At 37.2% G+C, this 243793-nt stretch overlaps 10 protein-coding genes and 2 long non-coding RNA genes across 25 annotated transcripts; 8 read left to right on the top strand and 4 right to left on the bottom strand.

Moving 5' to 3' along the window:
• Window positions 1-1107: 1107 nt before the first annotated feature.
• LOC132151690 (green-sensitive opsin-2-like) lies at window positions 1108-4208 on the top strand. The gene is made up of 5 exons (XM_059559984.1): window positions 1108-2355; window positions 2463-2631; window positions 2971-3136; window positions 3239-3478; window positions 3603-4208. The coding sequence occupies exons 1-5, from the start codon at window positions 2124-2126 to the stop codon at window positions 3714-3716; spliced, it is 921 nt and encodes a 306-aa protein (XP_059415967.1). The 5' UTR covers window positions 1108-2123; the 3' UTR covers window positions 3717-4208.
• A 2957-nt stretch (window positions 4209-7165) lies between these two features.
• On the top strand, window positions 7166-9243 carry LOC132151689 (green-sensitive opsin-2). Its single transcript, XM_059559983.1, has 5 exons — window positions 7166-7610; window positions 7754-7922; window positions 8204-8369; window positions 8472-8711; window positions 8821-9243. Exons 1-5 carry the CDS (start codon window positions 7250-7252, stop codon window positions 8932-8934), a joined length of 1050 nt encoding a protein of 349 aa, XP_059415966.1. The 5' UTR covers window positions 7166-7249; the 3' UTR covers window positions 8935-9243.
• A 7399-nt stretch (window positions 9244-16642) lies between these two features.
• LOC132151255 (synaptoporin-like) lies at window positions 16643-22022 on the bottom strand. Its single transcript, XM_059559367.1, has 6 exons — window positions 21922-22022; window positions 19965-20069; window positions 18645-18763; window positions 17726-17924; window positions 17385-17576; window positions 16643-16984 (listed from the first exon to the last, which is right to left on the bottom strand). Exons 2-6 carry the CDS (start codon window positions 19986-19988, stop codon window positions 16667-16669), a joined length of 852 nt encoding a protein of 283 aa, XP_059415350.1. The 5' UTR covers window positions 19989-20069; window positions 21922-22022; the 3' UTR covers window positions 16643-16666.
• Window positions 22023-22652: 630 nt separating this feature from the next.
• On the bottom strand, window positions 22653-31984 carry LOC132151699 (uncharacterized). The gene is made up of 3 exons (XR_009436437.1): window positions 31852-31984; window positions 29209-29281; window positions 22653-22864 (listed from the first exon to the last, which is right to left on the bottom strand). It is a non-coding gene; the product is annotated as an uncharacterized LOC132151699 (long non-coding RNA).
• Window positions 31985-32012: 28 nt separating this feature from the next.
• On the top strand, window positions 32013-115253 carry LOC132151693 (calcium-dependent secretion activator 1-like). Of its 10 annotated transcripts, XM_059559998.1 has the most exons (31): window positions 32014-32594; window positions 63403-63516; window positions 66750-67082; window positions 76486-76566; window positions 76964-77197; window positions 78285-78406; window positions 82638-82749; window positions 83910-84049; window positions 84680-84746; window positions 84937-85045; window positions 85259-85471; window positions 93170-93306; window positions 93395-93582; window positions 95353-95454; window positions 96141-96204; window positions 96411-96534; window positions 98584-98652; window positions 99488-99520; window positions 101357-101463; window positions 101966-101995; window positions 104415-104571; window positions 104731-104872; window positions 105839-106000; window positions 107964-108119; window positions 108259-108406; window positions 108889-108963; window positions 109041-109124; window positions 109324-109356; window positions 109457-109564; window positions 113182-113286; window positions 113963-115253. In XM_059559998.1, exons 1-31 carry the CDS (start codon window positions 32256-32258, stop codon window positions 114137-114139), a joined length of 4065 nt encoding a protein of 1354 aa, XP_059415981.1. In that variant the 5' UTR covers window positions 32014-32255; the 3' UTR covers window positions 114140-115253. The 10 variants fall into 10 exon arrangements, with proteins under 10 accessions (XP_059415977.1, XP_059415978.1, XP_059415979.1 ...); XM_059559988.1 differs by lacking the exon at window positions 99488-99520; XM_059559990.1 differs by lacking the exon at window positions 98584-98652 and having other exon boundaries at window positions 32015-32594.
• A 153-nt stretch (window positions 115254-115406) lies between these two features.
• cplane2 (ciliogenesis and planar polarity effector 2) lies at window positions 115407-120053 on the top strand. 2 transcript variants are annotated; one of them, XM_059560007.1, is made up of 5 exons: window positions 115407-115603; window positions 115754-115906; window positions 118400-118524; window positions 118964-119100; window positions 119638-119847. In XM_059560007.1, the coding sequence occupies exons 1-5, from the start codon at window positions 115498-115500 to the stop codon at window positions 119705-119707; spliced, it is 591 nt and encodes a 196-aa protein (XP_059415990.1). In that variant the 5' UTR covers window positions 115407-115497; the 3' UTR covers window positions 119708-119847. The 2 variants fall into 2 exon arrangements, with proteins under 2 accessions (XP_059415990.1, XP_059415988.1); XM_059560005.1 differs by having other exon boundaries at window positions 115408-115603; window positions 119615-120053.
• A 133-nt stretch (window positions 120054-120186) lies between these two features.
• On the bottom strand, window positions 120187-121430 carry LOC132151698 (uncharacterized). The gene is made up of 3 exons (XR_009436436.1): window positions 120928-121430; window positions 120747-120863; window positions 120187-120577 (listed from the first exon to the last, which is right to left on the bottom strand). It is a non-coding gene; the product is annotated as an uncharacterized LOC132151698 (long non-coding RNA).
• Window positions 121431-121574: 144 nt separating this feature from the next.
• LOC132151696 (WD repeat-containing protein 82-like) lies at window positions 121575-127664 on the top strand. 2 transcript variants are annotated; one of them, XM_059560004.1, is made up of 10 exons: window positions 121575-121704; window positions 121807-122003; window positions 122636-122733; window positions 124752-124818; window positions 124910-125009; window positions 125090-125206; window positions 125294-125449; window positions 125538-125607; window positions 125688-125830; window positions 126869-127664. In XM_059560004.1, the coding sequence occupies exons 2-10, from the start codon at window positions 121843-121845 to the stop codon at window positions 126896-126898; spliced, it is 942 nt and encodes a 313-aa protein (XP_059415987.1). In that variant the 5' UTR covers window positions 121575-121704; window positions 121807-121842; the 3' UTR covers window positions 126899-127664. The 2 variants fall into 2 exon arrangements, with proteins under 2 accessions (XP_059415987.1, XP_059415986.1); XM_059560003.1 differs by having other exon boundaries at window positions 121654-122003.
• A 1137-nt stretch (window positions 127665-128801) lies between these two features.
• LOC132151695 (twinfilin-2) lies at window positions 128802-139361 on the top strand. Of its 2 annotated transcripts, XM_059560001.1 has the most exons (9): window positions 128804-129166; window positions 133692-133870; window positions 134356-134451; window positions 135207-135311; window positions 135420-135434; window positions 136913-137038; window positions 137229-137379; window positions 137666-137787; window positions 138743-139361. In XM_059560001.1, the coding sequence occupies exons 1-9, from the start codon at window positions 129070-129072 to the stop codon at window positions 138908-138910; spliced, it is 1059 nt and encodes a 352-aa protein (XP_059415984.1). In that variant the 5' UTR covers window positions 128804-129069; the 3' UTR covers window positions 138911-139361. The 2 variants fall into 2 exon arrangements, with proteins under 2 accessions (XP_059415985.1, XP_059415984.1); XM_059560002.1 differs by lacking the exon at window positions 135420-135434 and having other exon boundaries at window positions 128802-129166.
• A 2474-nt stretch (window positions 139362-141835) lies between these two features.
• LOC132151688 (cytokine-inducible SH2-containing protein-like) lies at window positions 141836-144861 on the top strand. The gene is made up of 3 exons (XM_059559982.1): window positions 141836-142427; window positions 143077-143231; window positions 143742-144861. The coding sequence occupies exons 1-3, from the start codon at window positions 142408-142410 to the stop codon at window positions 144230-144232; spliced, it is 666 nt and encodes a 221-aa protein (XP_059415965.1). The 5' UTR covers window positions 141836-142407; the 3' UTR covers window positions 144233-144861.
• A 1220-nt stretch (window positions 144862-146081) lies between these two features.
• Window positions 146082-154612, bottom strand: LOC132151687 (MTRF1L release factor glutamine methyltransferase-like). Its single transcript, XM_059559981.1, has 11 exons — window positions 154242-154612; window positions 153915-154091; window positions 153379-153470; window positions 152442-152535; window positions 152160-152291; window positions 152000-152064; window positions 151821-151870; window positions 148740-148845; window positions 148551-148646; window positions 147690-147800; window positions 146082-146890 (listed from the first exon to the last, which is right to left on the bottom strand). The coding sequence occupies exons 1-11, from the start codon at window positions 154317-154319 to the stop codon at window positions 146827-146829; spliced, it is 1065 nt and encodes a 354-aa protein (XP_059415964.1). The 5' UTR covers window positions 154320-154612; the 3' UTR covers window positions 146082-146826.
• A 4644-nt stretch (window positions 154613-159256) lies between these two features.
• On the top strand, window positions 159257-241532 carry LOC132151686 (SLIT-ROBO Rho GTPase-activating protein 3-like). Of its 2 annotated transcripts, none has more exons than XM_059559979.1 (22): window positions 159257-159829; window positions 186764-186941; window positions 195881-196043; window positions 200793-200855; window positions 209954-210139; window positions 214437-214565; window positions 217187-217408; window positions 218236-218337; window positions 220389-220586; window positions 221141-221225; window positions 223632-223659; window positions 225533-225635; window positions 227103-227163; window positions 227908-227985; window positions 228713-228847; window positions 229601-229706; window positions 230407-230634; window positions 232063-232136; window positions 235806-235986; window positions 237628-237777; window positions 238007-238316; window positions 239995-241532. In XM_059559979.1, the coding sequence occupies exons 1-22, from the start codon at window positions 159763-159765 to the stop codon at window positions 240421-240423; spliced, it is 3276 nt and encodes a 1091-aa protein (XP_059415962.1). In that variant the 5' UTR covers window positions 159257-159762; the 3' UTR covers window positions 240424-241532. The 2 variants fall into 2 exon arrangements, with proteins under 2 accessions (XP_059415962.1, XP_059415963.1); XM_059559980.1 differs by lacking the exon at window positions 225533-225635 and adding an exon at window positions 226155-226185 and having other exon boundaries at window positions 159258-159829.
• The last annotated feature ends 2261 nt before the right edge of the window (window positions 241533-243793 follow it).

Raw genomic sequence — 243793 nt, 5'->3', positions numbered from 1 at the left:
AGATAATTGGTGTACACCTGCCCAACCTTCAGGACTTGTACAACTCCAGAGTGAAGAATGGGCAGGTAACATCATCACAGACCTCTCTCAACCCGGACACAACCTGTTTGAACTTCTCCCCTTGGGCAGACGTTACAGATCTCTGTGCACTACAACATCTGGGCATAAAAACAGTTTCCCCCCATGCCATCTCCAGCTTAAACAGCTAACACAGAAATTGCCATATTTCTTTAAACATCTGAATAAATAAATAAAACCTAAAGTCATAGTCTTTTTTTCTGATTGAGGATGAATTGCTTTTACTGTTGCTTGTACTATTTACCAGAACCATGATAATCCAGTGCTTTGGGTTTCTATATCTACTGGTCATTTCTGATTTACCTATAAATAGGCTCACATTGCTGGTTACAACTTAACACAATAAACTTTGGCAGTCACTCAACTACATTTTGGTCGAATCAGCACAATTGTGGTCATTTGTGGATTCAGTTTCTTTCTGCTCTTCATGCATTGGAGACCTTAAACGTGCCCACCAGTAAAACATGTCTTTGGTTTCTCCAGCATGAATGCATTCCAGTTGGTTATGAAGTCTGGTATCCACCAAATCCATTGGATTCAATGTTGTGATTCCTTTTCAGCAGGTTTCTCTTTGGTTTCTTGGTGTGCTTGCCATTGAGAGGCACAATGGGGAGCTTCAAATTCTCTTCAACAATGCATCAGCAGCCATTGCTTTCATGCAGTTCATAACCTGTATCTGTTCAGTGCCCCCATTTTCGAGCTGGTCCAGGTAAGTCACTCATGCCTATTAGACACTTTGAATCAATGGAAGAGCTCAAATAGTCATTTAAAAGGCTTTATCCTCATGGCAAAACAGAGGTGTGCTCAGTATTTTTTGTGCAGGATTCACCAACTTTGTTTTCTCGACTCCTTTAATGCTTTTCCGTCCACTGTCTTCAACAAGCATAAGTTCACATGGATCAGTCTCTATAAACTCGATGATTATGGCCATATACCTCTTCTCTTCCTGTTTCTGATCAGAGAAACATTGGAAATTTGTATTTTAAAGAAGACGTTTTTTTTTTTAGACCTGACCTGATCCTTTTCTGTTAATGCACATAGGTATACATCACAACTGGGGTGCTTTACTCTTTAAATAAATAGAGCATGGGTAGATTCGTTTGCGCAATGCTCAACATATCTCATGTCTCTCCACCAATGCTTCCAAACAAGGTAGCTCACCACTTAATCTAAACATAAGCCTCTTTTCTTGAAATCATTACATGCAAAGGTCATGACTAGAACTGCTTAAACTCACCCAAGGCTTCAGTGAGAAACATAATAAGACACATAATGACCATTTCAAGTCAGACATCATGCCTGATTCTATTAATATAATTATATTTATCTGCTTTGTCAGCTTTTCTGTATAAATTTGACAATGTTATTAATATTGAAAAGTAGAATAATAAATGCATACAAATGTTGTTTTTAGTGGGTCTCATTGACGGCTAACAATTAAGATGAGATCACAAGACTAAACCTTTAATCATGACATTTAATTCTAGCATGCAATTATTTTTTATTTACATACAGATTTTATATAAAGTAATAAGAATGAAAAGCTTTTCCTAAAATATGAGACTACAAAATTGCAATGCTTATTATACACCAGACAACAATTTCAGTTTTTAAATGAAATACAGTGCTGTGCATTCTCACTCTGAACTGACAAGTGATAGTTTCTTAATATAAAAATGTCAAATGTCAAAAGAGTGTCAAGATCCAAACCTTCACATGTGATTAACTCAACACTGATTATGTCTACTCTTATCATTCAAATCCCACATTGCAACACCCTCTCCACCTTATGCTCCTGGATTTATCCCTTAAAAGGAACCTCAGACAGATATATAACAACTCCTTAACAAATAAATAGCAGTTCCACCACAGTAGATTTGCATCCTCTGCCTGGTCTGGATCACTAGTGGGCAAAGATAAATGGCACTGAGGGAAACAACTTCTACGTCCCCTTGTCCAACAGGACAGGTCTAGTGAGGAGTCCTTACGAGTATCCTCAGTATTATCTAGCTGAACCATGGCAGTTTAAATTGCTTGCTGTCTACATGTTCTTTCTCATCTGTTTGGGTCTACCCATCAATGGCCTTACATTGATTTGTACAGCTCAACACAAAAAGCTCAGACAACCTCTCAACTTCATTTTGGTTAACCTGGCTGTGGCTGGTTCCATCATGGTTTGTTTTGGATTCACGGTCACTTTCTACACAGCAATTAATGGCTACTTTGCTCTGGGACCAACTGGCTGTGCGGTTGAGGGCTTCATGGCCACACTTGGCGGTGAGGAAAATCATTTCATTGTATGTTTTCTGACTGCTTTAATCACATATAATAAGATGTACTGTAATTTGGGTGCAGCTGATCTCACTATTTCACTTGCTTCACAGGGCAAATTGCCCTTTGGTCACTTGTGGTGCTGGCTATCGAAAGATACATTGTGGTCTGCAAACCAATGGGCAGTTTCAAATTCTCAACTAACCACGCTTTGACAGGAATTGGATTTACATGGGTAATGGCCTTGTCATGTGCAGCTCCACCTTTAGTTGGCTGGTCCAGGTCGGTCTGATAAGATCTCATTAGTTTGCCTATGATTGTAGTATAAATGAGTAAAGATTGTAGTAAGTATAACAAGCAACTCAATTAAATATGAGGCATTTTCTTTTTTTAATTATTTGTTCAATATTTAAAAATGTTAGCTTACTTTCAGTTTATGGCAGTAAAAATAAACTTTTCACAGGTGAATACAGAACTTTTATTCCTTTTATTGCTTTCTCATTCTTAGTAATTTTGCTAGATATTAAATGAAAACATTTTAAAGTACACAATTTTCTAAACAAAGTTATTTTGATTGCAGTTATTTTAAAATTTCTGACATCAGGTGCATTTCTTTAACAGATATATTCCTGAGGGAATGCAGTGCTCATGTGGACCAGACTACTACACCCTGAATCCTGAATACAACAATGAATCATATGTCATCTACATGTTCGTCTGCCATTTTATATTTCCGGTCACTGTAATCTTCTTCACCTACGGACGGCTCGTTTGCACAGTCAAGGCGGTATGGAATGTCAATTTAAACATTCCTGTAAATTCTCAGTTATTAGAATACTATGTTAAAATGACATCCTTATAATCATCCATGGTCATTTTACTCTCTTAGGCTGCAGCTCAACAGCAGGACTCAGCATCTACCCAAAAGGCTGAGAGGGAAGTGACAAAAATGGTCATCCTGATGGTTTTGGGTTTCTTGGTGGCTTGGACCCCTTATGCCACTGTTGCTGCCTGGATCTTCTTCAATAGGGGAGCAGCTTTCAGTGCCCAGTTCATGGCTGTTCCTGCCTTTTTTTCAAAGAGTTCATCCATATTTAACCCTATAATTTATGTGCTGCTAAACAAACAGGTAATCATATATCAGAATTGCCGAAATGTAAAGTCATATCCATATCCCATTTCCTCTACACTCTCAATTACAAAAAAGTGGCTAGTCCACAAAAATGTACTAAGTGAAACATTGTTCTTCACAGTTCCGGAGCTGCATGCTGACAACACTTTTCTGTGGAAAGAACCCTCTTGGTGATGAGGAGTCGTCAACATTGTCCACCAGCAAGACAGAGGTGTCCTCTGTAACTCCATCATAGACTGAACTTCTTTCACGATTATTTTCTTTCAGCCAATGACCAATTTCGACATCTTAAAAAAAAGAACAGAAAAAAACAGAGGTGAGTTAGTTGATGCTTTTCATTTGGCTGTGTTCACTATTATTACCATTAAATGAGCTCACAAATATAAAGTATAATTAAAATGCCTTTTGGCTGTAATGGGTTATCAATTAACTTTTTTATGAACTTGGATGCTAACATCTTTGGCCTAAAATGTGTATATATTTTGTATATAATGACCAAATAGATATAAATAAATATTGGCATTAAAAATGTCTTTGTTTTCATTATGAAGTTAGTCAAATGATTGAAATTAGTTTACCATTGGCAGATTGAGCACACTATATTTTTAAATCAAGGTATTAGAATGCAAACAAATACATCAGTAACACATCTACAGTATCTCAGTAAGGCTGGACATTGCAACAAGGAAAATTATTGTCTGCAATATTGTGGACAATGAGATTTACATATTCCATTTAAGGCTAATGCCCCAACAACTTTAATCTTAATTTAATTTTAACTTTAATTTTGATAAAGTTTACACATTTTGGAGTGTAGAATATATACAAATTTCCTCAAGTGTATTGTGATTTTAATGACAGACTAAGTATGTAACAATAATAGCATCTTATATTTTGTCATCATAAAGTTAGAACAGGTTTTGGTTGCTGCAATATCTAATGTGTGACTTATTTTAATAAGGCCTGACCAGGCTGAACATCAGCATTTGTCTTATAATTCTGACTCCTTCTAAATGTCTTTAATGTGACCTTTAGGATGCTCAGACAAAGCACTACTGGCTAGAGAGAACAGAACAGATGCAACTCCAGGAATGCTCTCTCCAAGACAGAGAAAAGCAAACACAGGATGACAAAAGGTCAACAGAACCTTGGCAAATGGTCCAATAAAGTAACTGTCAGTCAAATGACCTTGTGGAATCCAAGAAGAGTATAATTAAGTAAATAAGTTTACCCATGCAGTGTTCTTGAGGATGTAATTTTGACAATCTCTCACAGTTCTGAACAATTTGTTGTTTGACGTAGGAACAGGTCTTAGGCTAAAACTTTAAAGGCTTTAGTTTGGATGTTAGTCTTTTAGCTTGGATGACAAACTACAGCTCAACAGTTTAAACACATAAGCTAATTTACCTAATGGCTTGCTAGGCTATTTATTGGAACAGCACCCTGACATTATAACACAAAAAAGCAGGAAAAGCAATGAGAAACACTGAAACGCGATACAAAGTTTTCAAAAATCAGGCTCAGTCAAAAAACAAAACAAAACAAAAAAACGTGATTTTGTATTTCAGCGGTCTGCGTGTTTATTAGCCTATAATTGACGTTAAACATGAAGAAACACCGATTTCGGACCGTAGGACCGCTTAACATTAATTCACAAATCATGAAGAGTGACATGTGATATCATTTGTATGTCTACAACAGCACAATTCTGGGCCAAACTAGATCTGAATACCATCTTCACTGCATTCACCTGACGCCTGCCTGTCGATGTTTGCAGCGCAGTTACTTTGGACGGTGTGGCTGGATCTTTGACGGTGGATTTCCTGTGTTCTGTTTGCTGTTTGGGGTCCTGCTCGTCTTGGCTTTGTGGAATGGGAGACAAGGGTTGACAAGGATGCCGTCACTTTACAACGGATTACAACGGTTTATCTCACGGCTTATTTTGCTTGGACTTTGTGTCAGACACGTTTCTCCTTATTCTCACGCCAAACTATGTGTTTAACTCAGATTGTTCTGAATTTGTGTGGTGGATGATATTCATGTGGTTTTATTGTTTTAATCTTGTGTTCAGTGTTTTGAGCTCTAGAAAATACATAAATTGTAGGCTATAGCGCAGGCTACATGTTGTATGTCTCAGCTCATATTCAGCCCAAAATAAAAATAAAGAAAAATAGCCTATATAGGCCTATACGTTTAGCTATTTTTATAGCTAATTTGCATTTTGACATTTTCACTTTTAGATCATTTCAGTGCATCCGTTGATCAGGTTTACAAAACAGGTCTGAAAGATTTGTTTCCTGAACATGACTCTGATCAGTAAACCTCTTAAGTAGGTTATGTACCAATGTGCCACAGCCAGTGCAGATCCAGAATAGTTTTTAGGGGGGTACTAAAAGGGGGCTTTATAATTCTGAAGAGGTGCTAATGAAATTAGACATCGAACCAAGTAACTTATACAGACTCCAATTAACACCACATAGCCTAAATTTAGACAGAGCATATCCTCAAAATGAGTTCATTCATTCCTAACTTAACTCGGACCATACATCTACTATGTGTTATTTCACAATATTTTTGGTAAACAGGCCTACATAATTCCTATGGCCTACTTCCAGTTGTGTTATTTTATAATTTTGAAAACTTTACTATTATTTAAAAATGTGCAAAACACTCAGAATAAAGAATAAGATCAATAATAAATACATTACTCCCTGATAAAACAGCTGTGCTGAAATAAAACCAATATTGCATTAAGCAAATTAGATTGTTTTCAAAAGTGAATCAAAGGCTAATTCATAATTTTTATTTATTTTATTTTTTAATGTAATTTTGCCAACAATGGGCCAGCACTTCTTTTCATGAATGATATAGGGACAATATTGCAGTAGGATATTACCTAAAAGAAAATATCTTCTAATACCATATTTGGCATATAATTTCAACAATTTAAATGACTTTTACAACGACTTACGTTTATTGGATAAAGAGTTTTATGAATGATTTTATAGAGATTGCATCAAATTCTGTCATAATTGTACTTACCCTTATGTCTTTCAAAACCAGTATAGTCCACGGTGCTAATTTCCATAATCCATGAAGTATAGACATATTATAGGGAGTGCCCAAAAGACTCATGGTCATCACTCCGTCACGCAGTACAATTGTGTTTCCGAGTTCAGAATTCAAGGCTGACAATAAATTCGTTATTAACCATCATGAAGTATTTCCTTTTTTAAGAAATTTAAAGTGCATAAACAATTTTATATGCTTTTTTTTTTTGCAAATCACAATGTAAGTGAAAATTTAAAATATTATAGAATTCTATGCATGTTGAGGTTCTCTCCACCTAAGTTACCTAGAGATAGATGTAAAAGTTAAAATTTGAAATAAAATGCACGAGTGGTGATTTTTTTGTGTGATTTTAATATGATCATTAATGGACTAGAACATACAATGATTACGTTTCAATAAGTAAATACAGCTTTGTTTATACTCACTCTGTACTGACAACCAATATTGTGGCCTAATTTTATAATCCTAAAAAGTCGAAGATCCCAAGCTTTACTGGGTGATTAGTCCAAAAGTGATTATGTCTGCTCTTATTCAAATCCCACACTCTCCCTATCTTACGGGTCTGGATTTATCCCTTATAAGGAACCTCAGAGGGATATATAAACACTCCTGATGCATCTTTGCAAATAAAGAGCGGGTGAAGAGTACCACAACAGCAGATTACACCTTTTATATCTGGATCGCTAGTGGGCAAAGATGAATGGCACTGAGGGAAACAACTTCTACGTCCCCTTGTCCAACAGGACAGGTCTAGTGAGGAGTCCTTACGAGTATCCTCAGTATTATCTAGCTGAACCATGGCAGTTTAAATTGCTTGCTGTCTACATGTTCTTTCTCATCTGTTTGGGTCTACCCATCAATGGCCTTACATTGATTTGTACAGCTCAACACAAAAAGCTCAGACAACCTCTCAACTTCATTTTGGTTAACCTAGCTGTGGCTGGTTCCATCATGGTTTGTTTTGGATTCACGGTAACTTTCTACACAGCAATTAATGGCTACTTTGCTTTGGGACCAACTGGCTGTGCGGTTGAGGGCTTCATGGCCACACTTGGAGGTGAGGAAAATTGTGATGTTGTTTTTTTGTTGTTGTTTTATTTTGACTGCTCTGAGGAATTCTTGCAGTGTACAGTGGACTGCAATTTTGGAAAACTTACCTTGTAGGGTGTTAATGTATTTTTTTATTGATTTGCTACATAGGTGAAGTTGCCCTTTGGTCACTTGTGGTGCTGGCTATCGAAAGATACATTGTGGTCTGCAAACCAATGGGTAGTTTCAAATTCTCTTCCACCCATGCTTCTGCAGGAATTGCATTTACATGGGTAATGGCCATGGCATGTGCAGCTCCACCTTTGGTTGGCTGGTCCAGGTTGGTCAAATAAGACATTATGCTGTCCAGACATTTCAGTGGACCCTGTTTTTTTTTTTTTTTTTTTTAATAATGTAAAAGCAACGTGTTAGATTTATTAATATACAATTTAAAGCAGCACAATAAGGCTTTTTCTAGTGTAACAATCACACTGAACTTTTATGCCAATTTTAATTATTTGTATTAAAAGTAGTAGTAAATTTTACCTGCCTAAGTCCAACACAGAGCAAATTTTATGATTACTCTGAAATTTTCTGACATCAGGTGCATTTCTTTAACAGATATATTCCTGAGGGAATGCAGTGCTCATGTGGACCAGACTACTACACCCTGAATCCTGAATACAACAATGAATCATATGTCATCTACATGTTCGTCTGCCATTTTATATTGCCAGTCACTGTAATCTTCTTCACCTACGGACGGCTCGTTTGCACAGTCAAGGCGGTATGAAATGTCAATTTAAACATTCCTGTAAATTCCCAGTTATTAGAATACTATGTTAAAATGACATCCTTATAATCATCCATGGTCATTTTACTCTCTTAGGCTGCAGCTCAACAGCAGGACTCAGCATCTACCCAAAAGGCTGAGAGGGAAGTGACAAAAATGGTCATCCTGATGGTTTTGGGTTTCTTGGTGGCTTGGACCCCTTATGCCACTGTTGCTGCCTGGATCTTCTTTAATAAGGGAGCAGCTTTCAGTGCCCAGTTCATGGCTGTTCCTGCCTTTTTCTCAAAGACATCAGCCTTATATAACCCTGTCATCTATGTGCTGCTAAACAAACAGGTTAAACATTTATCCGATTTGTCCTACATATCCCAGACATCCCTTTCTATTTCTACTTTATCTTCTCTCTCTATTGTCTCTATTAAAAATGAAGCATTGTTCTTTACAGTTCCGGAGCTGCATGCTGACCACTCTTTTCTGTGGAAAGAACCCTCTTGGCGATGAGGAGTCATCAACTGTATCCACCAGCAAGACGGAGGTGTCCTCTGTATCTCCAGCATAGACTTTTGGACCTCTCACAGATTATGTTCTTTTAGTCACTGACCAATGTGGGCATCTGAAAAAAGCTGGGGGTGGAGAGATGTGGGGGGAGACAGTTGAAATCGTTTTTTGTTGTGTTCACTATCACCATTAACTTGGTGAACGCAGAAGACACATATATTTGATGTGTACAAATGTTATCACTGAACACTGAAATTGTGGTTTTATTTTTGTGTGCCGGGGGGCAAGCATTTGTATCTTTTGCCTAAAATGTACATATATTTTGTAAATAATGAAAAAGAAATACATAGAAATAAATACTGGCATTAAATACTGATTTTGTTTCCATTTTTTAATGAAATTACAGAGTATTCTAATTGCTCCCACATACTGTATATAAGATACTGAAAATTATATTTTAAATGACTACAAGTAATAATATAGTGCACATTTTTAATCGAGATATAGACTATCCATGTAGTACTAGAATACTATTTGGTCTTTAATGTTCTATAGACAAAGTTTGCAAATGTAGAAAACCCTTTTGGATGCACAAAAAATTGAACAAATTTACAGTCCATAAATCACATTTGTTTTATATGGCTGACCCAGTTTGAAACCCCTAAGAAAACCTTAGAGAATATGTAAACTCCGCTATTCTTAAGTTAGAATTGTTCTAGATTGTAGACTGAAGCAGGGTGATCTATTTTAATGAGATAAACAGGGTGAACATCATTCAGCACCAATTTCTCCTACCATTCTGATCCTGCCAAAAGATCCTGATGCGACCTTCATCTTAACACACAATGCTATTGAGCAGACATTAACTGCTACCAATTCCAGAAACGTGTTTCCTCAAAAATAAACAAGAATCAGCAACACCTTAGGTCCATGTCAAAAATTACCCTTTTGGAATCCACAAAAGTAAATGAATAATATATTTTTTTTCAAGTCTATAGAACAATCCTTATAAACAGTAGCTAGTAGCTTTTTGTTTGTTCAGTTTAGTATACTATTGAGAATGTTTTGTTGTAATTTTGATTCCACATGATTGGAGAAAATGGAAAATCCATGGTCCCAATCAGGTAGTTTTTAAAAGATTTTTCAGGCATTCAAACTAGAAAAAATAAATAGCAAGCCTTCAAGTGGATTAATGATACTAGAATTTTTTATATTAAACAAACTTACTTTTCCTGTAATGGACATTTATAATTCTTTTTTTTTTTTTTGATGTTACATTTTCTTTGTGATCTACATCGAGAATTTAGAATAATAATTGTCTTATATTTTCAGTGATGTCTGTTCTCCTATACTTTTTCTCCAGAAAAAGATATCAGTATTCATGGCAGTAAGCCACTAATCCTAAATCTGAGAAATTATGTGACACTTATGAGAGCATAACAGCACATGTTGCTTCAAGCAGCTTGACAAGGCTGCAAACTACAATGTCATTAATGTTACATTAGCAGAAAATAAATGCTACCCTAACAACAGGACTGTTTTAAAACGAGGAAGGCAAAATGATTACAATAGCTTTAATCTCTTCAGTTAACTGCTGCCTTTGTTAAAATGACATTTGGCCTCCAACATTAAGACAAAATTCCCTCTCAAAGTATAGTGCTCTCGCTATTATTTTCACTTGGTCATTGCTACCTATTGATCCATGTGCTGCTAAACAAACAGTATGCAATGGATCAAATACTTATTTCTAACATTTGGCTCACTAAGTGTCATTTGTAAAAATGTATGAAGTAATATCTCAAAACTCTTTGCTTTATTGCAGCATTCTAATCTTATACATATAGGACTGAATGCACCAAGAATCCTCTTGGAGATAATGTATGTAATATTGACCCCTTATGCTTTACAGTAACATTTTCCACTCACTGCTGTATGTTTGTGTGGATAATGTTAATTTTTTTTTCTTTTTTTGCTTTCACTGCCTGTTTCTATCCCTCCAGAATCTGTCCCCATTGCACCTTGGTGTCCTCACTGCACATTGCAGTCATATCATCTAAGTGTCACTCATCGAGCCCTGACATAACTGACACTAAAAGGATTACGAGATCAGGCTCTGGTTGTAGAAACGGCATTGACTTCTCAGTGGGCACGACTCAACAAGATAAAGATAAGACAAAGATTTGCTTAAAAGCCAATTTGCAAGGTGCTTACCCAGCTGTGGTACACTAACCTGGCTGCTCTGGCTAAAGGAATTATGGGTTTAAACTACAGTAATTGGTTTTCTTCCATAGTTCCATCAATTGCTGGGGCCTCAGATCTGCATATTTTCTCTATTCCAAATATCATAACTCCATTGCAATTTTCAAATCACACCCATGCGCACACACACACACACACACAGAGAGAGAGAGAGAGAGAAAGAGAGATTCAAATATTCGATATTATGACACCAGGCTTGTCAAAAGTATATTCTGTCTGTATAGTCTGTATATTCACAAACAGGAATCTTTGCAGCTAATATAAAACAATTCTCTAGTGATCTGGTATGGTGGAAACAAAGTAATTACCTGAAATTAATGAAAAAAACTGTAATTATGGTATTGTTGTTGGTTTTATATGCACTAATGGTTGGATGCAGCTGGAAAACTTGTCCCATGTTGGGACTGAAAAAAATCCCACCAATACCATGCTTTTAAATAAACATTTGCCATGTGTTAATATAGAGGGGAGCTAGAACATTTGAGGCTGAAAATTGCCAAGAAACAACTTTGTTATCACCAATTGTTAATTCATTTTTGCACCCACCATGGCAGAGTCATTTACTAATAAAGCAGCCATAAAGCAGCCAAGTGCAGTTTTAAACTGTATGTATAGATCAGTGATTTATAAGGAAATAACAAAAACGTCAGCATGTCCAAATGTAATTTAATATTATGTCTACTAAGATGCCTTTTTAAAATCAGTTTGATCCTTGACTGCCACAATTTTGTTCATGCATTTTGGCAGTTGGTTGAAAAGTATAAAATAGCATATCTGATATAGAGGGTTGAAAGATACATACTTTCAAAAATGCCACTGCAGAAGAATTATTTAATGTATGGCTATGTCTAAAGTTTGAATTTGTTCTTATTAGACATAATGTAATTGGGCTTTAAAATGCAGTCTATCACCTGGTTGTAGCCTTCAGACATTCACATGACTAGCATTTCTTTGGCGACACCCCTAGGTGGGAGTTGGAAATGACAGTGGATACCATATAATTGACTATACTGTACAACATATAATTGACCGTGTCTAATATAGCGATGTTCTTTTTCATTTTTTTCAAACAGGCAAAAAGCATCCTGACCACTTTCCATGAACAAAACCTTTAAAAGTCTAAAACACTAACCTGACCCAGAGAGGACTAAAGAAATTCACAGAGGTCATGGAGAAGGCATGTATGTGAGTAGGCCTATTGTACATAATTACTCAGATGAACAGTTTTAAGCCCAACATTCAAAGTTTGACACTGCTTAGAGAAGAATTAAGATTTAAGTATTGTCAGCAGCAACTAAACAGTAAAACACAAAGATGCAAAAGGTATGGGATGCATATGAACCTTGTAAGAGGATTTGTGTGAAGGACAAGAAACATGGTGGTGGTAGAGCAGCAGGAACTGAAAAAGTGAAAAAAGCTTTTATCATTTCTTATCCCTGTCACGGCAGGGTTCCAATGAGGCACGGAGATAGAACCAATTGCGAGTAAGTCTTTTATTAAGGGGTAATCCAAACAGCATAAACAGTCCAGGCAGGGGTCAATAGGAAACATCCATCCAAAACATAAACTAAACAAGAAGACAAGGCAAGGGCACGAACTGACGGACATGAATAAACAACGACTCCGTGACACATACTAAGACAGACCGGGTTATATACACAAAAGGATAATGGGGAAACAGGAGACAGGTGGGGAACAATCAATTAACTAAACAAGGAGGAAGGTGACCAAATAAGGAGACAGGAAGTGATAATATGATAAACACCGTGGGAACTGAGGACACCTAGTGGAACCCCAGGGAACACAACCCAGACACTGTGACAATCCCCTTCTGTGAAAGATGCCCATTTATGCCAGCATCCTGCTATGCAATGCACAGTATTTGCCCCATTGTGTAGGTGATTGTGTGTGCATGTATTTGATAGTTTCTTGTTTTACCTGCATTTATAATTATTTTTGGTAAAAACAAACAAACAAACAAACAAACAAAAATACTGTATTTGTTTTTGATTTGACTGCTAAGGGAAAATGTCACAAATGAATATGAAATATGAATATAAAATCAAATAAAGATTAGTTAATATTGAGGTTGTAAAAATCCTGACAGTCACAATTTACAAATAGATAAATTATATCACTTCCCAGATATATCACTTTTTTCTTAGAAAATTACAGAAATTAATATTTTTAAACCTATTTCAAAGTACAATTCTGTAATGTTTAGATATTGCTTCAAAAAAATTAAATGCATACAGTGCTGTAAATTCTACTCTGTGTACTATGGCATTTACTGGAATAATTACTTAATAGATGGTAATAGATGGTGGTAACTGCAATTAAACTCATGTTCTGTACTTAGCTGTACTGTATGTTTTATCTTTAAGCCTATGACCACGACCCTGTCTAAGAGCCAGAAGTGACAGATGGATGAACAGAATGACAAAAACTGGACTGCAGTAGAGGAACAGCGAGGATCAGTCCAGCCTCCTCTTCATGCACACTTGTACATCCTAATATCAAACACCGGTTGCAAACACCATGACATCTTTTTATCGGCTGAGTCTATATGATTATGTTAGACTGAGTAAAACATAACTGCCACTGCGACATCAGCATGCAAGATGTGAAGTTAATTCTGCCATTATGTAATTACCTGACTATGTAAGTACTCTTAAAAGGAATAGTCCCCCCCCCCCCAAAAAAAAAACCTCACCCATAGGCCATCCAAGATGTAGCTGACTTTGTCTCTCCATCGAAACGATTTGAAAAATAAAATAAAAAATTGCATTACATCACTTTCTCACCAATGTATCCTCTGGAGTGGATGGGTGCCATAAGTTAGTATTTACAGTTTAAGAAATAGTTACATATTGTAAAATAAATAAATAAATACTGGCGGCAATATTTACAATGTACATCTTGTTTGACAAATCAAACGTATATGCATTACTGCCTTTCCTTTGTCATTTCTTTCTTTCTGTTTTCTACCAAGCTCTTTAAATGATGCTCATTGTACTCTTTTAGTCCTAGGCCTGTAATTGAACAGCTGTAGAGATGCCAGTGCCAGTGGCTAAAATCTCATGATCACCTAAAAGCTGCAATTTGGATCCTAGGCAGCTGCAAGCGGTTAGCTTCACTGCATTGCTGGATATACAGTACTCTGCAGATATAGAGATGTTAACCACATGGTTCTGATAGTGCTCTGACAGGCCAAAAGATCCTAATTGCTCCCTTACACCCCTTCATTAAAAGGCTTAATGGGGAAAACAAGTAGCTTCAGCCGTGGAGGTTGTGTCTTTTTGTAAAAAGACACTGCAAAAAAAGAAAGTGCACAAGCACTAACAGAATAAAAGAGAATACACTATAAGTCCCCAAATGGGACTGCTTCTGTGTTTCTAGTTGTAATTTTCAACTAAGATTGTTCACTTAACATTCACTGTTTTTCCAGGAAATCTGAATTGGTAATGGTGGCATTCCTCATGATGAAATACATAAAAAAGCCATTTAGAGGAATAAGAATATTTATTACTTAATTTTATGACGCAGTCAGTATTACTAACATTTGTACAGTTTTGAATGCTACAATAAACTGGAACAACAGACTGACTTTATTGCATTGGATTTTATCTAATCTTTTTGCATGCATTTCACTGAACACTGTGCATGGTTAGACAAAATGATTTATTAAAAAATTCTCTGACTGGACATTATTCTTGGTCCACAGGGTTTCCATGTAGGACCATTCCAGGCAGGGCCTCAAGCCATTTGCTTTTCCTAGGCATCTACTAGTAATTAATCATTATTCATAGCAGAATATACATAAAAAACACAGAAAACATAACAAAAAGAACACAATTTCTTGTCTGACACTATCATGATATCATGTTCTTCTTTAAAATACCTTGGGAAAGCTAAAAAATAAATGCCATTTTAAAATATAGGCTATATCAAAGTAGTATTCCCATCCAATGTGTTTACCATGGTACTGCCACTGTACTTATGTATTATGTATGTGTCTACATATTTGTATGTATATTGTGACGAGTGGGGCGGGGCCGAGGGACATGGGAGCGAGGCCGGGGGAGTGATTGGAGATGAACTACACCTGTTCGTCCCACCGGTCTCGAGGCCCATGGAGGAGATGGAAGGATATAAAACTGGAGCGACGACAGTGAAGGACGAGAGAGGACCAGGCCTGGGCTTTTAGTTGTGTTTTGGTTTTTATTTTATGCGCACCAGTCGTCCGTGAGGGGCTGGTGCGCTGTTTTGTGTTTATTTTGTTATTAAAATGTTTTTGATTGTCCGCCGGTTCCCGCCTCCTTCTTCCGGATGAATATGAAGGTTGATATCGTTACAGTGGTGCCGAAACCCGGGAGAAGGAGGGACGCGCTGCTGAAGATCCCTCGCCGCTGTGGTGAATCCGCGGTGCCATCGAGCTGGCGAGGAGTGTGCCGCCATGGACGCTCGAGGCGGTGGGCTGGAGCGAGTTGCCGGGGACGGGCGAGCTCGCTACCGGCCGCCCACGATGTGGAGAGACGGCTGCCGTCCGTGAGGGAGCGGAGGAGTCGGCGCCGTTCGCCAGGTGGCCGGAGCCTGCTGCCATCCGCCGGAACGGGGAGGAGCAGGGAACGGGGGACTCCTGCCGGCTGCCCAAAACCGGAGGAGCCGTCGCCGTCCACCGGGCGGCGGAGGAGTGTCGTGCCGTCCGCCGAGGGCCGTCCAGTGCCACCGCCAGGCACCGCGGAGGAGATCACCCAGCTGGTGGAGGGCCGAGCAGCGGTGCGTCTGGGAACCGGAATTTTTTTTTTTTTTTTTCCTCTCTCCCCTCTCTCGTCTCTGTCGCTCCTCCTTCCATCTCCTTTTCTCTCGCCTCGCCTGTCCTACCCCCAGGTTCCCGCAGGTCCCCGGGAGCGGCCCCCCCGGAGGGAGGGGGGGGGGGAGTAGAGCGCAGTCTCGGGAGTACCCCCCGGCCTGCGAGGGGCGATGGGGGTATGTGACGAGTGGGGCGGGGCCGAGGGACATGGGAGCGAGGCCGGGGGAGTGATTGGAGATGAACTACACCTGTTCGTCCCACCGGTCTCGAGGCCCATGGAGGAGATGGAAGGATATAAAACTGGAGCGACGACAGTGAAGGACGAGAGAGGACCAGGCCTGGGCTTTTAGTTGTGTTTTGGTTTTTATTTTATGCGCACCAGTCGTCCGTGAGGGGCTGGTGCGCTGTTTTGTGTTTAATTTGTTATTAAAATGTTTTTGATTGTCCGCCGGTTCCCGCCTCCTTCTTCCGGATGAATATGAAGGTTGATATCGTTACATATATATTTATAAATATGCAGAAAAGGTTATATACTACATCAAGTTAGAGCTTTCAATTTAATGGCACTTAATTATACAGTAAACAAATAAATAACAGTATGCAGACTACATCACGTGATAGAAATATCAAACTCACAATGACAAATAATCTGTTTTATGACTGAGAAAACAACATAGTTTCTCTTCTCTTTTCTTTCTCTGCTCCACACTCACACTCTCTCTCACATCTCATTAACAAAAATGAGAGGGCCTCTGGATGTGGGACTCCCCACCTGTTGGTACAGCATCGGCTGTCCTAGATTGGTTCGGGGTAGGCTGAATCCTCCGGTTGATAAGTCAAAACTCCCCTGGTTGTAGAGCCTCTGGCCAAAACCACCTCCGGATTGATCAAAACTGGTTTGACTGTACTGCCTGAAGCTGCCGCGTTTCTCAGAGGGAGTTCTGGAGAGATGACGCTTAGTGGACTTATGCAAGCCTGTCTCTTTGTAGGCAAACCAAATATTACCAGCCCAAAGGAAGAAGTTAAAAAAACCAAAGGCCTGTAAGTAGACAAGGAGGAATTATGCAATGTAACAATTTAAAAATAACTAGTCTTTAGTGTCGCAAGTCTTCAAAAATCATTCTAATATGCCGATTTGGTGAAAATAAAAACATTTCTTATTATTATCAATGATGAAAACTGCTAATTATTTAGTTTAATATTCCTATAATTTTTATTTTTGGGCAAACTGTGATTTTTTCATGAAACTTTGATACCGAGTTCATAAGAACAGCTTTGCAAACTAAGGCATCCTTTTTGCATTATTTTGCAAAAATGCATCTTTGCAAAATAAAAGTATTACTGACCCCATACTTTTAAATGGTAACATGTCAATTGCTAATGAATTGCAATGATTTTTTCTTTCCCATATCAATACTGTGGAAAAGTAATCTACTCACCACAGACATGTTGAGATTTGTCCAGATGGGCTCCTGCAATACTTCACATAAGTTCTCCTGGGCTCTGCAAGCAGACATTAACAGCAGGATTTGATGCACATCAGTGACCGTCTTCACCCCAGACAGAGTTTTAGCCCAGGCAATAGAGCTCACTAGCCACAGGCTAGAGAACGCTAAAGTCACCAAGAAATCCTATAGGGATTGAAAATAAGAAGAGTATAAACAGAAAGAGGGTCTTGATGATTTAACTGAGTTATATTGAGCTTTTCAGCACAGTTTGTGCTCTCAGAATTGTGTTTTTACAGCGTACATTTCTTACAGAAATTCTGAAATACACTCACAACTACTGGACCTCTGTTCTTCTCTCTGTATTTGTTCTGGTAGAAGAAGTAAACAATTGTGGCCAAAAGGGAATAGAGAAAAGCCAGGACCGACACGGTGACGAAGAACTGTGCAGATGAAGCATAATCCCCTTCCAGAAAGAGAGTCTCTTTCCTGGTTCCTTCACATAGAAGAGCACTGAAGTGTACCTCTTGCAGTCTGGGAAGAGACAACATGATCAAAACATGTCCTCTTTTCATTACAAGCACAGTTTCTTTTTGTAATCTTCAAAAGCAGAGACTGTGGCTGATGAGATATGTTAAATGTCTTCCAAAAACAGTCACTCACTTCAACAGCAGTTACTGATGACATTATACGTATTTGGTAGTTAGCTACGATTTATTTATTCTACAAGTAAAAGTAGCCAATAACTGGGTGTTACTGGTTAATGTAATAGAATTTGGTAAAAGCTCTGGTGTTGTTACTGTTAACTAAAACTAAAATCAGTAAAAATTACAAATATTATAGTCGTTGCCTGGGAAATAATATAGGTTGCATTACTAAAAACTAAAACTAGTAATAAAAAATAAAAAAACTAAACAAATAACTAAAAAGGACAAAAAGACAACAAAATTCTAAAATAACACAGACCAAGTCTAATTTAAACCACTTTTATTAGAACAATTTATTAATTTATGTAAAAAATAAATAAATAGAATATAAAGAGTAAAGAAACTACTGAGCTCACCATAAAATAATACTTTCTTTCTATAGGTTAAATTAGTTTTATAATTTTGTAATCATTTCTTTGACTAAATAAAACCAAATCAATCCAAAAATATTAAGTCAAGTCTTTTTAAGTAAACTTATAATATATATTTACAGTTCAACATGCAGAATAATACTTAAATTCTGTTTTTGGTCATTAAGAACACTTACCTGAATGGGTAGTTGAAACTGATGCTGATGTTATTTTGAGTTTTATCGAAACATTCTACTTTAACCATAATCTGGCCAGAATATCCCCCACATGTTGCAAATGCTAAAACAGCAAAAAGCTGTGGGAGAAAAAAGCGAAATATTAATGAAAAGCACTGATAATATAAGCCTATGTGTGAAGGGGACAAAGATCAGCTCTCTTGACTCTCTATCTGCAGCTTTACTTCACACAAAGTCAAGACAAATTAACCTCATGGAACATTAAAAGATTCTGTTTTAATTATCCTCTTGTTTTCTGATTTCAGGTCAATTTAAATGACCTCTCATCAACTGCTGCACAATTAATCATGCAAAATTAGACAGAGATGCTTTTTTAAGTGCACTAACTCTTGCCGTTACTGTAGACCTGAATGCCAGGCACTGACACGTTTGTCTGACACGATTTGTATATTTGTCACCGGTTAAGTATTGCGTTTGGCATAATGAATGAAAGGGCTGGAGGTTTACTGGACAAGTGCCAGGGCTTTATACTCTGTGGACACAGGGGTTTGACAAGAAATGTGTCCAAGTCTCCTGCTAATCTCTCCCCAAATCCAAGCAAAGAAGAAAATAGGTTTCTTTGATGATTCTCTGATGAGACCCAGTGAATTATTCAAAGGTTAAATAGCCAGCACACCCAGAAACACACACACAAACATATATACACACACACACGAATTAACTAAATTTTACATAAATATGCATGCATATATAGTATATGTTATTACAAATATGCAATCATGCTGCATTTAGCTCAACTCAGATTCATCATTAAAGTCTGTGAAAGAGCTGGATGGCATCGATCTTTTGCACATTTCAACAAGAGCAGATGAATTATTCAAGCAGGAGAGACTACAAACAGGGAGCCGATGCTGTTACCCCAAAAAGCAGCTAATTATTAAGCCTGATTCACCGATAGTCATATTTGCATGTATTTAAACACTATTTTGAGAATGCAACCATGAGAAATTGCACAAAATACTGTCCGAAATGTACTTTCATTATACACTTTAACTTGTGACTGTCAAATTATGAGCAAAACCGATTACATACCGACACACTTTCAAATCATATTATATTTCTGTTCCGTTAGTACTGAACAGAAATTTTTTTTTGAAATAAAATAAAAAAATTAAAAATTCATATTTTATATGATCTAAGTTAGCTAAGCATTGTTTTAAATAAGTGGTATAATTGTGCTGACAATTCTTAGTGAAATGCAATTCCTAATACTTTAAAATGAATCATTACTTAAATGTTTTAGAAAAAGAGGGGTCTTACCGGAGCAAATATGACCATACACATTGATGAAGCAGATTAAGCATCAGCCTGTGTGTCTGTCTATAAAGAAGCGTAGAGCTCCTCTGCCAGCCAAATCCAGAGATACTGAGTGAGTGAACACCATAGAGATGCTTCTACAAGAGAAACTGGCAATGTGTGTGTCTGCTCTGTGTGTCACACATGTACACACACACACACACACACACACACACAGATGCACATAATAAGGTGCACACATGATATTACAAAGAGACCCCTGCAGATCATATAATGCAGACCTATTGCACATATGTAACTATGCACATATTCTGTACACACACTCAGACTCACAGTCACTGAAAAATATACAATTAAGATTGTAATAATCTAGATCAGGAGAATATTGTATTATTATAACATTCCAATATGCTATTTAATTACTTTGGCAAGATTGATGATCAAAATTAACTTAAATATTAATTTAATAAAAAAAATATACATATCATTTTTTGTTTGTTTGTATGTTTTAGTATGAAATGTTTGTATTCACTCCATCTCAGCCTACTATGAGGACACAATAAGTATTATAATGTACACAAGACATATAGGTGTCATTAATGAAATGGGGAATGTTTTTTTCATGCTTCTCTCCTGTAGCCACCTTGTCTTCCTTCAGCTATTATAAATGCAAGTTATGAATAAAGAACGGTGCACTGAAAGTACCAAACAAAGCAGGCATTGGTGGCTTCAGAAGATCTGAGCCAAATAGTTCCTTTGATCAGTAAAAAGTTCATTTTCAGAGCCAAGAGATAATTAGAGAGTCATGAAACCCTAGAACACATTTGCAGTATAAAGAAAGAAAGAAAGAAAGCTGGTCAAGTGCTTACACATTCATACTAATCGAGTTAAGTGTTATGTTGTTATACAATGCTGTCATCTGCTGTTTGAAGATGTTTCCTGCATGCAACTCATACAAACGTTCAGAATCCATAGTTGTTATATAAATGTATAAATATTTATTTATGTATTTTGTTTATTATTTAGTGTCAAACACTCTTATATTCATGGGCTTACTTAATTGCCTTCTCCATTATCACTCCTGTGACTTCACTGTGCTTTCTTTTTCATACTGTATATGCTTCTTGAATTGAAAATGTTCTGTTACTTTATTTCTCCACTAGGAATGCTGTTGTGTTTGAAATGCATAAAAAGAAAAAAATTCAAAGCAGCGGTTCTATGGTCGCTGTGATTTTGCCAAATAAGACATGTTCCTGGATCAACATCTGATGATCCTGGATCAACATTATTTGCCAAAAATATAGACTTAACCCAATCCCTACCCCTAAACCTAACCCTACCCATAATTTATTGTCAAAATCAATGGGAAATGCTAACTGTTTAACAAGAGTGTAGGAGCACCTAACTCTGCTTGTAAGCCTAAAACAGATATTTTATGAAAAGTTATATCTTAATTCTGATTGGTTGAATGGAATGTTGATCCAGGAACATGTTGTACTTGGTTTGTTCATTTTACCAAGGGTGCACGCAGGTGAGGGTTGGAACTAAACTCTGCATGTCATCAGCACCCCAGGAACAACATTGCCTGGTTTAAAGCAACTTTTTGGAAGCTTTTTACCTTTGAAATATCAGTTTCAAAATGATTCTGATGCTACACTAAAGTTCTAATAATACAGTAGTTCTTAGTCCTTTCAGGACAATTTGCTGTTTTTAATAGTGGATGATACACAATGTAACAAAAAACAGCCCTTCATCTAAAAAGCAGCACTGAATGCCAAGAATTTCACTCATTATGTAGGCACTAGTGGTGAAAAAGAACTTCACTTTAATGATTTAGATTGAATAAGAGTGGTGAAGTAATGTTTTTTAATCTTTCCTGTTTCTGTGGTCAGCTTTATCTGTTAAAGGCAGGGTATTTCAGTGGTGACATTTGAAATTACCAAAACAAACACGCCCCTACCACAAAAGGTTCTCGCCTCTATTTTGATAGTGCCGCCTCACACATAAGCAAACCAGGCAACGATTAGTTCTATAAAACAAAGTAAAACCAATGTTACACCATGTCTAAACCGGACATGAGCATTCTAATATAAAACTCGTTATAATCAGTGATGCTGTTACATACATTACAGTGGGATTTTTACAAAAATATATGTCCCAGAATGAAGCCAAAGATGCAGGCAACCTTTGGAAAGAAAACCCCCTGGGGAGACACAAAACTAAATAAGGGTCTAGTTACAGTAACAGAGATTCTGCAGAAACAGCTTACAAGTAAGCCATTCTACAACACAGAAGGAGACTTTACATTTAATATTTCTATGAAATGATAATGTGGTAGGTCTCAACGTAATTAATTATGCTTGTACTGAATATCAGAGAAAAAAAAAATAAGAATAAACTGATAATACAAAATGAGTTTCAGAGCGCCTAATTAGAGGTGTCATAATATGCAGCTAACAATATGATTTTATTATGCTGCAGAAAAGAGAAAGTTGCAGGTAATTTTGCAGGATTGCTTTATCACATGCTTGCAGTGCTGCACTGTTCAGTGAATCAAAGCGCTTGGTGTCTTTAGGCATGTCAGTATTAATCTTTTATGTAATGATACACCACTAATGAGTAAAGACTGATAAATTGCATTGTTTATAATTTACATAATAAACATAACAGCATCCTACTCATCCCTGTATGTTTATCTAAATGACCTGTCTTCAAATAGGCTACTTGTGTATATCCTGGCTTATGTCTCTCAGAATAAGGAAAGAGTTGGTGTTTGCAGGTGAATGGCAGGTCTGAAACTCTGACAGCAGTGAGTTTTTCACTCCGCCTGAAGTGCTGCTGCTCTTCACTGCATATTTAATGACTCTTTTTCTGTTTTTTCTTCTCTCCTGTTCCTGTCTAGCCTAGGAACAAGATGGAGAATAAAGAAAAGACTGGTTACATACACGTTAAATACTGTAGCTAGAAAACAGAATGCATGTTTAAGCTCTAAGTTCTCTTTAAGTAAACTGATCTAAGCAGTGTTTTTAAACCTTTTGTCTTAGGTACAGCCCTTTTCAACACCATAGCATTATTATCAATATGAAATTTCTATTTTTACAATGACTCATTTATCTAAAAATATTGGGTGAAAAACAGACTCACAAAGTAATTTCCTTTAAATGGACGAAGCAAAAAAAAAAAAAAAAAAAAATGTTGTGCACACAATCACATTACGCCATTTGTCCAATGATCAACACTTGTAACCGTAGCGACAGTTCGTCAACATCAGCATTTGAATGCATTTGTATTGAGTTTGAAGAAATCAAATGTTCAAGTTGAAAACAGAGGTGGAATCTAATATCTTCTGATGATGCACAGTTTATATATATATATATATATATATATATATATATATATATATATATATATATATATATATATATACCTGTATATAAAAAATGCCACGCAGCTTGTCGTCAGACTGTGTTCCTTGTCTGTTTTATCCCCCCCACGTGCTCCATGTTTATCTTTCCATGCCCTTATTTCGGTTTCCAGTTCCTATCTTCAGTTCAATCAGTTACAGGTGTTCCCCATTTAGTTCATTTGGTTCCAGGTGTGTCCAATCAGTATCTGTGTATTTCAAGTGTTCTTAGAAATTGCCTGTGTCTCCTTGCTCCTCGATCCCCTTGTAACTTGACACTTGTCCACTGCTGTTCTTTTCACAAAGAAAGGGTTCTATATAAAAAAAATAAATAAATAAATATATATATATATATATATATATATATATATTTAAATCTGTTAATTATTCTTATAAGTAGGCTATCTCTGGTTGAGAATTACGTTATTTTAGTGATCTAATCGTGATTCTTGTTGTTCTACTTTTTTTTTCTGTAATGGAGATCGAGAGAGGTGAGTGCTGAAATGGGACTCGCCACAGAATAAGAGAATTTAACAGTGCAGACGTAGCTTTTGGTGTCACTTATCTGCCTGGTGTTGTACCAGATCAAGGACCAGTGCATTAAAGTGCTCTATATTTAAACATAATCGTCCCCTTAAACCCGGCTCTATTCTAGAAAGGTGTACAGAGAGGTAAAAGGCAGATGCCTGGGAAGATGCATGTAAAGAGGGTCTTATCATTTTATTGTAGTCTTTGATGAACCATATTCTGAAAGACGACTGAAGAATAAATGAGTGGTTACTGTGAGTTGTTCCAATTACAGTAGATCTAATTCTGATAAATAAGCCTGAGGACTTGGTATAGGGCTGATTGTTATAGATCTAAACGTCTGCACAGATGTGCTGTACATGTGGTCATGGAAACGGAATATTTGGTGCATTCATCATACTTGTCCATACAGTATAAGTGTCCTGTCCATGAACATAGAAAGAAAAGAGTGACTGTGGGGGAAAAAGACAGAGAGACTCAAAGGGTTTTAACATTATAAGAATATAAATGTTCACTCAACTAAAATTTTTATACTTACCTTTTGCTTTGACTCTTCTTTCAACTTAAAAACTTCAGTTGACATAATTAAATAGTTGACCCAACTACATTTTGTAACACAGTTAGTAGTTCAGGAAGAAGGAACCAGGAACCAGTGAACATTTAAATAAAACTTAAATAATAAAATAAATACAAAACAGCGTGACAGCCCCTAGTGGGCGACTGTCGTACACAAAACAGAGCCAAAGCCAAAATCCAGGCCTTGTCTCCTCTCTCGTCCAACACTGTTGACCCTCCTCCTTTTATCCTTCCGGAGCTCCTCCGTGGGACTCAAGACTGGTGAGTGGTGCAGGTGTCGCGTATTCTCATTGGCTCTACTGGCCTCGCTCCGTTCCCACGGCTCTCGGCCCCGTCTTTCTTATCACACTTTTGTTTTGGAGTCAGATTAAAAGGACTGTATTAGGTGAGGTCTGATATCTAGCCTTCCTCAAGGGGCATCAGTCAAAATCTGAGGTCTGATCAGCTTCGTCCAAAGTGTTTAATTTCTCTTAGCACAGGCGTTTCAACCAAGATTCACACAACACAGCTGTACACGGACATTACCAGAAATCGATTAGTTATTTGAGTGTGTGTGTGTGTGTGTGTGTGTGGATAGAAAGGGAATTAGAGGTAGATTAATTTACGTTTTTGAATAATATTATTCCAAAGACATTCACATAAATTACTTACATAATTACTGATTAATTTGCAGATTAAATATTATAAAGGAACCAAACTATATAAACAACAATTACATTTTATAACAACACTACCACTACCACTGGTTAGAAATGGCAAACTCTTTAAGTGCATACTGACAGGTCAAAGGAAGCATAGGCGCATAGATCCTTTCTAACAACTTATTTTAAAGGGGTCATATGATGCGAATTCAAGTTTTCCTTTCTCTTTGAAGAGTTACAAGCTGTTCATAAATAGATAAGATCCCATTGCAAAGACTAAAGTCTCAAACCCAAAGAGATATTCTTAATAAAAGTTAAAACTTGTCCACGTCCTCCTAAAAAGCCTAGTTTAAACACACCCCCACATGTCTAAATCACAATGTGGGAAGATCTGAATAACGTCGCCCAAATATTTACACAAAGAAAGAAAATGTAACTTTGATTCTTGCTGTTGCCGCCGACGCCATGTTGTGGAGACGCTATTTTGTTGTGAAAGCAAAAATACTTTGTTTGGTTTTCCAAAAGAGGACACAACTAGAAATCCGTGTTAAGTTTTATTAACAACACTGTTCCAGAACAGTTCAACACAAATATTTAGATGTGTGCAATGCATTTATGGAGGACTGTTTCCTGATCCTGGGAGAGAAGACTACAGTGCCAGCTGTTCTGACTCACAGTCTGTAAGTAGGTTTACATATGTAAAGGATTAGCCGCTGATGATTCCAACATGAGTTTTGAGCAGTGTAGAGTAGTGCTTGTTGTTTGTCGTTTCTCTGATCACAAATGCAGACATGGTATTATGTTTACACTGGATGCAGTAAATGCCTTGTTTGTAATGGGTTTTATTGTTTTTGTCTTGTCCCTCGGGTTTTCTGACGGGGACAAACATCACAGTATGACAAGGGGCGTAACATTTCTGCCACACGCTTGAGGCAATCATCCAATTACAAAGCACTGGATATATGGCCAATCAGAGCACACCTAGCTTTTTAGACCAATGAGCTTTGTAAAAAACGATGCGTTTCAGAAGGCAGGGCATAAAGGAGTAATGTACTCTATTTGGAAAATAATGTTTTTTTTTTTACCTTAAACCACATAAACACATTTCATTACACCAAATACACAAAACACTGTTCTTTAAAGCATCATCATATGACCCCTTTAAGTAACCTTAAGTTGAAATAGGTTAACACACATTTTCAATAATCTGGACTTTTAATCTGCAAAATTTAGTTCAATTAGGTTAACTTACATTTTCAAGTTATCTTTGCTAAAATGTAGGTTAATTTACTGTATGTAGCATATTTTCTTAACTTACCAAGTTGCAATAGCACATTTTTATATAAAAGACTTTATTGTCCCTTGCTTATTAGAAAATATTGAGGGCAAAATCATCAGACATGTTGAAATCATAGATTCCAGAAATCTGTCGAAATGACATTTCAGTTAGAGAGCTTTTTAACCATGTCTGTAATGTGTCGACAGCCTTGCCATTGACCCACTGACATTCACACATCCAGGCATTTTCTCATGACTCTGCCTTAACAGACACACATACATTGTTTAATAATGTCACACGGTCAAGAAAGACTGATCTTTTTTAGATGTTCTTTACTCAGTGACATTATGAGCTAAAGAAACCATGAAATGGCTTGACGAGTGTAGTTTTCTTTTCTGTACTAAGGCATTTCCTATTCAAACTGTAAGATATATATATATATATATATAATATATATATATATATATAAAATAGTTCAATGTTCATGATCTGCTATATGTAATAAAGAGTGATATATGGGGAAGGAACATTTTTATTTTACAGAGCATTTTAGTGGACAAATATTTGTAAACTCCAAATCTAAAATGGTCCCTTCAGTATTTTTCAGTTTTCATGATTTTCATCAGAATATGTAAATGATATTGTAACGATATCAACCTTCATATTCATCCGGAAGAAGGAGGCGGGAACCGGCGGACAATCAAAAACATTTTAATAACCAAATAAACACAAAACAGCGCACCAGCCCCTCACGGACGACTGGTGCGCATAAAATAAAAACCAAAACACAACTAAAAGCCCAGGCCTGGTCCTCTCTCGTCCTTCACTGTCGTCGCTCCAGTTTTATATCCTTCCATCTCCTCCATGGGCCTCGAGACCGGTGGGACGAACAGGTGTAGTTCATCTCCAATCACTCCCCCGGCCTCGCTCCCATGTCCCTCGGCCCCGCCCCACTCGTCACATACCCCCATCGCCCCTCGCAGGCCGGGGGGTACTCCCGAGACTGCGCTCTACTCCCCCCCCCCTCCCTCCCTCCGGGGGGGCCGCTCCCGGGGACCTGCGGGAACCTGGGGGTAGGACAGGCGAGGCGAGAGAAAAGGAGATGGAAGGAGGAGCGACAGAGACGAGAGAGGGGAGAGAGGAAAAAAAAAAAAAAAAAATTCCGGTTCCCAGACGCACCGCTGCTCGGCCCTCCACCAGCTGGGTGATCTCCTCCGCGGTGCCTGGCGGTGGCACTGGACGGCCCTCGGCGGACGGCACGACACTCCTCCGCCGCCCGGTGGACGGCGACGGCTCCTCCGGTTTTGGGCAGCCGGCAGGAGTCCCCCGTTCCCTGCTCCTCCCCGTTCCGGCGGAGGCAGCAGGCTCCGGCCACCTGGCGAACGGCGCCGACTCCTCCGCTCCCTCACGGACGGCAGCCGTCTCTCCACATCGTGGGCGGCCGGTAGCGAGCTCGCCCGTCCCCGGCAACTCGCTCCAGTCCACCGCCCCGAGCGTCCATGGCGGCACACTCCTCGCCAGCTCGATGGCACCGCGGATTCACCACAGCGGCGAGGGATCTTCAGCAGCGCGTCCCTCCTTCTCCCGGGTTTCGGCACCACTGTAACGATATCAACCTTCATATTCATCCGGAAGAAGGAGGCGGGAACCGGCGGACAATCAAAAACATTTTAATAACCAAATAAACACAAAACAGCGCACCAGCCCCTCACGGACGACTGGTGCGCATAAAATAAAAACCAAAACACAACTAAAAGCCCAGGCCTGGTCCTCTCTCGTCCTTCACTGTCGTCGCTCCAGTTTTATATCCTTCCATCTCCTCCATGGGCCTCGAGACCGGTGGGACGAACAGGTGTAGTTCATCTCCAATCACTCCCCCGGCCTCGCTCCCATGTCCCTCGGCCCCGCCCCACTCGTCACAGATATTTGCTCAGTTGATTGATTACCAGAGCACCTCTTCCCACACTCCATTCTTCTCTGTGTTGTTTCATTTCAGATCAGTCTAATTGCTTTACAAGGAAATAATGTTTGTAAGGAAATGTTTGTATAGAATGAACGTGTCTACCATGTCTGAATCTTGTACACATTGAGTAGTTATTAGGAACAACTTTTCTTTTTATTTTATTATTTGTATTGCTATTTTTATTAATATGTAATTTTACAAGAAGGCTTATTTTCACACTTTATTAATTCCCTCCCTCTATCTCTCTCTGTATATATATATATATATATATATATATATATATATATATATATATGTGTGTGTGTGTGTGTGTGTGTGTGTGTGTGTGTAATCTAAAGGGTAATGTGTCTACTTGGTTTGATTTGGTTTGACACTTCTGAGTGTTCAGCATTAGTTTATGTACAGAGAGTAAGAGAGAGAAAAGATGACTGGTAAAAATCCTGAAATACAGCAATTATGGAACTGTCATGGCTAAGGTGTTAAAGTCAAAGTAGACTGAGGGGGAAAGGAACTGAGCGAGGATGTGAAATGGTAGGGTCAAGGCCAGCTCAAATCATTCTATTAATAAACCATTTTGTCTTTTTCTGCAGGAGATGATATGGAGAGAATAAAATGAACTACTTTTGTGAATTAATCACTGACATATTGTCAGATTTTGTTATAATATGAAAACATGTAACATCCACAAAAACACCAAAAGCACCCTCACTGACTTTATATTATTTATAGACTTACTGTACATAGACAGGGTGTGGTCTTCAAAATGTTTAATGCATTAGACAATATATTCGGAGAAGCATGAGCTAACTTTAGGAATAATATAAATGCTGTGAAAACAAATGAATACAAAACATTACCAGAAATGGATTCTTCCTAATAGCCAAAAACACTGCAAACCAATGATAGCTTTACGACACAAGTTCCTCCAACCTACAGAGAGATGGCAAAACATACATTGAAGGTGAAGTAAAGCACAGCAGAGAGAAACTCAATTATTGATGGTTAAAATGCAGAGAGAGTTCTGCTGCAGATGGAACGCTGAACATCTGTGCTACAGTACATGAAAGTAGACCTCCAAAGAGAATCATTTATGGCCTGTAGAATCTGATGATCCAGTTTCTTGACTGAACCAGACATAATGCAATCATTTGATTTGAGATCAGTAAAAAAAAAAAACATAAACAAGTGGGTTGTTGTGTGTACTGCATATTTGCTTATGTTGCAGCAGGCCAAATTTTTCATTTTCATATTGGTTAGGTTCATCGACACATTCGAAGAGTGTAATTATTCTGAAATAAACCAAACACTTATCTATATTTACCAAATGTGTGAACATGCAGATGTGTTTTTGGAGAGCACCGCTTTCACTGAACATCTGATGTGATAGTCTGAACCGTTGGGACTTTATATTAATAGTCTTAACTGCAAATTCACCGGCAAGCCACACAGAACAAAGTGTGTGACACAGGTATTTCTGTTATGGCAATTTTTGTGAAGGATTTTTTTTTTCTATCCTTTTTCTTAGAATGAGGAGTCCAGAAGTCTTTGTATAATGTCAAATACTGCCTATCTGTTGCTTTAATTTGATTTCATAGTGAGTGAATAATCAAAATGTAGTCAGCATGATTGGAGTAAATTTCCTCATCCATCAGGAAAACTCCACTGAGCTGTTCAATATATGACTACACATAGCCAGGGACTAAGTCTTGCCACTGGGCTGCATTTGATGATGACAATTATTATACATTAAGAATATAATAAATTTTTTATAAATTCTAAATCATATTTTCACTAAATAATCAGAATGATGTTTTAGTGTATCTGTTAGCAATCCATTGACAGCAAAACATATAGATGAATACGCATTGAGAGAGGATTCCATCATAATCAATATTGTATAGTTTCAGAAACAGCATTTTTATTATTGTAACTTGTTCATGCTTGAAATCTTTTTTATTGTGTCATTATTATAGAGTGCTGCAGTTGTGACGTCAAAACCCGGAAGACACTGATTATTACATTATAATTATGAAAATTATTATTTCTTTTATTAAATTTAACAGTCTAATAATCCAGTCCAGAAGTCTCTGTAGAATTAGAATGCAATGTTCATGTTAAATACTGTCTATCTTCACTATGGCTTTACTTTTGATTTCATAGTGGTTGAATACTCCTGATAAATTATTAAAATGCAGTCAACATAATTGGAGTACATTTCCCCTATCCATCAGGAAAATTCACATAAGCCTTTGGATATATGGCTATATGACTGTACATAGTCAAATATTAATTCTTGCCACAGGACTGTGTATGATGATAAAATTTGTCACAGTCATGAGACAGCAAGAATGTAAGCCAATAATGTTAAATATTCAGTCCTGTCAAAAGCGAACTAAAATATGTTTGTTTTTGTAGGCAACAGATCCTAAATCTTTTACCTTGAATGTTATTTAACATGTCATCATTGAGAAAGAGAAGGCCTCACAAAAGGGTGGGGCTTATCATAAATCAGACTATCCTTTTATCAGCTGACACCGTAATTTATCTGATTGTCTTTCTTTGTGTATGCTCTTTATTCATTTTTTCCTTTGTGGCTACACAATTAGAAACACCGTATGTTGTGATTTTGCTGATCTGTGACTTGCTGCTCCTTCAGAAGTGACCCCAAAATTACCTTAAGACATGTTAGTTTAAGTAGGAAAAAAAATACAAACAAAACCCCCTACCACCAATGTACCCTTGAGTCAAACACTTAACCCCAGGTTGCTCCAGAGGGACTGTTGCCATAGCAAGGGAAGTCGCATTGGATAGAAAAGTGTCTGCTAAATGGCAAAGCTTGTAAGAACTGTTTGTCTCTCTAAGGTGTAAAAATTTAAAAGATTTCTTCATATTTAGCAAACAGTGCACAGACTACTGGAGAATGTCATGTCTACTTAAAAAAAAAAAAAAAAAAAGGTGTATTCAGGTTGACATTCAGTCACATCAATTCATCATATATTTTGACTAAAACAAAGCAAATTAATAATAATAAAATAATAAAATAGTCATCACAAGAAGTACACATTAAGTTACTTTTTAATAGCGCTAAAACTAAAATAATGCATAACCTATTTCTGCACTGCAAAAAATATTGTTCAGTGCAAATACAATAGATGATTAGAGTATGTTACTAGAAAATAATATTTCAGTCTTCAAAATTTCAATAAATTCAGTGTTACTGCTGGATTCTTAGTATTTGTGAAATTTACTAGCAAATTCTGAGTAAAAATTGTTTCTACACCATTTTATTGTCATTATAAAATCGTAAGAAAATGACATAACAGCGTATATTTTTGTATATATTATATGTTTTATGGTGTTCTAAAGATAGACTACTAATTACAAATTGTTATAACTTCACAAAATATAGTTAAAACACCTAATATGAAATATGCAATAGGGTGATGTAATATGCCAGAGGTCAAATGAAATAACACATTCTCGGTGTCTACTACCTTCACCATTTTTATGACCGAAATGACCCGCTCTCTCATCCAGCACCGCGGACAGCGCCTGCGTCTCACGCGAGACTCAGCAGGATGTGGCCATCATTCGCTCATTTCATTGCGCGCGCCCCTCCCATCCCCTTTCCTCCCGAGTCCCTCTCTCAATGACTGGCGAACGGAGGCAAAGCACGGAACACGTTTGCAGCAGCAGCAGCATCTTTGCTCTGGCCGTGTGAAGAGATTGCAGTGTCTGCTTCCGCACCCGAAGTTTTTCAGGATATTAAAAATTCACCAACAGTCGATTAGCCCTCTGAATGCCGAACGCTACGTCAACAAACTGACACGCTTCCACGCCGTAAACATCCCATCCTGCGTTTAATTCGCTTGTACGGTTAGGCGAGCGCTGTCCGAGAGCAAAAATGTTGGATCCATCCTCCAGTGAAGAGGAATCGGACGGGATAGTGGAAGAGGAAAGCCGAGAGGTTATGGCTCCTCAATCCGGATCCTCTCGCATCTCCCCCAGCAGGACCAGCGAGAGCTCTGATAGGCTCCAACCCGCCAGCCGAGTTTCCAGCGCGCGACCATCCAGCCCGAGCCCATCGGCCGCCAGCGAGCAGGAAAAGGAGGACGTGGAGAAACTGCAGAGGGAAGAAGAGGAACGAAAGAAGAAGCTGCAACTCTATGTCTTTGTAATGCGATGCATCGCCTATCCTTTCAACGCCAAGCAGCCTACCGACATGGCAAGGCGACAGCTGAAGGTAAGAGCACGAGGTGTCCGGGTCTCACCTTGAGAAAAACGTTATGCATCATTATGCCCCTTTTATTTCACGCCATTATCAGCAAACATTGTACTGAAACCCCATGCAAATGCCATGTGATATTACTCTTAATGTGAGGGAACCTTTATAGAAATCACCATATCCTGCATGGGACACCTAAAAAATCACAGCCTTCATTTTCAGGCTGTTCAACCTCGAGAGGTGGTGTCGCGAGACCCCAAACCCGAAGGGATTCGTGCACGTTCGGTCAAAATCGGCCGCACGAGACGAGCTCTAATTATAGATATTCTTCAAGAGGCTGATGGACCAAAATAAAGCGGTGTCATTGCCGTAGTACGGTCATGTGACTCATTCACATTGGAAGTCAGCGGTTGCGTGCAGTCTTGCGGCCATAGGATATTCAGTTCCATTTGCGCCATCACTCGCGCCACTCATTCATCTTCCAAGGTGACTTTTGGTGACAGATGCGAACGCGGGATCCACTGTTCAGAAGGTCGAAAAAGAACAACGAACGTATTTGTCATGTGGACTGATTGTGTAAAGACTTCCTCGTATTTTATGATAGTAAAATAATACGATTAAGTAAAAACGACTTCATCGTAGTTTTACACGCGTTCTTTTATTATGCCGTTTTTTTACTCAAAAGCCCGCTGATAAACAAGTCTAAATGAAACGCAACAAATCTAACATGTGTTTAGAAATTATCAGTTTTATTTGCAATTGACCTAAGATTGGAAGAAACAAAATAAACCAGTGGTAGCCACCCTATCATAAAAATGTTTCTTTGTTAAGGGGTATCTTTTAGAGGTCCCATTCAGTTTCCCTCAGTTATTGATCCAAGCTTATCCCTGACTATAACAACATGCTCTGAAACCACAGTTAACAGCTTGAGTTACTGCTATTGTAAGTAACAAAAGGAAAAACATCTGTTCTTTTGTCCATTCTTATTCAGACATTCAATATATGCTATTGCACACTTTTAAATAAATTAGAAAAAGCTAAATATTTTTTACATTTTTACCTGACTAGTGTTATATTCACAGTATGTGAAATAAGAAAAAAAAGTCTAGTATGTAATTTGTAAATGTAATTTGGGCATATAGCATGTGTTATGTATGTGTAAAATAAAAATAAATAAAAAAACATCTGACATTGTCAACATAGCAGGATATAGCCCAAGATTTGGTTATGCAATATGGCTTTGTCAGATTAGCACACAATAGACCTCATTGAAAAACCGCATGCATTTGTCCCACAGTATTGTTATTCAATGCTATAGGCAGCCTCACATGAGGTCTAAGAGGCAATTATAGATATAAAAGCTTTGATAAATAACATTGCATTGGAATACCTGCTGTTTGTCATTGAAAAAAAATCAAAGCTCTGTTCTTCACAGTGCGTGCCAGTTCAGTTAAGTGAGTCTGAGATGGTGGTATTTGGGTCATTACAAAAAATCGCAAAGTTGAGTCACTGTTGGGGTCCTTTAGGTTCAATAGAGTCATTGCAGTCAATCACTTTAGTGACTCAGAATAATCCATGTGAATCATAGACATGAAGGACATCTATCAAGAACAGGGTCGAAGGAAGGTTTAAAATAATTTTTTTGTTGACTAAATTTAAGATGGAACTAACACCATTGGGAGGTATAGTGTATGGTAAAGACTGTCATCAGAGGCTTTATTAAAAAGCTTCTCCATAGATTCATGCATCATGTCGTGCTTTAGTTGATTTTTAGATACACTTTTCCTAATAAAATTCATACAGTAAGTTAGGCAAAATGGAATTCGATGATTGCTATATGACAGCATGACATTTACCTGTTTAGTCACTAAATATAAATCTGAAGATAAAACATTGTATATACTGTAGGTATAAAGATAATGCATGTAAAATGAAAAACGACCCACATATTTACACATTAATGCTCATTTTATACATCATAACATACTGAATCTGCAAACAGTGAGTTCAAACCATCAAAGATTCTTAAATGGAGATGGAGATGGAGAGTGTCAAAAAAGGAGATGAAAAAGATAATTTAATGAAAAAAATGAAAAATTTAGATGCTCACATATGAATTTGGGGATTAAGTTATCATCACTAAAAATCATTAAATTATTTTTTATATCTTTGAGCTGCCCTACTTTATTTGCAGACAGCTTGACTAGTAGTTTAATGGGTACTTATTCAGCTAATGTGATATCAGAGGAGCTCAGGGGATTGAAGGTAATGGCTGTAGCATATGTCTCGTTAAGAAATCAGTTTTTCTATCATGAGGAAAATCAAATCTCCTTCGTGGATTATTTCTTATGTGTATGGAGTAGCTTCATTTTTCTGACTGTGCTATATGACTGTAAAAGCAGGGACATAGTATATGTTCTTTATTAGGTTCATATCCAAATGTTAAATATAATGTTACCTAAAACATAATGCTAGGTCATGCTGGTGATTCCTTGCAACAAGGAAAATTGTCATTCTGTTCTCTAAAGTCATTCTAAATGGAGTTTAACTAAAGCCATATAAAATGACATTATACTCTGCTGTAATAATATAAAGCATCAGGGCCGTGCAGAGACCTTTGTAGGGGCAGGTGCTCAAAGTATAAAAGGGGCACATGGAACAATAAGGCTTTAAATAGCACAGTTCAAAATAGCAATACAGCAATATATTGTGATGCATTCCTTGCTGATTCACGTATCGATATGGATGATTATGTATTGATACGGCAGCAAATGCTGTGATGCAGTTTTGAAAAAGAAACCGATTAGAAGAGACAATTTTAAGTTTAAAAGTGAAAAAAAAATAATTCTTTCCACCTAATAACTCTGGGATTAGAAACTGAAATGTCTTAAATTGTCCCAACCTGATGGCTTTTTCTTCTCTGTTCTACATAATAATTAAGAACAGCTGTTATAGTAAAAATTATAGAAAACGCTCGTGCCTCTACTTATTTTCCTCTTTCTCACCAGCCTCTGTCTCCTGGCTTGCCGTTACCTGCTCTCTTTCTGTCACTTGTGCCTCTACATTTCCCTCTTTTTCTCCCTCTATCTCCATCTCCTCATCTGATCTTATACTTTCCACTCTCTTTCCATGTAGGAACAAGGCACAATTCACTATTTCAGCATTAATCTATTATTTTACCCATCACTACTACTCTTGCACCTAATCAATATGTCCACCTTAAATATTGATACAAAACATTAAACAACTGATACACTGGAATATAGTGATTAATATTATTATTACTGTTGTAGTTCTTGTTGTCTAAAATTGAACGCCATTGCAATGTTAACAAATGACAGGCTACATGTGTTATTCATCTCCTTGACACTGCACTTTGATGGCAGGTCAGGTATATTATTCATTTTATATTGACATTGATATTTGTAAATTTATTTCCAGAGAGATATTGAGTTTACAGGCTAAAGTGGTCATGCTGTCGTAAAAATATTTTTGTGTCACATTTAAAATATAATTATATTTTAATTCATTTCTGAATTGTTGTTATTTTCATAATGATAATTCAGAGAATGAGAAAATCTGAATAAGCCAAATAACATAAAAAGACCAGACCCCTCGATCAGGGGCGTCATGCATTCATGATTTTTGAGGGGGCACATGGGGGGGGGGGATATAAGTCATGCTACGAAAGCACTGTATAACTGATATAGGCTCATGTTTTATTTATTTTTCCTTTTTATTCAAAACAATTCCAAACATGCTTAATATATCAGGAAATATCTTGATTCTCAAATGTGTAAGTAAACGCATTTTGCACCTTTATAGATTGTTATTTGATCAGTATATGGAAAAGTAGTGTAATCTATTAACTACACATAATACCCCGACTTTATACTTAAGTGCCATATCATGCCATAAAATATTTTCAATATGACTGAATTTGCATTTAATGTAAATTTTAATAACAATATTGTAAGTTACTCATTTTAACACTTTCATTTTACATAGAGTAAAGAAAATTTACATTATCAAAGAACATTTTCATTCAGTCTAGCCAGAGTTCAGGAACTCTCAACTCTAAATGTTATTTATCAAACTCCCATTAAAATCACTGAAGCACTTTTGTTGTTTCTGATGAGAGAATTCGGTAAATAATTCAGTCAGCGAGCAAGTTAACAAAACACAGCGTTTCAGTGATGACTCTTCTGCTCGGCTCCGATTGGCCATTGCATTCATAAGCGCAACAGAATCGTTTCTGATTGGTCATGAATCGTTAAATGAACGTGTCTGTCTCTGGCTCAGTGCCAGCCAGCGAACACAGATTTGAATTTAGCATTGAATATTTGAAGCTGCATTTAAAATCCACTTGGCTCAGAAATCTTTGAATGGGCATGACACCTCTGCCCTCGATGCCTGTGAAACGTTTCTCCCTCAAACAGCATGCTAGCGTTACTTCTACACTACAGGCTACACACCGCAATATAAACAACATATCTGCATGTTCTCACATCACGTCGTTGTTGTAAAATAATAATAAGTAAATAAATATCAAAATCACTTCGCTGAGAATGAAACACCACTTACCAGCTTCCGCGGTGTTGAAAATATCCTCTGGCAATTAAAAAATGCGCGTGCGGCGTGACGAATCTTCCCGGTCGGATGAGGTCGTCGTCGTCAGGTGAAAGGTCATCATGTGGGTCATCTTATTGATGGCTAAATTATTATTCAGAAATTTTACTAATATTTAGATTGGGCATGGGCAGGCATTCACAAAAGGGTATGTTATGACAAAAAAAAAAAATTAGAGGAAATTTTGCTTTGACAAAAGGGCACTTTGGGCACCAAGGGGCAAAGGGGCAGGTGCTCAAGCACCCCCCCCCCCCCCCCTGCACGTGCCTGTAAAGCATTCTGTCTCACCAGAGTTTCACATTTATTTCCTTCACTTATAAATCACAGCCATACATTGGGTATATTATTATTACATTTGCTGCCAATTTTACACCCTTTTCTACTCCTGGGTATCACTGATGGTACCTGCTGGCTATCATAACAAAACGTATTCAATTTTTGTTTATTCACAAAATACCTTATTAAGCGTCCAAGAATGCAGTGTTTACAGTAGAAAGCAATCAAAACTAGAATTAGATTTAAAATCTTTGGTCTCCTTAAAGGCTACCTTCCTATGTTTGGAGTTTTTCCATCCAAGTTTATTGAATCTAAAGGACTTAATTATTGTGGCTCACATCTTCAGCAAACTGCTCACTACTCAGCCTTCCAATGCATAGCCAGTTCAATGTAAAATTCAATAATGTTGAATAAAGACTCATTGCTTCTATATGAGTCACATTTCATTTTCTTTCCTAGTTTCAGTCAAGGTAGTCACTTGTACTGTGTGTACTGCCTAAGACTAATTTGTATGCTGTCAGCCACATCTCCTGTACTCACCCTGTATCTGCTCTCATGAGCCTCTGGTCTGGGCCTGCAGCCTTTGCTTGAACCCCAGACGATACAGGCACATGATAAAGATCTCTCACCAGTTTTGTTCACGGGCCTTGGGGGAGGATAGAATTTCAATTATCTGTATCCTTCCCGTGTTTGATTTTCATCACTGATAGATGGTAGATGTCCCCCTTTTTCAGCAGATAAGGTGGTTTTGTAACAAGGGCACATCAGAGGCCCTTACACACTCCAGCTAAAAACTGAAGTGTTAAGATTAGCATTAGATCAGTACATACTTCCCTGTGTGTACATCGTGCTGAGAGATCACTCCTCCTACCGGTGCTGATGACAGCTTTCAAAGGCTAATTGTCTTTTACTTAGCTGGCTAAGCAAATCTTTGTAAATTCAGCAGAATTTATCTACAGATGAGGTCTCCTTTCCTACCGTTTTCTTTTTATGTTTATTTTGATTTTTTTTATATTTTTGATCTTTCATTCAGTGGTATTCTGTCGTAGTTTTGCTCAAAACTGTTTCCATTGGTTGAGCAAAAATAGACTAAATAACTGCCTATATATATATATACATATATATATATAATGCCTACATGTCATAATGGATAGTCATCGCATCTATTTGCTCGCACACGAGCAGCTCTGTTTCATCTCGTTCTGTCTTTGCGCTTGCCAAATTCCACGTGTCAATAGCAAATCCGTCATGGCACGAGCGCAACTGGCTCTTAAAGGGAATGGAAGATGAGACTCTGATTGGTTTATTGCACATTACGCCCAAAAAACCCATTTAGACAATGCGCCCGGGCGTGCCAACCGTTTTTCCGTCGTTAAAATAGCAAAAGTGGATTTGGACACGCCCTGAGTGCACCTGCGCCATGCGCTTTACACTTTGCATTTAGATTGTTATAATAGGGCCTTTAATGTTTCAGAATTTGCTGAAATGTGTTTATTGAACTGGTATGTTAATGCAATTAAATACATAAATGTGTACATTTAAGATCTTGGCAGAGCTGTTTTGTTAGATATTACCATTCCTAATTGGAGTCAGGATCAAGCTTATACTGAGATAAAGAAATACACATCACTTATTGAAGTTGCACATCTGCATTATTTTCTGCTGTTGTGTGCATTTGTGTGTGATATCACACATTTACAGGCTTAGCTTGACTATTGTTTGGGTTTCACAGTCACACCTTGTAAAGGCTGTTGACCTTGTGAAAAATGGTACAAAGGGACTGTAGTGTTATACTATCACTCAAAGCTAGGCCTTTTATGTACAAGCCTTTAGTGATGCCTGTTTGAAATCTGAAACCTATGATGTTTACATACAGTAAATGTGTGGATTGTATCACACACAAAGGGTTATGAATGAATTGGATGGAAATATACTGAAATGCTGGTCTCAAATGAAATGCATCACCTAGATACTTTTATTAATGTAATGTCTGGTGTTCACACATTAAAATGAGGGTCTGTTTATAGCATCTACTGAGAAGAATTAATGCCTGTCCCACATAAAAGGCTTTAGAAACCAATTAAATTTCTGCATTGTTGTAGGGCTTGCAAAAGAAGATACAGATTTTTGTTTTTTAATTTATTACAAGAGGCAAGAACAGGAAAGATGTGTGAATAAAGAATTAATTCAATCAAACCCTGTTTTTTTTTCAGAGTATTTAGCACAATCAAACTCAAAGAGATGGACCCAACAGGACTCCTCTATGGTCTAAGAGCCCCACTGGGTTGGCCTGCTGGCCACATGATTTTATTCTTTTTCAGACAAGAAGGAAAAACAGAGCAGCTTTGTATGATGGATGAAGTTACCATGCCTGTATCGAGTTGCCAGTCTCACAAATTCAGTTTCATTCTCCACTGATTTCCAATTGAGGTCTTTTACGGAGTGACACTGCCAGCATGTATTGTATTGTGTGTGTGTGTGTGTTTGTGCATGTGTGAAACCTCTGTCGCAATCCCACACACATGTTGAAAGGCTGGTCAGATTGCTAAGCAAAAGGAGAGCTTCTCGTCAGTGTGAAACATGAAACTAGGAGATGATGAGACAAGAAAAAAAATATTTTTTGAGGATAGACAGCTATAAAAAATGTCTGATGGAAATATGACAAGACCAGATATTAATAAAACAAATTGCTTGATACATGTCCATTTGAAGTTCATGGTGACTTTCATTGCAATGACATCTTTGAATAATGCAAAACTTGAAGAGACCAACTTTCATAAATCAACTATAATTTAGGTTTGTAGAGCAGTGAAAACTTAAAAATATGAAGCAAGAAAAACATAAAAATCCCCCAAGAAATATAATTCTTAATAAGTCTCTTTTGGTCTTGTCTGTGATGGTCTTTGATGTGAAAAACAAGATGTAAAACAGAATTTGCATTAATAAGCCCAAATACATGTCACTAGAAATTAAAATTCAAGTGATGCTTGGTTTATAAAGAAAAAAAAAAAAAAAAAATCCCAGGCAAATGTTGCACATATGAAACACAATCTGTAACAACAATAATACATTGTGGGTTGTGATTTTATGAGTGATTTCATTTAAAACAGGTCAGTGGGTGAGATAGATTAATGGATCCACATTATATTTGCTATTTGTGTGTGTGTGTGTGTGTGTGTGTGTGTGTGTGTGTGTGTGTGTGTGTGTGTGTGTGTGTGTGTGTGTGTGTGTGTGTGTGTGTGTGTGTGTGTGCGCGCATGGGCATGTTTTTGTGACATATCAGGACACAACTTTGTATGTGTATGTGTGCATGTGTGTGTGTGTGTGTGTCAGATTACTGATAAATGTATTTTAGAGAACAGTTATGTAAGCAAATTCTGCATTTTTTCACAATGCATGAAACCAGATATATGCTTTTAAACATATCCAATAGTTTGCATTGCAGTTTGAACAGACAATCTCCCATTTTTCCAAAATAGCGCCCTCAAAGTGTCAGTGTTGTCAAAAACAAATAGCATTAGTTCACGACAAACTAACAACTGACAATGAAGGTAAATATGGCATTTAATGAGAATATTTTAGCTGTCAAACTGTCAGACTGGCATAAACGCCCAAAATGATGGACAGTTAGAAAGCACATCAAAATCTTCTGACTGGCTCAGCTTGACCTATTTGACCAGTAGTTCTTTTCTTTTCCTTTTTTAATTTACAGAGACATACAGTAGATGTGGGAATTGTCCACTAAAAATCTATTACTGTAAAATCAAAATCATGTGCACCATACATGAAATTACAAAATGTTACAAAAATAGTCTGCTGGTTGTTTATGGAGATTCCAATACTATATTCCAAAAAATATCTTTGTTGTCATTAAAATAATAAAAAAAAAATCATTTAAAACAATAAGGAAATAATAGAAATGAATGTTTAATTTGAATGCTTCATAATAGGGAAGGTACTATATAAGGGTAGAGGAGAGACACAAGGGTCTGTTGGGAAGGGAACAGGTTGGGGAAACAGCAATGACAATGACAATAATAGAAAGAGAGTGGAGGTCAGACAGGAGATTAGGAGGACCTGAGAGACAGCAGCGGTTATGGCAGCTGGATGGAGCAGGAGTTAGTTAGGAGAGATAAGAGGATGTTTGATTGAAAGGCCAGAGCTGGATCTCCTCAGAAGAGATTTGGAGATTCTGAAATTACCTTATTAATATATCAGGGAGAGAGGGATGAAATTTATCGGTTCATTAAGCACACTGAGAGAAAATGGACAGGTGAGGAGAGAAAGAGAGTGTGAGAGACTGGCAGATTCATTTTGTCAGAAGTAATAAACATCCAGCTGGAAGGTCCTTAAACCTCCTTTATATTGCAAATTTAATTGCATTGTAAATTTAGCTTAACTCTCTTAAAATGATAAATGTAGATTTATGAATTATATTGATATACCAATGCATAGATGAAAAAAAGCTAATTATATCTAAAAATGCAATGCATGTAATATAAATATAACATAAATATTAAATTTGTGATTAATATAATTTGTGATAAATATAATTTAATACAAGATCTTTACAGAAGCTGTAAAATGATTATAAATAATGTAAATGTGGACAACAGAAAATGTTGAAACAGAAAGCTATCATAAAGTGCATTTATATAACAGATGGGTCAGGAAAGGAGGCAATGTCTTTTGCTCTCACATGTGCATTTGTCTTTGTTTTGGTGTAATTAAGATGATATCTAAATATGAATGTGCGTTCACACTTAGATTTCAGGAACTATGGATAACTTACTTCTGCCCTAATAAAGCTCCTAATGAGACTTCTAATATTTATGGAAATAAAGTGTCCTGCCCATGATCAATTAGATGTTGCTATTCAGCACTAATTGGCCTCTCATATTTGTGCACTTTGAAGATAGACAGCTCAATTAGGGGTGAGAGATATAATAACAAGATTCTCTAGTTTTTACAATGCAGAAGCAAACCAAAACTAACTTTGATTTGGCGTACAAAGGAATATGTTGAATTTGTATAATTTTAATGTGCAACCAAGGATAACTAAATTATTCATTTTTAAAGCTATTTGTAGATTTGGACACAAGTCAATTAATCAAGTGGGAACAGTTATTGGCTGTCTGATGCTGGGAATCCCAAAACTGCCAGTTAATTAGCCTGGCCAAGAGGTCTATCACTAGCTTTGAGAAAGAACAGTAGTTTAGATAAGTCTGCAGGTTTTTTTTGCCTAGAGGCATGGAGAGTAGGACGAAAGGAAGTAGTATTAGCCAGAGTGGAGGAGGAGGATAGTGTCACAGTCTAGTGTGATGAACAGCAGTAACTACTAGCTGTTGTGGTCCCTGCCTGGACCCTTATTCTAAAGCATGTGACAGAATTTTCTCGTGCCATCACCGCCACACACACCCACTCTCCAACTTGTAAACCAGAACACACACTCTCTCCTTTCCTCCCTCCCATACAGCTTTCTCCATATCCTATAATCCATTAAGCATCACTAGCACTGTTTCCTTTCAGTCCCTGTCTCTCCCTTTTCCTCTATTTCCTGGCAGGTCGATATGACCTTCTGTTTTTCTCAAGGTCTCTATTTCAGCATTGAACACATGAAGAAAGCATCCATTACATTTAAGCATGAAAGCTTCCTCAAAACCCCATTTTATCCTATTATTTTTAAGGGAGTAGCAGAAGCAGTCTTGGCCCATTTCGTGCCTTAGATGGGATAAGACATGGCCAAAGGAGACAAATACACTTTTTAACAATAATCACAAAACATTCAAAAAGGGGACACATTTTGAAAGGCATACAGAAGTCCAACTTCAAAACTCATGTGAAAAAAGGAGAAAATTAAACAAATGACAGACATAGATCTTGGCTCAGGTCCACACTCTCCATACCATACTCTCCAACAGGATCTTCACTCACTAAACATTAGTCACAGACTAACTTGCCACCCTAATGTGTAAGCGTTTATAGACATTTAGTACCATTCTCAATAGTTGTAAAACACCAAAAGAACAAAAAATTAAAAAGTAACAGCATTAGCTCAAACACAAGTAACACAGCAAAACATATTAGCTTTATTTAAGCTATAATTATTGAAATTCAAGAGCATAGACATCAGTAAATACAAAATGTAACCCCCATGTAATGCTTAACAGTAAAATTTTCCGACCATGTGGTGAAAAAATAAATAAATACAAAAATAAAAATTAAACCACATTTTACTTTTGCTGCAACAAAAAACGGCCCTATAGTTCGTTTGTACAAGCACCTTATTACAACCTATATTTATGTTCTCTTACGAGAGCTCTCTCGTACTGCGTCTTAGCTAAGACGCTACGGGAAAAGTCTCTTTTCACGAAATACTGAAGCAAAAAATTATCCTTAATTTTGTATTTTTGTAAAGCGCATTTGCAGCAGTACACAGCCATAGGCGAGACGACTCGTTCGCTCATTGGCTTGTTCTGCGGCAACTGCACAGCCTTTTGAGCGCGGGCTGATGCAACATCAGACCAATAAGGGCGCTTCGCACCCTTCTTGCCACTTCCCGCCGAAACGGGTGTGGCCCAACCTATAAAAGGAGCTCGAAAAGGCTGACTCACCTGATTTTTCATCTCTTCAGCGAAGCTCACGCATCGCTGGATCACGGAGGAAGCAAGCGCCGTCTGAGAAAGCACATCAGCAGGACGAGCCATTCTGAAGCTGCTGGCATCGCCGCCTTCCACTGCCGTTCCTGCTGCGCTATCCGTCGCCTATATCCTTTCAATTCTGTTATATCCAAGCTGTTCTTTATGTGTGTGTGTGTGTTCGCCCTGCGACACACACTCGTAAAAGAGCTCGCGTCTTTTTTAAGATGCCTTCCTGCGGCTCGTCAGAGCCCCACTCAGCGAGGGAGACCGGTACGTCATCTGTGTCTCCTGCCTGGGTGAAGATCATGCAGTGCTCGTGCTCGCTGACGGCGGATGCCCCCACTGCGAGCTGTTGCCATGGTGACTCTGAGGACTCGCCTGGCCTTTTTCTCTGAGCCTGCATTCTCCGCTGCGCTGAGGCGCCGTAAAAGCATCGCTTCCAGCGGATTCCAGAACCGTCTTCAGCTCAACCGAGCTCGCCGGTTCGCCCTGCTTCACCGGCCCCCCCTGCATCGCTTCCCGGTGGGCAGTGCCCGCTGTTTGCCGGCGCGTCGTCCGAGGAAGTTGATCTCAGGGCCGCGTCGGAGGAAGAGGGCACGCGCTCTCTGCTAGCTTCGGGCAGTGAGGGCTGGGCGAGCTCCGAGGATCTCGCGCCTTCTGCTCAGAAGCCCAGCAGACGAGCTGACATCGAGAAGGAGCCGGGGCGAATGCTCGTGTTGGCCGCGATGAGTCTCGGCCACGAGTGGTTTGCACCAGCGCCCCCCCTCTCGTTTCCGGCTGGATGGTATTTCCCTTTCGGATGAGCGTACTTCTCAAAGCCCACCTCATTTCTTCCTGAGCTTCACGAAGAGGTGGCGAAGGCTTGGAACGCTCCATATTCAGCGCGAACTCGTTCGTCTGTCTCACTAGCATTCTCCACACTGATGATGCTAAAAACAGGAACTACCACTCACTTCCGCCGGTGGAACAGGCGATAGCGACGCACCTTTGTCCGCCCTCTGCTGGACGGCGGCAAAAGCGGTGTTGCCATCTAAAGCCTGCTGTGTGACGCTGCGTCGGCACTACTAACGATGGCTGCTTCATCGAAGCGCAGGTGTACGAGTTCCGCTGTGGCCGAGCTCTCACCCAAGCGCGCCGCTGTTTCAGTTCCAGGAATTGTGACTGTCTCAGCGTTTTCTGCAATGCGCAAGCCTGCACAGTTGCCCGCTTGCCTGCACACAAAAGCCGTTATCACAACAGCTTCAGCAACGCAGCTCGAGACCCCCGTTCTCGCTCTACCGGCCATCGCCCCGCGCCGCGGGGACCGCGGCAGAGGATTACGGTGAGGCCGGGAGCCCCGAAGCCATCCTAGGAAAGCCATCTACGCATGCTGCATGACGCTGCGTCGGCACTACACACGATGGCTGCTTCATCGAAGCGCCGGTGTACGAGTTCCGCTGTGGCCGGGCTCTCACCTAAGCGCGCCGCTGTTTCAGTTCCAGAGATTGTGACTGTTTCAGCGTTTTTTGCAATGCGCAAGCCTGTACGGTTGCCCGCTTGCCTGCACACGAAAACCGTTATCACGGCTACCCAGATATTTCCCGAAAAAGGTGTAATTTCTGGTGTCCCGGCCACGGCCGATGGTGCTATAAATGTAGTGACGATGCCCACTCCTCAGTGCCCATCTCCACATGTAAGCACAGCCCTGCACACAAGGCCTGCGCCCATAAAAGTGACTCAAGTCGATCGCGCACACTGCATAGTAAGTGTGCCCACCCCTCAGTGCCCACAATTACTATGTCACACGCGTCATGTGGTTTCTGTAAAAAAAAAAAAAAAAAACCTGTGCACGCTCGTCCGGCCACGGCTGATGGTGCTATAAATGCAGTGACGATGCCCACTCCTCAGTGCCCATCTCCACATGTAAGCACAGCCCTGCACACAAGGCCTGCGCCCATAAAAGTGACTCAAGTCGATCGCGCACACTGCATAGTAAGTGTGCCCACCCCTCAGTGCCCACAATTACTATGTCACACGCGTCATGTGGTTTCTGTAAAAAAAAAAAAAAAAAACCTGTGCACGCTCGTCCGGCCACGGCTGATGGTGCTATAAATGCAGTGACGATGCCCACTCCTCAGTGCCCATCTCCACATGTAAGCACAGCCCTGCACACAGGGCTCGCGCACATAAGATCGACACAGATCGGTCGAGCGCGCCGCATAGTAAACGTGCCCACTCCCCAGTGCCCACATACACTATGTCACATACGGCGCATGGCTTCTGTAAAAACGAGGCCCGTGCACGTACGCTCTGCACAGGCAGACAGCGAGTTGAAAGTGGCATATGCAGCCCACAGTCACTCGCAGACATATCGAGTCCCACGGGACCTGCTCAGCCTTCCCCCAGTCGGTTAAGCGCCGGGACGGGGTCGAGGAGGAGCGATCTGCCCGCTGTGATCAGCGCGCTCCCCGCTTCAAATGCGCAGCACACCCGAGCGCCGCCGTTGCCCGGTCAACAGAGCGCGCTTCGCATCCAGCCCTTAGCCATTCATGCAGATGCATGGTCAGCGCTTCCAGGGGTTTCGGATTGGGTGCTAGGCATTATAAAGAGAGGCTACTCGCTACAGTTTTTTTCGACGCCCTCCGCGCTTTTCAGCGCGCGTCGAAACTACGGTCAAAACAGAAGTAGCACACATACTTCGGGCCGAAATATCAAAACTGTTGAGCAAAGGGGCTGTAGAGCCTGTGTCTCAAGCTCAAAGCGAGGGGGGGGGGGTGTACAGCAGATACTTTCTGATGCCCAAGAGAGACGGGGGTCTCAGGCCCATACTGGATCTAAGACAGCTGAACAAGGCATTGATGAAACGCAGTTTCAAAATGCTTACGACCAGGAAACTCCTCGCGCAGATTCGCAGAGGGGACTGGTTCATGTCAATAGATCTGAGGGACGCGTATTTTCAAATACAGATAGCGTCAAACCACAGGCAATATTTGAGATTCGCCTTCGAGGGCCAGGCATACCAGTTTAAAGTCCTCCGTGGCTCCTCGTACGTTTACGAGGTGCATGGATGCAGCGCTCGCTCCTCTCAGACTCAGAGAGTCTGGCTGGTTCTGGCCCAATCACGAGCGGAGCTCGTGGACCACAGGGCCGTTTTACTCGATCCCCTCGAGAAGCTCGGCCTCAGTGTCAAATGGGCGAAGAGTTCGCTGAACCCCAGTCAGACGATCCTGTCTCTGGGTATAGTTCTGAACTCGTGTTCCATGACGGCGCGGCTGTCACCACAGCGCGCGATGGGCATTCAGCGCGCAGCGAGTTCAAGAACGAAAGAGCGCTGTCACAGAGATGGCCGTGCTGCCCGCTTTATGCGTTCCCTCCCGTCTCCCTCCTTCCGCAGGTGATAGAACGGGTGAGAGAAACGAGATGTTCAATACTGCTTGTAGCACCTCTTTGGAAGAACCAACCATGGTTCCCAGATTTGATGCAGTTAGCAGATGTCGCCCCGTGGCCGGTACCGTTGAGGAGGGACCTCCTCTCGCAGGCCAGGGGCTCGATTTGGCACCCTCAACCGGAGTTGTGGTCCCTCCATGTGTGGGCGCTCAACGGTTACCCACTGATCTCGCAGTGGGAGTGCTAAATACCATCACTCAGGCTAGAGCTCCGTCGACACGACGTCTGTATGCCTCGAAGTGGTCGGTGTTCTCCAGCTGGTGCACAGCTCGAGGTTATTCACCCCTTAGTTGTGAGGTGACGGAGGTCCTCTCCTTCCTACAGGAGCTGTTGGATAAGGGCAGAGCCCTGTCAGGGTTTTAAGAGCTATGTGTCTCGCTCTGCTGCCTTTCGGCAGATGGAGCAGCTGTTTGTCTCGTTCGGTGGACGTTCCAAGGGAATGGCTGTTTCGAGACAGACTCTATCCAGATGGATATCTGACGCCATAGCGTTAGCTTACGCTTCCAGGGGCCTTCAGTGCCCGTTGGGCGTCAGAGCACACTCCACAAGAGGCGTTGCCTCGTCGTGGGCGTGGTCTACTGGGATCTCCTTGCAGGATATATGTATGGCGGCAGGTTGGGCCTCGCCGTCTACATTTATCAGGTTCTATAACCTGGAGGTCCCCGCCTTGCAAGCAAGGGTGTGGTCGGTATAGTCAAATCAGGGCCCTGAGGGGAATTCTGAGTTCACGAGCGCTATGCGCTGCCGACTGTTATATGGGCAGTATTGCGTAAGACCCGCATTGCCACATTGGTCAGGCCTTGCCTCGGCTGTGTGATGTCATATTGCCGCATCTACGGATGCTGCTAGATATAGGACGGAGGGCTTTTCCCTTTTCTGTCCTGGACTCTCTGTGAGTCCCTCAGGTGACTGTGCACTGTAAATCCTGGGCGTTGCTTCAGGTTTATTGGTGTGTGATCCCTGCGCGCACGGCGTTTTACATTGGGTTCCCGTAGCGTCTTAGCTAAGACGCAGTACGAGAGAGCTCTCGTAAGAGAACGTACTCGGTTACTAAACGTAACCTCGGTTCTCTCTAGAAGAGCGAACGAGTACTGCGTTCTCTGTCGTGCGCACGATTCACTCTGGTTCGCTTCGGCGATGAAATAAATCAGGTGAGTCAGCCTTTTCGAGCTCCTTTTATAGGTTGGGCCACACCCATTTCGGCGGGAAGTGGCAAGAAGGGCGCGAAGCGCCCTTATTGGTCTGATGTTGCATCAGCCCGCGCTCGATAGGCTGTGCTGTTGCCGCAGAACAAGCCAATGAGCGAACGAGCCGTCTCGCCTATGGCTGTGTACTGCTGCAAATGCGCTTTACAAAAATACAAAATTAAGGATAATTTTTTGCTTCAGTATTTCGTGAAAAGAGACTTTTCCCGTAGCGTCTTAGCTAAGACGCAGTACTCGTTCGCTCTTCTAGAGAGAACCGAGGTTACGTTTTGTAACCGAGTACGTTTTAATGTTTAGTGCCCTCTAGGGGGCGTAAAAATAATGACAGTGTCGAACCTATGATCACATATTGTCATATAACACAATGCTCTACCAAATGAGCAATATGAAACCTAAATTATGATGCAGATAAAAGAGTAAAAAGCATTAATATGAAAGTGTCCAGTGTTGCCGATAGCGGCGTAATTGTAGTATATGCTCTGATGGGTCGTATTTCAGGGATTTGGACAAATGACCTGTTGTTTTACTAAATTGTGACTTCAGAAATTATGGTTTGAATAAATAAAATCTGAATGATTTTCAATTTTTCCTTTTTTTTCTTGCAATTTGCGCCGTATGCTGTACCACTGGCACAAGGTTGTGGCCATGGACTGTCACAAACGCTTAACGTTGCTTAAAAGTGGGGGAAGTGATTTTTCAAAAATAATTTAGAAAACCGATTTGGGCCGAGTATCAAAACAAACTTGTAGCCTATGAGCAGTATGGGGCATTTCTACATTATGATGTGGAGGAAAGAGCATTCAGTGCACAGGATGGACATTAGCCGAGCTGAGCGACAGAAAGATAGAGATGTTGGATAAAAACAAAAGAGGAAAAGGCTTAAGGCAATAAGGCAAGAAGTAGAGCCCATCGGATCAGCTTTCCAGCGCTGGAGAGAACTCAAGGAGCTGAAGGCCTGCAATCGGTTGCTTTGTTTCCTCTCAATAGTTGAGTAACACAGTGTCAGCTAAAGTCTGTCTAGTACACTGAATGCGACAAAGCGACCGTTGAAAATCATTCTATAGTATTTTGTTGGGCTGCCCCACTTGTGTCCGGTGTAGACACGGTGTAACATTGGTTTTGCTTCATTTCACAGAACTAATCGTTGCCTGGGTTGCATACGTATGTGTGGGGCAGAGCTATCAAAATAGGGGCGTGACCATTTTGGGGTAGGGACATGTTTGTTTTGGTGATTTGAAATGTCAACACTGGCTACCAGAAATCACTTACCCCACCTTTAATACTAAAACAATGACACTGGAGAACACACCTTATTAATAAAGCATAGGCTACTATTTACAGACAAGTAGAATAGCTCAGAATATGAAAGCAATTAATGTGCCAAATACTTACAATTACTGATTTTTTTTTTTTAAATGTTTGAAATTGTATTTTAAGTTGAATTCAAAATCCACTTGGCTGAGGCATGTGCATGTCGCTTTTTTTTGTCAGAGAAGCATTAATTCTTCACAGGAGGAAGCCATTTTACATAGCCTGTGTGTCACATGTCACAGGTTCTTATTTTTAGCTGGATAAGTGGAATTTCAGGCAAGTGTTTTCACCCACCCACACACACACACACACACACACACTCATTAGCTTCCTCTGAGAACGAAACACACACGCCCATCAACTCTAATATTGAGCATGCTGTTGTAGCTTTTTGTCACACACACTGTCTCATACTTAGATACCTTTCTGCTCACATAGAAGCACCAAAAACCTTCTAAAGGCACTCTCTCTGTCCGTCCATTACATGAGACTTTTTTCTTTTTCCATCATTTCCCCCTCTTTACTCCCTTGCTCAATCTGAAGATGTATTGTTCTTGCCTCGCTCGCTTCTGCCAAAGAAAAGGCTAGCTGTGGGCTCTGTTTTGAAAGTGTGATTAAAATGCTACGGTTTCACAATCTGTTGAAGCACTGTACTCTGTTCTGCCGATAGATACTTCACCCGCACCTAAATCCAACATCACATAGTTTTATTGTGCTGTCAATAAACCGATTGTTGGAGTGTTGGTGAGACAATGTTCGTACACAAAGAGACACATGCATACATACTATCTGAGGTCCAGGGATTCAATTAAACATATTGAAAAAGGCATCTTGGAGTGTTGTGAAGTTTTATGTAAGCAAGTGCAAAATAATCTGTTTGCATTTCCCTGAACACTACTGCTCTGAAGCGAGCTTCTGTTGCTTCAGGCTTTGTTTCTGCTGAAGTTCTGTATATGCTTGGGTTTGTTAGAAAGGAATATTTTATTACAGTGTTAGTATTGACTGTCAGCACGGCTGTTACTGAGAGTCATTTTTGCTTTTGTACAATAGTTCTGTAAACAAAACAACAGTTTTTTTCTTCTTATTGTTTTATATATTGTTCACAAGACTTAAATTCCAAGGATAATATATAATTTAAAAAATAAAGAACAAGTGGGCGAATACAAAGGAGAAAATATCAGTAGGCCTAATTTGGGAATTTATTGGGATAAAAAAAACTAACAAAAAAAAGATCATAATATTGAAATACTGTAAATCTGAAACAAATACAATTTAAAGTCTTTCTTAGCTAACTGGTTTTTAATGCACAGCCAGGGGGCTGTACAAAAAGGTAAATTAAAAAGAAAGGCTATATTAAAAACATGTTTACATGCATTAACCCATTTACAAATTTGATATGATCCTTACTTGTCTTCAAAATTTAAATCAATGTTTCCTTTTTCATGTTTACATTTATGTATACTAAATTCAGCTTATGGCAGTAGCAAATTAATTAAATTATATTCATTATAAAAAATGTAAATCAGCCAGGGAATAAAGAACAGTCTTGCACTTTACATGGTTAAGTCAGTAGATGGTGACAAGTGACTGTCTTTGAGTGATTAATTGATTCATTCCTTCAACCAATTATTTCAAAATGCTAATAGTTGCATATTCAACAGAAGTGATTTTATGAACGACTTATTGAATGACTCACTTAACCGTTTTTTTTTTTTGTTTTTTTTTTCAAAATGCTGATTCTTTCAGGGTCAAAAAAAAGAGACTCTCCTTGTGAATAAGTCATTGAAACATTCTATTAGCTTAATTGTTTAAAACATCGATTCAGCCAATTGCTCTAAACCGCGCCTGTGTTGTGACTACAGTATGTTTGAAAATAGGCTTGTTGACGCAAAAACAGACAAAGTAACTGGAAATATTTAGTCTAAAATGTAATGTAAAAGTAATTTTGTTTAATGAGCTGCATGAACACATTGTCATATATTGGATGTTTGGGGTTTTTCTTTTCTTCATCCTCTAATTTAATTGTTTATCATAATCATCTTAAGTATGGATGATGACACAAGGTTCAGTTATGCTGAAGGATTTGAATTTGAATGAAATTCAAAATGGAGATTTTAGGATGCCCTTCAACAGCGTGTATGAAATGCTAAATTCAGGTTTTCGTGGTTTTTGTAATGTGTATTGATGTAATGTGCTTGCAGGGACTGCACAATAGAGGGCTGGTCTCTCTGCCTTGTGGCTCAGAGACACCAAAACTAACCAGCTGCTATCTTCAACACTGGCTTTGCGGGTTCACAGCCCTGCTCTGAGCATCATGCTAAACATAGAAACTGCCATGGAGGGACCCAGGGAGGGGAGAGGAGGAAAAGAGTTGCAGGCTGCAGGACAATGTAGAACACTCTGTTCCCCATTGACAGATGAGTTCCAGGGAGTCCAGTGAAGCTGGGAATGATTCATTATGGCAGTTTTGTGATGCTAGTGTTCCTAATCTAAATCTGCTTTCACGATTGAAACCTGTATTCAGAGGGTTCATGTTATTTGACACTATTTGCTCAGTTTGCTGCTAGTATTGTTTTCTTTCAAGGATTTTGTTTGTGTGTGGATGGTATTCTACATGCTTGTTTATTTATTATCCTGATTATTAATTGCATCTACTGTACAGAAAGCATTAAAAATGTTCTGCTAGAAAGTGTGTGGCCCCTTTGGTATTTGATGTGTTGATATTCTCATTGGCACAGCATAATGGGTTTGTGTGGAATCACAATATTACAGTATTTATCTCATTCATTCAGTTTTTACTCATAATAGATATGGAATTGTATAATATAAAGTATGTCTTATATCATCAATTTAAAATATTATTTTCATTTAAATTATTTAAATTGTTAATTATTTCATGATAGTATGTATTTAGCAATAGGCCAATACCTGTTTCCCAAAGCAACACATATTACTATTTCCTAGGAAGAACTATAATATAATATAATATAATATAATATAATATAATATAATATAATATAATATAATATAATATAATATAATATAATATAATATAATATAATATAATATAATATAATATAATATAATATAATATAATATAATATAATATAATATAATATAATATAATATAATATAATATAATATAATATAATATAATATAATGATGCATTATTTTTTCAATAGCTTACAGGAAAGTGTTGGAACCTTTCCAGATGCTGAAAGTACTGCAGAATATCATTCAAAAGCTTTGGGTCAGTAAGATTTTTTCAGAATATATGTATTATTATTGTATATATGTATTATATATTATTGTATTCAGCAGTGATGCCTTAAATTGATCAAAAATGGCAGTAAAGACTTCTACATTACAAAAATGTTTAGTTTTTTTTTTTTCAAATAAATGTTCTAATTAACTGTAACTTTTTTAATTCAATAAATGTAGCATTGGTGAACATAAGAGAATTCTTTCAAAAGTGTCTTTCAAAAATCTTACAGACTTATTTTTAACTTAGGCTTTAATCAAAATGGGTTATCAAAATGCATTGATGTAATTTGTTAGGACTTGTCTAAGATAAACTTTGAAAGCAAGTGAAAGATCCATTTAAGTTTTACATAATGTACTTACAAATGATTACGATGAGAGTGCTATATTGAATTTGGCTTTGTGTGTTTCATTTCAATTCAGCCTCTTGTTCCGTTTCATTTAGTTGTCTGGGTCTAAATTTGGCAAACACCTCCATTTTCTCTCCCCCATTCAGTTATGTAACATTTTTTCATCTACCTCTTTCTTTGGTGCCAGCCAGACTAGTATGTAGGAAATTCAAAAAACAAATTTACATTGAGATAACTTAAAATTAAACAAGGTTTAATTTCTTTTAAGAAAATAATAAAGATGCAAACGTGATAAATCCCCCTCTATGGAGTAACATTGAAATCACTCATCTATATTTAATCTCTCTCTCTCTCTCTCTCTCTCTCTCTCTCTCTCTCTCTCTCTCTCTCTCTCTCTCTCTCTCTCTCTCTCTCTCTCTCTCTCTCTCTCTCTCTCTCTCTCTCTCTCTCTCTCTCTCTCTCTTCTTATGCATCATCTCTGGCCCACAGCAAAAGCTGCTGCACTCATGCAATTATCATAATTACTAATGACTCTGCAGTCTGCTGCTGAGTGTACACGCGCACACACACTGAAAGAGTGCCTCATTTTATTCTGCTGTTTCTTCATTCACACAATAGAAAATGTACACTTTTGTTTTTCACAGAAATGAAATGTAAATGACTCTTTAAATAAGATAAGTCTGCTGAAATGCTAGTTTTATAACGAAGAATGGGTTCATCAGTTCATTGAAGTAAATAGCACTGCGATAGCATTTCCAAAGAAGGAGTGTCTTGAGTCTGATTAGCTGAAGTAAGAGACAAGTCAACAATGTTCGAGCCCTGATGAACCATTTTATTTCTGTCTTGTTAGGTGATTCTACCAAATTGCTCATTGGAGAAATCACTTCACAAGCACAGTTTACTGTACTTGTTTATAGGGCAGAATTTATCCATTTAAAATGAACTTGCACTAACATTAACCAATGGAACCTTATTGTAACCTTATTGCAGATTAATTTAAGAAATGGCATCCATATTGTATCGTTGTATCTTTTAAATGGTGAGGTTAAAGTTGTGAGCCAGTAAATATAAAGGTTATTATGGTCAGGTTCATCATTATCATTTCAATGTTTTCGTCTTCTAGCTTGCTTTCTTTAATTTTTTTTCATTCATCATTAAAGGTGCTACGAAATCAAAATGTAAGTTTTGAGGGTTTTAGTCTGTGTTTGTTAGTTTTTAGGGCAATAGATATACTTATGTGCTTCAGAACATTGACAAAATAAACTTTTGACTTTTTTTGCCTTTAAAATTTATAATCTTTCTCTTCATAGACAATGTGCCCTCCCTTTTATTTCATCTTCCTCTTCCAGTATGAAATAAGTCAACACAGGAAAGTAAATGGGGCCTTTAAACACCTGCATTCCATTGTCTTCATTATATATCCATGGATATTAGATATTACTCACACACGCACACACGCTCTACAGTTAGAGTGTTAACAGACATGACCTCCTGTGTGCCTGTACCCGACCTTAATAAAAACTCTTCTGGAAATAACAAAGAGAAAAGCATACTCTGAAATATTGAGGGCTGCAAGCTGTTGGGAGTTACAGTATTCTCTGTACAGACAGTTCAGAAGGCCGATAAAGTCAACTGCTCTATGTGTGTGTGAAGGAGAGAGGACTGTAGTAGAGAGATGAACACACAGATGGTGCTGTGATGTCTCACAGGCACATGGTACTTTGTACTTTGCCACCTTCCTCCTACACATTTGCACACAAAAAAACACTGTTTCCTTTAGATTTTGTCACACTGGTGGTTTCAAGACAAACGGCGACATAACATCGTGTTAAACCTTTTTTTTTTTTTTTGGTATGCTTAGCAAGCCACCATATGCATGACAGAGCAATAGAGCACATTTAAATGTTTTTGAATGTTTCAGTGAGATGATAAAAACAGTGGTGTAATCTTGAAAAAAGTAAGATAGTCATGCACAGCAGTGGTCCTTTATCTCATGAGCAGAAGTGTGATATACAGATAATATACAGGTAATGTACAGTCCGCTGGTCAGTTTTGCAAAATTTATTCTCACAAGAGGATTAGAAGAAGAGTGGGGTTTAAGTTTTGTGATTATGACTGGCTCACTGTAAACTCTTCTGCTTATTGCACTGGTACTTACCAAATTAATAAATAAAAACCTCTGAAATATTGATTTGAGTTCTTTATAATGTGAGAAGAAAGAGTGGAGGGACATGCAAGACATTAAACCTGGCTATGGACATCATGAGAATGTGGCCCTATAGATGGTTTAAAGATTATTAAACAAAATGTTTGACCACAGAATGTCATGATCGACCAATACGAAATAAAAGTATTCCAGTGAGCCATGTGGTACTACTGTATATTATGTTATGCAGTGCTACATTATAATTATTATTTTTTAAATCCCCCAAAACAAGCAAAAAAAAACAATGGTTTTACTAGTGAACCTGCTCTGAGGAATGGGATAAATGATGATAAATGCAAATAATAAAATTCTACTGAAATTATCTTAACTTTCTGAACGATTGACTCTTGAATTTAGAAAAAAATAAACACACACACACACACACACATATATATATATATATATATTTCCTAGATGTCAAATGTAGTGTGTACAAATTCAAAGAAAATACGATACAGGCTACATTAAATACTGATTCATCGAGGATGGCTTGTGTCGACCACGATGTTGTTTTCTGTTTTGAGTTATTAATTAGTTTGAGTTAATTGCACTGAAATCACATTGTTATGTTTATGCACTTAATGGCTGTGAATTTCACATATTCAGCAGCCTAATATTTGGCCCAGTGTTTGCTCCATATGTTACACTGCTGTTTATGTGTTTACAGATTTGGCAATTTTCCTATTCAACCTGCCATGTCACAAGTTTGCATATTGATGGGCAGTTCATGGATAAAATTTTAAAGGATTTTTAATACAAATATGAAAACTCTATTCATTATTTACTGACCTTCGTTCCGAAGCTGTTTGCTTTTATGTTTTAAGTTGAACATGAAAATAAAACCAAAATTAAAAATCTTAACACAGCTCTTTTAAATACATTATAGTATATCATAGTGAATTCTCAAATTACCCCAAAAACAAAAAAATAAAATGTTAAAATATACAAAATTATATATTATAAAAATAAAAAAAAATTTTTTGCTGCTGTTGTTGTTGAGCGGTTGTTTTTTTGTGTGTTTTTCTTTTTTTGTGTGTGTGTGTGTGTGTGTGTGTGTGTGTCACGCTGGTAAATGAAAGATCCAAAAGCAGAGATAACAGGAATAACAGTCTTTAATGAAAAAATATATAACAAAGGCAGTCCGTCTTTTCAGCACACAGAACTGGTAAATAGAAACTTGAACAAACGGAAAGACTCCTGTCTCGATGAGTAACAGAACAGGACTCCCTTGTAGCAGACTCGAAGCTCAGGAGTAGATAACTCAGGCAGGGTGAGAGAACCACATAGGTCTACAATCAGCAGCAACAGCAGCAGAATACAGCAAAAACTTAGGGGCTAGACTGTTCCAGGCAGACAAGACAAGAATAGGTGAGTACCTCTCAATACAGACCGGATGTAACTGCAGACAAAACGCATGACATGTAACAATAATCCAACCAAGAATCTACCCGAGCAAACACCAGATAAAGGGTGAACACTTAGGGCAAAGTAGAAACAGGTGTCATAGCAAATCAGCGCGAGCGCTGATTGCAATGACAAACAGGTGCATGAAGAGAGAGAGGTCAGCGGGACAGACAAAGAGTAATATAATAAGCTAATAAGGTGTGTGTGTGTGTGTGTGTGTGTGTGTAAATGAGTGAGAGCGTGCGAGAGCGAAAACGGAAGAAAAACCTGACTCATGACAGTACCCCTCCCTCAACGAGCGCCACTAGGCGCTCGAGGAAGGAGCCTGACGGGACCGGTAGAAGTCGTCAATCAGCGAGCGGTCCAGGACATCCCGGGCTGGAATCCACCGCCTCTCCTCAGGACCATACCCCTCCCAGTCCACCAAAAACTGGTGACCACGCCCCCGGGGACGAACGTCGAGTAGCCTTCGAACTCTGTAAATGGAGGCCCCCTCGTCAATAGGAGGAGGGGGAACGGAGGGACGTGCGGGCGCACGAATAACGGGTTTAATGCAAGACACGTGAAAAACCGGATGAACACGGCGCATCTGACCAGACAGTCTTAGCTTTACAGCGACTGGACTGATGACCTTAACAATAGAAAAGGGTCCAATAAAACGAGGCATGAGCTTGCGAGACGTCTCCTGAATAGGCAAATTGCGGGTGGATAACCACACCCTCTGACCGCAAAAATATCTGGGAGATCTCACCCTGCGGCGATTAGCGGCACGACGAGTACGTTCCCTAGTCTGACATAAGGCAGATCTCACCCTCCTCCAGGTACGCTTACATCTCTGAATAAAAGCCTCGACGGACGGAACCGAGGCCTGAGACTCCTGGGCGGAGAAAACAGGCGGTTGGAAGCCAAGGCAACCCTCAAACGGGGATAACCCAGTGGCGGACGATGGGAGAGAATTATGAGCATATTCGGCCCATGGTAACTGCTCGCACCAAGACGCGGGATTCTGAGAGGTAAGACTACGCAGCATGCGACCAAGAATCTGATTGGTCCTCTCGGCTTGCCCATTGGTCTGTGGATGGAATCCTGACGACAGACTGGGGGAAGCCCCTATCTGGCGACAGAACTCCCTCCAGAACAGAGAAGTAAATTGCGGACCTCTGTCAGACACAATGTCCGAAGGAAGACCATGGATCTTGAAAACGTGATCCACCATAATCTGTGCGGTCTCCTGAGCCGACGGTAATTTAGGGAGCGGAATAAAATGCGCAGCCTTAGAAAAACGGTCCACGACGGTGAGAATGACCGTATTGCCAGACGAAGGGGGAAGCCCGGTAACAAAATCCAACGCAATATGCGACCAGGGACGCGAAGGAACGGGAAGAGGTCTGAGAAGACCCGCCGGAGGATTATTACTAGACTTAGTCTGAGCGCAGATAGAACAAGAAGCAACAAAACGACGAATATCGCGCTCACGAGTGGGCCACCAAAATCTCTGGCGGATGGCCGCTAAAGTACCTCTAACTCCGGGATGCGCGACTAATTTAGAAGAATGACCCCAGCGAAGAACCGTCGAACGAGCAGCCTCGGGTACAAACAAAGTTCCCTCAGGAGCGCGGGGCGGTCTTGCAGTGTGAGAAAGAGCACGCCTGACCGCTTGTTCCACTCCCCAGACGGCTGCCCCGACCACACAGTGCTGAGGTAAAATCCTCTCATCGGTCGAGGCACCCTCTGATGAGTCAAACTGCCGAGAAAGGGCGTCAGGCTTGAGGTTCTTAGAACCGGGTCTAAATGAAATGGAAAAATCAAAGCGATCAAAAAATAATGCCCAGCGGGCCTGACGAGCGTTAAGACGTTTAGCAGAGCGAATGTACTCCAGGTTGCGGTGATCCGTCCAAACAATGAATGGTACACTGGCTCCCTCAAGCCAGTGTCGCCACTCACCTAGCGCCAGACGGATAGCCAAGAGTTCTCGATTACCCACGTCATAGTTGCGCTCCGCGGGCGAAAGACGGTGGGAGTAAAATGCGCAAGGATGAACCTTGTCATCCTGGGAGGAGCGTTGCGACAAGACAGCTCCTATCCCAATTTCGGAGGCATCGACCTCAACAATAAACTGACGTTCTGGATCAGGAGTGATCAGGATGGGCGCAGACGTAAAAAGCATCTTAAGACGGTCAAACGCATCCTGAGCAGTCTCAGACCAAGCAAATTTGGACTTGGACGAAGTGAGAGCGGTAAGAGGGGCGGCAACCTGGCTAAAGTTACGAATAAAGCGCCGGTAAAAATTCGCAAACCCCAGAAATCGCTGGAGTGCGACTCGAGAATCGGGAACAGCCCAATCAAGAACTGCTCGAACCTTGTCAGGGTCCATACTAATCCCCTCCGCTGAAACGACCGAACCGAGAAAAGTAACCGATTGGGCATGAAAAACGCATTTCTCAGCCTTGACGAATAGGCGATTCTCTAATAAGCGCTGCAGGACACGGCGAACGTGTTGAACATGTACCTGGAGAGAGGGTGAAAAAATTAAGATGTCATCCAAGTAAACGAACACGAAAACGTTAAGCATGTCTCTTAAGACATCGTTTACTAATGCTTGAAATACAGCGGGAGCGTTGACCAAACCGAAAGGTAGAACCCGGTACTCAAAGTGACCGACAGGAGTGTTGAACGCGGTCTTCCACTCGTCTCCCTCCTTGATACGCACTAAATGGTAGGCGTTGCGCAAGTCTAATTTTGTAAAAACCCTTGCGCCCTGTAGGATCTCAAAAGCCGACGACATAAGAGGCAAAGGATAACGGTTCTTGACTGTTATGTCGTTCAGCCCTCGATAATCGATACAAGGACGCAAAGAACCATCCTTCTTCTTTACAAAGAAAAACCCAGCGCCGGCGGGAGACGAAGAAGGAGTAATGATCCCCGCATCGAGAGATTCTGTAAGATATCCTTCCAGAGCCTCTCGTTCGGGCGCCGAAAGAGAGTACAGTCTACCGCGAGGGGGCGTGGTGCCAGGAAGGAGCTCGATAGAGCAGTCATACGGACGGTGAGGCGGTAAGGATACCGCCCGGGAACGACTGAAAACCGCCCGCAGATCATGGTACTCCTCCGGGACACCAGACAAATCATCAGGCTCCTCCTGGAAAAGAGGAACAGAAGACACGGGAGAAACAGCGGAAACCAGACAATTTACATGACAAGCTAAACTCCATGAATGAATAGACCCCTTAACCCAATCAATGTGAGGATTATGTTGGATAAGCCAGGGATGACCTAAAACAATGGGGGTAAAGGGAGACTGAAAAACATAAAATGAGACTGTCTCATGATGATTGCCGGAAACAGTGAGACTAACCGGACTGGTGACACGACGAACAGAAGAAAGCTCTCTGCCATCCAGGGCAAAGACAGTGGCGACATCAGTCAAATCAACTAAGGGAATCTTGTTCTCACGAGCCCACATCTCATCGATAAAATTGCCCTCCGCACCCGAGTCGACGAGGGCAAGACCGGTAACAGAAAAACCAGCCCAACGGAGAACAGCGGATATAGTGGTTCGAGACCTTGGTGATGAGGAGATGACAGAAGCGCTCACCAGTACTCCTCCGTCTACTGGCGAGCTTTGGCTTTTAAACTGCAGGATGAAGCGAAATGGCCCGCCGTACCACAGTAAAGGCAGAGACGGTTAATAATTCGCCGCTGTCTTTCCTCCGGGGAGATGCGTACGGCCCCCAGCTGCATGGGTACAGCATCAGGTTGGTTCTGAACAGAAGCAGTAGCAGAAGGAAAGTTATCACAGGATGTGAAAAGTGGAGAACGAACTCGACGCCTCTGCTCGAAACACTTGTCAAGGCGGATGGCCAGGTCGATAAGTTGATCGAGCTGAGTTGGCGACCCCCGCGCGTAGATCTCCTCCTTAAGGTCTACATTCAACCCTTCAAGAAAGCGAGCAGTTAGTGCAGGATCATTCCACTCACTTGTAGTAGCCAGAGTCCGGAACTCTATCGCGAAATCTGCAACAGATCTTCTGCCTTGACGTAGCACAGCAAGTAGACGTGATGCCTCGCTGCCGAAGACGGATCTATCAAAGACCTTGATCATCTCATCCTTGAAAAGAGTGTACTTGCTGCAGCATGCAGATTGCGCTTCCCAAACTGACGTACCCCACTCGCGTGCTCGTCCCGTGAGGAGAGAGAGAACATAAGCGATGCGGGCCCGATCCTCTGCATACGTCTGGGGCTGAAGGGAAAAGACAACTTCACATTGGATGAGAAAAGCTCTGCACTCCGTAGGCTCACCCGCATAACAGGAGGGATTGTTGACTCGTGGCTCAGAGGGCAGCTGACGATTGTGAGACATGGCAGATTCCTGATGCAGGTGAAGTAAACGGGCAGATAGATCAGCCACCTGAGCTGAAAGACTCTTAACAGCCTGATGAGCGGCGGCCAACTCCTGCTCATGTTTGCCAAGCATAGCTCCCTGGATCTCGATCGCCGACCGGACAGGCCTCTCATCTGCTGGATCCATGTTGGTTGGATTATTCTGTCACGCTGGTAAATGAAAGATCCAAAAGCAGAGATAACAGGAATAACAGTCTTTAATGAAAAAATATATAACAAAGGCAGTCCGTCTTTTCAGCACACAGAACTGGTAAATAGAAACTTGAACAAACGGAAAGACTCCTGTCTCGATGAGTAACAGAACAGGACTCCCTTGTAGCAGACTCGAAGCTCAGGAGTAGATAACTCAGGCAGGGTGAGAGAACCACATAGGTCTACAATCAGCAGCAACAGCAGCAGAATACAGCAAAAACTTAGGGGCTAGACTGTTCCAGGCAGACAAGACAAGAATAGGTGAGTACCTCTCAATACAGACCGGATGTAACTGCAGACAAAACGCATGACATGTAACAATAATCCAACCAAGAATCTACCCGAGCAAACACCAGATAAAGGGTGAACACTTAGGGCAAAGTAGAAACAGGTGTCATAGCAAATCAGCGCGAGCGCTGATTGCAATGACAAACAGGTGCATGAAGAGAGAGAGGTCAGCGGGACAGACAAAGAGTAATATAATAAGCTAATAAGGTGTGTGTGTGTGTGTGTGTGTGTGTGTAAATGAGTGAGAGCGTGCGAGAGCGAAAACGGAAGAAAAACCTGACTCATGACAGTGTGTGTGTTTTTTGGCTTGTTTCTATGATAAACAACTTATCCACTGTAAAACCTAAGCCCTGATGCAAAACCAGTTGATAACCACTGCCATAAAACACAGTTGCACAGTCAGTGCTTCGCTCTTTTGCTTTATGTGAGGAGGAGGAGGATACTGTTTGGCCTGCTCTTTTTCTCCTTCATAACAGTTCTCTTGTTCTGTTGCTTACTCGTTCGTCACTCTGTCATCTTGTGCCCTTATGACATTCAGAGAGAGAGAGTGATGAATCACATTAGGAGACAGTGAGAAGGAGGTAGAAGCGTTTTAGGCTTTTGGTGAAATAAGATGTATTATGCATGAAAAATCAACATATCTAAAAAATTTGAAGGATTTAGGTACACAATTTCTGCAAGGGAAGTTAAAATTGAGCATGCAAGTGAGAGAATGAGTGTGAGAGAGATGTAGCTAGAGATATCTGACTGTGGGAATAGAGAGAATGTTTGTTATTGAGTTAGGAAGTGGGTGTCTGTTTATTTCTTCCTTTTTATTTTTTTTTAGCTTAAAGCAGAAAGGGTATTTTTAAGTATAGACTTGAGAAGAGACTATGTACTTGTGGGAGTGTTTCAAGAAAAACAAGGATGTATTAAATGTCTCTTGCTAAAAGGAAATCAACTTTGCTTTGTCATTTGTTTCTGAAAAATCTCTAACCCTTTTGCGGTAACATCATTTACTTTAGTCTTGCACCGTAATAGAATTGGATCCATCTGATGTGCAAAATCTGATAACAGATTCAACAGAGACCATTTTAGATGGAGTCACTGATTAAAAAGCTAAGATCTTTTTAAAATGTTGTATTATCTATGTGAACTACAAATGAATGCACTGGTCTTATGAAAACATTTTTGCATTTTTTGCCATGGCAAATGATCTGAATTGACATTGTTTTCTTTTCCCACTTCTTCTTGTAGATCACCAAGCAGCAGCTGCAAACCACTAAGGACCGCTTTGAGTCTTTTCTCAAAGGAGACACACAGATTGTGGCAGATGAAGCCTTTATCAATGCAGTTCAAAGCTATTTTGAGGTGAAGTATTATTGCAACAGTAGAATGAAAGGCGGAAATTGCCCCTTGTATTGCTCAAGTAATCACTTCATGGCATTATTGGTTGCGCAACCTTTTTTCAATGATTACTCTTAAACTTTTTTAAGCATCACATTGGCCTCCAACCTGGCACCTCAGACTTATCAGCCTGTTTTGGTTTGATATTTGACTTATTAGTCAAAAAAGAATATTGTTAAACTGTAAAATGTACATTTTATGTTCATCGTTATGTTACTGATATTATATCTATATAATGGTTTCTACACTACCATTAAATTGGTCAGTATTTTTTTTAAAGAAATTGATACTTTCATTTAACAAGGATATATTAAATTGAAAATACATACAAATATAATAAAATATATATATATATATATATTAAAATAGAAAGCAGGATTTTAATTTCTAATAATATTTCACAATAATACTGTTTTTACTGGATATTTGATCGAATAAATGCAGCAATGGTGAGCATAAGGAATCAAAAACATTAAGAAAATGTTATTCACCTGAGATAGTTGAATGGTAGTCTATAAAAATATATTTAAATTTGGCCATCTGCGCAAACATGAACACACACCATTAGAGCATTTCTAATTGCCTGGTTTTCAAATTGGCTAAAAAAGTGCAAGCCACTCCCCCCTTTTTTTTTTGCTTTTTGCTGTTTGCAGAGCATATTATTACAAAAGACAAGTGTGATTTCCCAAAAACACATATGAAAGCACATTTCAATGATATCTGACATGTAGTTGTTGATGCTTGCTTCCCAAAAATAGTTTACAGTACCTTTTAAACTAACAGTAAAATTATTAGATTAGGGACATTTAAGTAGAATGAACAGCCAGAAATAAACTAGGTGTTTTATTATTTTCATTCTTTATGTGAATTCTTCAAATTGTGGTCTATAGAGTAGTGCACTGAATTAATTAAAGTAAGTTTGGTGTCTCTGTCTGTGTGAGGTCGTGGCATGTTCACCTCTCCTTCAGGTGATTAGCTCGGCTAATGATGGCAAAAAACAATGACGCCTTGGTTATTGTACAGTGTGTGTTGAAATACATACATAGCCAGTTGTAGTTACCATACTACAGGTTAGACAAAACATTTAGAAGATGACATGACTTTGCAAGTGAATTATCATTGAGATTAGAGTGCCTTAATAGCCCGTCGGGGACAGCTATCCTTAGCTAATTAACAAGTGTTTACACATGCTCTGTGAAGAGATTGCTATTCTAATGGATTCAAATATTGTGGTAAGGTCACCACATTATTTCCTGTTGCTGTGGTTTGGGCCTCTGTGCATGCTAATTACTTGTGCAATATGGCTGAAAGTGGTTATTAGAATACTTCAGGCTGCCTCGCATATGAAATCATTAATACATATGCGTTGTGTTTAATTACAGAAGTTGTAAATAATGAATTCTTGTAGCCAGTAGCAATTACAAGATTCTCATGTGTGTTGTATACCTTATGTGCTAAATGAGAAATTAATAATTAATGCAAGAATTAAAGCTAAGCATATACAGTAAATGAAAGTGTATGTCTACAATAGTGCCTACAACTTGCAGATATAACGGCAGTTAGTTATAGAATGGGGAAACTGTGAACTGCTACACTCCATAAAATACATAGAAAAACAGAAATGGTACTGCTAATGTTCTGCCAGGACATTTCCTTTAATGCTAAAACATAGTATGTGTAATACAGGTAAGCCACCTGTGAAAATCAATATGGAAAATTCATATTAAGACATACATTGTTCCCTATTTGTACAGTTTTTTAGACTGTAGAAATACTTCTCGGAAACATGCTCAATCAGACTATTTTCACCCTCAGGTTTCCATAATGATCCAGCTAGAAAAGCCATTGCAGGGTATGTTTGGAAAGAGAAGCTCACAGTATCTGCAGTCTGGATTCGGACCAGACAGCAATTTAAAGCTTTATTTTAAAACAGTGAATGACAGAAAGTCTTTTAAAAGGAATGAAGAAAAGCAGCTGCCAAGCACTCCAGTTGTTGAGGAAAAACATAAACCATGTTTTACACACACCTCTATAAAACCGGATTTGAAACATTGCGAACAGCAAAAGAGGAGGTAGTTGGAACTCAGTAGTCATTTCGGTTGGACTAAAGAATAAAATCACAAATTTTCTCTCCCGTTATTCCTGTTTGAATTAGGAAATATCTTCTGAATAATTCAGAGCGAGCCCATCAGACTGCAATATTTTTGCTCACACTGATCCCATCATTTCAAAGCTGTGAAATTTTTACAGTTACCATTGCTTTCCATTGCTTTCCATGGCTTTAATGGCATTGGTTATATTACTGCAGTATATCACTGTAGATGATGTTGTATCTATCACAGCATAGAATATTAAAGGAGCACTGAGGCATAATTTCCTCTAGCAGATTGGAGTGACTGAAAACATGATGTTAAGAATTCACCCAAGTGAAACTTTTTAAGATCAGAACTGTTTTCCTGGTTTTATCACCATCTCAGCTTTAAAGGTCCAACGAAAGGCAGGGCAAACTGACGGCTGAAGATCTGGAATTCATGGCAGCTTTTATTGGCCAAGGCCCGCCCATGAGGCGTTTGACCGACATGTCAAACAACCAATCACAGTTTGTTTCATTCAGCGACAGGTTTCAGGCGATGGAAAGATCATCACAGTAGAGTGTGTAAAACTCTCGGACATATTTTAAAGATTCTATGCTGCAAACTTTATATTTTTCAATCCACCATTTAGTTAACTAAATGACACGCACGTCTCCCAGGAATCCTGTATAATTCAACCAATCCGATGACGACTTCGAAACTCCTGAAGTGTTTCCACTTCTGTCTGCCATATGCATCAGATGTTAAGCCAGCGGTCCATGACGTCTGCGGCTGAGACTAATTGCCACTAGGCTTTAGTTATCTAGTTACGTTAGAAGCTATGAAGCTATGAAGCATACTTGCTAGTCATAGTCACCAATATATATATATTTATACATTTAGAATAAACTTTAAATGTGTATATTTGAAGTATTATGTTTAAAGAATAATATTCAATACATATATATATTTTTTTTTTCAGTAAAATTACATTTGTATATTTAAAGGCCAATCAAGTCAGTGTTTATGTCGCATATAGCATATGAACAAAAAGTCACAAAACTCCAATTTTGAATATGTATTGAATAATTTTTTTTTTGGCTTCCCCTTGTCTGTGAATTGTAGGTTTTTCTAAAGAGCGACCGTGTTGCTAAGATGGTGCAAACAGGCGGTTTATCCGCTATGGACTGTCGCGAGGTGTTCAAGCGCCATATCGAGAAACGTGTCCGGAGCCTGCCAGAGATCGATGGTCTGAGCAAGGAGACTGTGCTGAGTTCCTGGATGGCAAAGTTTGACACCATCTACCGTGGAGACGAGGACCCACGCAAGGCACAGCAGCGCATGACAGCCAGCGCCGCTTCCGAGCTCATCCTGAGCAAAGACCAGCTCTACGAGATGTTCCAGCTGATCCTGGGGATCAAGAAGTTTGAGCACCAGCTGTTGTACCAGGCTTGCCAGGTAGGTGGGAAACTTCTACAGGGGAGGAAATATTTGACATGACGGTGGGATACTACTGTAGGAAAATTATGATATTATGTTTATGTACCATTCAAAAGCTTGATGTAAATAATATAAATGTAACAAATAGATAACTGTCACAAATGTAAAAACATGCTTTTCTTTCAATTTATTCCCCCTAAAAACCCAGAAAAATATTCTCAGCTCTTTTCAACATTAATAATAATGATAATAATAATAACAATAAATGTTTTTTTTGTAGAAAATAAGATTGTTAAAAGGATTCTGAAGGATTGTGTGACTGGAGTAAGGATGCCAAACAATTTGTTTGAAAGTCAGCTTTGATTGTTTCTAATAAACTGTTTAACTGCTCCCCCAAGTGGATATTAAATTATGTTGTGGGATAATTAAATATATTCTAAATAAACTACAAACATAAAATTATATAGATTTATTTTGTTCTTGCATTCTTTCTTGTAACTCCTCACTCACAGTGGCACAGATGACTGAATGGCTCATTATGCAGCTCATTATGCAGGCCTTTGTCTTCTCAGGTGTAAATCACAATGATATTCATGGTAGTTGACGCCTACTCGCATATGACTTTTACAAACAAAAAGTGTCTTAGAAAATTTAAATCAATATATTGTTCTCTGTGAGTGAGTAAACAAGATGATTTTCACATCATTTAGAAAGAAAAATTCTAGGCTACAAGCTCCAGTTCTCAAAAATCCCGGGAACCATTGTTCTCTATGTGTTTTATGGCCTTATTCAAGTGTTTTAACATTTTTAGTTTTTCACTAACCACGCATAATATTTTTTTTCTCAAAAACACAATCATGTACATACATGCATTTCTTATATTATTATAGCCCAGTTTGTGCTGATTACAGTGAGATTAGACTTTACCCATTTAGATATTTATAAGAAACTGAAAAAAGCACAAATGTCAGGGCATGACAAAACTTCTCCAGGCCCCAAAAATACCCTTAGACTCCAGAGGGTTAAAGATCCTCAGTTTGTAAATATTGCCAAATTGGCATTCGTTGTAAGCACTTAAGAGATCTTTAACACACTGAAAAATTCCTTCTGGGAAACAGTAAGAAACCGTTAATTTATCAACTGGTAAGCGTGTATTTTAGATGGATAGACAAACATTAAGTGAGGGGAGCGGAACAGGTAGAAGGGAAGTTCAGCATAAAATCTCCTCAGTCCTGGCAGCGTTCATGGCAGTGTAGTCAAATCATCACAGTGCTGGCAGGGGCAAAATTGCTGCATCTGCTGACAAATAAGCCCACAACCAGCATTTTCCACCTTTTCTGTGTGACAAATATACCTGTGAGCACTGTTTCCGTGACAAACAAACAATGTTTTGCCTCTGATTTTATGCCAGTTTCATAGGCACTTTTTTATATCTTCAAAAGCAGTTGGTTCATGCACTTACAGAAATTATTGAAAGTTCTGTCATCATTTACTCAGACTCGTGTTCTTCTCCATATAATGAAAGTCAATAATGACAAGGGGCTGTATCAAAAGTGATAGTAAGGACTTTGTTACAAAAAATCTATTTCAAATAAATACTGTACTTTCTATCCACTTTCTAACTTTCTATCAATTAAAAAAATCCTAAAAAGAATTATTATTTCACAAAAATATTAAGCTTTTTTAAGTTTTCAACATTGATAATATCAAGACATATTTTTTTGAGCAACAAATCAGCATGTTCTGAAAGGTCATCTGATACTAAAGAAAAATTTGCTATTACAGGAATAATTTACATTTAAAAATATATTAAAATAGTATACAGTTACTTAAAACTGTAATAATATTTCATAATATTACTGTTTTCAATGTAGCTTAGGCAACCATAAGAGACTTCTTTCAAATACAATAAAAACTGACCTCAAACTGTTGAAAGGTAGTGTATAGGACCTTTTTTAATTATTTACATTTATTCTTTGGCTTAGTGGATACAAAAATAAAGGGTCATATATTTTAGCTTATAAGAGATTATTTTAGAGAATCCTCCAAGGCATATGCTTTCTGGAGTAGATTGAGATCTCATGACACAGCTAAAAGAGCTATTTTAAACCCACTTTGAATAGATCACAGCCGCACATTTAGGATGACTCAGAGGCTAGGATGTCATATCATCCTGCTGGCAAGATCAATGCTTTTTATGATCAAAAAGCCCTTGTAATTGCTTTGGGAGATCATCAATTAGCTGGTCAATCAGCACTGATTTATACTAGCTTTGAAAAACTAATTTGGTGAAAGGTTCCTTATGTTTTTTTGATGATTTCAGAACTGTTACAACTTGCACTCTGAGCTAATCTCAAAGCAGGCAATAGGTCGGATTTCCGAAGTAGTATCAAAAATGTGTTTACCACAAGTTTCGTTACACAGTAAACAAAAATCGATTGGGCCACTCCAAATCAAACCAAGCATATTTTGCTTTTGTAGAGTACCAAAGCCTTTCTCTAGCTCTTTCCCTTTATCCTCAGGAAGGACTCTGTTGTGTGGGTCACAAGGCCATGTGTAGGAGGCGTTTTCTCTTGGCTGCCAAAAGATGCTTCATACACCACCTGCAGTGTATTTAATGAAAGCACAATCACACATAATTTGCAAAAATTGTCTGCTGCTCTGTGCATTCAGCTGGAGCAACTGCGCTGTTGACTGCCCTGCACATACACATACCCATCATCACAAATAAAAACAAACAAAACATTGCGGCCAACCTTTCCTCTGGCTTTGTTTTGTAAAAGAGCTTAATCCATACATACACTGACCCCCAAAAAGTTTTGTAGTCTTAAAAATGGCTAAATATAATTACATTGACAGTTTAATTTTGAATCTGTTGTTTTCAAATTTAAAACATTACAATTTTGTAAAAATGTGACTTGTTTTGATATCTAATGCGGTGGCAGTCATACAAATATGGCTTAAATATCCAAACATTTTTTTGGGGGCAAATATTGCAGACCATTAGAATGTAGAGCTACTGAACCATCTGAAAGTGTGTTATTATCAGCCATTTGTGCATTAATAAACAGAAGCTTTTTACAGGAAACGTGTCAAATAAGGATGGAATAGTGTAGGATTGCTTTCTGATTATTTTGCCACGCAATGGTTAATGAACCATGGCAGGCAGTTATGGCGTGAGTGTTTCTGAAAATAATGTTTGCAAACAAAGCAAAGAAGACTGCATATTTAGTGTTTGCCAGTGAATGCAAAGTCAACCCGACTTACTCTAAAGTAGCATTTCTAATAGTCATATGGATAACACAAACCACATTTCGGGAGTAACATTTTAGGATTCTGACATATTATTGATTAAGTCGCTTCTAAGTCAATTTGATAGAAAACAGTGAATGTGCTGTGTGCTGTAGTTAGTGCTAGCTCATAAACTGGTCCATTCACACTCATCTCCCTCCAGTCACAAATAGATTCTCTCTGTGATGCACACCTCTGGTGCTCTCAAGTGCCTCCTCATTGAATTACTGAATAGATTCATTCAGCCTTTACCATTTCTTCTTTCTCAATGTTGTCTGTTATTTGTTGTTTAGGAGACATGTATAGCTTTGAATGTTGGCTTCTCTGACAGCTTAAAAATATATGTAAAGAATTGTCTGTGGGTATTTACCATCTAGATAGATAGAGGACTGCATGATATTGGATAAAATTGGCATTGGAATATTTTTTGGCAACATATTTTGCATTGGAATGTTCTCTAGAATAGCTGTTGAAAAGAATGAAATCATTCTAGAATTATTGGGGTTTTTTGTTAGAGAGTTCATCTTTCCTTCAAGGCATCTATAAGTCTGAACTGTCATTTTAGGCTCGGACAATTTGGACATATAGTTATTGTGTGCATATGAAAACTGGCAATGATATTTTGCTTTGTCAGACAACCTCTATCTCTCTTTTTCTCCCTCTCCTTTTCCCTCTTTAAAAGCTCATTTAATTCGTCAGCTCCATTGCTTTGCATTTAAAGCTCCTGTTAATCCCCTCAAAAGCAATTGGAAAAGTTGATACACCCATAACAGTCCAGCTGACCCAATGACAAAAGCAGTTCCTTTCCTATGTTGGTAACAGTAACTGCAGAAACAGAGAACGAGAGAAGGTTTGTTCATTGCTGCCGGTGACAGGAGCTGATTATGTGCTCCACTAATCAACTGCTCAGAATGAACCAGCAGGGTTACGGCAAACACACACACACACACACACATTGCAAATGATCATTCACATTTTTATGCTATCATGGACTGAAACAATGCATTTGTTCTATATAATAATTTTCATAATTGGTTGTTTTTTTTCCTAACAGCCCTTCAAAAGAATGTGGCTGCTTCTGTCCTTTTTAAAAGAACAGTTCTACTGTTTTGTCCTTTCATTATTTTATAGTACATGATGAAATGAGGCATATTTGACTCTTAACTATTAAAATGGAAACCATCGGTCATTTAAGAACATATCCTTGTCTACCTGTCTCTTTATTTTACTGTCTTTCACTTACTACTTCTCTTACTTAAGGACATTTTATACAGAGCATGGTAGGCATTCATTTTTTTTTCTTGTTTTCCATACACATGAGACGTGATGTTGAATATAGAATGATGCCCACTACTGATCAGTGCTAGCAAACAAACATGGTGCATTTATGAATGAGGCAAATACTCTAAATATTATATTCCAGGTCGCATGTACTATAAGAAATGGCTAATAAAACAGCACATTTCAACTAAGTTGCACTCATTACAATGAAATGATCTACACTGGAACACTTAATTGCTTCCAGCTGTCGTTGTTTTTGATAGTCTCTCCAGTCATTTTTTGTATACAAATTTTTTTTTTGATTTTAAAAAAGTATAAAATATTTAAATTAATTCAGATAAATTTGTTACACAAATTATCATTAAAAAGTCAGCTTGTGATCATCGTATTGTGTTTATGCAGTTGTAGCAATACCAAAATGCATATAATTATATAATTATAAAATAAATAAGGCATCCATTATTTTTAGTCTAACATTTATGTTTATACAGTAGCTGATTGGTTTGTGTTAGTGACAATGTGTCCATAAAATGTGTTATTTTTTCTCTCTCCATAAAATAGGCTAAGCACAAATAAAAATCATCCTAAATAAATTAGATTGGTGAGCAGACTGGATATTAACTATTTTTTAGGATTTATATAGCTCAGGAAAATCAGCAAAAGCGTTGTTGTTGTTTTTTGACAACAAAAATGTCATATTTTTAATAAAAGCTATAGAACGATTTTTTTATCTTTCCACATGCACAACAAATAAGGATTTTTGAGCACAAGCACAGCAAGCAGTGCTGCTTCAGTGCCGCCTCCGTTCTGCCGCCTCTGTCCCATTGAAAATGAACTAGAAGCCCTTTGTAACAGTGTACTGTGTAAAATGGCCTTACAAATCCTTTCTTTTTCTACTTATTTGCCGTGTGTCTTAATACCCTGCTTTTGCTGACCATTGCAATATGTTTTTTAATCTAACCCCACCCACGCACACACACAGGGACACGCGTACAACACCTCTGTCACTTCCTAGCTGCCAGATTGGCCTTTAGATCAATAATAAAGTAGCAAAGATATTCAGGTTTTCGAATATATCAGTGGACAGCTGAAGGTCATGCTGTAGGGTTTAGTCACATGACTCGATCTGGTGTTGTCACAGATGTCACTCTCCCGCACGCAGCAGATGAATCTTGAAGGGAACAGAGAGAATCAAGACAGGTGTAGAGTTGGTTGAGAGAAATGCTGTGAAGGAGTTTGGTGACAGCAGAAACGGTGAGAAAGCGATAGACGAGGAATAAACAAGCAAGTTTGAGAACACAGTCTGCCATAAGCAAATCTAAATGTGTGAATGCATTATTGATGTGGTGAATCTGACTTTCACTCTCTCCATCTCGGCGAGGACAGAGGAATCGGGGTTACAGCTGTCAGGAGCTCCCTCTGCTGAGATGCCGTCTAAGTCCAGCAGATCACAACACTTAAGCAAACATTACCGTTACACTGGGTGCTGTATGTAAAACCAACAGGGATTTCAGTGTCCTTTGAATTAAAGTGTCCAAATTAAACAAACAGCAGTTGAAGACTAAAGATCCTTTGAATTATATTTCGGTGTCCTGAGTTAGAGATGATACCAGGCCAGGAATTTTCTGTTTACTGCTTGCAACAGAGAATAACAAGAGCTAAGAGGGCTTTCTAATTAATTACAAGGCCTTCAGAAAGTGTTTACCTCCTTGAATTTTATTTCTGCTAAACCTCCCATAAAGAATCCCTTCCATAAACAATCCATACATTTTCATGTAATCCTTGAGTAAAAGGTAAAGTTGTTTGACTTACTGTCCATAATGAAGGACTTAAGCACAAGACTCAAGTTAATTTCTAAATACCCCTTTGAATTATTAATAATAATTATTTATATTTTATTATTATTTTATTGTTGTATTAATTAAACCTATATTTGAATTTGTATTATTTTGAGACAACTGAATTATATGGTAGAATTGTTTTTCCCCCCGATTTACTACTATATTAACTATTTCCCCCCGTGTATATATATATATATATATACCGGTATATATATATACATATATATATATATATATATATATATATATATATATATGTATGTATGTATATACACACACATACACCCTTTTATTAGTGTAAAATCAATATAATGCATGACTTCCCATGGCTTGCTGCTTTAATATGCTTTGATGAGAAATGTCACACACTGTATGAATTAATGTTAATCACATACCCATTACATGACCTTTACACCAGAGTTACAGCTGGTAAATTAAGAGCTGAGGTAAATAAACTAATGGTGAACCTCCTGTACAGACACCCAACCTCCGTACTTTGTTTACCATCTATTATTAAGACTATGCTTTTCATGAAAGAGCCTTTTACCTCCAAACAGAACAGAAGCATGCCGAATAAACGTTGAAATTGTGCTATACCACTTTGTTTGTACTTCGAACTATCAATCAATTCCTGACCTGCATTACAGTCATATTTGTGGATGTCTCCTGTAAATTATTTAGAATGGCTTACTAACTTGAGAACCATAGAAAGATGATAATTTTGCATAAATCGAGAGCAGAGGTTGTCTGTTTCCAAAAGATGATGGCACACCCTTCCACAGCTACTCTCCCCCGAGCCAGCCTGGAGAACAATGCGATCATGAAACAGGTCATAAGGTCACTCTAGTCCTCCCAATGTCCCATCAAAGTTAAGTCTGGCATTTTTAGCTTCAGAAAAACAGACTTTTGACGACCAAAGGGGTTATGATCAATAATGTAAACAAAAGCTTTTAGTTTGAACACAATGCAGCAGAGAATTCTGCTCTGTCAAACTCCAAAGACATACTTCTTCTATTCCAGGGGCCGCACTTCCACAAATGCACACACAGAAGGTTCCTGTATTTGCTGAGCCATGCTTATTCAGAACACAGCCTCTGGAGAGCAGGGCAGAAGATAGACAGGGCTCTGGGGACCAGGACTCAACTCTGCCCCATGTGACATGGTTTCCCACTCCAGACCGACTGTCACCATGGCAAGGGGTTGCCTTGGTGCTGTCGCCTGTGGATTCTGTGTGGACAGGAGCAGGAGAGTGACATAGACAGGAAGTGATGGTTTTGGATGGGGAGGCTTCAGATGTCATAACCTCACAAACAGACAGCGACACACTTGCACACCCACATGCATGCAACAGAGTTATCGGGGGTGGAGAGATTATTTCCTATTCCAGCACATCAGATTTTTCCTCTCCATTGGAGTTTTCCATCTTCCCCAGGGCCCTTGTGGGCATGATATAATTTATGCTTTACAACAGGATTTATAGCCATATATTTATGTATGAGGGGCTATATATTTGAGCAGTGCAAAAATTGGTTACAGATGGAATATATTAGATTTTTTTATTGATTCTGTGTGTGGGTTGCAGTGGACAAACAAATATATAAAGATGAACATGTTGAAATACATCAGTTGGTAAAAATGAAAAAGTATGAATTAAATGTATTTTCTTTGTAACATATATTAAATTAACTTAGTACTTTTAGTACTAAGGCAACATTTAACATTTTCATCTAATGTAAAATTTATATTTTATTTTATTTACTCTTTAATGCACTTAAATGAAAAGGTAGATGGTCACTCACATCTTGAAAGGAGAAATGAAACTGTTCCTCATTACTTTTTTATTTCACAGATGAACCAAGGATCAGTATTATTTTAGTATTATAAACAGTTAAAATAAAATAAATACTTATAGTAATTATAAAAAGTATTTATTAATATTTTTGTTAATTTATATCTAATTTTATATACATTTTTGCAAGTTATTTGTAAAAAAAAAATGTATATGTTTTTGTCAATTTTGTTTGTTTATTTTATTTAGGTTTAATTCATTTTTATCTGAGTTTTAGTTTTAGTCATTTTGATACATTAAATTTAACTTATTTTAGTCAGTTGCCAAGACAATATTTCTCATTATCGTTTTAAGATAAAGTTTAAATCAAATGCCGGCAGCCATATCACCCTGGAGCCCAAGACCAGTTTCCCACTGAAGCTAAGCAGGGCTGAGCCTGGTCAGTACCTGGATGGAAGACCTCCTGAGAAAACTAGGTTGCTGCTGGAAGAGGTGCTAGTGAGGCCAGCAGGGGGTGCTCACCCTGTGGTCTGTGTGGGTCCTAGCGCCCCAGTGTAGTGATGGGGACACTATACTGTCAACAAACACCTTCCTTCGGATGAGACGTTAAACCGAGGTCCTGACTCTCTGTGGTCATTAAAAATCCCAGGATGTCTTTCGAAAAGAGTAGAGGTGTGACCTCGGCATCCTGGCTAAATTTGCCCATTGGCCTCTGACCATCATGGTCTCCTAACAATCCCCATATCTGCTGATTGGCTTCATCACTCTGTCTCCTCTCCACCAGTAAGCTGGTGTGTGGTGGGCGTTCTGGCGCACTATGGCTGCCGTCGCATCATCCAGGTGGATGCTGCACACTGGTGGTGGATGAGGAGATACCCCCTGACTATGTAAAGCGCTTTGAGTGCCTAGAAAAGCGCTATATAAATGTAATGAATTATTATTATATTCATTTTTTTCACTTTATTCCAGTTAATGAAAGTTATTTTTATTAGTTTTAATCACTTAGAGTCATAAGGAACAGCTGTATTTCTGCTTTCAGGATGTGTGTGGCCATTTGCCTTTTCGAAGTCTGACCCTTGATGACCCCAATTATGTCACATATGGGGTGCAGGGAAGTTGTAACTGGTCAGACCTGATTAGCTGCCTTCTGGAGATGTATAGGTTAGTATTAGTGTGTGGGCTGATGGTAACTGACATTGCTTTGTGTGTGTGTGTGCAGTTGGATAATCTGGACGAGCAAGCAGCTCAGATCAGGAGGGAACTGGATGGGCGTCTGCAGATGGCTGATCAGATTGCCCGGGTAAGTCTCATCATTTGGTCACTTACACGTGGACAGAGATGTTCTGGACGTGTTGTAAACAGAATTGGCATTCATTCCATTGCATCTCAGCCAATTCAGTTTATGCACCCACAGTCACTTTATAATTCCAACCAAATTACTAGAATTTTGCCAAGTAGGATTTGTTCCATAGTAAATATCTTTTGGGTCATCAGGTTGACATGTTTAATTAAGTTCAGTTTTTTTTTTATACAGGCTTACAAAATACTAGTTAAAAAAAAATTATATATATATATATATATATATATATATATATATATATATATATATATATATATATATATATATATATATATATATATATATGCTAGTTATTAAAAATATTGCAATTTCTTCTTTCTTTCTCAAAAAAATTCAGGCTGGCAAATTCCCCAAGTTTGTGTCGAAGGAGATGGAGGCTATGTATATCGAGGAACTGAGGAGCTCAGTCAACCAGCTGATGGCTAACCTGGAGAGCATGCCGGTTTCAAAGGGAGGAGAGTTCAAACTGCAGAAGCTAAAGAGGGGACACAACACCTCCATCATTGATATGGGACAGGAAGATGAAAACCAGCTGTCCAAGTCTGATGTTGTGCTGTCTTTCACACTTGAGGTAAGAACTTTTCTAGCCTTCAGGCAGTATAGTTTAGTTTTGTGCTCAAGGCCATGGTTCACATAGTATGCCGTCTCATCGGGCCCAGGGGAGAGAGAGAGATTTTAAGTTGTGGCTCTGCTCAAGGCTTCTGTAAGCTATTGCTTTAAGCATTTCTGGTGCTAGTTCCATAAAGATTACAGACTTTGCCAAGTATTTTTAGGTTTTAGCAGTAGTTGTATCCTTTAAACTGTTGAAATGTGCTGATTTGTACAAAACTTAAAACAAAAAAAAATAGTCTGTAACATGTTACATAGTTGAAAAAAGTCCAACCTTTTGAAAATCTCAAATAGCACTTGTTAATATCTTTAGGGAGTCTATGTGTTTGCCTTTCATCATTTCGAATTAATGGACACTCCTGAGTTTTGACAGAGAATTTAAATGAGGAGTAATGATAAATTTGGCAACATTAGCAGCTGCAGTGTTACTTTAACACATACGTCTATGAGATTTTAAACTTTACTGAGTTTCAAGCCTTTGCTATCACATAAATTATCGATAGACTGCAGACAGAAAGGGCTGCGGCATATGAAAAATAAAAATAAATTATACTGCATTTTGATAAATGATTCCTTAGAATATTGAATGCCTCTGTGAAATCCCCCTTCTCAGGTCTGGTTGAGGTTTTGCTATAATTATACTATCTTGAGCTAGCTCGTTTTCAGGGCAGTTGATTATAACGTGGCACAGCTTTAGTAGTCACAGAGGCTGACGGTGTATTGTTTTATAGATTTGATAGCCTGGGTTCTGTCTTTGGAGTCTATTTTGTTTTGGGGAGCTACAAGCTGACAGATTTTATAGGTGCTCTGGGTGTGTGGAAATGATTTTCGGTCCACACAAGACAGTGCTTATTCAATGAGTGTCAAGAACAAGAAAGTTGAATACTGAAAAAAGTTGATAATGTGCTCAAAATGTTGAGTTGACTGGCTGCTAATGAAATAAGAGCTTTTAAAACAGCATCCAAAGGAATGTTTAATTGCTTATGTGAGCATTACAAAACATACTACACCTGCATACAGAATAAAAATCAAATGTTCCTCCTGTGTAGGTGGTGATTATGGAAGTCCAAGGGTTGAAGTCGCTGGCTCCCAATCGCATTGTGTACTGTACAATGGAGGTGGAAGGTGGACAGAAGCTACAGACGGACCAGGCTGAGGCCTCCAAACCCACGTAGGCAACTTTCTTTATTTTTCTTTTACTTTTTATTGAAAATTCCTTTTAATGGCTCATTTGGAACCAGTGTTAAGATTCAAACATTTTTGATTATCAAAATTTACATCTACACTACCATTCAAAGGTTTTGGGTTGGTGAGATGTTTTAAATGATTTTATGCTCACCAAGGCTGCATTCATGTGAGCAGAAATCAAGTAAAAATGTATAATTATATTGTTAAAAGAATTAAAGTTAAAAGTATTACAAGTTAAATAAAAAGACATAATTTATTCCTGTAATGGCAAGAAGAACAGCATTTATTTGAAACTGAAATATTTTGAAACATTAATGTCTTTACTGTCATTATTAATTTATTACACCCCACTGAACAAAAAAAATAATTTCTTTAAAAAAAAAATAGTGATTCCACTTTTGAACGGTAGTGTAGATCTTTATAGTTTTACGTTAATGTGTTAAAATATTTTAAAATATGTGTACATTTATACAGACATCTTGAGAGCAACGTGGAAGGCATCTGATGTAATGTAAAAATTTGTGTGTAAATTTGCATTTAAATAAAAAAGTTTACAAATACTTATTTTACCAAATGTTTATTCAGAATTTATATAATCCATTTATAAAATCTTTCTGTTGCTAAGAATAAGTTACATTTTAGTTATAAGCTCTGTAGATTTCCTATGGATTGGTACATTTTCCCAAAATTAGATTATATAAAATTATGTTACGACGATACAAAATGCAATCTTTCACATTCTCAGAATTCTCTTGCCAGAGGCAATTACACAAGGGATGAGCACACGACGCGGTGCTATTTTTGGGCCCTGCGTTCCATCATTGGATCAGATGCCAATTTTATAACGAGCTAAAGAGCGAGAGGGAGCATGGTAGAGCAAAGAGAGAGCAAGAAAGAATCAGAGAATACGAGATACAGTCTCCATGTCTCCTCAGAAAAGTAATCAGCTGTGGAGAAACTGATTAGGAGTGCGTAACCCAGTAGAGGGGGGAAAGGGAAAGAGAGAAAGAGACAGAGAGCCTCCAGCACCCCCCAAGAATAATGACATCACATGAGAATTAGCATTTATATTCTATCATCACACACACCAACCTTCACATGTGTGTGTACCTGTAAGAACTTGCACACACATACATACACGCCATATAGCATGCCTTTGACGAGAGTAAAATCTGTTTCATATACAAGGTCACCTTCTTGCAACACAAAATGAAGAAAACATACAATGAAGCATAGTCTTCAAATACATGTTCCCCCATTTTATCCCTTTCTCCTTTATGTGCTTTCCTCCCAGGGCTGGGCAATATAGTAAAAAAAGCAAACAAAATAAATAAATACATCCATCCATCCATCAATTAAATCTCAGGTTTTTTTTTTGGACAGTATTCAATATAAATCTTGAACAAGTTTTCCACATTGCTTTACACTATGTGATCACATGAGCTATTTATTTTGTGCCAGTGCATATAAATAAACAGTAATATACATATTCCACTATTATTTCACACATTTTTAAATGATACATTTTTAGCACTTATATAACATGACAAATACCATTTTAAGTTCTGATGCAAATTAATAATTGAATTAGAGTTATGAGTTGATTTACTGAAACGGATTCACTGAAGTGAATCAAACTTAGCAAAAACTTACCTTTTGCTACTGAAGTTCAAATGAAAGATGCTATTAAAACATTCAGGCCAAGACACCTCTATTTTTATAATGCTTTATGTAGTAGAGATTGTTTCAAAGCAACATTACAATATTAAGCTGGAAAAATAATGGAATCATTTATGCAAATTCTATTTAATAACAGTGTTGATGTTGCGAAATTCATCAGAATCAACACATCAAACGTTCAAAATATTGTTTCATTTTGCATCACCAGCTAAATTGTACATTTATCATGAATATTTAGCATGCAGCTCTAGTTATTTCCAATATTAAAGCTACTCCTCTTTATTCTCTATCCATGATTTTATTCCAATCTTTTTTTCTTTTTGTGACTTAAATTTTGCTTCCTGCTCCCTCTCTTTTCATCTTTCAAATGTAAAGCACTTAGCTCTTATAAAAGCCTTATGGTTATGAGTCATAGAACTCAGTCTATATTCATGTATTCATGCTGTCACTGGCAGCTGGAATCAGAGAGAATTGGCTCATTTTGGCAAAGCATAACAGCGCTAATGGATACACAGGAATGTGTCACATCAAACAGACATGCTGAAGGAGAGAGATTAAGAGGAGGAGATTGTTAAAGAGACAGCAGAATCGACAAGAAAAAAAATTGACATTGATGTACTTAGAAAATGTTATCCAGTCAGCTGTTCAAGAATAAACATATCTTGTGCTGTCCCAAAGGCACCTTCACACATACGCACACAGTTCAGCCATGCATGGCATTGTGCAGTGTCAGCAACCTCGCTGATACTTGCCGTTAGCACTGTTAGAATGCTAACCCATCCATATCCATGAAAACCATACATACACTCAGCCTGAAACTAAAAATCTTTCATTCATTAACATAAGACTTCAGTAATATTTGCGATTTATCAGTGCAAAAACCTGATTCTTATTCACTAACCATGTGTCAACCAGGTGCTAAATTTAATAAAATAGTGCTCCAGTAAATTAAGTCTTTGTAATTATGTTCAGTGCTAAAATTTCTTTTCTTTATACAGTAAATTATCATATAAGTTATAGATTGCGCCTCATTCACAACATTCACAATTGTGCTGTTACTGTCTGCAGAAAGTAAAATTGCATCAGCATAGATTTTTCAGATGCATTTGTGTCATTATCTGGAGTAATTTCCATAGTTCTTTTAGTAAATCTATTGCAAACGACAACACAGAGAGTGTGTGAAAATCATCAGCGGGTGCAAGTCATTCTTCGTGAATTCATCCCTTTGTGTTCTAAAATATTTGATATCCCTCGTAGGCCCTTAGAAAAGTATACTGGCAAACATTTGGTCATAAAATTTTCCTCAAGCTAATAATTTCACATGCAAATTACCACATATAAATCACAGGTTTGTTGCAAATAAAACAGTTTTTGCTAATGGTGTGTATCCGTCCTCAACGCCCAGCTGTTATGTTTATCGCCCCCTGGTGTTCATTAAACAGATTGACGGTTTTGCTCACCCATCGCTCAATCTGCATTTGTCACTTCTCCATGTGATACATCACACTTCCCACCAGACACATTGTAGGTTTACACCCCTCTTGTGCTAGCTTTCCTTTTTTGCCCTCTTTCCCTTTCCATCTTTTTTTTGCCGTCCCCCTTTTTCTTTCTATCTCATTTGACTTCTGCCTTTGAAACGTGCAGCCTGTTTCCACGGCAGCAGATCATGTCACGTGTTTCAGTTTTACTAGGCCAAATCTACGCCTCACTCTGTGTGTGTGTGTGTGTTTGTGTGTGTGTGTGTGTGTGCAGCAGAGAGTGTATCTGTGTTTTCCTAGGTGTACTTTTCTATACTGTTGCATCATATTGTTCTGAGAATTTTGTACATTTATTATTTATAATATCAATACTGATCATTTAAATCACGTCTGTGAGTTATAGTCTTCTCTCATTCTTGCTGAGCCGCACTACATTGTGATCTCTTATACATAAGTTGAAGCCTGCAAAGCTGCACAGTTATTATATTTCTCTCTTTATGGAGGCTTTACACTATCTGCATATGGATTAGTGGCCATAAAGAGGAGGAAATCTTCTATAGGTTATTTATGTATTTATTTTCCAAATGTCAGACTTGTCTGTTGTGTCAGAGAATTTTGTACCAGTAATCAACAGTACAAAACATCAGAAGATACATTTTACGCACTGGTCTGTCTCTCATGCACTTGACATTCAGTATTAGATTTTTTTTATGACCTTATCAAATGATTTGTTAGTGAACGATTTCATCGCCCTGCCGTATAGCCGAATAGGACTGCGGAGATTGTTTTCCTGAACAATGAAAACAAGGGCTGAGAGATGTCCCTGTGCGCAGTGGTTAAGCAGTGATAAAGTAATAAAGAGTGGCCGAGTGTCAAGGAGATGTATGATACTTGGAGAAAGCCATATGTTAGCATTCCCATGCATATTAAAGGGAATATTCAGCTGGTGTAAGAGCACCTTGAAGTAACTCCTTGGTGGTTGTACTGTTTGTGTGTGAGAAGGATGAAATGAGTGTAGAAAGTAAATAGAAGCCTTGTGTTTATGCGTGTTCTCAGTTGGGGAACCCAAGGAGACTTCACCACCACACACCCTCTTCCAGCAGTCAAAGTGAAGCTCTTCACAGAGAGCACAGGGGTCTTGGCCCTGGAGGACAAGGAGCTGGGCCGGGTAACTCTCGATCCTTCTTATTTTTCTTGTGGGTTTGGACATGTGACGTTCTGTTTCAGGATTATTTGAGGTTGTTATGGTGTTGTAGAAGTGATGTCTTATTTTTCTAATTCTCCTTTTGCCTCATTCTCCTGCTGATTGATGCCTGGGGCTAAAAAATAATCTCCAGTCTTGAAAATCCCTGTAAAGAAACAAGAAGCACTGCTTTTAAGTCAAATCCCTGATCTGTTTCAGTGAATATTTAAATACCGTATTTTTCGGACTATAAGTCGCACCTGAGTATAAGCCGCATCAGTCCAAAAATACGTCATGACGAGGAAAAAAACATATATAAGTCGCACTGGACTATAAGTCGCATTTATTGAGAACCAAGAACAAAGAGAAAACATTACCGTCTACAGCCACGAGAGGGCGCTCTATGCTGCTCATTGTAGACTACAGGAGCACTGAGTAGCATAGAGCGCCCTCTGGCGGCTGTAGATTGTAATGTTTTCTCTTTGTTCTTTTCTCTCGGTTCATGTCTAATTAATTTTGATAAATAAGTCTGACCATAAGTTGCAGGACTAGCCAAACTATGAAAAAAAGTGCGACTTATAGTCTGGAAAATTTTCAACACTGATAATTATGTTTCAGAAAGAAAAAAATTATGCCAACTTATCAGAGAGAGAAAAGAGATAATAAAAAAGCACAGGAGAAAATACAAGAAAAACGGGCACTTCTCTGGTAAGGTGCCATGAGAAGAGCTGTACATTCTAACTCTCAGTACACAGCTGTATGAGCCAGAATTAACTGAATGTTGAGAATTTCTCCGAAAACGCTGGTAATATGTCATTATCAGCTCACACACAGACTCAGATATTTTCCCACACTCACACAACCTGTTTATCTGTCTACTGAATGCTTATTGTGTGAAAAAGTCTGAGTTTAGGACAGACACAGGCTATAGGATTACATGATATAGTTCACCAATAATAAAAGTTCTGTCATTCTGTCCTGAAAGAAGCTTATACGGGTTTGGAACAATAACATTTGAGTTAGTAAATAATCACAGAAGTTTAATTTGGGACGTGCTGTTCCTTTTAATGGTGATTATAAGTCTAGTGTTATGAATTGTTATCAGATGGACTAATAATTATGAATCTCTCATGTTGAATGATTAGGTGGTTCTTCACCCAACTCCAAACAGCCCAAAGCAGGCAGAGCTTCACAAGATGACTGTGACCAAGGCCTGCCCAGATCAGGATCTGAAGATCAAACTTGCTGTACGCATGGACAAACCTCAGAACATGAAGGCTTGTGGGTAAGGGATTTTGTGGGTACAGGAATACACCTCTGAGATTGCATTCCAAAACAGTATCATCCAGACATAACATCAACATTTCCTGATATAATGAAACACTATGCACATTACTGTGCTCGACCATTTGGAGTCAGTAAGATTTTCTTTAAAATATCTGTTATGCTTACCAAGGCTGAATTAATTTGATAAAATACAGTAAAAACAATAACATATTGTCAAACATTGTAAAAACATTTTGAAGTGTTACTACAACTGTAAAATTGTTTACTATTTTAATGAATTTAAGATTTAGTCTTTATTTTTATTCCAGTCTTTAGTATAACATGATCCTTCAGAAATCAATCAAAATGCTGATTTGGTACTCAAGAAACATTTCTTATTAGTATCAGTATAGAAAACAGTATTGCTGTCATGATATAATTTTTTCATGATTATTTTATTAATAGAAAGTTCAAAAGAACATCATTTATTTAAAATAAAAAAAATATTTAGGTTTGTAACATTATAAATGTATTTACTGTCACTTTAGAAAAATGTTATGCAACCTTGTTAAATGAAAGTATTTAAGAAAAACTTAAACGGTAGTGTATGAGAGTAAAATACTGAGGAAACCTGTGATTATTCATTTAGGTATTTATGGGCTGTTGGCAAAAATGTTTGGAAACGCTGGAAGAAGCGCTTCTTTGTCTTGGTCCAGGTACATTTTTATATATTTCAATTGAGTGAGTGAAGAATATGTTGAATGTAACAAAGTTGGTTTTGGCTTTTGATCATCAGTGCCTTAATGAACCATATACAATTTTAAGTAGTGAATATGACACAGATATAACCTGGGGAATCTAACGGGTTGCATACGGCACATTAATTTGTTTCTCTTTCTCCTATAGGTAAGTCAGTATACCTTTGCTGTGTGCAGCTATCGAGAGAAGAAGTCAGAACCACAGGAGCTGCTGCAGCTAGATGGCTATACTGTGGACTACACTGACCCACAGCCAGGTTATACTCCCACAGTCACAGATTACTCTTATGTATCAGACTGTCATGAAACTATCCTCACTTTCTGGTTGTCAGACATTAGTGGAACATGTCCATAGTTAATGTAATAAACTGCATCTTTGTTTTTTTGTTTGTAATGCGGCAAAAACGCATCTTATCCACCACGCTGAATTTAGAAAGTTGACAAATGTTCTTTTTTTTCTGTTTGTACAGGTCTGGATGGAGGCCGGTCTTTCTTCAATGCAGTAAAGGAGGGTGACACTGTGATCTTTGCCAGTGATGATGAGCAGGACCGCATCCTATGGGTACAGGCCATGTATCGAGCTACTGGCCAATCACACAAACCCGTCCCGCCCACCCAAGTCCAGAAACTGAATTCTAAGGGCGGAGCAGCAGCACAGATGGATGCCCCCATCTCTCAGTTCTGTAAGTAAACATACCAGCAAAGCATTCATTACATTGTCAGCTGGGACAAAAACCGACCGAAGCTGAGATGGCGAGTAAATGAACTACATAGCAAAGGTTGTTAATATCCATCTTTTTTAAAACAGTGATGGCTTTATTCTTTAGGCTATATCCCCCATACCCCACAACCTCTCACATACAGTGACAGTGTTCCCATAACAACTTGTCATTTCGGTCACAAAGTAGATAAAACAGACTAATAATGAATAAATGAATTCAGGTTGTTGTCAGGTTGAATTAGTAACTCATAATGTCATAGTAATGCTACCTTGCACTCTCAGCATACTGCACAAGTATCATGAAAAGGTAAGATTGAGTGTGTAGAGTGGAAAAATGTGTTTATTTTAATGTCCATGTCTTTGTTACTGCCCTTATGCACTCCTGATTAGCTTTAACATCCATAAGTAAGATTTTTCAGCTAATTTAATAACTTAAAGTGGTCAACCAATACCAGCTTCTATCTATATAGGTATAGTTAACCCAAAAATGACGTCTTTTAGTCACCCTCATGTTGTTTCAAAACCATATGACTTACTTTTTTCAATAGAACACATACATTACACATACAAGTCTATTTCTTACACAAAGCATTTATATATCTTCAGAAGACTTCAGAAAATCCTGTCCATTGTTCATTTGCATACAATACAGTTTTCATATTGTGTCATTTTGTGTTCTACAGACAAAAGTAAGTTCTGGGGGTTTGGAATGACATGAGAATCATTAAATAATGACAGAATTTTCATTTTTGGGTCCCTTTAAAACTTGAATATCAATTTTTATTGAATAAAGATTCTGCTACACATGTTCTCACCAACAATTTAAACACCTGGTAAAGTAAAAAAAAATCAAATCACTTTGAAGCTTCTAAATAATAATAGATCCTGCTATTCAGAACCTTGTCTTTTGGTGTGCATCTACTTCAGCATCTGTCCATAGCTATGTCTTATATCACAAAATGTCTCTTAAGGGAACTGATACACTGTTCAAATAAATTCAATTAAGTATAGAGCACGTTTTAATCACATATACAAACTCTAAAGGTAGAGGTTCTGTGTTGTTTTCCATTGATTTACTTGTCTGTTTGTGAATGTTTCTTGTGGTCAGATGATTCCCTCACAAGTTCAGATGCCATTCAATTTTCTCGCTATAAGACAGACCCCTCTCCCTTCTGAAACATTATTACACTGTGTACAGTAAATGTTTCAACCTCCACTGTAACGCACCCCAGGTGGTCTTGAATGGCACAGAGTAGTGGAATATAAAACATACACACCCACGAGCAAACATCTCATTGCTGCAGATGGTTTTTGCAGATTCTGGAATGCTATGAAGGTTCTGATAACAGCTTTTTATATATTAAATGGACATGATATACTCTGATTACAGAATGCATGTATCATATCAAATAACATACAACGAATAAGTTAATATTATTGAATCCCTGAGTATTTTTGTTTTGGTAACACTTAACAATAGGGTTCACTTTGGAAACAGTAATTATCTTGGTCATTATTTAGGATAATGTTGTAACAGAGTTGTTTATCGTAATTCATGTTCATTCATAATACATTACTAATATTAATTCGTACAACTGTTAAAATAGAAATAAACATTAACCTATAGATAACTAAACTGGAAAGCATTGCTATTTCATGTTAGCTATTTTAAATGTATAGAACTTCATTGTCAAGTGTTACCCATGTTTTTATACTTTTGAAAGCAGTTACATTTGAGGAAGCCTGGCAGCCTGAATTATTTTCATGGCTTCAAATTGTTACTTTAAATGGTAAATGGTTACTGGATTGATTCTCTATGAGCAGATTATATTATTTATTTACTATAAACAGTACCTTCATAGAATCAGATTAGTAGCTGATACTGGCATCAAATACACATTCGACCAGCATTCAAATATATGTCTGAAGGTAAGTGTATTTGCCAGTACAGTGTTAGTAACTGTTCTTGTGATTTAGATTGTATCAGTGTTTGGCAATTCAGTGCACCGATGAGAATCCTGTCAAAATCAGCTGCAGCAGAGCACAACGTAATTTCTTTCTTTCTTTCTTTCTTTCTTTCTTTCTTTCTTTCTTTCTTTCTTTCTTTCTTTCTTTCTTTCTTTCTTTCTTTCTTTTTCACCCACTAGTTCAAACTGAACTATCATGTTGATACAGGTCGTTGTGTTTTTATTTCGTTCATGCTTTGCTTTTACCCTTCTTTAGTCCTGCAGCTGTAGTGGAGTCAGGGTTTTCGTGTCTGCTTTTTCCTTCAGCCTTGTTGCTAGTCTTTATGTTATTCTGGTTTGTCCCTTCTTACCCTGCTGTCTTCTAGCTGGACTCAAGGGTAAGTGCTAACCTGTTAGCTAGCACCAGTCAGATAATCCTAAAACCATTATCTGACCAATGCAACGTGCTCTCTTGATTTTTTTTCTCCTCCTTTCAAATCTCACTCCTCATGCCTTAGCCCTAAGTAGATAATTACATTTTTCCGTTGAACTTTTTTGATGATGGTTAAAACTACAAACGTTCATTATTCCAGTTTAGGTTGCATGTTAATTAGTGCGTATGTACTTATTATTTAGCTAAGGTAGTATGGTTTATGATTTATTTGCATAATTGCCTTCTCTACATAAACATCACTGGAATCACAAGACCCCTCAGAGTAAAGTAGAGGAGGGTTTGGATTGTCCTGTTGGTTGTCGACTGAATAAAAAATGTATCTGAAAATGTCACTCTTGAGAATTTTTTTAGTTTATTTTGCCAACTAATTTTCACTTAATTGGCACTTTATGTTTTTAGGTTGAGTAACTATGGAGCCAAAAGAGTCTCAATAAAGATAAATGCACACACTACAGTCACATATGCACACACAGGATTCATACATGCACACACATGATTCATAAATACAAACACAGGATACACAAATGCGCACAAATTTTACAAATGCACACACAAAATTTAAAAAGCACAGAAGATTCACAAATGCATACAAAATTCAGAAATGCACAAAAAATTCTGAAATACACACACAATTCAGAAATGCAAACAACATTTACAAATGCACTCAAGATTCACAAATGTACAGGACAAGATTCAGAAATGTATTTCTGATGCACACACACATATATCTTGATTTACAAACTGCTTGTGGTCTGTGAACTTCACTGCAACTTTCACTTTTTTTAAACAGGGAATGATCTGCAACCAATCAGATATCTCCCTTCTTTTAGCCAATCACAAGAACGAACTCCACGTGGGGGATTGTTTACTTATAAGCCAATCACATGAACGCGTTCACACAGCGCGATATGCCTATGGTGCGGCATATTATAGCCTACTTATTTATGAAATTGTATGAAAATACAGATGTTTAGATTACAATTCAGGTTTATTTTTTATTATTTTTTTACAAAATATAAATTTAAAAATGTCTCAAATGTCCCTGTTTTGCAATAGGCAATTATTTCATTTTATTGAAATATTTTAATGAAAGTAAAAAAAAATACACCTTTTTGAATATTTAAATATATCTAAATATTCTTTTGGATGCAATATAGAAGTCACTTTAATTATAATATTCGGTCCCTACATGAAGAGAGAGTCAGTGGTCCGCTGCGAGAGGAAAGTGACTCTCCGACTGCGAAAAGTGGGTCTCCGGCTGCGTGAGGAAAGTGAGTCGTTCGCTTAGGAAAGTGAGTTGATCGCTGCATGAGGAAAGTGAATCGTTCGCTTAGGAAAGTGAGTTGCTCTCTGCGTGAGGAAAGTGACTCGTTCGCTGCGTGACTCGTGAGGAAAGTGAATCGTTCGCTGCGTGAGGAAAGTGAGTCGTTCGCAGCATGACTCGTGAGGAAAGGGAATCGTTCACTGCGGAAAGTGAGTCTCCTGCTGCGCAAAGTGGGTCGCCGGCTGCGTGAGGAAAGTGAATCGTTTGCTGAGGAAAGTGAGTCGTTCGCTGATTGGCTTATAAATAAACAATCCCCCACGTGGGGTGCATTCTTGTGATTGGCTAAAACAAGGGAGATATCTGATTGGTTGCAGATTATTCCCTGTTTAAAAAAAAGGCATTGCAGTGAAGTTCACAGACCGCAAGCAGTTTGTAAATCAAGATATATGTGTGTGTTTATCAGAAATACATTTCTGAATCTTGTCCTGTGCATTTGTGAATCTTGAGTGCATTTGTAAATGTTGTTTGCATTTCTGAATTGTGTGTGTATTTCTGAATTTTGTGTGCATTTCTGAATTTTGTATGCATTTGTGAATCTTCTGTGCTTTTTAAATTTTGTGTGTGCATTTGTAAATTTTGTGCGCATTTGTGTATCCTGTGTTTGTATTTATGAATCATGTGTGTGCATGTATGAATCCTGTGTGTGCATATGTGACTGTAGTGTGTGCATTTATCTTTATTGAGACTCTTTTGGCTCCATAAGTAACTAAACCAAATGTACCATTTCGACAATCAGTTCTGTCTACAATAACTGCAACAGTGAAGCATTGCTTATTTTTGATGACTTGAACTTTACTCTTGAGGGTTCTCTTGTCTTTCAACTAAATTCTTTATTTTTGAACTTGAGCTTCACACGAGTTGGCAAATATGTAAGTGGAGTATTCTGAATGCCAATGTGAAGGAGCAGGCACTGCCATCCCTCCTCACCGAGAAATACTCCTAATTATCTTTCGTCCGGTGGAAATGGGCCTAGTTGAAGTAGTCCCTAAACCCAAAGTAGAACTTAGCAAAGATAAACAGTAGTTCATTATTTGCACCTGTGTGTTTGCCCTTATTCTGCTTGAGTAGGTGAGCATTTTGATGTCATGTTATCCATTCAGATGCTGATGGAAAGACAAGTTCATTTTCTTCCTATTTTGATTATTCTCCATTCTTTACATAGAACGAATCAATTACTTTTGTAGCCTCTGTTGGCTTCTTGCTAAAGCCGTGTATCTGCACTAGAACAGTAATGCTAGCCTATTGGCGCGCCACTGAAGTGGCTTGCTTGTCAATGTGCTCAACAACCCTTGTGAACACACTGAAAATTTCTCCAGTATTGTCAACTTGCAAAGAGAAAAGAGAACAATATGGAATGCTAATGGGTAGGCAAGCGGAAAATGTTACTGGAATTTTTTTTCTTCCTCTTTCTTTTCCTTGCATGCCATATGAAAGCATAGTGGAGTGTCTCACTGTGTTCCTGCATGTAAAAGACCATCCATTTTAATGAAATATCATATATAACCATTCAAATATGTTATGGTAGTAAAATAATATTAATAATGGTTCCTAGCCTATTAGCATCTTCTTATGTCCTAGCCTTATTTAAATGCAGCACAATGATTTGTGCATAAGCCGATTTAAAACTGTGTAGAATGTAAAATAACACTATTTTAATTCATGTATAATAATGATATGTAAAAATGCAAATGAATAAGGCAAATAAATACTTAAATCCTGCAGGTTTACCCTGTAATTATTACGTCTTATTTCTTCCTTACAATTCCATGGTTGTATATTTTTACACTTCCTTTTAATCATCCCGAGTTGCTTAGTTATAGGGCTTCTTTGCCATTCATTTTGATGTTTGTCTTTTCTCAACCCATTCAGTTTGTCGGTTGTCTATCTTGATCATTTTCTCACTGAGTTTTTCATTCCTACAATCCCGTGTCTTTTCCTGTGCCTCTATTTTCTTTTTGCCTTCTCTTTTAATTTTAGTCTACATCTTTATAATTGTAGCAATGCTTTACTCAGACAAAGGATAACAGATCTTGATCAGAGTTCTTCTAAGCAGATCCAGTTAGTATTTATTTGTTTTTCACATAAGCACTGAATTAAGCACTTTATTTTTAGACATATGTCTTTACAAGAAAGGTGTGAGATCGTTGTTGTTATCTAGACACACGCCCTAATCACTGGTGTAACACGATGCACATTATTTCTTCGCTTTTTGTCTCATTAGAGCACGCTCATCACTGCTCAAATTTAGATTCTATCATTCTGTTGCTAATAATGTAATTCTTCAGGGGGCCAGTTTTATAGGAATAACTTTTCTTTTACTACTTTCTCCAACAAATAATTGTGCATAGGACTTAATAAAATTTTTATATTTTGCTGATTTTGATTAAATTTAGCCTAGAACACTGAGCATATTGAACAGCCCATGAAATAAAAAATAAAAAAATGTTTTGTGACTTTTATGTCATTTCCTTTAGCATCTGCAATATCATTTAAAAGTTTGGGGTCAGTAGGAATTATTATTATTTTTATTTTTTTGTTTTAATAATTTCATGTGTCATATTAAATTGATCAAAAGTGACATTTTAAATGTTACAAAAGATTGTTTCAAATAAATACTGTTTTTTTGAATTTTCTATTTATCAAAAAAACCCTGAAAAAAATCTATCATGGTTTCGACAACAAATATTAAGCAACTTGTTTCAACTGAGATAAATATAAGAAATTTTCTTGAGCTTCATATTAGCATATTAGAATAATTTCAATTAATATTGGTAACACTTTACAATAAGGTTCATTAGTTAACATTAGTTAACTACTTTAGTTAACATGAACTAAGCATGAACAATACTTCTACAGCATTTATTAATTTTAGCTCATGTTAATTCCAACATTTATTAATGCATTATTAAAATCAAAAGTTGTACTTGTTAACAGTAGTTAATGCACTGTGAATTAACATGAACTAACAATGAACGACTGTATTTTTATTAACTAACATTAACAGAGATTAATAAATACTGCAACAAATGTATTGTTCATTGTATGTTCATGTTAGTTAATATTTTAACTAACGTTAACTCATGGAACCTTGTTGAAGTGTTAGTGAAATATTTTAAATATATTAAACTTAAAAATGGTTATTTTAGATTGTTGTAATATTTCACAATATTTTTGTGTTTTTACTGTATTTTTTATTAAATAAATGCAGTTTAAGAGACTTCTTTCAAAAGATTTATTTAGCCCAAACTTTTGAATGGTAGTTTATATGCTAGTAAATGTTTTTTAAAAATTATTTCAGTTTTTTGTAGAAGAAAAGGACCAAAAATATGCTCCATTTCACATATTTCTGTCTAATCATATGTCATTTCATTGGGTCTTTCAGTATTATCTTAAAGATAACTTTTGAGTACATTCAATCAAAGATGGCTAACATATTGCCCCAAATTCTTTTTTGGCATTGGTATTTTTACGAGCACACAATCCATCTTCTCTCTTGAAAAGAGTGACATTAACCAATTGCGAATGGCAGAATCTATTGTAATCATGTGAAAGAAACTACAATACAATTAATCATTTGGACTTGCGACCACTTTCTCAAAGCCATCGGTGGCTTTTATATTGAAAAGCTTTTGATTGAGAGAACAGGAAGAGACCACGCGAAGATCAGCTCATGCATGCACGCCCAGACTGAATGTGAGCTGAGGGTTATCACTCAGTTCCACATTTGCTAGGTCCAATTGAACTCTGCTTGACTTTTGCTGCAAGTTGACAATGTGAAAGCTCAATGTCCTTGATTTGCCATAGAATACTCATTATAGGTGTTTGTTTTTTTTTTTTGTGGTGGGAGGAGAACAAATCATTCTCCTTGCTGTTTGCTAATTTCCTCTTCCTTGAACCCACCCTTGCCCCCTTCTCCCCCATGAATGGCTGGAATAGATGCTGACAGGGCACAGAAGCACGGCATGGATGAGTTTATCTCAGCTAACCCATGTAGCTTTAATCATGCCTCATTGTTCGAGATGGTGCAGAGGCTCACGTTGGACCACAGGCTTAATGACAACTTTGCATGTCTGGTAAGTGTTTTTGTTCTTTGGTTGAATTCAATGCAAAACAACTGTAAACATCATTTTCGAACTGTCTACCCATTTGCTGGAATTGTAGGGATGGTTTAGCCCTGGCCAGGTGTTTGTTCTGGATGAATATTGTGCTCGGAACGGGGTGAGAGGGTGCCACAGACATCTGTGTTATCTTGGCGACCTGCTGGAGAGGGCAGATAAAGGGCACATGATTGACCCGACACTGCTGCACTACAGCTTCGCGTTTTGTGCCTCCCATGTTCACGGCAACAGGTACAGCCCCGCATTCGGTTACACCACATTACTGGGATGTTAGATATTGGGAAAGATACAGATCATGGAAGTAGGAACGAGGGTAGACAACAAGAGCTCTTTGCAAGTCATCCGCATATTTTTGATTTAGTGTTTATTATATTTTTCCCTGTGAATGTTCTTTATAATTTTGCCAAATTTTGTTTGATTTGTTGTGTCTTTTGTTCTCAATCATTTTTCATTTCTTTTCCACTTTCTAAACCTCAGCAGTATTCTTTCAGCCACTACACTTTCCATTCTCCTTTTTTGTTATTTTACTTTCCAAATCTCATTGTGTTGCTCATTTATTACATGTTCCTGATAGTCAGAGGGGGTCTGAGTTACAGGGGGCTGGCTCAAAGTCTGGAGGGAAAAAGGAGTCTAAAAATATAAGGAAATGTAAAACACAGCTGGCCCCTGAAAGCACAAGGTAAGAGGGTTTATCAAGGATATGTTCATATAACCAGCGTCTTATTCTACACTGTACAGTACACAGTTCACACAAAGTGAAATGGGTTAAACAGCTCAGCTTGTCTACTGCAGTAGTCTTTCACCCAAAATATATAAAAATTCTTGTTCCAAAATTAAATGACAATATATATATCCACCCTTTTCCTACACCTCATGATGCTTTGCACAGATTATGGGAGTAATTTATGTTAAACTGTAAACAATAAGTCAAAGGCTTGCTCTATGAACACAATAATAAGCATTTTCAAAAACTGGGTACAATGAGGTAACATTAATCTACTCAACCTTCAATAAATGAACATTAAAAAGTGTAAAAGCATTGACAAATTACTTTCAACAGACCATGACCCCTAAAGCTTGATTATTTCCCTAGATTATTCCCACAGCAATATAAAGTAATATACTGCATATCTGTTATGTAACATACATTGCCTTAATTAAAAATGTTCATTAACTGGAAAATTGAGTGATAATATTTCAAAGTGATTTCCATCATTTTGACAGATAACACATATTGTATTTAGCTGCTTTAGAAACATTCCAGTAAACGCTGCTTATATGAGTTAGAATTGAAAAGGGGGGATAATTACATCTTAAAGCATCTTTGTGAATTCCAGTGAATTCTCACTAGGAAAAAGGTGTATAAACACCAAAATTAACTATTCCTTTAAATTCAGCATAATATTGCATAATGTCATAAATTTACTTGGACAATAAGACCAATATCCTGTAAGAAAATAAGTAGAACCAATTTTAAATTCATTGAATTTATGCCTGTATGCACTTGTACATCATGTTTAGTTTAGGTTTCTCTTCCCACTGACTTGTTGAAAGTATATTTATTATTGTACTGCAGCTGAGTGTGTATTAAATATATTTTAATAGTTTTCCCAAGTAGAGTATTGTAACATCGATAGCTGTAAATAAAAAAATTGGGTTGGAATCAATGTCCCCCGGAGTATCACAACAGGATCCCATCTGCTGGGTACAAATACATTTATAGCCAGTGTATTAGATTTAAGAAAGTTGCTTCTGGTTAGATGTTCTTTCTGGACTCAGTGTGCCAGGCATGTATTTTATTGTTACAAGTGTGATATACTGCACACATAAATGTTAATGTGGTTAGATTTGCTTTCACTGAAAATATACAGAGATTTAAAAAGCAATGATGTAGTATCATAAGTAGCTGTTGTAATAATAAATAACCCAAATCAAGACTTTCTTTGGATTTGTATCCCTCTTGTCTTGGCTCAAAATTGCCATGTTTTGCATGTAAAATAGGCCTGATGGTCTTGGAACAGTAACGGTGGAGGAAAAAGAACGCTTTGAAGAAATCAAAGAGCGATTACGTGTCCTTCTGGAGAATCAGATCACAAACTTTAGGTGAGTATGTAGACGTAAGGCCTTTATTGAACATTTCACAAGCTGTATTATAGCAGGAAACATCAGCAGCTCTACTGCTTTTGTTTCAGGACACAGATTTTATATTCATTAAAAACAATCCAATCCAACACCTCATTAAAAATTTAAGACCACAAAAGTAGACAAAAATGTGCTTTAAAATCATATATTAAAAATAATATCAACATGGACTGCATAGCCCCATCAATTTGCAAATTATTAGGCAGAGTAGAGTAATTGACAGTTTTGTAAATGCATAAAAAGCAGCGGAGAGGTGATTTATCAGCTTAATGCATGGAACAAATGCTGAGCCAAATATTGTATTATGCTGAATATGAGGAGTGCACAGCCAATATGTGCATAAACATATCAATTACAGCCTGTTCAAATCAAACTAGAATAAAAAAAAATTAATTGACTGACATCAACCATAAAAGATATGGGAAGCATTTTGTCTTTTCTTGAAAACAGTTGCATTTTAGTTATATTGCATTATTCACATTTAGCATTGTGTTTTTTTACTTTGATGTCCATAACCCATTTTTGGGTCTCGGCCTACCAGTTGAGAACCACTGATTTACACCTTTCTGTTGTTTTCTCAATTTAACATGCAAAAATATAAATATATAAGATTTTCTGCAACCACAATGTAATTTTTGTTGTTGTAGGTATTGCTTTCCGTTCGGTCGCCCTGAGGGAGCATTGAAAGCCACTCTGTCTTTGCTGGAGAGGGTAATGACAACATTGCTTATATTGATTCAGAGTAGCAGCAATAGAAGGAAAAGAGAAGCAATAGATGGTATTTTATTCAGCACCACCTGTCTATGTTTACTTGTTCTGCCATGCATGATTTCACCAAAAAAAAAGTATGACTCATTCATACTAGGACAACAAACTTTGTCACTAGATAACAAATTTGGATATGTGCTTTTTCACAGGTGCTTATGAAGGACATTGTGACCCCAGTCCCACAGGAGGAGGTCAAGGCTGTCATTCGTAAATGCTTAGAGCAAGCAGCTCAAATTAACTACCAGCACATCACTGACTACGCCAGAGAGGAAGGTGACTAACATTGCCCCCTTCTTTCACAGCATTATGATTTTAAAGCACTTAACCATGCTATGGTTTTGACCAGAAGGGAAGTTTTGTACTTTAGGAAAAAAAAGTACTCTGCTTCCATTCATTTATATCAATTTAATGCATAAAGTGGTGTTTATATTTGAATAATGTGTTTTGAGTAAATAATCTACTCTTCTGCTTTCAGTTTGTGAAAGGAAAAGTAATTTAGGTTTGGGTAATTAAGCTTTTGTTTAAATTGTTTATGTATTTTGGTGGTTTGCAGGTAAATATATACATGAACATTTTATTTTATTTTATTTTAGTACACTAGACTACATTCTTGAATTGCACAGCATCTGTCTTGATTGAAATAATATACGTGTTTATTCTAAGACAATTACTGCTTTTGTTTTTCTCTTTCTTCTCAAGAAAAGTTTAAATGTCTTCTTGTCCATTCTCCTTTTGTGGACTTGTGTGTAAAAATGCATTCAGTTCCACACAAAGAAGAGCTTCTCACCATTTTCTATCTGCTGCGGTAACATAGAAAATTGGACATCTTTCAGATGGTCTCCACACATTCTCTTTTCTATTATTGTGGCTCAAATCAGGATGATAAATCACATCAGGGTAGAGAAATAGTTACAGAGGAGGAAAAGGAATAAGGAAAATGAGAGGGAGGATGTAGGAATGGGGACGGACCATGTGGTGAAATAAATTAAGTATGTGGGAAGGAGCGGTTGAAGGGAGGAAGAGCCCATTAGAGGAAAACAGGTTGGGGAAAGAGCAATGAGATGAAGAGGGAAGCATCCATAAAACAATGCCAAGTTGGGCAACAAGCGTGAAAGAGGATTACTAAGAAACAAAAAATGGGCAATATGGAGAGGTGTCTGTTTGAAGAGGACTAAAAGTCATTGTGTGCTGGTTTTGAGGAGGATGTTTGTGTTTAGATGTTTGAAGATCATTTTTAAATCGTTTCGTTGAATGAATATCCTCTACTTCATCAAATCATTGGTTCTGTTGCTTATTTCGAACAATGTGACAAACTAATGACACAAGAGCCAAATGCTGACAATCTTTTAGAACACAGTATCAGTGCCTCTCTAATTGTCCTTGGCTGATATTGACACAATATCCTTAAAAGAACAGCTCACCCAAATATGAATACTTCATCATGTCATTCGTGTGATTTGAAATGTATATGGTTTTCTTTTCTTCACTGGAACACAAAGCAGATACTTCGCTGACTAAGCAGCTCTTTTCCATTAAACAAAATTGTCCGGCTGCTCTGAAAAGTTTTTGACAAAAACACAATTGAAGAAATTCTGCATTTTAAATGAAAGAATTGTCATTTTTGGGTAAACAATGCACTATCGTTCAAAAGTTTGGGGTTGATGTGATTAAAAAAAAAATTTAAGTCTCTTTCCAATAATTTATTTATTTGATTAAAATACAGAAAACAGTAATAGTGTAAAATATTATTAACACATAAAATAACTTTATTTTTAATACAATTTAAAATGTAATTTATTCCTGTGATGGCAAAGCTGAATTTTCAGCAGCCATTACTCCAGTCTTCAGTGTCACATGATCCTTCAGAAATCATTTTAACATGCTGATGCTTAAGAAACATTTCTTAATATTATTGTTGAAAACAGTGCTGCTTAATATTTTTGTAGAGGTTCAAAAGAACATCATTTAAAAAAAAAAACTGATACATTTAATGCATCCTTGCTAAATTCAAGCATTCATTTCTTTAAAAAAAATAATAAAAAAAAAACACTTACTGGCCCCAAATGTTTGAACGGTAGTGCACCTTTAAAAGTTTTCCACTTCCACTTTGTTCCTCATTTTTACTGTCTCCAAGTGAGAGTTTAAGGGTGATTGTGGTTTAAGGGTTTTAACCATCAAAACACAATGTATTATCCGACCTTTCCAAAAACTTTTCTTAATGAGAACTTCCCTTAACACAAGACATCCTTTCACCATATTCAACCCTTGACCCCTTTCCTCTGACCCCAAACTCTTGCATGCCGGAATCCTCCTTTTCTTTAGGAAAAAAGAGGGAAATGTATGATCATCCTGTCTACTCCTTGGCTACACAAGTGATGGATTTAACCATCCGTGAGTAACAACTCCTCACCCTCTCCTCACTCCTCACTCCTCACTCATTCTTTACCTCTCTTTCATCAACTCAATCCTCCATGTCACGTCCTTCTTGGAATTTTCTGTTTTGCCATTTTCATACAGATGACAGACACTGACTAGAGAATTATACGTAACGTTTCAATTCCAATTCCTTTGGGAGAGATGTTCCATCTGTTTGTAATACAACATGACTGATGCATCCGTTCAGCTTCCTCTTGTTCATTTTTGATTAAAGCTCATGTTTGTGACTTGAATGCATTTTTACTTTGCCTGCTATTTTACTTTGTCTGAGTGTATATCGTTACTGTGGTGTGGTAGGTGGTTTCACTGGGGGGTTCCAGACACATCAACAGGTGCCTGAGCAACTGGGAGAGCAGGAGTTAGTAACACGTGTACGAGCTATGACTTATATGTTCCACCATCACAAGTCTGTCTTGTTTGTGATTACTACAGCTGTGTTCAATTTGACGTGCGACCGAACAATTGCTATTGTCTCTTTGTTCAGCGTGTTTTTCAGTTGCTACTTTGCTATGTGTTTTTTGTTCTTGTCGTTCCAGGTAATGATCTACATGTGTATTTGTGTGCCATTGTTTTTTTTTATTATTCTATATCAAATACACAATAATTCTCTGGTGAGTGACTAAGAGTGAAATGACCAGGGATGCTACACCGATTTTGGGCCAAATATGCCACCTTAAGGAATAATAATTTTTCCTCCCCCAGTTCTCCCTTTTCTTTCTCCCCTATTTCTCCCTCTCCTTTTGTTGCTCTGATTCTCTTTTTCTTTCTCTCTCTCTCTCTTTCTCTCAAGTTGAGAAAACTCTAAAGGATCAGAAGGATCCAGGTGAAGCTATGTTTGACGTCATCTCCTGTCTGGCACATGACACATTTACAAGGAAAATTTCTTTGGTCTGAAAGTCCTGTAAACACCATAACACAAGGATCCCCCTTGTGCAATTCTTTTTTTGTGAAGATAGTATTCTTCTATAAATATGTGCACCGAATTTGGGTAAAAACTTATTTTGTGTTATATTATGACTTTAGATAGAAACGGAACCTCTTAGCACTTAATGGTCAGACTGATGGTGTTACATCATGCAAACTTACAAGAAGAAATACTATCTTTCACAAATATTTCAGTGGAAGACTTTTCAATGTGATAAAATGTGAGGGTAGAATGATTGCAGATTTTTCTCACTAAAGTACTGGGAATAAGTTTGTAACTGAAGAATATCTAAATCTTGACATCATTAGATTTTATAAATAAGTAGTACTCAACTGGATTTGCTGCAAATTTGCAAACTGTTTTTGTGTTACAACCCACCAGCTGAGAACCACTTCTCTAAATCTTCACCAGTTTAAGATATTTTGCTTCTTTAATTCCCAGTCCAGAACATTTTAGTCACATTGAAAATAGATAAAGTATGAAATTTGGATAATGATAATCAGAGATTATCATTAAATCCATTGTCAATGCTTTATCATGTTTTGTTGATGACATCATGGCCTTAGGAAGAATGAGTTTATATCAGATATTAATGGTTCACAGTGTAGTATATTTAAGGACCGGGCATCCAACCCCATTAATAACCCATGAATTTAACAAACCGATAAACCAATGGCATGTTTTATACTAGTCACTAAGATTAAAGAGTCAGATGAAATGATAAATAAGTAATGTCCCTCATGACCGAAGTAACATTTCATTCAATAAATTAAAGATTTTCTTTTCTCCTTTAGTGGAGACCTCAGCATTGCTGAGTTGGTCGGTATTTTATTTTATTTCTTTAGCTGTTTTCTTTTTTCTGTCTTATTCATTTCATCTTGTTTAGATAAAAGTTGGTTATATGTTAAACCAGAAACACTGTTGTGTGTCCTGATGTTCTCATTTCATCAAAGTGTTGCATATCTCTGACAGTCTGCTTTTTCTCTCGTATGCTGGCCTTAGATTCTAGACAGCAGTGAGAAGTCCTACCCTTTATTATGAATTTACCTAGATACATAAAAATACTGTGTCAGTACAAATGTATTAACAGTGGGGTCCAAAAGTCTGTGTCCACATTAAACATCTAAAATTCAAACCTGGTTTTAAAATGTTAGGATTTAGGAAAAGTTATCGTGTAAATACAGCATAGTAAAGATTCTGTATTTATTCTGTTTTTGTGTACATTGACAGGCAAGATACTATTTAAAACATTCTCAAATCATGCTGGAGCACATGACATGATTATGAGGTTCTACACAAAGGAGTTCATGCATGCTGTGAAAAGAGAGAGAAATACTACGAAATTGTATTTTTTTTATTTTTACTTAAACTATTATGCTGATTATATAGTTAGTAATGATAAAAATATATATTAATTAGGGAAAAAAGCTATGTAGAACCACTTGTGGTCTCAGACTTTTGAACCCCAATTTAGTTGCAAGCTTTTCAAACAATATTTTTACTTCACAGATTACATTCTAGTGTCTCTGACATCAGTTAGGCATTTTTTTCCCTTGAAGTGTTATGAGTGTCATCAACAGTGTTGTCATTTCTGCATGCACAGTTAGGTATTTATGACCTTAGCTTCTTCAGACTGCATTGTAGTGCCCATGACATCACAGATTCACAGAATAAATATAATAATCAACCACTGTAATATTAACCATCACTCTTTTCCCCACCATTCTGCTCCAGAGAATGTAGCTAACCTAGCTACGCCTGCTAAAAAACTGGAGCATGTCATCTGCCTGGCAGAGTTAGTAATTGAGGTTCTACATCAGAACCAGGACCATCACGCAGAGGTGAGTCTGAACTCTTTCTTTCTATTTCCCTCACTTTCACTCTCTTTTTTCTTTAGTACAAAATAGGGCTGATTTAAATGGCCAGTGGCTCCTCTCTAATAATTAAAAAGGCAGCTGTGCAGTTTGCACAATGCAATTTGTATTAGCGGAAATTAGTGAAACAGCAAGAGTTCAGTCTCCCGTGAGATCCAGGTCTCTAAACCAAGTTCCCTGGATCTATACTCTAAAGAAAGCCTCAGAATACAGATTGTTTCTGCATTCTGAATATTAGACAGTTTCCTTTGGAATGCCTATAACTAACTAGAACTGAAGATGCATTATGTATAGCGAGCCAAGTATGGGTTTAAGACATAATTATGATAACTGGCATGCTTCAGCATTTACTACTCCAAGAACAAATACAAAATTAGACTTATTCCGAGATGCAATTTAAAGTATTAGGTAATCCATGGTCTTCCTGAGTTTGATAGATTTACTGTATCTTTCTGAATATGCTTAACAGGCTGCGGTCACAAGTACAGGAGACCAGTCGGTACAGTATCATGTTTCTTTTTTTCTTAAGTTGTCATCACATAGTGTACCTTTTCCCTCAAGCATGTCAATTCACACAGTTAAGGGCTTTTCTGTTATGTCTGGGTGGAATAGGGCAAGACGATACTTAAAGGACATGATATAATTAACGTAAAGTGTTGGTCTCTTGGATTTCTGAGAAATTCTTAAACATCTCCCCCCTCACACACTGATCAAGATGCACAAATGAGGAAAATATTTTAGATTTGGCACCAAGTCATCATAGAACCAACTGTAGATCATACTGTTACATTTTACTTTGTTAAACAACAATGTTTGAACTTCACTACCCAACTGTTGGTATCATACTATATAACCATAGAAGGCAATTTCAACCAAATGTATTTACAACTTTATATCATCCAGTTGAATTAAATTTTTCTAAAAGGTTTTTGGAAAATTTGTTTATAATCAATATTTTGTGCATACTTTAACACTTTGCACATACATCACTTCATATTTCACTGATCATATTTTTCCTCACCATTCACTCCATGGTGTTGTTGCAGGGAAAAGAGGTATGTGATCAAAATTAATGCAGTGAAAAAAGCCCCTTACTGGCTTGTGCATGAGCTATGAAGGGTTCCCTTCCCCTGTAATGTCCCATTCCTCACAACGTGAGAGAATGTTTTACCGCATCCTACATGGGTTCGTCCTGTCAAGTCTCCATTCAAACTTCTAAGGCTTGTGTCCCTGACCAGCAAGGTCAGTGCTCAATGATTCCTTTGCTTCCAGGGGAACGTTTACATTTACCCACCACCATGCTAGTTGTGTCACCCTAACTTTTCCCAGTAATACATGTTCTCTTCTACAAGTGTAATTAGACTTCACAATCCTTCAAAATGACCAATCCAATATCATAACATAGCCCTCTTCCCAGGACCACTCTTGCAGAATTTATTTCGTGTTATACTTTTTGCATTTAGTAAATAGTATGATAGTGTTAACACATACCCAGCACTTCCAGATAAGCAAGAAGGGACTTGGGGAAGGATTCATGGGTTGCTTGGATTTGGTGTCTCTTATCACTCTCTAACCCCACTTTATATATGTCTGTCTGGTTAAGCTCAGCCATATGCGTTGCCCTGCTACACTAGCAAATGCTATATTTGTTGGTCCCAATATTATGAACACTGTAGCTTTTGAAATGTTAATTATGAAGCCTGCAGGTAAGTTGTGTGGTAAGTCTGGTTTTAGAGCTTGATATCCCTTTGTAGAAGAGCGGATTTGGGGGAAAATGTTTCGAGGCTCTTTGAAACTGTGGGTTTAGAGGGGTAAAAAAAAAAGGACATAACATGCAACCAAAGGGAAGGATTAAGCCTCCTAAAAAGGCTGATCAATTCCCTGAATGGGTTTATCAATGGTTGGTTGTTTGAATTAGAAGAAAAGTGTTTTATGCCAAGACTGCAAGCAAGCCTGATTGATCTCAGAAACTCCTGCTCAATACCCAACTACAGGCCCAAAATGTATGGTCACTTTAAGAGATTAAATAAAAAATATTCAGTCAAACCATATGCATTGCCAAGTAAAGAAGTCTGCTGCTTGCTTTCATTTTTTGGCGTATCAGAGATGGCAGTGTTGCATGATCGCAAGATACATCCCCATCCCGAAGGGTAGGGATGCAGTGTTGTGAACGGTTGAACTACATCTTCCATTTGGAGGGCAAAAGCATGCAGGGATTTCTACCTCACTTGCATGAAAACTGCACCTCCTCTGGCATCTTGACTCCACTGGGAATTGACCTGATATAGGAAAAATAACCTCTGCTCACAAATATGCAAACATTTGCAACACGAAATTTAAGGTGTATTGTCATGTTTTAGATTTGAATGACAAGCCCTCTTATTAAATGAGTTTGAATTTTTCTCTTATTTGGATTAACATGTTTCCTTTAGAGGGCTTCAGAATTCTTAAGCTATGCAACCTTTTATAGAAGATTCATAAATTTGTTATTATGGTGAAATGGTTTTCATAATATTAAGACTTTGTTTTGGAAGATATATAGTATAATTTTCTGTGTTGCAAATTTATAAATGGTTTAATGTAAGTTTTAAACTCCATAATGATAAATTGATCATTAACACTTGTAAACTGGTTACTTGAAAGCCTTATCTATTTAATTAACATAAGGACCTCAAATGGTGAAGCAAAATATGAATCACTCAGACCAAAACGCTAACTGCTCTTCATTTGAACTCTTACCATTCAAATGGAAAGACATTACTTTAGAAGCAGATGTACAAAGTCAATATGTGAAATACCATATGGCAGCAATTAACCAGTTTACAATCTTTTTCTTGCCTAAGGTTACCTAATACACTTGTTATTTTCTAACTCTCTGCTTCTTTTTACATTCTTTCTTCCTTTTCTGGACTGTCAAGGCCTTTGCATGGTGGTCAGACCTGATGGTGGAGCACGCTGAGAACTTCTTGTCACTCTATGGAGTTGAAATGGATGCTGCACTTGAGATCCAGTCTCCCGAGAGCTGGGACAGTTTCCCGCTCTTTCAGCTTCTAAATGATTTCCTCCGTATCGACTGTAAGCACTTCTTGCAATATTTAGTTAAGAGTTTTGAAAGTATTGTCATCTAAACGCACTGCAAAGTACTCTCATTCTGATTAAAATAGAGATTTTAATGTAAAAGTTAGGTATGTTACTCTCAAAAGTGTCATAACCTTTTATTTTCTGTTTTTACAGATCACCTGTGTAACGGAAAGTTTCACAAACACCTGCAGGACCTGTACGCCCCTCTTGTGGTGCGATATGTCGATCTTATGGAGTCATCCATCGCTCAGTCCATTCACAGGGGATTTGAGCGGGAGTCATGGGAGCCTGTAAAGTAAGACACCACCTCCTCAACGATGTGTGTGGTCACTGGGAGCCAGGGCCTTTCAGGACAAAAACATCACAAAAATCTCTAAAAAAAATAACTAATTTATATGAGAAAGCAGGGATAGGCATATCCCCATCTTATGATGGATTTTGTTATCTGCAAAAATATACAGCTAATCAAATGAAACTGTTTAGCATCCAGTTAGATTTCTCAGGTAAAGTCTGAAACCAGTTTGTTTACACCATAAACATGCCTGATTTGAGAAAGCTGCCAAACATTAGAGAAAGTTCACCAAGTCCACAATATCTGGAAAGACTTCAGCCAATGTCTTGTAGGTTTCCATCTTCTTTTTATTTTTATTTTTTTTGTGAACTAACCCTCATATTGTGCACTTTAAACTGAATGCTTTTTATGTCCTAATCAATTCTGTCATGCTTGATTTTGGTTTGCATGTTGACTTTAATGATTTCATACCAGTTCCCAACGAACAGATTACAATATTTAGATAATCTGCTATCTTTAGAAAACATACTGCTACCCAAATATTCACAGCCTAACAGAATACTCTTCTGTCAATTAAGCTTATGCCCTTGAGAAATATATGTCAGTATGGTTTCTCTCATTTGTTTGTTGTCTGTTTGTATGTGTAACACCCCACCACCATCCTCAAATCTTTCAAGCTGCTGTTTGTTCTTGCTGTGGAAAAATTCTGCTTTTACTTCCTTTTTATATAAGTGTGCTGTTGTCGATATTATTGACCACAAGTTACTTTCTACTCAGGACTTCTGTTTAAATGTGCTAGTAGATTCCCTCCCTCAAGTTGTTATGTCTGCTCTTTATGTGTAAAAAATGGTCTTTTCCATTTCTCAGTTTCTCTTTTTTGTATTGTATGTCTTACATTGCTTATTTGCAGCATTCCACACTGCCACTGTTATGGAATTTTTTTGTTTCTTTTTTTGTCTGTTTCTGCAGGAGTTTAACAAGTAATCTGCCCAATGTGAATCTACCAAATGTGAACCTCCAAATTCCCAAAGTACCAAATCTTCCCGTGCCAGTAGCAGGACTATCTGTTAACCTTCCACAAATGCCTAGCTTTTCCACTCCATCCTGGATGGCTGCTATATATGACTCTGAGTGTGTATTCAATGCATTTACCTGAGATCTGATGCATTCTAAAGTCTTCTTGGCATGAAAATGTTTGGGGTTAGTTAACTTACCAGCAGTTAAGTGTTATTGCGTTGCAAGATGTTTGCTAAACTTGTCAATATTTAAAAGACTTTTAAATGATGGCCAAGCAGATTTTCCATGTTCTTTGTATTGGATATAGAATAACTACAGGGCAAGATGACTTGCCTCTGGAATCATTCTCATGTCAAGTAGCCTGCAAAGGGTTCCAGACAGGCTCATGTGATTTGTTATTTGAAATGAGAACTGAAAAGCTCTTCATTTTCCTCAATGTGCATGCCAATGAGGTTAGACTGAGGTGGTGAGATCTGGATTGCAACCCAAACCTACAGCCAAGATATTGCTTTGTATTCAAATAAAGTCATATTCAATCCATACAAATTAGCTAGTAGATGTCCTTGAAGTTAACACACATGGAATTTTGGACTAAAACCATTAATAAAACAGCAATGATGGATTAAAACAACTATTTAAAAAACAAAAACAAGTTTTGTTTTAATTTGAAAGTTAAGTTCCTTTAGTTTTTCATTTTCTAATTTACCTGTATCCTGAGCAATGACGTTGTAGTCAATATCTCATTACTATTTTGTATTCCTTAAGCCAGTGCTTCCTAAAAGTGCCTGCATGAATTATGCTATGACATTAGGGTTTGTTGATATTAAAAAGAACTGGTATAATCATCAGAATATCACTGGTAAGATAAAAAATTTTGTAGGATAGCTGAGATAAAAAAAGGTTGTCTAAACATAAAGGGGCACTGGTTTTTGTTTTGTGTGGAAGGTGGGTGTGGGTTGGTGTAACTCCCTGCCTGATCGTAGTGCTGTCATTGCGTTGGTAGCTGATGCTCTGAAGTAGACATTACTTCAGTGTAGCTGGCATCCAAGGCAGTAGAAACTAACACCCAAAGAGTTCAAACATCAGAGTGGGCTTCTGTTTCAACATGTACACTAGAGCGACATCACATTTGCAGTAGAAGATCACTGAATCATACCCATTTCGATAAGGAATTTGAAGTTAAGTTCCACTTGATCTTGATGGAGCTGTCTCCATAAGACACGATTCGCTCCTATGTTTAACTCTTTAACCCTGGCCCTTATGACACATCTTTCTACTCAGGATGGCAGCGTCCTCAGAGTCGACTGCATGGTGTGTTTTGATCTTGGGAGCTACTTTAGTCTCTGTGGGCATGAGTGGTGAGAGATAGCTTGATCTTTACTCCATTTTTTTTCAGTGGACCTTGTCCTTGACCAACTTTAATATTTTGGTCATTCCAAATTTTTTTTTTGTTTTTTTTGTCCATACAATGAAAGTTAGTGTTTTGGACCCTATTGACTTTCATTCTATGGACAAAAGCATTCTTTAAAACATATTTTTGTGCATGTGTTCCAAGGAAAAAAAAGAAAGTCAGGTTTGGAGTAATATGAAAGTGAGGAAAAGATACAGAATTTGCATTTTTGTTGAATTATCCCTTTCAGAATCATATTGCATATAGAGTCGCCTTTAACATTAAACACTAGCTCTAGGAAAGTCTAGGAGATGGCATTAAGAGCATTGGCTTCATGTTAAAGCACCGTCTTGCTTGGCATCTGTTAGTTTGCAACTGTATCTGTGCAAGCCTTCTCTCACCTTGACATTCCCAGGCCATTCTCTTTTAGAGAAAATGGACATATGCATGAATTCAGGTCAGTCCTATAAGGGTTAATAACCTTGCAAAAATGCGAGGTTATTAAAGTGTTTTGTAAACACATTTGTTTTGCCATGCACTGATTGTGTGATTACATTCCCCATGTTTTGGGACCTCCAGTTGGTGTATGGGTAAAATAAAGCAATCTTAAAGTCTTAGATAATCTGCATCTTCCTTGAATCCTGAATATTTTGGACTTTTTACCTCTAAAAATCTTACACCTGGCAGCAATGGCTCTGGAACATCAGAAGATCTGTTCTGGAAGTTGGATGCCCTACAGACCTTCATCAGGGACCTACACTGGCCGGAAGAAGAGTTTGCTAAACACTTGGATAACCGTATGAGGCTCATGTCAAGTGACATGATTGAGACCAGTGTTAAACGGTAAAAATAATATCTATAGTACTTAACAGATTCAAAATGTTTTATGGTATACATGAAGATTTTAAAGTATGACTTTAAAGTATGAATGAAATTTCATGCAAGATGACTCATTTACTTCACATGCTTTGCTGGTCAACAGCACCAGGGGAGTGTTTGAATCTAAGCTGGCCAAAAGCAGCCGTTCCACAGATTTCCGCATCCCACTGTCCTTATGCACCATGTTCAATGTGATGGTGGACGCCAAGGACCAGTCTGCTAAACTGTGTGCCATGGAAATGGGCCAGGAGGTAATTGGCAGAACTTCTGATTGTTGTGATAGACAAACGCTTGATCTATACTGGAAATTTCACACCATTTTCAGGAATCCCAGAAACTTTATAGATTTTTTTGGATTGAATAATATGCAAATGTTTGAGAATAAAAGGAAATCATTTTTAAAGAATGTTAAGAATTTTTTTTTCTAGAAGTGTTTTTTAGAATATTGGAATTATGGGAAAAATAATAATGTTTCCATTAAGTACAATTTCATGTTTGGTCAACCTCAGTAGTTATATTTATTTAAAAGGCTGCATATTTTAATGTGTAAACTTACGTATTTTAATCACATACAATCATTGTATAGGTTGTATAGGCATCTGCATCTTTATGTTCAGTTTGGCCATCTACTATATTTCTGTATGAATTCGTCTTTGGTTTTTGAGTTCTCTGTCTTCATATATACGCACCATATAAGTTTGTCTAAGTATTTAAATCTGTCTTTACATTTTAGAAACAGTACCACTCTCAAATCGATGAGCTAATCGAAGAGAGTGTAAAAGACATGATTTCACTCTTGGTAGTAAAGGTACGTTTTGAGAAAATGGTTGACATTAACTCGTTGGCTGTTTGTCATCGAATTAATGTTTTGTGCCACCTGAACAGTTTGTGGCCATTCTGGAGAACTTACTTGCCAAGATCTCCAGGTACGATGAGGGAACTCTCTTCTCCTCCTTTCTCTCCTTCACGGTAAGAATTATCTATTGAATTCCTATTTTGCTATTTTATAAAATTCTAGTATGGGCTTTAATGTAAACTTTCCTCTTAATGTAAATGTAAAAATTCCTTTAGGTGTTAAAATAAGAGGAATAAAGTTACTTATTGCAACTTTAAGGGAGGGTGATTTTTCTTAGAAGCACTTGAGTCAAACTTTTTTTTTTAATTTCAGGTGAAAGCAGCATCAAAATATGTGGATGTCCCTGTGAGTACTAAAAATTCAACATACTATACCTAATATATTTTTCTTATTCACATCCATTCCATACAAAACTAACTTTTTTTCTGGTTTCACCTTTCCACAGAAACCAGGGATGGACGTTGCAGATGGCTATGTGACCTTTGTCCGTCACTCTCAGGACATTCTGAGAGATAAGGTCAATGAGGAGGTGTATATAGAGAGATTATTTGATGTAAGTAAGATGCCGTTACCTCCATGCCTAACAAAGGAGGGCCCATCCAAAATGTGGCAAAACAATGGGGCATACGAGGGATAAGTCACATTTTGAGTGCCAAACCTGGAGATCTTACATCCAGACACATAAGGCCAATCATGACTTGAAGCTTTCAGTCAGCTCCCCTAATGTCTCATTGCTGTGACTTCCTGTTCCAGCTCTCTGTGCTCTGGTGTTTCATTAGCCACGATGCATTGGACCTTTGTGCTCTGGTGTTGTGTTAGCTAACGTGCGTTGGACTTTATGCTCACAGTGGTTTCTTGTTTAAGAGGGAAAGTGTCACAAAGTGGATTATTTATAAAACAGTGCTCTCAAAAAAGTTGATTTTATCTTGAACCAAAAAGTGTGACATTAAACACAAAATGTAATTTTTTAAATCACAGAGAAAAAGGGGCAGACCATAACAAGTAATATATTATACAAAAATGTTAAAAATCATTGTAATGATAAAAGACTTCCTAGTCATCGGGAAGAAGGAGGCGGGAACCGGCGGACAATCAAACAACATTTTAATAAAGCAAAAATAAACACAAAACAGCGCACCAGCCCCTCACGGACGACTGGTGCGCTCAAATAAAAACCAAAACACAACTAAAAGCCCAGGCCTGGTCCTCTCTCGTCCTTCACTGTCGTCGCTCCAGTTGTATATCCTTCCATCTCCTCCGTGGGCCTCGAGACCGGTGGGTCGAACAGGTGTAGCTCATCTCCAATCACTCCACCGGCCTCGCTCCCATGTCCCTCGGCCCCGCCCCACTCGTCACAATCATGCAATTAACTATACAACCTAACTTGTGCGGTAATATGGGATTTTCAAACCATCAAAGCAATTCATGCTTATAGTATCAGTTTCAGTTGCAATTGCAAAAACCAACACTTCACTGCTTTTCATAAAATGATTTGTACACTTTAATAAATTCTACATATTGAAGTTGCTGTTTAAACAATGAATGAAATGTATTAAAATTAAATTTGTAAGCGATTGTCCTGATTTTAAATACCAACTGACCTAGAGCATAAGAGAGCACTGTTCGGTTTAGAAAAATAATCCTTTGTGATTTTGTGAACATGTGTCTTTGTTACACAATGGCATACATGTGTGTTTATGTATTTTAATAAGAAATCTAACAGATGTGTGGACAAGTGTCCAAGTCTTGGAGCCATGTGTGTGTGTGTGTGTGTGTGTGTGTGTGTGTGTGTGTGTGTGTGTGCGTGCGTGCGCGCGTGAGGGTTTGTCAGCGTTTTTATTATTATTTAATTTTCTGTATTTTTTCCCAGAATATATATATGAGTGTAAATATTTAGTTGTGTGTCATACCATACTGTAATGGGTTGAATGTATCAGAATATTGTGGATAAAAGTGTGTACGTTTGTGTGTCTGTTTGACTGAAAGGAAGTCTATTACGTTATTACTTTTTGCAGCTTTACTTGCTTGTGTTTGGAACATTTGTGACACACATCTTATGCATGGATCTGCCTTTATTTATTTGTTGTTTTATTTTATTTACAATTCAGTGCTTGTTATGTCCATTATGCTTTTTCCCCCTCCACACTAAGTTTGTAATAATGCATTTAGCATCCAACCTCAAAGACCCAAATTGAATCTGGCATGATTTGTCCTGTTTTTGCTCTATAGTTTCAGTCTGTCTTCTCAAATATTTTGTCCAAACTAATCACCATCAGTGAAAGGCTCAGAGGCATGAAATCAAAAGCAGTTATTAAAATACCCAAATTCTGAATGGCAGCAGCCACATAGTGAACGTTAATTGGCAAATTAAAGGATTATGGCTAGAAACATGCATGTTTCTGATTGTAATGACTCACTGTTTGTTTGAACTGAATTCTTGCTTGGACAGTTGTGTCAAACAGACTGAAATTGTGGAAATTTGTTAGGTTCAGTGTGATCTTATGAGGTCAGTTGTCTAAAGGCATATTCAGCTTACGGCTGTACGTCAAAAACAATTACCAGGACTGATAAGTCACTGTTACTTGCTAATTCAAGTATATTAAATTTACATTCAGGGTTACATATTTGAACAAACATTGGGACCAGAACATTAACAGGATTGGCAGCTCTCCATTTTCCAAGCTGAATATCTCTCTTCCAGCATCATGTAATGTCTGAACAGGCAACCATGATGTTTTTTTGTTTTTTTTATGCAACTTGTATTACAGATTTTGGTTGCATGCAACTACATTTCTGTACATCTGTTGTATAATTTTCATTTCATTCTCCCTCTCTAAACGCTTTGCAATCACGTTATCCTAACCCAATGACAGCATCCTAACTCATTCTGCATTCTTTCTAGGACAAAGTGGAACTTATCTCTAAATGTCCTGCTATTTGATCACATTCTGTCGAGTGGCATGAGTTCTAATCAAATAATCTTCCTGTGTACATCTTCTAGCATGACCCACCTCCTAAAAATCCCACCTCATGCACACACACACACACACACACACAAACTCACACAGCTCTCTGCCCTGTACACTCACCTGCACTCTCTGCATGCACTGCACGCTCCGACCGGCCACCTATTTGAAGTGGACAGATATAAAGAGAAATCACCGATCTAACCATCAGATGACCCTAATACAACATGAAATCTGATTTAATTCACATAATCACATATCAAGTGATAAGAAATGATGTATATAATATCATAATATATACATATAAATGGATTGGCTAAATGGTAAAGGCTATTTGTACCTCTTGCGAACTGACCATAGCCCACTTCAAACCCCCTTCAGACTGATTTGTTCAAATAGGATACAGCACTACCTCTGCTAAATAGTTTGCATCATTCATTGAACCACACATGTGCTGTTCTATTTGAACTAGAAGTTTTAAGTGATTCTGAATATGCATGAATATGAGATCTTCATAATGTATATATGGTTTAAGATAACAACACACCTTTGCCTGCTGTATTCTCACTTTTTTATGAGTTTGTTTCTGAGGATCCTGATTGAGACTGCACTAATTTTGTTTGCATCTTGGGTTCTTTAGAGTATGCTTTTGGGTTCAGTGGTGATTCATGCACAAGTGCGGTTTTATAACATGCAGCATAATTTAATGGTGAATGGGTGGGGGAAGCAATGAATTGAATCCGTTTAATTTTCTTCGAATGGCTTTTAAAAGCTAAAGACTTTTGATTAGAATAAGGCTTTTGTTCAAGCTTATTTCAGATAACCAGATTTGTATTAAGTCATTTGAAACTTTGGTTACAGTCTAAGCTGTAAATGTAGGGCAGATTAAGTGTTTGTTTTAATATTTTTATGCAATTTCCTAATGCAAGATTTGTTTTTAAGATGGTCATACTGCTGGCTCTTGAATTAATTTCAAATTGTCTGACTAACCTTGGATTTAAGTGAGGGTGTGGTTTTGTAAATGTTGTTATCAGTTGTCTGTGTGAATGGAGTGTTTAAGTTTGTGTTTTGTGGGTTTACTCGCGTCTGCCCATGTGGCTGTTGCTGTATGTCTTTATATATGTCTACACATGCTGGTCTTTTGCATGCATTTGTTTGTCTGTCTGTGTTTTGCTGGAGAATGCTGTGTTTCTGTTCTTTGCAGCAATGGTATACAGCCACTATGAATCTGCTGGCGACATGGCTGACTGAGCGCATGGACCAACAGCTTCATGTCTATCAACTCAAAATCCTCATCAGGGTTGTAAAGGTATTTCTTTTTATAACTTAAATGGAAGTATTTATACTCTGAAGCTAGAGTAGTATGATTCTAGTCAAGGTAAATCCACACCTCTTGTTCTAGATTTCAGTTTATGATTCAGGCCTTGCTTAGTGATGCACAAAATTAGTACTATATTGTCATTGTCATTGTCATTGTCATTGTCATAATATCAATTAACTACAAGTACTTACTGTATGGTTAAGGTTAGTATTTGGGTTTTGCTTAGATTTACTTGTATGTAATTATGCATAATTAATTGTTATTATAATAGTAAGTTCATATAACATACGTAACAAGGACACCTTAAAATAAAGTGTTACCATATTTTTATTTATTTATTTATTTAATAACACTGCAAATCTCAACATGAAAATTAATTTTTCAAACTGTACATTATAATGTTGTGCTTCCTAAATTCAGTTTAAATATATAAACTGATTTACAAATTTTTGGCTGCCGGAGTGATTAATTTAGACAAAATAGACTAGTATTGAGTTTTAATATCAGCTATTTATCGGTATTGTCCAGAATTGTAATAGCTTGCATCCCTAGTCTCACTATTCTTTCTGGCCTTGTTTGACACACAAGTATTTAGCTTTAACATTCAGGGGCAAAGAAGTCTTATACTATGTATAATGCTTGCTGATATTTCCCATTCTTGTAGAAGAAATATCGAGATTTTAGACTGCAAGGCGTTCTTGACTCTACATTGAACAGCAAGGCGTACGATACGGTTCGGAACCGGCTTATCCTGGAGGAAGCCACTGCCTCTGTCAGAGAGGGGGGCATGCAGGGCATCTCAATGAAGGACAGCGATGAGGAAGACGAGGAGGATGATTAGAGCATCGAGCCATCCGGTGCCACCCACCACCCTGAACATGCCCTACCCCAAAACTTTAAACTTAGCCTGATGATGTAAGATGCATGTAACAACTCTGATTACCCAGTTAGCCACTCTAGGATCTCCCCCCATCAGCTCTAATTGCCCACAAACTAAGCTAAAAAAAACAATACAAATCAAAGAATTGTACTGAAGCGTAAAAAGAACATTGCAAAGACCATGATTGGCAATTTTAGCTGTGTCATAACATAAGAACAGCAAACTAGCACCAGTTTTTCCAACTCATTTATTTGAGGAATTTGTTTCTATGTGTTCCTAAGCAATATGGAGTACCATTTGTTTGATAATGTCGAGTGAGATTATTAGGTGTGTCCCTGTCCAATGCGATAACATATATGGCGCTTCTTTGACGTACTCTTACATACATTAATGGTACATTGTTGTGAAGATGAGTGTATGAACACTTTTCTTTGTCTTGTCTGTTTTTAAAGTGGATGCCAACTGCTTCAAAACTAAAAAGGAACCTCTGTATTTAAGTTCAAAACTGTTAACTGTAAATGTCTTCTGTGTCTGCACATTTTCATTGTACTTTTCTCCTTCGTGTCGAGGCTCTGTGGCCTTATGTTGCAAATATCCAACTAGGCGTTGTCTTACGGGCATCTTAAAATGAAAATGAATTGGTATTCTAGAAATGCAATATCTTCATACCTCCATTTTGATATCTCATTGGAGACGTATTTTAATTAGATGTCAGAAAGTACAACAAAACGGCTATATTTTTGGTTCAGTTTCACTTTTGCAGAGGATCTCTCTTTTTTAAGTTTGTATGTCCAAATAAAATGCATTCGCTTCATGTTAGTAGATGTCGAAACTGCTATGTGCCATTTTTGGGGTCTCACTATTGTTTTTGTATATGACGCTGTACATTGCATTCTGAGCCATTGCTGCATGCCGGTGGGATCCACCTTCTCCAAAAGATTTTTTTGTTTTGTTTAGTTTTTGTTTTTCTGTGTCAATTAGCTGGTGGATTCATTCTTGCGTTTGCCTTATCAAAGCCAACAGTTGTCATATGCAAGAGCTGTGGCTTCTCAATAAAGATAACATGATGTACAAATATAGGCTACCTGTAGATTTTGTTCATTTGTCTTTATTCAGAATGTGGATTCAGTGACCCCCATAATTTGGAAAATAAAATAAAACAATAATAAGTTCGTTTCATTTGAGCTAGCTACATAATATTAGACCTTTCGCATTGGACTTTTATTTTGACGTATTTCAGCTTGACGGTTAATCTAGTTGGCTTCACGTTCGCGCAAAGCACAATCCTCTTTTCATTTATCTAATTTCGCTAAATTCAAATGTCTGTCCCACCTGGATCCATAATTGTGTCGGATTGGCAGCGATTTCCAGACAGCAGAGAGTTTTTCAGCAGAATACTGCATAATAAGAAACGAAGAAAGTTTGGTAAGGATGATCACCATGGATACAGCAGTTAGGCATCACTTGTTTCTTATCGAAGGCCAGAGTTTGTTCATTTTGGAAAAGAACAGCAAAATAAGTATTTGCTATAGCTAACATATAAATGCTACATTTAATGTTTTTATATATACTAAGGGCTCTTGGAAGCACCAATGATGCCTCCTCATATGAATGTGGACATCGTTCGCTACAAGGTCTTCATCTCAGGGAAGACTGGAGTCGGGAAAAGCGCTCTTGCTGCCCGTCTGGCTGGCCTCGATTTCCCCAAAATGCACTATGAGACCACAGGTGAACGAATCACACATTTAAAATGTATTAAGCTATTTTTTATTGTAAACAATCTTTATTATATTACTTTTAATAAATACGTTTAAAAAATATCTCAACTCACATCGTGTGAGATGAAGACTCTTATCTCTGACCTATGAAAATAAGCGATTCTATTCAACCCCATTCAATGGCGGTCTTGAGATAACTTGACCAGCCGCATAACACGTTTATTATAATACACATTTAGTTGCGGAATAAATTTATAATACAAACCCGATTCAAAAAAAGTTGGAACACTGTACAAATTGTGAGTAAAAAAGGAATGGTATAATTTGCAAATCTCATAAACTTACATTTTATACACAATAGAATATAGATAACACATCAAATGTTGAAAGTCAGACATTTTGAAATGTCATGCCAAATATTGGCTCATTTTGGATTTCATGAGAGCTACACATTCCAAAAACGTTAGGACAGGTAGCAATAAGAGGCCGGAAAAGTTAAATGTACATATAAGGAACAGCTGGAGGACCAATTTGCAACTGATTAGGTCAATTGGCAACATGATTGGATATAAAAAGAGCCTCTCAGAGTGGCAGTGTCTCTCAGAAGTCAAGATGGGCAGAGGATCACCAATTCCCCCAATGCTGTGGTGAAAAATAATGGAGCAATATCAGAAAGGAGTTTCTCAGAGAAAAATTACAAAGAGTTTGAAGTTATCATCATCTACAGTGCATAATATCAGAGAATCTGGAACAATCTCTGTGCGTAAGGGTCAAGGCCGGAAAACCATACTGGATGCCTGTGATCTTCGGGCCCTTAGACGGCACTGCATCACATACAAGAATGCTACTGTAATGGAAATCACAACATGGGCTCAGGAATACTTCCAAAAAAAACATTGTTGGTGAACACAAACCACCGTGCCATTCGCCGTTGCTGGCTAAAACTATAGGTCAAAAAAGAAGCTAGAAGACTGTTCTAAAAAGAAGAGGGGATGCCACACAGTGATAAACATGGCCTTGTCCCAACTTTTTTGAGATGTGTTGATGCCATGAAATTTAAAATCAACTTATTTTTCCCTTAAAATGATACATTTTCTGTGTAAACATTTGATTTGTCATCTATGTTGTATTCTGAATAAAATATTGAAATTTGAAACTTCCACATCATTGCATTCTGTTTTTATTCACAGTTCGTACAGTGTTCCAACTTTTTTGGAATCGGGTTTGTAGATGGTGACAGAAATATTGCTAACATGTTACTTGAATGTATACAATGGCATTTATAACAGCTTTGGATGGCAACTCTTTGAAGTTATGCTTCATCACATCCACACAGATAGGTGTCAGTGTACGCGTCGTTGTCAGTAAGTGTATTCATTTAAAGGTCCCGTTTTTCGCGCTTTTTTGAAGCTTTGATTGTGTTTACAGTGTGCAATATATCATGTGTTCATGTTTGGTGTGTAGAAAAACACAGTATTTTTCACACAATTCACCTATCTGTATACTGCTGTTTTCACTGTCATAAAAACAGGCTGATGACTTCCTTGTTCTATAAAGCCCCTCCTTCAAAAATACGTGACGAGTTCTGATTGTGCCAGCGGTTCCTGTGTTGTGATTCGACACCAACTTAGAGCACGCGGCCCTCCTGTAAACGTGATTGGACTAGAACGCACGTGCTGGAGATGTACTTATAATCACAGGAGCGTTTTTACTGACGAGAGGCACATGAAAATCGCATTCGATTTTTTTTGCACAGCCCTAACATCTAGTTCACAAAGCTAAACAGCATTGCCCTTTGTGTAATAAGTTACAGAAACTGTTAAACGCACCAACTTAAATAATAAAATACACTTACCGGTTGTGGTCCATAAACAACGCCTTCTCCAGACAAAGAGGGAACTGCTCCATCTTTCAAGAATAATCTTTGTGCGAATCCGTCATTAAACTGATTGAGATTGAGGAAGCTGTCCTCAGCAAGCTGTCCTCAGCAAAATGTGCTGCGCATAGTTTTACATGTGGATTATAATTTTCGGGAACCGAATTAAACATAAATTGTAACCATTAATCTCCAAGTACAGCGTCGCTGGGAAGGCCAAACAAAGGTGATTGGACTCCGAGATGAAAATAACAGCTTTTCGACGACATGGCGACAAACACAAACGCAACTCTTCCTCTTCTCCGTCGGAGCGCAACAAGACTACGTCCCCCTTTTTGGGTATTCATGTGGGCAGAGGTTAGTCAAAAAACTGTTTTAGTGACGTCATTACTGCAGGAACTAGAGGGATGTAGTCTAAACGGGTCGTTTTTTGTAGGCGAATTCTGTTAAATAAAATATCTCGCTTGGCATTGAACTTTGAGCTCTAGAATTTTACAGATATTATTTATACTCTAACAACAACATTACACACTAACTAAAGTTAAAAACATGGGATCACGAAGAACGGGACCTTTAATATAGTCAATTAAAACATCAGTGGTAATTTCTTCTGTATGATTCTTATAGGCATAGAGACAACAGTGGTCTTCTGGCCTGTAAGACTGAAGGAGAGTGGTCGAGTGCTGTTTTTCCGCTTTGAGCTTTGGGATTGTGGGGAAAGTGCAATACGAAGATTTGACCACATGTTACCGGTTAGAATCAACATCATATTACACAGTTTATGTCACCTACATTTCCTTAAAAGGATAGTTCCCCCAAACATTACATATTAAACTCACCAAGTGGTTCCAAACCTGTATGAGTTTGTTTCTTCTGTGGAATATAAAATAAGATGTTCTGAAGAATATTGGTAACCAACAGTTGCTGGTCTCCATTTACTTCCATAGTATGGACCAAAAGTACTACTGAAGTCAGTGGGGACTAGCAGCTCTTTGTTACCATGATTCTTAAAATATCTTCTTTTGTCATTTCATTTCTTTCACAGAATAAAGAATGTCATACAGGGTTGGAACAACTTTAGGGTGAGTAAATGGTGAGTAAATTTTTGGGTGAATTGTCCCTTTAATCCACAAATTCTGCATCATTTTATGGTATGATGTTAAATATATTACGTCATTCTTCTCTCTTCAGTCCTGTAAGGAACAGGTGGATGCAATCCTTTTCCTGTTCTCCTTCACTGATCGTGGCTCCTTTGATGATCTTTCAAATCAGATAACACGGATCACAGAATCTTCAGATCGAGTGGTTAAACTGGTCGTTGGCACCAAGTATCCTTCACCAGTTAACAGCATTTAGTTGACATTTACATTCAAATATACAGTGGGTACAGAAAAGAATCACCCCCCCTTTAAAATAATCACATTTTGTTGCTTTGCAGCCTGAAATAAAAACAACACAGTTTTTGTTTTATCCAGCTGAATTTACTATTTACTAATATGCAGGGTTATTACAGTTAATTAAAAATGTTTTTTATTTGAAATAAAATAACAATATCTGAAATAAAATATAAAAACCATAAACTTATTTTACTGAGTTTAACTTGATATATTAAAATAACTTAAACTAAAACTGAAATAAAAATGTAAATTATATATATATATATATAAATAAAAGACAAAACAACAACAAAATTATGTTGGAAATGAACATGTAAAATATAAAAATAAAAACATTCATAATGTTACTAAAAACTATAAATGTATTTGAATGATACTAAAATAACACTGATTAACAGCATAATGTTATGTTGTCCTTTGACATTTATGGCCCTTAACAGTGCAGATTTGACTTATTTATGCACACAGACGTGACAGAGAGCGACGTAACACATTTTCAAGAAGTCTGGGGTCTTCCGATCTTCAGAGTGGGAGGTGATGTGAGTGCGGGGCTTGGTGAAATAGCACCCCTCCTAAATGCCCTTGCAGAAAACCTGTGGCACCAAGACTGTATGGCTGCTTCATCTGTGTCCATCTCCACACCGGCTGCTCTCAGAGAAACGGACTCAGAGATTATTGTATAGCTTTAGCTTGTATGTATATTGTGGGTCAGTCTAACATGGATTGGGCAATAAAATTTATAGATGGAATATGCTGCTCTGGAAACACTCTGAATACCACTTACTTTAAGTAGTTTTCGGTTTCTAATGCCTAAATCATTTTCTTAGTCATTTCAGTCAGTGACAAATATCTGAGTCAATAAATGGTGAACAAAAATATAAAAATTAGTTTGCTTGTAGTTTGAAGACAGTTGCAACAAGAAACATTGTTATATGCATATGTTCATCAACCTCAGATTATATATTCACATTTAATCATTTAGCAGACGCTTTTATCCAAAGCAACTTAAAAATGAGAACAACAGAAGCAATCAAACCAACGAGAGAACAACAGTATACAAGTGCCATGACAAGTCTCAGTTAGTCTAGGACAATATATAGAAGTCAGAAACCTTATTCAAATACAAAATACAAATTGTAACATTTGTTTTTGTTTAAAAATCCAAAGGATGACATTTAGAGAATAATAATGATAAAACAGATTGTTTTATAAAACACTCATAGATACATTAGGTTTTCACTTCTTAGATTGAATCTATGATTGCAGACCCTTTTACTGAATGTTTTTGGGCTTTAATACTCAACAAACCATCTTTCTCTAGAGAAGATGTGACCGACATTGGATTCACATCAGCCGGAAATTGGCACTTCTGACAAACAGTGTCCACAGTTGTCCCACCTGATGCAAGCTGAGCCATCAGTGAAGGAAAAAAAAAACACAAAGATTATGATAAGATTGTGTAAAAATACAAGCAAAGCTCAATCTGATATTAAATGCTCTTCATTTTTACAAGACAACATCGGTGAAGGAAATTTTAGAGAAAGCTTGCTATTAAAATTGCCATTTATTTTGCTTACCTTTTCTGCACAGACTTGGATTGAATTATTGGTGGAGGTTACGGTAACTTCTTCTGGTGCAAACTCACTCACATTCACTGTGAATACATACATATCTCCAACAGTGCAGATTTCCCCCTTTGAAAAACAGATGCCGGTTGATTCAAGTTCATATTAATCATATGTTCATTGCAGAACTCACCTTTGAATCACTGCTTGCCATTGCAGATTTCTTTGCTTTGAAAGGAAACAAAGATAAGTGCACCTAATCCAGCTCTTTAATTCACTGAAAAAGAATTTGTCTGCTTTGTCTTTTGGTAAGCTTTTGATGCTCAGTTTCTCTGTGTAATTGTCTAGAACAGTGCAGTGCTTACTTTTATACCAGGCAGGTTTGGGGTGAGGCTAGTATGATGTCTATGTGCAGAATGTATCGTATACGAGAGAGAATAGATTAATCTTGTAGTATGATAATAACATCCTCTTTCTGTTCAGCCCTGCATTTATTTATATATATTTTTAAAAAGTCAAAAAAGGCTAAACATTATAATGGAAAACTAAACGTACTATTGATTTATTACAAATGTAATTTTTTTTATCACGGCTGAAAGTATGACTCTCATCCTAGCAACAAATACAGATAAACACAACAGCAACTAAAGAGCAGATGTGAAATTCCAGATCCTCATTACAGCTGTTAAATCAAAACTAAATAACCGGACGTTCATTTATTTTATTTTTTTCATGTACGTCATGGAAGGGTAATGTTAACTGTATACAATAAATCAGACCCCTAAATAGCACCAAAATCTTCTTCTGGTTGTTACTCTTATCTAAAGTCGAAATGGGACTTTTATTCTGAAGCGTGCGCAGGTGTGGTTGCCATTTTGTTTAGCGCCTTACTACCGCTAGTTTCATCTCGGCTTCGAAATCCGGTTCATTGACGAATTTTGTCGGCGGGCTTTTTTAACGTGATAAAAATGTACATCTAAAACTGTTTTCACTTAAAAAAAAATATTACGAAACACTCGCAACACACAAAACTGATAAACCAGATCCCGATTTACTCGCTGTTTTTAACTAGACGATCCCCAGCGCCTGGCCAGGCAGAAAGGCCACAATGAAGCTCACAGACAATGTGCTGCGGAGCTTCAGGGTTGCGAAGGTTTTCCGAGAGAATTCGGACAAAATCAACTGCTTTGACTTCAGCTCGAACGGCGAAACTGTAATATCGAGTAGCGATGACGACTCGATTGTCTTGTACGACTGCCAGGAGGGAAAGTAAGTAACGTTAGCTTATAAATTGCTCTGTGTGACTTGTCCTACAACTGGCTGATGATCCGCGTTTATTTGCTCTTAACGGTCTTAAAGTATTGATCTTGGTTGCATGAGCATTCTTGTGTGAAATTTGAAAGATTAAGATCGACTAGTAGTGTAATAAGATTTATTACGTTTACTGTTCATAGTGGTTTGAACATGTTTATGTACAGTAGCGATGTCCGATTCGTTTGAGTCGGTTTAATGTTCTATGCGCTGAATCACGGTGGTAGCTAAATAACTGTAACACATTAATTTTTAATAAACATCGCTCTTAATAACTGGTATGGCTTTATCATAACATAATACGTTCGGTTGTCAAGGACCACGAAATTATGTAAAAGAACCACCGCATCTTTGAAACGAATAGTTCAAAGGAACCGATTGGCGGAAATGAGTCGAATGTACAGTTGAATGAGAGGTCGCTCGCGCGCTAACCGTTAGCATCCACGCCTCTTTCCGAGCCCACCTTGTTGTTATCTCTAGTATTTTGTTTTTAATGTGACGTGTTTCGTGATAACGAAGCACCTAATTGCATGTATCTAATTAAGCAACCAGATTAAATTATTTATTTCCTCTACTGTCCTGTATATCAGACCCAAACGGACGCTGTACAGTAAGAAGTATGGTGTGGATCTCATCAGATACACCCATGCCGCCAACACTGTTGTCTACAGCTCCAACAAGATTGATGGTAGGACTCCTTATAAAGTCTCAGTATGATATTATGTTATTTCAGTTCCTATGCCTTTCAGTTTTGTCAAACCCTCCTGGGACCCAGGCTTAGACTTTTGTCATTGTGCAGAGGACATAATAATTTAAGACCATACTTGCTACATTCAGGGCTTTTTAGGGATATCAAATGTTTGGAGTTTTGATCATAAACACTCCATCTCCTTGGTCTTTAAATATGACTGTTATGGACCGAATGATCAAATTTAGCACTTTTAGGGAAATATGATAATGTTTTGTAATTGTCATTTAAATCTGTCTACATTTTCAAATTGTTTGTCGAAGATAAACATCTCGGAAAAAGGTTATGGGGTTTCAAATCGGAATATGACTTTGTTTCGAAATAATTTTCATACATGTCTTCTGTAGAGGACACCAGGACAAACATCAGGTTAATCAGGCATTTTGGGAAGACAAATCAAGTCAATAGGGAAATAAATTATAGATCATGTATTCCTCTGAAATATGAGATATTCTTATGAAAATGTTGCCAAGTTATTACTCCCATTATAACACTTCTTTTTTCATTATGGTTTGCCCCAAGAACACAGTAATATGCTAATAAGATGCAATTAATAAATGCATTGTATAGAATTGGAACCAATTTATGGACATTGGTGAAAGAAAAAATAAAGCATAGTTTTTGTCTGTACATGCCTTCTTATGTCTATTTTTTTATAACTTAATCCTGGTGTCCTCTACAAAAGACATTTGAATAAAATATGATTCTTTTTTTTCTTTTTTTCACCATTTGTTTCATATGCTCCAACACCGTTTTTTCATATTATGAAAGCATTTCCCTGTTGTGTGATATGCTTTATTTTACCTAAAAGTAGAACATTTTCTATTTACCTTTTTAACTGTGAAATTTTATGACTTCATATTACATGAGATGAAATGACATATTTGTTACTCATATATATATATATATATATAGTTTTCTATTTTAATATTCTTTAAAAAAAAAATTATTCCTGTGATGCAAAGCTGAATTTTAAGCATCATTACTCCAGCCTTCAGTGTCACATGTAACATCCAGTCTATCACATGATCATTTAGAAATCATTCTAATATTCTGATTTATTATGAGTGTTGGAAACAGTTCTGCTGTCTAATATATTTGATGAATAAAAGGTTAAAAAAAACTGCATTTATTCAAATAATAGATTTTCTTTACTATCACTTTTAATCAATTTAACACATCCTTGCTGAATAAAAGTATTGATTTTATTCAAAAAGAAAGAAAAAAAAATTACTGACCCCAAATTACTGACCAGTAGTGTATATTGTTATTACAAAATATTTTTATTCATCAAAGTATCCTAAAAAAGTATCACATGTTCTGAAAAAATATTAAGCAGCAGAACTGTTTCCAACTTTGATAATGAATCATCATATTAGAATGATTTCTAAAGGATCATGTGATAATGTTTCTAAAAAATCAGCTTTGCATCACATAAGATAAGATAAGAAGATAAGATAATTTAAAGTATAATTAAAAAACAATTATTTTAAATTGTAATAATATATCACAATATTACATTTTTTTCCTGTATTTTTGATTAAAAAAATGCAGGCTTGATGAGCAGAAGAAACTTCTTTCAAAAACATTAAAAATAGTAATGTTTCCAAACTTTTGGTCTGTACTGTATAGATAGATACTGATAGATCAGTAGATATTACTATTATGGTTTTTATTTATATTTAATTGTTTATTTTTTTGTTAAGTGATTTTCTCAAAGCTTTACTGATGAGGTGTGTGTCTACCTGTGCCTGCTCTGGGTTGAGGTAGTTGTTTGTACAGTTTTTAGGGTCTTTTATTCTGCCCTATTAAGGAGCTAACTGTACAGACTACTGCCTTGCCCAGGGTTGAGCCTGTTCACCTGACACCGTATACAGTACATTTGATCAATTCACTTGTAAAATCTTACTTTGACGTGATGTTGATATTTTCTTCTCACTGCCAATGTGGTACTACAGACACTATTCGATACCTGTCCCTACATGACAATAAGTACATTCGCTACTTCCCTGGACACAGTAAGAGGTGAGGATCTGTGACATGAAATATATAGTTGTTGTTGTTTATTGGCATTTGAGTTATAGTGCTTGTTTTTGTGTATTTTATCCTGTTTCAGGGTTGTTGCTCTGTCTATGTCTCCTGTTGACGACACATTCATTTCTGGCTCCCTTGATAAAACTATTCGTCTGTGGGACCTTCGCTCACCTAACTGTCAGGTAACCAGTATTTTTATTTTGAGTTGGTGTTTGATTTTCTTGTTAGTCTATACTAGATTGTAATCTAGGTTGTATTCTAGGGCCTCATGCACCTGCAAGGGAAGCCTGTGTGCTCATTTGATCCGGAGGGGTTGATTTTTGCGGCGGGAGTGAATTCTGAGATGGTCAAGCTTTACGATCTACGCTCCTTTGATAAGGTAAGTCTATAAAACTGCATCTTAGAAGAAGAAGTGGTATTTTTCTTTCAAATGTTAAAAATGAATGTATCACATCTCCTGCCTCAGGGTCCATTCGCCACTTTTAAACTTCAATATGAGCGAACCTGTGAGTGGACGGGTCTCAAGTTCAGCAATGACGGAAAGCTCATTCTGGTCTCCACCAATGGAGGAACACTCCGAGTGCTGGACGCTTTCAAAGGAGCCGTGCTCCACTCATTTGGGGTGAGAAAATAGTGTCATTTTGAAAAGGTTTTGTCAAAGTTTGTGTTTAAGAAAGTGTCTCATGGAGTTTCTTTCTTCCTCACTGCAGGGCTATAACAACAGTAAAGGTGTCATTCTGGAGGCCTCTTTCACACCAGACTCTCAGTTCGTCATGATCGGTAAGTCTTCACCAATGCATTCAGACTACAGATTAGTTTACAGAAAGTGATGCCTGTCACCTCAACATTTTGATTTTCAGGATCAGAAGATGGAAAGATCCATGTGTGGAATGCTGAGAGTGGAATGAAAGTAGCAGTTCTTGATGGGAAGCACACTGGTCCAGTCACCTGTCTACAATTTAACCCCAAATTCATGACCTTTGCCAGTGCATGTTCTAACATGGTAAGCCTTAACCATAAGCCGGTCTGATATTTTTGTTACAGTTTTATCCATATGGAATACCAAGCATTCAAAACGCCCTCCCAACACTAATTACTGGCGAATCATCTACTATCCTTGCATTTTTGCTGTTTGGATTTATGGAAATTTGCTAAACAGTTACTCAAACTCATCTTCATCTTGAAAGACGTGATTATTTCTTAATCGAAACAGGTTTGGAGAAATTTAATATCATTGCTCACCAGTGGATCTTCTGCAGCGAATGGGTACCGTTAGAATGAGAGTTCAAACTAAGCTGATAAAAACAACACAATAATCCAAAACTAATCTACTCGACTCAAGTCCATCATGTCTTGTAAAGTGAAAATCAGCATGATTGTAAGAAACGAATCCAACAAGGCATTTTTGCTTGAAACTGTCACTTTCAGCTAAAATACAAGTCCATGATCCATAATAATGCTTCCTCCAGTGTTAAAAGTCCATCCCTTGTCTTTTCACATCACAATCCACCTAAATATTTGCATCCATTCACTTTAATAATAACTATTCTATTAATACTTTTATTATATCATTGTATTCTATTATATATGACTAACTAATGATTATTATTAAATGCTGCTTTTCATTTTTACAGGACAGTGTGTATTATCACAATATAAGATATATCTTTTAATGTGATAAAAAAATATATATAATAGTATGTCTGGGGGGCGTGGTCAGATTTTCCAACTTTTTTGTCTCTAGCTGATCATATGCCTGCTGCAGAAGATCCAGTGGTGAGCAAATGATGTAATGCTAAATTTATCCAAATCAGAAGATTTGTTCAGAAGAAGAAATAAACTCATCTACGTCTTGGATGGCTAAAAGTCTTGTTTTTGGTTGAACTATTTCTTTATCATTAAAGGAGGTATTAGGGGCTTGGAATATTCAAAAGCAGTGCCATACTCTCCTGCATGTCTTATTATGGCTGTATAAATACTGCAGTAGTCACTGTGCACCAGTTGACAACCACTTATGTATGCCAAAATCTCACCTCCACAGGCATTCTGGTTACCCACGATTGATGACTGATGGGCCGCTGTCAGAGGTCAGCCTCTGTGATGTTCTTCCAGCAGGTGGCATCATTCACCTCTCTCTTGGAGTTGAAACACAGTTGCTCACCTTAGGACTTTTGAACTGTAAATAGATTGGCTTTGATGCCAAGTTGTATTTCTTTGTTCATTTTATATCTGTATCATTAAAACTTTTTTGTAAAACATTGTAAAGTAATCTGTTCACATTTTCTGTTTTGTTTGAGGTTGTAGCAAAGTGCTTGATCAAATTGACTTGTGTGGGAGACGTAAAACATTTCTGCAGATCTGATCTTACCTAATCAAACTATAGCAGAACTCAGCACCTGTAGATTTAGAATCTTGTGAATGAAGAATGGAATGTCAATGGAACATTTTTTATATTAAATATGCAACCTTTCCAAAGATATGGTTTTGAAGCCTTTCAGACGTGCTCATAGCTGATGTGTGTAATTCCATCTGTGAGTGCAAATTGCTTTTATGCCATTCTTTTACTGGGCTTTGTTTTCTTGTTTTTATGTATTTTGCATTTGCAATACTGGCATTCTTTTGAATCGCTTATAAAAAACATCTCATAACAATATACACTGACCACCCCTCTCTCAAGTTTCACTTTATTTTGTTCAAGTTAATTTGCACTTACTGAGGAAACAATTGTGTTTATGCTAGTTTTGAGGGATAAAGGCGGAGAATGGTAATTCGATGATTGTGCCAATGTAGCCATTTTCACTTTAATGAATTAAATCTTTCAAGAGGTTACATCCAAATATGTACTTTCATTTGTTTTTTCAGGTTAGTAGTCAGAAGGTTTATTGACCAACATGGGCACATTCATGTACCCGATTTTAAATTAAATAGGTTCCTTTTTTTTTTTTTTTGAAAGTCAGTTTGTATGCAGTACGTCATAATATAATTTTAAAATGACATTTAAACTGAAAATATACACAAAGAGATGAATAATTGTTTTTTTGTTTCTACCCTAACCCCCCCCCCCCCCCCCCCCCCACACACACACACACCACCCCAAAAAAAAGATAAAAAAGACACCTTTTACAACAGGACCAAGTGTGAGACTATTCTGCAAATATTCCCCGGTCACAATGCAGTAATTTCACTCATCTTAGTTCTACTAAGTGGGTGAATGTACGCTCCGATATAATATTTTAAAAAATAATTAAAAACAATTCCACTTGCAATAATTACATTTACAGGAAACAAATACTTTGTGCTTAAAATGTGGCTAAAATGCAAAATAATGTCTAAATAAGGGTAGTAATTGCCAAATGCACAAACATAAAATAACATTTGAAAAATTAATGTCCTGAATGCTGTATACCGTACAATCCAAACGAAAATGATAAATACAAGTAGAAAATGTTAAAGACATTTGTTGAAAACTATTTAATCATAGGTTCTAATATTTATTTAGTTTCATTTACATTTAAGCACTTAGCAGATGCTTCATTTTTGGAATGTGTTTTTTGTAAAGTCATTATTTCATCATAATAAACTAAACATCATAATAGTGAGTAACTAATAGTACAAGGGACATACAAAAATAAGTTCTATTGTTTTTATTTATAGATAATAACAGAATCAAGCTGTTGATTACCAGAGAACATTATTTTGCCTCGTTAAGTTAGAGCTTTACTTGTAGTGAACTTGGTATGCTATTTATAAAAATATTAGAAACAACAAACATCTCCTTGAATGAGTAAATGTACTTGTGGTTTAAGGGCATGAATCAAATCCCAAATACAATGCTTACAAATCCATATCAAAAGATTTAAACAACTGGCCCCTGGGCCGTGCTGGGGGATGGTCTGGCTGTTACCCGAGGCTAGACAGTGTGCCTGCTAAATTTGGGGCAAGAGGGATCGGGTTCGATCAGCACACATGATCCTGTCCTAGTTACAGGAGCCTTCTCTCACACATTTGCTGCTCTCACATGCCCTCTCTCTTGGATAGCACACAGTCTCTCAAACACCAAACTCTTTCTTCATACTGCTGCCTTTATATTTTATTCTGATATAACACACAGCTCTGTCACTGACCGCTGATTGAAGATAATTTGTAAAAAGAAGATCATCCAGGTGACCTGATCTGTGTGTCCAACTTCATCCACCTACAGAAGGTACCTTGGCGGGTAGGAAGGCACTACACTGACCCGCCATGTTTCTAGTTCTGGTGGTTACAGAGGAGCTGAGGGAGTTTCTGGCCCGCGCACGGAGTGGAACCGGACGTCTCATCCAGGTGCTGATCAGAGACGGTGAGTGAACAGCAGGGGGTCTGAGGGGTTCACTCAGTTCACAGAACATTTTATGAATCAGAAAAGGTAAGGCATCGAGATTAGTATATTGTGAAAGAAAAATGCTAGTGCATATGTTGACAAACTAAGCAAGTGCACTTCAAGACTGAAATGAAACATCTGTTCTACATGCTTGTAGATCAACTGTAAGTAAATCTAAGTCATCGTAATCATGAAGGCTAGAAAATATCAATATTTAATGGGATAAAACCTTCCAATAGTATTACGACTCTTTCAATATGACAACTTAATTATGTACCATAGTACAATGACAGTGTCAAATGGCAGTCCACTGATTCTAAACAATTACCATATTCATGTAACTTTGCATTTACATAGGACTCCAAGGTCAACATCACTTAGTACTACAGGATATATAACTAAAAAAAAAACATTTTGGCCATGGTACCCTAACCAAAAAATATGTTTGTACCTTGATACTTTTTGGTACCTTTATATTAGTGGAAGATCAATGTTCGCTTAATAAATAGGCTTGATTTTCACTTCCTAAATGGTTCAGAGCTCAAATAGTTAAGGTGTAAAACTGTGTAAGTGTGTAGCATAATATTTTCCCTGATTTGAGATTCAACTACAATCTGTGCTTGAATAACAGCTAGGATGTTAAAACAGAAAGACACTTGGACAAAAAAGTTTTTTTTTGTTTTTTTTTTTAAATGTGAGATTAATTAAAATTAGTTGAAATATGACTTAATCTACTGTTAATTTATACTATGAATGTATATAGTCTCACATTATTCACTGACACTTATTGATTAAGCCAATTATCACAATATCCAACTTGTAGCTTTATTTTTATATACATTTTTAATTTAATTTATTGTTTGTTCTTAGGTGGAATTTGTTCATTTGTTGTTTTATTATCAAGGTGTCACCTTACATGAGGAAATAGTAACAAAACACATTTCACAATGTATTTTGATTCTGTGTTCACATGCTGCTGTGGGTCAGATGACACTTCATTTGGCGTAGAGACTGAATGGTTCTTGAGGGATGAACTGTGCAGAGGCCAAAGGAATGATGGACTGTTCTCTGTTGCAATAAAAGTGCATGTGTGCAAGCGTGCATTTGTGTACAAGGATGAGTGCAGGTACTGTTAGCTCACTATCAGATGACAAGATCCAGTTTCTGGGAAGGAAAGGGCAAAACACTATCAAATTTGAGTGAAGTCACTCTGTCATTACCTAACCTGAATTCATGATGTGTGCATGTATTCCACATGACTCCAGTCAAATTAAACAGTATCAGATGTGTTTTCTAGTATTTGAGATTCCAAAAGTTTGGGGTCAATAAAAGAAATTAAAGGGATAGTTCACCCAAAAATGTAAAAGGTGATGTTTATCTGTTTACCCGCATGGCATCCAAGAGGTGACTTTGTTTCTTCAGTAGAACACAGACCAAGATTTTTAGCTCAAACCGTTTCAGTCTATCAGTCTTATAATGTAAGTGAATGGGAATCAAGGCTAAAACATACATTTTTCTTTTTTTGGGTGATCTATCCCGTTAATACTTTTTTTTCCAGCAAGGATCCAAAACAATTGATAAAAAAAATGACAGATAAGACATAAAGATTAAAGATTAGACATAAAAAAATGTAATAACCCCAAACTTTTTAACAATATTGTGTACATTTCAAGAAGTAAATAAGTTGCCAATTTGACCAATTTTAGGTAGACTGTTCATCCATTTTGGACCACTCCAGATTTTCTGACACCCAGTGGTGGCCTAATGCAGCCACAGATGGATAGTCTTCAGGCTGGTATATGTCTCTTTTCCTTTATGTTTGATGCCTAAAGTGTATGAAGACGTCTGGATCTGAATAGTTGTCACAGAGATGATATTTCAGGAAATATAAAACAGAACAACACAATTTTGGATCTTTCTGGTGACAGATTCACATGTGAATCCTGACCCTTACTGGTGGGTAGCACAGACCACATGGCCAGGAGCTAGTCTGTGCTCATGGTGATAGGAAAACGTCTGAACTATTGTCTTATAGTGTGCCGACAAATGGTGCAGACACTCAGTTATTCAGCCAGATTGTGTATATGTGTGATATTCTTTACAATGAATGTATTTGTATGACAGAAGGATGGCAGATATATGTTTGTTTGTTTTTTCAAATTGGCACATATGTGCAAACAGCAGGGGTGAGTAAAAGGCTGATGGAAAGTATGTGTCTATGCTGATAAATGGAATGTGTGCAACCTCAGAATAGCAGCTGCTGCAAAAGACCATCAGGAAATCCCCCTCCAAGGTCATTCGGACTGGAGACGTGTATGTGGTTGGATGATGTTTGCACTAGATCTGGTTATTGACGTGCTAGCTGTTTTTCACGGTGTGCTCATTAAAGTTTTATTTCAGTTAGGTGTAAAAACTCTTTCAATCACTCTGCACAACCTTTAAATGACTTAATCCACATGCCTTGACCGTGATTGCACTTGTTTATCCAGTTATAGAAGGACTGTTGTTTCATTCAGTCTTATACAGCAGTGCAACCAACAATTTTGTCCATAATGGAAATCACTTTTCGAAGAAATAGAGTAAAAGACACTGATTGTTTAAATGAATGAATGAATAGAGGGTTGTAGGGCCATTTCGATTTTTAAGAAATAATTTGAAATAAGCACATCCTCACAACATTCATAACCATAAATCCATGAGACAAAATTAGTTTTCTATAATATAATGTTTGGTGAAATTTTTAAATGTTTTTGTAAGATGTCTTTGTATGCTCACCAAGGCTGCAATTGTCAAAAAGTAAAAAATGCAATTAAAAATACAGTAAAAAACTGTCCTAAAATATACTTATTTTCTTTATGCAAAATTTTAATTTTATTTTTTTGTTTACTTGAACTGTTTACATAAAATTCACCAAAATAGCAATAGATTTAATTTTTTACTTTTTAACATTCAATATAAAAAATATGCAAACAATTAAAATGTGAATATTAAATCAATGCTTTTAATTAAAATCAGCAGCAACCGTTAGATTTGCACTTTTAAGTCTTTGTGTACAAAGAAAAGCTGAGGACAGCAGCGAAGGAAGTGGGCAGATGCACTGGTAAATAGATTATTGATGTGATAAGAGATGCATACTGAGAAGCATAGCTGTTAATCTGAGTGTTGATGCCTGAAACCAGAGGGTGGGGCTCTGGAGGACGTGCACCAGCACAGCACACTGTTCACAAGGAATGATAAAGTGGTGGGAAGAAAGAGGACCCATTAGAAAAGATAAGCAAATGACATGAATTTGAGTGCTTGATGTGATCAGTGTGAAGTTTATAAAGTGAGACAATAAACCAAGGACATGAAGAACCAGTAGAATCAGGCGTGATATCTGTAACGTTAAAGTGAAATATTCTGTGCTGTTTTCATGCGTTCTTGTTTAACTATCTGATGAAATAATACAGTCGAGAGAAAATTGAAAATGATAGAAAGATATAATCATTCGTTGGGAATGATTCTTAATGGAGTATTGTTTGAAAACCTACCTTACAAGTGTTACAGTGGTCTACATTATACAGTAAAGTCACCGTACAGAGAATTTATATAATAACATGTTTATATAAATGTATAAATATGAACACTGCTTTCTATATGAGCACAAATTACTTCTTAGAACTGTTGTGATGAGCACTTTATGATGGCAGTTAACGTTTTTATATGGTGAAAGGCCCTTAAAACTCACCTCTGATATTGTTCACAATAGAACGCTTTTATAACTTTGTTGTGTCTTTAATACTTTTATGATATACTCACATGCATTGCAAAGAAAATTGTGTTCAAAATACTATCATACTATGTATGCAATAGGAATTATTTTTTTCCACCCTCCTTATTTCTATCACAAAAGATTTGTGCATCAATGCAGAGGTTCTCGGAGGAACTCAAACAACAATCGCTTATGCATTTTTTGCTTTTAATGATCATGGACTTTCAGAGATGTGACAAGCTGTTGGTCATAGTTTTGTATACTACATTGTGAATAATTTATGGTTGTATAATCTAAAATTGTTTATTAAAAGCAAAGTGTATGTTTGCATATGTAAGATACACTAAGCATGTTTCAGTTCATTAAAGATAAGATGATTATCAGTTCATAACTGATGAGAACATATTGTGTTATCAGACATCCCTTAGTACTGACTTAATATATAAATAACTGAAGGTTAAATTTATGTGTATTATTGTGTGCGTGTCTCTAGGTGAACTAAGCACCTTGTGCTATATTGGGTGTAAGATACAAGGTGTGTCATGCTCTTTTTATAGCAGGATGTAGATAATGGACAATATTCCACTTATTTGTTATCAGCAGTAGGCCATTATCCAATCCTGGCCTTGTAAACACATTTCAATTGATCTACGCGATGCATTATAAAATTACACAACAGATCTTTGGGATTGTTGTGTGCGATGTTGGTTGCACCAGGTTTGTAATGAGAGAGATTTTTTATGTGTCTTTCAGAGCAGCTGGTGTTAGGGGCATACAGAGAGCCACGTCAGAGCTGGGACAAAGACTATGACCACTTCCTGCTTCCCCTGCTAGACCCTCATGAGCCCTGCTACATTCTATACCGGCTGGACACCAAGAACGCTCAAGGCTATGAGTGGCTCTTCGTCTCCTGGTCACCTGACCAGTCTCCTGTAGGTTTTAATATCCAGACATGAAGATTGAGCTGGAATAGCTTATTCAGTTGTTCATATAACAATATGCAGTTTAAGGTTCCAGGTAAATGAAAAACAGATTTTACAGCTTTAAGAAGGTTTTTTTGGTGAACCAAATAATAAAAACCACTCAAGACCCTTTTTAATATTTAAATAGAACAATCTTATTTGCATGCTCATTAAAACAGGTTTCTTTGGATTTAAGCAACCTCCTAGCAACCAATCAAAGCACACTAGCAACTGCATCTGTATGTATTAAAACACTCAGAACATCTAAGAAACTGCAGTGCAATGCCCTGGCAAACAGATATATATATGCATTTTTTCAGAAAATGTAAAAAAAAAAAAAAATTACTTGTGATAATTGTGGTAAACCTTAACACACCATTGTGGTTAGAGCTGTGAGTGTTTATTTTGTTACTGTGTATTTATTTAATGAAGTGGTAACTTGTCTTTCGCTACAGGTTCGGCAAAAGATGCTGTATGCTGCCACTCGGGCCACAGTTAAGAAAGAGTTTGGTGGTGGACACGTCAAAGATGAAATGTTCGGCACAGTTGAGGTACAAGCTTACACAAGAATGTCAAGACTGAATAATATTTTCTGGTAGTAAAACTGGTCCGTTTTTTCTATACTCTTTAGATTAACAAAGGCAGCTTTAGCTATCATTTTAAATATTTTATTTAAATATTTACAATTTTGCCTATTTGAAGGACTAATGAAGTTATAATGTGGGACGTGCTGATGAATGGACTCGGTCCACCTGTCATACGTCTTCAGCTGTCAGTCAGATAGCCTGATGCTGGATTATTTACAGTTGAAAAAGTTTACAGAGTGGACCACCATGTTCCTTAATTTAGAAATTGGTCACTTGGGGCTTCTTGGAAATGATTACCAGTCATGGTCATCACAGACAGGACTAAAAATATACTGTACATACACATACAATACTGAACAAACAACTTTGTAGTTTTATGGGAGGAAGTTGTATATTTAGTTGAGAGTCTATATATGTGTGTATTTTACATGTATTTTACATGTTGAAAGAACTATTTAAGGTTGTCTGGGAAGTGGGAATAAATCTATAATTCATTAATTAATTTAAATGTAAACGTTTGGCTGGTAAAAAAATATTTTTGATGGATTATTAATGAATCACATTGATGAAAACAAATATCAGAGGAATAAAAATCAAATTAATAAATGTATTTAATTAAATAAAAAATTTTTTTTATTTCTGATTACTTGACATAATTTCTAAATTAACATCAAAGTGCACATAAAACAAAGCTTTTTGTCTTTTTTCACCATCACCAGGAGGACATTTGTCTTCAAGGGTACCTGCGACACGTGACTTCATGTTCTGCACCAGCTCCCCTGACAGCAGCTGAACAGGAGCTACAGCGCATCAAAATCACAGAGGTGAGAAAAGACTGTAGACATGCACCTAAAATCAGAATTATAATACATCCATGAATTATTTTAGCTCTTTGTTTTAATATATTCTGTGTTCAATTTCTGTGGTTGCAGGGCAGAGTTAAACAGGTGAGCACTGCAATTAGATTAAGTGAAAAACACAATGTTGTGTGTATGTGTGCTGACTGGAGACAGTACAATTGTAGTTGATTGTACTAAACAAGTAGTGAAATATATATATATATATATATATATATATATATATATATATATATATATATATACTCACCTAAAGGATTATTAGGAACAATTTCTCATTAATGCAATTATCTAATCAACCAATCATGGTTGTTGGTGCCAGACAGGCCGGTCTGAGTATTTCACAATCTGCTCAGTTACTGGGATTTTCACGCACAACCATTTCTAGGGTTTACAGAGAATGGTGTGAAAAGGGAAAAACATCCAGTATGCGGCAGTCCTGTGGGTGAAAATGCCTTGTTGATGCTAGAGGTCAGAGGAGAATGGGCCGACTGATTCAAGCTGATAGAAGAGCAACTTTGACTGAAATAACCACTCGTTACAACCGAGGTATGCAGCAAAGCATTTGTGAAGCCACAACACGCACAACCTTGAGGCGGATGGGCTACAACAGCAGAAGACCCCACTGGGTACCACTCATCTCCATTACAAATAGGAAAAAGAGGCCACAATTTGCACGAGCTCACCAAAATTGGACAGTTGAAGACTGGAAAAATGTCGCCTGGTCTGATGAGTCTCGATTTCTGTTGAGACATTCAGATGGTAGAGTCAGAATTTGGCGTAAACAGAATGAAAACATGGATCCATCAAGCCTTGTTACCACTGTGCAGGCTGGTGGTGGTGGTGTAATGGTGTGGGGGATGTTTTCTTGGCACACTTTAGTCCCCTTAGTGCCAATTGGGCATCATTTAAATGCCATGGCCTACCTGAGCAATGTTTCTGACCACGTCCATCCCTTTATGACCACCATGTACCCATCCTCTGATGGCTACTTCCAGCAGGATAATGCACCATGTCACAAAGCTCGCATCATTTCAAATAGGTTTCTTGAACATGACAATGAGTTCACTGTACTAAAATGGCATCTTTGGGATGTGATGGAACGGGAGCTTCGTGCCCTGGATGTGCATCCCACAAATCTCCATCAACTGCAAGATGCTATCCTATCAATATGGGCCAACATTTCTAAAGAATGCTTTCAGCACCTTGTTGAATCAATGCCACGCAGAATTAAGGCAGTTCTGAAGGTGAAAGGGGGTCAAACACAGTATTAGTATGGTGTTCCTAATAATGCTTTAGATGAGTGTATATACCTTATATACCGTATATATTTAAAGAAAAATTTGCTTTTACAACCATTAAAATTATTATTATTATTATTTTTGGCATTTCATTATTTTCATGACACACTTTATCATCAAACATTTAGTTACTGTAGGGCATGTGAATCTGTAGGGCATCTGTTATGATTTTTGATAGTTTAAACTAAAACATATTTTTTCAGTCAGGATATATTATATATATATATGTGTGTGTGTGTGTGTGTGTGTGTGTCTCTTTGCCTGTAGGTGAAAACTGAGATCACTGTGGACCCCAAGCATCAGACTCTACAGGGTCTTGCATTCCCATTAAAGGCTGAGGCCAAACGTGCTCTACAGCAGCTCGCAGAGAGACGCATCAACTACATTCAACTAGTAAGACACAGACACATACATTTATACTTCCAGTATGTTCTTAGATACAACATTACCAAACTGATTTGAAATGTTACATTTTTGTTATATATATATATATATATATATATATATATATATATATATATATATATATATATATATATATATATATATATATATATATATATATATATATATATATATATAGAAGCTAGATACAGAGAATGAGACAATTGAACTCGTGCACACCAGCCCGACAGAAATCCGTGATCTACCCTGCCGGATCCCCCTTGATACACCCAGATACCACTTTTTCCTCTACAAACATTCACATGAGGGAGACTACCTTGAGTCTGTGGGTTAGTCACTCCATTCCTTATGCATCTCTCGTCTATTACTAGTGTTCCTGTAGCTCAAGTGGTAGAGCATTGCGTATCAAGGTTGGGGGTTCGATTCCCCGGGAATACATGATAGGTAAAAATTGATAGCCTGAATGCACTGTAAGTCGCTTTGGATAAAAGTGTCTACTAAATGCATACATTTAAATTTAACATTTAATTTAATTTTTAATTTAATTTAAATTTATTACAGTTATGTATTAAAGTTAAGGAAACTATTAATATCCTCTTCTATCACTCTCCATAGTGTTCATATACTCCATGCCAGGATACAGCTGTAGCATCAAGGAAAGGATGCTGTATTCCAGCTGTAAGAGTCGACTTCTGGAAGAAGTAGAGAGGGACTTCCACCTAGAAGTGGCTAAAAAGGTAAAAATTAATTCTGTCACTCGAGAGTTACAAGCCCAAAACTTCATTTAAAGTTAGCACGAAATTAAACTCATCCATATTTACTCTAACCAAGCCAACCAAGATCTAGATGAGTTTGTTTCTTCATCTGAAATTGAGCATTGTATTACTTTCTCACCAGTGGATCCTCTGCAGTGAATGGGTGCCATCAGGATGAGAGTTTAAACAGATGATTAAAAACATCACAATAATCCACATGACTCCAGACTATCAGTTATGTCTTGTGAAGTGAATAGCTGCATTTTTTTAAAGAATAAATTAATCAAGATCTGTTTAATTTCAAACCTTTGCTTCTGGCCAAAATATGAGTCTATAATCCATAATAGTTATTTTCTTGTAAAAAAATTTTTTTTAAAGAATAAATTAATCAAGATCTGTTTAATTTCAAACCTTTGCTTCTGGCCAAAATATGAGTCTATAATCCATAATAGTTATTTTCTTGTAAAAAAACAACAAAAAAAAAACACAGTCCATCCCCTTTCTTTGTTCCTCACATTAAACTGTTAATGTGGACTGTTTTCGCTTGTAAACAGAACTTGATCTGTACATATTTCGCTCCTGATCCAAAAAAGCTAATTTTTGCTTTTGCAAGAAAGCAAAGTGAATAAAGGACTCATCTTTTCTCCAGAAGCAACAGTTCGAAGATAAAGATGTCTTAATGATGGATGTGTTTATTATAAGCATTCAGCTTTTTAAATCACTGGACGTTAATTGATGGACTGGAGTCTTGTGAACTATTGCAATGTTGTTGTCAGCAGATTCAGCTATCATTCTGACGGCACCCATTCACTGCAGAGGATTTTTATTGTATTAATTGTAACTTTTAATTCAGCTTTTTTTAATCAATATCTCAATATGTGACCAAACTGACCTAAATATTTCTAAATCTTTGTGTTTGTAAATGTGTCCATGTTAGTTGGAGGTAGATAGTGGAGAGGAGCTGACAGAGGAGCATCTGTATGATGAAGTCCATCCTAAGCAGCATGCCCACAAGCAAGCATTCGCCAAACCTCGTGGCCCTGCTGGGAAAAGGGGAAACAAACGTCTAATCAAGGGAGGAGGAGAGAATGGTGGCAACAGCTAGGAAGGACAGAAAGTGAGAGGAAGAGAGAAATGAACTTCAGTTGTACCCTAAATGTTTTACAGATCCCATTTTATGCCTGTTTAAAGGGACATTTTTTCATCCTGCAGAGAGTGTGAATGAAAAATTGGAATCCTGTGCTCAGTTATTGTTAACTCAAAAAAAAAATTTTTTGTTTTTACTTTCATTCATTGGCTTGTATTTCTTTTTTTCTCAGTGTTATTAGATGTTGGTTTTTTCATTTGGTGTGCTAATGTGCATATAATTAAGAGAAAAACTCAGGAATTAATTTTATCTGTGCATTTTCTGAGCACATTTTTGTTACATAATCTCGTATACATATACAGGTGCATCTCAATAAATTAGAACGTTGTGGAAAAGTTAATTTATTTCAGTAATTCAACTCAAATTGTGAAACTTGTGTATTAAATAAATTCAATGCACACAGACTGAATAGTTTAAGTCTTTGGTTCTTTTAATTGCAATGATTTTGGCTCACATTCACTATCTCAACAAATTACAATACTTCATAAGACCAATAATAATAATAATAATAAAACCATTTTAGTGAATTGTTGGCTTTCTGGAAAGTGTGTTCATTTACATGTAAACACCACGGTCATTTAACCAACTTTTGGTGCTTTTGGCAGTGTGGGCAGGTGCCAAATCCTGCTGGAAAATGAAATCAGCATCTTCAAAAAGCTGGTCAGCAGAAGGAAGCATGAAATGCTCAAAAATATCTTGGTAAATGGGTGCAGTGACTTTGGTTTTCAAAAAACACAATGGACCAACACCAGCAGATGACACTGCATCCCAAATCATCACAGACTGTGGAAACTCAACACTGGACTTCAAGCAACTTGGGCTATGAGCTTCTCCACCCTTCCTCCAGACTCGAGGAGCTTGGTTTCCAAATGAAATACAAAACTTGCTCTCATCTGAAAAGAGGACCTTGGACCACTGGGCAACAGTCCAGTACTTCTTCTCCTTATCCCAGGTAAGACACCTCTGACGTTGTCTGTGGTTCAGCAAATTCCTTGACACGTCTGTGTGTGGTGGCTTTTGATGTCTTGACCCCAGCCTCAGTCCATTCCTTGTGAAGTTCACTCAAATTCTTGAATCGATTTTGCTTGACAATCTTCATAAGGCTGCAGTTCTCTCGGTTGGTTGTGCATCTTTTTCTTCCACACTTTTTCCTTCCACACAACTTTCTGTTAACATGCTTGGATACAGCACTCTGTGACCAGCAAGCTTCTTTGGCAATGAATGTTTGTGGCTTACCCTCCTTGTGAAGGGTGTCAGTGATTGTCTTCTGGACAACTGTCAGATCATCAGTCTTCCCCATGATTGTGTAGTCTAGTGAACCAAACAGAGAGACCATTTTGAAGGCTCAGGAAACCTTTGCAGGTGTGTTGAGTTGATAATCTGATTGGCATGTTATAATATTCTAATTTGTTGAGATAGTGAATTGGTGTGATTTTTATTAAATGTGAGTCAAAATCATCACAATTAAAAGAACCAAAGACTTAAACTACTTCAGTCTGTGTGCATTGAATTTATTTACCGTAATACTTGAGTTTCACAATTTGAGTTGAATTACTCAAATGAACTTTTCCACGACATTCTAATTAATTGAGATGCACCTGTACACCCTCAGAACTGAATATAATTTTAAGCATATTAAAAGTGTTGATTGTGAAAGATGACAGATCTGTCATATTTAAATGTGTTTTTTAAAAGTAGACAATACGTTTTGTCCAAGAAGCTTTTTTAAAAAAAAAAAAAGCAGTTACAAGTCCTAAAAAAAGGTACACTCATACATACACGTACACACTAGAGCCAAATGTGACACGCAGACAGTAACGGATATGTAGCAAGAATCGGCTATGCTAAATTATTTGGACTAATTTTAGGATTCATATTTAATATTTTAAAACAATAATTTTATTTTCTTGTTTTATAGTTACAGTTTTTTTATATAAAAATATCTTAGAATGTTATTTACTGACTGGCATCATGATCCCACAGTATTTACTGTCAAGCACATAATGTATTTGTGTATAGGCTTCTGTTAGTAATCAGAACAATTCCAAAAAAAAAAAAAATGTTGTATGACAAATATCAAAAAATTTTCCAGCTCAAGAATGAGTGTATAATTGAGTGATTAATTGCCAATAAGTGAAATGTTCACTAGAAATAATGTAAAGTTGTATCCAAACAAAAACCTGTTTTACCAGATTAACAACATTAACATGGATCATTTATATTTATTTATTTTTTCCTTTTTTTCTTTTCTTTCCTTATTTATTTATTTGTTTGTTTGTTTGTTTGTTGGTCATTGATTATATTGAAAGGACATACACAAAATAATCATAAGTAATAAACTGTAATTCTCAGTAAATGAAAATCCACTGCCCTCTCTTGTTTATGAACATACTGTTGCGTAAATAAATTAACTGAGTGTTTGGTGGTAATTATTATTTGGTAAATCAAGATCTATTCACAAATTATAAGACAAAAATTTACGTAATTTTAATGGCAGATGCACCTGATAGCCTCAAGATGGCAGTAAAAACAAGCGTTCAGAATGATCTCCGTCAGAAACACTAAATAACGTGTATAGGCACGGCTACTAGAATATATCAAGCACTAAAATGCATTTAATCTACACAACATATCACAACGTTTTAATGTAAGGGCCTAATCAAATGTTTACATTTCAAAAAAATGTTTTTTCCTGGTCCCAAGAGGATTTTTCTTTTTTTCAGAAACTCATTTTAGCAGTAAACAAATGGTTAATTCGTTGACAGCTCAAGGGAGGCGGGGCCTTAGCGAAGGGCAGGACGTGATTGGTTGAACTCAATGCAGGCGCTCAGTTTTCCTGGAAAGTTCTTGGAACGCTAGACGTGCGGTTTCACGAGAAATGCCGTTTTCATCCTCGAATGTCTATCACAAACATCAGGAAGCAATTACCGAGCAGCACCACAATAAAACTCCCAAATGGGTCATTCATGGACCATTCCAGTGCTAGTTCATCACTCATGAGACTGCAGTATGCCTGAATGAGAAGGAAGAGGGGATTGATTCTGTGGGTTGCGCAGAGCTGCACCGCTGATGACGTCAGAGGCGCTAAACACGGGGGGGATTCTGAGAAAGCCACTTCTGGGAAGTCAGACGAAGTGAGCAAGCCAAACCCTGCAGTGTTCCGCTTCTTGTTCAGTTTTAGTGTACGAGCTGAACAGAAACTGCTCGTTTTCAAGAACCATGTCCAAGTTATTTATTCGCGTGGTTTGTTAAACCCGTAGACAAGTCGCGTACATAATTTGACAGTCGGCGAGAGAATCCCGAGGCTGTTCGACGACCTTCCTACGCTTGAGAGACATCTTTGAACTGTTTGTCATCGTTTGTCAGACAAGATTAATTTTAGAAGTCCGAGTAAAAACCTTAGGAACAGAGAACCTGTAAGAAATCCGGCAGATATCAATCCAGACATATTCACGATGATATTGTGCGTTCAAGGGTGAGTTTTAGCGACCCAGCTTTATTAAATTATCACAGCAATATATAGAGTTGACAACATTACTAATTGTTCATATCTAATTGTCCATTTACGAAATACCACACATTCTTGTTGATGACGCTAAGCATAGTGTTAAAGACAAATGATTTATTAATTAATATTACTTATAATAATAATACATTTATTTTGTTTAGTTAAAAAGTAGATATAAATATGTAGTTTTTTAATGTTTAAAACTATTTTTTGGAACAGTGAAACACATCTGTCCGCACTAATTGAGCCTAATGAAAGATCTTGATTTTCTGTATAGTAATATGTGTATTAACACAAAATATAATAATGGGTGGCATTAATAGTATATAAGGTAACGGGAAAAAACAACTGTTTTTCTCACAAATAATTATTCATACCTCTATGAATTGATTAAGAATTAACATTAACTAAATTAAAAAGCTGAATAAGCAATTTCTGTAAATGTGTATCTCCGCGCAAATTCGAACATACAGTGATTGGTCCTAAGAAATAATGAAAAGAAAAAAAATGTATTACGTTTTCTTTTTAAGATGATTGCAAAATTTTAAATACTTAAAACTTATTAAATTTGTTATTAATTAATTAATTAATTATTATTATTTTATTTTTTTTCCAGGCCAGCTCATTTGCAAGATACTTCTGATCAAATGGTCAGTTTTCCAGTGGTGACTTTCTCATCTCCTCGCTGCATCCATGCAACCGTTACCTTATGGGACCCTAGCAAAGATTTCAGATCTATCTCCAATAATTTCTCCTATCTGGATGCCTCAGGTATCATACAAATTTAAAATGTTACATCTATAATAATAATAATAATAATAGCTATTATTATTATTATTTTCATAACAAAACGGAAGTTAGGATTCATTCATTAATGCATTGATTCATTCATAAATCCGTAAATCCATAAATTAAGGGTCTTTCTATAAAACAAGTGCCTTTTCCATTATGTTTTTTACAATAAAGTGTGATTAATAATGTGTTAAATTAAGCTACTATTAAAAGGCAAATAATAACTTTTTATTTAGTGAGAATTCTGCTTTCAGAAAGATACATTTTAGCTTCATTTCCTTTTTTTTATTGAATATACATATTCAGCCATGAGAGTTTGGAAACAGGCGTGGGGACATGCTTAAAAATTAATTATTTTTAAAGGCCTCTGAAGGCACCCATTTTGGAGAATGACTTCTTGGGGCTTTTTAACAAATTTTTTTTGTATCCCTTTATCCATATATATCCTTTAATAAAAATGTATTTATTAATCCCTCCATTTTTTTCCAGGTTGGTACTGGGGTGCCATCTCTGCCAGTGAGGCCCACTCTGTCCTACAGGGGGCATCAGAGGGCACTTTCCTGATACGGGATAGCAGCCACCCTCTCTATATGTTGACACTGTCTGTTAAAACGGGTCGTGGGCCCACGAATGTCCGCATTGAGTACAGTCTCGGACGTTTCCGTCTGGACTCCACTTCCCCGACCAAATCTCGCCTGCAGTCCTTCCCTGATGTCCCCAGCCTCGTTCAGCACTACGTGGACTCCAGGAACAAAGGGGAGGAGGAAAAGACTGAGGAATTGGATCACGTAACTTTGCCAGCACCCAAGGAATGTGCGGTGTTGCTGAAACTCAAAAGACCAATCCATCGTCCTCAAGCCTTTCCTTCCTTGCAGCACCTCACTCGTTTGGTAATCAACAAACATACCACTTGCACAGAAAGCCTGCCTCTACCGAGACCATTACTTCAGTATCTTCAGGATTACCCTTTCCAGCTCTGACATTGCCATGGAAATGCACACCGCGGCCAATCACAAGCTGGATGCTGATGTTCTGAAGGAGGCAAATCAAATGCACAGCCCCAATCAGAAGTTTGGGTCAAAAAGCAGTGTTAATAACTTGAAGAGTGACTCTTGTTTCTGGAGCAAGTTTTTGGTGGTCAACAAGTCTATCTTGGTAAATAGATTTAAAAAAAATGTTATGACTAAGTGGGACTGAGTTAAGCCTTGTCCAGAAAATGACTTCTAAAGTAGAAGAGTGACGTGACTCAACTTTTGAGTCATACTGTTAAAAGCTAGAGAGGTTAAACCGCATGCTTGGGTTTTAAGATGAATTTAATGTTCATGAAACCTTTGTATGGGTCACGTGACCCTTTTAGGAACGATTCAAAATGAAAAACTGAGCTCACGAAAGGCACATATGTAGCTTGGTCTTCAGCACTCTATAAAGGCACGCTTAGTCACTGTGCTGCCTTGACTGGAATTTTTCTTTCCTTGAAAGTGAAATGCAGTGAAATTTTTTTTTGGGGACTATTTTAAACAAGATTTACATATTTTTTCTATGCCCACAATGTGGAATTTGTATTTATGGATGAAAAAGCCTTCATTTTGTAATAAAAATTACAAATTGACTTGAAGTCATAATGTTTTATACAGGATTGTATCATGTCTTTTGTCACTTCTTAGAATAATTCTAATTTGTAGAAGAGTGTAATTATGTAAAATGCGTGGCATGGGGGGAAAAAGCTTAAAATAATGAAGGCTGACGCTGCGTAACTAGAAAAAGAAAATGGAACCTTTTTCACAGAATGAAACATCCAGAATGCAGAAGTGCTGCAGAGAATCAGACAATCAGACTCAGGTCCCTCGATGTACTGGCCTCCCAGACTATCAAACAAGGTCATTCAAAACTATAATCTCCGAATAACAGGATTATTAGATGAACAAATGGGCATGAAATTTATTTGCAATTTAGTAAATCATCTCAGGAAAAATTGGGTGTTATACAAGGTTATTAGATGGCTTTCTGAATGCATCCTGAGCTACGGCCATAATTGTTTTACAGCCGAACACAACTATACTCAGGAAAGATAAAAATTTATTGAATTCATATACTGAAAAGAGATATGTTATACATTTAACAACAATTTTGGATTTTTAAACATTCTCCATTTGTGTGTTTATATATATATATATATATATATATATATATATATATATATATATATATATATATATATATATATTAATAAATGTAAGAAGTGTTCTTTTTTTATGTTGTAACTTTTGTCATGGGCAGAGCTGTGGTAATTTGAAAAGCTTACGATTATAGGCATTTAATTTTATACATTTAACAATATGGAATAAAAAAAAAACCTGTCCATTCGGCTTATTAAAATTTATGAATGTAAGCGATTATGAAATATTTGAATCAATAACATCAAGCTTTGGTGATTTGAAATTCCTATAGTTTTGAGGTACGCTGAAATTAACATATTAAAAAGCAAGCTGTGGAATGAATAAGAATAATAATATTAATAATGAGAAATGAAAGATGTGCATAAAAACATTCTTACAACATCATTCTTACTGTGCGCCATGATTAGCATTTCCTAGAAACTGAGGCAGAGCTTTTTCTGAAACCTGATCTCAGTGCTGCACAAGCTTACAGAAATTTGCTGGTGACGTAAATATGTAAATATCATTTGTGTGCAATGATATGTGAGAACAGTATTAAAAAAAATAATAATAATCAATGAGATCTATTTTAACAATTGGTTCTTATTTAATTATCTAATCTAAACTATTCAAATAGATGCAAATTAATTTAAGAACAAAAATACAACAAAGGTATTAAAAATATATTTATTATAGCATTGCATGTCTACAGGAACAATAAACAAATACAATTTATTTCTTTAGACTATGCAATATTTTAAAACATTATAAAAAAACAAAGAAAAGAGGCAGTGGGTGTAAAATTCTGTTTCACTCTTCATTAACAGACAAGCACAGACATATTTGGTGTATACTTGTATACATTGTGGTAGCGGAGCGTGTCGTGTTGTCTCTGTCTTTGCCTTTGTGGGCTAACTGAGCGAGCGAGCTAGCGGCAATGGGCCAGCTGTTTCGCAGAATGAGCGCATTACTTCCAGGGAGAGAGTAGCGCAGGACTGGGAGGGGGAGTTCTTAGAAAAGGCCTCAGTAATTACCTTCAGCCTACTGCACCCTGACACTTGCACACTGAGCACATACTCACAATCAATGCAATCTCACCACAACAAACCACAGCCACACACACACACACACACACTCACCAATTAAAAGGAAAGCGAACATAGCAGCTATAACAACAGAAGGTTACAGCACAAAACAAATAGAAACCCGAGGTCGTCGGATTTCAGGAAGGAGCTTCTCGGTAAGATTGGCAGGTTTTTAACTAAGTGTATGCTGGGAACGGGCAGGACAGTGAGGAGACTGGCAGTGTGTTGTATGAAGTTTGGCTAAAGGCATTTTTTTTAATGGGCAATTGCTAATGGTAAAGTCTCTAGCTCTATCTAGTGTGCAGTTATACTAGATGATCATCTTCATGCATGTCATTCCCTCTGTCCTTTCTCACAGCCATCGTCTCCTTTCTTCTGTAAAATGCAAAATCGTGGCCTGTAAAATAAAAAAGACAATGTGTTTTCCAGAATATTATAAACATGTTATACTGCTGACTTGGCACCCAGAGATAACAGGGTAAGTTGATAACAGGTAACTTGCCTATGAGTTTGCATCAGTTTTCATTTACAGGCTCTTGGTATGAAATTTTGGTGTGGAACTACACCAAATAATGTAGTTATGATCCAGCACAACAAAAACTCACACATATATTTGAAAAATATATTATATCTAAATCACATTTTTAATATGGCATGACATTTCATATTACTCAAGCACACACTCAAACATGGACTCTAGGAACAATCATGGAACGGAAATGTATTACTTCCAAATAATTTTGCTAATTTTTGCACATACACACACACACACACAAACATAACTTTTTATTTACATGTTCATAAAATTATATATAAAAACAAAAAGAAAAAAAAACATTTTATTATTATAAATTTTATATTTAGAATTATACATGTATTAAACATGCAATAATTTTTTAACAAATTCTTCTTATTTTTTTTTTTACAAGTAAATAAAAATATTTCCTGAAATTTCTGCAGAGGGCGGGTGTTAAAACATTCCACGAAAGACAAATGCCTTCGTACATATTTGCTATTGAGCAAGTAATTCCACACAACTCATTCTCACACTCGACTCTGTTGTCTAGGAACAAACATTCATGGAATGAAAATGTATTACTTTCAAATATTTTTTTTCCCCACACCTTTGTCAGGCATTTGTAGCTAAACTTCTTTGAAATGAAGGAAATATCAACAAGTTTACAGAAGAACCTGACCTGTTGGTGAGGTCACAGCGGGTTTCTAGATAAAGCAACCCTGGCATCATCTCCTCTATCAGCTGCTGAATGATTGGAGGATGACATGGGGCAACCTCGAGGTAAACACGCCTGGGCAGTCAAAGACATTTCAAAATGGAAGACAGGAAAAGGTTGGGCTGAGAGGATGTTTTACCAAGTAAACAATCTCGTTAGCCTCTAGTCATGAAGAATAGTACATCTGAGATGGAAAAACTGAAAGCTAATGCTAGAATAATCCCATTCTATAGAGATTCTCAGTATATATGAAAGGACAGCATGTGTAATTTCCTCAAAAGATACAAGTCTTAAGTGGACAAAGTGGACACATAATAAGACAGCCAAGGAAATCTGAAACCCTATATAAAACACTTGTAGTTCACAGCGTGCACAGACTAGAAAAACAACACATGCAATGCCTTTCAGGCCATTACAAGTTTATCAATCATCCGTTTGGTGAAATGCTTATCGAATATGTCATTTTACGGGCATGGAATATGATCACCTTACACAAAACAGGCTTTGCAACTCTCATCACCAAAGGCTAATTGTGTTCTTTGTTATAGTGTATGCATGTATGTGTATGTGCAGTTTTGGGTCTGGGGAGTGATGAGGACGGGAGGAGGTCTGGGAGAATGTTCTAGTCCCTGGATTGCGGTTATCTACTGAACTACAAAGAAATGTGCTTCATTCGATTCCCTGAAGCATTTAAGATATGCTGGGAAAGCTTCTTAGCGCGATTATACCATACTATTTATACTGCGTTCGGCTAAAAGGCCACTTGAGTACCAGTCCCTCTGCCAGAGCTCATATGACGGCTTTAGGCAAACACACACTTCTTACCCTCGCTGAGTTAAGAGCTTCGAGCTCAGAGCCAGAATCGGGCGAATCACAGACAGACCGTCCAATCCCCCGTCCAATGCGCTGTGGTCTTCAAACCTTCAAGGATAGAGGTGGGGCCGGTTAAAAGGTTACAAACACACACGGCAAAAGTTAAAGCACATTTTGAGCATGTCCGAATGTTGGCCTAACCTGAGTATCTCTGTTTGTAATGTCTTCATGTCCTGACTGAGCAAGTAGGGAGGGTTGCTGATTAGAAAGTCAACGGCGTTGCATTTGCTCAGTATCACATCTGCATCTGTGAATAGAAAACACATTTTGATCTCTTGCTTTCATATGCACAACATATATTTGCACTGGAAGCTTCTAAACTAAACAACATTGACCAGATAAAAAATATATTGACATGAATGTTGAATTACATGCTGGTAATATGTGGGATATGTAAAAAATAGTAAGCAACATCGGTTATCATCATAAATAATAACAACAAATGTTTCTAGAGCACCAAATGAACATTTGAATGACTTCTGAAGGATCATGGGATAATGAAGACTGGATGCTAAATATTCTGAGAGATAAATTACATTTTAAAACATATTAAAATAAAAAACTAATTTAAAATGGTTAAACATTTCACAATATTACTGTTTTTACTATATTTTTGATCAAATAAATCCAGCCCTGGTGTGCATAACAGACTACTTCACAAAACTAGTACTCTAGGGAAATGCTGGTATCAAATTTTCTTTTTGCGATTAATTGCTAATGCTTTTATCAAGGTATACCGTATTATCATAGATTTGTAATTTAGTTTTTAAAAAGTAGTCATAATACAGTATAACAGTTTAAATAACTTTTTTCTTATAACAAAAGTAACTGAACATTTAAATACAATTAAGAAATACAAAGAAACACATTAAAGTGCAAAAGAACTATAAAGACCAATCAATTTCACTTTACAATAAGACCTCTTTAGTTAACCTTTAACATTCACAATGAGCAATAGCTACATATACTACAGAAGTTATTAATCTTTGTAAAAAAAAAAAAAAAAAAATGCAAGTCTTATTTCATGCTCATTAAATAACACAGCTGCAACTTTCGATTTTAACAACGTTATTAAATATTGGAATACCTAAGATTAATGAATGTTCAGAAGAACTTTTAATCGCAATTTAAGTTAACTAATGAATTAACTAATGTTAACTAATGAAGCCTTAATGTAAAGTGTGAATGAACAATAAAGAATCAAAACATGGCGATGTTGTAGTCCAGATTAAAATGAAAAAAAAAAAGTTTGAAAATAAATAGCCTATTTAGTCTAAATATTTCAGTATTTGAACATCCTAGCGAATCCACAAAATCTGAATGGCTATTTAAAATTAACAGTTGTTACACTGACTAGCTGCGCAAATCAATGCTGATAATGAATGTGGATTTGCGCAGCTTGTCAGATAACAACGGCTCCGTGTAGTAACAGCTGCTCTATGTGAAATCACGCACCTGATGGAATTTAGTATGTTAGTATTAGTAGTATGTTAGTATTTGTTTTTCTCATGTACACAAACACATAGTGTACTATATGAAGTATATAACAGGCTGTCAAAACATGCATTAGTGTCAAAGATCCATGAATCTCCTGAAAAGCCTCCATTCATGTCTGTTAGCTCAATAAACAACACTTGTCAACTAAAACAACGCTTAACATTTCTCCAGAAGTACCTTCATTTATTTGGTCAGAGAAGTGCTGCCTTTAAAGAGCAAACAAGTTCATCTCAGAGTCTAATAATAGTTAAGTGGGTAGGCCACAGAGAGTTAAAAATATGATATTTAGCATTCAGGTTTTAATGCCATCTAGTGGGAAGAAAAGCACAATCTTCAACAGGAGAAGCTCAATAAATCCCTGTAAATAGCGGAACATTTCCATGTCACTACCTTAGAGGCCCTTCTAGGATTTGGCCTGAATCGTCCGACTCGATCCATCAAAGTTTCTATTATCTACTAGCGTTCAAGTCGCACTAATGCTAAATCAATTCTGAATGTTATGATAAGGCCCACAATGAATCTCTGAACTCTTGTCAGTTTCTTCACGGATTGTGGGTGGAAATTTTGTGGCACATATTTAAATGTGGAAAACGGAGCTTATTACTGGCATCTGAAAACATGATGAAATCAGCCACAATATTTAATAAATAAACATACAAGGAGTGTGGGATGTGTAGAATTGTGTATGGATTGAACGACATTCAAGTTCTGCAGAAGTCCGTGGAGCTTTCTATGGAATTCTGAGCTGAGCATTACGCGTCTATGGTCTACTTGTGACTCATGCGGCCAGTCATAACAGAGAAAAATGACGTAAATGGGACAATCAAAAGATATTAGTCACTCCCTCATGATGCATTCCCTCTCCACACTCTAAACAGCCAAGAGGCCTTGTTAAAGTTTTATCTCAGCTTTGAAACATCAGCAAGTACTTTATGAAGAAACCAACAAAGAATGAAAACATCACGTCTAGTCTTGACCTGACTTTGATGACACTTCAGCTAAGAAATATTTCCATTCTGTCAGCTTTAGTCAAATTAACCTTAACCTTCATTTAATCAAATCTCTCAAGGCTAGATGCGAGATCAACGCAAGCACACACCCAGCACATCCTGCATGGAATGTCGAACTGAATCCAGATGATTTTGCATCTTGGGATTTGTGTTCCATCTAAATTCATTATCATTTGGATCTTAATGTGGTTTTCCTCATAAAATGAAATTTTATTACAATTAAGTAGGTAATAGATCTTGATAGCTTATTACTGATATCCATTTTATAACTATTATTAAAGGAAATACTTAATGTAGTAACCCAAATATCATGTTATTTTTTGTTTAGAGCCATAATAATCAATGTGAAAGCACAACATGTGCCTGAAGCCTTAATTTATATAAATACATATTATTAGGTGACTTAACAGCTGAATTATATATATATATATATATAAATAAATACAATGTATTTGTTTTATGTGTGTGTGTAATATGTAACTGTTAACTTTACTAGAGTTAAATGTTGTGACATTTATTTGTTTTAATACTGTTAAAAATTAATCACCTGCTATCAGTCAGTGGCATAAAATAGGCAAGCTGACCAGAAATGAAGTTTGTTGTGTGCTGACCAAAAATTTCCACTTTTGCAGGAAGTCAGTCCCACAATAATAATTAACTGTAATGACTAGTCATTGCTGAGTGGGCTTTTCTGTGTCATTTCCATCACTCTTACCCTTAATCACATCTAAAAGGTGAACATCTAGCCTGTACTGCAGACCCAGTCTGGAAAAAACAAAATAGGATAATGACACATATGGAAGAAACAAAATAATAAATCATCAAGTGATTAAGACCCAAATATAGAAGTGTTATAATATGTAGTCAATGGTGAACATAGGTGTTGGTGTTCACCTGTTTGCATTTTCCATTGTAAGACATACTGCTGCCTGGCTTTGATCCAAAGCAAATACCCTGAGCTTAAAGAATCATGGGTACAGATGTTAAAGATGACATGCTACATTACTCAGAAGAGCAAGATAATTAATCAGAAAAAAAGACACTTAGTGCAAACCTGTGGAATGCTGCGTAGTAAACTAAGAGAGATGGCTCCAGATCCACAGCCCACCTCCAGACATCGTAAATCAGTCCTGTGCGATTCTCCCCGTATCAACCGGATGTCCTCGAGAACCAGACTAACCAGCTCCTACATGCACACAAACCAGCAAATCCAAACGGAAATAAATGTTTTCAAACACACAGGCTGTGTTTATCCAAAAAGTCACGTCCAAATGAAGTCCACTCTCAGTTTGTCAAATTTCGGACACATGCTAACTAGGTCACTGAAGCTTTTCACCTCTGTTTCAGGACGGGGTATGAACACGGGAGGCCTCATCTTAAGGGTCAGGTCTCTGAAGTCCCATTCCTCAATTACATATTGTACAGGCATCCTAAAAAATACATGTGCACACAGGTTCGACAAAGATTAATAGGCAATCCATCTTTTACAATCGACTTTTACAAATTGTAGATGATTTATGAAAAAGAAGCTAAATTTTAATCAGCTGATCTCAGTCCCAAATCTATAGTCTAGTCCAAAGGTTTTTTTTGTTTCGGGAATTTAAGAAAATATTGTATTAAAATGTATTAATTTAATTTGTACCGTTTTGTTTATGTTTCATTGTATCTAAATTTAATTTGAAAAAGGTAGGTAATACACCACTTAAAATGGACTAAAAAATATAAATAATTCTAAAGCATTTATTAATCTTAGTTAATGTTAATTTCAACATGTTTCAACATATTATTAACATTATTAAAACCAAGTTGTATCTGTTAATATTATTTAAGCTAACATGAACTAACTAATTAACAGGTGTATTTTTAGGATTAATGAATACTTTAACAAAATAAACGTTTGTTATTTCATGCAGTAACTATTCTTAACTAATGCAGCTATATTTTACAATGTTACCAATTTTGTTTATATTTAATTTTAATATTTGCATATCTTTATTGTTTCACCATCAATATTGGCAGTTAGAAAAAAAAAAAAAAAACTAGTTGAACACTAATTTTGTCCTTCGCCAGACATAAAAAAGAAATGATCAGTGGTCCTCAGAAATGGTTTAGTGTTAATCTAAGGAGAGTAAATGAATAACAAATAACATTTGAAAATAACTCAACTCAAAATAATTTTAATGAACTTCTGTGAAGGCCTTCACGTGTGTACGTGGTCTTAATCATTAAAAACTCGGTAAAGTTGTAGTGAGTATAACTGTAACATGTAGTACCTTGTGAGACGTCTGGAGCATAATTCCCACACGGTTTCTCTCTCCCTGTCAGTCAGCGTGTCTCTCAGCCTTTTCCTCTGCACACATTCCAGCTTTCAACAAAGAGAGACAAGGACACAGTGTTATGGAAAGGGAAACAGGTATTTCTTTGATTTTGAAAAGGTGAAGGAATGGGAGTGAATTGAAAACTAATTTCTTAAGAGTGCTTTAAAAAACTGGAATCAATAAAATACCAAAACAACACAAAATGTTTTATATATATATATATATATATATATATATATATATATATATATATATATATATATATATATATATATATATATATATAATTTTGTGTTGTTTTGGTATTTTATTGATATTGTGTGTGTTTAATTATATACAAGTATAAATATGTATGTATACACATTAAATATGAAATAAAATTTTAAATAACAAAAAATTAGGGCGGGGTGCAAATCAAACTAAGTGTTTACACATTGAATAATGGCTACATAATTTACATTGTATCAAAACGTGATGAGACTGAAACTCACAGTTTTTTCTCCTAGTACATGAGATATGATGTACTGGCTAGAGAGAAGAGGCTCTGAAACGCCGTGCAGTGCGAAGTGTTGAGCCCACAGTCTGATCGCCTGCTCTGCTGTGATTCTGCAGTCTGCTGGAGGAGCACCAGCGCCCTCTGCTGCATTTGACCACAACCTCGCAACACTCTGGAAAACAACCAACACAGCACAATAAATAAATAAATAAGTGATCCCGCGTATTGTAAGTGCCGTGGTCATAGAAATACATATTTCCCTTTTTATGCTTATTTAAGCATAGTGATCACAATTAAACTACATAAGAGATCAGACACCTACTCTGTGTTTTGACCATGGTTTTGACACTCCACTGTGTCTGTGCATTAATCGGTTTAGAAAGCAAAATGTCTTGAACATTATCGTTCTGTACTATAAGCTAATCGAGCTAAAAATAAACGTTGGGATGCTGTAATGTTCATGGAATTGCTGTCTCTAGAAATGATGCAACTTGCATGTTTTAGCCCTTGAATCCGCGTAATACCAGATAAGATACCATGTGGCCCGAATGGCCGAATCTCGTTCTTATGAGTCGGATAATTTGAATCAGTTCAACGGGTTGATAAAACGGTTGATTTAAATGATTCATTTACGAACCGAGTCAGCCTTATTTTTATTTTTCATTAAATAAATTGATGCTTTCCAGTTTCCATACACATTCCATACCATATAAGAATTAGGATCGACAATTCACAGGTGCATCTTTTGCCGAAATAACGCACACTGACTATTTAAGGCTCTTTTTTTTTTGAAAATGAACAACATTATGTCACTAAAAATGACTTTATTGGAATGTACATCAGGTTGCACTGCGCTGACGTTAAAGTATATCTGATTCATTACCTGAATTAGTCCTTTGAAAAAAATAGTCCTTTGAAATGAACTGTTCAAATGAACCGAATCGTGTACACGAAGCGGACATCCTGTCACCCATTGCTTCACATTTCAAAATAAAAGCCATAATTGAGTGAAGTGACATCCAAACTAAAAGGACAAGCCTTGTCAATGAAAAAGCTATATGCTGTCTTTTATGTTTATTTGACACTCTGTAATTAAATATGTTAAACTATATACTTTTACACTTAATACCATCTGTGTGATCTGAAATGACCACTAGAGAGCGCAAGTGCATTACTGCATTACTGCGTTACTAAATGTTAGGAATTAATGACATAAACTTATTTGAACTCAAATCGAAAACTACTTAAAGTTCATGAAATCTTATTTTTGGTACAACGGGTCTAAAGATTCCCCTCTATATCTCTTTTTAATCAGGTCCTAAGTTTATTATGACAAAAAGAATAATGATGGTATAACATGATTTGTGAATTACTGGAAACTTTGTGACATACCTTTGCCCTGAATGTGCCTCGTTTCCTAGTTAATTTCACTTACTTTCATAATAACTTCCAGATAACAACTTTTATGTTACTTGTCTATTAGTAAATTCTCTGTGTACATCTTAGAGCTCAAATTGTTGTTCATGAATATTGAACAGTATTGTGACAACACAAACTTAAAAAACTGTATTTATTTTTTATTTTTTTTTACAGGACCTGTTGTCTGCAGTCTGAGTCAGAGAAGAGAGAACTGCAGAGATCACGTGAGGAGAGACTGGGAGGTTTGATTGGGGGATGGAGGACTGGTGCTGTCAGCCAGATGGGACTGATTGTTATTGTGTGCTGCAGGGTTTGCAGTGTGTGCAGCCTCAAGTCTGTTTGTGCGCAGCACTACAGATGATTTAAACTGTAAGTCCTGTGTTTCCCCTGAAACATTGTCTGTCAGAATGTCTCTCCTTACATGAACAAAGATGGATGAGACAATAAAAAATAGATAGAGAGAAGTGTATAGGTGAAAGAAAGAGGCCAGAAAAGGACGGAAGGCTATGAAGGGGATTAAAGTACAGTATCAAAGGAAAGGGAAATGTGTTCAAGTATTAAAAAGAAGCTTTTTAGAGGCATTTTAAGTCCTTGAAGCAAATTTGTGATAATAGCTCACAGTGTGTGTGTAATTCAGGGAAACTGGTGATGCCTGCCAGGAAAGTAAGACTGCACTGGTTTCATAGCTTGTAATATTTTACAGTTAAACTCAGCCAATTTGCCATTTAAATAAACTGCCACAAATGCTACTGTTTGTCAGACTTAAATGATAATCTCTTAAGTTAATCATAACCTTAACCATTGTGGAGTAACTGCAAATTATTTTAAAGAAGATTTTTTTTTTAAAGGTTTTTAATACCAAAGACCCCTAAAAGTGCTTATTTTCTTGCAAGAGACCACCTTTCTAAAATATAAAGGCAGCTAGTTATTTGTATGTATTTTTAAGACATACATTGTCAGAAAAAGCATGCTTCTACAAAGACAAAATGTTCTTTGGAAAATAATTTTCTTGTGTGTGTTCTTACAGTACTGAAGCCAAGGCAAAACTTTAAATATTGTGTTGTAAAATACTGACTTAACATTTTTTCCATCCCAGTATTACAGTAAAGTACACAATGCAGTGTCTCGTTAGGGCCTTGTGATCAGAAACAGTTCCACATTTACTGTAAACATGATATTGCTTTTTTTTTCTTTTTTTTTTTTAAATATATATAAAAAAATATATATATTATATAAAAAAACAAATGGTCGAACCCATTTTTTTGTTCTTCTTGTTTTTCTAGAGCTGCAGAAAGAGAAGAACTGGAGATCAAAAAATGAGAGCCTGACATTGGCCAAAGACATTTCCAGATGCCATTTCCCCATCATTTAAATGGTCCCCTCCTAATAACATGTGGAAAACACCAAACGGAAAAGACCTGTTAGTTCTTTTACATCATTATTTACAATTATATCAATGCCAAAGCTTTAAACTGATTTTGTGCATAATATTTTTCTCTTTTGCTAATATGACAGGAATAATCTAATCTGGATTCATTGCACAGTGAGAGGGAAAAGCAAGGTGCAGCTGAGTGCCAGATGTGGATGATAAAAAATGGGAAGTATGCAGGAAATATTTAGGATTTCTAACCTGCTCTTGGCATTATACTTTTGCTGTAGTGATTATAAAGCTTCACTGATGAAGGATTTTTTCTTGTTTTCACTGAGAATGGGTGTTGCTGTGATTACCCCGAAGGTTCATCTTAATCCTCTAATTTAAATTTAGCATTTGTGTAAATGTAGCATCAGATATTGGTCATATAATGTAAAGAAAACATAAATATGTACATGCAAACATTTTTCCATCTTCTCAACGTGTCCAAATTTAATTCATCTTCAGTGGCTTAATACCCTGGCAGCGGTCCAGACAGAGTCCTCTATGGCACATATATTCTCAGCAGAGACTCATTCTGGTGTTTTGAGCCTCCCGGAGGAAGCTCTCTTTCTCTCGCTCTGTAATTCCTCAAGCTGAAATACTGAGAAGAACCTCACAATGCTGCTTTGTCCCTCAAAAACACTGAAGTCATAGTTTCCCATGGATGCTGCCCCTGAGATATAGAACTTAAGAACCGAGATGAGGGGCACAGAGCTTGGTAAATTTTTTTGCCATGAACAAAAGGGTGCCATACATGCCTCTGTAGAGATCTGCATTACCTCAGTATAGCTGATGATGATCTATCAAACTTCAATAATTAAGTCCATAAGAAGGCTGGATATTGATATAATAAAAATTATGTTTTCACAACAGAAATGTCCTCTCACTGCTTTTTCTGCATATCTCATTCTAAATTCCCGAAGTAAGCTTGTGAAAGTGCACTTTGAAAAGGTCAAGTGTCTTGTATTTTATTAAATACTGCTCAAGAAGCTCACGTTGGTTGGCTACAGACATGCTAAAACTTTGTTTGCTTGTGTGGAATAGATCGATGACAATATTAGTGCTATGGTGGTTGCATGCACAACCCACGTTCATAAATATAACACTGAGTAATGCAGCTATTTCTGAAAGAATTATGAAATGAGGTGAGATATGTATTTTCTCACCATGTCTTTTAGTGAGAATGCAATGAATGTATAACTATTAATTTTGTCACTGAATTCTAATCTCACATCTTATAGTGTTTTGCAGTGTCACTCAGACCCCGGTCCATCTCACTAAGAGCTTTTCTCCTGCACTGCAAGATCGCAGATAAAATGACATGATGACAGATCTATGATGTGGGTCTCTGCGACCGCAGGTTTAAACAACTCACAGACAGGAACTGTCAGGCCACCGTCTTAGTACTCAGAACCCTGACACCTGAATGAATAGAACTTGTATCGCATGCTCCTTTTTTGGACATCCTGAATTCATCTTGAGCACTCAATTAGATGCAAGCAAATCAAGTGTAAGATTAATACTTTTAAAACACATTTGAACACATCCTGCCATATTATGCAAATCAAACGAATTATGAATCACCCACAGAATAAAAAAAAAAAGAACAAAAACACACTTTTAGATCTCACAATGTTCTTATGAACTGCAGGTTTGGAATGAACAGAGTGCTATATGGTTTAGCAACGAATGAGTTCCCAGTTTTCCAGGTAACTACCAATCTTTTAACCATCACCCCAACTAAACTGAGAAATGCAATGATATGCAGTGATCTTGAGACTTACTGGTGTCTTTTTCTTTCACTCACTTTCTATTTCAGGGTTTTTATCTATTGCATGCATTTCACCCTCATGTTGCATAAAGCCCTTATTTGTGTATTTTTTATGATGCATTTTGATTGATCAGTTGAAGAATTCAAAGGACAGAATGACATTTCTGTATGGCATCGTCCAGTGCCTGTTTCCCATATGGCTAATGTCACCTTAGGGTCTCTATGTGCCCTCTACAAGTTTTTTTCAAAATAAACACCAACAGTGTTCCTCATTCTTAAAACTCAAATTAGTAGGCCTATATCATGTCCATGTTTTCATATATTTTCTGTGTAGTAGGGTGTACAGTCTGCTGGTCATACTGCAGAACATCCTTCAGGGTTATACAAGATCACGATCATCCTGCCATGGTTTATTTTGCAATAATGACGTGTGTGGCAGTGATGCAATTATTGCCTATACGAAGAGGTAATAATATCAAATGTTGGCCTGGGTCCTCACTGCCTTATGTAATCTATTGTGTATAGGCTATAACTTCATATTTTAATAGCTATGAGAAATGGGACACAAAACAAACACATTGATACCTCTATGAAAAATGATACCTTGAGCTAAACACATTGGCTTTAGAGAATGGAAGTGTATAAGAAACGCCCTGGGGTGTGAGAGAGAGTGTGTGTGCCCTGGGAGGGGTGCATATATGGAACTGATTGGATTGGTTGAGGGACTGAATTCGACAATAGGAGGAGTCTCATACGACGCTCGGGCGCTATTCTGTTCGTTGCTTTGCTGCTGAGATTCTAATGCAACGGAGCCCAGTCGAGCTCAGATTATGCCATTTCAACTCCTCGGACCTGAGGACCACATAAACGGCATGGGCACATACGCAACGCTGCATCACTCTTACCTTAACCTCTTGTAGGCAGGAATTGCATTTCCTTCAGTCAGGTCAGATGGCAGATCTTGAGCAAGGAGGAGCAGCCTCTCCCCGAGCCCAGCAGCCCTTCTGAACGCGAGGGATCGGATCTGAGAAAGCGCAGGTGTGCCCGGGCTGCTTACAGCTGTATTTGTGCTGCTTTCTGAAGGGGAAAGTATCAGGATTACCAGCAGATGTAAATTGAAAGACACTTCTGATAGGTACTGGTGGGGAAGAAGGGGGAAAAGCTGCAAACTGTGAGAATCGGGAGCTTGCTCGCAAGGCTCAGCATATCACTGGATTCTACATTTATACCTCAAGAAAAATGTCATCTCAGACGAAGATTAAGAAGGACAAGGAAATCATTGCGGAGTATGAATCGCAAGTGAAAGGTATGCATGCTTGCCTGTTACGAATCGATCCGAGGAGTTCAGATGAACATCATTTCACTTGGCCTGTAGCGAGACGAGATACTTAGATGTTTATATTGATCCGATTCATAACCTGTTTCTCTAAATGAACAAAATGACTGGTTCAAGCCGTAATAACGTTTATCCCTTAAAATTTGCAGCTATTTTTGTGCTCCTAGCACTCATCCATTTAACTAGTATTAAAACCAGTAGCCTACTTATTCATTAGATGCTAGTAGCCACACTGTTAGGTTAATCATTAGTACTTTTTCATTACTAGTACTTATTCTTTAGCTACTAGCCATCACTATCCCAACAGTGACATGTAACTAGTCCATTACTGGTCACTATTTTTTGCATCTTTAGTTCTGACATCAACTATTCACTTTCAACTAATACTGTATGTTTTTTTCCCAGTTGTTGTGTTGTCCGTTGTCCTAGTAAATATTATTTTAGTATTAGTGTCGTTGGTATTTCTTAATTGTTATTACTAACTATCCCAGTAGTTACTAGTATTGACATTAATAGCAGTTATTTTTTACATACTAACACTTGTTAGGCACTAATGTGAAGTACATTTATTACTAGTAACAGTTTTGATTTTACTATAAAGTAGCCATTCTGACTAGTCATTACATACCTAATGAGATTACTAGTGAGATATGCAATGCTAGCAGTAGCAACTGGCATAGATACTAGTGTATCATAAAAAGGACAGCAATAAAGTCCATGTAATGGCTTGGCATTTGTGCATCAAAAACTGATTGCATCTCATTTTAACTTCTTGCTGCCATTTTAACCCCAATGTTTGAGTTTGTGTTTGTTTGGCTGAAGTTGCATTGTGCAATATTTGGGGGGGATGTCCTTGCTGCTTTGTAGCCATCTGTCCCTTCCTCATGTCAAAAATGGGTCCATGAATAACAACATTAGTAACTTTGATTCTGTTGACACGTGTTGTGCAGTTTGATAAATTCAAATGTGTTTTATTGCAGTGACACATGCGCTGTTGCACATAGATTCCTGCTGTTAATGTTCTGCACATTAATTGTTTGTGCACACATTGTGTTTTGGTGGAAAGGAGAAGCTTGGGTGAGGGTTTTTGTTGCTGGGTAGAATGGTGTATTGTAGTGTCTCGCTCTCTGCACAGATGGGTGGAACTTCAAGGCGACCAGCGGGCTTGGTTAAATCTTCTCCTTTGTTTACAGTTTACTGGACCTTTTTTATGCATTGAGGGAAAACGAAGACCTATATATAGTCACTGTGTATGTAAAGAAGGCAGGTATACTAGTAAGTGAGTATGTTTAGATGGTGATCTGTTGTTGTGAATGAGATGCACAGATGTTATATATAGTCCACCCCCCCCCCCCCCCCCGTTTGCAAGATACTTTCCCCCTCAGTTATCCCCCTCATGACAGTTAGTGTTTGACAATGTGTCCATTCACAAAGCTTTTTAACAGCTCTAGTGTCTGAAGTGTATATTTGTCATTGCAGAAACAGTTCATTGATTGGCTACTCAATAATGATGGTGAAGGTTCAAAGGACTCTGGCCATTTAACTGAGGGGCTGGATTATTTGTAAATCCGATAGAAAGGGTGAATAATACCTGAAAATAGTTATTAATTATTAATGGTTAACTCCAAACACTTCAGTCGTGTCCATTTAAAATGAGCCTGACTATGCAGCAGAGCAGGGTTTGGTATTTTCTCCCAGTTTGCTTTATTAATATTCAGCATTTAAAACTTGCCGTCCTGAATTTCAAGGATTAAGTGTAATGTGATGCACACTGAATCTGCAATGGGATTTACAAAGTCTGTTCCTCTACTCGAGGAACCCTTCACACTAAATGTCTCTGATGTGATTCTCGCTTGAGTAGCTTTTGTTAAAAGAGAGTCTTGCTCCTCAGTGTTTGAGAAGGCCACATGGCTCTCGAGGTGCCCATCTAATAACTGTTGTGATCTATAACACTGCCACTCTCTTCTTGAACAAATGCCATTAACATTAAAATGTGGCCCAGCCCATCCCCCATCTGTAATGAAATGGTACCAAAGAATTTAGAAAATGTCAGAATACGTACAAATTCAGCTGAACTTGCTAACATTAATTGTAGTAATATATACAATTTTAAATTAATTTTTAAATTATTTAATAATTTAATTTTTTAATTAAATAATTTTTAAGATTTTATATTTTATATATATATATTTTTATATTTAGTAATGTAATATATTTTATAATAATACATTATTATTATTATTATTTTCCATGATGCTCCATTTTATAGACTATGTTTACATATTATTATTATTATTATTAAGTATTTCATTTTGTTCCAGGTATTGGTTTGGTACAGTATTTGGTGTTGGTAACACATGTCATTTGGTGATCTTTAAATTCAGATGGTCACAGACCATAGATAGTCTTTGTCAAATCCAGATCTGGTGGTTAGGGAGATGTAGTCTGGAATAGTAATGAGCTTTATCTTCAATCATTAGCCTTTTGAGCAGCAAGCTACGAATGACACAAAGTGGTTTGTTAATGCCAGATGGACTCCCAAGGATTTACCATAGCTGTCTGAATGGATAAAAACAACAGCCAGATAATCTTGATGTGGTCAAAATCATCTTACTCATGTTATATTGATGCATTTGTTTGTAACATTCACTTAAACATTTGGTGCAAATGACAATCAAATATAAATGTCCATATATCAGCTTTAGAATGGCTAATTTTCATAAAACTAAATGTGAAACAAAAGTGACATATTGACACATTAACACAAACTACCCTACTGTCTGGCACATCTTTGTTGATGTAAACCCTAGAGAATGGTAGTGAAGTAAAAGATGTTAAGTTGAGATTCAGAGACGTGAGCTGGTGAAGAGCCGCATATATAATCATCACAGAACATTTCACCTACATAATGTACGAAAATGTGGTTTGGAACAGCTAAGCAACTTTTAAAAATATTGTGAATAATTGAAGTCACAATGAATTATGTAAGAATGAAGATCAAAAAGAAGGGTAAGGGTAAAGCAAAATCAAGTACAAAAAAAGAGAATGAGTAAAAAAGAAAGAGGCAGAGGAAAGAGATGAGTTGTTTAAACATTGTGGGTGAATCTTTAGAAAGATTATCCGGTCTCCAGTCTCACACGATCCTTTAGAAATCATTCTAATAATAATTGAGCACCAAATCAGCATATTAGAATGATTGTAGATTAGTAATGGCTGCTGAAAATGCAGCTTTGCCATCACAGGAATAAATTGCATTTTTAAAAAATATTCAAAATAGGTGTATAATTTTTGAATGATATTAAACCAGATTAGTGAATAAGACTGAAATTTATCACATGAGAGTGTGTAAACTATAACAGAATTTAGGGGTGCTCAATTATGGCAAAAATCATAATCACGATTATTTTGGTCAATATTGTATTTATGATTATTTAACACAATTATGAGGGAGCCATATGACAAAAACTTTATGAGTGATTTATTTAAAATATAGTGATAAAAATAAAATGCGTTTCCTGTAAATAAGGTTGCAATGACATCTAAATTGTAGAGGCCAACGGACTTTCAAACAAACAAAAAAAAAGTCCTCAAAATTATTGAAAATAGTTAAACTGTCAGTAATAAAAACAAAACAACAGACAAATACAACAGAATAAAAAGATACAAATGAAACAAACTGTGCTTTAATGTTTTTTTATGCAAGTATCAAGCAGTATGATTATTTCATTTATTCACTATATTATTTAATGTCTCATTTCAGTTTTAGTTTGGCTCTAATGTGTATTTATTGCAGTTTATATGAAAAGGTTCAAGTAGCGTGATACAAGCTCCTACAGAAATGAATAATCAAATGTAAAATAAAACATCCCACTGTCCTTTAAGAGCCGCACGGATCCAAATTACCATCACACGCATATTTTCATTACGTTCAAGTCTTTACGTTCATTTATTACATGACAAACGAAGGTATATATAAAAAATCACCAAGCGCAACATTTTGACACATTTTTGAGCTATAAGATGACTTTACATGTCCGAGTTGTGTTCCGCCTCTGGGCTTAGTGTCATGATTCTGCCTTCATGTCCTGATTTTTCTCTAGTCTTGAGGCAGGATCATGACAGACCCGTGTTTTGTGTACAAGCACATGGCCTTGTCTTTGGGCCATGTGCTTGTGTTGTCTCGTTCCCTTGCCCCGCCCCCCTTGTTACCCTAGTTTTGTCTTCATTGATTTACCTGTTCCACCTGTTGTGTTCATTAGTAGCCTCCCTTTATAACCTTGTGTGTTTCTCTGTCTTTGTCGGTTCATTGTTTAATATTGCCTATTTCTGTCAAGTGTTGCTAACTGTTAATGTATGTGAGAGCTGTCCGTAAGTAAGTCTGTAGAGAGTCTTGTCTAAGTTGTTTGATCCTGTTTTAGTCATAGTCTAGTTTGTAAAGTGTTAGTCTAGTTTTGTCATCTTTCGTCTGTCTAGCCCTTGTTTTGCCCCCTCGTGGGTTTCGTTTTCTGTTTTGTCTCCAATAAATCCTTGTGAGAGCATTCTGTCTGCATTTGGGTTCATCTACCTCCCATCAACCTCCACCCTCATAACAGAATGAACCGACCAGCAAGGAACCCAGCAGACAGTATGTCCTCCTTTGAGCACTACACAGACGACCTTGCACAATGGTGGCGGAGGGCTACCAACGATGCAAGGAATGGCAAGCTGCCAATTCCTTCCCAGGGAGAGCGGTCCCTGGGAGAGTATGCTCGGGTCGCGAACGAGAGGAGGCTGTTTCTACCAGATAGTCTCCTCAACCGCTACCTCATAGCGGGCCTCAACACTCCTCCACCCCTGGCAGAACGGGAGAAGCTGGTCGGCTGCTCGTTTGGCGATATGGTGGATTGTCTGTCGCAGAGGGAGTCGCGGGGGTCCACCTTATTGACACTCTCACCCAAGCTGCCAGTGATCCCGTAGGGTCATGTCCTGGCAGTGGTTACCCAGGGGAATCAGGCAGGCTCCACTTCCACCCCTGAGGCTACAGTCATCCCCGAAGGTCTTCGTGGCAAACGAGGGAGACGGACTTCGTGGGATTCTTCATCGGAGTCATCCTCTGCTGAGTCAGCGCTGTCTGAGACTGCCCGTCCAACGCAAGTCACAGATCCCGCTGAGCTTCACCAACCGGCCACATGTCCGGCTCTGTCTTCCACACCGCGACCTAAGAGGAGGAGAAAGGGAGCCTCTTGCCCTTCATCTCTGCCGGCCCCAGAGCCCGCTACTGCAAGTGCTCTCCCAGGTGCTGTCCCAGAGCCCGCTATCATGAGTACCGCAGAGAGAGTCGCGGCCGATTCAGCTGCTGAAGCTGTCTTGCGGGCTGTTTCCGCGCATCAAGAGATGCCTGTCCTCGTCGCTGCTGACACTTTGGCAGAATATCTAAAGCGTCTTGTCCAGATTCTCGAAGCCCCTGGCAAGTCTGTCAAGTCTGCCGTGAGCGCCGAACCCCAGTCGGCTGCCGTGAGCGCCATACCCCAGTCGGCTGCCGTGAGCGCCGAACCCCAGTCGGCTGCCGTGAGCGCCGTACCCCAGTCGGCTGCCGTGAGCGCCGTACCCCAGTCGGCTGCCGTGAGCGCCGAACCCCAGTCGGCTGCCGTGAGCGCCGAACCCCAGTCGGCTGCCGTGAGCGCCGAACCCCAGTCGGCTGCCGTGAGCGCCGTACCCCAGTCGGCTGCCGTGAGCGCCGTACCCCAGTCGGCTGCCGTGAGCGCCGTACCCCAGTCGCTGCCGTGAGCGCCGTACCCCAGTCGGCTGCCGTGAGCGCCGTACCCCAGTCGGCTGCCGTGAGCGCCGTACCCCAGTCGGCTGCCGTGAGCGCCTTACCCCAGTCGGCTGCCGTGAGCGCCGTACCCCAGTCGGCTGCCGTGAGCGCCGTACCCCAGTCGGCTGCCGTGAGCGCCGTACCCCAGTCGGCTGCCGTGAGCGCCGTACCCCAGTCGGCTGCCGTGAGCGCCGTACCCCAGTCGGCTGCCATGAGCGCCTTACCCCAGTCTGCTGCAGACGATGATCTCCCCGATTAAGAGATAAGGAGCTCTATTCTGGCTTCTGCTCCAAAGTCACCCGCAGTATCCCCTGTCTTGTCTCCTGTTGTGTTGCCTCCTGTCTCCACTGTCAAGCTGCCTACTGTTTCCCCCAAGTCATCCCCTCATGTGTCTCCAGCCAAGTTCCCCCGGAGTCCCAGTCCTCAGTCCTCGTCCCGGAGACCCAAGATCCCCAGTCCTCCCATCCACCCTGGACTGCCCTCTAAGGGCTTTGTGCTTCCCCCACCACCTCTGCCTTGTTTATTGTTTTTGTTATTGTTTTTTGTGTCTTTGTCCCAGTCAGTCGTGTCCCGTGTTTGATGTTCCCTTGAGGAGCGTCTGGAAGCCGCTCCTTAAGGGAGGGGTTCTGTCATGATTCTGCCTTCATGTCCTGATTTTTCTCTAGTCTTGAGGCAGGATCATGACAGACCCGTGTTTTGTGTACAAGCACATGGCCTTGTCTTTGGGCCATGTGCTTGTGTTGTCTCGTTCCCTTGCCCCGCCCCCCTTGTTACCCTAGTTTTGTCTTCATTGATTTACCTGTTCCACCTGTTGTGTTCATTAGTAGCCTCCCTTTATAACCTTGTGTGTTTCTCTGTCCCTTTGTCGGTTCATTGTTTAATATTGCCTATTTCTGTCAAGTGTTGCTAACTGTTAATGTATGTGAGAGCTGTCCGTAAGTAAGTCTGTAGAGAGTCTTGTCTAAGTTGTTGTTTGATCCTGTTTTAGTCATAGTCTAGTTTGTAAAGTGTGAGTCTAGTTTTGTCATCTTTCGTCTGTCTAGCCCTTGTTTTGCCCCCTCGTGGGTTTTGTTTTCTGTTTTGTCTCCAATAAATCCTTGTGAGAGCATTCTGTCTGCATTTGGGTTCATCTACCTACCATCAACCTCCACCCTCATGACACTTAGGCTATATCTCTCCTTGAAGAGCACAGCACGTTCTATTTCACGCTTTTAAAAACATGAATAAATATACTTCGATAAATCAAGCATGTCCCATTTTGCAAATGTCACGTTACATGATTTTACTGATTTGAACGGGAAATTGGGCTTTTATGCATGAACGAAAGCGCAGTGCTGTAAAAGGGGACGAAATGGGGCGCAATAATTGTTTTATCTCGATTATTGTATTTTCATAATTGTTGGAGGCCAAAGATCGAAATCAAATCGTTTTTCCGATTAATTGCACAGCCCTAACAGAATTTTCATATTTTGCAACTTACCTTTTAAGAGAAACTTGTATAACCCAAGGGGCCACAAATATTAATGATTACCTTTAGGTTTCTTTCATGATGTCATATTGGTAATGATATTCAGTCCAATTATAGTCCTCATCAATGCATACTACAGTAAAATCACCATGTGAATAACGGAGCAGTAATCACCAAATCATCCTGATAACTTCCATCTCTAGTGTATGAATCCACCCAGGTAGCCATAACTCATTAAAAATGCATTTCATTACAAGTTTTCTGATACAGACCTAAAATGACCCGTCTATCGCAAACCAATCACTGCACAAAAAACTAGCATAATGTGCATGCTGGTGAAATACCCTGTTAAGATGATAAACAATCCTTACGAGCAGCTGAGCATAAAATCGCCCACTCCCTGCTCATGCATGTTTTCCACATGGAACCTTGCTTAATTTAACAGAAGCATTGCGCCTCTGACATATGCACATGCAAATTGCATAATTAATGTTTTAAAATTCGCAGGAGCTTTTCAAGCTGTCAAGATGAGTACAGAAGAGGGTCAAATGCAAATACACTAAATGTTCTATTTACACGTATTTGACAATCAAATTATCTCACTTATCCAGGTCAAAGGTGCTAAAGTTAATATAATTCCAACCCAACACAAAAAAAGTAATTAATATAGTTCTAATATTAATAACAGTGTTGACAAGACTCTTTAAAGAATAATTCATGCAAAATTACATTTCCCCCCATCATTTTATGTTGTTGTTCCAACTGTGTGTTTTTTTTCTTTCTTCAGTGAAACACACAAAGAGATAATAGGACAGAATGTGTGAGATTCTAGGCTGTTCTTGGAAAGTAAATGGTGATTTGTACTTTTAAGCCCCAAAATGGACAAAAAGCAGTGAAAAACATCTAGAAAATATCAATAGGAGTCACACACTGTAATTCAAGTCTTCTGAAGCCATATTGAGAGCTTTCTGTGTTCAAATCACATTTGTGTTTGCAGAAATTGGTGCCTTGAGATGCTTCACACCAGATTCAACATCTGTGAATTTAAATGCTATCGGTCCTCATGTGTCTGATGACTACAAAGAACCAATATGCACAAGCTTCTTTTGGAAGTTAACAGTCCCTGGTTACTGTCTATTTTATTATATGGAAAAAGAGCAGCTTGGAAATTTTGATAAACGGTTAAGTTTCTATATAATACATAGAAAAGAAAATGATTTGGAATGACATTGGGTTGAGTTTTAATTTTTTACTATTTTGAAATGTGATAGCTAGTTTCTTGTGTACGAGGAAAATTCTTTACAACAAGTTCTACCAGTTTTTTTTCTGTTTTGTCTCAGACTTCTTTTTGTTCTAGTCATTCAAAACATTTCAGTTGGAAAGCAAATGAGTTATGCAGTCAACAAAGTTTCTCGCTAGTTAATCTCTTTACTAAGGAAATAAAATGAAATATTCATCCACCAACTTTCTCATGTTTTATTTTCTCTGGTGTTAGATTCTTTCTGGGGTTAAAATGCATGTCATTGAATTTGCTCTTACTGAAGCCATGTAGAATTGCTTATACAGGACTCTAAAACAATGTGAGATATGACAGTAGTCAAAGATTAATCGATAGTTGGTCTGAATGTGTATGACTGTGGCAACAATGTTTTAAAGGGGATTCTTAAAAGCTTCGGAAATACAAGAAAAGCTTTACATAAACCAGTAGACCTAGTCTTGTTATTGTAACACAACTGGGAAACATCTGTGCTTGAGTGTCTTATTTCTTTCCCTTTTGTTTTAACTTTTTTCATCATAAGTGGCTTGTAAATTGGAATACCTGCTCTAAAGCTTAGTTGGAGACCACATTTGACCATACATCACGCAGCAGGAATGTAAATGACAGGTTAATGTGGTCCAGGCCAAGTGGCCGTCAGTGATTCATGGTCCTACCACACAAAAACACACTCACAGACGAACACACTACTCAATAGTTTGTGCAGGGCTGCTTAGTGCTGTACAGTTATGTGATTCTGTGATTCATAGAATGCCTGTCCCATTCACTCTCCATGCAAGCAGACAATCACTATTGCCATAGCAACTAATATTCAATCAAAATCTTTTGCAAGGATGTCCACCGGACAAAAACAACACTAACCAATATTCAGTCATTAATTTTTACAACCTAATTTAGTTTCATATTATAATCTGATTCACATTAATTATATTAATTAATATGATAATATTTCCTATCTATGGATTAAAAATGGAAATGGACACGTAATGGATCAACTACTACAGAATTTTTTTTTTTAGAAATTGTCTGAGGCCCTTCACCCTTGATTTATGATTAACTTGTTGCTTATTAATAAATACTTTTAAGGGCCCCAGAAAGGCCAGGGGCTGTGGACTTCATCTCCATTCAAACTGCCACACAGCTTTATTTGCATTTAAGCAGAGATGATCCAAGTGGAGAAATAGCTGGAGCGGCAGAATTAGACTTTTTAGTCTTTCCCCTCACGCAGAAGAGCGAGGGATGGGGAGGGTGGATGAGGACTGTTTCCTGTTTGTCCTCTCTCCTTTTCAGTCTTGTCATAATCAGAGCGTCTGGACAGGGAGTGTGTTATGTAATGGGTCACGGTTTGGCAGTGAGTGTCTGCCAGCTTCCCATTGCCTCTTTCAGAAGTGGGGCAGGACAGTCCAAATGCACCCCAACACAGGATTTTATTAGTAGTGGTTTTATTTTGCATATGTCTTAGTCACTGCGTCCATAATTGAATTTTGTATAATAGGTACTACATTTGATTTGAAACATGCTTTAAACATGCATTAAAAAGTATTATAATATATGTAGTATAAATGAAATTCAGATATATGTTGTCATTTTCATGTGATCTATGCCATCAGTTGCATAACTTTACTGTCATTCACAAATCTTCTCCTTTGGCCATGTTTTATGAATAATATGGATTAGGAAATATAAGGGGCTTTCATATTTTTATTTATTTTGCCTACTATATAGTGTGAAAGTAGGCATATTTTGGACACAGGTTGCGATTTTGAATATGAATGGCAAAAATTGTACATGGAGATACACTGGTTTTGTGTATTAAGAGTTTGGACTATTGTCATACAGTCTAGTGTACTTTTTTATTTCTTTTACTTCTACTGTATGTGAAAAGCAGTTTTTGTGCTTTTTAGGGTTTTTCTAAAATTGTTGATAGATGCTACAATAATCGATCTGTTGCGAAGGGAAAAACATTCAAAACAGCAATTCAAATAGCTGCACTGGCAATGTCTTTTCACAACCAGGCTGAAGAACACTGATGAAAATAAAGGACATTTTTGTAGCCATCAAAAGTACCAATTTTATAAATGCAATGAAGAAAACAGAGTGTGCAATTATGCAATTATGGTTGTGGAAATTTAGTTTGCCTGCTAGTGCTAACACAACTTAGTATTTTTCAAAGATTTGCACATTGTGTTAACCTTGCAAACAGTCCAACTCCAAAAAGGTGCATTAAGCAATCCAAAATGAAACTGCAAATTTTCAGACAGTTCTTGCCATTTTTGTATTCAGTATGCATCAGATGGTTGGGAACAGACTGTGGGTTAGTCTCAGCCTCAGACATCACACCCACGGACCGTTGGCTAAACGTCTGATGCATATGGGACACAAAAGTGCAAAAACTTCAGGAGTGTCGAAGTCATGATCGGATTGGTTGAATTATACAGGATTTTTGGGAGATGTGTGTGTCGCGTTCTTTAACGTTCTACCTGGAAACAAAAATCCTGTGGCGCCAAACCCCCTCATGAAAGAAGAAAGCTGTCAAGTTTACAACTGACAACGAGCGCTTATCAGGATCAACTAAATGCTGGATACTCAAAAGTATGTCATATATTTAAAGTTCACGACATAGAATCTTTAAAATACATCCGAAAGTTTTACACATTGTGTAATATATTATATATTATAGTATATATACACATATTATGTTATATGTTATTGTGGCGACATTTCCACGCCCCGAAACGTGACGTGAATGAAATGAACTGTCATTGGTTGTTTGACATGTCGGTCAAATGGCCTCATTGGCGGGCCTTGGCCAATGAAATCTTGCCATAGATTATGAGAGACTTAAGGCCCGTTCACACCAAGAACGATCACTATAAAGATAACTATAAAGATAAAGATATTACCGTCCACACCAGCGAACGATATTGTCTGTGTATTCTAAGCGGACGCATGTCTGCTGCTTTAAATTCTCGAGCTCATTAAAGCAGGATTGATTCTGATTGGTTGGCAATGTTTTTATTATTCATCAGAAAAAAAATAGTCCTGTAAGTGATTCCAACGATATCGTTTCTCTGTGCCTTTATCGTTATAGTTCTTTAATATTGAGAATGATTTTTAGAACTATATCTTTATCGTTATCTTTATAGTTATCGTGCTTGGTGTGAACGGGCCTTTACTCTGTTCTCTGGAAAGATATGGTTCCAAATGATCATTAATAAGCTCTACACAGCCTGAAGGTAGCCATAATGGAACTCAGATGCCAAATCTATAAATTGTGTTATCTTATAAGCTGACTAGATAGGTCTGGATAAATAAGCATAGTTGTCAGTTGCTTATTTGAGTTTGTCTATCAATAAACTAGCCTAGCTTGCATCAGAGGTTTTTCTTGTTATAGTAACTGCTAAGTGATGATGTGTTTTAACTCCTTTAGGCTGTGGTTTTGGTTTCCTGTGTCAAAAAAAAAAGTTTGTTAATGGTAGACAGACCTTTTTCGTACTGCTTACCATCACTATTTAGAGACCTACTGGCTCGTTTGACACTATTGACCTACTGCAGTCTGGATGATCTTCAGAAAGAAGAAAGTCAAATGCAGGCATGGTTTGTCTTCTTGAAGGCCATCTATAGCTTCCAGGTGAAATCAGTTTAACAGAAAACAGAATAATTCACCCCAAACATCTAAATGTACTGCTTTCCATTTCCGGAGGAAACTAGATGAGGATATTTAGAAGAATGTCCAGGCTGAGTTTTTGTTGAAAAGAATGGCCATTCAGACTGTCAGCCACAAAAAATTCCTATGGAAGTACTTCATACTGTCAAAGTGTCTACAAGCACAGTATAATGGCTGACAGGACAGGATAATTTATTTTTAGCGACATATGGCCTCACCACATCTCATCTGACCGCAGTTCATTCTTGTTCTACTGAAGCTCCCTCATCACCTGTATCTTTTCCGCGCTCGTTTGACAAGGACCTGATGCTGATTTGATGTTGGAGTGCATGTCTAAAAAGTCTCACGTTTGATTTGGTCATAAAGACATTCTGCTGCTAAATAAATACTATTCTTGTCAAGAAAAAAGAGACAGAAGCAGCAGTCGTAAGTGGGGTGGCCAACCCTAGCTCCGGCCCTGCGTTAATTGCATCAAATATTTTTCATGTCTTAAACTGAAAAAAAAAAACATGGTAATTTTGACAGCATTGACAGCATTTTGTGAAAGTCATTTTGTAAGGCATTTTATGAATGGACCTCTTTGTTGCTCTGTGCAGGATTGTTGATAATATAAAGCCAGACTGATGCGGCTAGGTATGGGATTTAAATGCTGCCATGATTCAAAACTGAAAATACAGGTCTGAAAGGTTGAAACTAAGTGTTCGAAAACTCAAAATCTTACAAAAAAAAGTTTTGCAAGATCGAAAAATAAGATTTGCAAGCTTGCAAAATGTAAAAAAATAAAAATATCTCTGCAAACGTAATTTTGTTTTTGAGTTTTCCCTCTTCAGAAGTGCAACACTCTTTTTTATGGTGTTGTGCAATCATTTTTTCAGAGTTTCGAATTTGTCACTGTTCTCCCAGTGTATAGTTTGTTTTCAAGATTTGAAACCTTGTAAATAGTGATCTGAAAACTGGTGAGCGAATAGGTGAAAAAAAGTTTTGAAACTCTGAAAACTGAGGTTCGAAAGGGCGAAACTTATTACATTACATTACATTTGCACTCCTATTGCAGACTATTTTTTCAGAGCTGAGTTTACAACACCCACTTTGCAGAGATACGCACACACAGTTGCGAGCTTGCGTCTCACGTGATTTGTGGCAGTGTTGTCACGCAGCTCTGCTCTGAGACTCTGAAACTCAGACTGAGCGAAATTGAAGCTTCGCAACCTCGCAAATAAAAAAAAGCCTGGAGGGAGGGCCTTCTGCTCTTGGCCAATGCTTTGCTGTCTGCTGACGTACAGTCCAATCACAAGTCGTATTTACTGGAAAGGTGGGATTGACCGACTGCTCCGCCAATGACAAAAGCGCACAGGATACGCAAACAGAGGATGCACAGATTTCTGTCCACAAGGCGGTCCGTCAGCTCTATCCTCTCTCAATCCGTCACAAACAGCGTATGAGGACAATGGAAGCAATAAAAAACAACAAATATACAAGTGCTATAACAAGTCTCAGTTAGCTTACATGTAACAAAGGCTTTTAAATAAAATAATAAAGAAATACGGATAACAGATAGAATAGAAAAAGAATAGAGCAAGCTAGAGTTAGAGGTCTTTTTTGCCTTTGTTAATTGTATAATAAAAGAAAACCGATAGAATACAAAATAATAGAAAGCTTAATATTATTCTTTTTTTAAGAATAGTGAGTGTTAAAGTTTGAAGGTCAAATACATTTGGAAGAGATGTGTTTTAAGCCAGTTCTTGAAGATAAGGATTGGGTACAGACAATCCAGTAAAGATTTAACCAAACGAAGGTCTGAGACTACAGAATATCCTCAATGCAGAAAGCACTCTCTTTCACTCACACACAGTATCAATTTTAGCATGTGGTGGAGAACAAATAGTTTATCATATGTTTTAAGCATTATATATTTATTAGCCTACTTATTTATGTTATATATATATATATATATATATATATATATATATATATATATATATATATATATATATATAATATATGAAAATACAGATGTTAAGATTATAATTCAGGTTTATTTTTACAAAATATAGATTTTAAAACGTCTCAATACATATAGCCTATAGTGATTGCAGAAAAAAGTTAACCATGCATTCATAAATTTGTAATAGGCAATTATTTATAATTTTACTGAAATATTTTAATAAAAGTAAAAAATACACTGTACACCTTTATGAATATTTTAATATAATATCTAAATATTCTTTTGGATGCACTATTGAAGTCACTTTAATTGTAATATTCGGTCTCTACATGAAGAGAGAGTCAGTGGTCCACTGCGTGAGGAAAGTGAGTCGTGAGGAAAGTGAATCGTTCGCTGCTTGAGGAACGTGAGTCGCCAGCAGAGTAAAGTGAGGTGAGAGTGTACATACTGATGCACCGCCGGTCTATCAGTGGTAAACTCAGTGGCTACTGGCAATTGTATGGTGAATTTCAGCGACAAGTGGGTAAACCTTTATTTTAGAACTGGACCGCGACGGGACCGCCTTGTGGACAGAAATCTGTGCATCCTCTGTTTGCGTATCCTGTGCGCTTTTGTCATTGGCGGAGCAGTCGGTCAATCCCACCTTTCCAGTAAATACGACTTGTGATTGGACTGTACGTCAGCAGACAGCAAAGCATTGGCCAAGAGCAGAAGGCCCTCCCTCCAGGCTTTTTATTATTTGCGAGGTTGCGAAGCTTCATTTTCGCTCAGTCTGAGTTTCAGAGTCTCAGAGCAGAGCTGCGTGACAACACTGCCACAAATCACGTGAGACGCGAGCTCGCAACTGTGTGTGCGTATCTCCGCAAAGTGGGTGTTGTAAACTCAGCTCTGAAAAAATAGTCTGCAATAGGAGTGCAAATGTAATGTAATGTAATAAGTTTCGCCCTTTCGAACCTCAGTTTTCAGAGTTTCAAAAAAATTTTTTCACCTATTCGCTCACCAGTTTTCAGATCACTATTTACAAGGTTTCAAATCTTGAAAACAAACTATACACTGGGAGAACAGTGACAAATTCGAAACTCTGAAAAAATGATTGCACAACACCATAAAAAAGAGTGTTGCACTTCTGAAGAGGGAAAACTCAAAAACAAAATTACGTTTGCAGAGATGTAATTTTTTTTACCACTTTGCAAGCCTGCAAAGCTCTGTTTTCAGAGTTTCAAAAAAACAATTTCACACATTCGCACACCAGTTTTCAGATCACCATTTACAAGGTTTCAAACCTGGAAAACAATCTAATACAGTGGGAGAACACTGACAAATTTGAAACTCTGAAAAATTATTTGCGCAACATCGTAAAAAAATGTTGCAGTTCTGAAGAAGAAAATCTCAAAAACAACATAATGTTTGCAGAGATATTTTTATTTTTTTTTACATTTTGCAAGCTTGCAAATCTTATTTTTCGATCTTGCAAAACTTTTTTTTGTAAGATTTTGAGTTTTCGAACACTTAGTTTCAACCTTTCAGACCTGTATTTTCAGTTTTGAATCATGGCAGCATTTAAATCCCATAGCTAGGAGGCTATTTTTACATTGCAGTTTTCTAGAATCTCTGAGGTAGTCTGCATTCTGAAGAGCATATTAATCATATCTTGAATCATTCCATTGTGATGAAATTGCCCCACTGTGTAGACCGTCTGTTAGAAGCCTATGTCATGCTACATATGCATTCTGTCCTAGTCCAGACCTGACTGTAGTGAATTATTTAAACCAGAGCGGCTGGGTTTGCTTCAGGTCCAGGGTTTTTCACTATACAGAAGTAAGCAACAATGCAGTTAGTTTAGTTTTAATAAAACTGAAATAAAATTCTCGATTTTGTTGCATTATAGCCAGCATAAAAGGATCCAGATTTGTGTGGATGGCCGATGTTGTTCATATTCTTTGTCTTTTCCCAGATGCTCTTAACCAGCAACTGACATAATTGCAAATGAACACTACAGTTTTGACATTTTGTATAGCTGGAGGTAAAAAGGCTAAAAATTGTTGCCTTGTGTAAATGTGCAGATTTCAACATCTTGGCGCCCTCCATCTCTCTTCAGACCTTTTCCCGGGAGAATACCCCTGGGTGTTGCTGTGGAGACAGTATACAGTCATTTTTCTCTGTCAGTGGGACTGACATGGAGACAGCTATGATTGAAGGCCCAGCTCTAAAAGGGACATGTCTCAAGTTCTCTAAGAAGCCAGATCTTATAATAGACACAGGATGCTGATGGTAATACTTCAGCTGGGGAGGAGAAATCAATGTGTTAAACAGATCATGGGAAGCTAGTGTGTTTGTCTGCGTGTGTGTGTTTCTGTGTATTCATGTATTTATGTGTGTTTTGGATGTGTCTGCTTGAACAAAAGGACAGAATTACATTATCCTCTTTCTGGACAGCAATATTGCTGCAATATTGTCTCATGTACCCAATTTCAGTTAAATGATGTCCCAGGCACTCTGCATCAGCCGTGGAGTGCAGATGTTAAATAGCCTTTCCATATGGAGTTAGGAAGACATTTGCACACGCTCATGTTCTGAATGTGCTGAGAAAGCTAAAGATTGTGTGAGACTAATTGGATTTTAATCAGGAATTATAATATTGAGTATGTATGGTGTGTATGTGTGTTTATCTTTTGCTGCTTTTTTTAAATAACTTAAATTTCATATTGCTGTTAAATATAATCTTTTTGTTTTTCATACTACAAAAGGAATAATGTTTTCGTGTTGTGATGCCTAATTTGACCTGTATCAACTGATTTTATAATGATTTTATTTTATTATTTAGGCAAAATAGTATATAATTGTATTATCAGCCATTTATTATCTGTTATGAAAAATATTATTGGTTTATTGATTTCAGTCAATATTTTAATGTATTTACAATACTCTTTATTATCAATAATCTATATCTGTTTTCTAGATACTTACCATTCAAAAGTTCGGTGTCATTTAGATTTTTTATTTTTTGAATTCATCAAGGGTGCATTAAATAGTTCAAAAGTGACTGTAAAGACATATATTACAAAAGGTTTCTAGTTCAAATTGATGATGTTCTTTTCACCTTTCTATTCATCAAAGAAATAAAATCATGTTCTCCATAAAATAAAATAAAAATTTGTACTGTATTTTTTAATCAAATAAATACATCCTTGGTGAGTATAAGAGACTTTTTAAAAAATTTTTAGGTTTATTGGCCCCAAACTACTGTTCTGTTGATGCTCTGTTTTTGATGGTGAAAAAATAAAATAAAAATACATATTTGCTTTCATATTAGCTTTTTTGCATTGTGGTTGTGTTTCTGATACTCCATGATAGCTGGATAGCTATGATCTATCTGTCTGCCCTTATATAAACACCCATCAAATGTTGTTGCTCTGAAGAATGATGCCACATAAATGATCTGAGTCATTATGGGGCAAATAGCATCATATAAATGCCATCATGGCAGCCAAATATAATGTATATCAGTCCACTATAAACATATAAACATAAATCTGTGGCCTTTTAAAGTGACTCTTCAAGAGTTCTGTTTGACTGATGATGGACTGCTAAGCCCTATACGGTTAAGAAGATGGTTTAAAGCTCAAATGCCACCTATAGATCTGTTCTCTAGAGTGCTGGACATTTTCCACAAGAAAGATCCATATCTTGCATCATACTTCTGTTCTCACCTTTTCTTGTATTGGGATAATAAGTTAACTAATGGGCTCTTAAGTTCAGGTTTGCTGTCATTAACAATTGGGCCTTAATGGAACCAGTGGGCGGCTTTATAAGATTCAGTTTGAAGTTAATTGCCTCTGGTGTGTGTTATGCAACCTTCGGTGTGAATTCTGAAAAACTGCTGCAGTGGACTTGCTTTGCAGATGGCTGGAGAAAAAGGGGTGCTGAGAGGTGGAGTGAGAGAGGGAAAGTGAGGGAACGGTGAAGTGAAAGAGAACACCATCAAAGATTTAATTATTGTTTGAAAATGACCCCTGCTTAACCTGTGCCCGCTCATGCATCCTGTGGTTGGGCTCCTGTTGGTTAGCAGTGAGCAGTGATTGGAAAAGATGCTGATTCTGCTACTGTTTGCTACAAGCTGTATCCATAATGCATTGGTAGAGAAATGCTGAATAATGTGGGTTACAGTTTTTCCAAGGTGTATTTGGTTAAATTAATTATTTAAAAGGGTTGTGTCCTCGGTTATGAGTCAGATGTTCTTGAAAGGTATTAACCTCAGAGAAGAATTCATAGCATTTAAGAATAAAAATTATTCTGTGAGTCTCATACTATGGTAATGCTATGCTATGATACTCAAGATTGGGAGGACTAAATGTAAAAATTTTAGAATCTGGAATTGAAGTAAATGTTTGTTAGCATTATCATAAGGCCCAATCCCAATTCTATTTTATACCCCTTCCCCTTCCCCTACCCCTACCCCTCCGCCTACCCCTTTCCCCTTGTCCCTTGAAACAGAGTGTCAAGGGGTAGGGGAGAAAATAGTCCCCTAAGATTTTCGTTAAAATCTTTATTTATGCCAACAAATCTTACATTTAGGTGTTTTTTTGTTCGCTGTAGCATCCATGTTGCCGAGATAATTCATACCCCATCGTTTGAAGTGTGGTCCCGAAAAATCTTCGTTTGAAGGGCTATCTGACCCTTCCCCTTACCCCTACCCCCTCAAACCAAAAGAGAATCGAGACACCCCTACCCATTCACGTGAATGTGCGAAACGGAGGGGTAGGGGAAAGGGGAAGGGCTAAGGGGTAGAATTGGGATTGGGCCTAAGTGATGTCTGCAGAAAAGAAATATTGTTTCAAAATTAGACCAAGTTATTCAATTTTGTTTAAAGATTACAAAGACGAATGGAAGGAAAATTAAAACTGAACCATGCTTAAAAGAAAGCAAGATGTTTAATGTAACATAAAGCTTGTGGACGTCCACACACTCTGTCCAAAAAAAGAAGATATTTTGGAGAATGTTGGTAACCAAACATGCTTCCAAGTATTTTTCCCTGACATGCCTTCTTCATGTTTTTAAAAGACAGTGGCAAACAGACAACCAGTAAATAACACCTTTTACCATATTCTGAAATATTTCCTTTGACTGTAATAATATTCATAATATAATAAACATTATGTGTTCTGTCAGTTAAGAAATCAAAACCCTGAAATAACTTTGAGCAAAAAAAAAAAAAAAAACAATTCCTGAGATGTTTGCTTATTAGTATTATAAAAGTTATTGTCATATCTGTGTCCTCTTATGTCAGGTTCTTATTTAATCAATGAATTTAGTCGAATAAAAAGACAAGCTGGCTATTAAAAATCAAATGAAAGCAAAATCAACAACATTCAAAGATTGATTGTGCATAAATGTTAAGTTTAAATATAACATTTTAATGTATAATTATTAAATGATTGCAAAAATTAAGCTACTTTTTAAAATATGAAACCTCAACCGCCAGTAGGTGGCAGCAAGTGTCTTAATGTACGAGTTGAATCAATCGATTCATTTAAAAAGCTGATTCATTTAAATTTGCAAACGACTGTCCTTACAGCCTGACTGAATCATTTGCTGGTCCGTGTAACGCTGAAGAAGATGCAACGGTTCTGCTGTTTGTTCTATTTTCATTCTGACGAAGCAAAACTGAAGTTTGCGATTGTGCGATAGGTTACGTCCTATATCATAGACATATCTAGAACTAAATTGCTATTTTTTTATTAAAATCATTTCAATGACATTTTTACCCCACTATGTGTAATAGGGCTGAAACGATTCCTCGAGTAACTTGATTACAAAAAATGATCGAGGCAAATTCCTCTGCCTCGAAGCCTCTTTTAATTTAAAATCTCATGTCAGGTTCTTTCGCAATTATTTTTTTTTTTATTGTGACACAACTCGTTTACGTCACCCACAAAGCAGAAAGAGACACAAGCGCTGCGTCCGAAGTCGCATACTGCAAGGAGTCAGCAGTGTTTTGATTTGAGTGCGTGGGCAAATGTAAAGAGAACGTTGTGGCGTGTTTCCATTGCAAGATAGAGCTGGCATACCACAACTAATGCCCTGTGAATTCCGCGATGCAGAAAACGCGGAGGGAATCGCAAAATCCAGTCATAAAAACGTAATTTACAGTTAAACGCGGAATGGCACAGAATTTGCCAAATTTTTAATGAATTAATCAAAAATAGGTCATTGCACTTACATCAAATCACGATATGGACTAATATCTGTAAATATTAAGTCGGAACATACTATTTAAATATGAATCCTGCATGTTCTGCGTGTCTGTGTTAATGAATGGAGCAGAAGCGCGTCTTCCTTTATTAACACACACTGAAGCACGCGTGACGCTCGCGGTGATTTCAGCGTCTGCTGTCTCACTAAATACGGAATTGAACACATGAACAACATCTCCAGAACTGCCCTGACAGTCACTTCATGAGCATTTGACTGTTTGATTTGAGTAAAACTAGCGTCACATCACATACACAGAACTGTAAAGGTACGTCAATACGTCAAAATAAAAGTCCGGTTAAAGACTGTTGTTCAGCAGAATGTACATAGCCTACCACATTTTTTAAGGTTTAATCACACAACATTTCTTCCATGTTTTATTTTTAATAGTAAATCCCCTTTGTTTACCAAAAAGTTAAGTTAATTTTCAATAATTAAAAATTAATGTTTTATGTGTTAAATGTTTAATGTGCATCTCAGAAAATGCTTTATTTAAAACCCCAACTGAATGGCACTTAAATGCACTTAATTCATCTGTCAACTTTATTGTCATTGTTCACAGTTCAAGTACAGATAGAGAAACAATGAGTACTAATTAAAAGTTTATATTTGATGTATGCATTGCATTCTATGCATTTAAAAAAAAAAAAATTCTAAAAAAGTTAACTTAGTTGTTCATTTTAAGAGACCCAGGAGTCTTAATTTCTTTTGCATAATTAATATTGAACTTTAATTAAGCAAAAACACATTTTATCCGATTAATCGATTAATCGATGGAATTTTTGGTAGAATACTCGATTACTAAAATATTAGATAGCTACAGCCCTAATGTGTAATGGCAGTAAGACGAGAGATCGGACTCAAAACTCATCAGATGATCGCATAATTTAGTGGAACATTAATATAGTAATTAGGGCTGGTAAGCGATTACATTTTTTAATATAATTAATTACATGATGTGATGATTTATTAATCTAATTGACAGATTTGTCATTTTTGGTTGGGTGAACTCTAACCATAATAATTTATTTTGTTAATTGTATTATTATTACTATGAAAATATGAAATTATTTCTTTAATGAAATTATACTCTAAATAATAAACTAAAACTGACAGTAGATGGTGGTAATGTCTTAATGATTAAGTCATCGAATCATTTATTTATTCATTCATTTGATTTGTTCAAATGGCTAATTCATTTAGGAGTGAAGTAAATGGTTCTTTATGAATGGTTCATTGAGTAATTTGGCTTGTTCGGCTAGAAGCAGATCATAACCATCAGACTGATCTGTGTGTAACATCAAAGAACCGCAAGAGCTTAGAGCAGACACTCCTTGTGCTTTTGAATCGCTCTCGCGGTACTTTGATGTCACACACCGATCGGTCTGTGCAGCGCCACTTCAAATCCAGTGCCCAAATCGTTGAAAACGTGGATTAAGAAATGAAATGCCTCTGTGGGTTTTCCAGAGATGAACAGTTCTGATTTGTCTTTATATTTTGATTGACAAAATTGAGCAAAACAGACAACATTGTTTCTAAAATAACACAATATTAACTTCTTAATGAACTGTTGTTGTAACAAGGAGTCGGAGGCGTTCGGATCCAAATGCAGCGCTTTATTAAAGAATAGGGATGGGACGATAACCGGTTTTATCGATAACCGTGATAAAACGTGCTGAAGGTTAGTAATATCGTTTAAAAATGAATTATCATTAAAACCGTGTTTGATTATCGCGGTTTTAATAACTCGCTATTAAATCATGTCCAGCCAGCAACAGTCTGACGCAAGCGCAGCGCACAATGTTTTTTTGTTTTTTTTCGAGAAGGAATGGCGAAAGTCAGTGACTTTTCTATGCTTTTCTATGCTTCTACACTTTTCATTGTAAGGAAGGAAATGCCACAGAATTTAATCTTTCTTTAAATTAAGTGCATAGAGTTGCTTGTTTTATTAGTTGTTTGTTGATTATTAAATATAAAACTTGCTGAAATGTTTTCAGTGTGAGCATCAACTATTTTTGAACACTTTCATCTCATTTCAACAAAACCGTGATAATATTGATAATCGTGATAATTTTAGTCACTATAATCGTGATATTAAATTTTCATACCATCCCATCCCTAAAATGGTCAAACAGGCAGAAATCAGGAATGGCGTCAGGTGTGTCAGGGATAACCAGAGTCGAAACCAAAAACAAGCAGAGATCGGGACAGGCAGCAGAGAATCAGAGTCGGGATACACAGTCCAAAGGTCAAAACACAGGAAAAACAAACACAGGGAAAAACGCTCGGAAATGTCAGACTGGCTAAACAAAACTTCGCAGTGAGTGAGAGTGAATGTGCTGCTTTTATGTGTGTGTGTAAATGAGGTGCAGGTGTGGCAAGGAAATTGGCTGATGAATGAGGTGCAGGTGTGGCAGGGTGATTGTGATGCAGTGACTCATGGGTAATGTAGTTCGGGTGTGGTGCAACAGTATGAGAGGTGCTAGTGTCCAAGTGACATCTGGTGGTTGATGGGTGGAATGGTCCTGAGTGGAGTGCCCTCTAATGAAGTTCATGGGCACTCCATCTAATAATCGTGACAGTTGTATAAGATGAGTATCACATTTGCACTCCTGTGATATTGCACTTAGCCTACTGCTTGTGTGATATTTCTTAACCATGTGATGTAAATATGAGACACAATGTCAAACCGCCATTTTGCCCCATATCTTGAATTTTAGGGATGCTCCGTCACGCAGTAAGTTGTTGCTTTGCCTCATATTAGTCATCAGTCGACTGTATGAAATGGCAGATGATTCACATAGGTCTGGGGCGGGCAAGTGCGTCAAATGCGTTAATAATTTTAATGCGTTATTTTTCTCCATAATTAATTATTCAATCTAATTAATGCGTTAAATTACCAGCCCTAATAGTAATATAGAATTATCCTCTGTAAAGAAATGAGGTGTGAACATTTGAGAATGTATCATTATCTTTTTAAATGTGTCCTCTTTGGAGCTAAAGGCTTAATGAAGCTGTTTAAAGTAGCCATGTGACAACAAACCAATCGGTGCTGACACGATTCAATACATGTGTCCTTCTTCTTTGCGAAATAATCATAAATACCAGTTTATGCTCTTCGATTGTGGCCTAGATATCGAGTTGTAAGCTATAGCCCCGACTGGCCCGTTTTATCTTGTGTGCGCAGTGGAAATGTTGCTAATAATTTCTGAATTCTGACTGGCATATAATGAACAAATCAAACAAACATAAACGGGCAAAGGCGGGGCCCCCTACAAGGCAGGGCCCATGGGCTGCAGCCCACTCAAGCCCAATGGTAAGTCCGGCCATGGTTGCTATTGTAGAAACCACCCAGAACACCCTAGAAACGGCATAGCAATGTTCTAAAAAACACTCTGAACATCTTAGCAACTGTATGGCAATGCCATGAAAACTATCAAATTTGGAACCCTTGCATTTGCATGAGAAAGCACCACTGACATTTTCTTCAGTAACTCTGCAAGAATCTTGTTGCACCATTCAGACGATTGAGGGACTAACTGTTTTATTGCTGCCAGATGGATTCTGTAGACCTTTTTAACATTTTCTGTGCTGATTTTTGGAGAAAAACTGCTGAATGGATTTCAGCATGGTATACTGTGTTAAACAGAGCTCAGGAAACTGCAGTCTTGATGGCAGCTGAAAGCCTGATCAAATTAGCCATGTTATTTAATAAACGAGCAGACTGAAAGACTGAACAAACAGTGAACGGTGGGTGTTTAAATTCTGCAGCTTTCTGAAAGATTCTGGATCACATAACTGCTCAAATCTGGGAGAAAAAAGAAACTACCTCAGAACAAATTACCTGCAGTTTCAAGTGGTGTACAAATTATCTTAAATTTTTCCAGACTGCTGTTTTGTTCTTAATTCGTTGAAATTAACTAGATTGCCCGCTATTCTCTATCTGAAAAGTTAGACAAAATACTTGTGTACATAATTACATTTTTGAAACGAGACAGATAAAAAAAAAAAAATTTCCACAAATTATTTGATTCAATCAGTTAATTAATTGAGTTTATTAATCAGCCAAATGTTTGTGCTTTTTTGCAACACTACTGTTCAGAAGTTTGGGTTCAAGTTTTGTTTTTATTAATCATTTTAATCTACAAGGATGTATGAAATTAATCAAAAAGGATAGTAAAGAAAATTCAGCTTTGCCCCCACAGAAATAAATAACATTTTAAAATATATATATAAAAATAGGAAACAACTATTTTAAACTGTAATAATATTTCGTAATATTACCATTTTACTATATTCTTTTGATTAAATAAATGCAGCCGTGGTGAGACTGATAGATTTGTATAGACCACCAGGGTTTCTGGAGACCACAATTTGACGACCACAGCTTTAGACCAAAACCTACTAAGGGCAAGTTTTGTGAGATTTCATTACAAAGAACATTTCTGGAATCTCTATAACACACTATTTCAAGTCCCCTTATATAGATAAACAGACCCAAGGCACCGATGGAAATGGTTTATGGGGAGGGGAAGTGAACGACGCACATAAGATAATTGATAGTATCTTGATAGATAGTATCAGTTAGAAAACCTTTAAATTAAAGGTTTGTTGCCTGTAAAATTAGATGATATTTTGTGTAGTTTTGGCTCTTGACCCTGCTTTTATTCATACTCTATAACAGAGATCCATCATCATCCATTTGTAATCAGATGGCTTAGTCATCACAGCTTGCTAATAAGCGAGACAGGCTGTTTATTTTAATTGAAATCAGGTGGTTAACTCGTGCACTTGATATTAAAGTGTAATTCAGGGTTGCGTCTACCATCGTGTGACACAGTCTTTCAGCTATTTGCTGAGTCTATCCGCAGGCAGAGGTTGTGACAGAGTTTGGTCTCATCAGATGAGGGTATTCCAGAGAAATCCTCCTCTTAAATTATTCCGGGCTTCTAAAGTAACCAGTTCACAGTGTTATACAGGGGCTAAACGGACATCAGGCCAAAATTCACAGCATTCCTCCTCCGAGAGCAGCTGTGAGTTCCAGACATCAAGTGAAGCCACAGAGTGATCGCAGTGCACTTGGAATCCTCTTTCTTGTGACTAAATCTGTGATTGCTCAGGTTCTCCGTGAGAAGCTTGCTTACAACATGACCTATTTTCAAATAATGAAATATTCTCTCAAAGGAAGTCTTTGAAGCAATAGAGGTCTCTTTGAAATGACACATGAAAGAAGCTTTGCTTCAACACCATAAAACCTGGCTGCCTGAGGGACGCCACTTAGTGTACGACCTATGTGTACTTCTCTGTTGTGTTAGTTTAATTCTGAGGGAACAGCTCTGTTTGTGGCAGGAAACCTTACTTTACAATTAACAGCAAGTCAGGTATTTTTCTGTGAAAACTTGTTCTTAAATATTAGTTTCTCTGAATAACAGAAAGTGCTACTACATTAAGAATGTGACTGTAAACTTTTTGTTCATTCGTATTTTAGAAACTTCTGGATTAAGGAAATTGCATTGAGCCATTAGAAAGAACATACACTTTATGTGTATATATAGTCAGTTTTTGCTTGTATTTACACATGTATACCGGTATATATTAATGAGCGAAGTGACATTCAGCCAAGTATGGTGACCCATACTCAGAATTTGTGCTCTGCATTTAACCCATCCGAAATGCACACACACAGAGCAGTGAACACACACACACACACTGTGAGCACACACCCGGAGCAGTGGGCAGCCATTTATGCTGCGGCGCCCGGGGAGCAGTTGGGGGTTCAATGCCTTGCTCAAGGGCACCTAAGTCGTGGTATTGAGGGTGGAGAGAGAACTGTACATGCACTCCCCCCACCCACAATTCCTGCCGGCCCGGGACTCGAACTCACAACCTTTCGATTGGGAGTCCGACTCTCTAACCATTAGGCCACGACTTCCCCTTAATCCATTAATCCAGGAAACCTCACTAATCAGCTTTGTTGTTGGACTACTTAAAAATTCTTGTTTGGTGAGGAACAGCTAGTCTAAAGCTTAGATCATGACAAAACAAGTGTGGATTTCAGTCTCATCCATTTTTTTATTAAAGGACAAAGCACGGTTCTGGCTTGGTGTGCTAAATATATATTTCTCCATTTCCCCTAAACAATTTGAACAGATTTCCTATTAAGCAGTAGATTGTTTTCCTTCATATCTGTATTGGATGAATATATACTCTGGGATGATGGAATATATTTTGTCCACACACACACTGCAAAGTTTTGCGAGTGACCTAAATGATTGTTCCATGTGTGTAAAAAGTACAAAAGCATTCCAAAAAATTTGCATCCAGTAGTCACAAACGACTGGAATAATCATGGAAATTCTTCGGTCAGTTGCTGTATGGTTTAAATAGTGGATTTAGCCTATTTGAAGGCTAAACTAAATCTGAATCCAACTAGCTTTGTATACGTACATGTCAGAATTGTGCTGAGTCAAACTAATGTGTTTATGTGTACTCTGTTGCTCAGAGATCCGTAATCAGTTGGTGGAGCAGTTCAAGTGCCTGGAGCAGCAATCAGAGGCTCGGATCCAGCTGTTGCAGGACCTGCAGGAGTTTTTTCGACGCAAAGCCGAGATTCAGCTGGAGTATTCTCGCAGTCTGGAGAAACTGGCTGAAAGGTTCTCATCAAAGATTCGCGGCCCGAGGTTAGACTTTATTGATATGTGCAAGTGTGAAATCCACCCCCAAAAAATGAAAATTCTACCATTAATTTATTATTTTCCTTAATTTTTCCCCCTTGGGGAAGCTGTATGATAAATAACTGCATACAAATTTCACAAAAAAAATTCTCATTTGGAGCTTGATGGAAAAAAATGACTCCAAAAATGACAAATTACATCAAGCATGATGATTATAATAAATACATGATGACAGTTTCCATTTTTTGGTGAACTGTTCCTTTAATTGTGCATGCCAGATTATGTCTCCTCTTCATTTTGCTGTCTGCCTCACCATTTGTCTCAGTGCTTTTTCTATCAGTGCTTTTTCTATTAGAGCAGAAATAGCTGCTGGTGAATTTTAAATCTCACCCCTGCTGCTGGATATAATCGTCCTTCAGACAAGGGTTGCTCCTCGTTTCCTACTTTCTACAAAGTTTCTACAATTCTTAAATGCCTGGAGCATTTTACATATTAGGATGTTATCTTTGGCTGTTAATTTAAATTAAATACCCTTTTGAATTAAATGGTCCCTCAAAAGAAAACTTACTTTTCTTCATGCCACTCCAGTATTACGAGTTCATTCCTCTTTGCTAACCCGACCTCAAAAATGTTGCTCTACCTGAGCAACTCTCCTTATCTGACAAACTTGTGCTCTTTCAAATTTAAAGGGATAGTTCATCCAAAAATGAAAATTCTGTCTTGTACTCATGCTCATGTTGTTCCTTACCCATAAATCTTCTGTGCAACACAAGAAGATTGCAAAATGTTAGTTAAAGTCAGTGGCGTCCAATGTTGTTTTTTGACCCTTGACTTTGGGTATTTGGATAAAAACAGTTGAAACATTGTTCAAAATTTCTGTTTTTTTCTTCCACAGAATGATGACAGAATTTTCTATTTTGCGGGAACTATCCTTTAAGTCTATGGAGAATGAACAACATTTTTATTGTTTATATGTTCAATTTATATGTTGATTCAGTTGACCGCAATGGCATTAGTAACAAAATTTACGTTAGAAAACCATAGTGTTTATATATGTTGTAAAACCATTGCAGTACACAGCTACTGTTTTTCCTTGCGTGCATCAGATCAGCGGGTGATTATTGGCACCTGTGGCATCAAGCCAACATTGGATTCTGTGTCTGCAGTAAAACTTCTGCTAACAAGACCTCAATTGGTCATAGTGGGCTGTGAATAAAAAATAAAGGATTTTACCAATGCTAGCTCTAATAAGGCTATAGAAACACATTCTGACAGCTTGAGGTAGATTTAATCTTTTTCTGGAAATGAGATAAAAGTGAATATATCTGTTTTCAGGTGTGAAAACCCCTTTTAGATATTTGGAGTCTGACTTCACGAATGTGCTGCTGAATGTACTGTTGTCAGGTTTGTTTTGCAAGTGTGTTGCAGCAGGATTGGTGGGGCTTAATTAATAGCAGCTGGTGAAGGAGGGCCGTATGCTGCTTGCTCCTGGGGCCAGTTTCACTGCACCATTGACTACATTACAGCAGACAACAATGTGGAACGGCAGCGCCAATGGCTGCTGCTCTCCTGGCCCTGTGTCTGGCCTTGTCATTCTCTATAGTTGTTTATTTTTTTGTACTACATTTTTTTCTCCTTTCCTCTTTCCTCCTCTGATATTGTGCCAGCTTTTGGGTTCTAGTTTTGCTGATGCAAGCCTCACAGCAAGCTCAGCTGACTCATGCTAAGAATCAAGCACACACAAACAATGCATACTGTATGTTGACAACAAACTTTTGTCTTTTTGATGGCGAGATGGACTTATGCTCTTTCAGATTAGAATCAGTTTTATGGTCTCTTCACAGACAAAATGCTGCAGTATGCAGGAACAAGGAACACATTTGATTGCAGGATATTGTTTATAGTTATACAAATGTACATTATGTGTATAATACACATAAACTTCCGTTTAAAGCCTTGTAATTGTTTTACGTTTTTAAAAAGTCATATGCCCACCAAGGCTAAATTTATTTGAAAAAAAAAAACATAAAAATTCTGAAATATTGTTACAATTTAAAATAATTGATTTCTATTTTAATATATTTTATAATGTAATTTATTCTGTGATGGAAAAGCTGAATTTTCAGCAGCCATTACTCCAGTCTTCAGAGTCACATGATCTTTCAGAAATCTAATATGCTGATTTGGTGCTCAATTAACATATATATTTTTTATTATCAATGATGATGACAGTTTTGCTGCTTAATATTTAAGTGGAAACCATGACCCCTTTTTTTCAAAGATTATTTAAAAAGATTCAAAAGAATTTCAGCATTTATTTGAACTGTAAACCTTTTGTAATAGTATAAATGTCTTAACTGTACATTTTGATCAGTTTAATGCAAACTACATAAGAAAACTACTTTCTGAGATTCAATTGAGTATTCCATTCAGGAGTGCTGTGGAATAAATAATATAGTATATGCAAAGTTATATCTTCCTCTTCTTAGCTTTGACTGCCCACAGCAACTAAATGCAGCAATGGTATATCCTTCAGTAAATTTCTTCATTAACTTTATGCGTAGACAAGTAAGATTTTACAGGTTTTGCAAGATTAAACATGTTAATTTATTTTTACAAATACTGTATGTAACACCTATCTATTTATAAAGGTAAAAACCCCTGCATAAAAGAACCCTAACTATCTTCAACGTAGTTCTACACAGACCATGACGTGTCTAGAGGAGATAAGGTGTCTACAAAAGTTTTGTTAATTTTGCCTTTTTACATTTTTTTGCTTTACCAGTCAAAACACAAAGTCTGTATGCTTGTGTGTGTTTGCAGATGTTTAGCTTTATTTTCACCTTATTTCCTGTTCTTATCTTGCCTCGTTCCCTGGCCTGAATGTGTTGTTATTGCAGTTTCATTTGATGCGTATTGGTGCTGAGACTTGCAACACACAATACCTGAATACTAATCCAGTCTGGTCTGCAGTTCAGCTCCGTCTCTGTGCATTAAAGCAGCCATAGATTACTTCTAAAGTATATATGAATGAGGGTCAAGGCTTCTGCATATATATTTTGAAGGGTGGCTTGGCAGATGGAATGTAATTTAAGCTGTGAACACTAGGCTATTTTCCTAGGCAGAAATGACAAAAAAAAAATCTTTGCCTAGTGCCTACACAGATTTTGTATGTAAAGATGGCAAAGAACTGGAAAGGGATGCATTGAGACCGTTCAACTTGTGATGGTTGCATGCATTCAATTTCAATATAAAAATGTTTCATTATGCTTGGGACAGAACACAATTGACTTAAAAGGGTGGAAAATATGTTCTTGTGAATAAAATGTTTGCTGTCATCCATTAATCGAGAAGTTCTATTTCTGCTAGATGTTTCAATGACTGCATTTTCATGTACATGGATTTTGCTATTTGCTATTTATTTAGAAGTTTTGAATTTAACTTATTTTTCTTAATTGCTTTTAACTCATTCGCGCTGTTGTTATATTTAAAAAATAAACATTAGTTGAAATGAAATAAAATTAATTTGAACTTAAACTAAAATAAAAAACTATTTTTAGCTAGTTGCAAAGGCAACATTTCTCTTTTTCATTTAGCTTAATATTTTAGAATTACAACTTTAGAACTTTAGAATTAATATGATGTACTAAAATAACTCAAATTGAAATAAAAGTGAATAAAAACTATATAGATAAAAATAAACGCACAACAAAATTAAAAGTACTAAGACTTTAATTAAAATTGAAATACAAATCTAAAATATTAATAAAAAAAAAACATTGTAGTATCTCAGTGAAATGAAAATAATACTGGTGCTACTGCAGTGAGATAAGAAGAATTCAGTGAGTTGATTTAAATTACTATCCCGTATTACTACAATTCAGTGTAACTAATAACCAGAGAGGATGTCTTCAGTACGTCCTGTAGAGGAACATGAATACATACTGAAGTATTCCCAAGTCTATTGAGCATATAAACTGGAATATTAAATTGAATTACATGTAAACATGGTAATTGTTACTTATGGTTGAGTTTGTTCCCTTGGGCTCACTATGGTCAATTTATTAGTCCGTACAACATTGTTAACCCATATTTTATACATGCTGATCATAGTGATGTGGCATTAATTCACTGAGTATAAATTCATAATCCCATTAATATATAAATCCACACAGATTGTTATAAGTTATGCATGAATTTCATGCACTTGCCTATGGGACAAAGCAGTGCCTACAGTCTGCCAGGACTTTTTTTATTTATTTATTTATTTATTTATTTTTTTTTTACCAGTACCAGTTGTACTGTTTGCTACTGAGTGGTCTTTAGTCTTGTATCCATTTATTCATTGATAGCTTCCTTTAAAGATTAATTTTGGTCGCTGAGAAGTGTAAGAACGTGATGATGGTTTTGGGCTCTGGTGTAGATGTGGCAGCATGCAAACTACATTTGCTGTAGCCTATTGGACAGAAGCCTGAAATCAAACTGCACGGCAGTACGTTCCTGCTGCATTGCACTCCTCGCACAGCAGCACCTGCCTTCTACCTCCGGCCTTCATTCACTCACTGCCAAACCTCTCAGAGAGCATGCCAAAGCCCTTGGGATCGTGTGCTGGGAAAATGAATCTCTCAGACTTAGACATTAAAGGATTAGTTCATCCAAAAATTAAAGATAATTTACACATACTCATGACAGTCCAAACTTGTGACTTTCTTTCTTCTGTAGTGCACAAAAATTAGAATAATTTACTGGTCTTTTCCATTCAGTTAAGTTTCAAAAAGGATGCCAAAACGGTATAAAGTACAATAAAATTTGTTCATATTCAAGTCATACAGTAACTTTGTGTAGCCAGCAGACTGAAACACAATGAATGTGAACTTGTGGTTGATTGTGGAGGGGTAGAGTGACTAAATGGTTGGAGAAGTCTAGCATACATCGCCAGAGAATAGGCTGTTGAGATAGATCAAGATTTAGATTTAGAAAAATCTACATTTACATGGATAAATCACTCACAGTAAGATCAATAACATGTATTTACAAAATAGAAAGGGTACATTTTCATTTCATGTTGACTTTAACAATTTTGAAAAAGGTCAGTGAGTCATTATGCTATACTTGAAAATAGATTTTGATTTAGATTCAGATTTTGTGAACTGAATTCATGAATGAACCATCACTACCTCTCACGATTAATGAGGTCCAAGTCATCAGCAATGAGCTTTTGAGCTAATCCTTGTCCTAGCATTCAGTGCTCTGACAAAATTCTCTCTTCTCTCCTTTTTCCAGTCCTCTCATGGGTCTACAGCTGGGAGCAATCATACACTGGTGGCCTCATTTTACGTGTTTGTGGATTGGGGGGTGTTATTAGTGTGTTGGGGGTTGGTGGACCAGCAAAAAATGTGCAATTGCAATTTATTGAAGCTTACTTAAAAGACGGAAATGCGTTTGAACTGGGGAGCATGTGCCCCCGTTTCTGTTTCCACTACAATTCCTGATTTGGCACTTGATTCCTTCCTCTGCCTCTCCATCAGGAGATAAGCTTCAGCTATCAGCAAGCCACCCCAGACTGGATTAAAAGCTCTTTGATCAAGTTGAATTGGGATTGACACACACACACACACACACAAAAAACACTTTCTTGAATGAATATTGTGGCAGGCAGCGAGTGTGATTGTATGATTGTGTTTTATGGATTGTGTTGCTATAATGAACCTAAGTGTGAAGTGATTTTGAACCCCGATGATACTCTGTGTGGGTGTTTTTGAGCACAATATGGATAACTACTTATTATCACTTCTTAGCATTGGATTAGAGATCTTTAGATCTTTTGCATAGTTTTAAAGGTTAGAAAAGACACAATAATACACACTTAAAATGTATCACTTTTTCTGTGTATGCTACATATGTGTACTTGCATGCATTCTAATTTCACTTCACACGATGAATCAAACGCACATATCCCTTACCAAAAAGTTACCATACTCACTTACTCATTCACACTCAGTCATTTCTCCTTTTTTAATCCTTTCTGACTCACCAGGTTGCATAGCTGTGAAGTATTGGAGTCTGAGAGGGTTTGAGAGAGTTGTTTACAAGGATCCGATATGTGGAGATTAAGAACAACATGATGCTCGCTCAGTTCTGACTGGAAACCTCTAAAGATCAGTCTGTTTTGTGGCTCAATGGCAGCCGTGCGCTCGATTGAAGCTGCTTATAATGTGTGTTTGTATTAACGTGTGAGGAACTGCAGTATACCTGGTAGAATTAGCGTCTAGAGTGATGTGAAACAACGAGAGACATATCTTTTTAGTTTTCAAGTGCTGTCGTTTATAGGAATCATTCACCTAAAAATGAACATTTTGTCATCATTTACTCACTTTCTTGTTGTTCCAAGCCCATATTAATTAATTCCTTCTGTGAAACATATGAGGGTGATTAAATGATATAGAATACTGGAAAACTTTAGTTTGCTACGCTTAAGGATGTGTTACCCCAAATGTACAAAATTATTAAACAAACAAATGCAACTTTTTACAGTCAACTGCACAAAACAAAACCATGAACTATCATTCAACTCAGATGCTCTTAATTTAAGAAAATGCTCAAATACTTACCTAAAAAAACAGGTATTTTGATGCAACCTTTTTTTTAACATCAAAGGCAAGAGTTCAACGCCAAGATATGATAAAACTTTATTTAAAATTGCAATATTGTGCCAGAGGCTTTATGAGGACTAAAGTGGCCTACAAAAAGGATATCATCAAATTCCATAAGCCCCTGTCTCCTGTCACAAATAATCACAGCACAGCGCACAGCGCACAGTGCATTAGCTGTCTCAAGGCAGCTGGTGTGTGTTAAAAAAGCTGACTGTATATAATTCTTTTATAAGCACTTTCTATCAGCAGATATTTTATTTAAAGTTATATAAGAAAAAAAATTGTACATGGTTAAGGTGCACATGTAAAGGTGCACAGATTTGTGCCTGTATTCGAGTTGATGTTCATTGTAAGTATTAGAATCTAGTGATAATGATTCCTTTTTAACAATTCTGATTCCTAATTATTCTATTAATGATTCTTCTAGTACTTTTGAGAGCATAACGAACCTAATGACTTGCGGTTAATTCAGTAAATCAGTTCAGTGAATCAAGAGCCTCTCTGAGTGATTCAGTAAGTGAGTCATTCGATTTATTATACTGACTTATGAGCAGACTGATTAATGAGTCATTTTGTCCAGTTCATTTACAGATTGACAGATTATTAACTTTTTTTTTTAATTGCAGCAAGCTTTAGATTTAGATCCCCTATGCTAGTTTGATGTGCATTGTTGCTACCCATATTCATTTTAACTACATATAGCCTAAAGAAAACATAAGTGTGTGAGAGCCTTAGAGCATTGCACTCTTGTTTCAAAGGCTTTGAAAATACATTTAGATTTATACGTGATCTTTGACTCTTTTTAATATTTATGGACCATGGACATAAAAAAAGCAATTGGAGAAATGTGATTATTAATCATATGATCATTTTTTAGGCCTTGATTGTAGAGTCAGAGCAGTGCTTTTGATCTATTTTCTGAATATTGAAAAAAGAAATTGTAAATGAGACTAAAGGAAAAGGTGCCAGCCCAGATAATTTCTTTCCACAGTTTTGGATGAAATAAGGCAGTTTGTAATCTATTGTAGAGATCTAGCCTATGGCCTAGTGCTACAGTTGGCAGTTTCAAAAGCAGAGGCAAAAAATCCTTGATCATTTTGCACAGCTAAACTTTAAGCTGTTCGCCTTTCAGCACATTCTTATTTCCTTGCTGCGGCATATGTGTGATCCGGCACATTGCATTGCACTTCTTCCTCTTCCTCATTCTTGTAAATGCAGTTCTTATCTTCTGAATATTACATTTTTACGTTTAAGAGGAATCTATGCATGAACAGACTGCTTATTCATTTGTGTTTTGCAAGTCATATGACATTTGTCATATCTTTTCATTGAGTATTTGCAGAACAGCAGATCAGTTTAAAATGCAATAAAAGCATTTAATGCATTGTACCATGTTTTAACATGCTTTTGGACCTGTCCATTTGTTGGTAATACTTTATAATAACATGTTTGTATCAACTTGACTTCATTAAGATACACTAACAAAAGACTTTTTGATGGTTCCTTAAAATGTGCACTATTAACATCACCAAACATAATTTACTGTTAACATTTTTTGGGGAATCAACTTGAGAAATACTTATAGATGTCTCTATATATTAAGATTTGCAGGATTTGTTTTTGGTAAGCTTTTCATAACCGCAAAGGGAGCTGGTTGGCCTATGCTTCTTTGTTTACTGTTTATCCGTACTTGAGGGCAGATTACAGGGCTGATAACGTTCGTCACATGCAGCAGGGAGATATACGTTCCTCATTAGCAGTGATTAGCATTTCACTAATTCTCACAAGAGGCCACACTTTGATGTTCTCTCCCTCCCTATGCCTTTTCCTCCAAAGCCTCATCCTGCTATCTCTCGGCTTTCAATACTCACAACTCTGTTATTTATTTCTGCATTCCCTGTTCTTCAGCTTGTTGATTGGTTAAGAAGATAGGACTAGTATTTGACTTCCATAGTATTTTTTTCCATATTATGTAATACAATGGCTTTATATGATGGTAGAATTTTCATTTGTGAATATACATTTAAGTCTGCTATACCGCCTATAAAAGTAAATAAATACTGTATGGCTGCATTTGTTAGTTTATAAGAACTATTTCTAACTTTGCACTCAGCAAAGGGGAAAATTGTATTGTGCAGGCCATGTGAATTTCATTTGACAATCTGACAAATATGGGAAGATGATATGTTACATGGAGAAGGAGCCAAACCATTTAAGCTGGAAGGTAAGAAATGTAAGCAAGCCAACTTATAACAGTATTTAATATTATTATCCCTTTCTCTGCCCTTCTAGGAAAGAACAACACCTTCTCTCTTCAGTAAACTGCTGGTATCTGGTTTTGAGCCAGACTCGAAGAGAAAGCAAAGATCATGCCACACTTAATGATATCTACATCAACAATGTCATAGTTCGCCTGGCTCAGATCAGCGAGGACGTCATCCGGCTCTTCAAAAAGGTCTACAGCTTTGACATCTTTCTTTTTCTTCTCACATACAGAATATATATATATATATATATATATATATATATATATATATATATATATACAATTCAGATTTTTTTCTTGCAATTCTGAAGAAAGTCATAATTTTCACAATTACTAGCTTATATCTCACAATTCTGTTTTTTGTTTCTGCAAAAAAAAAAAAATTAAGTTACTTTTTTTTCTCTTGATTCTGACTTATTTATTCAAAACTGTAAGTTTATATCTTGCACGTCTGGGTTTATTTCTTACAATTATGACTTCATATCTAGCAATTTTCTCAGAATTGCGAGGAAAAAAATTCTGAATTGTGTAATTAAAAAGAATCTTCCATGAGAGTGACTGAACTCCCTTTGCTGCTTCAAAATCATTCTTTCACACAGCCAATCAACTTTATACTTTGCATGCAAATTCTTGGCAGACATTTTTCTTAGCACAGCAACGTCTCCCTCCTTATTTTATGTTCTGTTGGAATTTTAGGCTGAATTTAAATGCTTGCAGACATGTGTACAAATGGTATGCAACAAAAAGAATGTGCATGTTAAAACGCATGCTGTCTCACAGGGTGACTACAGCCTATTTGTGCACATCCTCTCAGAGTTAAAGTTATACTGTGGTGAGAAGTGCCGCTACTAACTGTATTCTCCGTGGTGTACTGTAACTTATGGGGTCTGGACTATATGAGTTGGAACGCTGTCAACACATAGCCTGGATTCCTGTGGTGTAATCCAAACACTACTAGCGTGTTTACACCTGGCTGCTTTTCCTGTAGGTGAGGCCCTGTGTGTCCAGCCACCATTCATAGGAGAGTGGTTCTGTGAGGTGACTGTGAACCAATAAAACACACCTAGAGCACCCTGGGAAGCTGTTAATTGCTTGCCGTGAGTGTACTCAAGGTCACCTAAAAGATACCCTACTCTGTATGAATGCATGCTTGAGTGCTGCTGAGATGTGACAGGCTTATATTTATAAACAGGTCTGCATATCTTTACAGATTTGACTCTAATTCACTTTCAGTTCAATGTGATTCAGAATACAGTTCATTTTGATCCAATTTTGATTAATTTTGGCATATTAAAGTTAGAATGCCCCAAAATATTTTGCTATACAAAAATTATAAACACCATTAATTAATTATCAACAATTATCATAAATATTATTAAAATGTGGAAAAAGCCAGTTCAGTTCAGTTAATTTTATTGTCATTCTATACATCGAAACAAAATTTGTACTCAGGTTCATGAGTCTATCCATAAAATTAACATATACTACAAACGTATAATAATACAATACTTGTTCATATCTTGTACAGTGTGTTTTTGATTCACTAAAATGAACTGAACATGTTCAGAAATGTGATATTTTATAATTATATTTACAACAGTGTGGCAATAAAACATACACCATAATATAATTATTACATTTCAATATGTATTTTTTTTAGGACATTTTTGATTACTTTTGGAACTTTTGTACAGTTGGATCAATCCTCGATGTCTAGTGTGAAATATGAGACCTAAATCCAAATCAGTTGAGAATCACTAGCCTAAAAACATGAGTCTGATGTCTGGAATGATAATGAATAGCCTTTCTTACATCCTTAAGCTCTTATTTGAACATTTTCTTTAATAACTTGTTTGAGAGACTCAGTAGCAGTTAGTAGGCCTAAACACTAACAGCAGTTTTGTGCACGTCAGAGGATTCCAGCACACAGTGAGATGGGTAACGTACACCTGAGGTCAGCAAAACGTTTCGCTGGTGGGTCGGATGAGGATGTATGAGCAGCAAAAACTGGGTAACATGTATTGTAGCTTGACAGCATTTTGAACACTCTTATGCAGTGTTACCAGCGGAAAGAGACTGCAGTGTGTCTTTCTTCATATTGCATCAGAGGTTTCCACCGAGAGCTGTTGCCATATATTCTCCACTGTGAGTGTGATGTATGCAGTAATACTGATTCTCAATACACATGGGCCATAATAATGTCTGATTTGGCTCAGCAAAAGCATTAACTTGGAGTGGGTAGAAGATTAAAAAAAAAGGGAACACCTCATTATATTACAAGATACAGTATAATGTCCTGTCTTGTTAAGCAATTTTCGTTTTTTAATAATTTTATGTTTTTTTCTCTGAACATATGACCCAGGCATTTTATTGTTAGTTTTATATATGCATAAAAATCTCAAAATAAATATACATTTAGACTGTATGTTATAGTGTTTTGATGCCTAAATTCACTTGTAGCAAATTCTTGATTTGTTTTATTTTACTTTAAAATGACAAAAGTGTAAGTAATTAGAATATTGGACATTTCACTGGTTATCTGCAATAACATGAAATTGTTAATTTAAATAATTAATATTTAAATATAAAAACTAATATATAAAACTATTCTTAGCTATATTATCCATATTAAGTCTGTACTCAAATAAGTCTCCTGAGCAGTGATTTTGTGTTTATATGCTTGACACCTTTTTTTTATTCAGGCATTTAATCTGTTTCATCAGATTTTGTGCTATATTGAGTCTATATGTTTCCTAAAAACAAAATCAACACATATGCATGAGGTGTTTGAGGCACTTACTGTATGAGGTAAGGTGCTTATCCCATTAGAATGGATGAATAGATTGTAAATTGGTTGCAGGGATAAGTGTGTATATCTATGTACACATTCAAGTGTAGAGGGAGATTATTTTTTATCCCTAAGCACAGGTCTGACTACTCATGCTGTAGCCTTTATTGATCACTAGGAATTATGGTCCATTATGCTATATGAACATAAAAGGGCATTGGACGTCTACTGGGGTAATTCATTCAAATAGACTGGGATCAAGCTCACGCGTTATGTATATTTTAAAATACGAAATATTGCATCAGAATATTACAAAATGTTTTTTTGCGCAGGATGGATCATTCCACCAACATGTAGTGTAGTTATTTTAGTATTATACAGTATTTATTAATATTAAATTAAATTAATCTTAAATTAATTAATTTTAGTGTTTTTATTTTATTTTGTTATGTGTTTTTGTCTTTTGTCCAATATTTCTGGTTAGCTTTATTTTTATTGCATTTTTATATTTTGTAATATTTGTTTTGCGTATTTCAGTTAGCTGCCAAGGCACCATTTCTAAATGTAAGTTAACGTTTTTCAAGTAATACTTTTTTTTTTTCAGCTTTACCAAAATCCAATTTTTTGATAGTTTTAGTTTCAGTCAACAATAACAACTTCTGTAAATCAACTTCAGAAAAATCTGTTTTTCGTGCCATTTGATATCATTTTATGTTTTATTTTTGTACTTTTTTGTACTTTGCATGGTTTTGTCATCTAATATGTTTTTTTTTTTTTTTTTTTTGAGTCTCTTCAGAGAAATGCACCATTCCTACGCACAGCTTTTGAACAGTTGATAGGAATGCTTGTACCTGTAGACTCTGTGGCCATGGGAGTTTTACCAGACTTTTGTTGTGTCTGAATGTGTTTATCTGAGCCAGTCTGTCTTTCTAATGAAAAAACCTGTGCTTGCAGTGAACAGTTTCCAGCTTCCCTGGAGTTCTTGCCCTCTAATATCTGCCAGATTGTACATCTGACTTAAGAGTTAGATGCACTACATTTTGTCGGCTCACACGGCAACAGGTGTGTGTACATATGCATGTAAGCAGGAGTAGCTATGCTGTGTGGGAGGAGGTACAAAATGTTTTTCTCCTCTCGTAGAGTTGTCTTTTTTTTCCCCATTAACTTGTTTATAGCATTATTAAATTATGTTTTACCACAGCAAAGCATAAGCAATTTTCACAAACATCAAAGATCGTTTGTGCTGAGGAAGCTAAATTCTTTTAATGTACAGAGCGTTATTCTCAGGACTTTTTATAATTCATTTGTTGAAAGTATCCTGTCTTTTCCCTTTATTTGTTGGTTTTCCTTATTGTCTACAAAGAACAAAAATCGTTTGCAAGGTTTTGTTAATATGTGCTCAAAAATGTTAGGTGTTCCCTTGCAAAGTCTTACATTTTATTATGAACAGCAAGTGATGAGGACGGCACATCAAATTATAGGAGACTGCACACACCCGTTGAATTATTATTTTGAGTGGATGCCCTTTGGGAGATGTTTAAGGTCAATTAGATGCTCCACAAATCGGTACAAATTTACTTTTGTGCCTGAAGCAATACAGTTATGTAATAAATGAAGTTGATTTAGATCATTTAATTAATGGGTATTATTTATTTAAATTTGTTGTCCCTTTTTTATGTATTTGGAGTATTTTGAATACTAGATACTAATTAGGAGTTTATTGAGGCCAAAATCGCAGTTAATAGTTAATTAATAGTGAGAATCGGACCTTAAAATAAAGTGTGACTATTTATGTATTTATTTTTTAAAACCTTGCATTTTTGATCTGGGTCAAGTATGTTTGTGATGCTTGGTAGGTTATATAAAATATATTTGTGCCACATATTACCAGACTACTAAAAGGGGAAAACAACATCTTTAACATGACACCATCAAAAAACATGGGGTTGTAAAAATTATTAATGGAATTGAATTTGCAGTACTTGTTGTCTGGCAAATAGGAAATGAGTTTTTAATGTTTCTAGATGTTTCTGTTCTTTTTTGTTTTTGTTTTTGAGTATATTATAATAATGTATTGTTACTGCAGGGTTTAGAGTTTGCCTAATTTGTGACTCATTTTGTATATATATATTTTTTTGTATGTGTTGCAGAGTAAAGAAATTGGCATTCAGATGCACGAGGAGCTGGTGAAAGTGACAAACGAGCTGTACACTGTGAGTATAATGTCTCTCAATCTCTCCCTCTTTATTTTTCCTTCTTTATTTTCTCGCTCTCCCTCTGAATGGAGCTCTCACCCGCTGTGTTCTGCCATGCACCATGGAAACGTTTTTGACTCTCTGGCCAAAAACAAAAACAGTTTGGCCGTGCGACAATTTGGCGAAGAAAGAAACTGTTGCTTCACATAGTTTTCTGTTAAAGGATGGGATTTTTTTTAGGTAATAATGAAAGTGGTACTATTGGTGATAGTGCTAGTGATGGGAAAATAGTAGATTGGTAAAGTCACCTGATAGAGTATTATAGTACAGTGGTTCCCAAACTTTTCCATTCCACGACCCACCTAGACAAGTGTAATATATTTCACGACCCACCAAAATATTAAAAAAAAAAAAAAAACAACGAGTGAAATTACTTTAAACCTAATCTTACTTAAAATTTTTATGACAGAAATTAAGTATTTAAGAAAAATAACCATTTTATTTTAGAGTACAACTGAAAATTTCACTACAAATTTACAAGTTTTAATTTTTGTTTACTGGCGTTAAAATATGTAGTGTCCATAAAAACGTGAAGCAGGCTCACTCCAGTGAAGTGTGATCTGCGCTGCTGTGTTTTGTTGCATTCATGATCCTTCCGTGTGTGTCGGCGAGAACGGAGCACAATCCAACACTTTTTTAGAAAAGCATAAGAAGCAAAGCAGAACTATCTAAAACAGTTTGGAGATTAAAATAATTGTGAAATAGGTAAAAAAAGACCGATTGAACCTTTTAATGACATTGCTCTGAGACCTTCAAAACACGCAACGCACACGGACTTAATTGCAATTTGAAAATCACACTAAGGATATTGCAGTTCATTATTAATGTTGGTGGGCTATATCGTTGTGATGAGTGGGTTCCCAGTTCCCGCCTCCTTCTTCCTGTGATTGTGAAGATTTTAATGTTTTACACTGGTGCCGAAGCCAGGGAGGAAGGAGGGGCGCGCTGCCGAAGATCCTTCGCCGCTGGGGTGAATCCGCAGTGCCATCGAGCAGGGCGAAGGAGTCTGCCGCCGAGGGTGCTCGATGTGGTGGGCTGGAGTGAGTTGCCGGGGGGGGGGGGGGGGGCGAACTCACTCCAGCCCACCGCCTCGATGACTCCTTCGTGGAAAGAGGTGGGAACCGGCGGACAATCAAACAAAGTTTTAATAACCAAATAAACACAAAACAGCGCGACAGCCCCTCTCGGATGACTGCCGTGCACAAATAAAAAACAAACACAAAATAAAACCCAGGCCTGGTCCTCTCTCGTCCTTCACTGTCATCGCTCCTCTTTTGTATCTTTCCGATCTCCTCCGTGGTTCTTGAGACCGGTGAGTGTTGCTCATTTCCCAATCACTCCACCGGCCTAGCTCTGTTCCCATGGCACTAGGCCCCGCCCCACTCGTCACATTCGTGCAGCCCTAGACTGAACTGTGTTAGTGTCTGTGTGTCATTGAAACGCAAAATTAGCTGCAGCCAAGTGACTTTGTGCGACCCACCTTGTTCCATTCCGTGACCCACGAGTGGGTCGCGACCCACAGTTTGAAAACCCCTGTTATAGTAGGAACATCTTAAATCACAACCCTAATTGCATTTTAATGTGCTTCAGAATCTGGGTCAATAGAAGCCGAAATCCGTCTTTGATTCCATTCCTTTAGTTTCTTTTATATCAACCAAGATGCAGCCTCTTTCTTTGGGCCTCACCTTCTCTCCCTGGATGAAATCCAAGCTATCTCTGCAGAGGAGCAGGGTGAGATTAATGTTGTCACCCATGACAGGACATCATAGGGAGATTCTTCTCCATCACTCGACCTATTCCAGATTCCTCTTTGCATCTTTATGCAGGTGGCATAGTAAAATGTCTCACCCGTATCTCTGGATAGAACTAGCCACAGTATATAGCTCATATGATCATTCTCCTGTTGTGTCATCTCTTGACTACGGTTGTAAATTGCAGTGTCAGAAAAGTCTAAAATGTGGTTGTACCCCACCAACCATAAAATATCTGAAACAATAAAACAGTCCTAAGCCATTTTTAAATCCTTACGAGAACAGATACGATAGTTATGAATCAGGAATACACTGTTACTTCCTTTTAAATTATTGAACCGCACACATATGCGGGTTGGGATCAGGCGCTCTGACGCTGATGTGTTTCAAGGTCACTGACAGGGAGTGTAATGTATCGCTGGAGAAGACATGGGAGAGGATCATTATCCTTCCCCTGCCACCCTTTCTATTTTTTCCTCAAATAGAGCCTGTCAGGATACAGAATCCCCGCAGAAAGAGCTAAATTATTACGTCCTGCATCATTGTGGTCACAAAATATTTAGTATGTAATTTATCTGCTAAGTAGACACAGAAATGTTGGCTTTTGTATGATACTGTATTATTGGAGTATAGGCTGTGTGGCGTGTTATCAGTTTTGATGATATATGTACAGTATATGAATGTGCATGTGGGTGTGTACACATAGTGTAAAATATGTATTTAGTTCTGCAGTTTTGCCATTTTTAATTCAGCAGTCTTAAGGCCCGTTCACACCAAGCACGATAACTATAAAGATAACGATAAAGATATAGTTCTAAAAATCGTTCTCAATATTAAAGAATAGCGGAGTCCACACCACAACTATAACGATAAAGGCAAAGAGAAACGATATCGTTGGAATCACTTTCAGAACGATTTTTTTTTCTGATGAACGATAAAAACATTGCCAACCAATCAGAATCAATCCTGCTGTAATGAGCTCGAGAATTTAATGCAGCAGACGCGCGTCCGGTTAGAATACAGACAATATTGTTCGCTGGTGTGGACGCTAATATCGTTATCTTTATAGTTATCTTTATAGTTATCGTTCTTGGTGTGAACGGGCCTTTACATTTCATTTATTTTAAACATCATGAAGCATACGTTTTTATGTATGATTTTCAAATGTCAGTGTTTGTTTTTTCCCTTACATTGGTAGGTAGTAGGTTCACCATTAACATCAATCATTCAACAGTCTGAGGATTATGCTACTGTTCTTGATATACAGCTTGACAATGATAATGAAAGAGAGCCTGCACTAGTAGACTTAAGTATTGATCCCTCTGCCCCCTTCCTGTGGTTTGAGTCATGTCTTCTGAATGTAGAATAAGAAATATAAATGTAAAGCTTCTGACAGTCCCAATGTGCGATGTGAAACTTCTGCATTAGTTTTGTTATGTGTTTGTGAATTAGGATGATCAATGGTTCTTGACTTTCTTTCTTGGGTATTAAAGCAAGGAGCTACAGGCAAAATAATGGTTTTTTTCATGCACTGGTAAATTTAGCTATTTCGTGCTATTTTGCTCCCATAACATATCAGTTGTCTTTCACAATAGTGAAATGGAAACATTCAAAATACACGTTTAAGTGTTTATTGTCTATTTACGTCCGTACATTTCAATTAAAATATATATCTTCAAAGTCTGTTTTCTCAAAGTGAGTGAAATCGCCACTTCAGTATAGTACATACACCAAACTTTACAGTTTTTATTCCTATAAGGGTTGTACAGAGTGGTTTGTTTATATTTCATTTGCCTGATTTATAGAGCATTTTGTTCCTGAAAACATGATGATTTATTTTTCTGGCTGTTGACAGTATAAAAGAGATATCTTAAATCCCTTCTGTAAAACATTTAACTGGTCAACAAAACAACAAGCAAGAAAAACAAGAATTTTGAACCTGGCTTAATCTAATGTTTAGATTTCTGTTCTAGAAACGTATGCAGATGAGTGCATATCTAATTATACAATGACTCATCTGTGTATTTAAATATCAAATTTCAAGAAAAATTGTAATACAAAACAGCTGTCTTTATGTACAGTGATTAATCAGCTGGGGAAAGTATGCTGATATCTGTTCATTAAACTGTTCACCCAGTACATTCTTCTATGTGCAAAGTCTAGGTAATCTGTCAATCAGATTGAACACCAAAATTGCATTTATATTTTTTTTTTCCATCTAAGAAGCTTGAAAAATTGAAAGTAGTAGTTTGCTGTTTTTGTAATGGAAAGTTCTGTGGATTTTGCACACAGTTTGTGAAAAGTGAAAGCTCAGCAGCTTTTGCCTGTGAACAGACCTATAACAAATGAGAGCTGAAGAACAGGTTGTGTACTGTATTTGAGAACAGTAATCCTTTTTCTAAATGGTAGAAAAACAGCTCATTATAAATTCTGCAGCTTTAAGGAAACTAGTGTAGTGTCCTTGCACGACTGCACTTGAAGCTCTATTAAGCATGCTTCTATGCATAATAATTGGGTGTTGACTTTGGGAGCCCCTCCCTAAAGACATTGACATGTGACTTAATTTAATTTGAATTAAATTTGTAGACCTTCATTGCAGACCTTCAAAACCAAGGAAATAATAGGATGTTGTTTGTCTTATTCAACCAGGTTGCATCTCGTGCCTCTTTTATGGTATGGTAAACAGGAGATGTTTATTGCAGAAATTGAAGTCCCACCTTTCCTATTCTTTAATGTTCTGAACAAGATTGTCATGTCATTCATTCCATGGTCCTCTGACTCTTCAGGATCTTGAAGGCATCAGCCTGCATGCAGTACATAGCATCAGAGAGTTTATTTTTGGCTGTTTGACAGGTAAATAGTTTAGTTGGAATGCCTCATATTTTTCTGCAGTGTTCAAGATGTTGAAATGGCAGCAGTTAGGGTGAGTACCGCAGTACAGAAGCACACAGATGTGCTCCGGGCAGTTTCTGTGGAAATGGAAATTGTATATAAATCATTGCAAGTTAGTTTAAGGTTTCTGGCTAATGCTCAAATATTGAGCTAATGTGGATTAGTAAAAGGAAATGAGACACAGCTCTCGGACAAACTTAGGCCACAAAACCTCATTGATGTTTGATGTGAGAATAAACGTTTTGTCAGTTCTTCAACTTAAGAATTTGAGATTGTGTTTCATTTGGTGATATATGAAGGCACATTTTTTGCTTTAAAATAGATGGTTTCAGCAGTGATTTTATTTTTTCTTATTATTATTATTTTGTGTGAACTATTTCCTAAAAAAAATAATTCCTTAAAAATGATGTCTTAGTAAAAATTGCAATTTAGTCAAAGCTGAAGATTTAAAAATTTTTCAAATGTTCAATATACATTTATATATATATATAATATATAAAAATATATTTATATATAAATAGAAACAGTTTTAAAAATTTTAATATTACCCTCTCCTTTGTGGATATATACTGTATATGTTTACCATAGATTTACTGATGCTAGCTGTGACCGTTATTTTATTGAAAGTTATATATATATATCTGAGTTATAGTTACAGTTTCTTAGTTACTATAAGCTACTGTTTTCATTAAACACACCTTAGATTTTTATAGAAATCGTATTTAGTTGATGTAACCATGAGGAGTAGTATTACATGTGTTATTACAGTTAAACTACACATTTTCATCGGAGCAGAATTTGCCAGCCTATTAAAAAACATTTGTGTGAAACATTTACATTTTATTTCAATCTTGTATACCATAAGTATATGTGTTTAAAGAGATCCCAGTGCTGTATCTAATGTCGATCTTGCCTAAGCATTGCTCTTTACAGCCTTAGGTCATCTCACCTCAACATGCCTGTTAATACAATTTTGATACCAGCCATGTCCATCAAACCTGCTTGTAAACCTGTTGCTTTGCTGTGTTCTCTTTAAACAGCATGAGCTGATGAGTGACAGCTTTGGTAGGAGCTGAGTGCTAACCTAATTTTCTCCTGCACTGGAGTACATAGATCCTGTCAAATTTATTAACTTGCTCAGTATTTTTATTGATAATAATTTCACTCTGCCTGCAGATTTAAGATTGTGTCACTTTGAGTGCTGTACAATTTACCCATTTTGTGTCATTGAAAATTGTAAAATAATGTCATTATTTAAATTCTGATGGATCAGTTCTAAATTGTTTCATTTGGTTATAATGTTACATATAGGCTGATGATGTGTTAGGTTTGTATGTAATATTCCAAGCAGCATAGAAGGATGTTATTTTAATGGTCTCTTCAAACATGCATACTGCAGCAGATTTGAGCACACGTTGCCCTCCGTCAACTTTGTAATGGCTGCATCGTTTACTCAACCGAATCGGTTAGCTTTCAGAAAGACATTTCAGACATCTGTGTATGTTTACTAGACCCCGTTAAAAGAGCTGGTGATCTGTCCGGGAGCCAGACACAGCTTGCACTTCTCTGAGAAATATCCTTTGCATCCTCTTCCTAATGAGCCTGAGGAAACAGCTTTTTCCATCAGGGAATACTAGGGACATTGGGCCAGGATCCTGTGTAACGTTTAATGACTGGAACATGTTATATAGAGTCGAAGAACAAAACTAATGGTTTAAAGTATATTGAATTTAGAGCATTTAACATGAATTCATCATGTGTATGTCAATATTTTGAAGTATTTGTGACTAAAATGGTTCATATTTTATGGTGCAGTTGATCTTATTCATAAAAATATATTTATCAAATAAAATTGAAAGAAGTATTTTTTTTTCCACAGCAGCAGTTTTCAACATTGGTCATTAAAATAAATGTTTCTTGAGCACCAAATCAGCATTTTAGAATGATTTCCAAAGTCTGGAGAAATAGCTTCTGATTTTAAGTTTTCCATCAAAGGAATAAATTAAAATTTTAAAATATGCTGAAAAAGGAAACTGTTATCTCAAGAGCACCTCAGTCGTGGTATTGCCGGCCCAAGACTCAAACCCACAACCCTAGAATAAGGAGTCAAACTCTCTAACCACTAGGCCACAACTTTCCTAACCTGACCTCAAGCTCAGAAAATTTTGTCATATAAGGTAACATTTGTCATTCTTTTATACTCCGAAATAAGAGTGTAGGTAATACGATTGTAAATATTTTTTTTATTTTTTTTTATTTTTTTTATGATTTGTCAGATTTTGGTACAATTCACGTTTCATGTAACATTTTGATCATTTATGATGTTCAAAAATGTCATTTTTATTGAATGCATGTACACTTAATTGGATATCATTATAGTTATTTCAGTTTCAGTATTATCATCAGTTATTAAATTCAGTAAATGATGCATCAATTTAGCATTTTTTAATTGCTACACCACAAAGTAAATCATTAAAAAATGGACATATGATACACAAAAGAAAGAATGTTTCATGGTTTGAGAATGACATGAGGGTGTAAGTAATGTCAGAATTTACATTTTGAGTAAACATTTCTTTTTATTGGTGAAAGCCATAGGCATTTATAGGTTAACCTCCGCAAAAAAATTGAAACATGGTGACTGTGGTGCTTTGTTTGTTTGTTGAGACAGGACTACTTGTTTGTCCAAATAATATACAATAGACAAGCCGGGGTGCAGACAACTATTTTTGCCATTTAATTTTAAATTGGGGTAGCACAGACACATTCCACCTTTAAATAACAGAGGAAGCAGCACTAAAAGCATGCATCGTGTCATCATGCGGATGCACTTGATGACCTCCTCTGGAATGATCAGATGATATGTGGGTGTAAAGTTAGAGTGAAATAGCTGAGTGTATGTACATTAATGTCAGGGTTAGTGCAGATGAGCATTCTGTGGACGCCGGCAGGCTGGCTGATTTAATAAGCATTTTATTGAAAACACCATCAGGCATCTGCTGGCCATAAGGAGCGGAATAAAGCTGGGCAATGGTGCAGTGAACCCCCCCCCCCCTCCCCTTTCACTTCTATTCTAAGTGTTCCATTGTTTGAGCAGAGAGGATAATGGGGTTGAATAGCAGGCTGGGTCACACCAATCAGACATGAGGTAAAACAGTTTACATCGTTGTGAACACCTCAGTCGTACAGAGAGATCTGTCATCAGAGTCAGCGAAATGTGCGGTTCTGTTTGAATCGGCTTTGTGTTTCATACACACTTCCTTCAGAATCTTATTGTCCTTAGATCGCCCTCTTTCAGCCTCTGTCACCCCGGGCTTGAATGGAAGGCTTAGACTTGGTGGAAAAGAGGCAGGATTATGGATACTTCTGCTGCCAAGTCCATACTCCTATGAATATTCATGAGGTGATCTGCTCTGTAGAGCTGACGGGAATACAGCTGATCTTTCTCAACTGAGACCTGCACAGCTTCTCTGGAATTCAAATAGTTTGGAAATCATTTCAAGGAAGTGTCAGGACTGAGTTGTTTTGTATCACCGCGGATATCATCATAAATGTCTTCATTTTGAGTAAATGCGAGAATAACATTTATGAAATGTTTCATTTTGTTGTTTGACATTTGGGTTGGGTTCTGCGGCACATATTCTCATTTACATTTTTACGAAAGTTCTAGTATAATTCAGGATTTTGTCCCACATAAACTGGAAGTGTACAAGTCTTTTCAGTGATTGTTACTTTCTTCTGTCCCAGTTAAATGCGCTAAGGTAATACTCTCCTCCAAGGCTGCGTTTATGTGATCAAAAATGCAGTAAAAACAGTAACATTACTCTTTAAAATTACTGTTTTCTATTTTCATATATTTTAAAAGGTAATTTATTCCTGTGATGGCAGCAGCCATTACTCCAGCCTTTAAGATTCTTTGAATAATAAAAAGTATATTTACATTTTTATGTAACATTATGTTAATCGATTTAGTGCATCCTTGCTGAACAAAAGTTTTATACAGTTGTGTATTTCTTTTTTTTCTGAAAGTATTCTCCTCCATAGATCTAACATATAATTTGTTCTTTCAGTATTCCAACAGTTTTGATGTCACTGATGCCAAAAGCCACTGGTGTTACTGGAAGATTATTAGCCTGTTCAAAAATGTTCAAAAAAGTGTTAAAACATAGCTAAGAGGATTTTAAATGGTATTTTTCTGAAGCAGGATTTCAGACCAATGAGATTTTGGAGTGGGCGGGCCAACCAAGTGAAACAGCAGAAATGAAAACCAAATATCATCTGCAACTATCATTTGTTTTCACAGCTAGCTAGGACAAAAACTCACATGATTGAGATTTAATCATTACCCATCTGATTAGGTTTAAGTGTGATGCTGTTAAACTAGTCTTTATAGTGTTTTATATAATCCTACAGGTGATGAAGACGTATCACATGTACCACACGGAGAGCATCAGTGCAGAAAGCAAACTAAAGGAGGCCGAGAAACAAGAGGAGAAACAGTTTAGCAAATCTGGAGACCTCAACGTCAACCTCCTGCGCCATGAGGACCGACCCCAGCGCCGCAGCTCGGTCAGGAAGATTGAGAAGATGAAGGAGAAGGTGAGATTACTCTGGTGAGCTTGCAGCTGAGCTCATAATGCTCTGCAGAGTGACTCATAATGCCTCCTTGCTTTTATTAAACCAAAGGGCCATTGCAGCCTTAAATCACATTAGTTTCGTCTCCCGAAACTCTCAAGCAGGATTGTGACCCTTTAAGAGAAAGATTATGTTATTTCAGGTGGTGTATATCAGGGGTTCTTAACCTTTTTGATGTCGGGGCCCAAATTTTACAGTACAAAGTGGCCCAGGGCCCAATCAAATATTAGCACTGTATTGGTTTATTGATCTCACCCTTGGTTTGATTTGTATTCAATAACTAAATGAAATCCACTTGCAGTTTAACAGTTCATTATTATTGTCTATATAAACCTAAAAATAAAAACAATAAAATGTTTGGTTACATTTTATTTCGATAGTCCACTTTAGGCATTCTACTGACTATAAGTAACTTTGTAACTACATGTCAACTACATATCAACTAAATCTCAGAAATTTGCAACTACATAGGTTAGGTTTAGGGTTAGTGTTAGGGGTAGGTTTAAGCTTAGTATAAGTTGACAATAAGTTGACAAAGAAAGTGTTAGAAGATATTAAGCAGACAGTCTACTAATACTCTACTAACTGCTAGTTGACATGTAGTTGCAAAGTTACTTACTGCTAGTAGAATGTCTAAAGTGGACTATCAAAATAAAGTGTTACCAAATGTTTTGCTAAAATAAATAAATTAAAAATAATATTTTTCAAACTAAATAAGTTGTAAATGAAAATTGAAATAAAGTGCAAATGAAAAAATATAGCTTTATAATCTGCTAAATAAAAAAAAGTAAAAAAATGGGCTGCTTTTTATTCTTTCTTGCAACTGATGCTGTATGTCTGTGGCCATGGCCGCGATACCATTTGGTCTCCCCTTTTCCACTTTAAAAATGTCTCCGCCTGTTTCACACATACTCCGTCTGCAGTGTTTATGCAGTCCGTGTGCGTTGTGTGTGTGGAGCAGAAGCAGCACGGACTCATTTTGCTTTCACACAGGACACGTTTGCAGTCCGCTACTGATCCGCGGCTGTTTAGTCCACAAGCACAACATTTGTTCATTATTTTATATTTAAAATCATGTAGAAAAATAAATTAAAACAAACAAACAAACAACAACAAAAAAGCTTTTTCGTGATTGTGATACTCTTATCACACTACAGTAACAATCTTTCATAGACATAAGTATAAACTCAAATATAAGCAACGTACTATTCATGTACTTGACTTCTAGGTTTGTATAATAAGTTGCTCAAGCAAGCGGCAACACATTTAAATACAACATTTAGCCTAATTTTCTTGTTGGGCAATCACAAAAATTTAAAATTAAAATTCACCACTGACAGAAACAGTTGGCTCTGGTGCCTTGTGCATTTAAATCTTTATTACAAGCAATCCCTAAGGTCTTAATGAGCTTTGTTTTTCTGCCTCCAAAAAAGTGCATATATTGCGTTTCCTTGTTTGCCTAAAGGTGCTCTTTTTCTTGTTTTAAACCTAGCCAAAAAGCCGTATGTTGTCTGAGAAACACAGTAGGCTTTAATTCTACAAATGTATTGTGAAATGACTGCATTTCCGTGTCAATCCATGTTCATTTTTACTGTGAACAATGCACTGTCACTTAAATTCAGCGTGGCAGCACAGCAAAAATAGACTCGGTACAGGCAGAAGCACGGCGGTAGGATTCGCGAAACCACGTGATTTGCCTGCCCAACACTACAGTTTATGGTCCAACATAGCTTTTCTTGATTTCTTTATGTTCTAACATGGTGTTGGCTGAATGTTAATGTTTTGTCCGGTTTAATTATGTTTATTCCAGTCATGCAACTCCTGCAATTAAACTCCACACCACTTCCTTTTTTTAATTGTCCTTGTAAAAGGGATCTGTGGTGTCATATAATAATGTGAGGTTTTTCAACTTGAAGGATGAACCTCTTGTCATCTATTTCTGGCCTCCTAGAATGAATATAATAATGTGAAATATGATTGGGAGTCTGCACAGGGTGTTTATTTTGAAATGCACATGATTTTGTGTCCTCTATTTTGTATTTGCTGTGCGGTTTGGACGCGGGGTGCGTCAGAAATAGACTAGGCGCCTATCTTTAGCGAAGCGGCGCAGAGAGCTACTTCTGGGACGCTTTTGAAAAGTGCCGCAGAGCGTCTGGTGTAAACACAAGCATAGACTAGAGTGACCGCGATCAGCTCCGGTAACCGCGTCGGAGCCGTAACGTGCCGCAGACTTGTGCTGTGGAAATCGGGTGAAACAGGCGTAACTTTTGCTACAGGCTACGGTTGACTGAGTGTCTTATTCTGCTTATTAGCGCTTGTTAAACAACTGAGGCATTACAGCCACTAGTGGTGGGATGGTATATTGTAACTGTCTCATGGATAACAGTGGTCATTGTAGTGTCTGTAACTTGTTTGGTCCTGCGGCCCACGGGTGGAAAACGTAAAGTTTTTTGCGGCCCTCCAGGTGGCGTTCACGGCCCAAGCGTGGGCCGCGGCCCTATGGTTAAGAATAGGTGGTGTATATTATTTATGCACAATGGAGAATAAAGCTAGCCCTTTGTCATCCCTTGACTTCCTTCTAAAACCACTGTGGAAGGAAATAAAAAGCCCATATTGCATCATCATGACCAATGTCTTTTTATCCAAAGCAACTTTCAGTACTCTTATTAGATAATCCCCCTGGAGGAACCTTGAGTTAAGTGCCCTTGTTCTTGGTTAAGTGCTCAAAAGCACAATGGTGACACTCTTTGCGAGGATCACACCAGAAAACTTCCTAATGCAAACCCTGAGCTTCGATTGGCAGTAAATGATGTTCCACACAAACTCTTCTCTTCAAGTGCTCCAAGTTTGGGTCACTTATAATCTTCCCAAGCTTGTAATGAGAAGTGCTTATAATCCTCTTTCCTTTTTGAGTCCTTTTTTTTAACAAATGAGACGCTTTAATGGCTTCCTGCATTTTTCCTTTGAAATAAAAGCTTCTTTTAAGGCATTTAATTAATTTAAAAATATATATTTTTAATATTATTTATTTTTACAGTGAATTATTACAAAAGTAATACTTAATATGTTAAATATTTGTATTATTATTATTATTATTATATTACAAAACTATTTGAAAGTGAAATTTTTCAATGGCAATATTTGTTAAATATTTTTATTTTGTTATAATAAACGTTAAGAAAATTATATATAACGATACTAATACAGAGACTGTAGACGGCCTGGAGCCTGAATGGCTGACTACTCACACAAACCAGATTCAGCATTTCAGGTTACTGACTTCAGCTATAAATCATCTAATTCATGCTAATTCATAGTTGGTTCCATGAACTTATAAGAAGCTAACTCATAGTGACTATGGCACCAGGCACCATAAAAAATGTAAAAATGAAATTTTACAAATATTGTGCTTTTCACACAAGGCATTTTTTATGTGAATGAATTTCCTTTACTAGCCAGCGTGCCCGCTCCCTCACTTTTGCTCTTTGTATTGTTTTCTTTTTCTCTCGGCTGTTCGCTCTCTCCCTCCATTCCTCCCCTTTTCTGGCTGCAATGCGTAGAGATGTTGGCATGAAAGCCACTCAGCCTCACACTATTTATAACCATGGTAGCCATAGATGCTCTGTGTTTCTCTCTGCAGCCTGACCTGATTCTGCAGGCTAGCAGACTACAACGTGATCTTAGCACACCTGTATGTATATGTAGCAGTCAGCTGTTATTAATGATACTAGAGCAGCTGTCTGCTTTGAGTGCTCAAGCTTTTTGATGAAAAATTCAGCAGGACCCAGCTGGAGAACACAAGCAGATGAGACTCGGTCTCTGTGTCTTGTTTCAATTCACAGGGAACTCTCATATGATGTATTTTTTTATTCATGCTCCCCGAATTAAATTTTTTTAACTGATCCATTTGTTGTTCTGTGCAATTTAATATATTTAAAAGTTGCAGATTGCTTATTCACAGCTTTTAACTACTGTATATGGAACACCCCCCCCCCCCCCCCCCATTTTTTAAAGGAATTATTCAAGTGTAGTTTGAGTTATGATCTCTGTACACTCCAGATATATATTATATGTTATGTCTTTGAATAAACCATGTAATAATAATTTTGTTGATAGTAGAGAGTGGGGTTAGTTTCCCCTTTGGTCATGTGAAAATACATTTTGAATTTCCAGTTATATTCCAATAATAGATTGGAATATTAAATCAGTTAATATTTATTATATTAACTGATTTCTTCTCCATTTTGTTTCCCTTTTCCAGAGGCAAGCCAAGTACTCTGAGAACAAACTGAAATGCACTAAAGCCCGCAACGACTATTTATTAAACCTGGCAGCCACCAACGCCGTTGTGGCAAAATACTACATCCACGATGTTTCAGATATGATTGAAGTGAGTATGCAAAATGAGGCAACTGTTTATTTGTGTGTATCACCTGGGATGTAAACAGTTCAACTAATGAGGGCTCTGCTCCATCTGTTTCTCTTTGCATTGTGGGTGAGGTGTCTCCTTGTTAATATGGTTTGCCTGATTTCTTTTCTCTAAATGTTTGCTTTGCATTTGCTAGAATGTCATTTTTAGTGAATTGGATATGTGTTCTGATTGTATTCCCCTCTCCCTCTGGTATTTGTGTTTTTATGGAATTGTTAATCACCATTACTGTTACCTTCTAATCTGTTTTGCAGCTTCATTCGGCTTCACAAAAGAATATTAAAACTGTTATTCTGCCAAACCAGAATGATTTTTGTCAGAATTACTAGCTTAATTGCACATAAACATTTTAATGCAGTTAATTTACCAAATATTGTGGCATATACAGCAACAGGCTGTCAGTCGCATTGGTATCATCCTATCAAAAATCAGCTTAGACTGATGTAAAGTATACTGAAATATTTCCCCGGCTGGCTCGTCTTTGCTGTCTCTGTCATGTTAGCATTTGCACACACACTGTAGATAAACCGAACCTCTGTGATTTCTGCTGAGAGATGCAAAGAGTGTCACATTGATGACCATCAGTATGCCCTGATATCATGAAGCAATTTAAGAAAACATAAAACCACACACACACACACACTGGTACTTCCTGATAACAGCAAAAATGCAAAGAGGAAACATAAGCTATTATAGATAACTTTTAAGCCAAGATTTATTGTTCTATGCAAACTACTGCAGTCACATAATGTTTGTAAATCGTAAATTTTGTTAGGAAAAGTTAGCAGACAATAAACCTTTAAGCTTTTTCTATACTGTTCTATACTGTTTATTTTATAGAGATGTAAATCCCTAAGACAGTTAAGAGGTTTAAGTTGGAAGAACTCTTCGAAGGGCTCTCATTTAGGTTGTTGCCATAGGTTTACCTATAAACCACTAATCGGTAGAATCCACCCAACCTAAACTTACAAAAACTCCCACACCCACCATTGGGTATATTGAAATTCATGTGGTACTTGTGGTCTGCCATGGTGAATTACAGTAATATGCCAAGTTACCTTGTACCAGAAAGCTGTTCCAAAAAATCAGAAGTGCCACAACCCATGGTACTGGTGCTTCAAAGAAACCAGGAGGGCTTTACATTTACTCTGTTTAAAGGAATAGTTCAACCCAAATGTGTTCTGTTATCATTTATCATCACTTACCCTGTCATCATATTGTTTCTTTGGTGAACACAGAGAATATATTTTAAGTCATTGGGTCCAAAACTACACTAAACCCTACTGACTTTCGTTGGACCCAAAAAAGTCTCCTTTTGTGTACAACAGAAGAAAGAAATTGTATGTGTTTATTTGTTTGTTTATTGCTTTTGATATGTTTGGTTCTTGTGATGAGGGGGGCGGGGCCGAGAGCCGCGGGAACGGAGCGAGGCCGGTGGAGTAATTGATGATGAGCGACACCTGAACCACTCACCACAGTTCTGTTCTTGTTTTGTTTTGGTTTGTTAGGTTTTTTTGTTTTGTTTTGTTTTGTTTTTCTCTTTTGAACATCCCATTTTGGTCATTTCCAAATCTACAACCCTATACAGTTAAAAACAGTTAGATAGACACGTAAAATATGTCTCCAGATGTAACAAAGGCATACATTACCTTTTACTTTTAGAGTGCAGGGTCAGAAGTAGAGCAGGTACAGTATGGTATGTTTTTTTTTCCACAGAGACTGACAGGGAACCGAAGGTAAACAATTTGGTCATGGCAACCCTTGCTAACCCCAATATACAGTAGACGTTAAGCAGTGGTTTTATGCTTTAGATTGAATTTGTCTTAGGGCAAATAGTGGTTTCAGTATTACTGACAGACACATTAAATAACTTCAAATAGTATGGATCTTCTTCTAATGATCTACAATTATTAGAAAATGCCGAGAATTTAAACCAGTGCTGTTATTGGGCCAAGAATGTATAAATACAGAATCTAAACTTGGTGATATTACTGTGCTACATTGTCACCAATGTGCACCTCCTCTCCTGTGGCTTAGTAATGTTAAATAAATTGTCCCACAGGCTCTAACTGTCTAGTGCTTGCACTCAAACCCTTTAAAGCATAATATATGGATTTACAGTCCAATAGAGCGATAACTGCCTAATCACAATGACTCATAGAGGTTTAAAGTTTCCCTCAAGCTAATTTAAACTTGCTCCACATTGCTAAAAGAGGTTAGTCGCACATTTGTTGCACGTTTAAACTAATTAGCTAGGATATCCCTCTGTGCCTGTTCTTCTAATTATAGATACTGACGATCTTGATTCACCACAGGATGAAATTCACTCATTTAGATCATGTCATTTGAATGACTCTACGATCCATGGAGACATAGGAGATGCTACCTGGCGTACTTTTTGTCCTGTTAGAGTGAAATGTGAAATCTCATGACTGATAAAAATAGGCATCACCATGGAAACATCTTGACAAATTTATACTGACATTGCAGGAAGAAAGATTGGATTGGTATTCATCTAAATGTCATTCAGGTTTGCTGTGAGATATTTTGTCTCTCATCCTTAATTTTTCTTCTTTCCACAGTGCTGTGACCTCGGATATCATGCTAGCTTGGCACGCACATTAAGGACATATCTGTCTGCTGAGTATAACCTGGAGACCTCACGCCATGAGGGTCTGGACATCATTGAGAACGCTGTGGACAACCTGGACCCTCGCAGTGACAAGCACAAAATCATGGACATGTACAATCAGGTCTTTTGCCCACCCATGCGCTTTGAGTTTCTGCCGCACATGGGAGATGAGGTATTAAGCCTATAACTTACCTAATAATATCTTATTAATGGAACAGTTCAACCAGAAATGAAATTCTGTTATTATTTACTCACCCTCAAGTCACTCCAAACTGTATGACTTTCTCATGTGGAACACAGAAGTTAATTTTTAAAAAGTTATCCTGGTCACTGGTATCCTGGTTTTCAGTGTAATTAAATGTAATCCAAAAAAATACAGAAAAACTTCAATTTAAGTGGTCCATATCATTTATTGCAAGTTATACATTAACTTTGTGTATAAAACATAAAATCATTATTGGGTTTGGAGAGACATGAGCTGGAAGCAATGACAGTACTAAATGTTTACTGAAAATCTCAGCGATGTCGAATCATGAATTAGCATTGGGGGCAATGTATTACAAGTAACGTGAGTTTCATAATTAGAATACTTTTTCCAAGTAACTAGTAAAGTAATGCATTGCTATGACATCTACAAGAAAATATCTGAGTTACTCTTTCATATAAATAATGCAAGTTACTTTGTATTCCCATTATTCAGTGACATCTCTCTCGTTCCTGTGTTAAGAAAAAATGGGAATGAGGTGCAGAGGCACTTCCTTCAGGCTGAGGCCTTTACAGTTGCCAAGAATATAAATTTTGGGATTTTTGTTATTAAAAATAAATAAGCAAATTCAGCTCAGGTGATGAAAATTAACACAAAACTTACGTAAAGCATTAGTTTACATAAACATATATATAAGTAATGAACACAATATGGCAATTCCTTACTTTTAAAAGTAACTTTCCCCAACAATGATTATGACAGAGATAAATTTGTTTTGTTTTTGTGCATCTCAGGTGTGCCAGGTGAGCGCTCAGCAGCCCGTCCAGACTGAACTTCTGATGCGTTACCACCAGCTGCAGTCCCGCTTGGCCACGCTCAAGATTGAGAATGAGGAGGTAAGAATGATCACAGTTACTACATGCAACATTTTATCAAGGACATTATCATGGTAACCACCTCTCAGTAATAATTATTTAGTCTCAGCCTCAGACGCCACATCCAAAGACCATTCACTGACTTTGATTTATAATGCATAGTAAAATAATCGCTAGCTTCAATCTGATTGGCTGGTTTTATCCTATTTCCAAAAAGTCTGAGTGTGCTGGTCTTTATCAGTGTGCTGAGAAACAAAGTTACGCTAAGGTAACTTTACCGATATGGCACCAGGCAACCACACTGAACACTTCAATGGAAGATCTAGTTGTTTGATTCACAGTTTTTGTGGTTCAATGTTCAGACCTTGTTAGAGCGCAGCTGTATAATCCACTTTATTCTTAAAGTTATAGTTTGTTTCAGACTTAAACCAAACATACAAAATAACTAGTTTTACTAGATTTACAGTGTAAATCTGATGACCCTGTCTAAATGGGCAGCTCTTTGCTACAACAAACTACAAAGTGGACCCATGAGGTGGACCGATAAGATCAAACTAATGAAATTCAAACCCTATTTATTTTCTTAAATTGTCTTGATTCATCAGTTCATGACACATTAATAACATTTTTGTGAATTTTTTGGGCACAAAAAAAAAGAGTTTTTGTTGTCATTGCAGCAAATTTATATGACCAACCTGAAACCGTTGCGAAATCTGTGTGGGGAAATCCTTCTCACACACACTAAATTCCTGATTGCATGGATTCTTATTGAAGTGACTGGAATTTGCTCGTAAAAATGTGTGTAACAATGGTAAAGGTGATTTCACCTTTATTCTGAAGATAAAAAAACAAGGCTTTTAAAAGCAGGGTTTAGAAAAGTCCTGTTGATTTTAACATCAGATCTGTATGCTATATAGATCCCGCTGTTGCAACCACATGCTTTGCCAACTGTTCAGTTTTATTAACACCTGCTCAGTGTAAAGATTCATCAGATTCTTTAGTGTGAGTCATCCCTCTGCAGAGAGCCCAACTGCCTCTCTCACACGAGTCTTTAGGACTCAAAGAGCCCTCGGCTTTACTCACATATTTTGTTTTTACCATTTTTAAAGCACTCCCGAGAATACTTGAGACTAGCACTCAAACTCATTGCAATTTAGTCCATCTTTCCTGGGAATTGAGAGTGTATTTTTATCATTCTCATCTGTTAATGGTGTGTTTCTTTTGGGATGGAATGGTTTTCTCCATGTTTGGTCTTCGGAGGGGGTAATTCTTAGTATTGGGAGAGCCAAGCTCAACTCAGCCGCATTACCAACCAACTAATTGTATGCAGGTGCTAATGGACTTTGTAATAACTCCTGTCTGTGTGTATTGATGATTTCATCTTGCCCTTATCACTTTGTGTCTCATAACCAGCTAGTAATTGATGATTTTATGTCATATAGGAAATATGCCACATTAATCTGTGAGTGCCTGTGGCCAATTTACACACCATTCACTACAGCATTCAGACAATCCTTCATTTCATACATTGGTGTGAGTGATCTTTGGTCCCAGAGTCAAATGTAGAGATGTTTATGAAGTTTTAGAGCTGCATACAGCACTACAGTATATATGCAAATGTCACTTGTGGTTTGGATGCATTGGTTGTCTTCAAAATAGGTTCAGATCTTTGCTTTATTGCTCTACCTGCATAAACATTCAAGTAAGCAGCAACAACATATGTATCATAGTGACAAATTTAAAGCTCATTTTGCAATGTTTTTTTCTTCCAGTGATTTGTTTTCTGAACTAGTGTACTGCACAAACACTTTTATTTTACAGTTTAATAATTTTTTAATGTTTAATAAGTCTCAGTATTCTTAAGCTCATATTGTGGGGTTGAATATATCAAAGAGGCATGTGCCTGTTGTTGCAAGCCTCTTATTGCAAACAATAAGAATTTTTGAATAAAAGTTCTTTCAATTTTACTGACCCCAGACTTTGTACAGCAGTGTAAATCTTTAAACCTTATATTCCCTAAGCTCATGCTCATCTCTCCTTCACCTTACTGAGCCACTGCTATGTTTAATTAGGTGCGCAAGACCCTGGATGCCACCATGCAGACTTTACAAGACATGCTGACAGTGGAGGACTTTGATGTATCAGATGCCTTCCAGCACAGCCGGTCCACGGAGTCCATCAAATCCGTGGCTTCCGAGAGTTACATGAGCAAGTTAAACATTGCTAAGAGACGCGCCAATCAACAGGAGACAGAAGTCTTCTACTTCACTGTGAGTTGTCTTATTTTCTCAGGCCATAAGCACTGGGACCACAATTATGGATGATTTTATATGACATATAGTGGTATATACAATTAATTGTGAGTAATCGGCATGTGTATTTAATTCAGTTTTTATTTGATTGACACTCCAAATTATTGGTTATTTTGGACATAATATGGCAAACCCTGATATCTTCCATTTATAATACTTTAAGATAAAGATGAAGTCCAGGTCTTCAGGATCTCTGGACTATCAGTAGATCTTTTAATACATGGTTCTTATCAAAATCGTCTTTGCAAAGACTGAGATGAAAGTCTACTTGGCCTGTCCTATCTATCTGTCCAAACTCAGTCATCACACATGGATTCGCAAAGCCTTCGTGACAAGACCCATGCCTCACCAATGAGACAGAAATTAAATCCTCCTATTGGAACAGATTGAATTTGTGGTGTCCAAAGGACATGGAAATCAGTTTTTTGTTGCCCAGAGCACACATCACTCCCCTGTTTTAGTCACATCCTATTAAAATCATTAGCTCACTGACGCCTTCATCTGTGTTGCAGAAATTCAAGGAGTACCTGAACGGCAGTAACCTCATCATTAAGCTGCAGGCCAAGCAGGACCTGCTGAAACAGACTCTGGGGGAAGGTGAGTCTGTTTATTTAATAAGGAAATGCTCAGCTGCAGCTAACCCTCTGGCATCTAATTCCAACTTTGGTCACTGCTGGATATAAAATTGAAAGTTGTAGCTTCATAGTGAACTCAAATAGTTTGCAATATGAATATATCTAAACTAACTAGACAAGATATACAGAAGTGAGGACCAAAAGATTAAGACCACTAGTGAACACTCTTCTGTTTTGTGTCTGCTCGTCTCATTATAAAGTTGGCAGAACTACCATGAACTCCACAAGTTTGTGTAGAGCTGATGGACATGATCTCCAGCAAGATTTCAGATGATTCAAAATGCATCTTGTGCAAGAACTTCATTTGTACCAATGTTTTAATATGGTCAGTGTCTCCAATTTGATTATATAATTGATTCAATATATATAATTAATTTAAAAAAATTCCAGACTGTCATGGAAGAATGACATAAAATAAAGAAAACATTCATATTATTCTCTATTGACACAGCTAATACTGCTAATAAAATTTCCACATTTAAGATTTTGTAGAATTACTAGATAATCCCAAAGTCTTTCTTCAGGCAAATAATCATGTTTCAGTCAAAGACTTTTTGAAGCAAATGCCTAAAGAAAGTTGTTATCTAAAGACTGGCAAGTTATGAAACTGTTTTGGGGTATAAATAATTATTTTAAGTTAAAATTAAAGTGTGAACACGCTTCTTCCTCCTTGTTATTAACAACTGAGGGACACAGATGTCCCTAGATATTTAGTTGAAAATTACCTTGAATATTCCTTTAAGTATAAGCCCTATTGTTGTCAGATGATTATAAAGACCCTGTTTTCATGGCCACATTTTCCATAATGTCTCTTGTCACTTCGGTTATGGGCAGTTTACGCCCAATCAATCAGCTAGTGGCACCAGCAGGGGTATTTGGGCAGCTGCCTGTGCAGCAGCTCATAATCTAATGACGGCACACTGTGGGACACCCCAGCTGAGTTCCTCCATCCACGTATATGATCACTGACCAGCCCTGCCCTCATCCCCTCACCAGACTGTGTACTCAATTACATTCACCTCATTGGCTGATTAAAACAAGACTCTTGAGGCTAGCCAAGGTGTGTGCTTTAGTGCATATACACGAGTCTGTCACGTATGGTTGCTGCAGGTACTGTCCATGTTTTAAAATGATTCACCTAATTGATCCTCAATCCATTAAGCCAATTAGCTCTAGTTCTCTCCATTAATGTTATCAACGGTTGCCATGGTGGCTTAAATGCTGATGCTTATTTAAATGAGTGATGTGGAAAATTAAACTTTCTCAATTTGCAAATGTTCTGTGTGTAAACCAGATCCTCACAAACGACTATCCAGAAACGTGGTTTTTTTTTCTCTTCAGCTGGCACGACAAAAGCCTTTCAGTTTTTGAAATATTTTTAGAAGGCATAGCAAAGGCACATGAGAACCACTCCATTTGATATGCAGATTTAGTAAAATGAAATGATTTGAGGCCCACTTCACATCTCTAAATACACATGTAGAAACATTAGTGGTTCCATCTCATTACATGGTGATTCAGAATTGGAAAAACTTGGTCTGCATAATGGGCAGGTGCTCTAGAGATGTGTAATTTGAGGACTTGTTTGTCATTTCTTCCCACTTTTTCAATTAAAATTAAGTTATCTTTTTTATTGGATTAGTTTAGTATAATAAAGCATGGTACACTTTAAAAAAAGTTGTGGACTTAAAATCACTATTATCATTAGATTTCAACAATAACTTGTTGACATGAATGATCCTCATGAATGTGCTTTTACTTTTTAAAGTAGTCAGGTTTTACAAGTTAAAATTGAGAAAATAATTAAAAAAAATTTTCCCTGTATATATGTATTTTTATTGTTTATTGGAAAAATTGGTAGTTGATGCATTCTTGCATTATAATGTTTCTTTTTGACCTTCCTGTGTGTTTTTTTTTTTTTTTTGGTTTGTGGGCATTTATATTTTTTCATTGTTTGTATCATGGAGATACCAGGGAACCCTTTTTAATGCACTGGACATTGGGACAAAAGACCTAATGAGGCGACACAGACATCGCTCAGCGTCACCAGTGTGAAATTAATCCCTTGATGCACACCCACTATTACACACCCTCATACCCACAAATACAAACACACACACTCACTCATTTAGCCACCTTTAGTTCCCTTCTGTGGCCGTCTGACACCCTGCAGGGCCCTTTCCGAGGTTTCTACGGTGACCAGTGCTTCTCTTTGTCTCAAGCGCTGTGTGGCTGCTCACCCATTCATCTCGTCTTCAGTAGTGCTGGCCACTCTCACGATAGCCTGACAGAGCTTGAGAACCCAGTGCATGAAACCATGCTAATCATGACATTTCTGACTCCTCCCTCTTTCCACTCTTTTTTTTAGGAGAAAGAGCCGAATGTGGAACTACTAGGTAAGAGATTCCCATTTTTAAAAACAAATAAAGTTTTTATCTGGCATCTGTGGTTCTGTGAAGAACCTTTACCATCCATGGAACATTTGCATTGCACAAAAGGTTCTTTACAGAGGAAAATGATTTTTTAGATTATTAAAATGATCTTCATACTAAGAAAAAAAGTTCTTTTCAGAACTATTTACTCGATGGTTCCTCTGTGGCATCATTGTGAAAATCCATTTTGGAACCTTCATTGTTAAGGTCGTATATAGTTTTGAAAACACCGCTTTAAAACCTTTATTTTTAAGAGTGAAGATATACTCTTTTACCTCAATTGTTGTTTAATTAGTCTCTGTTAAGCCATGGGTCATTAAAGTCTGTTTTATAACATCCATAACCATTATTCATTATCCATATCTATGATTATTGTTTTTTTTTAATAGAAAAAGTTATCACAATCACAAATCTTTGTATAACGCTATACAAACTTCATAATCTTTGGGAAGAAGGAGGCGGGAACCGGCAGACAATCAAAATGAATTTAATAATAAAATAAATACAAAACAGCGCGACAGCCCCTCGCGGACGACTGTTGCGCAGAAACAAAATCAAGACACAAAATAAAACCCAGGCCTGGTCCTCTCTCGTCCTTCACTGTCGTTGCTCCTGTTTTATATCCTTCCATCCCCTTTGTGGGACTCTTGTGGGTGTGGGCATTCTCGTTTCCCATTCGTTCTCGATGCAGCTCGAGTTCCTGAAGAGGAACGTCTAAGGTTACGTATGTAACCCTGGTTCCTCGAAGGAAAGAGACGCTGCATCGCAGTGCCACACTTCCGGCATCTCTGGCCGGCGCTTGCTTCATCCTTTGAGGCTGATTACCGGCTTCCTGGTCTCTGACGTCACCCGCCTATGACGTCTCGCCCTTCCATTGGACTGATTATACACGTTATTCAGAGATGTCACGCTGGATGCGTTCCCCATTCGTTCTCAACGCAGCATCTCGTTCCTTCGAGAACCAGGGTTACATACGTAACCTTAGACGTTTTTTGACTTTGCATGGCAGTCAAAAGTGGTACCTGTCCTCAAGCTGCCCCTGGCAGGGGCTCAACTCATGCTGGGTTATCCAGAATGTCCTCTGACAGTTGGAGAATGCTGAGAATAGAGCCTTCATGGTAAACTAATGCAGACCTCTTCTACCAGTGTTGCCATTGATAATCATATGCCCTTTATTTAAAATATCAAATGAAACAGCTCCACAAATACAGCTGCAAATGCTTGACCAACACATATGTTGGTACTCTGACATATCAAATTATGCTTGCATAGCTAGAAGCATTTTCATTCACATACTTGCATGAACTATGTTTTAGGTCCAATTAATAAAGTGCAAAATATCTGTACTTAAGCATGCATACATTCTCAGTTTCATTGACATCCATCTCTGTTAATGAATAATCACATAAGCAAATATAAACAACAGCTTGAGCTTGTGCCCTCAGGTTTACAACCAAAGTACAGAGACATGTCATGTTTGACTTTGATTGCATTTACCGGTCTGTCAAAACTGCAATTATGTTTCCAAAGCCAAATGTTTCCATAAGGGCCTGATTCAGTGCTCCTATAGGGAATAAAAACTCCCTGCAGTTGTTGTCAGTTAAATTGAGGTCAAAAGCATTAGGATATAATTACGATCTTTTAAAGAACAACAATTAAAGCCTGTTGCTTATTTAAACTCTTCATTATTAGCCGTTTCCTCCGCTGAAACATAAGTAAGAGTCAAATAGTTGGGAAAGGGTTTGGCTATTTAAGTTTTAAGGTTTTTGATATAACATGTCATTCAGAGGGTGTTTTGTGTGTGTTTTTGTTCCATCTATCCATCTCCATTCCTCAGACCCCCAACCCTTCCCCCGAAACCACAGAAATTGCGGAAACCAAGGCCTCGTTCCACCTATAACCATAAGCTGTTTAACGGCAATATGGAGAGTTTCATTAAGGTACCCACTGACTTTGGTGCTAACAGCGCCCCGTGGTGGGCTGGAGGGAAGGCTGAAGCTCCGTCTTTTTTTTTTTTTTGCACTGACTCATGTGCTCACACCCTCTATTTGCTTCTGTTAATTTCCCTTCTTTCGCCAGTTGGCGATGATGCAGATGATAAGGGTGGCAGCTGATGCCCTCCTGTCTAAATTCAGACTCAGCAGGGCCCATTAGTTTTTAAGGAACTGCCTTAATGCTTAATTTACACAGTTATGTGGTCAGTTACCATTTAGATTTAAAGTATTTAGTTTAAAAAGATATAAATAGAAGAGAAAATTAGCCAAAGGGTATCACGTTCTTCACATGCCTACCTTTACTGCATCTCAAGCCATCCCAGCAGCTGCCCTAATGCTGTTCCACCCAGTCACCACGACGACACTGTCGTCTCCATGGCGATCCTGTCATTCCCTTCCTCTCTAACTGTTATTTTCTCACCTCTTTCACTCCTCTGATCTGCTCTACGCTGCTTTGTGTCTTAGGGGAAGACGGAATGCTCGTACCCGCAATCAGGTACTGTAGAATAGGGCCATGCATGGAATGTCTTTACCTTTCAGATAAGGCTGTAATACATCTGCTTAGACAAATGACATGTCATTGCTGCTTTCTACAACAGTTTCCACTTTCTGTAGCGTCCTTCAGATGAGTTGCTGTTAGCAGCCTTTGCTATTGTGTTATGCCCTTGAGGACAGACATGCTTAATGCTTCGCTTTATTTTCTACTAAAACAATGAAAAAATACTTTTTCATTTTTTTGTTTTATGTATATATTACCTATTTTTAAAGCATTTAGAAAGTATTTTACCTATTTAAAGGTGCTCCAAGCATTTTTTCCTGTTAAAATGTTTTGCATCTAATGTCTGTTTAGATTCATAACTAAACCATCTTTAAATTGGCATCTAATGATACACAAATGTGTTAAAACAGTTTTAGTACAATAAAATTTAAATAATTTTTACTCACATGAAGTAAAACTCCAGCATAGCAGTAGCCTAGAAAAAGCATTCTATGATTCTATGAATTCATATTCCATTAGAAAACATGTCCAATAGGATAGATTATAGTGATAAAGCAGGTCGTTTTTAGCTGGTCATGTGATCTCAGCTCCACGTTACATATAACAGGTTTTTTAGGAGTGTACATAATATTAGACATGATTGCATACTATTTTATAATTTTATGCCACTTTTAGTGCTTTTTGTTTACTTTTTAATCAGGGAAAATGAGCAGGTGCACCTTTAAAAGGAATCATTTATTCAACCCTTGTGATGTTCCAAACTTGTATGAAAAATGTTCTTGTTTTTGTCCTTACAATGAAAGTTGTTTAGGTCCAATTTTGTAAAATTAAAAATGTTTTTTTTTTACTATCCCTTTAAATCACAGCCACAGCTTTAAAACCGATGCCATTTTGTGATTATTGTTGTCTTTCAGGATTCTGGTCAACCCATTCCTCTGGTGGTGGAGAGCTGTATACGTTACATTAATCTATATGGTGAGCAGTTCAAGGAAAGGTCACTAATTAATTGCAGAAAAACACGCTGACTCGGGAGCTTCTGGAAACCATCAGAGAGCTCTCCAAAAACAACACATCCCTTTATTATTCAGAGAGTGCTTAACATTCTCAACCAGAGTGAGACACAGATGCTAATTAGAATAAGGACACGTGTTGTAAGTTTTAGTGATCCCGTGATACTTTGGAAATAGTTCCATATAAAGACCATCTGTCAGGGTGAAGCTGAAGTTAGTGAATTTAGAGAATGACATCAGTTTGGCTGCTAAGTATTCAGTGGTTTGCTGATTTATTATTCCGCAGGAGACTATACATTTTTATAGATTTCAAGGCAGAAAATAATAATGCTATATGGAGAGTTTCATTAAAGTACCCACTGACTTTTGTGCTACCAGCGCCCCCTGGTGGGCTGGAGGGAAGGCTGAAGCTCCGTCTTTTGGCTATAAATTCTATTCTCTCTGCTTGCTCAAATGTTGTTAACAGGAACCTAATCTATTCTTTCTTTGAGATTATTGCTTTAAGATCCCAGGCATTCCCTCAGGATCCAGTGAAATCTCAAAAAATGATTGGAACTTCTTTAGCAACTCATAAAAAAATATAATAAATTAAGGACCCCTTAGAGGGAAATGTTGCATTTCCTCATGTGTTCATCTTGTTTTTAGCTGCAAATAATGCGATATCATGACAAGTTTTTGACTCATGTTTCTTTGTATTTTCCTGTGCCAGGGCTGCAACAACAAGGCATATTTCGAGTTCCTGGATCCCAGGTGGAAGTCAACGATATAAAAAATTCATTTGAAAGAGGTTAGGCCCCTAGAGATGAACTGTCTTTATTTTTCAGTTATTTTGGTTTATGTACTTTACAAACTGTGAATACTTTTCTTCCGCACATCAGTGTAAACAATATAAGAAAATAAAGTTTGGTAGCAGGATTTCGATTCACAAAAGCTTTCCTGTGAAACAAATTGATTCAACATTTAGGTCATGTTTGCAGATACAAACAATCATCTTGCCTGGTTTTGATATTGAAAAATGATGTATCAAATGATATAAGCCATTTCTAAGACTATTCCATTGTCCAAATCATTTCATTTGCACTGAAATTCCATGTACTACCTAGAAATTCCCAGAACAAAAAAAGAAAATAAGAGTATAATAATGATAACAGAAAATAGTACAGTAAATTGAAATGGTAAATTCTGAAAATAATACAAAGATAGGACATTCAGAATAACTGGTCAGATAATCTTTTAGTGTCTCAGTTCATCAGATATGGAGGACAAGTGCAAATTTCAGCTAAAAGAGAGGTGCAATATAAACAAAACACATGCTTGTAAAGCTTAGGGAACTAAGGAGCAGAAAGAGACTTAATTTGTTATTACTTGTTATTGTGTGTGTGTGTGTGTGTGTGTGTGTGTGTGTGTGTGTGTGTGTGTGTGTGTGTGTGTGTGTGTGTGTGTGTGTGTGTGTGTGTGTGTGTGCGTGTGTATTTTTCTCCTATAATCCCTATTTTTTCCACCATTTATTTCAGGTGAGGACCCACTGGTTGATGATCAGAGCGATCATGACATCAACTCTGTGGCTGGCGTTCTCAAACTGTATTTCAGAGGGCTGGAGAACCCTCTGTTCCCCAAGGAGCGCTTCCTGGATTTGATCTCCACCATCAGTGAGTGTTTCATTCAGTTGCAGGATAGGTCGAAATGTTATTTGTTGTATGTTTCTACTGGTGCTTGGCTTCGTCTTTGCAATTTGACAAAACAGTTTGTCAGTTTCTTATACTGTATTTCACTTTTGGAGCAAAAGAATTTGAAAGTGACGTAACATTCAGCCAAGTATGGTGACCCATACTCAGAATTCGTGCTCTGCATTTAACCCATCCAAAGTGCACACACACACACAGCAGTGAACACACACACACACACACACTGTGAACACACACCCGGAGCAGTGGGCAGCCATTTATGCTGTAGCGCCCGGGGAGCAGTTGGGGGTTCGGTGCCTTGCTCAAGAGTACCTCAGTCGTGGTATTGCCGGCCCGAGATTCGAACCCACAACCAGTCAAATTCTCTAACCTCTAGGCCACGACTTCCCCGACATATTTTCTGGCAAGAGAAAGTAAAAAAATCAAACATAAGTAAACATACAAACGATTGTTTTAGGATTGAGGCTAATGGTTGACTGCCATTCACAAGTTTGGAGTCAGTAAGATTTATATTTAGGTCGCTGAAGGATTACGCAATACTGAAGACTGAATTGTTGTAAAAATGTTTCACAGTATTACTGTTTTACTTGGTGAGACTTCTTTCAAAAACATGAATCAGTCGTACCAACCCCAGACTTTTGAACAGTTGCGTATATTTGAAATGTAAAGCTGTTGGTTTATTTGTTTGAATGCTTGTTTGTCGTTTTCTTGTTTTAGAGCTTGAATCATCAGCGGAAAGAGCCCACCACATCCAGCAGATCATCATCACCCTTCCTCGTACCATCATCATCGTCATGAGATACCTGTTTGCTTTTCTAAATCAGTATGTTTTATATTTCAACAACTTTTTTGTGCCATACTTTAAGTTAGTTGACCTGCAGTTAAATGCACGGATGCTCAAAAGTGGGAGGCTAATTTGTAATTTTACCACACTGCCTTCACAGCATCTCTGTCTTTAGACTGTAAATCTCTTAGTAAATCACCATTTATGTGAATAACAGCCGTTACAAGCAAAGACATTCATTATTTTTACAAAGGGCTTTTCAACAGCCCCTGCCATTATTGTCTTATTTATGACCATGTCTGTCAAGTCAAATGCTTTAGAGGATATTTACGCCAGAAGAAACCGATCAGTCTGTACTGTACTATACCTGTCCTCTTCTCCTGGGTTTTTATTGATGCTTCCTGTTCTCACCCTCCCCCAGGCCGAACAAAGAATTTGATTTCACTTCATGAGTTTTTCCCTCTGACTTCTTTCCCCCTTTCATTTGCTCTCGGTGCTCGCAGCTCTGACTCATATGAACTTCACTTCTGCAGTCAAGAGACTTCCAAATAAGAGATGAGCTGAAAGATAATGCACTGTGCATGAAGATGAATTCTCTGGGACAAAGTTATGAACTAATGTATTGAAATAGACAGCAGGTGTAAGAGAGAACGTTTTTGATAAATTGAGATTCCTGCAGCATTACATCACCTTTAAGAACATAAACTTTTTCTCTATCTCTGTTTCTTCATCCTTCTAGTCTGTCGCAGTACAGTGATGAGAACATGATGGACACATACAACCTTGCCATCTGTTTTGGACCCACTCTGATGCCCATCCCGGATGGTCAGGACCCTGTGGCATGCCAGGCTCATGTTAATGAGGTCATCAAGACCATCATCATCCACCAAGAAGCCATCTTCCCAAGCCTGCGTGAGCTGGACGGTCCCATCTATGAGAAATGCATGACTGGAGGAGAGGAGTACTGGTGAGCTCTAGACCTCAGCTGGAATTTGTTGTTACTAAGGAATGTCATAATTTCTCCATTAGAGCCAGCCTTGGCTTAAACTGTGCTCTCTACTATAAATGGGGAGTTTCGCACGCAGGTCATATAAAGTGTGTCACAATGTCTGGGTTGTGTCCCTGGGTTTCCACTAGATGTCCCCCTTTCTCACGGTGTCTGTCACCTTATCACTTCCTGTTCCCTTATTTGGTCACCTTCCTCCTTGTTAGTAATTGATTGTTCCCCACCTGTCTCCTGTTCCCTCATTATCCTTCTGTGTATTTATACCCGGTCTGTCTGAGTCTGTGTTACGGAGTCCTTGTTTAATGTCCTATAGTTATTCATGTCCGTCGCTTCTTGCCTTGCTTTGCCTTGTCTTCGTGTCTTGTTTATGTTCGATATTCTGGTTTTGACCCTGCCTGGACTGTTTACCCCTTTGGTTTACCCTTTAATTAAATGACTTACCTGCAATTGGTTCTATCTCCGTGCCTCATTGGATCCCTGCCGTGACAAAGTGGAGTACCCGAGGAATACTTTTGTAACCTATTGCTAAAAGCGGTATTTAAACTTCAGTGTCAGTATCCAAAGGAAATACCACATGGATCTTTCTAAAAGATTACCATATTAATATACCAAAGATTACTTCTTATTCCAAAGTATTTGGTGGAAATGGTTTGCTTTGGTTAATATAAGTTATAAATGTGACCACAGTACCATTTTAAAAGTTTGGGGTCAGTAAGATTTTTTTTAAAATTATTATTAGATTCTGATGAATCAAATGAAACTGAACTTTCAGCAGCTGTTTCGCCTGTTTTCATTGTCACGTGATGCATAAGAAATCATTCTAATATGTTGATTTGGTGTTCAAAAACATTATTATCAATGCTGAAAACCATTTTTCTGCTTAATAATGGTGGAAACTATGGTGCTTTTTTAGGATTCTTAGACAAATTGAAGATTCAAAAGAACAGTATTTATTTGAAACAAAAGTAGTGAATGCAAAGTCAAAGTCAGTGCATCCTAGCTAAATAAAAGTATTATTTTCTTAAAAAAAAAAAAAAAACATACTGACTCCAGATTTTGGAATGTACAACAATCAACAATCCTCCTATTGCTATTTTTTTTACCCTGTTCTTACTCTTATGTTATGACTCTTAACCATGGTAAAATCAATGTGTAACACAGTCTCTTGAAGCGTATTGCTTTAAATCCCCATGAAACAAAAATTTGGCTTTTGGATTTTAATCTACAGTGCTTGATGTTTCATGATTCTCTAATATTGATGCTAATTGATTTTTGTTTGCTTGACATTGCAGAACTGTAATTGTCATGTTGTTTCCAATGCTGGCATTATCATGTGCTTTTAAACAACTCTTTCTCTTTGTGTTTGTTTATGTGTGTATGTTCATGCAGTGACAGCCCTCACAGTGAACCAGGCACCACTGATGAAGCTGACAACTGCACCGAACCACACACGAGCGATGATGGTACAGGCATTATTATTATGCATTTATTCAATGGTTTATTTTCCCTTTTATAGCCTCTCATGGAAAGATGCAGTATTGTATTGTAAAAGAGACCACAAATAACCAGAAGCAAAAATCAGCCTTTGAGGTTTTTAGTTTACTCAACCAATAGAAGAACTGTCAGATGTTTATGTTTGCCTTTGGGGTTGAAAGGAATCAAATGACCACATATAACTTCTTACAGAAAAAGAATAATATTTTTTCCTTTTGTATTTTGAAGATACAAAGATGTGCTGATTAGCATTGCTGTGTTGTGCGTGTAGCATTGCTGTGTGTTTCTTGCTTGTGTGTGTGTGTGTGTGTGTGTGTGCACACATGGATGTCAACTGCATAATTTACATCAGATGTCAAAGCTGGCATTGAAACATCTGGGTCATATCAGTTTAATCTAAACAGTTTCCACAAAACAATATTATTATTTAGTAAAATAATCATACCATCCTTAAAGGAAAATGCATATACATGAGAAGAAAAAACGTGTTAGATATTACATGTTTTCAGTGAATGTCAGATTAAGTTTATTGTTCTTACCCCAGTGGCGAGTTGTTTCTTTTTTTTAGCATTTAAAAAATTCTAGTGGGGTTATAAAAAAAAACGTTAAATTATGATATATTCTCTGAAAACGTTTATGGTATATTCTGTGAAATACATAAACACACACACACACACACACACACACTATATTATATATATATATATATTATATAATTATATATAATTAAGTTAAATTGAATTTAGATTTGTAAGGTTTGTATATATTTTTTATATAAACAAATGAAAGAAATGCTTCATATACACCAGGTTGTGTTGTTTGGTGGATGTTATGATGGACATTTCTCAGCCAATCAGAGTGGTGCCCTTTCAACAGTGTGCATCCTTATTGGCTGGTAAGCTATGAGGAGATTAAAAAATATGATTTCAGATTGAAACATGGCAGCTCATATTCATAAACTGTTAAATGAGGTTCACTCCCAGTTCTTAAAAATGTTGTTCTCTCTGCTTTTTTTCACTCCCTTCCTCTCTCCCCCTTCACCCTTTTCATTTCACACATGTAAATGATAGCATTGTCTAGCAACATTTCTGTTTCTATATTAAATGTAGATACAGACGTAAATATCTCTTTCGGCCCAGTTTCAGCAATCTTTGCACTTCATCTCTCTCTTCCAGCCCTTAGTTTTCTCTGCTTAATTTCCTCCTCCTTTGCCTTTTATCACTTTGTTACCTTTCTCTCCCTCTCTCTTGCACGCTCTTTATTCAGGGTGAGTAAACAGGTCTCACGGGGCTTCCTGCGCCCGCTCCCTTCATTTAGTGATTGATGGAGCTGCACTCGCTCACTAACCCCAAACACCAGCCACATCGCTGATAACATCTCGCATACAGCCCCCTGCTTATTCAAGAAGTCAGGGTTTTTTTCAGTTTCACTAAAATGGTTCTGCTTTCATCTAATGGGTTAAGAGTTGGTCTTTTTTAACACTAAAATATATTAGTTTGTTTTTCTATTTAAAGGTGCACTCATTATTTTTCCATGTAAAGGTTTACACATAATGAATACAGGCAGGAGTTTTTACAAATCTTTAAAATGGTAAACATTTAGACCTACTGTATTTTTTTGCCCCATACAATAGAAATCAATGGGAACCTGTTTGGTTGCCAACATTCTACAGAAAATGTTTTGTAGTGCAGAATAAAGAAATACATACAGGTTTAGAAAGATAAGAGGCTGAGTAAATTTGGACTATGAGTGGACTATCCCTTTAATAAGGTCATGTCACAACAACGCCACATATTACATAAAGTATAATTTGGTTTAAAATACTAAGCTGTATTAAGTGTATACTAACCAGAAAACAGTTTGGTAGTATTCCATTCCAAAATAGGCAAAATAATTTTTATCGTTGATGAGATGTTGTTGTTCTTTGTTGAGCCTTAATAAAACATTCAAAGTAATCATGTTTTTAGAGGCAGCTCTTCTTATTAACCTCTTTAAACATGTAACTGGATGAATTGATGAATGGCATGCTGTGTAGTGTGTATGCTGATGTATATGTTAGTGATCCACACTGACATTCTGTTTTGATCTGTCTGGTGCTCTGATCTGGAATCAGCTTCTCTCAGGAGCTCATCAGGCAAAACCTGCTTTATGCATGACTTCAGGACTGTTTGAAGTCACATGCTGTAGCTCCGAAACAGCGCTATTGCAATTTCCCATAACCTTCGGCAAATGCTGAGAAATCACAATCAGATTCTTAACCTTCAATGCAGCCAATCAGGTGCAGTCACAATGGAAAAAATCAAACGACATAAAGAATTGCAAAAGCTGATTTTCTCTTTCTCTCTTTATTTCCGTTTTTCCTCTTTCCTTCCACTTCTGTTCCATGCCTGTATATAATTTCACCCCTGGATGGAGACCCTAATGAAACTGATTGGTTTCTTCTAGTTGACTTGGAGATTTCCTGCCAAGCGCTGATTTGCTCTGTATATCTCCTTAACCCTGAATGACCCCTCTGTCTTTTTGCCCCTGGCAACTGGGTGGCAGATTTAGATAAAGTCCACTTTGCATTTAGCAGCCCATCTGTATTACAAATGTGCCTGTTTCTTTGTGGTCCTGATGGGGTAAAAGATGAGATCATATCCTGATGTGTAAGACCTTAATGTGATGAATGCGAGTCTATATGATATTGAATACAGTATCTATTTGACAACTAAATACACATACAAGCTTTTGCTGTGCACACTGCTTGTTGAACAGTATTTTTTGGTGTTGTTGACTGATCAGTTACATCTGTCCCTAAGAATATATGAACCATGTAAGTACACTTGATCACACTGAATGCAGTGTGTTTCTTCCGTACAGAAGCAAGTGTGAAATATTGCATTGCTGTGATCCGTGTATTTTTTGTTCAAAGACTGTGTTGTTTTGTTTAGTTTAGTTTAGTTTAGTTTAGTTTTATTTTGTTGTGCTTTGTTTTTAGCTTGCTTTTTGTTTGTCTTGCTTTTGTTTGTTTTACTTAGCTTGCTTTTTGTTTTTGTTTGTCTTTTGTTTTGTTTTAATTTAGCTTGCTTTTTGTTTTTGTTCGTGTTGATTTTGTTTTGTTTTAATTTAGCTTGCTTTTTGTTTTGTTTTGTGAATTACAACAATTCATCTATGGACTTTTCAGTATCTTTGACCTGACATGATGACATTTTGCATTGTTGGTTTGTTTTTTTCTTTAGCTTTGGTTTTGTCTCGCTTGATTATGACAATCTATAGACTGCAGTATTTTTTGTGTATAAAATCTAATGGTTTCTGTTTCTGCAGTCCAATTCACCCACTGTGAAATATCATTGCAACAAAATCTTACCTCATTTAACTGTTTATTTAACTAACTAACTATCTAATTAAATTCAGTGTCATGCAACATTTTTGCGTTTACTCTAGACAGACAAATTGCTTGTCGCTGGAAACTTGTCATATCACGCCTGGCCAAGACATGGTGTGACTGTGTGTTTTTGCTGAGAACCAGCTGGGAGCATGACAGATTTTGAGTCTGTTGCAGTGCTTTGAAGCTCTCTGGAAATTTGTTGACATAATTCTCTATTCAAACATGTTAATGAGTGCTACTTTCCCTGGTCTCTCTCTCACACACACAGAGGTGGAGCAGATTGAAGCCATTGCAAAGTTTGATTACATGGGTCGGACTCCTCGTGAGCTGTCCTTCAAAAAAGGCGCATCCCTTTTGCTGTATCATCGTGCATCTGAGGACTGGTGGGAGGGCCGACACAATGGGGTTGACGGCCTCATACCTCACCAGTATATAGTAGTCCAAGACTTGTAAGTATCTAAATTATATAATTTTTCATTTAATTATTTTTATATAGTTCTGGCACAAGTTACAGGACAGTTCAATACATGTTGCCTTGTGAAAGTGTTGCCCTCTGGGTAGTATATGTCTAATCAACCAGGCCATCTGAACTGAGTTCATTCCGTAATAGCTCAAAAGTGAGAATCAAATAGTTCCCTCCATTAACACTTTAGACTTTAATTAAAATTTAAGAGCACTGAGTGGCAGTTAAAGAATGCCCTTATGTCTTTGGCAGGGAACCTCTCTTACTCTATGAGTCAAATTGTGTTTCTGAAGCACCAAGCATTAGTGGTGCCTTAATGTGCTATGCATGGATTTTATGTGAAAGCTCATCGGGGCCAGTGGGACATGACGTTCTTCACTGAGGTTAAAGTGAAAGTAAGCCAATCAAGTGGGCTTTCTGCTCCTCTGTTACTGCTTTATAAGGTCTTGGGATAACATTAAAAAGTGCAGCGTCCTTGAGTTGACCATATTTATATCATCAGCTGTAATAAACCGTCTTACTGCTGTTTCAGTAATTACTAAAATGATAACATGCTCATTATCTCTTTGTATGGTCTAACTGGTGTCAGTTTGATGAATGATATTATTAAAAGGGTCAGTCCAAGCCCTATTCCTAATATTGCAAGATTTGACAGCAGCAAATAAGGAAAATTGAGTTTGCTTAAATGAAAAGAGACTACAGGTCGCTGGTTCCTCTGCAGGTGGGCAGAATTACCAAAATCTTGTATCACAATAGTTATTTGTTTTGTAAATTCCATTATTATTTTTTAATAATCCAGTGATTTATCTGCTTTAAAAATGGTACCTAAAGTTTGAGATTATGTGGGTTGCAAACTGCTTGTTTCAATAGGAGCAAATTTCTGCATCCATGTTCAAACATGTAGTGGAAAGCTGTAGCAAAAGGATAAAAGCTGTTAGAGAGTATTAGCTTCCTGTTAATGGCAGTGGTTCTGAAATTAAGGTCCAACAAGCACGTATTTCAGTCCATTTATGTGTTTAAAAGGCACTCATTGCATAAGGAAACATTTAGGCGGTAGACTTTTTCAGAGACTTTTTTCCCCTTGAATGTGACATTCAGCAGCTTCAGATTACCAAACACCTTCTGCTGTCGTCTCCCATGAGAACTGTAAAAGCAGCCCGAGAACATGCTGTGAAACTGTGATCAGTGGATGTTTGCTTGCTCAGGGCTCTGGGAATGAGACGTGAAGTGAGAATAATGCAGGGGCTGCTTGGACTGAAAAATAAGAGACTAGAGGTTTCTTTCATTTGCTAGCTTTATGTACATTGATTTTTTGATGTGTGTGACACTTGAGCTGTTTTTTTATTTTGTTTTTATTTGGCAAGGACACATGAAATTAATCAAAAGTGACTGTAAAGAGACTTCAACAGTGTTACAAAAAAAATATCTGTTTTAAATAAATGCTGTTCTCGTCAACTTTTTATTCATCAAAGTATCCTGAAAAAAAAAATGTAGCATGTTACTGAGCACCAGATTAGCATATTAGAGTAATTACTGAAGATGACTGAAATCATGTGATTCTGAAGACTGAAGTAGTGGCTGCTACAGATCTTACAGAGTAACTGGAAAGACTTATCTGTCTCTTTAGGGATGATGCGTTCTCTGATAGTCTGAGTCAGAAGGCTGACAGCGAGGCCAGCAGTGGACCTTTACTGGACGATAAAGCCTCATCCAAAAATGATCTGCAGTCCCCGTGTGAACCTTCGCCTGATTACAACTTTGGTGGTGTCATGGGCCGGTCAGTGGCTGATTATTCAGGATTCTGCTTGTATTTATTTCACATATTTTTGTCCTAAGGAAAAATATTGATCTGAATTACAGTGTTTAATCTTGTCCTGTTTCTTCTTGCAGCTTATTTACTTACTCTTGTTCGGCTTGTTTGTGACATGAATATTTAACGAAACATTTTTTACTCTTATTTACAGTCTGCTTTGAGTTTTTTGCCATCTCATTGTGTATTTATGCAGTGTTAGGTTGCGTTCGGACGGGTCTGCCGTTCCTCGGCGCCGTAATGGCACTGACCCTCATAGTCCTCCCCGAGACACACCGCCGCGGGCCGCTGCCTGTCCCAGCAGTCCTCACAAGGTGGCGGTCAGTAGGAGCCACATAGAGAGTCCTGAGAAGAGGCGTTTGGGAACCTTTGGCAGTGCAGGCAGCATTAACTACCCTGAGAGAAAGGTCTATCCTGAGGGTCACCCGCTCAAGCCTGTGCAAGGAGCAACAAGACACAGCAGCCTAGGAGACCACAAGTCCTTGGAGACTGAGGCTTTAGCAGAGGTGGGTGGGTGTGTTTATGTGTGTGCATGTTTTTATATTCTCATTAAATTTCACTCTGTTGTGTATATACATATATATATATATATATATATATATATATATATATATATATTTATATACATATACACACTGGAGATCAAATATTTGAATTAATATTTGTTTTTGTTTTTGAAAGTTGTCTCTTATGCTCACCAGGCTGTATTTATTTAACCAAAAATATTATGAAATATCATTATAATTTAAAAGAAACTGGCAAGATTTAGTCCAGAAGAAACAAAGAGCTGGCACTAAAGCAGATATCAGCATGAACGGGACAAGCTGGCACTGATCCATCTGATTCATTTGTGCACGGATGAATAATGAAGTCTGTGACACATAGAACAGTTAATGATCTTTTGTAATATCCCCTTTGTGTCTATACTCACCTAAAGAAAAGAAAATGGCTTATGTGAATAAAGACATCAACATGAAGGCTTGATTGAAATTGTTGGACAGAAATGTTTTGTATATTGATAATGCATTATAAGCACAGACTGCATGATCTGATTAACATAAACGCTTGATGTGCAGTTTGGGAAATGTGTTTAAATGTGTTTGGGGCAGGTGGAGTGGTGTCTTTGTGAGCCCTTTATCTTCTGAACATTACATTTTTATGGCTTGCTCAGCTCCAAGACGGAGGATAGTCTTGAAAGGGAACGGGAAAGCAGTGAGTTTATAGTCGTCATTATCAGGATGGCAGCAACAATGTGAATCAAACATAATCTGCCCCCATGATATATTAGTTGGCTTCGGAAGAAAGTAAGATGAATTTCCAGGAAAGATGAAAGATTTCTAAGGCCATATACCTCTGTAAATACATTCTGTGCAGATACCGGCAAACTGAAGTTATTGATCATTTCTCGCGTCATCGGATTTAAACAAATCTTGCTTGACTTTGCTATATTAGAAATACTTAACAAGTTAAGACAAATGAAGTACTGGGAGCTATTTTCAACAGCATGACTAAAAACTGTATTTTTTTTTTTATGAATATATGAAAATCTTTGTGAAATTTATCCCATCAAAATAAGACAAAAATGACTCAACTCAGTTAATATTTTGTAAAAAAAAAAAATGTTTTAATTAAAACATACTGTTGTCAAAAACGCAAACTAGATTCTGAGTAAAATTCATGAACATTTAAATATTTTCTCGTCAACAATGTTTTCATTAAAATGGCTGAAAAAGAAATGAATAACAAAATATTGACTGAATTTAAATATTCACTTTATTCAAAAATGGCATTAATAAGCTAGTTTATATCTAAAATGCAGGTCTAATTTCAAATTATTATTTGAATTTATTTTATTTTTAACAATTTAACTATTTTATATCAAATTGTTATTTTTTTGTTGGCTAAGATTCAATACTATCTTAGACTGAAATGAAAAATATCAAAAGTTATTATATATTATTATAAAAAATATACTGTTGACAAAAAAGTAAACTAGGCTATGAATGCTGGAAAATTTGGTTTAATATTAAATGTTATTTTTATTGAGTACCATTCAATGCCATTATAGAATAAAATGAAAATGCCATTTATATGATTTTAAAGAATCTTCATTAAATGTAAAAATCTGTGACTGAAACAAACAAACAAAACTGTGTAAAAAGTAAACTATATTTTTTGTTACAGGATATTGAGAAGACAATGAACACGGCACTTCATGAGCTCCGTGAATTGGAACGCCAGAACACAGCCAAACAGGCTCCGGATGTTGTTCTGGATACTTTAGAACCGCTCAAGAACCCTGTTAGCTCAGAGCCAGCAAGTCCCTTACACACCATCATGATCCGAGATCCGGATGCGGCCCTGAGACGCAGCAGCAGCTCCACCTCTGAGATGATGACCACCTTTAAACCGGCGATGTCTGCCAGATTTGCCGGAGCCCAGCTCAGACCTCCACCTATGAGACCCATGCGACCCCCGCCCACGCAGCACCGCTCCAGCAGCTCCAGCTCCTCTGGGGTGGGAAGCCCCGCCGTGACCCCCACAGAGAAGATGTTTCCGAGCAATGCTGCAGCTTCCTCTGCCAACTCCGGCGAGAACCCTGGGACCATGTAGCAGCAGACCCCTGGTGCGCTGTAGCTACCTGCTCTGGTGCTCATACCAGGAAGGAAGTTCAGAAGTGCTTCTCATTTCTTTTTTAATTGATTTTTTGAGCCTTTAAGAGTTGTTGAAATGCATCGGAGCTGTGGCATAGTAGTCTGACCTGTCGAACCTGGTTGTGGATGATGTGAGTTGAGTCTGGCTCAGGTGATTTCCCCATTCCATTCTTCCCATCATTTCCGACCCTCTCTGTAAAAAAAAATTAAAATGACAAAAAACTCTAAAAGGAAAAAAGACAATTCAAGGGTAAATTTCATACTATGATAAAAAGAAAGTTGAAAAAATATGATTAATTCCTCTTTTTATTATTATTACTATTATTATTAATTTTTTACCTCAGAATTAATATTAAGTTTTCCTTTTTGGCCACATTTTTATTTAGAGCAAGATAAAACTAATTTCTCTCTACACTGGTTGGCCAGAAGAGTTCTGTTATTCAATGAATAAACTCTCATTGGAGGACTGTTCTAAAATAAGTGATAACTCCTGCCCTCCAGAACTGGACTGTACATAATAATAGAACCAAGCGGTCACTCGAAGACTGTATAACACGGCCAGCTACCTTTGAGCTGTTGTAAATAGAGATATATTGTACTTGAACTTGTAATGCCTTTCGTTTGTAGAATAAGCGATATACATCTAAGTAACAACATAGCCAAGCGGTAAACATATATGAGATGCAGAAAACCAATATACCAACTAATTTTAAGAAATCTGTGGTAAAATGTAGTTTTAGTTGTATATACATTTTGGGTAGATTCTTTTTTTTATGTGTCAATCTTGTACAGCCGAGGACAGAACAAGCAGGGAGCATAGAACAGCTTTTATCAAAAACATTTACAACCAAGAAGCAAACAAAGAATGAATCAATTATAGTCTGGTTTTAAGGCATTCCAATGAGCTCCATGTTATTGCAAGCATCCATAATTTACATATTTCAAATAGTCCTGCCTTGGACATGTATCCCATATATACTCTGTCAACTGATTATATGAATATAAACGCTTGCTAAAATAACCAGATAACACACAGGCAACCCAAGTAAAATGGTGAATTGCACCAAACGTACCATAATTTTCTGATTTTCTAATCGAAATATTCAATAGCCTACACGATTTTATATATATATATATATATATATATATATATATACAAAAAAAATCCTAAAATTAAGAATTTTCTTCTTCAAGCAACATTTATGCCTCTAGAACCCCTCCAAGAGAAACTCCACTGCCCCCAATCTGTCATATCATCTCCGGTTCATCTTCAGTGTTACCCCTCCTCCCTGAGCTGTGCTCGAAGAGGGAATACCAGCCGTGTACACACATTTGCCCGACTGACCTAGATATCCACTTAAACACACTGATCCCAAAGCTTTAATTTAATCTTCTTCACTGATTTTCCTTTTGCAGTTTGGTTTAGGATACGCCACTTCATGCAGTCAAATCAGAATGACAGTATGTGAAAGCTTGTCTAGGGAAAAAAAAATTAATGACATTAAAAACGGTTCTCCCAAGAAAACAGTACTGTTACTACGCACAATTTTTAATCTAGTAATATTTCTAGATTTTTGTTTGATGTCATGCTTGAGCTGTTGCATCATCCGTCTGCATTAGTCTTATATTTCCTGTTGGTGCCATACTGATTTACTCTTGCATTTGGAGCATACAAAAAAAAAAATGTAAATCTCTTTTGAGACTCCATGTACTGTATTGTTGCTGCCATCTTGAATTACTTTTAACAGATGATTTTGGCAATGACTGGTAATTAGCTTCTGTCTGAATTCCTCAGCTTTGTAGAAGCATGGGCCTGTTGTCCGCATGTGAGGAAGACCGACTTGCACATGCTTTTCTTTTCCAAGAAACATTGTTCAAAGAATGATAGCAGTGCCTTTCCCTAGATACAACACACAATGTCCCAAAATATTTTAGCCTTCAGCCACAAGGGAGCGATGGGGAACCGGGTCTGTAGCTGCGAGGATTAGACTCATCTCGGGAAGAGTTTCTAATATCGCCAACCATATCACTTCTCAATAGGTTGTCATGTTAACATATGCATAAAGACTTTTATTTACTATGGGCACATATCTATTTCTGGGTGTTCATTTAAATTCAGCATAATTACACCTTTCTTCTGTGATTTGCACTGAAGGGTTCTCAAGTTCATAAAAATCCTGGAAATATCAGGGAATTCTAAAATGGTGATTTTCAGGCCTTGAAAGTAAGTCATGTCAATTTCCATAGTAAATATAGTTGTGAGTATTTTTGTTATTCTCAAATCAAAAATAGAAATTTAAATTAAAATTAAATGTAACAATTTTTCCAGTTTGACAGCTCTAAATTGGAAATGTTATTGTTAATAATAATAATAATAATAAATCCTCATCCAGTAATCATGAATGGCATGAAAGGCATGACATTTTATTTATAAAAATGTTTTGAGAGCCCCTGCAGAACCTATTAACCCTTGTTCAGTGTGGATTTACCAGATGACCCTGTGTGTACGCATAAGGGCTAAGATAAATGCTGCCCTCTGGTGGCTTGTCCCTGCTCACATCGTCGCTCTGTTGGTCAGTGCTGGGATTGATCATTCATTGACAAAGACTAGGCAGGAAAAAAATAAAAACTGTTGGCAGACATGAGGCTGTTTGTTACAAATGTAACCACTGTCTCACTGTTTCTCATGTTCTACATCATTTCTTGTCTTGGTGTCACTGTAGGCATTCTTAACTCTAGCTTGCACTAACATAAATCAGTGTGCGTCAAGAAATCCACAACCATACGCTGTCTTTACTCATGCTGTAATCATGCCTTCGAGTGTCATGAGTTTCATGAAATTTCATGAATCTGAATACTTGAGTATCAGACTTCTACTTGTTCTGCTGGGAAAGTCAGTGCATTATGTTCTCATATATCTGTTGTACAGCTCATTTAGTACATACTGTATATTAGCGCTCACATAAAGAGATGAAGTTTGATTATATATGATACCAAGTTTACAGAAACTGCCATCTGTAACATACTAAAATAGTCATGGTTGTGCCATTCATCTCTGTTTATCTCTCCTCTGCCAGTGAACTAAAGGCTGTGCTGTGAAAAGCGTATATACTTTTGCTGTAAATTTAAATCTTCTGCCCAAGCTAATGCATTGCAGTATTTAAGGCCGTGCTGGTCTGATAATAGGATGTTGTATGGTACTTGCACGATTACTAAGGCACTTGGTGCATCCCTGTACTTAATAGACTGTATGTGATGTTACTGGAAGTATGTTTTGGGATTGTATGCTACATTGGGCGTGTATTGTATGCCACAATGGGTGTTTATTG

Source organism: Carassius carassius, chromosome 10 (assembly GCF_963082965.1).
Source record: "Carassius carassius chromosome 10, fCarCar2.1, whole genome shotgun sequence".
Lineage (NCBI taxonomy): Eukaryota > Metazoa > Chordata > Actinopteri > Cypriniformes > Cyprinidae > Carassius > Carassius carassius.
The sequence above is the reverse complement of the archived record's forward strand: the minus strand, read 5'-3'. Positions and strand labels throughout refer to the sequence as shown.

Excerpts from the sequence above, each read along its gene's own strand:
- LOC132151690 (XM_059559984.1), top strand. The coding sequence starts at position 2,124 with ATGTTCTTTCTCATCTGTTTGGGTCTACCCATCAATGGCCTTACATTG. Across the intron at positions 3,137-3,238 it reads TCGTTTGCACAGTCAAGGCG|GCTGCAGCTCAACAGCAGGA; the intron begins GTATGGAATGTC and ends TTACTCTCTTAG. Across the intron at positions 3,479-3,602 it reads ATGTGCTGCTAAACAAACAG|TTCCGGAGCTGCATGCTGAC; the intron begins GTAATCATATAT and ends TGTTCTTCACAG.
- LOC132151689 (XM_059559983.1), top strand. The coding sequence starts at position 7,250 with ATGAATGGCACTGAGGGAAACAACTTCTACGTCCCCTTGTCCAACAGG. Across the intron at positions 7,923-8,203 it reads CCTTTGGTTGGCTGGTCCAG|ATATATTCCTGAGGGAATGC; the intron begins GTTGGTCAAATA and ends TTTCTTTAACAG. Across the intron at positions 8,370-8,471 it reads TCGTTTGCACAGTCAAGGCG|GCTGCAGCTCAACAGCAGGA; the intron begins GTATGAAATGTC and ends TTACTCTCTTAG.
- LOC132151255 (XM_059559367.1), bottom strand. The coding sequence starts at position 19,988 with ATGTGTATGGTCATATTTGCTCCG. Across the intron at positions 17,577-17,725 it reads AGAACAGAGGTCCAGTAGTT|GATTTCTTGGTGACTTTAGC; the intron begins GTGAGTGTATTT and ends CAATCCCTATAG. Across the intron at positions 16,985-17,384 it reads CAAATCTCAACATGTCTGTG|GCCTTTGGTTTTTTTAACTT; the intron begins GTGAGTAGATTA and ends GTCTACTTACAG.
- LOC132151693 (XM_059559998.1), top strand. The coding sequence starts at position 32,256 with ATGTTGGATCCATCCTCCAGTGAAGAGGAATCGGACGGGATAGTGGAA. Across the intron at positions 93,583-95,352 it reads TCCCATGTTCACGGCAACAG|GCCTGATGGTCTTGGAACAG; the intron begins GTACAGCCCCGC and ends CATGTAAAATAG. Across the intron at positions 109,565-113,181 it reads ATATAGAGAGATTATTTGAT|CAATGGTATACAGCCACTAT; the intron begins GTAAGTAAGATG and ends TGTTCTTTGCAG.
- cplane2 (XM_059560005.1), top strand. The coding sequence starts at position 115,498 with ATGTCTGTCCCACCTGGATCCATAATTGTGTCGGATTGGCAGCGATTT. Across the intron at positions 118,525-118,963 it reads GATTTGACCACATGTTACCG|TCCTGTAAGGAACAGGTGGA; the intron begins GTTAGAATCAAC and ends TTCTCTCTTCAG. Across the intron at positions 119,101-119,614 it reads AAACTGGTCGTTGGCACCAA|ATTTGACTTATTTATGCACA; the intron begins GTATCCTTCACC and ends TTAACAGTGCAG.
- LOC132151696 (XM_059560004.1), top strand. The coding sequence starts at position 121,843 with ATGAAGCTCACAGACAATGTGCTGCGGAGCTTCAGGGTTGCGAAGGTT. Across the intron at positions 122,004-122,635 it reads TACGACTGCCAGGAGGGAAA|ACCCAAACGGACGCTGTACA; the intron begins GTAAGTAACGTT and ends CCTGTATATCAG. Across the intron at positions 125,010-125,089 it reads TTCGCTCACCTAACTGTCAG|GGCCTCATGCACCTGCAAGG; the intron begins GTAACCAGTATT and ends GTTGTATTCTAG.
- LOC132151695 (XM_059560001.1), top strand. The coding sequence starts at position 129,070 with ATGTTTCTAGTTCTGGTGGTTACAGAGGAGCTGAGGGAGTTTCTGGCC. Across the intron at positions 133,871-134,355 it reads GGTCACCTGACCAGTCTCCT|GTTCGGCAAAAGATGCTGTA; the intron begins GTAGGTTTTAAT and ends CTTTCGCTACAG. Across the intron at positions 137,380-137,665 it reads AGACTACCTTGAGTCTGTGG|TGTTCATATACTCCATGCCA; the intron begins GTTAGTCACTCC and ends CACTCTCCATAG.
- LOC132151688 (XM_059559982.1), top strand. The coding sequence starts at position 142,408 with ATGATATTGTGCGTTCAAGG. Across the intron at positions 142,428-143,076 it reads ATGATATTGTGCGTTCAAGG|GCCAGCTCATTTGCAAGATA; the intron begins GTGAGTTTTAGC and ends TTTTTTTTCCAG. Across the intron at positions 143,232-143,741 it reads CTCCTATCTGGATGCCTCAG|GTTGGTACTGGGGTGCCATC; the intron begins GTATCATACAAA and ends ATTTTTTTCCAG.
- LOC132151687 (XM_059559981.1), bottom strand. The coding sequence starts at position 154,319 with ATGTTCAAGACATTTTGCTTTCTAAACCGATTAATGCACAGACACAGT. Across the intron at positions 148,846-151,820 it reads CCTTTTAGATGTGATTAAGG|ATGCAGATGTGATACTGAGC; the intron begins GTAAGAGTGATG and ends TTCTATTCACAG. Across the intron at positions 146,891-147,689 it reads CGCTGTGACCTCACCAACAG|GCCACGATTTTGCATTTTAC; the intron begins GTCAGGTTCTTC and ends TTTATTTTACAG.
- LOC132151686 (XM_059559979.1), top strand. The coding sequence starts at position 159,763 with ATGTCATCTCAGACGAAGATTAAGAAGGACAAGGAAATCATTGCGGAG. Across the intron at positions 200,856-209,953 it reads TGACAAACGAGCTGTACACT|GTGATGAAGACGTATCACAT; the intron begins GTGAGTATAATG and ends ATAATCCTACAG. Across the intron at positions 227,164-227,907 it reads ACGTTACATTAATCTATATG|GGCTGCAACAACAAGGCATA; the intron begins GTGAGCAGTTCA and ends TTCCTGTGCCAG.